We start from the raw sequence: 237,784 nt of genomic DNA, 5'->3' as shown, positions 1-237,784 counted from the left end.
CGGAGTGACAGACAGACACCATTACACAACCTGCCCACGGCACAGTCAGACAGAGGCTTCATTAGTTATCCCTGCAAATGGAAATGACCTGCACATAAAAACCTTTGCCCTTGTTTGTATTGTGAGCCAAACATCAGCACTTTTAGTCAGCTCAGGATATACAATTATAATTTTGATGCACTGGCACGGAAGATTAGGCTACAACTGCTTCATGCAGCCATCAATCCCCTGTGTGTCTAGAGTCTATATCCTTAATGGTAAAACACAAAGGGACCAGTGACTGCCTCTCAAACCATAACTGTGGAACAGATTTGAATTCAGACTCTAAATTAGATTTCCCCAATGGGATCTGTAGCAAAAGGGAAATGGAATTAGACCAAGGTTGTAGCACAGGGACAGAGTGGAGTGGAGGAGCGGGGTCCTGAGAGACTTGGAGGGAGTTGGAATAGTAGCACGCTCGGTCTGATGGGATGTAATGGGAGAATGTGGAGTATACTGTATATCAATGGGTAAATAAAAAAAACTGCCTGAGCCATTATTACCAATAGTGACCCATAACATGCACAGTGTTTGGCAATGCAAACAGCTCCAGGTGTCAGTGAATAACAGCAACTCATATACGGTGTACAGGACCTCGTCATCTTTAAATCAATATCTTACATCCCTGCTTTACGGTGTGAGCTGATGTTTTTTTGACCTATTCCAGCACCATGATGTAGTGTTTCATATGTTTTTCAAGGGAAAGCACATCTCTATTATGCCATAAATGCCAAGCTTAATGGAGGCTGGGCATTCTTTCATTACTCGACTGATGATTTGTGTGAAGACTTGCCAGGCAGAGTATCTATGAGCAGTGTTACCCAGACTGTGGTCGGCAAGCCATCTCTGTATTCATGGCCAAGCCACAGATTGCTTATTAATAGTGCTTTGTGTTCTATTTAGGATTTAGCGCCGCTGTTATGAAAATTAAATAATAACACTGACAGGTTTTATGTCAAAAACACTGAATGAGCTGACTTTTTTTGCATGTTTTTTTTGGACCAGGGATTTTGTATTAAACAGACCCAGGACTCTAAATGATTTACAGTGCATTTGGAAAGTATTCAGACACCTTAACTTCTTCCACAGTTGAGCAAAAACAAGTCATGAGGTCGAAGGAATTGTCCTTAGAGGTTCGAGACAGGAGTGTGTTGAGGCACAGATCTGGGGAAGGGTACCAAAACATTTCTGAAGCTTTGAAGGTCGCCAAGAACACAGTGGCATCCATCAATCTTAAATAAAAGAAGTTTGGAACCACCAAGACTCTTCCTAAAGTTGGCTACCCGGCCAAAATGAAGCATTTATTGTAGAGTGGCCAGACGGAAGCCACTCCTCAGTAATAGGCACATGACAGCCTGCTTGGAGTTTGCTAAAAGGCACCTAAAGGACTCTCAGACCATGAGAAACAATATTCTCTGGTCTGGTGAAACCAGAATCTTGGCCTGAATGCCAAGAGTCACATCTGGAGGAGACATGGCACCATCCCTATAGTGAATTATGGTGGTGGCATCATCATTCTGTGTGGTTGTTTTTGAGCGGCAGGGACTGGGAGACTGGTCAGGATTGAGGGAATGATTAACGGAGCAAGGTACAGAGAGATCCTTGATGAAAACCTGCTCCAGAGTGCTCAGTACCTCAGACTGGGATGAAGGTTCACCTTCCAACAGGACAACGACCCTCAGCACACAGCCAAGACAGTGCAGGAGTGACTTCTGGACAAAACTCTGAATGTCCTTGAGTGGCCCAGCCAGAGCCTGGACTTGAACCTAACCAAACATCTCTGGAGATTCCTGAAAATAGCTGTCCAGCGACGCTCCCCATACAACCTGACAGAGCTTGAGAGGATCTGCAGAGAAGAATGTGAGAAACTCCTCAAATACAGGTGTGCCAAGCTTGTAGCGACATACCCAAGAAGTCTTGAGTCTGTAATCGCTGCCAAAGGTGATTCATCAAAGGACTTAATAAACTAAATGTGCTATTTACGTTTTTTTTAAAATAAATTTGTACAAATTTCGAAAAAAATGTTTTTGCTTCATCATTATGTGGTATTGTGTGTAGATTGATGATGGAATAAAACGATGTAATCAATCTTAGAACAAGGCTGCAGCGTAACAAAATGTGGGAAAAGTCGAGGGGTCTGTATACTTTCCGAATGCACTTTGTCTAAATTGACAAATCCAAAGACCGTAGGCTATAAGAGTGTTATTTCCAAGTGTATTTTTTTTATCAACATTTTTTATTACAACATTTTTATTACTATATATATATATATATATTCATGAAAGTGTTTAGGATATTGCTTCCTCCCATCCTGTTGTGGCCTGTTTGTGCCAGCTGAGTAATTACCAAGCAGCTAAGAATAAAATGGACTGAGAGTTGAGAGGGATTTAATGCTCTATTCAACCTGTATCACTGAAGGTAATTTTCTAACTGACCTGACATATGCAGTGTTTACCTTTTCAATTTCAATCACGCTGCAACGCTGAACTTCAGAAATACTGATTGAATTAGCGTCCTTAGTTAAAATGGAGAAGTTTCCACATTGAAATGCATCTGCAGCACCACTCGTAGCAGGTATAATGGCCTCTATCTCCCTGAGGACAGCTATACTGTTTATGCTCAATCATAAAATGTTATCTTGTGAGTCTGAGGTGGACTGGCCATCTGGCATTTTGGGCAAATGCCAGATGGGCTGATTCATTTCCAGCTTATTGGGCCTGTCTAACTTTTTTTGTTTTTTAGCCTATTAATCATTATTTTGCCAATAATGGAGAGGAAAAATGGGCCGTTATGGGGGCCTCAAAGACAATAATGGGTGTATTTGAAATGCCAGAGACGATTTCTGGTCCCAGTCCGCCCCTGTTGTGTGTACATTCTCTTGGCTGTCTAATGCAGTGTAAGGGCAAGGCTGAGTAATAGGAACCTTTGAAGGATCCTTGATTTTGGTTTTAAATTAGGCCTGATTACCATAAGATGTCAGTACAATTAGACATAAACAACACCATCAAAGTGGTTGTTGAGGCTCATTCCTCCATGACCCCTGGGACAGTGGTCTCTTTTTTTCAGTGTGATAATGGTGGTTCAGTGTGGTAACTAGAGAGTGATGGCACAGGGCTTCAAGATCTTCATAATGGCTGCCAGAGAGAGGGAGATGCTGGGGTGTATTTTGGACAAGTATACACATGTGGGCTGTTCAGCACTGTTCTACTAAGGCACAAATAGGCCATTCATATTCTGCAGATAATTTTTGTCAAAGTCCATACATATCTTTTTATTGCTATTACAACTCCACTGTATCTCTGTATTATGCAGTATGTACCGAGAGTACAGAACAGGATGATTTATGTAAGACTTTTCATCTAAAAACTGTGAGAAGCTATTTAATGTGTCAAAAGCAAGGCTGTATGAAACATCACTTTCGTGACAGCTACTAGCACAAATTGATCCCCCGGTATTTAGACCAATGTCGAATCACTGAGGTGTTCAAGGTAGTGTAAATGCAACATGACAGAGAAATATCAGCCTGGGTTTCAGCGATCACTGTCCTTGTCTGCTGAGCACCAGAATTGATCCAGGTTTACCTCGCTCCTCGTCCTGAGGGATTCATTTAGAAGAATAAGAATCAGCGTGGCTGTCAATGACCTTGCCGTTAATGTAGCAGCCACAGTTGCGCTACTTAAGCCTCAATGCTCAATATATCATTGCTATTGCTGCTTATGCAGATGAATCAATCCCAGTCCAGATATAGATTAAAAACAGAAAAGCCATATTGGAGTGTTTGAGTCAAAACAATGTGTAGCTGTCTGTACTGAATACATCACAAACTGCACAAAAAGCCAATCTTTCCCATACTTGATCAAGATTGCGTTTTCACATTGACAATCTGTGTATCTCTATGCTCTTGCAGTGTAGCATCTCCCACAATGAGATCTCACTATCGATCTCACTATCCAAGGATTAGACCAGAGGTTGTGTTTGAGGGGATCTTCAATCAGTCGCAGACCAGTCAAAGCCCTCTTCCACCCCACTCCAAGTTAGTGGATAATGACTGCACATCCTCCCCCTCAGCCTATAGAGCAGATAGTAGATAGTAGTAAGTAGGGAGTAACACGTAGGGAGTATTAAGTAGGGAGTATTAAGTAGGGTCTAGTGAGTATTAAGTAGGGAGTATTAAGCAGGGAGTAGAGACTATTAAGTAGAGAGTAGTACGTAACATGTAGGGAGTAAAGAATAGGGAGTATTAAGTAGGGAGTAGAGAGTATAAAGTAGGGAGTATTAAGTAGGGAGTATTAAGTAGGGAGTAGAGAGTATTAAGCAGGGAGTATTAAGTAGGGAGTAGTGAGTCAGGAGTAGTGAGTATTAAGCAGGGAGTATTAAGTAGAGAGTAGAGAGTATTAAGTAGGGAGTAGTGAGTAGGTAGTATTAAGTAGGGAGTGGTGAGTAGGGAGAAGTAAATTGGGAGTAGTGAGTAGGGAGTGGTAAGTAGGGACAAGTAAATTGGGAGTAGTGAGTAGGGAGTTGTGAGTAAGGACAAGTAAATTGGGAGTTGTGAGTAGGGATTAGTCAGTAGGGAGTGGTAAGTAGGGAGTAATAAGTAAGGAGTATTGAGTTGGGAGTATTAAGTAGGGAGTAAGGAGTAAACGTAAGGAGTACTGTAAGTAGTGAGTAGGGAGTAGTGAGTATGGAGTAGTGAATAATAAGTAGGGAGTAGTGAATAGTAAGTAGGGAGTAGTGAATAGTAAGTAGGGAGTAGTAAATAGGGAGTAGGGAGTAGTGAATAGTAAGTAGGGAGTAGTAAGTAATGAGTAGGGAGTAGTGAGTATGGAGTAGTGAATAATAAGTAGGGAGTAGTGAATAGTAAGTAGGGAGTAGTGAATAGTAAGTAAGGAGTAGTAAATAGGGAGTAGGGAGTAGTGAATAGTAAGTTGGGAGTAGTAAATAGTAAGTAGGGCGTAGGGAGTAGGGAGTAGTGAATAGTAAGTAGGGAGTAGTAAATAGTAAGTAGAGCGTAGTAAATAGGGAGTAGGGAGTAGTGAATAGTAAGTAGGGAGTAGTAAGTACAGAGAAGTAAGTAGGGAGTAGTGAGTAGTGAGTAGTGAATAGTAAGTAGAGAGTAGTGAGTAGGGAGTAGCGTGTGGAGAGGGAAATTATAGAAAACCCCAGCAAAGCTTTAGGCAGGCAGCTGCGTGTCACCAGGGTTGTATAACCCCAGCATTGAGCAGAGGCCAGTGTGCTGAGTGTGGGGCCGAGGCAGGAGGGCCTTCCTTCCCCACGGTTAATCCACTATGTGAGGCTCTCCAGCTGCAATTAAAGCAGGGCATATCAATAAATGATGAATGTCAAGTGCAGTGTGTTATTTGGCTTGGCTAGTGCCCCATGTTGGGTCTTTGCCATTGCAGGGCAGGGGGACAGGGGAAATGAGGTAATGAGGAACAAGGACAGGAGGTAGGGGGTTTATAGGGGCCACACTCCAAATGTCACTTTCTTTCAACACTTCTGGGAATGTAATAGACGTACACTCAAGTTGCAGAGGGCAACTGTCACGTCTTAAGCTATCCGTTGGCATTTGGGAATCTGGGACGCTTGCCATGTGCCAGGCCAGGAAGGAAAGGGAGGTGGGAGAGAAAGGTGGTCTGTCAGGCAAGGGCACAGTGGACAGAGAGGCTCGGGTACTTCTGACTCCCTATCATGATGTTATGAGCCAGAATCACCCAGACATAACCTTTGTCCTCAACAGTGTCCACACAAGCTACCCCTGGTCTGCTGTCTGTCATTGTCATAAAGGCATCACAAAACCTGGGGCAGAATACAACACAGAGCATCACCTCAACTAACAGGCAGGCACTATGCTGGTTATCCTTGTGGCTGTGTGGTTCCTTCTTTAGACACATTACCCAGCCAGCCCCAGTTATTAAGCTGATTGTTTCAGGCTCTTTATGTTCAGCTCAGTCAAAGACTCTGGATCTTGATTTGCTCTTTCAGATTGGTGGTAGAATAATATCCAGTCCAGTGCATCCCAGAATTTAACATCTGATTAGTCTATGCATACCAGCATCTCCAATCAGATTACTCAATGACTTAACAAATGCTTTCCAGTGTTATTTTTCCCTGAAATCTTGAGCTGTATATAGGAAGTATAAATGTGCTACGTACTAGTGTTACATTTCATTGGTGCCTTGACTCTGAAGCTCAAACGCAAAGTGCTCTAAACAGAGTCAACCTTCCACAAACACAGGTGGGAAAAGGGTTCCTAAGTATGGTTCCCGATCAGAGACAACGATAGACAGCTGTCCCTGATTGAGAACCATACCCTGCCAAACACAAAGAAATAGAAAACATAGAACACAAAACATAGAATGCCCACCCAAAAAGATCTCTAAGGTCAGGGTGTGAACATTTCTAGACTCCCGTCAAGTGGAAACAGGATGAGATGTTTACTGTAAGTGCCAGTTTGACACACACTGTACATAGCGGCGTAGGAGAAACTCTGACATTGGGGGGGAACATTATGCTACGCGTTTTTGTTGTTGTTGGTGAACAATTATTTTGAAATACTAATTTCCAGTGATAGACAAAGCTTGACTTACAAATGGCCAAATGTACAAGACTAAGGGGGGACTTGCAGTGGGGCACCTACTCTGGTACAGTCCAAACTGTCTTAGGACCATGGAGATTTATATTGTGCTGATTACCATTGTAACTGTTAATGTGGATATATTCAGTTAACCATTTTGTACTCTTTCTCTGCTACTGTATGAGTCATTTCCTAGTATTTTTCTCACTTCCACTGTCAGGTTGTTAGTCCTGCTGCCCTACATAGACAATTAAAAAGTGTTTAAAAATGTTTTTAAAGTAGGCATGAAAGGTAAAACTGGAATTAATCAAACTCCACTCTACACAATTATCAAAAATAAAATATAATCATTGCTGCTTCTCTCCTGCATGAAGTGACCACATGCAATACACCCGCTGGACTTAAGCTGCTATACTTTTCAGAGATCATATGATAATTCAGATGGATCCACACTATAACAGATCACCAGTATATGAACTCTATTAGCTTGGAAAGGCACTTCTCACTATCTTACATGTTGGTTTGTGGCCTCTCTTTCTCTCTCTCTGCCTCTCTGTCTGACCATGACTGTCACTCATCCGGCCATGATTATGAAACAAAGTCTTACATGGAACACACCTTCATGACCCATAATCACTGTGATTATATTAAAGACTTTTAAGCTAAAGCGCTCAAATTCGCCAACTAGTTTGCCAGTGGTGGTGTGCAAGAACCATACTTATAGTCCTTTGCATTCCTTCAAAAAAATAATTGTTATGTCCTCTTTTTTCTCTCTTCTTGACTGGTGGCACATCCATTGCTAACTGTGATGAAGACTAAGACAATGATAGTGCAATTAATTCTGTAGCTAGCACGTATGGTTGGCTTCAAACATTCACTATTAGGTTTTCACACAGCCAGAACTACACAGAACTAGCTAGTTAGAGCAAACCTGACAGTTAAAAATGACTAAACTGTAAATGTAAAGCTAATTAGCTAATAGCCAGGAGAAAGCTAGTAGTTGCTCACGTTCGTTTTAAAATGACTTTGTAGCCAGTGGCAAACCATCGTTCAGGGCAGGTGGGGCAGAGCATGTAATTCTGGCATTAATTTGTCACATATCAGTTTAGCAAACAGTTTTTATAATATCCTTGAGTTAAGAAAGCAGCATACAAACATGGTCTCTTCCCTTGAGTAGGGCAGCTACAAAATGCAGCTGTTTCAGCCTAGCGCAGTACTTTCTGTGGTGGAGGTGTAGCCTTCTTCTCTGGTTGTGCCTTGACTGGATCAAGGTTCTGTCACTCATGCGGACACCAAGTCACAACAAAATCTACCAGAGAGCTAGACAGTTCAAGCCCCCTTGGATGCTGCCATAGATTTAGAGTAGTAGTGCCCATCCAAGAAGGCTCAAGATAATTGGCCACAGATCAAATCACGTGATATCTCCCGTAGCTTTGATTAGACTGATCATGTCAACATCACACTTCCAAAATCTTCTCTAGCAAGCCAGCTAGCTAGATAAACAGTCATCATCATGAACCACATCGAAAATCTACTGGCAAATCATTTTCAATCCTTGTCACATGAAGAGATATTAGAGATAAAATGTCTTGGTGCTCTTCAGTCATAAACAAGTTGGAAATTCAACACTGAAAGGGGGATACCTAGTCAGTTGTACAACTGAATTCCTTCAACCAAAATGTGTCTTCTACATTTAACCCAACCCCTCTGAATCAGAGAGGTGCTGGGGGATGCCAGATTTGTACCTTGTCAGCTCAGGAATTTGATCCAGCAACCTTTACAGTTACTAGCCCAATTATCTAACCACTAGGCTTCCAATGAGTGGTTGGGAAGGAAGCAATGTCTAACTCCAAGCTTCACCCAAAAAAACTATTTTGCTTCCCCTGCCTGCAATTCGGTAAAGATAGTGTGTGGTCTAAGTCTAGGTTTAAGGATTTAAAACATTTATCTGAAAGGGTCAAAACATGAGAATTGTGCATCACATTTAGGCAACGCTGTTAAACTGATTTAACAGGGGAAATAAAACGTTCTGGCTCAGCTAGACACCGCATGTAGACAAGTCAAGACCTTCACAACCAACAAATAATATAATTAGCTCATCTGCTTTTCTCCATGAGGAGGGGATACTATATAATGTGGTTGGGTCTTTAACCATGATTGCCAATCACAGTCTTTTCCCATTCAAATATATTTGTTAAACAAAAAGTAAATTAATAGAACAATGTAATTCCATTTCATGTTGCGAGGGTTGTTTTGTTTGTGCAATGCGCTTTCCGTGTGTTGGTGTATTGTCTTTAAAAGTGGATCTTAGTGATTGTATTTTCCTTCCTTTTTAGACCACATAATAAATGGTTTAGATAGGCTAACCGCTGAGGCCCCCCTCTCGCTCTCTCCCTCTGTGTGTGTCGTGAATTAAAGATGAGTAAAGTTAAGGCCTCAACATCTTGCTAAATGTATCTGAACTATCTAGAAGAAAAAGAAACGCACACCTATTAAGACGAGGTGCTGGCTAGCGGAGTAGAAACTTGAAAATAAAAGAAAGCCGAACACTCTTGGAGCTCAGATGCAAAAATGTAATACCAACGTTTCGACAGCCAAGCTGTCTTCATCAGGGTATAATCACAAACACTGCGGGATGACTCATTTATATAGTGTCAAAAGACACAGGTGTCTGTAATTTATAAGTGCCATTGCATTGAGCACAGCCATTACATTTGTAATTTCCATGTCTCGTTTTGTTTTGAATTCCACACGAGGGCGGTATTGAATTCAAAACGAAACGAGACATGACCTTTTTCAAGGTCAGTCTCGCAAAAAGACGCATTCTTGCGTTCTAACTACCCGCTATTCAAAGTGCTCTGAACAAATTAAGGGAATTGTTCACAAACATTGGCACATCCTAAAATCCGATGATAGTCTCGGTAATGTGTTTTCGGACCTTCCCTTGGTCGTATTCTCGCGGGGCAGAAATCTCAGAGACCAATTGGTAAACTCTGATTTACCACCCCAAGATATTCCTGAACAACGTCTATTTGCGCCCCTACTGGATGGAAATTACAAATGTAATGGCTGTGCTCAATGCAATGGCACTTATAAATGTAGATCCTTCAAACACCCACAAACAGGGAAATCGATCCCAATAAAAGGTGTTATTACGTGCTCCACTAAGGCAGTTATTTATCTTATAACTTGTCCTTGTGGTAAAAATTATGTAGGTAAAACAAAGCGCAAATTAAAAGTACGTATCTCAGAGCATCGTAGCACCATTAGGTGTAACTCTCCTGACCCCTCCTGTCTCAGCCTCCAGTATTTATGCTGCAGTAGTTTATGTGTCGGGGGCTAGGGTCAGTTTGTTATATCTGAGTACTTCTCCTGTCCTATTCGGTGTCCTGTGTGAATCTAAGTGTGCGTTCTCTAATTCTCTCCTTCTCTCTTTCTTTCTCTCTCTCGGAGGACCTGAGCCCTAGGACCATGTCCCAGGACTACCTGACATGAGGACTCCTTGCTGTCCCCAGTCCACCTGGCCATGCTCCTGCTCCAGTTTCAACTGACCTGAGCCCTTGCCCCAGGACTACCTGACATGAAGGCTCCTTGCTGTCCCCAGTCCACCTGACTGTGCTGCTGCTCCAGTTTCAACTGTTCTGCCTTATTATTATTCGACCATGCTGGTCATTTATGAACATTTGAACATCTTGGTCATGTTCTGTTATAATCTCTACCCGGCACAGCCAGAAGAGGACTGGCCACCCCACATAGCCCGGTTCCTCTCTAGGTTTCTTCCTAGGTTTTGGCCTTTCTAGGGAGTTTTTCCTAGCCACCGTGCTTTTACACCTGCATTGTTTGCTGTTTGGGGTTTTAGGCTGGGTTTCTGTACAGCACTTTGAGATATCAGCTGATGTACGAAGGGCTATATAAATAAATTTGATTTGATTTGATTTGATTTGTAAAAACTTTACTTATCCAGTTGCGGCCCACTTCTTGGAGGCAGGCCACTCGATTTCGTCTCTGCGTTATATTGGCATCGAACATGTCACCCTCCCTAGGAGAGGGGTGACCTTGATCATTTATAGTTAAAACGAGAGGCTGCCTGGATCTTTAATTTAAAGACCCTTGCGCCCTTCGGTCTCAACGTAGACTTTGATCTGAAGCCATTCTTGTGATTATTGTGACTTTGCCATTGTAATTGTGTGTAAACTTGTATAGTCAAATTAATCTATGATCGTATGCTATCCATTTGTTTGTATGCTGTTCTTTGTATGACATTTTAATATTTGATTATTAACCAATGATATTAGGCCACTCCTGGCCATGATTACAGACACCTGTGTCTTTTGACACTATATAAACGAGTCATCCCGCAGTGTTTGTGATTATACCCTGATGAAGACACCTTGGCTGTCGAAACGTTGGTATTACATATTTGCATCTGAGCTCCAAGAGTGTGCAGCTTTCTTTTATTTTGAAATGTATCTGAACTAACATCTATCTGAATTTCTGTCGGTGTCCATTTCGAAAATGCTGAACGAATAGGCCTACCTTGTCGCAGCTCGTTTGCTTGCACTTGCTTATACTTAGATATAAGTGTTAATGATATACTGTAAGAACAAACATTATGAATTTACTGAACATAAATGTAATAATGCTTGTGTATGGTTCAAAATTCAAAACTCATGTCACCATTTGTTATTATTGAAGAAGAATGCTGTTCTTATCGTGTTACACAAATCCACAAGGAGTAAGAAGAAACCATATTTATTTAAGCAAGTCAGCCATATCTTCTATCGTTGTTAAAAAGGCAGTAAATGTGACTGAATGAACTGTTGAATGTTTTGCTGCCAGATGAGGCTCCACTGATAGGCAGGTGCAGCGGTGGTAAGGATTCCCTCCATGCTGCTGACAGGAAAGCTCCACTGTTGGGACAGCTTCATGTAGGCCCTAACAGTTTGTGGGCACCGTTTGTCACCTTTATAGTGCATTTAATGTATTGTTTAGTGTTATGTAGTGGCTTCACTGGCATGCATCTAAAGACATTGGTTGAGTTTGCCCCAGCAAGATTTACATGCTAAAATCGCTTTAGTAATGATGGCGCATGGTGCTGCACAGTGCTTTTCTCTCACTCACACACTGCCACACTGCTTATAACAACCAAAATAGAGAACAAAGCAGTCAGTGGAGACGAGTGAAGTGACTCACGTTCCAGAAGCGGTGGCATTTTCAAAATAAAAGCCCTCAACGAATTAGGAGGCGACACGTTTTTCAGAATAAAAGTATCGTAGATTTATTTTTATTTAACCTTTTCACATGTGATTTCCAAATATCTCTAACCGTCGCCCCAGCGTGAATTGTTTTATGCAGGTGATGTCAGAATGCACTCACTGTTGTGATTATTACGCAACAGGACAGTTAACACGAGCCGCCTGCAAATGATCTATAGGCCATGTTTCAACTTGTCAATTTCAAATTATTTTCTAACAAGTTGTATATTCTAACAACAGTTTGAATTGTGTTCTAATTCACATAGAAGTAGCCCATTTCAGCGCTGCAGACAATTTACATTTGAGGCTTTACTGAGCCAGATAAACTTTGAGGAGAGCCCACCACACTTCACTCATGTTTGTGCAGATCAAGTATGCATATATTTGCGCAGTCTTGCAAGAATTGAAACATTTTCTTGCATGCGCTCGCTTTGCCTTCCTTGTTTTCCTTACAAATAACAACTTTGGACATGTGTGCGTTACTTTGATAGCAAGTTCCTGATTTTCTGTATATCGTGTTATCGTTTCTACTGTAGGCGCATACGGCATCTATGTATGTATGTATGTATGTATGGTGCATAATGTATTTACAGTTTTATTCACATGTTTTCAAGTACTTGTGACAAATAATGCATTCCGATTATTGCATCTATTGTAATAGACACCTATAATGTGTAAAATACTTTTTTGAAGGTTGTACTGATGATAATGAGCTAAGCTATTTGTCAGCTATGTGTGGTGCCATGTTTGTTGACATTATACAATGCATTCTGGGTGTCACGTAATCTGTCAGACCAAAGATGTTATAATGAGGTGAAGGAATGGTTCACTGATCTTTTCGGTGAACTTCTGGAAGTGAAATAAGGGAAGTGGATGATCGTAGACGACACACCCCATTCAACATGCAGACTATAGACCAAACTCATCTTGTCTCCTCTTATTATCTTTGGTTGATGCGGAAAAAAAATAAACATTCTGGCGCACACAAACTACCCATCGTCAGATTACTTTCAATTTCTGGAAAGTGTTTTACTCAATTATTTGAATCAATGGTGAGCTCACTCATGATGTGATTGATTATACATAGTAATTGCTATTAGAAAATATATATTGTAGGTCCATTAGCCTAGAGTTTGGGAGGCAGGTAGCCTAGTGGTTAGAGCATTGGGCCAGTAACCGAAAGATGGCTAGATTGAATCCTTGAGCTGACAAGGTAAAACATCTGTTGTTCTGACCCTGAACAAGGTAATTAACCCACTGTTCCTAGGCCATCATTGTAAATAAGAATTTGTTGTTAACTAACTTGCCTCGTAAAACAAAAAGTTATAAAAATATTACCGCTTGTGTTATGTCAATCTTTCCTCAGTTAGCGCTAGGACAAATGTAGCCTACATTTTACAGTTTGGATGATTGTGTTATGCTGTAGCTACTTTTGTGAATGTCTGAACATAACTTTGTAAGGACTGTGTTTGTGCAAAATGTTTCTGTGAAAAAAAAGTGTGGCCAGCTCAAATGCTGATTGTTGCATCAATCGAAATGGATGTTGTAAATAAGCATTCCAATCAAGCGCTCTAATCACACCGGTTTGATCGTACGCAACAGGGACCACTTTAGAATGATCACACCCATTTTTTTGGCACATGTGAAAAGGTTAAAACATTTTATTGGGGGGGACGATTTTACCTGCTTCTAACATTGGGGAGGGGTGACATGTCCCCCTTGTCCCCCCCAGCTCCTACACCCTTGGCTGTACAACGTTCACCGATCTCTTACGGATTTGTGGGAGAGTACAGTATGACCTATCATCCGTTTGGTGAGCCATAAAGATTATATCATATTCTATATGACTGGAACCACTCTGAAGTACTTATGCACATTTAAAATGTGGTGACATAAGAGCTGCTGCCATGTCAGATTCAGATTCAGAAAACGGTAATGTCCTCAAGGGGGAGGGGGATTCATGCCTGCCTTAGTTATTTGTCAGAACACGGCATTAGTTTCCAATCTGTATTCTACAGCTACTGTACAACACACATAGTTCAATATCTATATGCAGCTAAATGAACAGCCAGTGTGTGGTTGTGTACATACTGCAGGCATATGCATATGGGATCTGATGAAGATGCCTTTTGACCGGTTCTGCAAGATGTAATCTGTCATTGCTCATCCTGCAGAGGTCACAGCCCATGTCAGGTGTGTGTTCAGGCCAGTTGCAGTGGAGCAGCTCAGGCGTGCATGGGGAGCAGACTCAACACTGGAGCCTCACTAACGGATGCACAGAGTCTAAGGATTATGGGATATTGAATTGACAGGAATCACAAACATCTTGTCATATTCAACCATGGTGACAGACATACACATGCAAGCGCATGCACAGACACACAAAGATACACACACACACACACACATGTTCGCACAAACCCGCAAGAATTATGAAATGTGTACATTAAACACATATAGTTTAAAAGAAATCTGAAAAGGGTGTGGGTCAGTTGGTAAGTGTGTGGAGCTGGCAACACCAAGGTTGTTGGTTCAATTCCCACAGGGATCACACACACATACTGAAAAGGTATGCAGTCACTATACTGTCAGTTATGTTGGATAAAACCATCTGCTAAGTGGCATAAATTATTTTATTACACTGGTTAAGCAACTTGCTGAGTCACAGCATTCTGACAATCATGATGTGTTCAATATTTTCTATCTCCCGGGAAAATAATGTTTCAGTTCATGTACACAACAACACAAGGTCTGTAATACAAGCAACACTGCAGCTGTGTGGTGAAAATGTTGTGAGCATATAATTGCCCAGGACTCCATCAAGAGGTCCTGATATTTTTGGAATCAGTGGACATTAGTCAGGGGAAACACACAACACTCACCTATCCCTCTAATACAACCCTCTAACCCTGGGACGACCAGTTAGTAACCAGGGCTTTCTAAGTGTGTCATATCTCAGCATGTATAATAATGGGAGTGGTGGGAGATAGTGACACCAGCCACCCTACACGAACACTGAATACAACGAGAGCTGATGCCATGGACGGTCATACTGTACTGTATGGGAGAGATGAAATCTTAGGTCTGCAAATCTGTGAATCTGTTACAACTTTCCTTGCTCTCAACTCTGTCACGTTGTTTGCCACCCGTGGAAGTGTGCACAGTGCACCTGTCAACCAATGACTCTATCGTGACTTGTCAACAGTCAACACACACTGGTTGGCTGGTTGGTCCCAGGGTTGTATTTCCCCTACACAACAGGGTTTTATTTCCCCTACACAACAGGGTTTTATTTCCCCTACACAACAGGGTTTTATTTCCCCTACACAACAGGGTTTTATTTCCCCTACACAACAGGGTTTTATTTCCCCTACACAACAGGGTTTTATTTCCCCTACACAACAGGGTTTTATTTCCCCTACACAACAGGGTTGTATTTTTTATTTCCCCTACACAACAGGGTTGTATTTCCCCTACACAACAGGGTTGTATTTTACACAACAGGGTTGTATTTCCCCTACACAACAGGGTTTTATTTCCCCTACACAACAGGGTTTTATTTCCCCTACACAACAGGGTTTTATTTCCCCTACACAACAGGGTTTTATTTCCCCTACACAACAGGGTTTTATTTCCCCTACACAACAGGGTTTTATTTCCCCTACACAACAGGGTTTTATTTCCCCTACACAACAGGGTTTTATTTCCCCTACACAACAGAATGTTCCTCTCACTCCCACTCAGCTGTTCTATTGGTGGATGTGTTTGTGTTTAACCTCAGGCATCAAAGTTTGGATAATTTCTCCTTGCTAATTACTTTGTTACCATCTATACATGGTGCCAGCACGAACAGAATGTGTTCTGCAATGTCATAGTAACACTATCAGTGAGGTAATGTGTAATGTCAAGCCTGAGCTATTTTTAGTTCTCTCCCCCTGAAATAATGTTATTTGAACAATGCTGAGCACACACTACACGACTTCTAAAACCTTAACAAGTTGGACGTGCTCACTGATTTCCTTGTCCCAAATCGTTCATTCTGTCCGTCCTCAACCCCAGGACTTGGGTGCTCAAATGACACAATGATTCCCAAGTTGGCCCAGTTGTCGTAGGAAAGAAATGCTGACATGTAAACAGTGAGCTACTTTATTAGTTGTGCATATTATGTGCAGAAACATTCAAAAAGTGACAGAAGAGCAGAACATGGAGCAGGAAATGGTTGGACAGATGTGGACAATATGGACTTTCTATTCTACAGAGGGAATACAGCGAGGTAATATAACATGTTTACTATTGAAAAGGCAGCTGCTTTCTCTATATGGCTCCACCAATATTTTGTTCACTTGGATCAACAAGAATGTCTTCCATCACCTCAGTCCACACAATTCGTGTTGTTGTAGCTTTCCTTTTCACCATCATAGTTTTGGTCTCACATACTGAGTGCTCATTGGCTATTGACAGTAATCCTTGACCAATTGTGTCCTTGCCCAATTGCCCCTTTCTCCTGGAATATGAAGTGTAGACTTGTTTCTAGGGATGGTGGTTATGCTGGGTGACATTTGGAGGTAATGGTGACAGCCTGAGGCAGGCAATCACCTGTATGCATCTTTTATGATGGCAGTATACTACAATCAGAGCCCCTGTAGCCTCTATAACCTGCAACCCAGCAAACACTGACACACACACACTCACACACAGGCACACGCACTTGCACACAGACAGTTACTCTCTCTGGATTGAATAATCAAATCTGTATTGGTGCAATCCTTTTTCGCTTTTGGACTTTATGAGTAGCAGAGCCACAATGTCACGTTATTGTTCATTCCATCAAACAATGGAATTTGAGAAACAAACTAAGGACAGCTCTACTCCCATTGTCCTCAGTACCGGTAGATGGATCAACTTTGCATGGAACTGGAAGTCTATGTCTGAAGATTGATTTACAAGGTGTCCGAAGGTTTTAGAGAGAACATTCAGCACAACTGTCAGTATCACATTTCATCTCAAGACCTCAAGACGTTGCAATAACCTTTGGCAATTGAGTCACATGAAATCAAGGGTACTGTGGATCAGTAACATAAAGCTTAAAAACCCTCCCTGTCTTTGGGAAGAACAGACTGACAGACAGATGCCCCCCCCCTGACAGCTGTCCTAGAGGCCCAAGTAGTGGCTGTAACGATTTCCTAATTCGACTGCACTCAGAAGGCTCACCTGGGGAGCTCTGGGTCCCGATTAGGCCGCTCTAACGACAGGACCTTTCACAGCTCTTTGGCCACTGTCTTTCTGTTTTAACAACCCTATGACAAATCACTGCTAATAAACCAGCTAAAAGTCAGATTCTCTGTGTCAAAGCTGCTACATTTGAGGTCAAGAATATTAGTCATCGACTGACCCATCCATCCACCCGTCAAGCCCTATATATACTCTTATTTCAACCTGCTGAACTATGACTTAAGCTGCATTCATGTATCATTAATTAGATTAGCCCTGAGTTAAGTGTCATACTGTCTGTACATATTCCTGTTCATCCAAGTGAACAAAAGGGAACAGGAAATTACGTTTCAAAGGAGAAACTATAAAAGGATGCAAACATGCCAATACGCGCGCACATGCACACACACAGACAAAGAAAGTGAGGGAGAGAGAGAGAGAGAGAGAGAGAGAGAGAGAGAGAGAGAGAGAGAGAGAGAGAGAGAGAGAAAAACAACATTGGCAAAAGGGTCAAGAGGTCCAGCTGAGAGATGGCTTAAAATGATGACATCTTTAGCATTATGCCACAAGTGATTCAGGGCACGAAGGTCCACTCTGTCTCACTGACCATCCCCAACAGACAGAACAGACTGCTCCTTGGGCATAACAATGGAGACGTGATCGGCAGCATACGATGCTCCTGTTTCAGATTTCTGTGAACAAAGAAAGCATTAGAGAGGGCTCAATATATCTCACTCAGACAGAATTCATCATTCCTCTTTTCAAAGGCACATTAACGTTGAGGCAGCTGATGGAAAAAAACATGTTCTCAACCATAGCGAGTTGAAGCAGGGAGATAGTTGCTACGGAGATAGGTCCTATGAGTGTGAGTTGTGACCTGCGTCACAGATTTTTAATTTTGTTTATGTAGTATTCCTCCCTCTATCCCCATTCTGCCTCATTCCCTCTTTCCACCGGTCTTAAAGCTAGTTGATGCCCCGGTCACATGACTGGGCAACACCAGCCACACTCCTCCTTCACTGCCTGTCAAAGAGGACGGAATGAGGTGTCAAACATATTTGGATTTTGTGACATTGCTTTTCTCCCTTCTGAGCTCCGTCAAAGTCATCGCTTCACATATGACGAGTGGGAGACACTATTTGTAAGTGACCCCAAAGAAGTCTCCCTCCTGTTCTCAGCTAGTTAGCAAGTTTAAGGACTTTCTGTCAGCACGTGCCATGGCCAGCATCCTTCCAGACACTTGTGGAGAAATGTGATGGCATTCAAGCTGTGTGTTGCATGTTACAACTTCTCCAACAGGGCCTGAAAGCTACATCCAAGCAGTGATGGATAAATTCAGTCCAGGGTGAAATTCAGATAGACTACATCTCTGAGTAGTTCAAACACACACACACACACACACACACACACACACACACACACACACACACACACACACACACACACACACACACACACACACACACACACACACACACACTCTCTCTCACTTACTCACTCACTCACTCACTCACGCACTCACTCAGTAATTGTCTTTATCAGATAACTTAAAGCTAGTTGATGTCTTATATATTCTCTTTCTCAACATGGTCTTGCTACACCTGCTCAATCAGTCTGCTGTTCTTCTCAAGGCATCAGGAAGGACTGATGAAGATGTGTGGAACAGATCAGGATTTTAGCTATAAGCAAACTGCAGAAATCCTGACCTCTACATATTTGGATTCTTAAGGTAGAATGTGTTTTAACCCCATCCCACCTCCAGAACACAAACCCATCCCACCTCCAGAACACAAACCCATCCCACCTCCAGAACACAAACCCATCCCACCTCCACAACACAAACCCATCCCACCTCCACAACACAAACCCATCCCACCTCCACAACACAAACCCATCCCACCTCCAGAACACAAACCCATCCCACCTCCACAACACAAACCCATCCCACCTCCAGAACACAAACCCATCCCACCTCCAGAACACAAACCCATCCCACCTCCAGAACACAAACCCATCCCACCTCCAGAACACAAACCCATCCCACCTCCAGAACACAAACCCATCCCACCTCCACAACACAAACCCATCCCACCTCCACAACACAAACCCATCCCACCTCCACAACACAAACCCATCCCACCTCCACAACACAAACCCATCCCACCTCCAGAACACAAACCCATCCCACCTCCAGAACACAAACCCATCCCACCTCCACAACACAAACCCATCCCACCTCCACAACACAAACCCATCCTACCTCCACAACACAAACCCATCCCACCTCCAGAACACAAACCCATCCCACCTCCACAACACAAACCCATCCCACCTCCACAACACAAACCCATCCCACCTCCAGAACACAAACCCATCCCACCTCCACAACACAAACCCATCCCACCTCCACAACACAAACCCATCCCACCTCCACAACACAAAATCCCATCCCACCTCCACAACACAAACCCATCCCACCTCCAGAACACAAACCCATCCCACCTCCAGAACACAAACCCATCCCACCTCCACAACACAAACCCATCCCACCTCCACAACACAAACCCATCCCACCTCCACAACACAAACCCATCCCACCTCCACAACACAAACCCATCCCACCTCCACAACACAAACCCATCCCACCTCCACAACACAAACCCATCCCACCTCCACAACACAAACCCATCCCACCTCCAGAACACAAACCCATCCCACCTCCACAACACAAACCCATCCCACCTCCAGAACACAAACCCATCCCACCTCCAGAACACAAACCCATCCCACCTCCACAACACAAACCCATCCCACCTCCACAACACAAACCCATCCCACCTCCACAACACAAACCCATCCCACCTCCACAACACAAACCCATCCCACCTCCAGAACACAAACCCATCCCACCTCCAGAACACAAACCCATCCCACCTCCACAACACAAACCCATCCCACCTCCACAACACAAACCCATCCCACCTCCAGAACACAAACCCATCCCACCTCCAGAACACAAACCCATCCCACCTCCACAACACAAACCCATCCACCTCCACACAACACAAACCCATCCCACCTCCACAACACAAACCCATCCCACCTCCAGAACACAAACCCATCCCACAAACCCATCCCACCTCCAGAACACAAACCCATCCCACCTCCACAACACAAACCCATCCCACCTCCACAACACAAACCCATCCCACCTCCCACAACACAAACCCATCCCACCTCCAGAACACAAACCCATCCCACCTCCACAACACAAACCCATCCACAACACAAACCCATCCAACACAAACCCATCCCACAACACAAACCCATCCCACCTCCACAACACAAACCCATCCTACCTCCACAACACAAACCCATCCCACCTCCACAACACAAACCCATCCCACCTCCAGAACACAAACCCATCCAAACCTCCACAACACAAACCCATCCCACCTCCACAACACAAACCCATCCCACCTCCACAACACAAACCCATCCCACCTCCAGAACACAAACCCATCCCACCTCCACAACACAAACCCATCCCACCTCCAGAACACAAACCCATCCCACCTCCACAACACAAACCCATCCCACCTCCAACACAAACCCATCCCACCTCCACAACACAAACCCATCCATCCCACCTCCACAACACAAACCCATCCCAAACCCTCCACAACACAAACCCATCCCACCTCCAGAACACAAACCCATCCCATCCCCAAACCATCCACCTCCACAACACAAACCCATCCTACCTCCAGAACACAAAACCCATCCCACCTCCAGAACACAAACCCATCCCACCTCCAGAACACAAACCCCCACCTCCCCACCCATCCCACCTCCAGAACACAAACCCATCCTACCTCCACAACACAAACCCATCCCACCTCCACAACACAAACCCATCACCACCTCCACAACACAAACCCATCCCACCTCCACAACACAAACCCATCCCACCTCCACAACACAAACCCATCCCACCTCCACAACACAAACCCATCCCACCTCCACAACACAAACCCATCCCACCTCCACAACACAAACCCATCCCACCTCCACAACACAAACCCATCCCACCTCCACAACACAAACCCATCTCCACAACACCACCTCCACAACACAAACCCATCCCACCTCCACAACACAAACCCATCCCACCTCAAAACCCATCCCACCTCCACAACACAAACCCATCTACCTCCACACCTCATCCCACAACACAAACCCATCCCACCTCCAGAACACAAACCCATCCCACCTCCACAACACAAACCCATCCCAACACAAACCCATCTCCCACAACACAAACCCATCCCACCTCCAGAACACAAACCCATCCCACCTCCACAACACAAACCCATCCTACCTCCACAACACAAACCCATCCTACCTCCACAACACAAACCCATCCTACCTCCAACAAAACCAAACCCATAACCTCCACAACACAAACCCATCCCACCTCCACAACACAAACCCATCCTACCTCCACAACACAAACCCATCCTACCTCCAAACCCAACACAAACCCATCCCATCCTCCACAACACAAACCCATCCCACCTCCAGAACACAAACCCATCCCACCTCCACAACACAAACCCATCCCACCTCCAGAACACAAACCCATCCTACCTCAACACAAACACAAACCCATCCCACCTCCACAACACAAACCCATCCTACCTCCACAACACAAACCCATCCTACCTCCACAACACAAACCCATCCCACCTCCAGAACACAAACCCATCCCACCTCCAGAACACAAACCCATCCTACCTCCACAACACAAACCCATCCCACCTCCAGAACACAAACCCATCCAGAACACAAACCCATCCTCAGAACACAAACCCATCCCACCTCCAGAACACAAACCCATCCCACCTCCACAACACAAACCCATCCTACCTCCACAACACAAACCCATCCCACCTCCAGAACACAAACCCATCCCACCTCCAGAACACAAACCCATCCCACCTCCACAACATAAACCCATCCCACCTCCAGAACACAAACCCATCCCACCTCCACAACACAAACCCATCCCACCTCCACAACACAAACCCATCCTACCTCCACAACACAAACCCATCCCACCTCCAGAACACAAACCCAAATCTACAGCATGTGGGTGTCTTCAGGGTCAGCTCTAGCCTGGTTAATCCCCCCTCCCCCCCCCCCCCAAATATTTTAGTGGCCCCCGTTTTGACGGCGGAGAGAAAAATGTAGTTTTCTAAGTTAATTTCCAGCAGTTCTACACATGTTACACATGTTGGGGGGGCAGATTTAAAGTAACATTTCTGCAGTTCTATATATTTTGCCATTAGGAGGGGAACATTTTTGCAATTTTCTAAAACATTTCATGCAATTCTACACATTTTGTCATGACTGATGCCATGTTAACAATATCTTAGTGAGAGTGACTAACATATAAGACTATACATATATACATATACATATAAGACTATACATGAAAACTATAAGTTTAGATAACTGGCGAGACTAACTTACCAATCTAATAATTGTTAGTTGACATGGCTAATTGAGTGACTGTCAGTGGCTGACAAAACAAGAGAAAAACTGCTGATGTAACAACCACATTTAAAACTTGCACCGTGTGTATTCTACTATTCAAACTCTCAACAGTAAGTTGAGACCCAACCCGACTCAATTTACCGCTTATGTCGCTTATGCCTGGAGCCGGCCCTGGTTGTCTTTCTGAAAGGGGGTTTGAGTTGTATGAGTATGAGGTAGATTGCAGCTGTGAAATAGAGGCAGCAGGATAGCAACAGCAGAGAGGAGGACTTCCCTGGAAACTTCTCCATCTGCCTGGATCAGTCAAAGCAATTGAATCCATCACATTCTCCTCCCCTCATCCCCTCTTCTCCATGGCTTCTCTCTCTCCATTCTGTCCTTAGGGTGTGATGGATGGCGCAGGCTAGACATGCTGTTCATTCCTCAACACAGGCAGGAAAAGAGGGAGGAAGACCCCCATGGTTCTTGGTCTGACTCTGTCCTCATCACATCCCCCTCCCCTCCTGCTGCCAATTATGCATGCTGGGAAGATCCTTTGGGCCAACAGCCTTTCCTCATCAACCTTCCTTCTTCTGGTCTGTTCTGTTTAGTACTGTAGGAGAAGCATGGTTACTTTTTCATACAACAATTATTAAGGTACCATGTTTTTAGGTATTATTATGTTGTTCTGTCCATGTTCTGGTTTCACAGAGTTAACCTAACATGTGTCATCTGTTTCTTGAGCTTGATACTATTAAATATTGGCTAGTCCATGGACCAATTCATCTCACATGGCTACTTTTTGATGTTCAATAACTTGACATTGCTGATCAAATACATGATTATCTGCTGCCTAGTTTGAAGCTTGAGATAATGATTCAGCTGATAATCTGATATCCACCTGATATAACCTTATAACACTTGTGGTGAGGGATGCTCAGGTGGGTTGCTTGAAGTGACTGTCATATCTCTACTATTCTCCAATCAATCATTTCACTGTACTCAATAATAAACATCCAGCCCATGTCACATTGGATGAAATCAAATGTGACCTGTGACCTTTGTCAAATCATAGAAAGGAACAATAATCTATTGGGACTTCAAGATACACCTCAGTGCCTGCCAAATGATTTGACCAGTGTCAGCACATATCCAGGGGGAATAGGAGTTGACATTTATTGCAATGTTTGATGGATGTCCACCCATGACTCTCCACATTTCCTTACAGCCCAATTATTGACAAATCTCATCAGATCAAACATGACAAGCTGTAAAATGTTCTGGATAAGCAAGTCAAGCACAAATGGCTGTCGAGAGAGAGAAAACTTGGGATATACTGCCCCCTTGTGCTCTATCAGTCACGGTACGGTTTAAGGCATGTACTATACAATAAACCTCTGTAGAATGTAATCTAATTAAAAATGCAAACACTAGCCATAACCTTGCCCGACCTTAAATCCTTCATTTAACCCCTGGGTATCCCATATTCAGGTGCAAGGTGGGTAAACTATTGTTTGAGGTTTTCATTGATTTATTTGTCTCACTTAAGGCACCCCATCAGCACAGGAGTTTGTATTCTGTCTCCAGAAAATCAAATGCCGGTTCACAAATATAAAATAAGTTAAACAAATATTAGCCCCCCTTCGGAGGAGAAAAGTAAATTACATATACATTATACATGCATGGTACTTTTATACATAGTGATTAAATAAAAAACAATATATTGTTTTTGGACAAACAGATCATGAGCTTTTAATATAGACACATTTCAGTTGAATGTATTCAGTTGACTAGGTATCCCCCTTTCTCTTTCCCTAATCCCACCCCTCAACTAGTATTATGCTGGTTAAAAGGGAATTTGGGTTTGTTACCAGATGAGCAATGCTGAATCTCTGCCACTAGAGGGCATACAAGTCTTTCTTTTCAAATGGAGCAGCCTTACCCAGTAGTCTTGCAGCGATTGATTGGATACAACATTCTATTCCTCACCGCCAGCATGGATCTGACCTTGCATTTCACAGACAATACAATATCATTCTTCCACTCTTCCTTATTATTCATATTCAACCAAAGAGAGCGTGCAGAAAATGGTTTTGGTCTGTGAATAAGCTAAACTGAGGCTGAGCTTGGCCAGGCTGTGTCTATGTGCTACCAGTGAGGTGTCTGGGGTTTGAGAGTTCACAGTGTTATATAGGTCACACCCAGCAGATCAGACTCCCTTCATCCTGTCATCTCCAGAGGGCCTCACTTTCAATTATGCACATAGCCTCCTCAGGCATCTTCCTTAACACACCCCCAACCCCGCTGTGCTTTAGCAAGACTATGTCCTCTTCCCTTCCCTCTCATAGTGGAGAAATCTAGCCCACAACAAGACTAATGATTCAGTGCTACAGTAGAGATAGTCCCTTTACTCCATGCAGCCCATGACCCAACATAACAGCCTCTGTATTTTACTGTACGAGATGAAAGTATGGTACACATAAAACAGAGGCCAGATGTTTCTGGGTGTATTTGGAGGTTTGAATTTAAGGGTGAAATGTTAGCAGCACTAAGTGCTGAGCTCCCGGCTCTAACACGAACCCTCTCCGTCCTCTGTACCTGCTGGGACCGATTTACAGTTGTTCACCGCTGTCATTCCCTATGAGAATGAGACACCCCCTCCCCAAGTCAGGTCATACAGAACTATCCAACCCCTACCCCTTGCTACCTCAGATGTCCGTAGTCCTTGGACGCATGAATTCATTATTTCAAAACACACATTTTTTGGGCAGCCTGTAGTGCATTAGCCACTGTATCATAACTCAGGGAAAGTCTGGTTCCTGGTTGAAGCATTTAGTTTGTTGTTGATTAGGAGCAGTTGTGTAGTAATCAGACCCAGCTCTCCTTAGCCCAGTGGAACCTTGATGTCCTATTTCATTTTAATGCCACATTCTATCATTCTAACATGTCCTCAGGTGGGCCTAGGTTCACAACTCCTCCCCCTTCCACACAGCCGACTTTTGAACTGTACGCTATAGACTCAGAATGACCTGGTGACCTGAGAAGAGCTTTGTATCTGCACAAGGCTGTGATCTCTTAGACATCGTTATGGAAACCATGCACTACGTGATCCCCTGGGACCGCCTCAGGAGTAGTGACATTTGCAGCGAGGCAGGTACAGCGGTAACAAACAAACTGATGATGAATGATCATAAAGCTACGCACAGAGAGAGAGAGAGAGAGAGATGAGATGGGGAGAGTTAGAGAGAGAGGAGAAGAGTTAGAAAGAGAGATTTAGAGAGATAGAAAGAGAGAGACAGGCTGGGTTGGAGGCATATTTGGCTTGTTTTGATTCCATTGATCCCTGTACAGCTGCTGCTGTTTCAACTTATAACACACAACAAACTCAAGAAAACACAAAGGTTGCTATTGTTAGGCAGTGGTAGTGAGGAACAATTTTCTCCTCCTCACTACAATGTTTCACTACCTCGGCAGACAAGACGTGCAACATCAAACAAGTGCAAATATTGCACTTATATATCAATATATCAATGTTGTACAAATTTAGCATTCAATCACATTACTTGTTCCTCTAATTTTCTCTACAATACCACCCCACATACTCTCCCCATTTTTCTGCCACACAATTCTGTCCATACATCTGCACAAGGCTGTGCCTAGTCACTTATACCCCTACCTACACGTACATATTACCTGAACTACCTTGTACCCCCGCACATTGACTTGGTATAAAGCCTCTTTATTGTTATTTTATTGTGTTACTATTTCCTTTTTTTATTTAGCAAATGTTTCTTGCTTTTTAACTCCGCATTGTTGGAAAGGGTTCATAAATCAACATTATGCGGTAAAGTCTCCAACAGTTGTATTCGGCACACATGACAAATAACATTTGATTTGACATCAGAGATGACAGGCATTTCCCAACCTGCGCTCATGGTCGGCCCTACTGGGCCCAAAGTCATCACAGTTAACGGTGTGTAAAGAGAGACTTGCGGGTGGTCGAGATTAGAGGGAGAACGAGTTTGGTGTGCCAGCGGGGTCTCACCACTGAACTCCGTCTCCTACTCACGGGGTAAACCTTTTAGCACACACGCCAGTCTCAGCGAGGTCACACCGAGGTCTCTAGCCTTTCACACGTCAACTGCTAATGAGGCCTCTAAAACTGAGAGGAAGGTGAAGAGAGTCTGACCTCCATTCAGGAACCTCAGCTTGGGGGGAAACTGTACAGTACTTTGTCCAAATGAATAAAGACATGGAAACATTTTTTTTTAAATGGAGGCTGTGTGAGTGAGGGGTTTTAGACACACAGTAGATTAGTGATGCATGAGGTGGCCCAAAAATGTTAGGTCAAAACATTAGCAAAGAAAAACGCTGTCTGGCAGTTGTATGTTAAACGTTTCATATGGAAAAGACATGGTTACAAAAAATATGCTGTATTTTACCAAATCCGTTCCCTCTGACTGAATTTTAAAACCGAGTCTTCCGCAACTGCATTTCCTGTAATTGAACCATAAAATGAGTTTCGATCAATTGTGCACACTGATAAATTCAGTCCAATTCAGATTGGAATTTTACAATTCTTACACATTCAGGTCAATGTAGTTAAAAATATAACTAACCCCCTCCTCATACAGTATAAAAATGACATAACTATTATGAAGTAATGTCCTCTGTAGCTGAAATGATATCACAGGGTTATAGAGGAGGACAGTAAGAACACCACGAATACCATAATAGAGTGGTATGACAGATCTCATTTTTTATTGAGGAGAGTCGAGTTGGGCTTTCCGTTTTAGAAAATAAAACCAATAACAATATTACAAATAATGAAATTGTTACATCATTCACAGGATTACAGTCAATGTACATTTATACAGAAATACAGGACCTCCCACATCAGTCACAGTGGTCAGGGCCGGCACTGGTCTACGAGGGCTACAACAGGCCAGGGGAGACAGGGCCATCCCCAGCCTGTCTTCACCAACAGCCAGAGAGGTGGGGAGATAGGGGTGGAAGGGGGAAGTTGGGGGATAAGACAACTCAAGGAACATAAGGACATTTGTCACAACTAGACTGCTATTAGCCACTGTGTCAGCAGAGGGAGCTCTAACGCTTTACACAAAAGAGATATCCACAGGAGCCATTTTCTATACACTCTGAACTGACTGCCACAAAGACAGGCAGGCAGAGTGCTGCTCGAGACATATTTGGATGGTGCACAAACACAGACCAACGAGTATGAGCAGGCACAGCTTGTGTTTATGCACACTGTCATGTCATTCTAACACTGAGACATAACGGTTTCCGTCCGTCCTTTGGAACATCGAATGGAAATTGTTCTTTGCGTCCACAGTGCATTGAAAGAACATCTCAGATACATTGGTTTTGTTTTGATTCATAAATAAAAGAGGGGGGATTGTTATGTATTACTTATCATGACATTGACAGTAAAACATCAACAGTATCTGCAGATACAAGCCATTGAAACAAAGACCAGAGTTTTAGATGTACAAAACAGCAGAGGACAGAGTTCTGTGATACTAGCAAGTTATCTGAGATTCCAAACAAAGACCCTTACTGTAACAAACAGATGTATTCTGGTCTCAATGCTATTATATCATTATTATGCACTTTAGACATCATTCCTCCATCTGTCTCATGAGCCTGGACATTGAAAAAGGAGAGAACAAAGTATATGCCCTGCACTGTTAAATAATATGCAACGATGGTAGCCGAATGTTATATTTTTTTTATTAACGGAGCAGACGTTTGAGACATTTTCTTCCTCATGAAAAATGTAAACATAGAAACACCGATAAGTGCTTTGAAGAAGTGTACATTTACTGTCTTTAAAATGTCTGTTATTTCAGTGGTCTTGGGGGAGAAAAAAATACACTATCATTCAACAAAAAGCGATGTGTGGTTTTTATTCTATTTTAGCTTATACTCGTCTTCAACGAGCTGCAAAATCTCACCAATGGCAAAATCTCACCAATGCAAAAATGTCCTTGATGCAATCTATGTATAAAGTAACCCGTTTACAGTACTTAGGGTGGTGCTTTAAACACTTGCATTGTACACCAGAGAGAACTATCCAGTGAGATAATGACCATCATGGATTCACACAGCAAAGTCTAAAAAAACGTTACAATGTGGGAATAATCTTCTCTGAACTAAACCCATCATAATCGCACCAGATTGATCAATCACTTACAATAGGTCCATTACAACAGGCCAATAGGGCGACTGTGCCAAAGGGTTTTATCAGAAGGGCGGGGCTATGAAACCAGTACCACTGAGCTGTACTTTTCTTAAAAGGAGGCTATCAATGTCTTAAAAATAAAAGAAAGAGGGATGACAGCTTTTTCTGTGGCCAATAGCAAAGGATAGCTCTGGATGAACTATCGGTATATAAACAGGGTTTCTTTGTGCCATTAGGTTCCGAGGCAGAATAAATAAATACATTACACAGTGCTTTCAGCAGTCACCATGGCCCCACACTGTGCAACCAATAAACATGTGTTGACTCAACTCCTTATGAATCTAGCTGCTCTGAACAGAAGTACCTCACCAAACCTACGCTTCCAAGAGCGATGCAATAAAAGAAAACCACTTTATTACTACCTATATTTATGTTCCTATCACTCTAAATACGAGTCCACCATTACTGAATGTTTTAGTTCATCTCATCCTAACAACATGTCCTAGTAATGTATTTTGATTGAACGTCACACGGAAGCACACTTTGTTTACACACCGCTCTTTTAATCACTTGATAATCACCTTAATCACCTTCCTATGACTATCACCGTCTTCAGCACAAATACTAGTGCTGTGCTGCAGGGCCTGCTTTCTTGAACATATATTGCCACTGCTTGTTCTGACAGTGGGATATCTGTCTATATCTTGGGAAGACTGACTCAGGCTGCCTGGGCTTAACTGAATATCACTGAGGTGCCCTTAAATATTAAAGTGTCGTGCAATGGAAAGGAAGAAAGTACTTTGTGAGCTCTTTTTGAAAGGAAACTGCACGGTCGCATCAGTGACAGTTGGGTCACAGAATCGCTGCTCCTTTTAATCTGGGCAGTGACTAATAGAGTGATGCACTTCCTGCTGTTTCATCTGTCATGGAGTCTGCATGGGAATATGCATGGTGACGCACAGAAATGTTGACGGAAAACTAAAGGGGGGATGATATTACAGAAGCTGGATCAAAACCTCAATGCTCCTGCCCACGTTTATTAAGACTCTGGACGGCTATGTGGGTTAGTGGGTGGAATGAAATGGGGACTAACTGACAGACGAGAGCAAAGGCAGGATTTCACGCATTCTGTGTTTAGGGGTCTAATGCTAAGGCCTACATAGGACACCTCTCCTGTTCTGCTCAGACAGCAAAGTGCCTTAAAACGGACAGCGGACACCTGATGATGTATATGGAAGAATGACCTTTTGTGGAAGAACCTCTGCTTACATAGCCACCTGCTGTGAAACCAGTACGGGGCCCACAGGTTGTGTGTTATCTACATAAATTCAGTCTGGTCTGTCAACATGACAACATGCAGAGTCACAAAGCAATGGATCTGGAAAAGCAGAGCACAGAGAACAGTGGGAGGAGAAGAGTGGTAGATCTGAGGCATGTGTTTAGCTCTGAGGAGAGATGGAGGGAACCACTGTCTGGCCAGTGGGGCTGTGATCAGGCAGTGGACTCCCACTAGGAATGGACATGTCTGACCAGCTGGAGCTCCATGTCTGGCTCCTCAGTCTGTATTGAGTACTGAGCCTGTCTCAGTGGATCTGCCCATTAGGAGCTCTGCAGTAGTGATGTAAACTCCGTGTTTTACCATCTCTGGGGAATCCATGGATTTTAACTAGCACAGACCAATCAGGCTCCCTAACCCCTCAAACAACACATCGGCCACAACAACAAAGCCAATGATAGACAGCTCTCCGTTCACCAGGCAGTTTTTCACAGAAGCCATACAGTAAATGCAATACGTATCTATAAAATGAAAGTAGATGTCTCAAGGACTCCAGTTATCTACAATTTGTGAGCACCAACATAATAATGATGTCCTAAAATTCCAAAAGAGCATGGAAGATCCAGATAGTCATCCATTGTCCAGTATGATCTGCGTTCACATACCCTGCCAAGAGACTACTTGGAAAAGCTGTCAATCATCCACAATGTACAATAATAATACAAATATGCGTAAAATAATCCACTATCCCATGCTAATGTTACTGCCCTGTTGTGAAAAGATTTGTCCGTGACCGTACCAATGTTTGGGTGTTAAAACCCAAACACTTCAATGTAAAATTATTTTAAAAGGAAAACAATTTGGAAGAAAAAAGCTAAATATAATGTAAGCGCATTATATTTTGTAAATTGTAACAAATCAAAGCTCTGTGAAATCAATCATTAACTCAGCATGCTATCAAACACTACCCCCTCGGTGGTACAAAGCCGTTGCTTTGTACCACCAAGCACATTTAGCAACACGCACGCACGCATACACACACACACATATACACCCATGCACCAGACACTCACACAGACACACACACACATATACACCAGACACGCACGCATACACACACACACACATATACACCCATGCACCAGACACTCACACAGACACACACATATACACCCATGCACCAGACACGCACGCACGCAGACACACACACACATATACACCCATGCACCAGACACTCACACAGACACACACACACATATACACCCATGCACCAGACACGCACGCATACACACACACACATATACACCCATGCACCAGACACTCACACATACACACACACACACATATACACCCATGCACCAGACACGCACGCAGACACAAACACACATATACACCCATGCACCAGACACGCACGCAGACACAAACACACATATACACCCATGCACCAGACACGCACGCAGACACAAACACACATATACACCCATGCACCAGACACGCACGCATACACAAACACACATATACACCCATGCACCAGACACGCACGCAGACACAAACACACATATACACCCATGCACCAGACACGCACGCATACACACACACACATATACACCCATGCACCAGACACGCACGCAGACACAAACACACATATACACCCATGCACCAGACACGCACGCAGACACAAACACACATATACACCCATGCACCAGACACGCACGCAGACACAAACACACATATACACCCATGCTCCAGGCACGCACGCATACACACACAAACAAACACACGGTGAAGCTGAAAACACAGGGAAACCTCAAGACAATGTGAGGACCAAAACATATGTGCACTCCTTGCACTCCTTCTACGTAAACACTATACATCCATGGAGGAAGTACTGTATGTTTGCTGCTTATTACACTGATTCTTCAAAGTCCACAACTAACATTTTGCCCCAAAAAATCAAATAATAATAACAACAGATAAAAACCTCCCTATAGTCACCCTAAGAAAAATGTAAATCCATCACTTCCAGGTATTAGTAACTATGTCCGGCTCATAGTGATCACATCACAGTCCCAATGTCATGTGCATCTGATGTGTACAGGATCTTGACGTCATCATGACATCATCTGAGGTACACAGGGACGATGTTCCATTTGGCAGGTTATGTTAATATTGAAAAAATATAAATTTTCCCATGGTGAGAGGAAGCATGGTGAGAGAGAATCTTCATCACAATTTTCACACAGAAAAGGAAATTACTTGATATGAGAAAATGTATTTTTGTTTACATTTCTTTACTTTTAAATTGGTAGATAACTGAATGTCTTTTATTTGTTCATGTCAGTAGTTTCTGCCAGGTCCATTTCATGGTGCTCACACTTATATTACGTCCCAAATCAAAGACACGGGAATAGATCAAGTTCCTCAGTCTCTTCTGCTGTTTGCCTTCAGGGAGGCAGCAAATATTTATGTTGCATTTCTGTTTCTGAAGTCAGTTCACCTAGTTTACAAAGAATATATCTGATTAATTTTGAGAGTGTTGGTCTTAAATCACCCAGTTTTCATTGTCTTCTTGTCTGTGGCCCTTTTTAAAGGGTAGCCTTTCTAGTCATTTCACCTAGCTTACAATTGTATACCATCTATAGACTCCTAGAGTTCTTAACTTTTTTTTCTTTACAAAATTCTTTACAAAATTCTTAAAACAAACGTAAAAGTTCAACGTAAATAAAATAAAAACATGGGTGGAAGATGCTAGTAGAAATGTGTCTCTGGTCAGTAACCTCTCATGATCCTGGTTCCAAGATGGACGGTTGTGAGCCACGTTGATTGATGTCTGGTCATTTAGACATGCTGGCCACAACCTTCCAAAGCTGATCCCGAAGGTTGAGGGGACTTTGGATGAGGGCATAGAGGAGGACAGGAGAGGGATTGGAAGGGGGGACCAGGGATGGACGGTAGTCTGGTAGGAAACCCAGGTTCACGGTCAAGCAAAAACATATCCACTCCATCCGTGCACCCAGGGTCCTGCATCCCAATCCCCTCTCCTCTGCTCTGCTCTCCTCCACTCCACTCTGGATGGTCAAACTTCCACAGACTGGATCTGGTTCATGGAGGCACGCATCATCTGCACACTGTTCAGGATCTTCTTCTGGTGGCCTGCTAACGTTACACCCACACTCAGGATGTCACTGTGGCAGGAGACACAACCACAGGAGTCAGGAGAAAGCCATCACAGAAGACACAACAGGTTTTATGGAACAAGTCACATGGCATAAGCCAAGGTAAACTCAACAAGTTAGATCAAGGTTAAATTCTGGGCCCCAGTCTGCCAAATTCCGAATTCTGTCCAGGCATGACCGCTTACAGTACTAACTCTGTTGGTTGAACAACTTCTTCCATTCAGGAAACAAAGGAACACCTTTCTTTCCTAACCTTAACCCTATGGACTGATGTGTCTTATTGGTTTAAGTATTGTAACCAGAGATGTGGTTGGACATTTTAAAAAACAGACATACGTGGCTCAGATGTCCAATGTGACTTTAGGAGGATATTAAGAGATATAGATAGAAGACAATAAGCAGAGTAATGTGTACCTTATTTACTAAACAGACCTTGAATAGTCTCTATCTGCTAATAAATGTTGTCTATGTCTTTATTAAGTCTACTGAGGCAGGAATGTATTCCTAAACATCACTATGCCTGTTCATTCTCCTATATCTATTATGTAATTTAACTGTTGTATAAGAAACCTGGCAGCCACATGGCCAGAGTCTGTACTCTGTTTTGGCTCAGAGCAGTTGTACTGCACCGTTATTATCTCTTAATGACATACAGTGAGAGACAGATTTATGATGAGCCAGGGGCTGAGCCTGGCAGTCACCCAGACTTTAAGGTATGAGACTGTCCAGGAACAGCCCACCTGCCTCGCTTCAACCTCATCCTTATCATCCTTATTAGAAACACAGGTCTGGGATCGGCACTTACTCCATCGTCATCTGGGAAACCACATCAAAGCTGGTGAAGTCAGCGTTGGCAAAGTTTTCTTTGTACTGGCCCATCTTGATGGCATCCAGCCACTCGTCCACTGTGCTGAAGCTGGAGAAGTCTGGAACACTGCGGTCCAGGAGAGGAAGATGGACACTGGGGAAGATACATATACTAAGAGTCAAACACAGCTCTAGAGACACTGTCATAACTCTCTCACCTCTATGATGGCAATCAGTACGTTTGGAACAGACACAAGAGTGGAGAGCCGACACTAGATTAGTTTTAAGGACAAAACAAAGTAGCCTTGGCATCATCTACTGGAAGCCATTTTCAGAGTTGATTTCTTATAAAATGTTCTTTCCAAATGGAGTGACAGGCTTAGAAGAGCCAGCCCTCTGGGCACAGAAGTCAATTTAACGTGTATTCCACGTTGGTGCAATTTCATTGAAATGATGTGGAAAGAACATTGATTCAACCAGTGTGCCCAGTGGGAGTATCCACACAGTTTCAGTGGAAAATCTAAGTCTCTATTCTACACACCATCAAAAATGAAAATATAGCATAGGATATATGGATTTCAGTATATTTTAGCATCCATAGGAATCTGACACCCAGGGAAAATGTACTTGAAAATGTTTGTTTTTTTAATTGTGCAACTGCTTTAAATCATAATTTGCCTAAAGCATTCATGGAAATGACTTGATCTATGAAACCAACGGATTTTATTTACATAACCACTTGGCGCCAAAAGAAACAGGAGACAGCGTTTGGTTTAAATAAATTGTACCATGAATATCAAAAGTGTAACCAAAAATGGAATTGTTTTTCCATCTTTGAAGTCAATTGCACTACATCCTCCTGGAAATATGAAAGTAGTATTTAAGCCCAATCCTGGATATTTTGATGACTGGCCAAGAGAGACAGAGGAACACTTTCACTCAAACACACTAATAGACAGACAGACAGATAAACTGACGGAGATCTAAGGAGAGCGTGCTAAGTGTTCCACTCACCCTGAAGACAGCGGGGTCATGGCCTTCAGACTGTTGGGGTTGCGGATCATCTTGTCCAGGTTGTTGACAATTTGGCTGAACTTCGGCCGGTTGTTACGGTCCTTCTGCCAGCAGTCCAGCATGAGCTGGTGCAGGGCACTAGGGCAGTCCATGGGAGGGGGCAGCCGGTAGTCCTGCTCTATGGCATTGATCACCTGCAGGGGGAGATACAGATCTCTAAGGGTTGCTATGAGGCTCTACGAGGAGGAGGAGGAGGAGGAGGAGGAGGAGGAGGAGGAGGAGGAGGAGGAGGAGGAGGAGAGAGACAACAATCCCATAGTAGAGCATCCTTTCACAATTCTCAGTGTTATACAAGTCAAAACTGCAGCACACATGCCCACACACATACCTAATCCTACACACATTATTGCATTAACACTAAGTAGGAAATGACCACCATTACAATTTAGACATTGTTTTGTCTTGGCTGCATACTTACTGTACCAGTTAAGTGTCACACTAAAGTATCAGTCTAATACCAATGGCTCCTCAAATCCGTGCAGTCTGTGGCAGCAGTGACTTATTCTCAGTCAGTCTGGCATCAAGAGCCTTTAGAGATTATGTACAGTATTGTTCCTGCCATACAAATATCTAAGTCAGAGCCTGGTCCCAGATCAATTTGTTCTGTTTTGCTAACTCTATGGTCATTGTCATACCAAAAAGGTCTAATTTGAGACTAAGAGTGGCTGTGGTGATGTTGGTGGTGGGCAAGAGATCAGGGAGTTGATGCCTGGCTAAGAGTGGGGAACGACCAGCTCAGAGGAGGGTTCTGATGAGGACCCAAGATCCTCTGCTCATTATAACTGACATTATGGAGCTTCATTCAGACCCAGATTAATCTCATTCAGAGGCCTCCCTCCCAACCAAGATGCTGATGGAGTAGAAACACTATCTGAAGCCGCTAATAAGATAACCGTCGAGCTCCTCAGTCCCTCTTAGGGCATTAGCGTTCACACTTTCAATTTGAAACTATTTTCATTATCTCACTCCCCATAATTTGCTCTCTTCTCCATCACCCAGAGGGAGCCTGGAAACAGAGGCTCCAGTCAAGAGCAGGAATAGTCTGCGGAGCGTTGCCTTGCATTCCAAATCATCTTATTATCGCTCTGTGGTAACTGGGGGGCTTTCATATTAAACCCAGGTTAGAAAGTTGCTGTTAAGCCAGGGGAAGAAAACCACCATGACAAAATGGATCTCTATGGGGGTTCACAGAGAGGTAATAACATTCAGGAACAATTGTCTGTATATAATCAGCCTTTTTTTGAATAAAATGGGAATATTTGATGCCAGGCTATTTATTTCTAGTATTTCTGCTTGACGAATTATACAAATTATACATAAAGGACTATACATACGTCTTGATTGGTCATGTCCCAGTAAGGTCTCTCTCCATAGGACATGACTTCCCACATGACGATGCCATAGCTCCAGACATCACTGGCGGATGTGAACTTCCTGTATTGGATGGCTTCAGGGGCTGTCCATCGGATAGGGATCTTCCCTCCCTGAGAAACACAACACAATGAGGGAGCAATCTTATAGAGGGAACTGAGACGGAAACCTGATCGTCACAGTGTCCTGGCTCTACAGAGAGAGATTACTCACAGTAACAATACTCTCTAATCCCAACTGGGAGATGGATATAGCAAAACTCCTGGGACTGGATGTGTGTGATATGGAAACCCATAAAAGGGGAGGAGAGGGCATGTGCGTGCATTGCCTATGTGTGTGAGTGTGCAAGTGTGGATGCACACACGTGTATGTGTGTGGTGTTTGCAGTAAGGTCATGGTACACACCAGGGCGCTGGTGTAGGTGGGGTCTGACGTGTCGTCCTCCAGAAAACGGGACAGGCCGAAGTCAGACACCTTGCAGACCAAGTTGCTGTTGACCAGGATGTTGCGTGCGGCTAGGTCGCGGTGGACGTAGTTCATGTCGGCCAGGTACTTCATGCCAGAGGCGATGCCACGCAGCATGCCCACCAGCTGGATCACCGTGAACTGACCGTCGTTTTGCTGCAAAAAAAAAAGGATGACATTATATTACAATATGATACATCCCCAGGGGCCTCTGTGGGCTATGGTTGAATAGATGTGGCTATAGGATGAGCTGGGCTGGGCTAAGCTTGGTCTGGTTGGCTGCAGCTGTTCTCCTTCCTGGATTGGCCAAGGCATTACCCCATAGGGGAGTGTCTGGATCTGGCCTGCAGCTGTGCCTCCAACTGTGCACACCTGCACCTTCACCACCCACTACGAGGACCAGAGATCCACTAGGGAATATCCGGGAGGATCATGATGAGAGATGAGAGAGCATGAGCGTTGACAGACAGGCCCAGTATCATGGCCCAGGGATGGGGTGGGGACACAGATGGATCACAGACGGACTAGGTCTGGCTGTGTATTCATCTGGGCATGTTCCCGGCCTATGGTTAGCCAGATCCTCTAGCCTGTGTCTCTGTGTCTCTTCCAAACACTTTTCTGCTCATTAGCAGAGCAGGAATTTCTCTTCACGTCCACCAGCTCCTCATGTACCACAGCAATTAAGTGTTATGCATTATTCATGAGGCTGAAATGCCTCCCAACTACACAGCTCCTCCTGATCTCTGCATCCCTGCACTGTGTTTGCATACTGTACTTTAATTGGGAAGATTCTTCAACCAAAGTCATTTGGATCTGATTAGCAGATAGAGGTATAATTGATTTATTTTTGATCTTAGGCTAATACATGCTCTGTGCCATTATATGATTCTATCCCAAATCCAGTCAGAATATGTTTTAAATCTTTTTCCCCCTCATCAATCTACACACAATACAGTATAATGACAAATCAAAAACAGGCTTTTAGAAATGTTAGCAAATGTATTACAAAAAAACTATGAAATAACATATTTACATAATTATTCAGACCCTTTACCCTGGACTGTTGGAGCACCTTTGGCAGCGAGTACAGCCTTGAGTTTTCTTGGGTATGACGCTACACGCATGGCACACCTGTATTTGGGGAGTTTCTCCCATTATTCTCTGCAGATCCTCTCAAGATATGTCAGGTTGGATGGGGAGCGTCGCTGCACAGCTATTTTCAGGTCATTCCAGAGATGTTAGATCGGGTTCCAGTCCGGGCTCTGGCTGGACCACTCAAGGACATTCTGAAGCCACTACTGCATTGGCTGTGTGCTTAGGGTCATTGTCCTGTTGGAAGATGAACCTTCGACCCAGTTTGAGGTCCTGAGCGCTCTGGAGTAGGATTTCATCAAGGATCTCTCTGTACTTGCACCATTCATCTTTCCCTTGATTCTGACTAGTCTCCCAGTCCCTGCCACTGAAAAGAATCCTCACAGCATGACGGTGCAAACACCATGCTTCACTGTAGGGATGGTGCCAGGTTTTCTCCACACGTGATACTTGGCATTCAAGCCAAAGATCTCAATCTTGGTTTCATCAGACCAGAGAATATTGTTTCTCATGGTCTGAGAGTCCTTCAGGTGCATTTTGGCAAATTCCAAGAGGACTGTCATGTGCCTTTTACTGAGAAGGCCTAATTGGTGGAGTGCTGCAGAGATGGTTGTCAATATCCCCTTCTACGCAGAGGAACTCTGGAGCTCTGTCAGAGTGACCATCGGGTTCTTGGTCACCTCCCTGACCAAGGCCCTTCTCCCCAGATTGCTCAGTTTGGCCGGGCAGCCAGCCAGCTCTAGGAAGAGTTTTGGTGGTTTCCAAACTTCTTCCATTTAAGAATAACGGAGACCACTGTGTTCTTGGGGATCTTCAATGCTGCAGACATTTTTGGTACCCTTTACCAGATCTGTGCCTCGACACAATCCTGTGTCGGAGCTCTACCGACAATTCCTTCGACCTCATGGCTTGGTTTTTGCTCTGTCATGCACTGTCAACAGTGGGACCTTTTAAAGACATGTGTGTGCCTTTCCAAATCATGTCCAAGCAATTTAATTTACAACAGATGGACTCCAATCAAGTTGTATAAACATCTCAAGGATGATCAGTGGAAACAGGATGCACCTGAGCTCAATTTCGAGTCACAGAGAAAAGGGTCTGAATACTTATGTAAATAAGGTATTTATGTTTTTATTTGTAATACATTTGCAAACATTTGAAAAAAAACCTGTTTTCACTTTGTCATTATGGGGTATTTTGTGTAGATTGATGAGGATTTTTATTTAATCAATTTTAGAATAAGTCTGTAACGTAACAAAATGTGGAAAAAACCAAGGAGTCTGAGTACTTTCCGAATGCATTGTATTTCAGGATGTTGTATATCCATGAATCTGAATTAATTAATGTAAACATTACAGTTTGGAAAACATAGCTTGTCCAAAGAACTTATCACGGGTATGAGGTAAGATACCCTGTCCTGCGGGGCAAGATAAGCCGCCAAATATATGTACTGAATTAAATATGACTACTACGTTTTTAAAACCAAACACAATTCAACACAATCACAATCGGTATTTTAATCATTTTAAGCATATTTTAACACAGGCTTAACACGTAACAAACAAAAAGTACTTTTTGAAACACTTTTGACAAAGACCGGACTCTGTTGTTACCTCTTAACCCAGCGATAATGCCTTGCATTACATCTGGAAAGAAAGCACTTAAAGTTGTTCAACTTGCCATTGGCAAGACCATTGGCTCAACTTACCCCAGGGCAAACATTTTGACTATATTAGCCCACACAGCTACAAGGATGCACTTTCATGCTAGGTTAAGGACCTCATATTGAATCCTATAGAGGCCCCAACTGATGTACAGTGGTTCCTCCTTTAAAAGTTGCATCATACTGAGGCACACCTTGCGTGCTGCTGCAGCATTCTGTGGCACGTCATTTAATTCTCAGCCATTTCTTCTGTTACTGCAAGTTATTGCTAGTTTGACCACCAGAGGGCTTCTTTGAAAAGCATTTGATAGTCTTCTGTATTGGCATTACCAGAGAATTGAAAACCTTTTTTGTAATAACATAGTATATGGGATTGATTTTTAGAAATCTGGCTTAATTCATTTGACTAATATTATGATGTTTCTATTCAGAGAAAAACAAAAAACAAAACCCTCCATTAGGATGGATTGGAAAACATGGCGATATACAACGTGACGGTCGGGAGAAGGCGACAGGATTGGAGGATTCTAAATTGTTTGCCTTCATTAGACAACTTTGTACCAATACCGTAAATCAGTGATATTTATTCCCATAGTAATTCGTTATGGATCCACAACTAAATCATCATCTGTATTTTGAAAGAGTATTTTTGTATGATTTCTTTTTATTAACGAAATGCGTATTAGTTTATTAGGCTACTGTGCAGTCTACAATACATACTGTAGTAAACCTGGGAAAGTGCCTAATTCCTTACATAAGGGAAAGCAGGCCCTGTGTGTACTACAGAATGCAGGGCACGAGGGAGAACGGTGTTATTTCATAGTTGTGATGTCTTCACTATTATTCTACAATGTAGAAAATAGTACAAATCAAAAATCTTAAAAGTATCTAATTTGGTTTAGATACAAGCATCATGAAACCTCTCGCACAATAAATTAATTTAAAAATCAGTTTTCTGGACCTAACTTGCTTACCACATTTTCCATGTGATTTTGTCCTTCACATGAAATAATGACCTATTCCTAAATATTTGGACAAATTATTAATTTTGTGTATGGTTTCCTAGAAAGTGGATCAACTTACCCCACTTATCCCTACCATTTTTTCTGGTCATTACATGGCCCTCAACTTTTCCTACTTTCTCTGCTTGTTGTCTCCATCCATCTATTAGATGTGATTGATCTACTATCATTTTCTCGCTTTAGCTCCACCTTGGAGATGCATCACAGCAGCGTAAGCTGCACCAGGAGATGTAGGGGAGCTGATCCTTCAGCTGGCAGCTCCTACCTAAGGTGATCGTCTTAACTGACCCCCTGCTACCTGGCCTTCCTTCACAGAGCGCCACGTTCTAAAGAACTGACGCTGTCAGCAGACGTTGTCATACAGTGAGGAGCCACAGTGATGCTCTGTTGTTTGAAATAAAATGTGATGTCAAAAATGCTTACCACACAGAGACAGAGACACACAACCCTGTCAAATTCAAGAGTTAGTTGGCATACAGTGTCTCGGAGGTCTGAAGCAGAATGCTAATAAAGTTCATGTTTTGCACCTCCAGCAGTAGACAGAGCAGCAGTCGGCTGACAGGAGGATGGCTGCCTCCTTTTTACTGGAGGATTTTGATGTGTATTTTGATCCACAGAGGAAGAGTTTACATCTCGAGTTTATTATATTCTCTAATAGCTCAGAGTTGATACTCGTCAGTTTGCTCTCTTGCCCTGAGTCACGAAAGCCTTACTCAGTATGATCCTTTTAGAGGTAAACAATGACAACGGGATGAGGAGTGACGAACCTGGGGCTATAACAGAGGTGGTGGAGGGGATACGTTATCCACATAGACTGGCTAGAGCAACATCAGACATATCTAAACATCAACATAGTGATTTATATCAAACAGTAGAAATAGTTGGCTCTTGTTAAATAGATGTGTTTTTCTATATTTTATAATTATGCTGTTTTCACTCACAATTGATTTAAAGTGAAGTAAAACTAATGGGGGAACAAATCCTTTATATTTGTGAAGATTTCCATAAATCACTCAGTTTTTTACTCCTTACTTCAAACCCCCGATGAGTCCAATAAGAGATGAAAGCTTTTGGGCACCCAGTCACATCAGGAAAAACATGCTCCCATTCAGCTGACATGCTACAGACAGAAGCCACAGGACTGGCTGACAGCTGACAGCAGCCTCTCATCTACAAGCCAACTTCATTCTTTGAGAGCTGACATGTTTTCTTCTTAACTCTCGCTAATAACTTGAAACCCTCCCAAGGTGAGGTTAGCTATCTGGAACGTATTTTCTGAGATATGCCTTCTATAAGTTCTGTATTTCATAAAAGATGTTTGACTAAATGTTAAGATGCTGAATAACATGTTAACAGAGGCATTTTGTGACATACGTAGAAAGCTCTAGAAGTTTATAGGTCCTTTTCCTTTTCTGTGACTCAAACAGGGGGACTGAATGTGGGTTAGTATGATAAATACAAAATGAGAGCATGACTAACTTCACTGAAATGCTAGCCTCACTCACCAGCAGCTGGAGAGCTACTGTACTTAGACTCCATTTTACTGTAGTCAAAAATGGGGATCATGGGGAAATACTGTATAACAGCCAGCGCTAGAGGCAGTGTAATATAAATCAATAATTGGACCAGACAGACACTCAGAGAACATTAATACTGCAGCTTGATTGGGTAGAAAATGCTCACTCTAAGGACACGCTCCAAGGCTCACTGATGGACACTATGCTAAGTAAAGAGGAGTTCCACATGATAAATGTTCTGCATGTTAATGTTCACTTGAAACTAGATGGGTTAGCATTAGGATGTGTATTTAGCAGTCATTTCCCAGAGTGTGTGTGTGTGTGTGTGTGTGTGTGTGTGTGTGTGTGTGTGTGTGTGTGTGTGTGTGTGTGTGTGTGTGTGTGTGTGTGTGTGTGTGTGTGTGTGTGTGTGTGTGTGTGTGTGTGTGTGTGTGTGTGTGTGTGTGTGTGTGTGTGTGTGTGTGCGCATGCATCCGTGTGTCTGCATGTCTTTGTCTACCTGTCTATCTGCATAGCCATTAGTGTTAATATTTGACTCAGTGGGACAAAGACAAACCGTGTGTAACTCACTCTGAGGAAGGAGTCCAGTGATCCGTTCTCCATGAACTCAGTGATGATCATGACGGGGGCGCTCTTGGTGACCACACCCTCCAGGTGGATCACATTCGGGTGGTCAAACTGACCCATGATGGACGCTTCAGACAGGAAGTCCCGTCTCTGCTTCTCTGTGTAGCCCGACTTCAGCGTCTTGATGGCCACAAACATCTCCCTCTTGCCTGGGAGCCTCAGGTTTCCACTGCACACCTCCCCGAACTCTCCTACAAGACATAACAGAGAGACAGTTAATGACAGGAGATGTCTGACAGAGGTTACAAACATTCACATTATGAGCCAAAATGTAGTCCCTAATTCATTGGAATACAGACAATATTGAAAATATTTAGTTGTAAAAAATTACTGGCCTTTCTCTTTACCTGCGCCAATGACTTGCTCAATCTTTACAAAAGAGATGTCAATCTCCTTAGCAAACTCCCTCACAGCCTCGTTGGGGTCCTCATATGTAAACGGATCGATATATATCTTCATTCCTGGAGTCACTTGGAAAAAGAAGAAGCCGATATAATTTTGTATTCTGACATACACACACAAACTCTGCAACCGTGTCTGTATTTAACATTCAGAGTGTGAGTAATGCAGTATGTTATTATGAGAGAGTCAGAGAGGTTAGTGTTAGTGCAAGGTAGGAACGGTAGGTTTGGCTGGGGGTATCAGGACTATAATAATCAATGGGCAATGACATGGTATTCCCAGTGAGTTATTGGCAGTGATAAGGCAGGTTCATGTATGTATAAGTGCCACAGTGTCATAGCAGACCATCAACACCCAGGAGAGGCAGCCAGTCACTATACCAGTATTTCTCTCTGCTCCAGAAAATAAATTGGCTTTCTTAAGCTCTGATGCCAGGTAAATTGGCTTAAGGTGGACCTTAAGTGTTCAGTGACTTAAGTGTCCCAGGTTTCAATTCTGATTATTCTTGCTCTTACTTTCACATCTGACCTGAGGTTTTTTAGTACAGTCATGAAACCTGCATAGCGGACTGAACTGAAGAAGTGTTCAGGAACAGATGGAGAGCCCCTTGAAAGTTCCCAGTTAGAACCCTCCTATCTCTTCCCAAACTATAGAGCGATCCAAAGACCACCCACCAGAGCATGGCAGAGACCACCTGACACAGGGGAGGACAGCCAGGAAAAGTATGACCATAAGTGTGGCGATGAGGACACACACAGGGGAGTGGAACGGTATTATTAGCTGTGAAATGCCCTCAGCCTCTCTGGCAATAATCCCCACTGAATTACATCCTGGAAGAAACAAGTTCTGTAAATACAGCATTTACTGCAATCTGATTTGATTGATTACACATGGGAAAGCTGTCTATATTGATACGCCTGGAAAGCAGAAGAGCTAAATAGAAAAATGCATAAATAAATAAAACTGAAATAAGCTCAGGGAGGAAATATATCAGACCCTTTCTTTTTTAGCTGACTGACGGAGGGACAAATGATAAGCCATAAGCTCCCAGAGAGAGCCAAACTAGTTTCAATTGCAGCTCCTGAGCTCCAACTTGAAGATTCATTTCTGTTTCATGGAACTCTGGGCCAACATGGAAAACAAAATAATGAATAAAGGCCATTTCTTCACAATCTCCTTAGAATTGTTCAGCAATGGCAAAAGGTGTGCGTCGTATTAGCATGTTAATGGACTTAACAAGCTATGAGAAGACTAAATGCTAATTCCACAACAATGGAATTAGTTGACTATGAAATGAGACCATAGTGCCAATACACACTTGTACACATAGCTTGTGTACAAGTGTGTATTGGCACTATGGTCTCATTTCCTAGCATGAAGACGGTTGAAGAAAACGAGAGACAAGATTACCAATGGAGAGGTAAGAAGCACAAGGTTGGGAGGTAGCCAAGGACACTACAGTGCCAGGTGGTTGCCATGGAGACAGGTGTGTGAGGCAGCAGAGGGTTGAACGTTAGCCATGGAGACGACTGTGTGAGCCGGTAGCCATGGAGACAGGTGTGTGTGTGTGTTAGCAAGAGTGTGGGGGAGGTGCAAACAGTCACAGAGTGAGAGCGAGGGCTGGGTTACTCACTGTGGCCGCTGGTGTAGTGCTGCAGCTTGTCTGTGTACTCTGAGTCTGCTCGGTCAAAGCCACGCCTCCTGGGAGAAAGACAAAGAGCTATAGCGCTGGCCCAGAGAGGGGGTGTGGTCTATGCACCAGGCCTACCCGCTCCACAGCTAGCTAATGACCACTAAACACAACCAGCCTATAAACTATAAACCCCACCTTAACAAGCTACTTCACCCATTAAAGTACAATAACGAAGTAGGGGAGAAACAAAAAACACTAAAGCGAATGTGTCTAATCTGGCTGGCTTGTTTGACTGTTTTGTGATATGCAGCATTGGTTCGCTGGACTGATGCATGAATGACTCACCGGTTGCAGACGATGACAATGACAACCACTGCGATGAGGAAGACCAGACCTGCAGCTGCAGAGCCGATGATAAGAGGCAGTTTCTCCTGAATGCTGGTGTTGTACTCCTCTGTGATTAGACAAACACACCATCACACACTGAAACATATGGGCCGGTATCTGAGCAAATGCATATGGAGCAAACAGTGGGTGACAGACAGACAGACAGACAGACAGACAGACAGACAGACAGACAGACAGACAGACAGACAGACGGTTGGAGAGACCAATGGGCATCTTGGTTGGCAGCACAAGACCTCTCTCCAAAGCCCACTGTGCGGGCTCAAAAGCCAGTGATATGGCCACCCGCTCGTCTGGAACTGAGAGAGCGTGTTTGGGGGAGACCCAGCTCCCTTCCCTCCAGAGCGTTGCCAAACACAGGGAATCCAGCATGGCAGTAGGCACATAATCTCACAACACCACCTCAGGTCCTGACTGCTCTGTCTGGGGTGGAGACTGGGGAGGGCTGTGTCACAGGGTGGTACTGTATGCATCAAACTGTAATGCTGGGTTCTCTTTTGTCTGGCAGCGTGCTGGCTGCTTGCCGTGGAGGAGAAGAGAGCAAAGGAGAGATCAGGCTAATGATGGCCCTCGGCACTGCAGGTAATGAGATGTTTAGAGAACACCCAGGTCGCTGTGCTAACATCAGATGAGCTGCTTAGGAGCCAGGGGAGAAGCTATTCTGCCAAGCACTGTCCTTCTATATAGATTAGACACTTTAACCTGATGTATGGTTTACATTAGGCCACATTTAATCAAGTACAGTAAACTACAAAAATATCTACATTCATGCATTACCTATCTTATTCAATGCCACAAAATAACTCCCCTGTGAGTTCTGCTGAGAAGATAATGAATGAAATCCACAGAAATAAAACAATGGGTGTACTCATTGTTGACTCATTGTTGGAGAGTTGTCTTGTAGAACGCATCTCAAACCATTTCCCCATCAACATCTTTGTGTCTATTGGGTCATTAGGTCTATGGTGTAATGGTCCAGGTTGGGTTGATGGGCATGCATGGGATGTGATAACTCTGCATCTCTCTATGCTCTATCTGAGCTGAGGGAATGTTAGCTGCACCCTCACCCTCAGTCATGGTTTGGAAGTAGAGCTTGCCGCTGTAGCGGCCAAATCCGGCCACGGTCCTGGCGCGAACCAGGAACACATAGATCGCGCCTGGTTTGAGACCGCGGATGACCACTGTATTGGTCTGGCTCTTTATGATGGTTGAGTTGTACTCTGTCTGGTCCTGAGAGAGTAGGAAAGAAAGAGGGAGGAAGACAAATCAGTGCCATCCACAGAACAATTCATGCATTAATCTCACAGGGCGACAGGGTAGCCTAGTGGTTAGAGCGTTCGACTAGTAACCGGAAGGTTGCAAGTTCAAACCCCCGAGCTGACAAGGTACAAATCTGTCGTTCTGACCCTGAACAGGCAGTTAACTCACTGTTCCTAGGCCGTCATTGAAAATAAGAATTTGTTCTTAACTGACTTGCCTAGTTAAATAAAAAATAATTTATTGCCTTAGAAAAATAGGCTGATGAGCAAAATAAGATAGAGACTCAAATGTTTCTAACGCTGATGTATCTATTTGATCAAGCAGAATGAACAGAGAATGAAAAGCAACAGCCGGAGGCAGAAAGGATGGCAGTTTCAGGTCAGCTAGAATTACTTTGTTTGAGCTGTGAGTTCTGACGATCAGTGCAACTTTTCATTGCCACACCGGTTCATTCTATCCACAAAGCTGACAGGGTCTGTCTGGAAGAGGAGACTAAAACTGTGCCGGCTGCTGCCTTAGACCAATCACTCAGCAGCATGATTACAGTTGTGAGTTCTAAGCCACGGCAGGGGCCGGAACAATTGTTTTGACAGCTCTCCTCAGCAGTGTCTGAGAAAATAATTAGACTAAAAAGTGGAGCAGCATGGTGCGCAGTCACAGAGGAGTCCTCTTTGAACGTTGTGTGTGTGTGTGTGTGTTCTGGTCTGCTTGTATCTAAGTGTGTGAGCATGTGTTTGCGTGTGGTAGTATTTGTGACCGACCGACCGCCTTGACGGACAGACTCCTGTCTGTCAAATTTATTGTGAGAAAGTATGCTGTCTGTTGAATAATATTTTTATGGCAGTCAACGCTCCATTGTTTCAACCGCAAATCTCTCTGGAGGGCTGAGAGCGGTTTCCTTTCCCATTGACTGACCGTGATTATAATTGGAAGGGATCAAGCAGAAGTTGTACGCGGGATTCAGAAGCTATGTCTGCCTGCCTCAGTGAACACACTGTACACCAACAGGCAAAGATGTTCTGAATTTCAATTTGATTTTAAAAAATGAGAGCTCGTTTTGCAGTCAGTGGATACCTTATTTAGGCCCTGCTGAGCTGAAGGATGGGCAGACTCAATTATCTCTCCATGTGTGTCTGTGTACATGGAGCTGAGATAGAGCAGACTGTTTGTTAATGGGTAGTGTGCAGTGGGTACCGACCTTCTCATAGTACTGCAGTTCATAGTCCAGAATGACTCCATTGGGCTGGTCTGGTTGAGACCAGGACAGAGTGATGCTGTCCACGGTACGACTGATCTGGTGCATGATGGACACTGTCGACGGAGCTGCAGAGAGAGTAACAGATAGAACGGGAGAGATAATACAGACACAAGAGGGAAAGAAGGAAAGTACATAACAAATAAAAATGTAGCATCACAACATTCGGTCACAACGATTAGCTCTGAATCATAGATCTGAATCATATAATTAGTTCAGAATTATAGATCTGAATCATATAATCTCATCAAACAGATATCAAACAGATGCCTACTTCACTGAACTATGTAACGCCATAGTAATAGTGATATGTTGATAGTTGGTCTCATCGTGACCAGACATGCACTGCATGTAGACAGGTCACAACACACATCATCTGAGGGGACTTTCCAGCACTATTTCCATGATTAATCCGTGCTTCCCACACTGTCAGGGTGTGAGCGCAGTGTCTGTCCGTCTGGCTGGCTAGCAATCATTCCCCTGGCCGCATCCTCCTAGCAAGACAAATTGCGGAGCAAGCCCATTTTGCAAGGCACATAAAACCAGAGAAAATCACCATAACCACAAGTATGCAATACACAATCGTCATTTTGTTTTTTTCAGCCTTCTATTTGTGTAATTGCAGTCTATGTTTACGCATATTTCTTGTGGATGACAACTTAATACACAATAGTAAATGGTTTGAAAGTGCAAGGACAAGAGTCATGGTCATGGTGGAAAGATATAGAGAATTATAGCATTTATTTTAATCACATAATATGTGGTAATCACTGTGTAGGAATAAGCCAGATCCTTTCAGCAGTAGTTGAGCCGTAAAGGACTGTTGAGTGGGTAGGGTTGTTGGCTGCCTTCATTCTATCAAAACCAAAGGACAAAACTTGCAACTTTCTTTTTGGTATGGCTGAAGGGTCAGGGAAGGTCATGCGATCCACGCTCCCTCATACAGCCATTAACATTAGTGCAGGGTGCCGTGGATCACAGTGAAGATAATGCAGAAGGTTAAAGCGCTGTCTGGGGCTGGGAGGGCAGGATTTATGGGCCCCGGGCCTCAGCTGCACACACGGCCCTCAGCCAGCAACACAGTGGCTCCCCAGAGCCCCAGCCATAAAGACAGAGGCCACCCCAGCAGCACGCGCTCTCCATGGAAAATCCACTGACTGGAAAACCCTCCCATCCTCCCTCACTCGGCCCCACCCGTCATTATCTCGGAATCTAGGGGAGTGTGTGTAGTTAATATCTCATATATAAATCTCAGTGTTCATTTATTTTGTTGTAGTTCATGTAACAAAATGCTGCTAATTGCTGATGCTATCCCACCACGCCATAAAGGCGCATTTCAGATGGGGTTTGGATTAAAATGCACATGTTCAGTACTGTAGTGTAAAGCCCATAACAAATCCCAGTGACCAGTGTGCTGTAAGACATGATGATGGAGAGGGCATTTTATGGCCTATTCGTTCTCACCAACGTGTCAGCCTTGCTTCACATGCCCTCTGACCCCAACAGAAGCCTCCATACTACACTACACACACTAATCATGAGATACTGTCTAAACAGGGATGTCCCTAAACATAAAGCGTGTACAGATAATTAATAGGCAGCCTGTAGTTTCATCTCCTGCAGCACTTGCACAAAGATAGCCTGCGATTCTGCCACGAGCATACATCATCCTCTTCAGAGAGACCCAAATGAGACACATACTCACAGGCATCTCTTCAATCTCACTGTCCATTGACTTTGTTTGCAGTCACAAGACAGCTTATTAAGACAAATAGTCACTATACCGGGAACTCAGGAATATTATCATCAAGATGTTCCAAGATGGCGTAGCAGTAAGTCGTCCTGTCGTATCGTCTCTCTGTATATATCGTCTCTTTTTCGTTTTAGATATTTTTCTTCGCATATCTTTAAAAACATTTTGCTAAACCTAAGCTTCCAAATACTCTCCTGCAACCCGCCTCACCCAATGTAGCTACTTTTCCTAAAGTATTTATATTTACTTCGGAACCGGAACCCCTCAACTGAAGCTAGCCAGCTAACCACCAGCTATGCTAGCGGTCTTCAGCTAACCGGTCATCAGCTAACCTTTAGCTCGGAAAGCTCTCGCCAGTTCGAACAACGTGACGCTAACCAGAGCATAACGGACCTATTTATTTTTTTATCCCCGGATTCCCACCGCAAACGGAACATTTTTCAGCTGGATCTTCACAACTAGCTATCGAGCTAAACCGCAACCCTGGTTGATTACTCCTGGCTAGCGTTTCCACCCACGTAGCTTGAAGCGAGCCCGGCCAGAGCTCCTGTGCTGCCACCGTAGCATACTCCTGGGCTACAATACCCGGACCCACGACTGGTCTATCGATGTCACCGCATGAAGAGGAATAAACAGACTCACCCCATCGCGACGTCCCCCAAAGGCTAACTCTCTAGCCCTCGCTATCTCCTTGCTTGCTAATTCGGCATGCTAACTGCTAGCTTGTTTAGCCCAGGTCCGCTAACTACTACCTTGTTTACCCCGGCCTGCTAATCTGTTAGCTTGTTAGCACAGGCCTGCTAACCGTCTGCATCGCCGCGTCCCAAACACGCAGTGGCCCATATGTACTTTCTATCTCTTCCCGATTTTTTAAAATTTGTTTATACCTTCCGGAAACCTGCCTCACCCGTAGGTAAAGCTCCGCCTTATCTCAGTTCACTGGTCACGATGGCAACACCCATCCGTAGCACGCGCTCCAGCAGGTGTATCTCACTGATCATCCCTAAAGCCAACACCTCATTCGGCTGCCTTTCATTCCAGTACTCTGCTGCCTGTGACTGGAACGAATTGCAAAAATCGCTGAAGTTGGAGACTTTTATCTCCCTCATCAACTTCAAACATCAGCTATCTGAGAAGCTAACCGATCGCTGCAGCTGTACATAATCTATTGGTAAATAGCCCACCCATTTTCACCTACCTCATCCCCACAGTTTTTATTTATTTACTTTTCTGCTCTTTTGCACACCAATATCTCTACCGGGGCGGCAGGGTAGCCTAGTGGTTAGAGCGTTGGACTAGTAACTGAAAGGTTGTAAGTTTGAATCCCCGAGCTGACAAGGTACAAATCTGTTGTTCTGCCCCTGAACAGGCAGTTAACCCACTGTTCCTAGGCCATCATTGAAAATAAGAATTTGTTCTTAACTGACTTGCCTAGTAAAATAAAGGTAAAATAAAAAAATTAAATAAAACCTGTACATGATCATCTGATCATTTATCACTCCAGTGTTAATCTGCAATATTGTAATTATTCGCCTACCTCCTCATGCCTTTTGCACACATTGTATATAGACTCCCCTTTTTTCTACTGTGTTATTGACTTGTTAATTGTTTACTCCATGTGTAACTCTGTGTTGTCTGTTCACACTGCTATGCTTTATCTTGGCCAGGTCGCAGTTGCAAATGAGAACTTGTTCTCAACTAGCTTAACTGGTTAAATAAAGGTGAAATAAAAAAATAAAATAAAATAAAATTACAGATGTACATATATTCAGGACTGCATGCCACTTGCTTTTTTGTCCATTGCATTTCCAGTAGACAAGCAGTGTAGCCATCTCTGGCAACCTAATCCCAGGCATGGCAAACAGACAGAGGCAGAGTATGTCTTCATGTACAGAGGATGGGCACATGTCAACTTAAAATCTGTCCAAGAAGGACATTGTGGTCTTCCAGACTTGCAGCATGACAGACGAAATATCTGTATTTCACCAAACATAACTACTGAGGAAGAACCAAACACGACAACAGAGACTAAAGAAGACGGAAGCCCTACTGTTACTGGTGACACGGGGAAAATGTGTGTGGCGTGTGGACTCTACTGAAATAATGGTATAATTTTCCACTTGATACGCCAAAGCATATGAGGAGGGTGATAATCACCAGCTAGTAAAATATATAGTAAAATAGTCATGGTGGAGCATTCCAAATAATTGCTGCTTGCAACGGTACAGCGATGAGGACTATTTTTCTAGAATCCTAGGTGTTTAACTTTTTCCTGGCAAGCCCGGTGAGCTGACACACTAGAACGATCATCCAGCACAAAAGAGGGTTCAGAGGGAGTGTGAATCTGTGAACAAACTCATCAGGAACGGATGTTTGCATTATTTTATCTCAACTACATCCAGGCCCAGAGTTTCTGAATAACATCCCCACATATTGGAAGGTAAACTAACAATACTGTGTTATCTGTAGATGGGAGGGTTGTGGAGGGTTTAGAAGAGAGGGTTTACATGAGAGACCCTAAGGCGACACATGCTGAACGCGGAACGAGAGAGCTCTTTTTGAAAAGTTTTGACAGTGTTTCCTCGCAAAGTTTGGTTTATATACTTTTTTTGGATCCCATTAGCCTCAGTTGCAGTGACCGCTACTATCTGTCCAGACTAAAAACTCTGAAGTTGTTTGGCGTAGCTAGCTACTAGACTAGCAGGTAGCTATCAAGCTAGCAGGGTTTTCCAATATTAGCTTAAATACATCCAGCAATGCTGTTAGCCCTTGTGGGTGGGAGGTGTCCCAGGCGTGTGGTTGTATTCCCTGCTGCCTGTTGCTGTTTCCCTGCGACCTGAACTGGCTGGAACTGCGTGTATATATCTAAGAACATCAGTCGACGCTGTCACCATGCCACCTAAAACTGAGGACAGTGTTTCTCTAGCACAGGTGAAAGATGTGCTAGAGAACCACCCGCCAACCTCTCTTTTACACTACTGCTACTCTCTGTTTATCATATATGCATAGTCACTTTAACCATATCTACATGTACATAATACATCAATCAGCCCAACTAACCGGTGCCTGTATGTAGCCTCGCTACTGTTATAGCCTCGCTACTGTTATAGCCTCGCTACTGTATGTAGCCTCGCTACTGTTATAGCCTTGCTCCTGTATATAGCCTCGCTACTGTTATAGCCTCGCTACTGTATGTAGCCTCGCTACTGTTATATCCTCACTACTGTATGTAGCCTCGCTACTGTTATATCCTCACTACTGTATGTAGCCTCGCTACTATTATAGCCTTGCCCCTGTATATAGCCTCGCTAATGTTATAGCCTCGCTACTGTATGTAGCCTCGCTACTGTTATATCCTCACTACTGTTATAGCCTCGCTACTGTATGTAGCCTCTCTACTGTTATATCCTCACTACTGTATATAGCCTCGCTACTGTTATAGCCTCGCTACTGTATAATAATAATAATAATATAACTGTATGTAGCCTCGCTACTGTTATATCCTCACTACTGTTATAGCCTCGCTACTGTATGTAGCCTCTCTACTGTTATAGCCTCACTAGTGTATATAGCCTCGCTACTGTTATAGCCTCGCTACTGTATGTAGCCTCTCTACTGTTATAGCCTCACTACTGTTATATCCTCACTACTGTATATAGCCTCTCTACTGTTATATCCTCACTACTGTATATAGCCTCGCTAGTGTTATTTTTCACTGTCTTTTTACTGTTGTTTTTTATTTCTTTACTTACCTATTGTTCACCTAATACATTTTTGCACTGTTGGTTAGAGCCTGTACGTAAAAACTTCACTGTAAGGTCTACCTACACCTGTTGTATTCAGCATACGTGACAAATAAACTTTGATTTAATTTGATCCCCTGCCATAAAAATTCAATAAAAAGACCAACAACAACATTTTTTACAAGGAGCTGTTTCAATAGCAGGAGAATAGCTTCAAGAGCTTTGTCTAAATATTGGTGGATACAACAAACACAAGAATGGACGATCTGACCAGAAAAGTGCAAATGGTTGCATTTCTAACCCAGGGAGATTTTGAAGTGATGAAGCAGGACCGCAGCAAGATGGACATGAACTGTACGACCACGAGAAACGACATTAGCACTGTCTATAAATCTATGTTAACAATTACAGGGAAACAGGATTATCTAGAAGGACAATCAAGGTGAAATAACATTGTTCTGGATGGAATCCCAGTGTCTCCACATGAGACTTGGGCTGATTCTGAGGAGAAATTGAGGAAAATGATAACTGAAAAGCTGATGATGGATCACAGGGAGATTGAGCTGGAGCGCACCTAGAGGACTGGAAAAAACCTCCAGTCCGGGTGACAGACCCAGGTTGATAGTGGTAAAGTTCCTGAGGTTCAAGGACAAGGTGGCTGTTCTTGAGAAAACCTTTTACTGGTTCTAACATTCGACCAATCAGATTGTGCTGAAGTTGCTTCCAGAGGCAGTTTGGAACTCGGTAGTGAGTGTTGCAACCAAGGACAGACGATTTTTACGCGTTACGCTCTTTAGCACTCGGCGGTCCTGTTCTGTGAGCTTACGGTTGCCTGGGGCAGCTCTAGCAGTACAGAAAGTACAGAAATTAGACAAACTGGCTTGTTGGAAGTCTCTGAGCTCTTCAGGAAGGCCATTCTACTGCTAATGTTTGTCTATGGAGATTGCATGGCTGTGTGTTCGATTTTATACACCTGTCAATAACGGGTGTAGCTGAAATAGCCGAATCCACTCATTTGAAGGGGTGTCCACATACGTTTGTATATATAGTGTTTTTTTGTTTGGACAAATTAACAACCGACTACTATCATGCTTATAGGAATGGGCACTCAACATGTAGGCCTACTGCACTGACACAAATTACTGATGATTGGCTGAAAGAAATTGATAATAAGAAGATTGTGGGAGCTGTATTTTTAGACTTCAGTGCAGCCTTTGATATTATTGACCATAATATGTAATTGGAAAAATGTATGTGTTATGGCTTTCCATCCTCTGTCATATCATTGGTTGAGAGCTGAGCTATCTATCCAATAAAACACAGAGGGTTTATTTAATGGAAGATTATCCAATGTAAAACATATAAAGTGTAGTATTCCGGAAGGCAGCTAGCGGTCTTGGCCCTTTACTGTTCTCTATTTTTACTGATGATCTACCAACAGCATTAAAAGCAACAAAGCCTGTGTCCATGTAGACTGATGACTCAACCACATCTAGTGAAATAACTGCAACCCTGAACAGAGTTGCAGTCAGTTTTGGAATGGGTGGCTAGTAATAAACTAGTCCTGTACCCATCTAAAACTAAAAGCATTGTATTTGGTACAAATATTTCCCTATGATCTCAGTTCTAGACCTCTCAATCTGGTAACGAATGACATGACAGTTAAGCAAGTTAAGGGGACTAAACTTCTTGATGTCACTTTAAGGCTGTAAATTGTCATGGTCAAGGCATATTGATGAAATTGTTGTAAAGATGGGAAGAGGTCTGTCGGTGATAAATAGATTCTCAGCATTGTTAGCACCACAGTTGACCAAACAAATCCTGCAAGCTTTAGTTTTACCTACGTAAATACTGACTATTGCCTGGTGATATTGTCAAGTGCTGTCAAGAAGGACCTAGAAAACCTGCACCTTTCAATGTACACAGAGGTCTTATGTCAACCGTATGCATGTCAGTCTCTCTTGGTTCAAAGTAGAGGAGAGACATACAAGAAGCATTGTATTTGTTTATGTCTGGTCTGACAGACATACTTACCCCACCATACATGCCATCAGGGCACAGTCCACAAATCCAGAATGAATTCAAGGCAACACACAATAGAGCAATGATCACATGGAACTCTCTTCCATCTCAAATGACTCAAGCAAACAGCAAATTTAGCTTTAAAAAAAAAAACTAATAAAACAACACCTCTGCCCTATCTGACCTAAATAACTCTTAAGCACATGGATATGTACTGATGTGTGGGTAACTGTCAGTAATGAGGGTAACTGGGGCAATAGATGGCCTAGTGGTTAGAGCTTTGGACTAGTATCCGAAAGGTTGCAAGAATCCCTGAGGTAAAAAGGTACAAATCTGATAAACTGTCAGAAATTAGGGTCACTTTCAGTATGAACCATTTTGGTTCTATTGTTCTTATTTTAAATGTGTGTAGTTCAGTCCTTAAGCTGTTCTTGTTTACTCATGTTCTGTATTATGTCACGTTCTATGTTTTGTGTGGACCCCAGGGAGAGTAGCTTCAGCAACAGCTAATGGGGATCCTAATAAAATACTTTTATTATACTAAATACTTGAATTAGTAGTGTATTACTGTAAGTAGTATTGTCAGTGCTGTTTAATGTGAAAGTGTAGTGAGTTCCTGTAAAGCCCTTGGATCTGATAAAAGACAATGAGGCTTCGGGCTCTATTCTAGCATGACGCTCTGGCTGGGGCCCAGTAACAAAATATAAAAGGCTCTATTTTGTGCAACATCCCAATAGATGTTTTACTGTTGCGTTTGAACACCTACTGTAGTAACTTCCATAATCAATCAAAGATGGGCTTTACAGAGTTATTAAATCCATGCCAATGTAATGGGGCATGCTTTTGCAAACATAGAGAATCAATTTCCTCAGGCCACTGATCGATCCCATGTACATCCTCTACCCAGTCTACTCTTTGTTCTATACTCTTCTATTCTGCTACACTCATTTGGTGGGCTTTACCTCCCTCCCTCCCTCCCTGTCTTCCCCCAAGAATGCTGGCCCCCTTTCAGCTCAGCCTATTGATTCTGTTCCCTTCTGAGCTTGATGGGCATCTTCATTAAGCGAGCTGGTGGACTGAGACCAGGCTAGCCTTTGATGGCTGATAGGCATGCAGGATGGGAGAGGCACAGGAGAAGGGCCCCCTGCCCATCACATCTCACCCTGCTTGGGCCTGGACAGGGCCTGGGTCTGGGTGCAGGACCACGTTGGCCAGCTGGAGCTTCTGCCACCACAGAGACAGAGAAGCAACAGCCATTACAGAGCCATACTCCGAGGGGTGAGAGGCACAGTCATTATAGTAATCACAGTTGCAGTTTGTGGTTTGGAGAGACAATGCCACTTCAAGTGATTTCCCCTTTCTCCCTTTGTTCCCCTTCCCATCTTTAAAACCCTGCACTATTACAATGAATATCTAGTGAAATGCCAGTCTGCTAAAAAAACAAGGTTGGAGAGACAGAACAGTCAACCTTCTATCTTGGTTGTTGAATCTGGGAAAGTGACTTGGATTTAGGACTTCTCTTTGAATATCTGACTTGCCAATATGCAGCATGGTCAATGACCATGTGGCTATGGTTTGATTTGAGGTTCTAGTGCAGGGAGAAATGCTATGATTTGGGGGGTAGCGAGAACAGATCAGCCCTCGTAAATCCCTGTCCCCTTTCACAGTAAAACTCTGTTTCCTCCACGGCACCGTCTCTCCCAATGGGCCAGCCAGCTGCTCCTCCACCATGCAGTCAGGCAGCCTCCTAAACAGGCTGTTGGTGCTGCCTGCACTCTCTCTCCCTCCGACTGCTCTCCGTTTACGAGGCATGCTTCGAGAGCTCTTAAAGGGGAGGCCTGTATTTGCATATACTTTTAGCACGCTGGCAGCCGGCCCTGTTCCCCATCTGCAATGAATTGTGGGTTTTTAAGTCTCCAAAGAGTTTCCAATGCAGTAAAGCTACACAAGCAAGATTTCAGTTCATCAAGCTTTAAACCATCTGCGCTGGAAAAGATTGGGGCCTTAATGCACTCGTACACAAAAATCTAATTTTAAAATAGGCACTCCAGGGGCTTAAGAAGTTTCAGATGCTTACAGGGAGGTTAGATCTAATCTAAGCACACTACGCCACCAAGTAGTTCTGCTCACCCAAGACCTGAAGCAGAGACTGGGAGAGGAGTGAGGGGACAGTGTTAAGGGGCAAGGAGGGAACTCTCTCTGCAGTCACTTGGCAGCTACTGGTAGCAATACAATACATGTACTCTGCTGGGCGTGGGCCTGATTGGTTATTCAGTCTGGTCAATAGTTTTAGCAGTGCGCTATATGTATGGGCATCAAAGCTCTGACTCACAGGCTCTAGCCGAGCCACAGTTAGTTTATTCTGCATTCAGATTTTCTGTATCTGGCTTCTGAACCGGCTTCTTCAGGAGATAGTTGAGTGAGCAGGGGTCACTAAATCTGAAGGACCTCAAAAAGGTTATACTACTACTTTTATTGTACAAGAATCAGTTCTATGAGTTTGAGTTTCTTTTGTCAAGTGGATAAGACACTTTTGGCCTTAAAAGGGTGTAGGCCTTCAGAAGAGCCTGAGCGGATGCTATAATACAAAACCATTGTCCTGGATAATCTACTTTGTACCGGACATTGAAAGACTGGATACAGGACATTTGCTGTAGTTACACTGCACATACATTCACTTTTGTTTCCCACTTATAAATTTCTTATCTGCATTTACAGATAAAGATTTACTATATGACACACAATGGCCAGGATTTAAAATAGATGATCTCAGCTTGAACTCAATTTACTTAAAACCTCAGAGTGAATCATGGGAAAGATATGCGTATGTAACTCGTGATCTTAGAGATTCATGCTTTTGACCTCACCTATGTCACACTGAAAGGGAAGACAATATTTGAAAGGACACCAAGGTTGTTGAGGTAAAGTAAGCAGTCCCTCAGATTCCAAGAAAAACTATTTTAAAGGTTAAAGTTTAAATTAAACAATAGTGACTTTGTTTTGTTCCTGTGTGAATCATTATGTCAATATTGAATTTTCTACACTTTTCTAGGTAGCCATCACGCTTCTGTAAACAAAATAGATAATTGCTTCAACATTTTTTTTACAGTGGTGTGTCTGAGTCGACACAGACATGTGCCTCCTTGTGTGTACGTGTGTGTCTGTGAAGTGTGTGTGTGTGTGTGTGTGTGTGTGTGTGTGTGTGTGTGTGTGTGTGTGTGTGTGTGTGTGTGTGTGTGTGTGTGTGTGTGTGTGTGTGTGTGTGTGTGTGTGTGTGTGTGTGTGTGTGTGTGTGTGTGTGTGTGTGTGTGCGTGCGTGCGTGCGTGCGTGTGTGTGTGTGAGTCAGTATGTACCCACATACAGTACCATCACTCTGCTGTAAATTTGCTTAGAGCAGACACTTAAATCCTCATCCGTTCCGGCACATAAAAACACTCATTCCTGTTAAATGGCTCCAGAAATAGAAGAGAAAGCAATTCCAAATGTAATCAAAGCAGAACAAAAAGGCCAGACAGGAACGTAACACATAAATATTTCAGAGAGCATCTTTCCCTCCGATACTTCAACAACCAGGAGATTAATTAGAGACCAGAGATGGAGAGGGATGGAGGAGGGAAGAGAGGTAAAGATAATACAGCCCCCTTCTTCCTGTCTCCCACTTTGTTCTTACAATGCCTTCAGAAAGTATTCACATTCTTTGACTTTTTCGACATTTTGTTGTGTTGCAGCATGAATTGAAAATGTATTACATTTTTAGTTTTTGTCACTGGCCTACACACAAAAACGCATAATGTCAAAGTGGAATGATGTTTTAAATTTTTTTCTAATTCACTAAAAATGAAAAGCTGAAATGTCTTGAGTCAATAAGTATTCAACCCCTTTGTTATGGCAATCCTGAATAAGTTCAGGAGTAAACATGTGATTAATGGCTCCAATAGGAGAAAACTTGGAATGGATCATTGTAGTTACTCCACAAAAGTATCCTAATTGACAGAGTGAAAAGAAGGATGCCCGAACAGAATACAACTATTCCAAAACATGCCTCCTGTTTGCAACAAGGCACTAAAGTAATATTGCAAAAAATGTGGAAAAGCAACTAACTTTTTGTCCTGAATACAAAATGTTATGTTTGGGGCAATTCCAATACAACACATTACTGAGTACCACTCTTCATATTTTAAAGCATAGTGGTGACTGCATCATGTTATGGGTACAGTATGCTTGTAATCATTAAGGACTGGACAGTTTTTCAGGATAAAAATAAATGTAATGGAGCTAAGCACAGGCAAAATCTAGAGGAAGACCTAGTTCAGTTTGCCTTCGAACAAGACACTGGGAGATGAATTCACCTTTCAGCAGGACAATAACTTAAAACACAAGGTCAAATCTACACTGGAGTTGCATACCAATAGGAAAGTGAATGTTCCAGAGTGGCCGAGTTACAGTTTTGATTGAAATCTTCTTGAAAAAAAATCTATGACAAACCGTGAAAATGATTGTCTGATGATTAACAACCAATTTGACAGAGCTTGAAGAATTCTTAAAGAATAATGGGTAAATGTTGCACAATCCATGTGTGGAAAGCTCTTAGTGCTGTGTTTCCAAAACCCGGTCCTCGGAACCCCAAGGGGTGCACGTTTTGGTTTTTGCCCTAACACTACACAGCTAATTCAAATGATCAAAGCCTGATGATTAGTTGATTATTTGGATCAGCTGTGTAGTGCTAGGGCAGAAACCAAAATGTGCACAGACCTGAGGACTCAGTCTGAGAAACCCAGTCTTAGAGACTTACCCAGCAAGACTCAGCTTTAATCGCAGCTAAAGTTTTTTTCTACAAATCATTGACTCGGGGGTGTGAATCCTTATGTAAGTGAGATATTTATGTATTTTATTTTCAAAGAAAATTCAACAATTTCTAAAAACATGTTTTCACATTTTCATTAAGGGGTGTTGTGTGTAGATGGGTGACATTTCATTTTATTTCATGAATTTAGAATTCAGGCTGTAACACAACAAAATGTGAAATAGGTCAAGGGGTATGAATACTCTCTGATGGCACTGTAAATGTAAAAACAGAAAAACAACTGAAAAAATATACACAAAAACATGAAGAAGGGTGTTTGCCAAAGAATTGTCATTTGTATTACAGATATATCATTTGGTCTTCGCATGAATTGATATTTACACCCAACTGTGGTTTTCTTCATTTTAAAATAGAAATGTCCCCTTTCACTCGCAAGACACATTACTTATATATGTTTTGTTTAACCAGCACTGAAAATCTGAAAGCTCTTCAACCTGAAAATCAGGTTGTGCACAATCTCTTTTAGAGTCAGTTATTCTGACCTTCTATATGAACACATTCCAAGCAAAGATGTTAAATTATTCACGACTTCTGCTTTACTCACCATCTCCACGAGCACACTGTGGGCAATAACAAACAGTGAATAAATCACTGCATTAGTGCAATTTATTTACACATTTCAGCATCAATCAGAGCGATTGTGGCCTACAACAATTAGTTACATCCTCACATGATACAACCCTTTACAGACCACTGGGCCAAAAGGGCCTGATTCTTTTTTTTAACCCTGCTTGGTACTCATGCAATCTCTACTGCCATCTTCTTTCAAAAGTGTTCACAATTTAGTTAAACTCCAGAGAAAGTATATGATAAATCGGACTGCATGACCTTTTTGTTTTTATATTTTTGTCTTGCCAAAACATAATCAATAGGTTATTCATACAATTTTTATTTTGTCTGGATAAAATATGTAGCATTGTACAAAGCATTGATTTATGAACGTGGAGGGGGAAAAGGCTTAATAAAGTGCCAATCTATGCTCTAATTCTCTTAGGGTAGGAAGTAATTAAATGCATATTGAATGCGTAGGTTATCTAGCTAAAGTCATCTAACCTTACAGTCAGCTAGCTCCGCAGTCTGCATACCTAACGCCATATGCAAATAAAAATCACACACTCTCTGCTCTCTCTCCTGCCACTAGTTGGTCCTAAGTAGTAGCCACAGTATGTGCGTACTGTGCTGGCTGGAGCCCCAGTGTGTAGAGCTGTGCCACTCTGTCAGGGCTGGGCTGTGCTCCAGGTGTCTACAGAGGCCTCCTGTCTGTCTGGTCGCCTGACCCACACTGGCACCTTCCATATGTGCCCTTCCTGACACCTACTGTCACACCGCACACCCAGCATCCTATGCTGGCTAGCCGAGCAGCCTCTCTCTGCCCACTTCCCTCTACAACTGAATGCTGGACACATTAGCAGCACTAAAGCACAACAGAGGTGTGGAAAACACCCCCTTTATTTCGAGCTGTAGTTTAGAAGGCATGAATATAAAAGCCAGGCATAAGAGGAATAAAGAATCAAGAGTATCAAATTTGAACTTATTGGGCTATTTTCATTGCTTTAGCTTGCTTTCATTTAGTTGTGGTGACATTGGACAATGTCGCTAAGTTGGACAGAGCATAAACATTTCTTGGAAGAGGTTTACCTGGCTGGCCCTACACCAGTGTTCCTCAGCAATGCCCATTGGAGCAGCCAAGCTGTCCCTAGTGGCCTGGTTATAGTTTGTTCCTAGTGGCCTGGTTACAGTTCATTCCTAGTGGTCTGGTTACAGTTCATTCCTAGTGGTCTGGTTACAGTTCATTCCTAGTGGCCTGATTACAGTGTGTTTCTAGTGGCCTGGTTACAGTTAGTTTCTAGTGGCCTGGTTTCAGTTTGTTCTAGTGGCCTCAGTTTGTTCCTAGTGGCCTGGTTTCACTGGTTACAGTTGTTCCTAGTGGCCTGGTTTCAGTTTGTTCCTAGTGGCCTGGTTACAGTTTGTTCCTAGTGGCCTGGTTACAGTTTGTTCCTAGTGGCCTGGTTACAGTTTGTTCCTAGTGGCCTGGTTACAGTTTGTTCTAGTGAACTGGTTACAGTTTGTTCCTGGTTTACAGTTTGTTCCTAGTGGCCTGGTTACAGTTTGTTCCTAGTGGTCTGGTTACAGTTTGTTCCTTGGCCTGTTACAGTTTGTTCCTAGTGGCCTGGTTCTGGTTAGTGGCCTGGTTCAGTTTGTTCCTAGTGGCCTGGTTATGGTTACAGTTTGTTCTTATTGAACTGGTTACAGTTTGTTCCTAGTGGCCTGGTTACAGTTTGTTCCTAGTGGCCTGGTTACAGTTTGTTCCTAGTGGCCTGGTTACAGTTCATTCCTAGTGGCCTGGTTACAGTTCATTCCTAGTGGTCTGGTTACAGTTTGTTCCTAGTGGCCTGATTACAGTGTGTTTCTAGTGGCCTGGTTACAGTTAGTTCCTAGTGGCCTGGTTACAGTTTGTTCCTAGTGGCCTGGTTACAGTTGAACTGGTTCAGTTTGTTCCTAGTGGCCTGGTTACAGTTTGTTCCTAGTGGCCTGGTTACAGTTTGTTCCTAGTGGCCTGGTTACAGTTTGTTCCTAGTGGCCTGGTTTCAGTTTTGTTCCTAGTGGCCTGGTTTCAGTTTGTTTGTTCAGTTTGTTCCTAGTGGCCTGGTTACAGTTTGTTCCTAGTGGCCTGGTTACAGTTTGTTCCTAGTGGCCTGGTTACAGTTTGTTCTTAGTGGCCTGAACTGGTTACAGTTTGTTCTTATTGAACTGGTTACAGTTTGTTCCTAGTGGCCTGGTTACAGTTTGTTCCTAGTGGCCTGGTTACAGTTTGTTCCTAGTGGCCTGGTTACAGTTTGTTGGCCTGGTTACAGTTTGTTCCTAGTGGCCTGGTTACAGTTTGTTGGCCTGTTCCAGTTCATTCTAGTGGCCTGGTTACAGTTTGTTCCTAGTGGCCTGGTTACAGTTTGTTCCTAGTGGCCTGGTTACAGTTTGTTCCTAGTGGCCAGTTTGGCCTGGTTTTGTTCCTAGTGGCCTGAGTTTGTTACTAGTGGCCTGGTTACAGTTTCTAGTGGCCTGGTTACACAGTGGCCTGGTTACAGTTTCCTAGTGGCCTGGTTACAGTTTGTTCCTAGTGGCCTGGTTACAGTTTGTTTCCTAGTGGCCTGGTTACAGTTTGTTCCTAGTGGCCTGGTTACAGTTTGTTCCTAGTGGCCTGGTTACAGTTTGTTCCTAGTGGCCTGGTTTACAGTTTGTTCCTAGTGGCCTGGTTAGTTTGTTCCAGTTACAGTTTGTTCCTAGTGGCCTGGTTACAGTTTGTTCCTAGTGGCCTGGTTACAGTTTGTTCCTAGTGGCCTGGTTACAGTTTGTTCCTAGTGGCCTGGTTACAGTTTGTTCCTAGTGGCCTGGTTACAGTTTGTTCCTAGTGGCCTGGTTTCAGTTTGTTCCTAGTGGCCTGGTTTCAGTTTGTTCCTAGTGGCCTGGTTACAGTTTGTTCCTAGTGGCCTGGTTACAGTTTGTTCCTAGTGGCCTGGTTACAGTTTGTTCTTATTGAACTGGTTACAGTTCGTTCCTAGTGGCCTGGTTACAGTTTGTTCCTAGTGGCCTGGTTACAGTTTGTTGGCCTGGTTACCCAGTTACAGTTTGTTCCTAGTGGCCTGGTTAGTGGCCAGTTACAGTTCATTCCCAGTGGCCTGGTTACAGTTAATTCCCAGTGGCCTGGTTACAGTTAATTCCCAGTGGCCTGGTTACAGTTAATTCCCAGTGGCCTGGTTACAGTTAGTTCCTAGTGGCCTGGTTACAGTTTGTTCCTAGTGGCCTGGTTACAGTTTGTTCCTAGTGGCCTGGTTACAGTTTGTTCCTAGTGGCCTGGTTACAGTTTGTTCCTAGTGGCCTGGTTACAGTTCATTCCCAGTGGCCTTTGTTCCTAGTGGCCTGGTTACAGTTTTGTTGGCCTGGTGGCCTGGTTACAGTTTGTTCCTAGTGGCCTGGTTACAGTTTGTTCCTAGTGGCCTGGTTACAGTTTGTTCTGGTTACGGTTTGTTCCTAGTGGCCTGGTTTCTAGTGGCCTGGTTACAGTTTGTTCCTAGTGGCCTGGTTACAGTTTGTTCCTAGTGGCCTGGCCTGTTCCTAGTGGCCTACAGTTAGTGGCCTGGTTTGTTCCTAGTGGCCTGGTTACAGTTTGTTCAGTTTGTTCCTAGTGGCCTGGTTACAGTTTGTTCCTAGTGGCCTGGTTACAGTTTGTTCCTACTGGCCTGGTTTCAGTCTGTTCCTAGTGGCCTGGTTACAGTTCATTCCCAGTGGCCTGGTTACAGTTCATTCCCAGTGGCCTGGTTACAGTTAATTCCCAGTGGCCTGGTTACAGTTAATTCCCAGTGGCCTGGTTACAGTTAATTCCCAGTGGCCTGGTTACAGTTAATTCCCAGTGGCCTGGTTACAGTTAATTCCCAGTGGCCTGGTTACAGTTAATTCCCAGTGGCCTGGTTACAGTTTGTTTCCTAGTGGCCTGGTTACAGTTTGTTCCTAGTGGCCTGGTTACAGTTTGTTCCTAGTGGCCTGGTTACAGTTTGTTCCTAGTGGCCTGGTTACAGTTTGTTCCTAGTGGCCTGGTTACAGTTTGTTCCTAGTGGCCTGGTTACAGTTTGTTCCTAGTGGCCTGGTTACAGTTTGTTCCTAGTGGCCTGGTTACAGTTTGTTCCTAGTGGCCTGGTTACAGTTTGTTCCTAGTGGCCTGGTTACAGTTTGTTCCTAGTGGCCTGGTTACAGTTTGTTCCTAGTGGCCTGGTTACAGTTTGTTCCTAGTGGCCTGGTTACAGTTTGTTCCTAGTGGCCTGGTTACAGTTTGTTCCTCGTGGTCTGGTTACAGTTTGTCCATAGTGGCCTGGTTACAGTTTGTTTCTAATTGGCTGGTTACAGTTTGCCCTGGTAATTTAGGGGATAATTAAGTGGTAAATCTTCCCCAACGGTATGATAGTGGTGCGCCAGATTACAGCAGCCACCCATGAGCTGAGTAATGGGATTCAGTCCCTCAATGAGCTGCTCACCCGATAAGAAACCAATTCAGTCGGTCTCCTTCCTCATTGTATTAGCAGCAGCTTCCCTGGCTCACCTTGGGCTAATGATACGCCTAAACAAACATGTCCTCTACAATTGAATAGAGCTTCACACGGTATAGAACATAGTCAGAAGCATAAATGAGTAAATTGACTAAGGAGGTCTGATTCATCAACTGCAGGGCTCCATGGAAGTCCCAGGCAGAATGCTAATGGTTTTGATTGAGGGATGAGGGAACATTGTTGCATCGACCATACGTACACTGTAACTATTGATGACCAGGGCAATCACTGTTGAGCAAAACATGACTATCCTCGCACCTACTGTAGAATCAGTGTGATTCACTGCCTGTAAGGCAACACAACATGGGACACTATCATTGATCATCTATACCATTCATTATCTATTTTGTGATTGGTGTAAAAGACATTCCCGGCAGACATGACTGACACGGTGATAACATGAATTCCTCTCAGAACCACAACATTTATCAGTCAGTCATTGAAAGCTCTGGTGTTGGGCTTATGTGTGTTCCTCACTTAATCAAACAGCTCTTCAGTGTGTGTGTGTGTGTGTGTGTGTGTGTGTGTGTGTGTGTGTGTGTGTGTGTGTGTGTGTGTGTGTGTGTGTGTGTGTGTGTGTCCATGTGTGTGTGTGTGTCGGACCAGAGAAGTGAAGTGGACTTAGACTAGCGGTCTCTGTGTCTTTTAGAGCACAGGACAAAATCACTTGCTGCCAGTGAGATGTCAGGGATGTGTCTGGTTAAACACTTAAAGGGGGGTGGTGGGATTTTAGCAACCATTTCATCCCCTAGCAATGATGATGAGAGGGAGAGATTTTGTGTGTTATGAATGATTAACCCCCATTAATCATTATGAAAGCAAGCTAAAGGCTAGCTTTGTCTTCAGCCATTTGTCCCCTGTACCCCTAGCCACTCTACATGTGTGTGGGTGTTTTCTGTGCCTTCCCACAGCCCAGGGGTATCATTCCAGCCTCCGAGGAGACAGCCAAAATAAACCATTGATTTTTTTGCTCAATAAGGCCTTGTTAAGGCTGCTCCCGTGCCACACAACAGATGAATCACAAAAGCAGTATAACCCAGGCAAGCAACTCATGTATTAACATTCCAGCTCTAATAGTGTTACCAGAGGGTTGCAGATAGTATTCTGTGTCTGATGGTGGACTGGGGCATTACTACTCATCTGAGGGCTTGTTTCATCACTGCCCTCCTCTCTTCGTCTCTTGTCCTAACTCATCAAGTCATCGTCACACATTTGTGTCTCACTAAAAAAAACTCCCACTCTGTTCTGCCACCCCTCCTCTGCCACAGACATGCTGCCTCAGAGTCACACCAAATTACCTCTCTCTCCCCCTCTCCCTTTTTTAACTCTCCCTACTTCTCTCTTCTCTCCCTTTCTTTCTGTCTGTCCTTCTCTCGCTCTTGCTCTTTCTCTTTTCATTGTTTATAGGCCCACCATTAAATATTATGGGAAACATTGCGTTGATCATCTCTTTTCAATATTTGATGGTGGAGAAAAGCTGATCATTAGTGAATAGTTTGGTTGTGACTCATCATTATGAGGATTTCTGGGCTATTTATCAAGGCCAAAATCAGAACCCTTTCTGATTTTGTGGGAATTAGTCATATCCTCACAAAACAAGCGTCACTTTATTATGTGACTGACTCTACAGTATGAAAATAAATACTGCACTATTAGGCAACCATGCACGTCCTCAGTCACAGGAAAACTGTTGATGAGCATAACAGAGTGTGGTGGGGGTTACAGTATGTGTAATGTGCTTGATTGGGGGTGGTGAATGAGAACTTACCCTTGTCTCCTCACACCCCGTTCGTTTTCCCCCTCGTCAACAAATTCCAGCAGCCGAGGACGGGAGTCGTTCACATGAGGAACACTTTCACGCCAGTCACATCCAATTTACTTATTTATTTGTTTCTTTCAAGCCCCCAGCACATAGCTTTAGGTTACAAACGTGTCTGATTAACAAAAATACATACACACACACACATACACACTCACTTTCTCTCTGTAAGGTAAGGAGGAGGTACGGGGCCAGAACTGCTAATTAGGGGTGACATGATGTTTATGTAACCTCCAAGCTTCCCAAACCAGACACAATTACGGGCCCCTGGTCCCACTGACCCCGGCCCCAGCCCACTGTGGAACCACACAGCACCGGCCCTCTGTCCCAGGCAGGACCCAGGCTGGTCACAGGGCAGGGGGAGGGGGAGTGAGCCAGAGTTCAGTCTCTTTAACAGCTCTCTCTGGCGGGAGCTCTGGAGCTGTAATACAAAGTGACGGCCACTTCAGTGCAGAGCCCCCCAATTTCCGCCAGGACTCTATGGCAGGGGAAGGGGGAGAAGGCTGGGGCAGGGGTGGCAGACTTGTGGCCCAGTGTGTGAGAGTTAAGGCAGGGGCCTCATTAGAAGGCTTTACTGCACTCTGAGGCCGTCATTACCCCCCTCCACCTCCCACATACACACACAATAACCACTTACTTCAAAACACACCATCAAAAAGAGGTGGTTCTTTCATTCAGACATCGATTTTAAACACAAGTTATATCAATAACTCAGATGTTTTTAAGCATTATTATTTGACTGACTACAGGATGCAACCTACTAGTATTGCATGCTGCTTTAAAAACAAATCTGATTCAAATGTGTTAATGTGCTGTATGAGGCCCATATAGTGTATCCCACAGAATGCAAAACTGTTTCTTCCTTTTCAATACCTTTTATCTTACATGCATCTCTGCAAACTTCCTCGCTTGAATCATAGTGAGTCACATCCACGTAAGAACGTAAGTTGGAGGGAGAAGTTTTATATGTCCACTTTAATAATTCACAGTAACACAGGGCCTTGGGGAGCTCAGTCATAGAAGGCCAGTCAGATGAGAGATGACAGGCACTTACTCATACTGCCAACAGGACACAAAGCCCTGGCGTAGATAAAGCCTGTAGCCTGTATCCCCGCTCATCAGTGCTCCGGCAGCACAGCCTGGCACACCAAATGATGCGTCTCATACAGACAATTAAAGAGCAAATCAATTCTGCTGCTTGGATTAAATAATGGAGGCGCAGTCATTTACAACCACAAAGCACACAGTGGAAAACCTGCACGGCAACCATAGTTACAGTAGACATTGATTGCAGCATGTTTCTCCAAGATCCCACAGATGAACAAGTAAGGCCAATCACAAACAGACCTGTTTTTCATTAGAGGTTATTATTCACTGAAAATACAATGGCTTCTTACTAATCTTCCCATTACTATTTTGGGTGCAGTTTTAAGGCAGCTCGTAGAGGGCATGGGGATCATAGTGAATTCAAGGCTTATTACCAAAGACTTCATAAACTTAATAAGTAACACTAGAACTGAGTGGCTGGATGAAGCAAGGGCCTGAGATGTTAGGACTGTAATCACCACGCAGCAGTCAGGGGAGACAGGAGGGAGTGTCGTGCTCACTAAGCTGAGTTACTCTGTCTGAGAGCCCTGATGAGGTCACACTCTGAGGACCAACAGGCCATCAAACCCTGCCTGTGATGTCATCAACAATCCTCTCACTCCTGTTTAAGAACAAATATGCATACTTACTCCACACTAGAGGAATATGAAACTGCGTTATTGTGCGTGTGTGTGCCTGCGAGAGAGACATAGAGAGCATAAGGAAGAGTGTACTCACCAGCCTGGTTGGTTGTGATGTTGACGGAGGAGTACTGTGGTGAGTAGGGGCTCTGCTCGGAGACCCCATTGACGGCCTGCACCTCAAAGGTGTACTGTGTGTGCGCCAGCAGGTCACTGATGTAAACACGTGGCTCTGTCAGACCCAGCTGGCGGGGTACAAACTGGACATTGTCCCCACAGCGCGTGCAGCCTCCCCGGCCCCCTCCACAGCTCTTACAGATGATGTTGAAGACCACGTCCTCACGGCCACCTGACTCCCTAGGAGGCTGCCACTCCAGTATCAGAGACGTCTCATTCACGATAGACAGAACGTTCTGAGGAGCCGATGGCACCGCTGGAAACACACAGACAATAGACAGTCAACTGAGATGGTTTCTGTTTGGAATGTGAGAAGCATTTACAGTGGTCTTATACACTACATGACCAAAAGACTGTGGTCGCCTGCTCGTCGAAACATTTCATTCCTAAATCATGGGCATTCATTTGAAGTTTGGTCCCCCCTTTGCTGCCATAACAGCCTCCACTCTTCTGGGAAGGCTTTCCACTAGATGTTGGAACATGTCTGTTGAGACTTGCTTCCATTCAGCCACTAGAGCATTAGTGAGGTCGGGCACTGATGTTGGATGATTAGGCCTGGCTCGCAGTCGGCGTTCCAATTCATCCCAAAGGTGTTTGATGGGGTTTAGGTCATGGCTCTGTGCAGACCAGTCAAATTCTTCCACACCTATCTCGACAAACAATTTCTGTAGGACCTCGATTTATTCACGGGGGCATTGCCATACTAAACAGGAAAGGGCCTTCCCCAAACTGTTGCCACAAAGTTGGATGCACAGAATCGTCTAGAATGTCATTGTATGCTGTAGGATTAGGATTTCCCTTCACTGGAACTAAGGGGCCTAGCCCGAACCATAAAAAACAGCCCCAGACCATTATTCCTCCTCCACCAAACATTACAGTTGGCACTATGCATTCTGGCAGGTAGTGTTCTCCTGGCATCTGCCAAATGCAGATTCGTTCGTTGGACTGCCAGATGGTGAAGCGTGATTCATCACTTTAGAGAATGCGTTTCCACTGCTGCAGAGTCTAATGGCGGCGAGCTTTACACCACTCCATCCGACGCTTGGCATTGCACATGGTGACCTTAGGCTTGTGTGCGGCTGCTCAGCCATGGAAACCCATTTCATGAAGCTCCAGACAAACTGCTACTGCGCTGACGTTGCGTACAGAGGCAGTTTGGAACGCGGTGGTGAGTGCTGCAACTGAGGACAGATGTGCTATGCGCTTCAGCACCCGGCGGTACCATTATGTGAGTTTGTGTGGCCTATCACTTTACGGCTGTGCCATTTTTGCTCCTAGATGTTTCCACTTCACAATAACAGCACTTACAACTGATCAGGGCAGCTCCAGCAAGGCAGAACTTTTACGAACTGACTTGTTGGTAAGGTGGCATCCTATGACAGTGCCATGTTGAAAGTCACTGAGCTCTTCAGTAAGGCCATTCTACTGCCAATGTTTGTCTATGAAGATTGCATGGCTGTGTGCTCTATTTTATACACCTGGCAGCAACGGGTGTGGCTGAAATAGCCGAATCTACTAATTTGATGTGGTATCCATACTCTTGTATATATAGTGTATGTGGAGTGTGGTTTGTCTACAGATTTAAGGTGTAAGAAACTAATGGACTCAATGTACTCTAGTTAGTTCAAAATAACTACTTCATGACATTTAATTCAGATGTTGGCAGGGGAATTAGGTTTCCTGTGTCCTTGGAATTCTTGAGGGTAGGGATACCAGAACTAGTATCACCCTACTCAAATAACCCTTTCACTGGAGGAGAGAGAACCCACACTCCTACAAATACAGTACAGTCTCTTTGAGGTCTTTGCCTGGTATGCTCAACTAAATCCTTCCCCCAGGAAGCCCATTTAAACACAATGGACATCAACATGAAGATAGGATGACTTTTCATGTCCATGTTGTCACATATTTGTATCAATCTGTTGGTTATGTACAGCAGAGCATCATATGTACTGCAGGACAGAGAAAGTGACTGTTGCTCATACACAACCACTATTTATAGAGGCATTATTGGTTGAAAGTAACATTCCCCATGGCATCACATTTGACTGACAGCCCAAACAAACACACAATGAGTACTGTTTATCTTTTACGGGCATGTGCAGCTAATTAGGGAGGATGCCCTCTCCAGGGCTAATGAGATAAACAACAAAATTCCCCCTGCCCATGAAGTCGTAAACCTGAATTGATCACTTATTTAACCGCCCTTTTAATTGGCTCCCATTAACAGACCTCCAGGCCTGGAGCAATGCCCATTGAAGCCCTCTGTGTCTCTCTCTCGCTCTCTCTCACGCAAAACAGCCTCCTAAACATCGTCTCTTTCCTGGGGAGGGCTGGAATGGGCGGCTAATGGCCCCTGTTAGCTTGAGGGCCACTCAGATGGGCCCGTTTCCCTCTTTTAATCATCCCGGGCCCGCTGCGTTTAATACCAGCGACGTGACGCTGCTTTCTCATTCACAACAGCTGCTCTGTTCCCAGAGCCGGGCTTATGCAAATCTCCTTTGTTGGAGGCGCTCAAATATTTCTGTCCCTCTCCCTTTCACAGAGGAGGGAAGGAGAAAAAAAATCAGCCACGGTTGTGAAAGGATCTCTCTCTCTCTCTCTCTCTCTCTCTCTCTCTCTCTCTCTCTGTCTCTCTCTCTCTCTGTCTCTGTCTTCCTCTCTCTCTCTGTGTGTCTCTCTCTCTCTGTCTCTCTCTCTCTCCTCTCTCTCTCTGTGTGTCTCTCTCTCTCTGTGTGTCTCTCTCTCTCTCTGTGTCTCTCTCTCTCTCTCTCTCTCTCTCTCTCTCTCTCTCTCTCTCTCTCTCTCTCTCTCTCTCTCTCAGCACACTATATATACTGCATATTCCTCTCTCCCTCTCTGTGTTCATGTCTTCCCCTTAATCTTTATCCCGCCTGTGTTCTCTTTCTCTTTTCTTAGACCCTCCGTTAACCACACATTCAAATGGCTTCATTGGCATGACAAGAGGAATCTAGGCCTAGTCTATTCTCCCTGTCTGTCCCACTACAATGCTGCATGGCCTGGCCCAGTAACCTCTGCTCTGGCTGAGGGCAGCAGGGCTCTGTGATGTGAGGTGGGTAGGCTGGCCTATGTGTTTTGGGCCAAACCTGTTGGCAGTGCTGGGTGTATGTGAGGGACTGCTCTCTGACAGGCCTCCTCTGTTTCTGCTCAGAGAGGCTCTGGTGTCCTTTGATCTTTGATTCCTCTCAGTTCCTCAGGACCAGGGTGTGAAATTAAGAGTGTGTGTGTGTGTGTGTGTGTGTGTGTGTGTGTGTGTGTGTGTGTGTGTGTGTGTGTGTGTGTGTGTGTGTGTGTGTGTGTGTGTGTGTGTGTGTGTGTGTGTGTGTGTGTGTGTGTGTGTGTTGGTCGATAGTACATACTTGTGCACGGCATCTGGAAGGGATCTGAGTCAGTGCGATAGTAACCGTTGCGGCACACACAGTTAGTGGCTCCTTCGTTGGTGGTGCGGCTGTTGATTGGACACTGCATGCAGGATACATCACCCTGTATAGGCTTGAAGAAGCCCGATGGACAAGCTGGGATAAAAACAGAAGAGAGGGAGAGATGAGATATGAACATATCCCCATTTACATACTGTATTTAATGTTTGGTCAGTTTTATTCCGTTTGGCTTCATCTCACTTTACGAGACATGTGGTCCAGAGACCACAATGCAAAAGAGACAAACACAGATCACAGTTGAGCATAAATATACATTAGTGCATCCTCCTCGCATGTGAGGGTTTCTCTGTGGAGATGACAACAGACAACATAACATGTACAGTACTGTGTTTAACTTTAATTATACAGCGTGCTCACAGCACACTAATTGCCTGAGATCCTCTGGAGTGGTCTACTTCCTGTTAAGTGCTCTTTAAAGGTCCTCTACTCTTGCTGGGAGAGTGGCAGGAAAACCTACAGCCATGGTTAGGGGTGGTGATCACACACTACTGTGTGTGTGTGGGTGTGTGTGTGTGCATGGGTACGCATGTAAGAAAAAAAAAGAAAGCAGTCAAGCACTACCATTTACAGTGAAACTCACTCTCCCTGATATCCTCTTCATCCTTACCTCAGTTACCCGCCACACACACACACACACACACACACACACACACACACACACACACACACACACACACACACACACACACACACACACACACACACACACACACACAGTGGAACCCTTCCCAGAATGCACAGCAGCCCCTGCTCAAGGACCATGTCAAGAGCTGTTTTTGTACTGGGGCCAAACCAGCTGAGGTTGGTATAGCTTGAGAGAATCACCACCCACCTCCCTCCCTGTCTCCCCATCCGTAAAAGGAGGAAATGGAGTAGTGTGGGGACTCGCTACGAGCTAAAGTCACGCATGAAAAATTCACACACAGGAGGTGCCACACTTATGAATGACCTTCACACAGTTATGAATGTCCTTATGCCAATGCTACCTGAGAGCTATCCTGTGATACATTATGTAACACTGGGATAAAAAAATCTAAAAAAACATCTGGAGGGATCCTTATCCTGTTGAATACGCTGCACCATAACCCATCTCACAAACTCTCACTATGTTCCATATCTAGGAATAATAAAACCGTCATTTCCCTATCATCCCTGGTCTGAGCTGCCAATTACAGCTGGATTAAAGTGTGTGTCATATGGAAACGTCTGCAGCTGGAACTTTATTTGGAGAAGGTCAAATCACAAGGCAGGATAAGTCTGGGTTCAATCCCACTGTTTATACTAGGAAGACAGATACCAGTTCCCAGTGACCATGCTGGAGCACCATGCTGGAGCACCATGCTGGAGCAGGATTACTGCTCTTTTCCAATCCCAACTCCCCACAACCTCCCTGGAAAACACATCTCAATCATCATCCTCTGTCCAAAACTGCTGCACACACTAGAGCACTGCTGTGCTTTAGTAGCCCAATACCTGGCCCTGGCCCATCAAACTCAGATTCCTTAGAAGTGTCACACAAACAGAGCAACATTTTCAGTGAGGCTGATGCATCCTGTGGAAAGATCATTGTCATAAACATCAGTCACAGGAAGCAGTATTGGGGATAAAACGGAGGAAATCTGATCAAGCTCTTCAATAAATATTAGTCTCAATATATTTTTCTTCTCCTGTGATTGATGGGGGAAAGCGACCTGGAACAGAGTGAAACATAAGGCCGGCACATTCACACTGCCAGTCACCAGAGTCACTGAATGAGGCCCCAGCTACAGATCTGTGGATTGGGACTGAGACTAAAGAACACAGTGGTCTATGGCAGTGAAGAGCTCAGAGGAGCGCCACCAAAGAAAATAGCAGAAAGAGCCAGCGAGAGGGAAAAGAGAAGAGGTGGAGCAGAGGAGAGAAGAAGAGAAAGACAGAAGGCAGTAGGCGGCGCTTAGGCTTTAGTAATGGGTGTTTAGGGCAAGCATGTTTTATATTGGAAGAGGGAGTTGGGAAGTGGGAACAGTGTCAACAACTAGGCCTATTGTCTATTGTTTGGTAGCCGGATATGGCCAGGTATCGCTTTATCTGTCTTTATTGTTCCTACCGTCCTGTAGCATTCATGACAGAGACAGAGAAACAGACAGACCAGGCTGTGTTAGATGTGGGGCTCAGCTTGTCACCACCAGGGCCTTATATATATATTTTTTTTTTTTTTTGGGGGGGATTCCACCAGTCTTTCAAGAGGCTGTGTTGGAGGGCTGGGGAGCTGCTCGGTGTCAGATGTAGCCTGCGGACGAGTACATAGCTCTGATTAAAAAGCAGATCAGCACTTTGATTCCCTCCTCACTCAGATTGGTAGTGTTGAGCTGTTTGATCACAATCTCCCTCAACTCGCTCAGTCAACATGCAGTGGCTAAAGCCTTATTATGATGCAGCTTCAGACATCCCTCAGGCAAGGGGAGGTAATAATGAGGGGAATATTCATTGCTGCAGTTTTATTTTCCCTCCTTTGATTCTTTTTAAATATATGTCTCTATTAATATCCTTAAATAAATAAGCACATTTTCTCAGCATTCTGGATTTTGACAGAAGTGATGAAACGCTGCATTAAGTCAAGAAGAAAAGGCGCACAGAAACATTCTAATGGAATTTATAAACACTTCAGATTTAATTTAGTGTCAGCTGTGTCAAAGGGTCCAGATCACCTCAAAGTGGTTCCAGGCACACGCCAAGAAAGGAAAGGCTTGGCTGTCACATCTCAATGACTGCTGTTCTCCAGAGCAGAGGCAACTCCGTGACTGGCTCGAGCCCAACCCTTTCTGTCTGTGTTATGAACTTTAATAACACATCCTGACATAAAGAATTGATTTGGGAGTACTGTTGACTCACTGTATAAAAAGGGTATTGTGAGAGGTAAGTCCTCCGTGCCATGGAGCCAGTCAGGTTTTACAGCAGGTAATTTGCTGGTTGTTTCAACGGCTTCCGGGAAGTTTCAGCCAGGCAAATTTATGTTAATTGAAAGAGAGAACCTGCAGCTCAAAACCACTGTATCCAGCCTAGTCTGTGTGAAAAGGTGGGGCTCCATTGTTTTCAGTGGCAGTGCTGATGATGAAGCCAGCCACTCTACTGGAAGCATTCTGAGCTGACAGTGCATCTGGCTTCTCCAGCTCAGTTTGAACAGACACACACAACACCCACGTGCACGTACAGACACATACAGTACATGCACACACACGTACACAAACGCACAGATGCACACACGCATAGACGCACACACACACACAGACAGAAATATATGCAGGCAGCACAGCAAAATGGTGTGCCCAGACAGTCAGGAAGAACCCAAACAAAGGCTGGGCATTTGACATTTCCATCATGGCTGTCTGAGCTGTGCAGTGCCTTACCATGGCCAGGGAATCATCTGGATGATAACAGCCACTAATCCAGCCAAAGGCATGTCTATTGAGAGAAACCCATGACCTGTTCCACACCTCTCCCGTCCCCGTCCCCCAACAACCCCGCCCGACAGAGAGGTCCTTTGTCCACACCCCCCACGCCCTCTCCTGTTTCCCCATTCCTCCTATTCAGCTGCTTCAAAACCAGCCCCCAAAAATGCTGAATTTAATGAAAGCAGCATTCAAAAAGAGACAAGGGACAGAAAGGGGTAAGGTGTGTGTGCGTGTGTGTGTGTGCGTGTGTGTGTGCGTGTGCGTGCATGTGCGTGTGTGTGTGCGTGTGTGCGTGTGTGAGTGTTCATTACGTGTGAGTGTGAAAGACAAAAGGCTGGAGGGGAAAGAACTGGAGGTGTGAGGTTTTGTTAGCGCAGCAGAAAAAAAGTGCTGAAAGCTGTGAAAATGGGCAGAGTCACAGGGCTTCTCTGTGTGGACGTTTTCTATTGTCACAGAGAGAGAGGGCCACTGTAGGGAGCGATGGGCTTGGTCGTCATGGCACTTCTGCTCTCTGTTTACTGTCTGTCTTCTGTATAAACAATTTAGATCACTGGGAAAAATAGATCAGATGTTATCCCTTAATAAGGATAGACCATAAAGAGAGAGCTCTCTCTCTCTCTCTCCCTCTCTCGTAACATACTCACTGTCCGATGAAGGAGCAAATCGGATCCAAATTAGAAGAGCAAAAACTGTTAGCTATAATATGGACAGTGAATACACTTGTACTGTTCTGAATCCTGAGATGTTTACTCTGCAGTGGTTTACTCTGTGATGAGGAGCTAACCTTGTGATGGGCCAGCCAGCTGTGCAAGCCATGGCCACAAGTTAACCTAAGGAGAGCATCCATATTGTAGGTAGGGGGTGTAGGTAAAGCCAGTCTGTCCCCTTCATGCCGACCCTTCCTTAGGGAACACACTTCTATTTGGCTGAGCAGTGACACACAGGGCCCCAGAATTCAATTAGGGCCCGGGCCGCGCCAGCTAATTCAATCAAGGAGGTGTGAAAGCAATTAGACGACTGGCATTCGCTTCACCCCACACACAGGCACAAATTAGATATTAATTTCCCTCTCTAGGTTTCCCTGTCTGATGCAATTAGCGTGCCTGTATCTCGGCGTGGCTCGTACTGGGGAGCAGGGTGTGAGGTTGACCAATGACCTACTGGACGTAAATTAAGCTTCTCTCCATTTCCTGGACAGGACAGGAACACTTCCTGTGTGAGTAAGTTGGACGCCCACGTGCACTAATAAGGAGAGGAGAGGGCTGGACTTCACAGTGATTCCGAGGCTGGGGTCAGAACAGCAGCCTTCAATGGTTGTGCAGTCCCCTCAAGGCCCAGTGAGTGATGGCTGCTTTCATCTTACATTCTGTGTGTGAAGACTGAATGTATGTAAGTCTATGTTGTCATTGTGTATTAATTATGCATGAATGTGTGTGTGAGTGTGTGTATATCTGCAGAAGGATCTGGCAGGTGGGAGGTGAGTCATTGTCAGTGCCCCTGCTCTAAGCTATGTTCCTCTACAGTTGTCAGTGAGCTCTCCTCAGACAGCATCCAACCCAAATCCACCCAGCGGGCGCCATGGAGACAGATTAGGTGCTACGGCGGAGCCTGTGTGAGTGGGAGATTAGTAGGAAACGTGTGACACCTGGGAAATGGCCTCTCAACAGCTGGAGAGGGGAGGGCCCAGGCTCACAATACAGACTAGAAAGCCGGCACATGTCCCAACACACACACACACACACACACGCGCACACACAATGCTGACAGAATGCATTTATAAACAACCCCTGGCCACAGCCCAGAGGACAATTTCAGCTAACTATACATCTGCTAGGTGCCAAATACCAGGCTCAGATGTACTCTGTACCCCAGTCTTGGTATCAGAGGTTTCTCTCACTGGGGCACAGAGTACATGAGTATGGCATAAAACAACCCCCAGTATAACTGCGGTATGGGTTAGCATTCAAGGACAAAAGGCACATGGGCCAGGTCAACATAGTAGCTCACTAAAAATAATCTGCTGGTGGATTAAAAATGTTGTAACCTGATAACAGCAGTAAAGTTATTTCCAGAAAGCCAACGTCCTCATTCATTATCCCCATTCATTACACGTAAGAAACCAGCAAACACCTCTACACATTTAGACCCTCTCCCCATACCTTATTGTCACATGTGGCAAACATTATCTTTCTCATTCAAACGACATATCCATAGTGTTCCTTGAGTTGGAACACCACGCAGTCGTAATGATTATCAGGTCATAAATACCGCCAAAATGTATAATCAGCAAAGGGAAAAGTGTCTTAACCACAGTATTTCCATAGTGTCTGATAACTACCATGTGTCAATAGAATGGGGGAAAGATGAAAGGGAAGAATCTCTGTAGCCATACATGCAGCACAGTAATAATGTCTGGAATTTTCACTGCTGCTTTTTTTCCCCTTCCTCATTTTTTTCCACACTGAGAATAAAAACTGAAATGGGGTATGGTAAAATTACAGGCATTTGTGCCGACACAAAAAAATGTGAAGGGTCATTTCATGCAGGCAGATCACTTGACAGCTTGCTCTCTGGAGGGTCCAGGGGGCCAATCAGGTTGGAGGTAGACCCTCGAGCCCCGGCCTCGGTATATGAGGCTGCAGATGGTTGGGGTGTGGCCTGAGAGAGTCAGGCAGACTCCTGTAAAATAATTCATCTCCATTAAAGATGCCCTGTCAACCTCAACCTGCTACATCTCCTGCCTGCAGACACAGGAGCTACCTCTGAAACTCCCCTTATCTCCCTACTAATAATTAGGATGATCACAAGAAATAGCTAAATAGGAAGATACATACAGCATGTAATTGCCTGTAGAGATGACCGTTGTCAAGCACACAAAAACCCATACTTGACACATAGATCCTCAGTTGCTAAATCATGCTCTCTGGTGAAGTTACACAATGGTACGTCAAGTGGAATGTACAGTACCAGTCAAAAGTTTGGACACCTAGTTATTCAAGGCTTTTTCTTTATTTTTACTATTTTCTACATTGTAGAATAATAGTGAAGACATCACAACTATGAAATAATACATATGGAATCATGTAGTAACCAAAAAAGTGTTAAAAAATCCAAATATATTTGAGATTTGAGATTCTTCAAAGTAGCCACCTTTTGCCTTGATGAAAGCATTGCACATTGGCATTCTCTCAACCAGATTCATGAGGTAGTCACCTGGAATGCATTTCAATTAACAGATGTGACTTGTTAACTTCATTTGTGTAATTTATTTCCTTCTTAATGTGTTTGAGCCAATCAGTTGTGTAGTGACATGGTAGGGTTGGTAAACGGAAGATAGCCCTATTTGGAAGTCCATCATTACTTTAAGACATGAAGGTCAGTCAATCCTCCACAGGAATGGATGACCCAGAGTTACCTCTGCTGCAAATTCATTAGAGTTACCAGCCTCAGAAATTGGCAACTAACTGCACATCAGATGGCAGTCCAAATAAATGCTTCACAGAGTTCAAGTAACAGACACATCTCAACATCAACTGTTCAGTGAATCAGGCCTTCATGGGAAAATTGCTGCAAAGAAACCACTACTATAGGACATCAATAAGAAGAATAGACTTGCTTGGGCCAAGAAACACAAGCAATGTACATTAGACCAGAGGAAACCTGTCCTTTGGGACTATCATTTGTTTTTCAACAGGACAATAACCCAAAACAAACCTCCAGGCTCCTTAAGGGATATTTGGGGCGGCCTAGTGGTTAGAGAGTTGGACTAGTAACCAGAAGGTTGCAAGTTCAAACCCCCGAGCTGACAAGGTACAAATCTGTCGTTCTGCCCCTGAACAGGCAGTTAACCCACTGTTCCTAGGCCGTCATTGAAAATAAGAATTTGTTCTTAACTGACTTGCCTAGTAAAATGAAGGTAAAATTTAAAAAAATTGACCAAGAAGGAGAGTTATGAAGTGCTGCACCAGATGACCTGGCCTCCACAATAACCCGACCTAAACCCAATTAAGATGGTTTGGGATGAGTTGAACAGCAGAGTGAAGAAAAAGCAGCCAACAAGTACTCAGAATATGTGGGAACTCCTTCAAGACTGTTGAAAAAGCATTCCAGGTGACTACCTCATGAAGCTGGTTGAAATAATTCAAAGAGTGTGCAAAGCTGTCATCAAGGCAAAGGGTGGCTACTTTGAAGAACCTAAAATATAAAACACTTTTTTTGGTTACTACATGATTCCATAATGTCATAAGGTGAATGCACCAATTTGTAAGTCGCTCTGGATAAGAGCGTCTGCTAAATGACTTAAATGTAAATGTAAATTCCACATGTTATTTCATAGTGTTGATGTCTTCACTACTATTCTACAATTTAGAAAAAATGAAAAATAAAGGGAAACTGTGGAATGAGTAGGTGTGTCCAAACGTTTGACTGGTACCCTAGGTGTTACACCTCCCCAGCTCATTATAGTCACTGATGTTGTCAGTGGTAAGGAGGACAAGAGTCTGCTTCTGTCTTTATCCACACAAGGCATTTCAGACAGGTGCTAAAAGGAGTTACTGTATTCATCATCTCTACTGGCTTTGTACTGCAACACTTCACACTGTGAATGGTGTTACATAAAGCACATAGTTGTATCTCCCAGACTGATTCAACGCAGATTCACTCAGCACTGCATGCTACCATGATTTAAGAGAGTCATGGTGGCTATTGTACTGGGAGTGTTACAGTGATCCAGGATGGGGAGAAAAAAAGGACTTTCTCCATCAGCACTTGAACGGGAATTCTCTGTTGAGAATTTGAGACGAAAGGGACAAGTAGGAAACGGGACGACGTAGGAGTGATCTCGTGTCAAAATTTCTCCCGTCACTGTGAGGGGGACAAAGGATGTGGACACATACCCTTATACACCCCTTCCCATGGGAACAGCTTACCTGCCAATACTCAGGACACACCCAACAACATGGGGATTGGGGTTAATAAAGCAGTTGGTCATGACATTTCCCCCTTACTGGAACAGTAATATCTTGGATAATGAAATCATGCTTTTTGCTTTATGAAATGTATTGTGCCTCTGGGATAGGGGGAAGGGAGGGCAGACAGCGCGCACACACACACATACAGAGCACATACAAACACGTATAAACACACACACACAACATGCTATGATTCATAGGTTTAATTTAGGGAGTATGCGTGTCTCCACTACACTATCCATATCAATGTGCTTGGAGTCTTTCTGAGTTTTGACGGCGACTGTCAGAGCCCTGGCCCCTAAACTCCCAAATGTACCCTTTTCTCAAGGACAGGCTGTTGCCTGGGAAACAGGAGCTCCTGTCATGGAGGACCTCACCGTTCCGCATGCTGCACCTAGAGCTTCGAGCAGTGATCAGAGACACTGTCTAGAACAGGAGGAGGAGGAGAAAGAGGAGAGGGAGCACCTCCTGTAGACAACCACGGCGTTAAAGTGGAACGGACAGCATTTTAACAACATGAAATATTATTAACATTTGTTCATATACATCCCCAGAAAGAATATGATGCCTTTGTTGTTATTTTCTGACAAGCAAGCACTCATTTTCACGTTTTCATACATTCAGAGAATGTTTGGGACTGACATAGAGTAAGGCATTTGTGAAAATTCTATAGGAATATAGACTTTGAAAGCAGCAGTCCGTTTGGACAATTAATAGACATTGTAGTAAATAAAACCTAATAAAAACATCTGTCATGTCCAGGACCGGAGTCTACACAGACCAGTGTGCCATAGCCAATCAGAGTTACAATAGGCCAATATGCAAATAAGCCATTTACCACATAGGCAGACCCCTCTAGCGACTTTTCTTGGTAAAAGATTCTAGCGACAAATTCAGCTAATTAAACGGGCCTCCCATCATTCACTTTGAACTGGACTGTGTAATTAGAGGCAGTAGCAACACCCGACTTTAGATTATTAGAAATCATTCAGCAAAAGCCATAAATACACCTGAATAGATTTCTGCAAATATGTAAATCGCACGGGTGTCCTCTTACATTTGGAAACGTTACGTTCCTATCAATCAAACAACCATGAAATGCTAACTCTCCCTCAGTTGCCTATGCATATCAACAACAACAAAATCAACAACTAATGTTAGCCAAAGCGAGATGAACTAAAATCTAATGAGGGAAGAGTAGATAAACCCTCTCAAACTTTGTCAGTTGGCCGTCAGAATTGCACTCATAAACAATGTGGAATAGTAGTCTGCTCGCCTGCAGCTTGCCTGCCAATGCATGCCCGTCCCAACCCACGTTTTAAGAAATTAATGGGAATTTGCCAACCTACCCGCCCATTTGATAGATGCCAAATACATTTGATTGACAACTAAGAGATATGCTAACTGTGGATAACAGAAAAACAATATGGGGGAGGGGGGAAGTTGTCAACTTACCCACTCGTCCAATGACAACATCCTCCCAGCAGCAGCAAACATTAGGCTCCAGGTTTTTAGCTTGCTAAATAAATAGGGACAAAAATAAGCTAGCCCATTAGCCACATTATGACTGACTTGTGACCATTGCCCTTGCTAATTTGATTGTATTGACGTTCCAGGCCTTGGTTACATGTGTCAGTTTTTGTCGAACATATTGAGTCATTGTAACTGAAACAGTGCATCCCGAATGGCTGGAGGAAGCAAACAATGTACCAGGCCAGCTGTGATTTACAACCTGATAGCAATATTTGTTGGACTACCAAGAAATGTATTGGTGAATTATATTAATCATGCATTGAACTGCATCCATATATTCTGCCTTACTCTACGTCATGGACTTGTTTTGTCAAATATAACCTATTTTTAAAACATCTTGTAAAGTTGGTTTGTAGCAAAACTGGGAAATTGATATTTTGACTGATATTATGATTGTCTGTTTCATATCTGAAAAGTAGTTAAAACACTGTCAGTACCACTTCAACGTATACATGAGAATAAGAGGATTCTTTGAATTCCAGTCAATGATTTATTGATTGAAATCATCCGTATCAAAACCCCTGGGCAGTATTTTTTCACCTAGCACAAAACAACTAATCCCCGAATGGCTGTGGATATCCCGGGTAGGTGAGAAGCATGCAGTGAGGTATATTTTGTTGCCAAGAGACAGATGCAGGAAATAGCTGACAGAGGCTGTCTCTACTGTGTGCATGGAGGAGGGGCCTCTCTCTCTCTCTCTCTCTCTCTCTCTCTCTCTCTCTCTCTCTCTCTCTCTCTCTCTCTCTCTCTCTCTCTCTCTCTCATTACCTCTCTATTTCCCTCTCTCTCTCTGTGTCTCTCCCTCTGTCCAAACAAAGCCAGTGAGCAGTACTAGTCCAGCCCTTAGTGACAGAGGCTCCCCAAGGTGGGGTGTACATGATGGACAGGAGGCATAAAGGGACTGTGTTGCCCGTCACTGGAGACAAGGAGGCAACATGGGGTAGTGGGATGGGGGGGGGGGCATTGCAGGGAGCAGCTGGCATTGAATCCTGTCACTGTCCCTATGTAACCCTCTGACGTACCCACACATGTACAAGCACATACACACACACACGCCACACACACACATAGTAAGATAAACATTGTCATTTACGAAACCCTGGGTATCATATTCATAATCTGTGTCTCATATCTGAAGCCTCCTATCCCTGGAGTGTATTTATTTGAGATGATATCACTTCTGACCACAAGGATTTAATGAGATGATGGGGAGTCTGAATTCTATTATCCATTCAATCTTCAACAGAAAAAACAACAGCTGCACCGAGCCCACCTAGTCACACACACATACACATACATATGTCCCATAAAAAAAATGAAATAAAACACAGTACTAGTCAAAAGTTTGGACACACCTACTCGTTCAAGGGTGTTTCTTTATTTTTACTATTTTCTACATACGGAATCATGTAGTAACCAAAAAAGTGTTAAACAAATCAAGATTCTTCAAAGTAGCCACCTTTTGCCTTGGTGACAGCTTTGTACATATTTGGCATTCTCTCAACCAGCTTCAATAATTAATCACCTGGAATGCATTTCACTTAACAGGTGTGCCATTTTAAAACGGTCATATGTGGAATTTCTTTCATTAATGCGTTTGAGCAAATCTGTTGTGCAGTGACAAGGTAGGGTGGAATACAGAAGATAGCCCTATTTGGTAAAAGACCAAGTCCATATTATGTTAAGAACTGCTCAAATAAGCAAAGAGAAACGACAGTCCATCATTACTTTAAGACATGAAGGTCAGTCATACAGAAAATGTCAAGAACTTTAAAAGTTTCTTCAAGTGCAGTCATTAAAACCATCAAGCGCTATGATGAAACCTGGCTCTCATGAGGAACGCCACAGGAAAGGAAGACCCAGAGTTACCTCTGCTGCAGAGGATAAGTTCATTAGAGGTTAACTGCACCTCAGATTGCAGCCCAAATAAATGCTTCACAGAGTTCAAGTAACAGAACATCAACTGTTCAGAGGAGGATGCGTGAATCAGGCCTTCATGGTTGAATTGCTGCAAAGAAACCACTACTATAGGACACCAATAAGAAGAAGAGAGCAATGGACATTAGACCAGAGGAAATATGTCCTTTGGTCTGATGAGTCCAAATTTGAGATTTTTGGTTCAAACCGCCGTGTCTTTGTGAGACGCAGAGTAGGTGAACGGATGATCTTTGCATGTGTGGTTCCCACCGTTAAGCATGGAGGAGGTGTGATGGTGTGAGGGTGCATTGCTGGTGACACTGTCTGGGATTTATTTCGAATTCAAGGCACAATTAACCAGCTTGGCTACAACAGCGCTCTGCAGCGATACACCATTCCATCTGGTTTGCGCTTAGTGGGACTGTCATTTGTTTTTCAACAGGACAAACCCAAAACACACCTCCAAGATGCGTAAGGGCTATTTGACCAAGAAGGAGAGTGATGGAGTGCTGCATCAGACTATCTGGCCTCCATAATCACACAACCTCAACCCAATTGAGATAGTTTGGGATGAGTTGGACTGCAAGGTGAAGGAAAAGCAGCCAACAAGTTCTCCGCATATGTGGGAACTCTTTCTAGAATGTTGAAAAATCATTCCTCATGAAGCTGGTTTAGAGAATGCCAAGAGTGTGCAAAGCTGCCATCAAGGCAAAGGGTGTCTACTGTCATGTCTTTGGCTATGCCGGATTAAGTGATATGATATGCTATTCTATAAAATTATTTCTCCGTAATTAATATCACCTGATTGAGCTAATCATGTAAATGTAATTAACTAGAGAGTCGGGCACCACAAAATAATATTCATAGAGCTTTCTTCCAAATAAACTGTTAAAGACCTAGTAATATTTTACATCAATAGCAGTCAATATTAATTGTCCTCTTAATTCAGTCTCATCTGAAAGTTGTAAATTCTTGGTTATCTGCATGAACCCTGGCTAACAATTTGAATCAGCAATACAAAATTGGGTTTAATTATTTATTTACTAAATACCTAACTAATCACACAGAATTACACATACACATAATTAAATCATAACTTGATTACAAATTACGTCATAAAGGAAAACGTCCCTAGTGGGCGGAACAGATATGACAGCTTGTTACACAAAGGAAAAGGGCTGGGTTGAGTGAAAGAGCGGGAAGATTGTGGGACACAGGGAGAAGCTGTGCTATCGTAAATACAGTATCTGATGCATTCTAAATTACCGCCCATTTGGAAAAGGAAAATGTAATAAATATTTACTCTGAGCTGCGCTTCGGTAGGTTGGTGGTAGATGGAAGGCTGTGTTGCCAAACCGAGTCCTTTGAAGAATGTCTCTGGTTGTCAATTGGATACGTTGTAGTAACGTTGTTGGGTGATAGACAGGATACTCTGTCTGTTCCTTCCTAACCCTCGTTGCATCTGCTGTTGCTAACTCAACGGCTAGTAGGTATCACTTCTGTAGTGAATAAGAGTTCAAAGTTCATACCATTCGCAACCAAGCTCACGCTGATGTTGGCTTCGTTCTGCAGTTATTATCTGAACCATTCTAACATTGGACCGTCGTCCTCACATCATCGGAACAGGAGGTTATGTTGTCGTCAAGGGCAGGGAGAGGAGGGCGTGTTTGAAAAGGTTTTTAGCCCATGTCCCTTCACAGGGGCGGGCCACTGATTGAGCAGCCCTATCTTATGAAAACCCAAATCTCACATTTTAGAAGCTAAAATCACATTTCATCCCATCACGAATAATTTCATATTCAAACATTTAAATTGAACAACAATTCCATGTGAATCTGATAACTCTGATGTGTATACTTTCCACTGTAGAGTTTATGTCATCTTATCATTGATGAGAATGTCTCAGATGACAACCGAACTGACATCATATTTATTAAGTACCACTGCATATGTTCAATTGTTCAGATTACCAGAATATAGTTCATTTCCCCCCCACCTTCTGATGTTCCCAGAATCTCTATGTTAACCAAGGGTTTTGCAAATGTAACCTCAGTAGGGTAGAGATGAAAAAGGGGGGAAGAGATATTTATGACTGTCATAAACCCTCAGGCCAACGTCATGACACTACTTTGAAGAATCTATTTTTTGGTTACTACATGATTACATATGTGTTATATCATCATTTTGATGTCTTCACTATTATTCTACAATGTAGAAAATGGTAGAAATAAAGAAAAACCTTGGAACTAAGTGTGTCCAAACTTTTGACTGGTACTGTACAGTCGTGGCCAAAAGTTTTGAGAATGACACAAATATTAATTTTCACAAAGTTTGCTGAATCTGTGTCTTTATATATTTTGTCAGATGTTACTATGGAATACTGAATTATAATTACAAGTATTTCATAAGTGTCAAAGGCTTTTATTGACAATTACATGAAGTTAATGCAAATAGTCAATATTTGCAGTGTTGAACCTTCTTTTTCAAGACCTCTGCAATCCGCCTTGGCATGCTGTCAATTAACTTCTGGGCCACATCCTGACTGATGGCAGCCCATTTCTTGCATAATCAATGTTTGGAGTTTGTCAGAATTTGTGGGGTTTTGTTTGTCCACCCGCCTCTTGAGGATTGACCACAAATTCTCAATGGGATTAAGGTCTGGGGAGTTTCCTGGCCATGGACCCAACATATCGATGTTTTGTTCTCCGAGCCACTTAGTCATCACTTTTGCCTTATAGCAAGGTGCTCCATCATGCTGGAAAAGGCAGCTCGTCACATCCGTTCGTGGATGGTTGGGAGAAGTTGCTCTCCAAGGAAGTTTTGGTATATTTCTTTATTCATGGCTGAGTTCTTAGGCAAAATTGTGAGTGAGCCCACACCCTTAGCTGAGAAGCAACCCCACACACGAATGGTCACAGGATGCTTTACTGTTGGCATGACACAGGTCTGATGGTAGCGCTCACCTTGTCTTCTCCAGACAAGCTTTTTCCAGATGCCCCAAACAATCGGAAAGGGGATTCATCAGAGAAAATGACTTTACCCCAGTCCTCAGCAGTCCAATCCCTGCACCTTTTGCAGAATATTGCAGAATATTTTGCAGAATATGTTTTTTCCCGGAGAGAAGTGGCTTCTTTGCTGCCCTTCTTGACACCAGGCCATCCTCCAAAAGTCTTCTCCTCACTGTGCCTGCAGATGCACTCACACCTGCCTGCTGCCATTCCTGAGCAAGCTCTGTACTGGTGGTGCCCCAAACCCGCAGCTGAATCAATTTTAGGAGACGGTTCTGGCGCTTGCTGGACTTTCTTGGGCGCCCTGAAGCCTTCTTCACAACAATTGAACCGCTCTCCTTGCAGCAATATCCTTGCCTGTGAAGCCCTTTTTGTGCAAAGCAATGATGACAACACGTGTTTCCAGGCTGGTAACCATGATTGACAGAGGAATAACAATGATTCCAATGACTTTGTGAAAATTAATATTTGTGTCATTCTCAAAACTTGTGGCCACGACTGTATAAATATTTTAAGTCGTGGTTGTCATTTGATGTATTTCATGTAGAGTATTTCAACAAACAGAGGTACCCTGTCCACCTATCCCTCAACCCCCTGTGTTTTATCACTGGTTGATAAATACTGCCAAATCTGTACAGTTAATACATGTAATTTTGAAGTATTATGTTGGCAAGGAACCATCATGGCCTTTTTGCAGAGCCAATCCAGTTCTCAATCATGGACTAACACCTTTCAGGAATCAACCCGTTCTTGCCTGAACTTGATATTGCATGCATAATGTCAACACAAGATCCAAGCCTCACAGAGGTGAAGAAAAATTATCCCTATTCCACCACAATTAGCATTTTTCGTCATGAATGTTGTTCTGGAGGCAGCTCTACAGAGTAGTCACTCGCTAGCACAGCCACAAAGACATCAAATCAGATTTTAAACCTAACCCTAACTTTAACCCTAACCTATTTTCATACATTTTTATAATATAGCCTATTTTTACTTTGCAGCTGCCCTATCTAAGGGGAAATCACTCAGTTTTGCCTCCAGGACAAGACTTGTGACAATAAACATCAACCTGCTATTTCACCACTGCAGAACTCAAATGTCCCCTATCCTGTGACCCACGTATACTTCATCAGATACTTAAGCAATAAGGCCTGAGGGGGTGTGGTATATGGCCAATATACCACAGCAAAGAGCTGTTCTTATGACTGACACAACGCGGAGTGCCTGGATGCAGCACTTAGTCGTGGTATATTGGTCATATACCACAAACCCCTGAGGTGCCTTATTGCTATTATAAACTGGTTACCAACGTAATTAGAGCAGTAAAAATAAATGTTTTGTCATACCCGTGGTATACCACGGCTGTCAGCCAATCAGCATACAGGGCTCGAACTACACAGTTTATAACTTAATTTGTCAACTGGGTGTTAAAAAAGATCCACTGATTCATGAAAATGTGTGTCAAAACAAGCCACACGAGCAAACCACCAGAACATGATTCCACCTGGTATCTCATCTCACACAAACTCTAAACAAACTGTCCAGCAGGAGACATACACACACACATGCTCTTTAATAATGGCTAGCTTCCCTATGCCACTACACCTGCGCCTGTCTGAATGGCAGAGGATTGTTCTGAGGTGATTCAGTTGAAAGGTTTAATGACGCCTATGTAGGGGTGGAATACATTAAACGGCTCAATCATGGATCCAGAGTGAGGTGGTGCCCCAGAACATTTACACTGAATGATTAGCCTTTAAACATGTAATTGATTCATCTAAAACAAGGGAAGCCTCTGCTATTCATCTTGGTGCTCTTATTGTCTTCCACCCTCCATGACTATGTCCTTAACCCCGTTACAGAAAGGGGCTAGGCCAGCCGGGCTTCCCTCCATTTGTCCTAATCAATGGAGCCTGTTCAATCCAGACCTGGGGGGGTCAGTGAAATTAAGTACCCAGCTCACACTGCAGCGAGTCGGGGCCAACACAGCCTGGGCATGAGGGAGATGAGCATGGCCTTTGTTGCCATGGTAACACTGGCTAGCCGAGCCACTGCCACTTCTCACTCCCTGTCCCCTCCTTATTTATTTGGCAGATCCAAAATGGCTGTGCAGTGGAACAATGGCACTCCTCCATGACACTGAAGCAAATGTACTTCAAAATGAAATATACACATTTTCACCCTTCATTTTCTCCGAGAGATGATAAAACACTGGTGGAATGGGAGAGGGTGTGTCCTTGTTGGAATTGTTTCCATAGTCTAAACAACCCATATGTCACAGAGTTATGATCCAGAAGTACCATTCCCCAGGGCATAAATAAACAAGATGTATTGTATTGTAGCTATTGATCTAGAGATAAACCACTGCATTAATGGGTTTAATAAATAACCACACACCGCTATAGGACACTGTAGATGGTCAGATTTTGCAAAATAGAAAGAGTGGGAATGAGCTTCAGACTGGCAGGGAAGCCAGTGATGGGGGAATGGAGAACTGGGAGTAACCATGCCCAGCAGCCTATCCCATGGCATCACCATGGCGGCAGGTGGTGGACGATGATGTCTATCATCACAAGACAGAATATGTCTCAGCACTGAAACAAACACATTACCTCACCTGACACACACACACACACACACACACACACACACACACACACACACACACACACACACACACACACACACACACACACACACACACACACACACACACACACACACACACACACACACACACACACACAGTGTAATATCTTATTCTTCTGAACAGATATACATCTATCTGTTTTTTCTATGCATCGGCAGGACAGAACGGCAGTTTTGGGTTATGAAGCTCAAGTGGCAATCTTTAATATTAAGGAAAAGTTTATGTTCTGCTCGCCTCAGTTGGAATACCTCATGGTAAGTTGTAGACCATACTATTTACCAAGAACGTTTTAATCTGTTTTTCATAGCTGTCTATTTACCCCCACAAACCAATGCTGGCACTAAGACTGCACTCAACGAGCTGTATAAGGTCATAAGCAAACAAGAAAATGCTCATCCAGAGGCGGCGCTCCTATTGGCTGGTTATTTTAATGTACAGAAAAAACTCTTGCTCACCTTTACTCCACACAGAAATGCATACAATGTTCTCACTCTCTCTCCATTAGGCAAATTTGACCATAACTCTATCTAGGGCTGGGCGATATGGCCAAAATATATCACGGTATTTTTAAAAACGGTATGGCGGTATTTTTAGTTTTTGAATAATGAAAGTTATACATTTGCTTTATCAGTAGTGAGTGATCCTATAGTGCAAACACATACATGCTAAGTGATTTTAATTAGTCTTCCTCCATACTGATTGTTTTATACTGTTCAATTCAACTTCAACCAAACAAATTTCAGCAATTTTATAATTTCTGCATTTCCTGCATTTCCAACATAGTTGTGAAGAGGGCACAAAAACGCCTCTTCTCCCTCAGGAGGCTCAAAAGATTTGTCAGGGCCCTCAGAACCTCAAAAGGTTATACAGCTGCACCACTGAGAGCATCTTGACTGGCTGCATCACCACTTGCTATGACAACTGATTGGCATTCGACCGCAAGGTGCTACAGAGGGTAGTGCATACAGCCAGTACATCAGTGGGGACAATTTCCCTGCCATCCAGGACCTCTATACCAGGCGGTGTCAGAGGAAGGCCTTAAGAATTGTCACAGACTCCAGCCACCCAAGTCATAGACTGTTCTCTCTGCTACCACATGGAAAGCGCTACCGGTGCACCAAGTCTGGAACCAACAGGACCCTGAACAGCTTCTACCCCCAAGCCATAAGACTTCTAAATAGTTAGTTAAGTAGTTAACCAAATAGCTACTCGGACTGTGCATTGACCCCTTTTCCACTAACTCTTCTGACTCATCACATATGCTGATGCTACTGTTTATTATCTATCCTGTTGCCTAGGCACTTTATTCCTAGGTATATGTACATATCTACCTCAATTATCTCGTACCCCTGCACATCGACTCTGTACTGGTACCCTGTGTATATAGTCAACTTATCATAACTCATTGTGAATGTATTATTATTATAATAAATTATTTTATTATTAAGTGTTTTACTTTTTTATTATTTATCTATTTTCTTTCTCTCTGCATTGTTGGGAAGGGCCCATATGTAAGCATTTCACTGTTGGTTTACGAAGCATGTGACAAATAAAATCTGATTTGATTTAAGTACTGCACCCATACCCTGCCACTGTGCTAGGGTTAGCTAGCTTTCCCCCGGCACTCCTCTGAGCGTTCCACTGCCACATACCTGACATATCCAGACAGGCTGATACAAATCTAATCTCTTACATTAATACTGAAGTGATGAAAAGGTTATAATACAAATAGAATGCGGATGTAGACTGCTGTATTTCCCAAAGGTTGGCCTACTGTATCTTTGTTCTGTACTGGTGATGCTGGTATACTTATGCATGTTTGTCATGTATCTTCCAGTCACAGACACACAGATGCTAAACACATACACAAACAAACTGCATTAATACAAGTTTGCTTCTAAAATCCTGTTTTTGCGCCAGCGAAAGGTCAGTAAACCCAAGCGGGGCGTAATAGAACTCCGGGAGATTAGGAACTCAGTGGTGGCCTGCCTGCCTGCCTGTGCCGAGGAGACTGGTGGTCGATTAGTCTTGGGTTCCTGGAGGCAGCAGGATTATCTAAGAGAGGCTGGTGGGGGTCGGGAGACCGTTGGGCTCAGAAACAGATCCCTGTCCGGAGTGTGAGAAAATATGGGAGTGACGCAGGCGCGGGGAGACAGGGTCCATGACAGTTTGACGAGGAAACGTGATGGGATTCCATCCAGAACACACAGACACACGCACTGTGGACCATTGTCAGCCAAGGTCACAGACAGGAAAATACAGCAAAACCCTCTTACAGATGAGATCACAGACATGGTCTCTTTCCTTAGAATGCATCATCAAGCTTTCATCAGTGTGTCAGAATTTTAAAGAGCCACTGAACATGCTGATTGGCACGTGTTTTTCTGTTGCTCATTAGAACAATTCAATTTCAGTCTTGGAGGTGTGTTTCCTGACCCATTCTGCATTTGGTTAATGACGTTTGTCCCCCATGAGACACTGTAGATGCGGAAGCCTATTTCACTTCCTCATAATCCCCAGAATGACTCTAAGATAACTCAAGAAATCTGTAATTAATGTTGATGTTTTTGTGAGGATGTTTAAGTTGCGCAATTTTACATCTAACTAAGGTGTTGGGTGCAATATTTCTAAAGTAGAAAAATATGCGACATGTTGTCTTACGTAAACAAAGTTGGGCTGCTGGGCAGGTCTGTCTCACTGTCTATGCTATCGGATAGAGAGAAATCAACGCAAATGTTCACTCCATGTTAGTGTACATCGTACATGTACATCGTCAAATCAAAACCCAACCTTCATTTACCCGTTTTGACGCACGGATGTTCCAAATTTAGACGAGACTGACTTCACACCCGAAATTATCCTATTTAGACTTTGGAGTCAATTTGGACACTAGAATAACTGTTTCTGACTCATATCAACGCCACATAGGCTGTTTTCAAAGGGATTTGATGCTTTTTAAAAGGCAGTCGCTCTTTAACACAGAGAGACTAATCTAATTATTGTCACTAGGAGAATTTGAGTGTTCTGCATTCAAGTAATACCCCACCCCCTGCTCTCACTGTCATTTTTTTGCTCGAGAATAAAATATTGAAGTAAATATTGAGAAACGCAGAACACTGTTGCAATGCCAACACACTGCTAATTGCATTATATTACGTCATAGTTCATATAGTTCATATGGTACTTTCATAACTTTCATAACTAACTCATAACTATACTTGGAAATTAGTTGGGGTCCCTTCCAGGATTGAAATGCTTTTCTGCTGAAAGGCCCAGTTCTAGAGGGCTAGGGGCCTCCTGAGAGGTCAAATACCTGCTTATCAGCACATATACTGTACAGGTTCTGCCTAGACATGTTCAATTAGCCAGCACTTAGGCTGTGTATGAGAGGGCCACGTTCTCAGCATGGGGCACATATCAACAGAACCAGGGCGATGACAGAGGCCTGGCCCACAAAGACCTGATTGAGACCTGAGTGTGGCCAGACAGGAAATAAGTACTTATTAATAGCGGACTTGAAGAAGAGAGATGGATTTCTGCCCCCTCATATCAATATCCTTAGCTGATAGCTGTTAACAAGATAAATGCAGTAACTTCAGGATTAGGTCAATATTCAAGATTCAGATGAGGAAGAGATTACAGTTAGATGATGAAACGCATGTAAGAGATGCATATACTACAGATATTACTTCTGCCTGTGAGAAGAACTAGTCCTCATCCATTGCACACACACACACACACACACACACACACACACAAAACTACAGAGCAAAAGCCCAAACTCTCTTCGCTTACATTTACATTTCATTTGAGTCATTTAGCAGACGCTCTTATCTAGAGCGACTTACAAATTGGTGCATTCACCTTATGACATCCAGTAGAACAGTCACTTTACAATAGTGCATCTAAATCTTAAAGGGGGGTGAGAAGGATTACTTATCCTATCCTAGGTATTCCTTAAAGAGGTGGGGTTTCAGGTGTCTCCGGAAGGTGGTGATTGACTCCGCTGTCCTGGCGTCGTGAGGGAGTTTGTTCCACCATTGGGGGGCCAGAGCAGCGAACAGTTTTGACTGGGCTGAGCGGGAACTGTACTTCCTCAGTGGTAGGGAGGCGAGCAGGCCAGAGGTGGATGAACGCAGTGCCCTTGTTTGGGTGTAGGGCCTGATCAGAGCCTGGAGGTACTGAGGTGCCGTTCCCCTCACAGCTCCGTAGGCAAGCACCATGGTCTTGCAGCGGATGCGAGCTTCAACTGTCAGCAAAGTCAAGTGCTTCCCAGACAGCTTCCAGCAGTCCTTTCACAGGGGAGCTGCATTTCAGATGGGCAGAGAAGGCTGACGTGTCTGGGCTTGTATGTCTCTATTGCTTTAATATTGCACTCATCTTGTTGTCTGTATTCATAGATCTCAGGTGCTTAGGACGGCATATTAACATTTGTGTTGAAGCTTGTCCCTACTTCTATGATCTCTAACATAGCCAGCAATGCAGTCCCATGGGAAGCATGCATGCTGGCGTTATGTATACACAGATGGAATTCAAGCCGGCATTTGCTAACCTTTCATTGGCCTTTTCCCTATTGCCACACTTTAATACCACTGAAGTAAAACACTGTAAATGATCCATTCTCAGTAAGGCTGCTTGCAGACCCTGTTGGTTTCTGGTAATCTCAAAGCTTTGCACCGTGTCGAGATAAAACATGGCCTGGCTGCTTGACAGTGTACACCAGCCTTCAGTCAGTGCTGGGATCAAATCTTCATAAAAGCCCTGCTTTAAAATGAACTCACACAGAGGCACTGCACAAGAGGAGACATACAATCACAGTGTTGTCAAGAGACCGTGATGTATTCATTAGAGGAATGAATTGTACATAAACAGCCATGGCTACACACACAAGTTGTGTCCACTTCTGTCATGGACACTGCTCTGTCTCTTTTTGATATACAACCCTTATTTTACCTGATAAGCTGACTGAGAACACATTCTCATTTACAGCAACAACCTGAGGAATAGTTACAGGGGAGAGGGGAGATGAATGAGCCAATTAGAAGCTGGGGATGATTAGGTGGCCATGATGGTAAGAGGCCCAGATTGGGAATTTAGCCAGGACACTGGGGTTAACACCCCCACTCTTATGATAAGTCCCATGGGATCTTTAGTGACCACAGAGAGTCAGGACACCCATTTAACGTCCCATCCGAAAGACAACACCTCCTCCCCTAGTCGGGGAACTGAGTTTTCCCAGCGGCTCCTTTACTGGACCTATGCAATCTAATGGTAAAATAGGTCATTGTGTGAATAACATGCGGTTAACACACTGCGTCCCCAAATCAATATGTGACATGCTATATTTGGTAACAAGGTCACGAGGAGGAGTTGTTGAGGCTGTATGGGGAGCGAGCGACATCATTCCAGTCTCGAGTCTAGGCCGCTTATTTTAGATGGAGATGACTTCCAAATGTCTTCTCGGGTGAGAGCTTCTGTCCATGGAGAGGGAGATATCCCCTGCTGTATTTGAGAATGTCACATTTTATTCAGTGTCAATGTCACACGAGCGCCCCTCCAGGCAACACACACGACATGATATTCATTGTAATCAAATATTCATAGAATGTAGGCCATTTATATTTCAACTAACTGAATGATATGTTTAAGCTCAAGTAGGGAGATTGGGCAAGGAAGAAAAATGTAGCAGTGTGTGACGAGTCCAGACACTGTGTTCCCAGTCTGATTTTCCCTGCTGTGCTCTGGGATCAATAATGTTAAAATGTCTAGTCTTGAGTTCGGCAAACACATCAATCAAGACCCTTCATTAGCTCTGGACAACAGTATGTGTGTGTCTGTGTGTGTGCATATGTGAGTGACTGTGTGTCTGTTTGTGACCATGTGTGTTTGTGAGTGACTGTGTTCATGTGTGAGTGACTGTGTTTGTGACCATGTGTATTTGTGAGTGTGTGTTTGTGAGTGTGTGTGTGTGTGCCCCATTAGCTGTGGATAGCATCACAAGGTTAAGACTGGAGCCTTTACATCCCACAGTCCGGTTTCTAAGTGTGTGCCACTTGATTTTTCATTATTGCACTGTCTGCAGAGACATCGTACATTCTCAAAGAACACATACATATGTCGCACCATGATACTGTACATGAAGCCGTTTGGGATAACCAGTCCTATCAAGTATTATCCATTTGACTAATAGGATAATACAACACCCTTGATTATCAACTGAGCTTATCCCTGTTTTGTTATCATACTGTTGATAACCTTAAACTGTGGAATACTGAACTCACTGGATCATAGCTCACTGTAAGAGGAGAGGAATCCAGTCCACTGCCAAGTGCATAGCATCGTGTAGTGTGGTTTAAAGATACATCTATCATGGGCGCTTCCTCAGCAGACTCCCCCTCAGAGCTGACTAAGCTAAGCCTAGCCTGTCGGTTTCACCAAAAGCCTTAGCATCGCAGTCATTTTCATACAGAGTGGAAGAAGAGAATCAAAACAACCTCATTAATAACAGGACTAATGTCTTCCAGACGCTAGCTGTTGTGAGCCGGGTTATTTCACGAAGAGAGGATGCCCATCTCCTGACAAGAAGCAGGGCAGTCGTGGTGCGTCGAGACGGTGCCACACAGTGTCTGCTGGCACCAGGAAGAAACAAAACAACCCCTCAATTGCCAGTTAACACGCAAAGAACCTCCCCCATGCATGCTGCCCAAATAACTCAACAAGGACTGCAGCCTTGTAGTTGACCACAATGCACAACACCGCACCAATCTCAGCAGGAAGGCAACAGCTCCCAGGCACCGATACAGTGACTGGCCAATCCTGGCTTGATGGTAAACAGTGGTGGTTGGTTCATGTCCTAATGTCGTGGCAGTGTGGTAGCGGGGGAGAGCAGAGCAATGATTGTGATAGTGTTTACCCAGCAGCCTCTCTGGTTCACCTCTGAGCCTCTGTCTCTCCACAGCCTGGAGCCACCACCCTGTGGCCTTCACACTTTAAACGCCACAGTGTTACACCATACACATTAACACGCAGCACGACACAACGGCTGGGCTGGCTGGGTGGGTCACACAGCACAGCATCGATTCCTTAGACTCACTCTTCTAAGGCACTGTGTTTTTCTAGGATGCATTCCAAACTATCACCATTCTGCATCTGGGCTTTTATTCAGAGCTGTATTGGTGCTTGAAATGCTTCCTTTCATAAAAGATAAGTATTGGTTTATATGGAGTATCGATTGGTATGCAATAAAGAGGCAGTGGTGTAAAGTAATTAAGTAAAAATACTTTCAAGTACTACTTAAGTCTTTTTTGGTATCTGTACTTTACCATTTTACTTTTGACAACTTTTACTTTTCCTTCACTACATTCCTAAAGAAAATAATGTACTTTTTACTTCATACATTTTCCCCGACACCTAAAAGTACTTGTTACATTTTGAATGCTTTCAGGTCAGGAAAATTGTCTAATTCACCACTTATCAAGAGAACATCCCTCCTCATCTACTGCCTCTGATGTGGCAGACTCACTAAGTACAAATGTGTTGTTTGTAAATGATGTCTGAGTGTTGCAGCGTGCCGCTGGCTATCCGTAAACAAAAACAAACAAACAAGAAGGCGGTGCCATCTGGTTTGCTTTGATACTTAACCCTCCTGTTGTGTTCGTTTCATGTTCATTAATTCTGTGTTCCCAGTCTAAAATGACCGCCCTTTTATAGCTGATTATAAATCAGATCTTTTTATCAACTTAAGTTCTTGTGAACATTACAAGTTTTGAACTTCTATTTGCTATTTATGGCCTGTAGGCCTCATTGACCTGAGCTCATACAACTAATTTTGAGTTAAACAAAAAAAGCATAATGTATGGATTATTTTGACTGTAACAAATACTCAGATGAAACATATTGTGGTCTTTATCACAGATTACTTTGTGTCAAAGTTTAACAAGGACATTTGTTTAGAAACCATTTCAAATGTTTAAATAGTGGCACAAAATAACATCTGTTGTGTTCCCGGTCAAAACTGACCGGTATGATTTTATTAGTAAAGAAAGGACATAGGCACAAAACTACACATGAAAACTTTATCATGTTACACAATTAATGTCTGAACACCTTAAAGAACAACAGTAACAATAACCGTATTACTAACAATAACAAAAACATTCAAATCTTCACAATCTGTCAATCAATGGTGGTTACATTTTGTGTTGTTCTCATACACATGTTGGACAATCCCTGGTGGTTGTTGCATGTGCCTTACAAATATATGCACTGCATTTATGGAACATAATGCTTGTTTTGACATCTCTTGGTGCACACAGATTGCACCTCTTCCTTTTGTCTCTTCTGTCTCTGGCGTCCGTAGGTCTTTCTTCTGGCCCTTGTATATCTCACCAATCCAGCAGAGGATGGTGTCGGAGGAAGGTGTTGGCGCCTTTGAATGAGGGGTGCCACCATGGCTTTCCCCAACTCTTCTAGGAATGGTCTCCTCTTGAAGAATTTCCTCTGCTTCCAGCTTGGATTCACCTCCATCCACAACACAAAGGCGTTGTAGGCCGACACATCTAGGATGTTGAAGAACACCATGGGCCAATGTGCCATCATCCTCTTATAAGAGTATATGCCAGTAACCTGCAAAAGTGCAACAATCAGTAAATAAAATAATGACAAGTAATACAAGTAATAATTCATGTCTTGCATAGTAACGTGAAAAATTGCATCAAAGTGTTGTTTTAATTTATCACATCTAAAACATATTTACATATTCAAATGAATAGAATTGACTCCATATTGTTCACAAATTCAATGAGCATTTCACCAAACAACAACATGTCTTATTTTTATGGTGCAGATAAAACAATCTGGTAATAGAAATAAAAAGTACATGAGACTTGAAAGATAAAGAGTAACAAACCTTATCAAGGTTGTCAGCTCCTCTTTGTTCCTGTTGTAATCCAGGACAGCGTGGGGCTTCTTGTCCTCCCTGGTACTCACAGCGCCATCCCTGTGCAGAGTTGTCATCAGGAGCACATTCTTCTTTTTCTTCGGCAGTAGGACACAAGAGTGTGTGTATCGGTGAATGCAAATTTAGAGGAAAAACGATCCTTGTCCTTGGTAGTGAGTAAGGCAGGAGGCAACTCAGGCATGTTCCTTCTGTCCATCCCCACCATGGTAATTTTTTTGGAGCAGCTCCTAACCAAGAGCATATGAGGTACATAAATTGTCACATGTTATGTTGTGCCCCTGGAGACCTGCAGTCATTTCCAGGACCACCCACTTCCCCTGGTTCCTTTACGGGAACACCGTCAGCAGGTTTCCTGGTGTAAACCTGCATTTTCCAGGCATAACTTGTCCTGGCATTCAATGCTGCCCATATCTTTATTCCATATTTAGACGGTCTGCTTGGCATGTACTGTTTGAATGGGCAGCGACCAGACGCTCATCCACTGTGATGTCTGAACTTGGGTTATAGATGAGTGGCAGGCGCTCTAGCCACTTGTGCCAAACCTCTCTGATCGCTGCCAGCTTGTCTTGTTGACAGCGGCCTGGTCTTGTATCACAGTTGTCGAAGTGAATCACCCGTGACAACATGTGAAATGTCTGGAGTAACATAGTGGCATGAAAAATTGCCCGATCAGACTCTGGATCCCATAAACTGGTGGGAGATTTGCTTCTGAATATGGACACACCAGACAAAATCAAGAGACCCACGTCTGTCTGGTCTACCTCCTTCCAGTTGTCTTTGTAAACGCGTCTCCCCTCCAAGTTGGTCATGTTTATCACTATAGTTTCGATTGACTGTCAGGAACAGTTCGAGGCAGGATTTTATGTCATCAACCCGGGATATGGCGTATCTCGTTGGCCCTGGGCTCAGCCTGATAACATTTCCAGCCGACAGCTGACCTCTCCTCTCAGGTAGGGATGAAGACCAGGACAAATTCCCATTCTTTGACCGGAATGTAACAACAACCTCACCAGGGCCCTCTTCCTCATCACTGGAATGTAACAACAACCTCAGCAGGGCCCTCTTCCTCATCACTGGAATGTAACAACAACCTCAGCAGGGCCCTCTTCCTCATCACTGGAATGTAACAACAACCTCAGCAGGGCCCTCTTCCTCATCACTGGAATGTAACAACAACCTCAGCAGGGCCCTCTTCCTCATCACTGGAATGTAACAACAACCTCAGCAGGGCCCTCTTCCTCATCACTGGAATGTAACAACAACCTCAGCAGGGCCCTCTTCCTCATCACTGGAATGTAACAACAACCTCAGCAGGGCCCTCTTCCTCATCACTGGAATGTAACAACAACCTCAGCAGGGCCCTCTTCTTCATCACTGGATTGTTCCACATTGGTTGTCTCTTGGTCTGGATCATATTCTGTGTTGTCTTCAACTTCTAACACTTCCTCCTCTAATGCATCTTCACTGTCAGTTTCCTGGCCTCTCTCCTCCTCACCAGTGTCATGATCAAAGAAATGATCAAGAGCCTCACATACAGTATATCGTTTGGTCATTGCACTGCCATAGAATGAATTTGTGAGCAAGGCATCAAAATGAAAGTGACGTGTGTGTGTGTGTGGGGGGGGTGTCAATCTGATGAATGGGCATGTGCCTGAACTCAATTTTAGACAATAATTGTAGTCTCACCCATTCATTTCTAATGACCGGGAACACCACAGGTGTACAAAAGTTAAATAAAACACTCAAAATGTAATGAGAATCATCCAAATGTATTTCGTGTGTCCACATGCCCTGTGTGGACAAAGTCATGGAACCTTATGACAATTAAATTAACTACATTTTTCAGAGAGAAAACTTGTAAATCGGTCCAATTCAACCGGAACACAACAGGAGGGAAAAGTACATTTTATCAATTACATTTACTTTTGATATTTAAAACCAAATACTTTTAGACTTTTACTCAAGTAGTTTACTGGGTGGCTTTCATTTTTACTTGAGTCATTTCTATAGTGTATCTTTACTTTTACTCAAGTATGACAATTGGGTACTTTATCCACCACTGTAAAGAGGTAAGCTACCACAAAGAGGTATTGTCCCATTTCTTTGTTGAGATTATCAGTGCATTGAAGGTGCATGGAAAACATCAGCTATGGACAATGTGTAAACACACAAAGGTATTCTGAATGTCCTGGAATATGGAGAGTGTGTGTTAGCTGTAAGAGGAGAATAAAGTCCAATGGATACCCAATATTTACAGCATTGACATACATAATTCACTATGAAGGATTTCCCCTCTCTTATTAAATTCATTATAGATGCTAATAAACAAAGGCACATTTTTTTTACAATTATTTTATGGGCATGAAGAAACGCATACTCTCCCAGCATTGCATTTAAACTCACCCTGAGTATCATGGAAAACATCTTTATTTATTTCACACAAGGCAAAATATCACACTTTTCATGTCATTAGCAATTTATATACCTCCTGTTATGTAGGTTGTATAAACAGAGAATCCCAAAAGGTTTACAAACTAGAAAAATTATACACTGAAGAAAAATATAAACACAACATGTAAAGTGTTGGTCTCATCTTTCATGAGCTGAAATAAAAGACAGCAGAAATTCTCCACATGCACAAGCTTAATTCTCTCCATACGTGTGCACAAATTTGTTTTGATACCCGTTAGTGAGCATTTCTCCTTTGCCAAGATAATCCATCCACGTGATAGGTGTGGCATATCAAGAAGTTGATTACACAGATGCACCTTGTGCAAGGGACAATAAAAGGCCACTCTAAAATGTGCATTTTTGTCACACAATACAATGCCACAGATGTCTCGAGTTTTGAGGGAACGTGCAATTGGCATGCTGACTGCAGAAATGTCCACAAGAGCTGTTACTAGACAATTTAATTTTCATTTCTCTACCATAGTTTTAGAGAATTTGGATGTATGTCCAAGCAGCCTAACAACCGCAGACCACGTGTATGGCGTCATGTGGGCGAGCGGTTTGATGATGTCAATGTTGTGAACAGAGTGTCCCTTGGTGGCGGTGGGGTTATGGTGTGGACAGGCATTTTATCGATGGCAATTTGAAAGCACAGGGATACTGTGACGAGATCCTGAGGCCCAATGTCGTGCCATTCATCCGCCGCCATCACCTCATGTTTCATGTTTCAGCATGATAATGCACAGCCCCATGTCACAAGGATCAGTACACAATTCCTGAAAGCTGAAAATATCCCATGGTCTACATACTCACCAGAAATGTCACCATGTTTGGGATGCTCTGGATTGACGTGTACGACAGCATGTTTAATTTCCCACCAATACACAGCAATTTTGCACAGCCATTAAAGAGGAGTGGGACAACATTCCACAGGCCACAATCATCAGCCTGGTCAACTCTATGCGAAGGAGATGTGTTGCGCTGGATTAGGCAAATGTTGGTCACACCAGAAACTGACTGCTTTTCTGATCCACGACCATACCTTTTTTTTAAGGTACCAACAGATGCATATCTGTATTCCCAGTCATGTGAAATCCAAATATTAGGGTCTAATGAATTGATTTCAATTGACTGATTCAAACCATGGACATTCAATGTACTGGCTAAACTATCCTCACTGACTAGATAAGTATTACTGAATTGTGCAATTTCTTTCATCTTTCAAATAAGAGGTGAAAAAATTCCTCTATCCGCGATTGACTGTTCGATCTTGAAGGCATTCCTAGTCGGTCACCTAACATTTTGGTAGAAAAGCCAACGATAGGCATAAAGGCTTGTGGTCCTGTTTTGTAAAACCTTTTTTGATGCTGGCAGTAGGTGCAGTTGATTCAAAAGCCCTGAGCACCGGGTAGGCAAAGTGTTCCCATTTGTAACCATTTAATTTGGCTGAAAAGACAAATGCTCCTGCGCCCTGGCAGATCTGTGGTTAAATCGAGTGCTCCTAATGCGCTGGTCAATCGGATAGCACAAATTACCGTGCCTAGCTACAGCTTCCATGACCCCGGCCACAGCGAAGGTTGATACTAGCCTAGGTGAGATTTCATAACTTTTAAAACTATGGACAGAGAGAGACTGTTAAAGAATACAGCCAAGACCTGCTGTTTATATGAGTGAGTTCATGTCAAAGTTTTATTCAGCAGAACTGTCAACACTATTACAAGACATAAAACGCTCTTCTGTCTACTTCCACTCGCGCTGCAATGAATGAGTGGCTGTGTATTGTGTATTGAGTGAATTGTGTATTGATTGCCATGTGTTTTTATTATTATTAGCAGCTCGTCGTGTCTAATTTAATACAGAGGAATATTTCACTTTCTCTGGTCATAGGATTTGAATTTGTGCCAAAGGCAGATGCGGTGAGACTCAAGTTTTGCCATCAGGTCGAAGACTATGTCCCCTCTCTGCCTCACCGGAAGAAAGGAAGGAGAGAGCAGGGACCATGAGAGGCAGACCCTTTGCTGCTCCCTCCCTCCCTCCCCCCTCCGCTGAGACTAATGCCGTGTTCAAAACAACAGCGAACTCTAAAAACAACGTCTTGGAAAAATCGGTTTGAACAGTCATCCAACTCGGAAACTCTGGCATCTTTCTAGAGCTCCGAGTTTTCCCATCTGAAGTTCACTGGCGTCATGATTTGACATAGCTTTTTCCGAGACCTAGTTGTCTTGAAAGCACCATGACCATCAGATGCAGGTACCATCAGTCCAGTAAAATAAAAATAAAAGCAAACAATTTACAAATTATTTCAATTTATGCTCAGCTGTCCCTCGCAAGTGCATCACCAACTGATCCATTTTGTAATCAAAGCTTGAGTTTTGAAATAAAATATGGTTTGAGAAGATCAATGTTGGCAGGCAAGACATATAGCTATGACAATGTATTACAACTGTTTTTATTAGGTTAATGTAAAACATTATGTTTAAAACGATTCGGGGGGGTCTCAGCTTGCTTTTTGACTGCGAAAGTGACCACTGCTTTAGATGAACCCATTTCTTCACCAGAGTCGTAGGACAAAACATTTGTAGGAGCGTTCTACCTTCCAGCCAGCAGCTACAGGTATGCACAGAGGAGTGGAACAGCTCATTACATTGGGTAATTTATTTGCTTAGTAAATGCCCGAAAAAAAATGTGTTGTACATGTTGAATATTCTGTAACTAAAGCATTTACACAGCTGGGTTGTCCTCTAGGGCTAGTGCACTAGGACTCCCCGCAGTGGGCGGCTGAGAGCTAAACCAGGCTACTTTCCCAAATGTAACACTGTAGACGACCAAAGTTCAGACGAACACCCATTGCTCTGTACACAAAGATAGAGTAAACCCTAGACTCGCTGTGCCATGCAGAAAACACGACCAGCTCTGCCTGTACAATACAGCAGGCCTATGTGCTTGAGAGTGTAAAAGTGAAGGCATCTCTACCTGCCATGGCTAAATGAGGCAAGCTGAGGCTGGGGGGGAGAGAGACGTTAATAAACCCTGTTGATCAGAGAGTAATCCTCCTGAGGTGTGTTTCTGGGAGATAGGAGAGAGCAGAGAGAGCTTAACTTTGCACTGGAGGCTGAGTGTGTAGATGAGTGTGATCCATTTCAAACTCAAACAATGCCAGAAAGCCTCACAGGAGTGATGACAAAAACGTTGATATCAGCACTTCATTCCAATATCATGCTAGCATCAACTCCAACTTTTGAGTTTACACTAGCGTACGAAATTCTAAACATCTTGGAATCTCCGAGAAACATATATCCCTATATAAACGGTTCGATTTTTCAGATTAGCCAAATCTGTTGTTAGATAAAAGCTGTGGAGGCCATAAACACCACAGAGAGATTCAGTGGGGTTACGGAGAGATAATGCCCTTGACACAAAGAGTACTACTCCACGTAGTCTGTTGTTTTCCTGCTAGGCTGTAGCAGTGAAATACAATGTTAATGGAACATTGTCCTTCTGATTTTCCTTTGGGTATAGCTACGCTTTCTACATTCCATCTCTATTCTCTGACAACATATTAGCAAATATACTGTAGGTTCAGGCGGTCAGCATTGTTTGGTTGTATACCGCAAACAGAATACACCTCTCAGCCCTCAGTGTCAATAGTGCACTTAACTCTAAAGTGGAGAGGAGCAGTGTATGCTCTCTGTCTGTATGCCTTCCTCTTAGCCTGCTGTTCAAGAGGAAAGTGCTCTGTTGCTCTGGTTATTAGTGCAGTATGTCATAGAGCAGTGAGGCGTCTAGCACTGACAACCAAGCTAGTAGAAGTGAGTCATCCGTAGCTCTATGTATCCTCTCTCCCCTCACTCACTCCTGTTTAATCTTTAAACACCTCTTGAACTTTAAAAGAGGGGAGGTCTTTGTTGGAGGGCTGGCTTTCTAATTTTAGACTCCATTATAGTTTGAAAAGTGTCTCCTCCACCAAGGAAGAAATCCCTGTTATCTGCTTTACATTACTGTACTTTACTGTATAGTACACATAGTGCCATTGTGCCACGGCCAACTACATCCCATAAGTCACTTATCTCTATCTTCCAAACGCTATCTCTAAATCAGTCCTGTAATCTGTCCAAGAATCATATACCTTCATCTTTACCACTCTTTGTAAGGCAGCACTTTAAGCCTCCCATGTAAGGCTCCATGCATGCCTCTACATTAAACGCCTTACTGTTTAGTGTAACATCATCCCATGAATGACGTTCCATGAGATTGGATGACAGCGTGGGGTGAAACACAATCTGGGGTTTACCTTTCAGTAAGCAACTGGGGGTCAATTGTGTGAGAACAACTGGACTTGTCTCTGGGATACTATGTCCACATAACACACATGGTACATTCATTCACCCTACGCCAGGAATGGAGAGCAGCTCTCTCCGTGCACTTTGTTTTTAGAACAGACCGACTGTATACAAAGCATACTGCATGAGTTACTGTATTCTGTATGTCTACAGTCTGTTCAAATGTTGACCAATGTGCTTATATGTCAATGACAAACAAGGTCGCTTCAACTGTAGCTCTTATTTTCATGTTTTGTCAGACACTCACAATCCATCCCACTCCCTGGCCATTCGTTTGATGATGGAATGCAGTGAAGCCTTTAACAGGACATGAATGGAGACATCTGAAGGAGCTTGTTTGGAGAAGGCTCTGGTCCTGTCCCTAATGCGAAAAAGAGGGAGGCATCTCATTCTGCTTGCGTGGCTCTCACCCATCCACTAACGGAATGTCCTGCCCAGAGGGAAGGCTATCTGAAACAGGGGTTACAGGGGTCATTGTCCTATACCTCTTTCACACAAGACCAACAGACCACTGTCTGGAAAAACAGGGAGTCTTGATAGTCCGAGGCGGCACGGCGGACACACAGCATTCCAAAGAGATGGCGTGGGATAAGGAGACAGACAGGGGACTGAACCCAGCACACGAGGAGCCATATGGGGTAGGACCCAACACAAGCACGGCCATATGGAACAAGTGTACGCAGTAAACAGGCCGTGATCTCTGAGCTGGAGGTGATTCGCAGACATCTCACCTGGCGGTATCACATTCCAATGTGATGGATTTGTTGGGATAAAAGGGATGATACGTTCTGTGTTTGTGTGAGTGTGTGCGTGTGAGGTGGGGTGGGGGGTTGGAGTTCATGGTTACTGCTCTGTGAAGTCTGCTGTTTAGATGTGTGCTGTGCTCAGAGACAGAGACAGAGAAAACACCTGGTCAGGCTGAAATCCCATCACCGTTGAGAACAAGGAATAAAGGAATGGGACTGCTCCCCAGAGTCTCTGTGGTTGGCTAAGACGTCCCACAGCTCCAATGTTCCCCTTCTGCTGCAACACTATTTGTAAAGGTTCACAGACCACACCATTAACCTACAGTATAACAGCCCCTCAAATCATGAAATAGACTTTCAATTGAAGCATCTATTTAAAAAGTCAACTAGTATTTTGTATGATATTTGTCAGTCATATTTTGGGATGATTTACATACTGTGTGGATGTAAATGTGGACATCCTTATGTGCATATTAAAAGGATTTAATCTGTAACCATATAATCACATGTATAGGATTAGCTTCAATGTGAGTTTCTTGTGTCTACAGTATGTAGTGATTCTAAAGGTTTTCTCTTGTCTCTCAGAATTCTCCTTCATGTACCTTTGTTTGCACATGCAGTGCAGCAAAAGCCTTGGGGGGGGGGGGTGTGTTTGTTTTACTTTTGCCTGGTTGTAGAGTGCAGGGGTTGGAGGTCTAAGTGTATGCATGGCTGTGTATGCCCCATGTTTGCTGTTAGTCAATTAGAGCTATAATTAAAGGCAAGGGCATCCTGGGAAATAAAGGCAGCTGCAGCAGAAATGTCAGTGTTTCCCCTAGGATTATTTTCAGCAGTGGTGGCAAGGGTAGCGGGGTGGGGGGCGGCTCCCCTCCTCATCTCCTTTTCCTTTTCCATGCAATCATGCCATGGCCAGCCCATCCCAGGGCACACCTTCTCACTTAATCCTCTCTAACTCCCTGCATCTACCATTACATTTGAATGAAGGATTACTAAAGCGCCCCTCGTTAATCTTCTTGCTTTAGATGTGCAACAGCAGAGCTAGCATCAGGCAGCTCATCCCACACTACTGACAGAGACCTCACCACATCTCACCACATCCAAGAGGAGAGAAACACATTGATGTTTCTCCACAACCTGACCTAGAATACTCTTCATCTGACCTAAGTCTGTTGTTATATGTTCATATGTAGGGGATAGCAGAAAGAGAGAGCAACCAAGCCAGTAATAAACTGGTATGAGGACCATACAGAATGTTTGCTATGAGGGTCCATTAATTAATATTAATTCTTGATTCTTTCTCATTTTGCATTAATGAATGCTTTGAATCTGTGAGCTGTGCAAATGTAGCATTCCATCCCGTTCCCCCATGGCCTCTCTCAGGTAACAGTCTGTGAGCTGTCAGGCTGTCTCATGTTTCACACTGGGCTTTTCTTTGCATGTCAGTAGGAAAGACCATGCAGTCTCCTGTTCCTCACATTCTACACCCTCAACTGTCCTGGATGTCAAGCAGAGGTATTTGATGTGGTGTGCTGAATGCTTCCTTTTACATCTGTGCAGCGGGACATGCCTGTGTAAACTACGCTGGTGACTTTACAGCATTCCCCTTCCTCAAACGGACTAGTTAAAGAACTACTGTACGGTTACTTAGTGCTGTTCCAAACTTTTACTGTAAATGTGACTTTTGCGTCTCTGTCTGAACATTCATTGCTCCATAATATGAGACACACTCCCACAGTCAAGACCCTTAAAGCCACAATGGCATGGGGTTAGATGATCAGATTACAAGAAAAAACACACATGGGCATTGTTAGGGAGTTTGCATTTCCACCCCTGAACATGGCTCTTATTGTACCCTTCTAGAGAGAGAGTGCTTTTATTTCAACTGGTACGGCAAGGATGAACAGGACCCCATGTGTGTGTCTCTGTGGTCCACCATCTCCTCAGGCTCGAAGGGTAATCAGATCTCTACTTTCAGGGCCCTTTCTGTTCAGAGACCCTGATTTGCCCCTGGCACTATGAGAAGTAACTTCATCTGGTTAGTAACACGATCACAGAGAAAAGCCCTGCAATTTAAATTGAAACAGCGCTGTCTATTGTCAATATTTTGACAGATTTCATGTCAAAGTGTAATTATTTGCGAAGGGCCGTGCCACGGATTTAATTGATACATGTGTAATTACGTCTTGTTGCCAATGTGTTGGAAAAAGCATCACTTGCCTCATTAATAATATTGGCGCAAGACTGCTCTTTCATCTTCACTGTTATTTATTTTCTGTCTGTGGTTCCATAATCCTCTCCGAAAGAGGATACTGAAGACTCCCTGAGAGGGCATCTTTCACAAATCAATTCATTACCCAAACATGAGCGGGCAAAGGCGCATCTTTCATAAATCAATTCATTACCCAACCACTGGCAGTTAAAAGGCACTTACCACAGTCTCACACGGCGATATCCACTTTCAATGTGGAGAAAGATAAATCCACAAATACCAAACGATGACAGGCCTCGATCAAAAATCAAATAAAAAAGGCTTCCCATACAATAGGCCAACCGCAAGCAATAACACATTTCATCTTTAATGATTTAATTTTCTTATTTTGTATCACACACATTTCACCTTTTCTGCACTGAGTCTTATAACTATTGTGTGCCTATAAAATCCATCTCTATGCCAGTGTTTTGCTGCATGCCACAGCTCCACTCTAAGATAATGCATCCTGCTCATAAAGTTTTAATAGTCAAGTGAGTGTGTCTATGTTATCGCTGAAGACCTAGCCACACTGAGAAAAACTGAAAAAAACATCTGCTTGTACACACTGGGTAGCGGTGTGTTTGTTTGAGCCTTGGCCTTGCTGACACGAAACCACTCTCAGTACAGCGGAAGTGCTGATGATTTTTAAAAAATGTAACCTTTATTTAACTAGGCAAGTCCGTTAACAACAAATTCTTATTTACAATGACAGCCTACTCTGGCCAAATCTGACGACGTTGGGCCAATTGTGCGCTGCCCTATGGGACTCTCAATCACAAACAGATGTAATTTTCTTCAGAGCAGAGGACCTTGGATGGCTAGCCTCTGTAATTTGGAGAAATAAACAGGAGGGTGATAAGGAACTGGAAGGTAAAACGCTACATACACCCCAACATGTGCCGAAGGTGAAACACTGACACTGCCCAGCCCTCTAGAAGTGATTGATTGAAAAACGTTCATTTCAATTGAATGGCCATCAATTGAATTGTATAATCCAGTTTCACACAAAATCACTGTGATTGAGGATGCCCATGGGACGTTTCAATCCGACAGTGCAGTGAATTACATGTAGGTCAAAAAACAACCAGATTTGTTTAATTATGCAGGGGTTTCAAATTATAGCAGATATCCTCCATGCTCCTCTTATTGGTGTATATCCCTTAAGGAGGGCCTGTGCTTGTCCTCATTAGCAGTCATTGAGCGGAGGTACTGTTTTGAGGAGCAAGGCGAACGCCCATCACTGTCCCTCCTCTCTGCAGAACCAGCGCCAGAGCTGCTGGGGGCTGTGGGGTAATTACAGGCAGGCTTATGACAGAGGCAGCAGTACACAGGCGGCTGGAACACAGGTAGGCGGTTTATTGTGCCTGCCGGCTGGCTGCTTGGCTATGTCAGTGTGGGCCTTGTCTGCAGGCTGCAAGCTGCAGGCTGCAACTGCCCTGTTTTGCTGTCAGCCATCAGGCTCTCTGACCGCATCCAGCCAATATCACCTGTTGCACAACAAAAGGGAGTAGCAGCACAGGTGAGGCTGAGCACACTGATGTTCTGAAATGGTAAATCGATCTGGACCACGAGGGATTCCAGTCGAAGATAAGAATGATGGGTGGTAGGCGTTTGGTGCAAATCTTCTCTGTACATTGTGGTGTACCCAGTAGGTGTGTGTGGTAGCTAACTGACTCAACACTGCAATGCACCTACAACAATAGATCTGATGCTCCTACTCAGCTTTGATCTTATTTTGGCTGTTTGTGTTTTCATTAGAAAAGCTATCATGGGCTTAAAATCAAATCAACTTCAGCCTTCACTGTGAGAAACTGAAATATTAACCTCTTTACAGCCTTTTCCACCAGAGCTGGAATATGGAATGAGAAGAGCTATGACAAAATGATCAAATGTAACATATTCACACATCCTACACGCATTAGCATTACAGCTTCCCTTGAGGTAAAGTCATGCATTTAATAGAATTCTCCCAGTCAGGGAAATTGTTTCCTTTCTATGTGGATTTGAATGGAAGTATAAGATTACATCCATTACACCGTGTGGAGTATTAAAAGTAATAAATAACTCCAGGCTATGACAGACCTATGTGACTGGAGTCCAAACACCTCTGATCTGACAGTCCTCTTCCTTTAGAGTGCCTTAGAAATGAACCAGGCATGTTCTATGTTCGCCCACTTCAACAAAAAAAAGACATATTCTGCCATATATACTGTATAACCTGAAGCACATCTGTTACATATGTGAAGTAACATTCACTAGTTTATTATTGGAAAAGCTTAGGAGTGATCATTCATATGAAAATGAGACCGTAGAGCCAACGTGTACTATCCACTGTGATGTGTGATCATCCCATCCTCCTGTTTACTTATTCAATTCATGGGCGTATTTTACAAGCGTAGACTGTCTGTTCATAGGGCATAACCTGATCCCTAGAGCAGCATGAAGTGCAGTATGCAGACAGGGACAGTATTAAGTACTGTGGGTATGCTCTGCTATCTGGATTACTCTGTTATGAATATACAGCTGACTGGCTCTGTAAGGTTACTGTGTCCTCTGGATAACAGAGTTGAAGAGAGAGGGATGAGAGTGGCCCTTACCTCTACACACAGTCCCGTTCTCCACAGCCTCGTGGCCAGCCTTGCACATGCAGCGCCCGATGGGCACCATCCACTCCCCATCCCCGTTGCAGTACAGTTTGATGGGCACGTCCACCTCCTCCCCGTTGGAGATACACACACCCCGTGCTGCCACCAGAGAGGTGCTCTCTGCCCCAGACAGGGTCTCCTGAAACACAGCTCCATTCTGGATGACGCGGGGACACTTCCTGTAGAAGACACGCACGGCGATGAGGGACATGCAGCCGCCGTAATCCTGGAAGGCCAGGTAGAATCCATGTTTGGACACGGGGCCGAAGCTCCGCACCTCTGTGTTGATCTTCATCACCCGGCCGCCAAGGTCGACCTGGGAGAAGCTCTCATCGGCCGCGATGGTGTCCACCTTGATCCAAGGGTTCTCCATCCATGGCGGGGACACCTTGTTGGCCGTGTCCGAGTCTGACTCATAGTAGTACAGGTTAAAAGTCTCTTTACAGGAGCCGGGCACGTTGGGGATGGAGCTGCAGTCTCGCACGGAGAACTTCATCTCCACGTGGATCCGCTGTGCACCCCGGCGCCGGATGTACTTGGTGCGGACCCAGTTGTTCTGGTTGTTGTCGAACACGTTGCACACCTGGTAGGTGCGGATGGTGTTCATGTTCTCATCGTATCCACTTACCTCCTCCCACTGTGGAAGAAGGACACAGAGGTAAAGGGTTATTCTGTCCTTGTGTTGACCATATATATTTTGGTTTAGTAACATGTTAATACCTCCAACCTCACATAACCCAAGGGCAATTGTGTACTCAGCATCATGGCTACACTACCACCTAACCATACTCCACAGATAAAGACAGGGCCATTCCCAGCGGCAGTGCTCCCAGTCAGGGCTGAAATTAAACAGCAGGAGTTTGGGAGGGTATAATATGGGCAGGGTATCATTTGCTCTCTGGCATTGTAATGCTCGCACAGAGTTAGGGGGGTTGGCATCTGTCTGTGCCCACTAGAGACCCCACTTGGCTCCCTGTGAACCTGGCCTGTTTTGTCCCCTCTGCTCTGCTCTGAGACAGGACCATGCATTATTTATCTAGTAAAGGCGAACAGGTGTTAAAGTCTACTCTTCATACAGCCAGCAATGCTTTGTAGTGTAGCCTCCTCTCTGGATCCTTTCTGTCCTCTGGCCAAATAGAAAAAGAGAAACTATTTGCATAACGTCGATGTCGAAAGCTCTTCAAGGGTAACAAATACTGGTCTAAAATAAATGAGGAAAAAACATTTTCTCCAGGGCATTGGTGATGCACCCAATTTTCCTGTTTTTGAGTTACAACATGTTATTGAATACTAGAATGGGCAAAGCTCTGAATTAGTCCAGCACCAACACATCTGTTACTGTGAATGAAACAGGTCAGTCATTGTAATGAAACACATGCATGACATGAACATAACCCTAATCTGAGTCACACAATAAAACAGAACTGAGGTAATCACATTACACAGGTAATTATCTGCAAAGGGAGAGAAGATTTCAGTTTCTGTGTTTGGGATACTTTTCATTTCAGCACACACACACACAAACAACAACACACACACACACCTAGACAACATAAATGCAAAAAAAGAAACGTCCCTTTTTCAGGACCCTGTCTTTCAAAGATAATTTGTAAAAATCCAAATAACTTCACAGATCTTCATTGTAAAGGGTTTAAACACTGTTTCCCATGCTTGTTCAATGAACCATAAACAATTCATGAACATGCCCCTATAGAACGGTCTTTAAGACACTAATAATATACGCCATTTAGCAGACGCTTTTATCCAATGCGACTTACAGTCATGTGTGCATACATTCTACGTATGGGTGGTCCCGGGAATCGAACCCACTACCCTGGCGTTACAAGCGCCATGCTCTACCAACTGAGCTACAGAAGGACCACAACTAACAGCTTACAGATGGTAGGCAATTAAGTCACAGTTATGAAAACTTAGGACACTAAAGAGGCCTTTCTACTGACTCTGAAAAACACAAAAATATAAATATGCCCAGGGTTCCTGCTCATCTGCGTGACCGTTCCTTAAGCATGCTGCAAGGAAGCATGAGGACTGTATATGTGGCCAGGGCAATAAATTGAAATATTTGTACTGTGAGACAGGGAGACAGGACGGACAGGTGATCGTCCTCGCAGTGGCAGACCACGTCTAACAACACCCGCACAGGATCCATAAATCCGAACATCACAACTGCGGGACAGTTACTGGATGGAAACAACAACTGCCCGAGTTACACCAGGAATGCACAATCCCTTCATCAGTGCTCAGACTGTCCGCAATAGGCTGAGAGAGGCTGGACTGGGGTCTTCTAGGCCTGTTGTAAGGCAGGTCCTCATCAGACATCAACGGCGAACAACGTCGCCTATGGGCATAAACCCACCGTCGTTGGACCAGACAGGACTGGCAAAAAGTGCTCTTCACTGATGAGTCATGGTTTTGTCTCAGCAGGGGTGATGGTCGGATTTGCGTTTATCGTCGAAGGAATGAGCATTACACCGAGGCCTGTGCTCTGGAGCGGGATCGATTTGGAGGTGGAGGGTCCGTCATGGTCTGGGGCGGTGTGTCACAGCTTCATCGGACTGAGCTTGTTGTCATTACAGGCAATCTCAACGTTGTGTGTTACAGGGAAGACATCCCCCCCCCCCATGCCGTACCCTTCCTGCAGGCTCATCCTGACATGACCCTCCAGCATGACAATGCCACCAGCCATAGCGCTCGTTCTGTGCGTGATTTCCTGCAAGACAGGAATGTCAGTGTTCTGCCATGGCCAGCGAAGAGCCAGGATCTCAATCCCATTAAGCACGTCTGAGACCTGTTGGATCAGAGGGTGAGGGCTTGGGCCATTCCCCCCAGAAATGTTCGGGAACTTGCAGGTGCCTTGGTGGAAAAGTGGGGTAACATTTCACAGCAAGAACTGGCAAATCTGGTGCAGTCCATGAGAAGGAGATGAACTGCAGTACTTAATGCAGCTGGTGGCCACACCAGAGACTGACTGTTACTTTTGATTTTGATCATCCCCCCCCCCCCTTCGTTCAGGGACACATTATTCCATTTATGTTAGACACGTGTCTGTGGAACTTGTTCAGCTTATGTCTCAGTTGTTGAATCTTGTTATGTTCATATACATATTTACACATATTTACACACTGAAATGTAATGCAGTTGACAGTGAGAGGACATTTCTTTTTTTGCTGAGTTTATTTTACTAGTAGTGTGTCTATATGCAACATCTGCTGTTACTCCAAGGACTCCAACCACCGTGACCTTGACCTCAACAGTTCATCTGGGGAAAGCCCTTTCTTAACCCAATGTCTTTTCACACCAGTCAGCCGCACCCGTGCTGCCTCAACCCTAACTCTCTCACCCCCTCTTCACTCTCCACTTCACAGCTGATATAATTTCACAAATTAGTGCCCACTTAACAAGGATTTTGACAGAGGTTTGACGGGTGAGGAGGAGACAGTCAGCCCTCATGTTTAAGACCCACGTTCTATCAAACACTCAGACTAATTAGAGCTTTTCTGCTTTATTCCCGTGTCCCAATTATTCTCTACAGACAGACATCATGCCAAATATGTACAGTTCATTAATAACAGTTGTTAGATGTTAGTAACTGGAGGGATTTGAAGGAGACAAGTATGATTAAAACTTGTAAGATTGGCACTAAACTCAAAACAATTAAGATTGTGTTTGTAGACAATGATTAAAGAGTCCTTGGATGGGATTCAACCAGATGGTAGCTATATGTCTTCATTTTGAGGACACGAATCTACAAATCCTTTATAATTCACAGAATACAATAGATATGGTCCATTAATGTGCAATTAAAGCAACACATGAATAAGTGTTAGAATGTTAATATTAATAACAAGTGTATGAATGTTACTGTTGATTGATGGGGTAGAGATCTCCTGGGGTAAATCTGTTGGTTGGCCCATTTCTCCACCCATCCAAATGGACACAGCCATCCAGGGTCACGGGCAGCCATTGACCTTTCCACCTCCCTTCATAGATTGACGCTCTTTTCAGACAGAGGTCGTGGACCGATTAAACAGGAAAAGACAGAGTGTGACGTCCTCTTGTTCTTAGTCTCAAGCATCAGCCCATCAAACTTAAATAAAGTGAACTGGGGTTGAGAGTGGGGGGGTAGCCACTAATGAGAGATAGACTAGGAGAAGGGAGAAAGGGGAAGGGAGGTGGGGTATGGCCAGGCTAAAAAGAACCAAACAAATGTGTTTTGATGGAGGGCCCCTGTAAGTCCTGTCACAGCTTTGCTGCTCTGCTTTCATATGAGCCAGTGGAGGGAAGCAAATGGGACATAACAAGATGCCAGCGATCAAGCGCTGAGTGTGAAATAAGAAGAAATGTCTTCATTTTCACAGCTTTTCCCCCAGTACAAGAGTGGGAATGCGGCTGCAGGGCAGTCAGGTGTTAGGTAAGGTGGTGGAGTTGGTGGTGGAAGCTGAGAATTACAACACTAACTCTCTCTCCTTTGAGATCGTGTTTTTCCACTCCAGGACACATGTGAGTCCAGATCTATTGAGTGGGGTTTCCATCATGACCACCATGTAGAGTATCTTGATTAGATGTAGGCTATGTAGCAGGATGCTATAAAGCAGAAGATACTGTACAGGGATGATACCAGTATTGCGATACTCGTTAGTTCGTTACTATCATGGCAAAGAAACAAAACACGAAGGTCGATTTAACTTCTTTAGGAACACAGCCTAATGTTGGAAACAAACTTCATTATGTTGTCATCCAGAGACATTGATTTATTTTCAAAGCCGTAGCACACAATATTTTTTACATAAAGCACGTTTTTAAAAGACCAAAGAGTCATGTTTTAATTTTGCCATGGAAAAGAATGATGCGGTATTGGTATCGTCCCAGTCCTACTGTACAATGTGTTCAACAATCAAATACATTCTTGGGGGCCCTAAGCAAAATCCTGTTCAACCATGATTACTACAAGCTTAGATAGCTGGCCGATTCTAAAAGATGTTAGCTGAAATGGTCTAATTTAGTGACTGCCAGTGACTGACATAACAAGAAAAAACTGCCGATGCACAAAGAAATGTCCAAATTGCACATTGTATATTTTATCATGCTAACCCTCAACAGTAAAATATTTGTTTATTTATTTTGGGGAAACTGATCCTGGGCCTACAAAAGACGGGCCAGTTTCCCGTGGCTGATCTATGGACATAAAGAGCTCACAGACTGAGACAGAACAAGTGAGTGCTTGCAATCAACAACATGCCAGAGGAGTTGCTCTCTTCAAGGTTCTGTGTTCACATAAAGGAGGTCCGTCTAATGGGGTGTCATCGGCTCAGAGGTTGGCACCCAAACATAAAGAGGACCATCATGAGTGGGGCGCCAAAGTGTCCGGGGTCGCAGCTATGTCTTTGAGGGTCGTACCCAAATATAAAGACAGCCATCAGTGCGCTAGCGGTGCAGAGCACTGTGCACCCTGCTGCACCGATCTACTGAGTGGGAACGGGATGTACAGTGGGTGAGGCAATTGTCAATAGTCTTCTAATTACAGCTAAATGAATGAGTTTGAACACCACTTATCCTCTTGACTCACATTCCTATCCCATGTGTATTATGCTGCATGGTGACACTTCCAGTAGATCTCAACAGCTAAATTGTGTTGATATATGACCTTTCAATTAAAGATAAATGGCCTTATAATTCCATGAATGTGGTCTGTATAAGCTATGAAGTACAGTATATAAGCATTTCGCTGCACCCGCCTTAACATCTGCTAAACTGTGTACGCCACGAATAAACTTTGATTTCAAGTTCTACTGAGTATGGAGTTTGGGAAAGAACCCAATAGCGACTGCCACCCACCAGCCGCTTACTGTAGCTGTATGAAGTGATAGAGCATAATAGTCTCTGAGAAAGAGGTTCGCGATCAATACCTCACATGGCTGCCAGCCACTCCAGGAAGGAGTGAACATTCAGCTGACCTGCAATCTATAAGTCTCCCTGACAATGTGTCTCTGCTTTATTTGTAAAGCCAAGCGGAACACACTGTCAGAGTCATAGAGGACACTGTCTCCAAAGCAGAAACTATTCCCAAAAGGCAGCTTTTGCAACATGAAACTATCAGAAATAGAGTCTATCTGGTCTCTAGGATGGACTTCTGTGTCTAACTGAACCTCTTTCCTGTGGTGGAATCGGCTGGCAGGGTGAGCTGTAGTTTCCCCCTGAGACATTTTAAATCATTCAAAGGCCACAGTGGCGTGTATGACACAACATGAAATGTGTACTTCAGTTCTCACGTCTTGTCATTACAGTGTGAGGATCAACCTGGGATGGCTGGAGAATCAGAGAACAGCTACACACACACCAAACATTCCAGCACTCCGTCACCGATACAAGTAAATAAATAATTCACACAAAGGAGAAAGAAGCCGATGGAAATCTCTTGGGGCTGAGTCGTCCAATTTACAGTTGTGGGAAATCTGTCAGAGTAAGAGTGCTCTGCCCTAAGGGGACAGGGGACAAATGACACCTAGTCTCTACATTGAGTTACAAAGAGGGGAACAAAACAGGCCAAGTACTGCAGGAATCCCAGCCACATGGAGGACACAGAGAGAGACACACGGAGAGACATAATAAGTGGAACTGTCTGATGCAGTCAACTTCAACGACCACTGTTTACTCGTAATGTACAACATGTGAAGTTAGACAAACACGTGTCCTATTGCCTCTTTAACCTGCCTCCACCAATCTACATGAGGATTGTGTTCACATTTCTCCTTTGGTGTAAAACAACAAGACAACAGAATATATACCAAGTTCCCAACCTGCGATTGTCAGTGCAGTGCTCACATAAAATCATAACCACACATAAACATGATGAAGAGATCCGAAAAAAACGTGAATAAAGTTTTACAGACCCACTTTAATTGACAGTCATACTAGATGAGGGGTCACTCTATTCTATAATGAGTTCCATACACTACAATGCTCTAACAAATGACCATTTAGGGAAAGAAATGGCTATATGCAAAGTTATGACCAGGCTCTTTCATAACCAATCAAAACCTGCAAATGCACTTGTGATTGACTCAGACACATCTTTGGGTCATCGTCTCATCGTGGAACGTATTGTCGGTTGCAATACAAAAGGTTTAGCTAAATTGCTGTGACACTAATTATGCACAACCTTATGTGGTGTTTGGTATTCAAGATTTGTTATTAGTAGCCTAAGTACCTTCCCTGAGAACTTCAGCGGATGTTGCTCTAAAATGTTGTGAACTGATATGAATATGGAATAATTAATTTTGTATAAGACTTCCATATTCCCCAGTCACTGAGTTCATTATAGCCGACTATAGAGAACGTACAGCACGTTGAGATATCAGCTGATGTACGAAGGGCTATATAAATACATTTGATTTGATTTGATCTATAGATCATCCCTCAATCGTCTCTTTGAGGTAGATTTCAACTTGTGCCAAATGAATCAACCTTACATAATAATGTCTTATCAATCTGAATCATGTCACAAGTTGGCATAAAATGAAATACATTTGTCATTGCTAAAGCAGCATACTAAATTAAAGTACTACACCCAGGGCTAGAATGTGCTGTGGCCTACACATGCCTTTACCTCTACTATCCAGTTCTATGGCCTGAAGTCACACAGAACAGTTCCTTACTGGTGCATTTCCTTACTGGTGCTTACAGGCCACAACATTAGTCCTTAATATATGGAAGACCTCAACATCCTCTCCACAGAATGTGTCTGGGTGTTTTTAGTGCATTGACTACATTCATTTGCAACTGCCTGCAGATTATGCTCCCCACATAAAACAAATACTACAGTTTACTATAGAATACTATAGTACTTACTATAGAATTCTGTAGTAAACTGTGGTACATTGTAGAATCCTATATTCTACACTGTAGTATCCCTTGACCGTATAGTGCTTACTATAGACTTTTGTAGTGTACTGTAGAATACTATACAACACACGGTACTAACCCTTGAACATGTGTAGTACTTACTTTAGAATGTTGTAGCATACTGTGAATACTATATTACACACTGTAGTATCCTTTGCTCATGTAGTGCTTACTTTAGCATTTTGTAGTATAATGGGAAATACTATACTACAGACTATAGTATCCCTCAATTGTTTAGTGCTTACTATAGAATTCTGTAATATACTGTAGAATTCTATACTACGCACTGTAGTATCCCTCGATCGTGTATTGCTTAATATAATACACTATATACCAATAGTATGTGGACACCTGCTCGTCGAATATCTCATTCCAAAATAATTGGCATTAATATGGAGTTGGTCCCCCCTTTGCTGCTATAACAGCCTCCACTCTTCTGGGAAGGCTTTCCACTAGATTTTGGAATATTGCTGCGGGGACTTGCTTCTATTCAGCCGCAAGAGCATTAGTGAGGTCGTGCACTGATGTTGGGCGATTAGGCCTGCAGGCTTGCAGTCGGCGTTCCAATTCATTCCAAAGATGTTCGATGGTGTTGAGGTCAAGGCCTAGCCCGAACCATGAGAAACAGCCCCAGACAATTATTCCTCCTCCAACAAACTTTACAGTTGGCACTATGCATTGGGGCAGGCGGTGTTCTTCTAGCATCTGCCAAACACAGATTTGTTCGTCGGACTGACAAATTGTGAAGCGTGATTCATCACTCCAGAGAACGTGTTTCCACTGCTCCAGAGTCCAATGGCAGCAAGCTTTACACCACTCTAGCCGAAACTTGACATCACGCATAGTGATTTTAGGCTCGTGTGCGGATGCTCGGCCATGGAAACCCATTTCATGAAGCTCCCGACAAACAGATCTTATTCTGACGTTGCTTCCAGAGGCAGTTTTGAACTCGGTAGTGAGTGTTGCAACCGAGGACAGATTATTTTTACACGCTACGTGCTTCAGCACTTGGCGGTCCCGTTCTGTGAGCTTGTGTGGCCTACCACTTCGCGGCAGAGCCGTTGTTGCTCCTAGGCGTTTCCACTTCACAACAACAGCACTTACATTTGACCGGGGTAGCTCTAGCAGGGCAGAAATTTGACGAACTTGTTGTTGGAAAGATGGCATTTAATGACGGTGCCACTTTGAAACTCACTGAGCCCTTCGTTAAGGCCATTCTACTGCCAATGTTTGTCTATGGATGGCTGTGTGTTCGATTTTATATATCTGTCAGCAACAGGTATGTCTGAAATAGCCAAATCCACTAAATTGAAGGGGTGTCCACATACTTTTGTGTATTTTGTAGTATACTGCACACTATCCCTCAATAGTATAGTGCTTACTTTAGAACTTTTCAATCGATTGGACTGCTAGCTGCTAGCTTTGTAAATGCTGTTTTGAAATGGGGAGCTCATGCCAAGGATTTCCTCTGAGGTTTCCCCTATATCGTCTAGCTCTTACTATAGAACAGGGGTATTCAACTCTTACCCTACGAGGTTTGGAGCCTGCTGGTTTTCTGTTTTACCTGATAATTAATTGCATCCACCAGGTCTAAATCAGTCCCTGATTACAGGGGAACAATGAAAAAAAGCAGTGGGACCTGAGTTGAGTTTGAGGGCTATGGAATGTTGTAGTATATTGTGGAATATTACACTCCACACTATAGTATCCCCTGATTGATTTTTATTTGACGATTTAAAAACACAACACAACCACAAATGTGGATACAATGCATTTAGAAATGTTTCAAGAACAACAAAGTAAAACATTTATTCCATTGTGGTCCTAGTTCAAACATAAAACATGTTACACATTTAAAGATAACCCACATGAAATACTATATTATACTGTATATGATCTAAAATGAATGTATACACTACAGTATTATTCACTGTAGTGTTATTACAGACTTTACTGTAGTATTGACTGTAGTGATTATGCAGATGACTGTAATATACTATAGTATTCACTGTTGTGTTTTTGATTAGTATACTGTAGTAATCACTGTAGATCTTTTGCGAACATGAGTAGTATACTGTACTATTTACTGTCGTGGTTTTTCAGACATGACTGTAGTAAATTGCAATAGCACCTGCCGACTAGGGTTCGCTAAAATGGCACAACTAACAGACAATGTCAGTTACTGTTTAATCAGGGGAACACCTCAACCAGAACATAAGACACACAGGTTCATGACAGGCCACCTATTGAGTTGGGTCAACAGTTCTGAGCTCCTCAGAGGAGGAAGGGGAGGACCATCCTTCTCAGTGCATTTAGGACTCCTAGGTTTATAATGATTGTCTGAATAGAGCAAGCCACTATCTGGGTTTTTATTAATGGTTGTCTGATGATTGTTGATTCTTACTAGTAAAGCCAAAAGGAACTGCCAGTTGGTTTTTAATCATTGTACAGAATTTCCTGCTCGGTGATGTGGAAGTTGTACCTTCAACATCACTGTGGCTGGTGTGCCCTCTACCAATGTCTATGGTCACGGGAGAATGGAGGGCAAGCCTGGCAGGGGTGCCCTATATATAACTCTATGGCAGGGTATTTATACAGGCAGGTTTGAGGGTGCCTCCTCGAACTGAGTAGTTGGGCACGACAAACAACAACCACCAGTATGCGACAATGAAAATTGAAAACAAGCTTTTTATCTTATTAAAGAGGACTCTCTCACCATTGTTTGTTTTGTGTAGTTGATATCATCTGCGATATGTTAACAGGTCAGTCAAACAGCCATTTTGAGTCTAATGAGTTGTTCTATTTGGTACTTGTAGTGTCCATGGCCAAATGTTGCCCTTTTGATGCATTGGCTTATGCAAACTAGGAATGCTTTAAGGCTATGCTTGTTACTTTTGTTAGCTTTATATTTATTTGTTTGCCATGCATGTAGCCATTGCCAAATTAGCCTGCTATAGTATAGATCCGGCCTACCATGCCGCATGCTATTATTGCATTACCTTTATTTAACTAGGCAAGTCAGTTATGAACAAATTCTTATTTTCAATGACGGCCTAGGAACAGTGGGTTAACTGCCTTGGTCAGGGGCAGAATGCTCGGGGATTCGATCTTGCAACCTTTCGGTAACTAGTACAACGCTCTAACCACTAGGCTACCTGTGGCCATTGTCATTAATTATTGCCATTAACAGCCAATTAATGTATGTTCATTGCTGTAATTGCATGTTATTTGCACATTTGTCTCCTTTTAGATCAACCATACTCCATACAAAGCCAACCACGTCTCAACTTGGGACAAGCCCCATGTAAACAACTGTCAATCATTCCCTGCCATGCATCTCCATTACATCTATAAAGACTGAAACTGAACTGCATCTCTGCATCTCTGCTCTTTAACTTGAGTCCCACAGTAGATGGGCCTCACGTAAACCTCAATCGAGGGGCGGCAGGTAGCCTAGTGGTTAGAATGTTGAGCCAGTAACAAAAAGGTTGCTGGACCGAATCCCCGAGCTGATAAGGTAAAAATCTGTTGTTCTGCCCCTGAGTGCCGAAGACGTGGATATCGATTAACGCAGCCCCCTGCACCTCTCTGATTCAGAGGTTGGGTTAAATACAGAAGACACCTTTCAGTTAAAGGCATTCAGTTGTACAACTGACTAGGTATCCCCTTTTTCCCAATCAGTTACAATCTTGTAAATGAAGAATATTGTGACAGGCTAGGAACCATCGTTTTGGTTAGTGTTTCCCTGGGCACCCTTATTAGTGGAGGACATGCAGGCAATGTATAAAATCACCTCTTGGTCATGTTCAGGTGGTTCTGTGTGTTGTTGCTGTTGGGTTATTTCCGTGAACAACCATTTTGTGACCATTCTGTCTTATAAAATTGTTTGGGGTGTGGTTATTTGTTCTGAATGGTATTTGTTGAGTTTGACCATTAGTCAGTTTATTCATGTGTGAATATTCAAGATGTTCATTATGTAAAGCCACTGTTGGTTTGTTTGGAGAGGATTGTCTGTTTTATTGGCTGCACCCACATATAAGGTGGGCAGCTGTCTTTAAGTAAAGTCATTTGTATTTCTAAAATATACTGTTTATGTAAATGCAGTGGTTAACTGTTCTTTTCTACTATCATAAGTACAATATTGTTTGTCACTTTTTTTGGTGGATCTAGTGGATCTTGCTTGTTTTTTATCAGCTTCTGTATGGTTTCCCTTTAATGGGCCTAGAAACTGGCTAACATTTAGGATGTTACAATTGTAATAAAACAATATTTTTGCAGAGGTCTGTTGCATTGCTCAACTGCTGATCCACCTCAATAGGTGGCCTGTCACTAACGTCTTATGGGCTAGTTGAGGTGTCCCCCTCCATTAAACAGTAACTGCCATAGTCTGGTAGTTGTGCCATTTTAGCTAACCCTAGTCGGCAGTGTTACTACGATATACCACATTCATGTCCGCAAAATCACATGAACTACTACCGTATACTAGTCATTTCTACAGAAACACTACAGTAAATAATACTGGTATAAAAATATAGTATTACAGTTTTTAGACCACAGATCTTTTTTTATATGGGTCCACCGAAGATGAAAGCAAAAGATGGTCGGTGGAAGAGAGGCTAGAAGGTGCTATTCCACAGCAGCTCTGAAGGTCAGAACGTCTGGCCTGGTTTTCACACTCCTCTCAACTCTCACTTAGGAAAAACACTGACCACTTAACCTCTTGGCTGCTCTGCTTTGGATCAAATAGCCTATCCTCACACTGTCCTGTGCTGTGCACAAAATATGTATCTTCTTGTCTGAGACAAGTATCACGTTAAAGTTCACTAAATAGTACATGGAATGTTAATTATAACATATTTCAGTTATTGGAGTTACTGGAGGCAGTTTCAGATGCTGCTTCAGTTTAACAGTTTTTTAAAAGTAATACAGGACTGATAATAAGGGGTAAACATACTGTGATCAGATGGACACACCTGGAGAACAGTCATAAAAGTTGGTTTGTTGATGTTTCACTGGAATGTTAGGTTATGTAATGTTAATACCTGGAAAGTGAGGAATTATGTATTTGAAATAAATGTGACTGTATTCAATTCAATTGCCATTAATTAAATATTGGGAGGAGGGGGGGAATTAAACCATTAAGTGACATGGTCAAATCTTCCTTACATTTGTATATGATCACGTGTCTCTCTATTATGCGTGGGAATACTTGGGAACAGATTTCCAAAATTAAAATAACTTGGAGCTGATTTCCTGGTGTTTTTACAGTCTTTTACGTCCAACAATGGTATAAAAAACATGGGGGGGGCAAATAAAACAGTCCGCGGGCCGCCAGTTGGGGAACCTTGTCGTATATAGCCTCTCCCTATTTAAATGAGGTAAGAAAACCTGTAATGTAATGTCACACCCTGACCATAGTTTGCTTTGTATGTGTCTATGTTTTGTTTGGTCAGGGTGTGATCAGAGTGGGCATTCTATGTTGGATGTCTTGTTTGTCTATTTCTATGTCTGGCCTGATATGGTTCTCAATCAGTGGCCGGTGTCATTAGTTGTCTCTGATTGAGAATCATACTTAGGTAGCCTGGGTTTCACTGTGTGTTTGTGGGTGATTGTTCCTGTCTCTGTGTTTGCACCAGATCGGGCTGTTTAGGTTTTCTCACGTTTATTGTTTTTGTTAGTCTATTCATGTATAGTTTTTCATTATGAAAGAACCATGAATAGAAACCACGCTGCATTTTGGTCCGCCTCTCCTTCAACTCAAGAGAACTGTTACATGTAACATCTAAATTAGGGTCCCCTGGAAACACTGACCAATACTTAGGTTCCTATACTGTCAATTGTAATTCCTCCCTGACGTATGCATTCGTTGTCATGTCAAACAGCAATGTACTCAAGGTGCTGAACACTAAATTCCAACTATAGAATTAGAATAAGCATTCTTTTTCCATGATTCCAGCAGTTCACCATTTAAATAGGCCTCAATTTAATTATTTTTTTCATGCCATGCGTCATTGCTTTGGCACTGTGTAGAAATTATAACAAAAGTGCAGGAAATGTATGAAAATGCAGAAAAATTGGTTTGTTTGAAGTTGGATTGAACAGTATAAACCAATCAGAATTGAGAGAACCCCACTGAAATCCCTTAACATTTATGAGTTGCTACCCGAGGGTCATGAACTACACATGAGCATATCTATAAAACATAAAATACAAATATTGTCATACTGTCAAAAAAATGAACAAATATTGTGATATGATATGTTGGTCATAATGTACAGTTGACTATCATGTATCAAGGTAGGATATATTTTATGAATCTTTACAGCGTAAGGAAAGGCCAACTGCTGGTATGGTACTGTGCTGAATGTTACTGATCTGTCAGTTAAGACTGTGAAGCCATGCATGTGCGTGTAAGACAATAGCTACTGTAAAGCAACTCTGGCTGGTATATTGAGCGATTCCAATTACCACACCTGTTCCTATTGTGCTGGTCCACTGGGGACAGCTCGGCCCCACGAGACTTCAGAATGGATTGTGTTCGCATCCAGCTCCATAATTTCCCTATAAAACCCCAACATCTGCATCTGATAGGTGCTTTACCTGATCAATCAGGGCCTGAGGGGTACTCTAGCTCTCCAATAACAGTGAAATTAATCGGATAATATTGAACGGGCCATGGCATAATGTTTAGTCTGAAGTCAAATGCTTTTCAGCAGAAACGGAAGCGAGGTTGAAGATAGCTGTATCCATGACAACCGGATGCATCCAGTTGTTGGCAACTCTGCTAAGGGTGTTATGTAGAAGTGTGCCCCTCACTTGTTAGATCTAGACTGTCTAGAGCTGTCTTCTCTTGCAACTTCAGATGTGCCCCTCACTTGTTAGCCTACCTATACATAACACCCTGGGACTTGACTTTGATGTGAGGATTGAAACCCCTAAAACTTTGATGCTGATTAATGAAAGTAAACAGGGCAGATTTTTCATCACTGGCATTTTCAAATGTTTGACTTTCAAGTCTGAAGTTTCAACTTCTTATTTATATAGATCATTAAATATACTTTTCTGATTGCTTTTCTGAACCTTACATGTAGTCAATATGAATGGGAGACGTGATGCAAACTGCCTGTAAGATTTCCAACCTCGTTAAGGGGGAAATGGTAGCGCTGGTTCTGTTTAGATTGAATCCAGAGCTGGGGAGAGGAAGACACCGGGCCTCTTTGTTCTCTCAAATTAGCAGGAAAGAGAGCATGCCCTCAGGTTGAGGGAGATGATGTTGAGCTAAATTATTGCAGAAGATCTTTGAAGTTGCACCAGTGGACTGTTGGAGCTCTTTTTTTTGTCTTATTTTTCGTGCTTAAAGACACACAGCATGATAGAGTATAATTCAAACCACCCTTGATACCAACCACAGAAGTATAAATAATTGAATAAAATAGGGAGTGGTTTTGTGAAATGCACCATCAAGTAAGTATGCAGCATATTTCTCTGTGTTTTGGACGTCTGAGGATTCTGGATCCTGTGGTGGAGGAAGAAGTGAAGGAGAGGTTCTGGTTTCAGCTGGTCAGATAGAACAAATCCTTTGGCGCACCATGTGGAAATACTGTGCATCAATCGCTGCTGGAGCTAATATAACACATAGAGTTGAAGTCAGAAGTTTGCATACACCTTAGCCAAATACATTTAAACTCAATTTTTCACAATTCCTGACAATTAATCCTAGTAAAACGCCCCTGTTTTAGGTCAGTTAGGATCATCACTTTATTTTAAGAATGTGAAATGTCAGAATAATAGTAGAGAGAATGATTTATTTCAGCTTTCATTTCTTCCATCACATTCCAAGTGGGTCAGAAGTTTACATACACTCAATTAGAATTTGGTAGCATTGCCTTTAAATTGCTTAACTTTGGTCAAACGTTTCGGGTAGCCTTCCACAAGCTTCCCACAATAGGTTGGGTGAATTTTGGCCCATTCCTCCAGACAGAGCTGGTGTAACTGAGTCAGGTTTGTAGGCCTCCATGCTTGCACACACTTTTTCAGTTCTGCCCACAATTTTTCTGTAGGATAGAGGTAAGGCTTTGTGCTAGCCACTCCAATACCTTGACTTTGTTGTACTTAAGCCATTTTGCCGCAACTTTGGAAGTATGCTTGGGGTCATTGTCCATTTGGAAGACCCATTTGTGACCAAGCTTTAACTTCCTGACTGATGTCTTGAGATGTTGCTTCAATATATCCACACACTTTTCCTTCGTCGTGATGCCATCTATTTTGTGAAGTGCACCAGTCCCTCCTGCAGCAAAGCACCCCCACAACATGATACTGCCACCCCCCTGCTTCACGGATGGGATGGTGTTCTTCGGCTTGCAAGCCTCCCCCTTTTTCCTCCAAACATAACCATGGTCATTATCGCCAAACAGTTCAATTTTTGTTTCATGAGACCAGAGAACATTTCTCCAAAAAGTACAATCTTTGTTCCCATGTGAAGTTGCAAACCGTAGTCTGGCTTTTTTATGGCCGTTTTGGAGCAGTGGCTTCTTCCTTGCTGAGCGGCCTTTCAGGTTATGCCGATATAGGACTCGTTTTAATGTGGATATAGATACTTTTGTACCTGTTTCCTCCAGCATCTTCACAAGGTCCTTTGCTGTTGTTCTGGGATTGATTTGCACTTTTCGCACCAAAGTACATTCAACTCTAGGATACAGAACGCTCCTTCCTGAGCGGTATGACAGCTGTGTTGTCCCATGATGTTTATACTTGCGTACTATTGTTTGTACAGATGAACGTGGTACCTCTTGGATGATTTCTTTTCATTTTCCCATGATGTCAAGCTAAGAGGCACTGAGTTTGAAGGTAGGCCTTGAAATACATCCACAGGTACACCTCCAATTGACTTAAATTATGTACATTTGCATATCAGAAGCTTCTAAAGCCATGAAATCATTTTCTGGAATTTTCCAAGCTGTTTAAAGGAACAGTCAACTTAGTGTATGTAAACTTCTGACCCACTGGAATTGTGATACAGTGAAATAATCTGTCTAAACAATTGTTGGAAAAATTACTTGTGTCATGCACAAAGTAGATGTCCTAACCGACTTGACAAAACTATAGTTTGTTAACAATATATTTGTGGAATGGTTGAAAAACGAGTTTCAATGACTCCAACCTAAGTGTATGTAAACTTACGACTTCAACTGTAGTAGTCATAGTTTAAAGGATAATTTATTTTATTTTAAATTTGTCTTTCCATTTATTGTTATCGCATCAATTCCGGCAATTTATCGCCCAGCTCTGCTGTTAGGTGTCAAAACCTAGTTGATCTGTGATGAACTAAAATTAACTGAAAATGTGGCGCACTGTAGTATTGCTGCATCTGCATGAAAATTAGATAATTAGCAATCAAATGAATTAAGCAACTGAAATGAAAATGTTATGGTATCATGTAGATCATGAGCTTACACTCACGCTGTTGTCATTGGACCCTGACACGGGATAGACTGTCCAGCCCAACTCAGCTGTCGCTGTGGTGGAGTCCATTAGTGTCTCTGTGGAGAAGAAAGAGAGGGCGGTCAGACGACATCCAAGTCATAGAGTACCTTCAAACAAATAATATACAGTAGCAACGGTGCAGTAGGTGAGCATAGGTGAGATGGGAGTCCATTTATGAGGTACTCATTCAAACCCTAATAAGATTTGATTACAATTAATAATAATGAAACTATATTTCATTTTCAGTCTTAAAATTACTGCTACTGTAGTATTTTTTCAGACATCTCCATTATCCTCTCTCTTAAAGATGGCAATGCAACTGTTTGAGACCAGGGCATATTTGGCTACATGCTGTAGTAGTAAACAGTGTGTGACCATCCACGTGGAAGAGAACAGATCACTGGGTTCACTGGAACTTGGTCAACTCTACCACAGCCACCAGGCTACTACTTCATGGGTCAACTTCCACTCAACAGGCACATGCTTCTTCAGTTCCACCCCCTGGCTTTGAGGGGCAACCTCCCGTCTGGAAAAAGAAAAGCTCCTGGGGTAGTGAGAGGGGCCACTCTAGATCCGCTGGATTAGCTGGTGGAAAAGAACACCTCTGGTAATTGGGGCCAAAGAGAATATGTCTCCTGTTTGTCATGAGGTCCTCTCTGGCCAGCCAACGCCATTCCAGAGGCAGGCAAGGCAGGCTGTCTGTCAATGCCTTCTCTCTGAGAAATGAGGGGGACGGGGAGGGGGGCAGAAAGAGGGTCCTACAGGCCTAATGAATTTCCACTAGTTATTAGCCAAGGAGCACCAGTGTGGAGCTGGAGCAGATGGAGACAACATTCATCAGGTGATAGGCGCCAGCTGCAACTCCAAAAGGCCATGTATGCAATTCCCCTTGACAAGCCAGCTACTAACTATAGTCACTTTTGGTGATTGGTAGTATAAAGTTATTTTTCAAAGATGTATTTATTATTCAGCATGCGTTCTGTATGGTCAGACTTCCCTTTCAGAAATTGGAAAATGACTATTGGGCTACTGATCTGGATGGCCTGATTTTACAGTACAGTGCAGCTAAACTCACACGAGAGAGAACAGCATCCAATATATTTTAGAACGTTCCAGTATTTTATAACACATGGATTTCCTCTGATTTATTATATTCCAGAGGAAACCAAAGCTTTTAATTAACAGGCTCCACATGCCGCACATTTATTTTTAGGAACTTGCCGAATCTAAGAGCCTCACCAATATACGCAAAGCATAATAGCACATTTCACATCCCATTCAGTTCTCACAAAGCCCAAACAGTATAATTAGGCAGATGAGGCTGCATTTTTGCTACCATTGATAACCTTGTGCGACTTCAGGTTGAGCAGTCTACATGAGTGTTAGGCAGTGAAATGGTAATTATCCCCCGTAATGATAATGATAATTAGCTGAGTAGTAAAGTGAGAATGATGAACCCCCTCGGTGGTGGTTTAGGGAGTGTGGTGGTGTAGAGAAAAGGGAGGGAGTGAAATCCCCTGGTATGTGAACACAGACGGCCCTCCAGTCCCTCAGTCAGGCTCACACAACCTTTTGCTTACTGCTATTAGAGGCCTGCACGCTGGACAGGTAGTACCTGGCCCTGAAAGACTGATCACCTTTCCCCCTCCTGCTGACTAGACTTCATAGCAGGCAGCCACACCAATTCATTACCTGCTGCAGTGCCAAGAGTACCTCACTGAGTCACAACCAGCACTGTTCACTCCCTCCTCAATCCTCAGGCTCTCAGCAGGCAGCACAGTGGCAGGGCGAGACTGCTCAGTCAGACACACTGACCAGTAAGAGAGAGGCCAAGCAGAGTGGAGGGAGGGAGAGAGAGAGAGAGAGAGAGAGAGAGAGAGAGAGAGAGAGAGAGAGAGGAGAGAGAGAGAGAGAGAGAGAGAGAGAGAGAGAGAGAGAGCGAGACCAGGCAGTGGAAGGAGGGAGGTAGGGAGGGAGAGAGACCAGGCAGAGTGGAGGGAGGGAGGGCTCTGGCCCCGAACAGGGAACGGTATGGCAGCGATGAAGCCAAGAGACCAGGACTGACTGTTTACACTGAGGTCTGGAGGTGACGACACATTCCAGCCTGGGCCTCTGGCTCAGCTGGAGGTCAAAGGGCACCAGCTATATTTCAGTTATATGAGCACACAGAGGATGCTGAGCACACCGAGGACGTGAGAGCTTAAACTTTTCAACAAGGCTGTCTTTTTTATTACTAGACAGGCTCAGCCTGAACACTGAAGGTGCATGAATATGCAATGAGACCTTGGAGTTTTAGATACGCTTACAGGCCTAAGAGCGCTTCCTAAAACACTTCCTGAGAGTAAGCAAGGAGGGTTTTGTGCTGATCGTAAACCTCCGCTGAGAGGGTTGTTTAAAGTTACAGAGGGGCCAGACAGGAGGGGCCAGCAGTGCTCCAACAACACTGAGTCTTCTCTGAGAGCTAGGGATGCCGCAGCCTCTCAGCTTTCCAGAGAATGTCATCACATTTTAAATGAAGGTTAGAGAGAGCAGCTGTTCACAAGCTCATAAACAAATTGAGTCTCAGAACACATACCCACATTAATTGACATGGATCAGGGGTTATAGGCCTGGGATTATTGTAGTGGAAATTGGTTGGTCGGCAGCCACGTTCTAAATACCAGGAGCAACTCGCATAACTTCTATTTCTAAGAAGTGTAGGAGACAGTTATATGCAGAGCAGTTTGTTCCAAAATGATTGCAGGCCCCATTAGCAGATGGGCAATACACAATGGTGGAGGACGAGCCAAGATACCTGCACACACTATGAAGTGCTCTGAGACCAAGTGAAAATACAATTCATTTTCATTCATCGAGTCGGTATTCAAGGTATGTGATATTGCTTTGTTCAGAGCTTTGGGGACGTTGCTAGCCCTTTTAATCCAGGCACAGTGGTTCTCCTCCAGCTCCAAAGAGCAGGGGATGGATGCAGCAGAGGAGGACAGGAGAAGCGGCCGGCCATAGAGCACGTGTGTGTACATGTGTGTCTGTTTTTGATCGCACATGTGCTTGATTTGTGTGGGTATTGTGTGAGTATGCTTTGGCTTGAGACGAGTAGGTCAGGCTTTGAGAGATGGATGGCCAATTAGTGTGTAGGGTTGAGCAGGGCAGAGTCTGACTGATGGATGTACACACTGTCTCCTCCAGGGTGTACCATCTTATCTCCCAGCTCCCATTGCCCTCCTCCAGGCAGGAAATAGGTAACAAGTGCAGCCTTCCTAACAGATGCACATCCCTGTCTCTATAGCAGCACATTAACACACAGGTGGACACAAAGGCGGACACACACACACACGCAGTCACAGATTCACTGATTATACTGTAAAAATGTATACAGCATGAATTTCCGGCGAATTGTGTGGTAGTTTTCTGTCAAAATAGTGCAGAACAACAGTGCAGAACAGCTGTGTAGAATAAATACTATTATAATATCTAGAATGCAAGGCACTGCATCTCAGTGCAAGAGGCATCACTACAGTCTCCGGTTTGAATCTAGGCTGTATCACATCCGACCGTGATTGGGAGTCCCATAGGGCGGCGCACAATTGGCCCAGCGTCGTCCAGGTTAAGCCGGGGTAGGCCGTCATTGTAAATAAGAATTTGTTGTAAACTGACTTTCCTTGTTAAATAGAGGTTACATTTTTTTTTAAAGTCTTCAACATGGGCAAAACCGGGCTTGTATCAAATTACGTTAATAGTTTAATGAGGGTATTTCTGAAGAAGTGATTGACCTCCAAAACACAGCATGTAAAGGCTTGCAAGCATGATGATCTTTTATCCTCCTTCCCAGGAGAATTGTACTATATTCTAGCCTCTACGGAGCAAATTCCTCAACATTGACTTCTACATCAAAGCATCCACTAACACTTGTTTTCAATGCAGTGGAAATGGCAGGTTACAGCACCACAGTGTTTTTCTCACCAAATCTGTGGTGTGTATAACTCAATGAACTTCCATTTCATTAAACACCTGGAATCATAGGCTATATTCAATGGAAAATGTGGATTATAGATGGCGGTACAGCTATAGCCTGAACAATCTGTCCATAAGCTAATACCATAGACCAGAGAGCAGTCTTCTTGTGGACAGTGATATAAAAAATATGCCTAGATTTATGGGCACTGGGATTGGAAAAACTGCCTGTGCTGAGGTAAGACTGATGCCCATAATGATGGACGCACACTGCTACTGTATGGCATTTTGGACAGAATAACAAGTAGAGTGCTCTGTTTCATTTGAGGGAGGGAGCCCCTGAACCTGAGCCATCTCAGAAATCTTTCAACTCCATGAGGGTCCATTAGGTGGGGCTCCCACCACCACCACATTACAACATGTCCTTGTGCGGTAAATTAATCAGTAATCCTGCATTTACAATGAAACAGGGGCTTTGTGGATGAGGTGGCATCGGCCCAAACCCCAACAGCATAGGGTTTTTTTCAGAGAGTCAAACTGGGCTTGGCGTGCTGCCTGGGTATCTGGTGCACTTTAACATGTGTCTTTGGAGAGACATCATTCTATCAGGAAGATTTATGGGTAACCAGGGGTTTTTGTCGGTTCCTGCAAGGCCCGGTTCTGGGGTTCTGATGATGATGTAGGGGCTCGAGGAGTGATGACGTGGGATGGAGTGGGACACGACTGAGGCTGAGGATCTAGGCCTGCTCTGAGGGAAAGAGAGGAAGTTGGGCAGTTGATTTTGGCAGCAGACAGTGCCCTGTGAAATATGCTACCACACACAGTACGTGGAGCACTCTGACTGCTAACAGAATGATACAGCACACCATTCCCATGGGCTACAGGCAGGATGTTCAATAGTAATCCTTACAGAGCCCACTGTGTTATCATTCAATATAACTAAACCTGTCAGCCTGGACAAGGAGAAATGACCAAAAACAGAAAAGTAAATCAAGCAAAAACATAACATGACTGTCAAGTCTACTAATCACTCAAAGACACTCCTGTTTTAACCCTTTTCTGAATCAGCCAATTTTATCACAAGAGTATCGAATCCATAATACTAGATTATTTAGGTACAGTATGTACATGTGTCAAACTACTGGATCATAAAAATAACAGCTTCTCCTGACCCTTATTCATGATAGCACATACAGATGTTTGATCACCCTGTTGCAGAACTGTACTGCAAAGCAGGACACTTAAAATGTGCAGTGTATTTGAGGTTTAAAAAGGCTTTTGAAGTTTGTAATTTCCACTTTGAAATTTGAGACTTGATTTTCCCTTACAAAAAATGTATTAACCACTACAAAAATGTCAATTAAAGGAGTAGTTCACTATTTTACACCAACTCGATGTTAGATGGTTGCTCACAATGAAAGTAGTCTACGGGCCAAGAGAAACTGTAATCCATGGTTCAGTTTTCTTTAAATAGACATTAAAAACTTAATATGGCCAGATCACCTTTAAGTAACATCAAACCAAATATGGAGTTGATTTCAGGTGATTTGACATTAAACATGCTCACATGCCCCCATCACTTTCATTGATTGTTAGCTTGTAGTGGCTAAGGTTAGCTGACGTTTGTAGTGGATGTTTAAAGGATACTGAACCATTGATTACAGTTTCTCTTGGCCCATAGACTACTTTCAGGGTGAGGAACCATCTAACATCAAGTTGTAAAACATTTCCTGTTGCTGCAAGATTATTGTCCTGCAGTAGCACACTGGCTAAAATGAAGATCCTACATCTGTAACTTTCCAACAGATCACTATTCCAAAGTAATCGACTTAATCATTTTCCAAACCTGGTTTACATCATCGTGGATTACAACACCCCTGTGCGCTGGCTTGCCAATCTTTTCAACATTTGGAATTCTTTCCATGCATCCAGAATGTGTGCTATTGCTATTAGCAGTAACTGTAGGTGCATCATTAGCACACAGTTTCACTGCACATTAAAATGTAGTTAGTTCTGAAAGACACCATATTTCATGATTTGAGTGCACCACTGTTAATTGTGAACCATCAATCTCAGAAGCACATTTGGAGAAAGAATGGTCACCACCTGGTCAATCAAGCACACCGGGGCTTTGGGAGAAAAACCTCAGCTTGGCTGCAAGGCTAGAAGAGTCAAACATGTTTCTAATATTTTTTAAATACTCCTGAAATCCTCATTCAAAAATCCTAACGGAGGATAATGGTTTTTCCTTGAGTGGTTAATGGAAAAGGCTGTAATAATGGATCTCATCATTCAAAATAGTTCAATCTTCAATAGACAGAGAAAAGCCTTCAGTCTGATAATTGTTCCCTGAAATGTGGAGATCTTCCATCATACTTGAAATACCTGCGGGAAAGTCATGCAGAAATGCACAAAGCACCTTACTTTAAACTAACAGCTTTTCACACATCAATACTAATTAACTTGATGGAAATCATCATTTCAAGCCTCCCACACCTTGCCTACAAGCCATAGGGAGAAAGGCGGGTGATAAAATGTTTTATACAGACAGCACATGCACAAACATGAAGCAATTCCTTGTTCATTGATGTATGGTACCGGGTTTCGCATGACAGGCGCTATCTCCTAGGTCGGGCTGAACAGGACAGGCTGTACCAGAGCCCAAGGCCCCTCAGGACCTATGGTGGCGTGAGAGTACCAAGGGTAAGAGGCATTCCTCCCAGGTAGAGAACACCGAACTGGGGGGGAAGGAAGGGCTCAGTGTCCCCTCCCAACTCACAGTATGTGCCGGGATAATGAACACGTCTTAGAGTTTAAGGAAAACCAATCTCTGTTCCCACATTTCAGATCCATAGACCTGCCAGAAAAACAGCTTTGTATGTGCAGGCCTGAGAGGCATCACAGCAGGGAAACGGCTCTGAAATTGTCTGTGTACTGTAGGTCACAGAGAGATGGGTAAAGTACTCCAGATTGACTGATAAGTGCCCTTTACTTGTCAAGTGATGTGCCGTCCAAGCTTGACTCCAACAGGCAGCACTTTCCAATCATTGTGTCAGCAAAAATGTAGCTATGAAGACAGAAGAAAAAATACATATTTTTCTGTTTATTGCCAGTCTTACCTTGTTTGTCTGCTTGACCCCTGTAATATACCTTCACATTAACCAGTCAATGCCACTCCATGCCAATAGCCTGCCAAACAATTGAGTTTACTGCCTATTCCACATCCTTTAAGAGACTTTAAACGTAGTCATAATGTATATTTCAGAGCACCAGGTTTACTCCTGATTCTTGTCAGTTAAAGGGTGGCTGATAGAGGAGACCTGGTGACCTGTCCTGCCCTTCATGTCACTGGGCTGGAGCTGAACCACTGGGCAAAAACTGCTTGAATCAGCGTGGTTTCCATGTAATTTCAACCAAAATATTAAATGTGATGACGTTGACTCAACAGTGAAAACTGATTGGATTTGCAAAAAGTCATCAACGTAAGGGAATTTTGTATTTTTTTCACCCAACTTTTAACCTAAATCCAACAACAGGGTGACATTTTTGGTCGATTTTTACATTGAACTCATGTTAGTTGACAACTCAACCAAATGTAAATCCAAACTAGACATTGAACTGACGTCTGTGCCCAGTGGGGGGGGGGGTTATGCCTGGTGGATGGAGAGCAGGAAGTCCAGACGGACCATTCCTCAGGCTGTCAGAGAGTAAACGCTGTACTACAACACCCTTCCATGTCCCACAGCTGTCTGCCTGACCTGAAATATGCATGAGATGAAAATGTGTGAGACTGAGCTTCTGAGCTAACACTCACCTCATATCATGTTGAATATCTAAATATGGCCATGGGGTGAATCACTGTCCTTGATGTAAAGGGTTCAACTTGATTCATGTATGATATGCTGATTTTTTATTTTATTTATTGATTGGCTAAAGCGATTGAAGCCGGTAATCTAAAGAAATACACAAACATCACATGTATACAGCATTCTGTGTATGCCAACTACTTTCCTAGATTCAACATTGATAAACCAAAATGGTATATCATTTCTAGGTTAAGTGCTACAAGAACTGTAAATGGGGCTTCTGACATTATATTGTTGAATGATAAATCCGGCTCATCCGGAGATGTGAATGATTCATGAAATGTAAATAAATAAGTCATTGGCTCATGCAGAGACAAGCGTGCTTCCGTGTGGCCGTTTATCATTAGACGTGTTTATCATTACATGAAAAAATAAAGTGGAAAATAAGGACACATGAAAGTAACATTGTAATGAAAATGACAGCAATTTAACACACTGTTAAGCTTCCTAACCCAGCATTACTGGAATCTTAAGAACTGCCAGTTCCTCAAATTTCCTGTGCATTACCTGGCATGTACTTAAAATGGGCACAGGGGAAACTGCTTCTCCAATACAAATCCCCGATCACGTTTGTAGGTGATGTCATGGTGAAGTTGGATAGCTAAACTCATGCACAGAAACACGTAAGAGTCTAACAGTTGTCTCACGCCAGGTCGTCAAATCAGAGGCACTCCTTCGAAATAAAGTTGTTTTTGACTAAAATGTAAACGTGTTAGTTTGTTAAATTTACCAGGTTGGAGGAATAACATGTTCAACAACTGAAGACATTGGCTCGAATCTAGGCTGTGCCTTTAGATTTAGAGAACATTTAAAACTAAGGATTCATTATTCACTTGTCTCATTGACTTCTCAAACACCGGCCTGGTTTGCTTAGCTTATTTCACAAGCATTCCCAGAAGTCTCGTGATGTTGCGCCTCTAGGATTAGAAACTCTGTGACCATAACGTCACTGCATGAACTACTGTTATGTGTGTCTAAAATATTTACCAAATGGAGGGGATACAGGCATTGGCCCTGTATCCTCCCAGGAGGACTCAAAAGAACAAAAGGCTTGATACAAGACTGGTGGTTATATCATTAATTACCAGCATATTGATATCAAATACTGTTCACTCTCACTGTTTTACACATTGGCAACAAACCAAAGATTGGTGTCTGGATCCATGAAAGGAACACATATCAGAGAACAGACATTAATAAGAACTCCTGCATCCTGCCGTATGAAACCCATATGTGTGTGTGTGCCTCTCTGTGTTAGGGATTGGCAACAACTATATCGTTGTCTTTTGTAAGGCAGATGTTTCAACCAAGGAGCCTCCAGAAAAATGTCAAAGCTTAATATCACAGGGGATGATTAGTGAGATATGATGGGACTCAAATAACCTCCATTCATTTTCCACAACCACCCCACCAAGTGTAACTAATAAAACATGGAAGCACAACTATTACAAGATAAATGATACAATAGCTCACCAGTCTGCGTCCTTATTAAATCTCCTCTCAGTAATATGAATCACAAGAATTGAAGATGCCCTAGATTGTCATATTAAACCTTCAGCCCGTTCTGTGTAGTTTCTGTGCTGAGGAATTTGAGCAGTGACACTTGATGTGTGAGCATCACAGGGTCAAACTAGGAGAGTTGATCCATTGCCAGTCGATGCAGTCTGTCTGCCAGGGAAGTTATAAGCTCTAGATCTCTGTCTGCACAGATATCCCCATCCTACCCGCTGCATAATCAATAGCTCGGTCTACTTTTCCAATATACTGTATATGTGTCCAGAATTCTCTATTGAAGCTAATGTCAAATGTAAGTGATGTGCTTTTTACAATTTATAAAAGTACAGACTCAGAGCTTCAAAGTGGTATATGACACACTGTAGTTGGAAGAAACATCGGAAAGTGTTGATGCTTTGAGAGTATATAAACGTGTTATCTCACTTAACAGACAAGCAAGAGAAAATGCCCGTTGAAAGATTTTGATCAGATTTGAACACTTCCTGAAGAGCTCTTCTTTGTTTACAACCATTCAGCATCTTTCCTACCCATTTAAGCCTTAGCACCTCTACTTAAACCCAGCTAAATTCAGGGCAGCAATGTTTTGAGAGCTATAGCATCACATTTACAGCTGTACATACTGTGAGGTAGGAACCAGCATCAAACGCCTCACATTCTGTCGTCACATATTTGCTCACATATGTGTTGCGTAATCTTCCATAGATGCATGTTATTTCGGGACTTTAATCAAACATGAGCATGAAATGATGATGAGGCAGATATGAAAGAGTAAAGTTGTGGGAAGGCCTGTATGAACCAACTGACAGACAAATGGCTAGAGACGGATATTTATCTCTCCTATGGAGAATGTCTGTGGGTTTCAGTGTGAGTGTGTGCTTATGTGTGTGCGTGTGTTTTTAACTGCATACCTTTTGTGTGAGCATGGCTGGTGTAGTGACTGAAGGATTACGCCATGCTCAGCAGTAGACAGCAGACTCCAACAGAGCCAGGTGGGTAGCCCTTCCCTCCTCACTCCCTCCCTACATGCCTCCTAACACTCATGCTTGTTCTGACTCTCTGAGATGCTCCATATCCAGCCCACCTCGCTTAAGTTCCCTGAACCGAATAGGAGATGAGTGTACCTCCTCACGGCCGTGACTGTTTTACCAGGACCCCCTGGACCTGGGGACCACACGTATCAGGGAACAGAGGAATGGCAGACCTACTTCAGATTCCTGGCCTATGAGCTAGTCGTCCTCTTGCCAGTGGAAGAGTTATGACCGGTCATGCCCCCCTGGGGTTCTATAAAGCTCAGACTCTGATGCAGGCTCCATAGTGGGTCGAGTCTTGCACTGCTGGGACCATTACTCCTGTCTGAGGAGCCTTGCTTAAAGACACACAGCCAGGACATGCCTCCACAATAACCCAAATATCACTCCACATGTTGGCACCCCAAATCCCTGCCATCAACATGCTCTCCATCACTGAATACACAGCACAATGGAAAGTGTGTACCAAAAAAAACACTTTTAAGTCCCTCTAACACAAAACTAACTATCCCGAGATATTGGACACCTGTAGGCCATAGATGAAGAGCTAATGGTTTCATGGTGGCAAGCTCTGAATGGTTATAAACAGGGTTAAATTGAGCTGCCTGTGACAGCAGAGCAGTGCTCCCTTCAGCTGGACCAGGCTATGTTGACAAGAAGCAATTCTCACCAGACACATTTCCAGAAAGCCCTATCCACAAAGACTTAAAGTGTCTATACTCCTGCACATTACTCAGAGCTCCAATACACCTACACACCAACTGGAACGTGGTGCTGTACCACAGCAAGATAACAGAAAGGAGTCATCCCAGACCAGAACACCCACAACGCATTTCTCAATAATTCTACACTCCGGCCCCTCCACAAAACCAGCACAGAGAGGCATTCTCCTTGAAATCCTCATCATGTGCAAGCATGCAGAGTTAGAGAAAGCAAAGCATGATTACGGGAAATAATATAGTCTGTATGTCCTTGTCAATTGTAACAATCAGAGGGTAGTCTACTCAAACCAGAGCATACAACCCCCACAAACACACTAAGACTTAGGGAAAAGGAGGGCCAAAAACACCCCCATTGACATCAACGGGGCTGTAGTGGAGCGGGTCGAGAGTTTCAAGTTCATTTGGGTCCACATCACCAACAAACTATCATGGTCCAAACACACCAAGAAAGTTGTGACAGGGGCACTTTCCCCTCAGGAAACTGAAAAGATTTGGCATGGATCCCCAGATCCTCCAAATGTTCTACAGCTGCACCACAGCCTGGTATGGCAATTGCTCGGTAAGGCACTACAGAGGGTAGTGCGTACAGCTCAGTACGTCACTGGAGCCAAGCTTCCTGCCATCCAGGACCTATAACTAGGCGGTGTCAGAGGAAGGCCCCAAAAATGTTTCACCCAAGTCATAGGCTGTCCTCTCAACTACCGCACGGCAAGAGGTACCGGAGCGCCAAGTCTAGGTCCAAAAGGCTCCTTAACAGCTTCTACCCCCAAGCCATGAGTCTGCTGAACAATGAATCAAATGTTTTTACACTGCTGTTACTCATTGTTTATTATCTATGCATAGTCAATTTACCCCTACCTACACGTACAAATGACCTTAACTAACACATTGACTAGGTACTGGTAACCCCTGTATATAGCCTCATTATTGTTATTTTATTGTGTTACTTTTCATAAATATATACTGTATATATATTTATTTTTTCATGTTTTACTTTAGTTTATTTAGAAAATATTTCTTAACTCTATTTTCTTAAAACTGCATTGTTGGTTAAGGGCTTGTAAGCATTTCACGGTAAGGTGTAAGGTGTAGTATACCAGTTGTATTCGGCGCATGTGGCATATAAAATTTGATTCGATTTTTTACTTCTTTTTTAATTTTTAACTGATGGCAAACCAGACGTGGGGTGAGGTTCCTGTACAAAAACAGGCATAGCCCGCTGTTAGCCTGTGTCACCTGAAATTAGCCTTGGAACGTGGAGGGGGAGGCCAAACATGGCCATTGGCTTTACAATGTAGATAAATGTTTATTGTAAAACCTGTGAGGTATACAAACAGAGCCTGGCTTGTCCAAGGTCTGTGGGTTTTGTGTTATTTCTGTTTGGAATGTGGGATGTTCCTTTAATGTGCAGAGCCTTGTCGTCTGTTTGCTTTCAGTCATTACAGTCACTTAAGATGACAGAGCTGTTTGCTTTACTTATCTCCCAAACAGCTAAAAAACATAAGTGTTTTTTGTGTCTGTCATGCCTTGAGTTTGGGCTTGTATTACTGTGTTTACCTCCTGACTTAGATCAAAGACTGATTGCTTTAGACTGTGTAACCAGAACAGAGTGCAGGCCAGTGATTACATCCCCGTTCTCTTTGTAGAGGCATCTTAAGATCCAGACAATTGTCCTATGGAGAGTAAAGGCCAGGGACATATTTCACACAAAAGCTTGACTCTGATAGGTGCGCTCAACAGAGACGTCTGCTAGTCCACACTGCTCTCTGAAAGCAATGGCATCAGGATGTGTTGGCCCGAGAGGAAAGAGTTCATCTGTTTGATCGATCTGTCCAGGCCTCTATATGGAGGACAGTTTTGTAAATCATCTTAAGTGAGACCATTGTAGTTCTTTCTCAGAATGACAAGACAAACACAAGTTCTGTACAATCAACATATAATAACGCAAAATATATTTACAAACATAATGAGTGATCATGAAAAGGGAGGAAATAGAATGAAAGACAAGTAAGAGACCTCAAGATATTTGAATATTAAAGATGTGATACTCAGTCTGTGAACAGTCTGTTGTCCTTGGCTTTGGCTAGGCCACATGGAGGTGAACAAAGCAAAGATGGCAGTGTCCTTCTTTGTCCTGAGTCGAGGAGTTCCTTGATGGTGGTTTCTTGTTCCTTTCCTCTGAGTTTGGATGGTTATGTCCCTGGTTGCTCTGTCTTCTGGCTCTTCCTTTGAGTTGCAGAGGCTGTGATAGAAATTGTCTTCTCTTTCTTTCCTTGAAGAAGGTTAGCTTAAATGTACCGTTCAGCCTACACTAGTTCTTTTAAAGACTAAGTCTCCTTCTGAGACTGTTTATTGTATGGTCTCTTCCGTCCCAACATATGTACTAGATTACAGGTTCTATTCCCTAAAAGGTCATTTCCCAAACCAGATCTTGCCATTAAAGGCAAAGGTCCAGGTCCTGTGGTCAGCCTACTGAACATGGAGGTTATTCTCTCTCCTCGAGAAAGAGAGAGAGGTCCAGCTTGAGAAGTCCAGCTGGATAAGAGGCATGCTTCCCATCCGAAACTGTTCGAAACATTTCATGCATATATTATGACATTGTGACATGTTTGTTTGCCTTGGTCTTTGACAAGGGTTTTTTCAGCTGTTCTGCACAAAAACAAAATGTCTCGAGGCTGAAAGTCAGTAGCCAAAGTCTCCGTCCCTTCATCGATGACTGATCAACAGTAGGGATTCTTCATTTAAGTGTTTGTTGTCATTCAGCGAGATGCTTTCACTTACTGCACCAAACATCTTAGTTGGATGTAAAATTACGTGACTAAGATTTCGTCGGCAAAAACATTTAAATTAATGATGGATTTCTTCAGTCATCTTAGACTATTTTGAGCTACAGCATCTCAAAATGGACAAACAGTGCTATTGCCACTTTTTTCTCATTTTTCAAACGAAGGCCTACTGCGAATGCAGTATCCAAGCACACTCGTTTGGTTCGCCTAGCCCATTCCGGCTAGCCGCCAGCCAAACCGAAGCATGCAGATGCCTTAAGAGAGTGAGCGGGAGACAGCAGAGTCCTTTGTAGTCCTGTGAGGTCACATGGTATCAGACCTAGGTGTGAAGGGATACTTTTATAACCCTTTGGCTTAGAGAGATACCTACAATTATTTGCATATGGTTAAAAACACTGTACATAACTGATAATAATTTGAAACATCTTTATCCTTTTGAAACCTTTATTAATCCAATGTTTACTGTCCAAAAATAAATAAATAATCATTTAACTAGGCAAGTCACATCTTGAACTTGCTTTGGCAATGAAAGAATATGTTTCCCGAGCCAATAAAGCACCATTGAATTGAGAGCTTGGAAGAACTCAGTAGTCCATAACAGTTCAGCATTATAGACAGACAGTAAAAGTATGTTCAACATTGTTCAACATATGACATTAAAACTAAAAGTTAAAACTAAACACTATTCACACTTAACCAGCTGGAAAATACTGTAGTCAATGGTAACAATTTAATCCATGGTTGTTCCACCTAGTTTAACTTTGGCACAGATGAAAAATCTAAAAATCATGCCTTATTTTAGAGATAAAACCAACAATTCCCTTTCTGTCTTAATTCCAATCCTCAATTAAAGGCAATTCATTGTTACTTACCATCTACAAATTCTTATTTCATCTTTTAAAAAAGGCTTTCCAGAATAACTAGAGGAAAGGGTATACACTCTGTCTTGGGATGGAAGCACATAGTGGGCCTTTCAGAGAGAGGATTTCTGTAAAGCACGTCTCCAGTCATTGTCCCCATGAAGGAAAAGGGAGCCTTGACACAAGTAGACAATACTGCACAAGTAAAACACTGTTACTTTTTTTTAAAGACACGCGGAAGCCTGCTTCCACAGCCATTTCAAAGGTGAAGAGTTCCTTAAAAGTCCTCAGTGCCAACATTCAATGAGAGCGATACAGAGGGAGGTGTGTGTGTGTGTGTGTGTGTGTGTGTGTGTGTGTGTGTGTGTGTGTGTGTGTGTGTGTGTGTGTGTGTGTGTGTGTGTGTGTGTGTGTGTGTGTGTGTGTGTGTGTGTGTGTGTGTGTGTGTGTGTGTGTGTGTGTGTCCATTAATTGCTCCTCTGTCGGGTGTTCTGTCGTTTCACGCTGACAACCTTTCTTACACAGGACACACAGAATCCTGATAGAGGGGCATCAACAGGTGCCAAATGAAGGCTGGACATGTTTTTTTCACTGTGTACAAACTAAACCACACACACACACACAAAAGCACAAAGAAAGCTAATGTCCTGTGACATAAAGCTACAGGAACTCCTGGTATCAAGAATAGAAGACAGAAGCTGGAAGTATTATAAAAAACAACAAGCTGCTTCTTTGATAGAATACATCTCAGGAATCATGTGCAGGTACTCTATCCACCAGCTGGTGAGAAAGACTGACTGAGAAACAGAGATGCAGAGAAAGGGGAGGGAGAGGGGGCAGGAAGAAAAGGGGAGAGGAGAGAAGAGCAACAAGGAGAAAGAAAAGAAAGTGAGCTGGACACACACAGGAGCTGATTCACAGGCATACTAGGCACTGCCCTGGGAAAAAGACTCAGAGCAAACGTGTCGATTGGCATGCAAATCAGGCCGGTATGTGGACACAGGGGGGAGGGTCTCTCTGGGCTTCAGAGGCAGTCATTTGCCAGCGTTCACCTCCCATCAATATCAGGGCTGATTAATGAGAAGCTGGGGGGAGAGAGGGGGAGGGTAGCGGCCAGGTGTCGGAGCAGCCACAGAATGGGAATAAAGAGGTCGAGGGCAGTGATCCGCAAGGAATTCCAGCAGAGCGGCAAGCAGTCCTGGGGGGTCGGAGGGGGCTGCTGGAACACAGGGGAGGGAGGGCTGGATGCATAAAGCCTTGAATGTTTGAGACCAGGGAGAGTGTCCTCCCAGAAGAGGGTCCCTCTAGGGATTACAAAGGCTCATGTTCAAATAAGCATTTGTGGTTGTGAGGACATGTGGCAAATGTGATTGTGCAAGTTGTGTGTAAGCGTTTCTGGAAGCGTTAGCGTGTATGTGTGTGTGAGGGGGAATTCACCCTTGTGCCTCACTCGTTCTGTGACTGGCCTGGTCATGTGGCCAGCGGTTCTCACAGGGGCACTGGGCCATCGGAAACAGGAGGGCACGTATTACGGCTGCATGCCTATGTCATTGTTTGTGCCGGGTGCTGCCTCTCTGCTGAACACAGGAAAATCAGTCCTGAAACATCAGCACCAACCCATAAGAACAGGCTGTCCTGGATGGGACAGAGGGACTATTGTGTCGGTTTGTCACAGGCAAAAACTGACTGACTCAACCACTATGGAGTCTATTTACTCCTCATTTATCCCACTGTCCTCTCAAAACATGCCTACTAGAAAACAGCTCAATGTTAGTGTGTGGAGGAAGCTGTCAATTCAACATAGACTGCAATCACTACATGTAAAATGTGAAATGGAAGTGTAGAACTACAAAGCACTCATTTTATATCTTCTGTTACGGGAATTTTTGGTCCGTCACCCAGGCCGCTGCATTCCTTCCGTGACAAAGCGCACAAGGACTGAAGACTAGATGGAATCTCAGATGCCAAGCCAGAGTTGAAGAAACCTCAGAGATATAGGCTGCATATGGTAACATACTGGGTTAGTTCACAAAAGTATTAGTTTAAAAAAATGATTCAACTAAAAAACACTTAAGAGAGCAGTACTAAGAAAAAGTACTTTACATTATAACCCGCTTATAATTGAAAAATCGTTTCACACCAACAACCAATGCCAGAAAAATAAAAGGCAACAAATCCAGGCCAGTGTTCTGTAAGTTGCTCTGGATAAGAGTGTCTGCTCAATGACTAAAACGTCATGTAAATGTGCATTTATCAGTATGTATCCATGCATGATCCATCAATGATAAATACTATGTTGCGAAACGTGATGAGAAAGGGTGGGGAGAGATGAGAGGGCCTTGTCAGACTCATGGACTAGGCCTAATATCCAGGATGCCTATTATTGTGAGACTGTGAGCTCAGAAGCAGAGGAGAAAGAACTGATCTATCAAATCCTGACCTTGATACTGCTCATCCCATACCCACACAGCCCTGTTCAGTCCTGATCCACACACAGAGCAAGCCTTGGCTATGATACCCAGCAAGGCATTCTGATTTCTCCTGGGAGAGGCTGTGTTGATGGGTAGGGGAGGGGGTCAGCTACAACCTTCAACTGATTAAGGAAAATAAACAGGGCCATTCTGAGACTGTTCCTTCAGAAAAAAATATACAACAGCTGGGGCTTTCTAAAAAAATCTGTGAGAAAAACACCAAACACAAAGTATTCGTTGATTTTCCATTTTTTAGAGAGTCGGGCTAGACCTTGTAAGACGAATACGGGGGTGTCTCTAACACGCCTGCCTTCGCACCGGGTGCCACGCTCTCCACGGTGACCTGAGAGTGTGTCAGGCCCTTTTCTGAATAACCAGCACCATCCGCCACATTGAGAGGGAGGCTAAAAGGTTAATTGAGTCTGCGCTGCGCCTTCCTCTGTGTAATTTACTGTGATTAATGCATGGAGGTTACTGTCAGACTCATTCTCTAATTGTCCAAAACACCTCGTAATTAACCACATCTGTAAAAATGTGTGTGTCTCTCACTGTAGCATGCTCAGAGCACTGGGGGATGTTGATGGGAAAACATGAGAGGACCTCTGATCTCTCATGGTGTTTTCAGCCAGGGCATATAGATGGAGTATTTCATATCCCTATTGGACAAGTAGTCTCTATGAATCTGGCTTTGAACCTTCTATTCAGTTAGACCTTGACTGCTTTTCTCTAAGAAATTGAGCTGCTGAAACGGGAAGAAAAGGCTTGCCTTGGCCACAGCTAAGAGCAGGTATGCCAAAGGGTGTTCATTAAACAGAATGTATCTGGGTGAATTCTCACTGCAACCCAGAACCTTATCACTCCTGTGACCTGCTCCTTCTTACAAGTTTCCGCTTGAAACTTTCCCGACGAGAAAAACTTCAGTTCAAGAGAAAATCTCAACGCACAGAGATCACAGTGCGCTCAATCCAAATGTTGTTCTGAGTAACAATGTGATACCCAGGGTAAACATTTCAAGTTTCCTGTCAGTCTCAGGCTGTCTACCTGCCAGTGTTCTCTTCATCAATTATTTCCTGGGAACCCCTTGCCAGGTCTTGTACTGAATTTGACATGACAGAAGCAAAGGGAAGATGTTACGATAGAATGACGCCTCCACCAGTTACAGTTCATATATTGCTATAGTGTACAGATAGTTGATTGTTGTAAAAAATAATGTTGACATGCTCTTTGGTATTGCCTTTATTTTTGAAAGGATTATATAAACATTAAATAATTGGAGGATATAATTTTCTGGAGCTTATAAATATGAGTGGGATATGTGTTTTGGGGGGCGGCTCTATGGAGAATCTTCAGTTGTAGACAGACTCCATTTTGTGGGCCCTGCTTTGATGATATGGCTGGCCACAGTCCCCTGACGACGTGCTTCGACAGCTTATCTCTGGGAGAGTGTGTTTGCACATTCATTTCCCTGTGTATTCTCCCTGTTGGGCGTGTGCCTGCATACGATGGACGCATTTTGCCAGCCTGTCGCTGTGACCATGTGTGCATATGTCTGTGACTGGGTGTGTGTTCACCACTCAGGGCATCAGGCTTTTTTTCTCTATTTTTGATAATGGGTAAAGTGTACATTTTAATCTTGGATTACACAAGTCTGACACCAAGGAGGTTTGTATGCCAGATGGTCGCAGGCTGCTACATGCAGATGGTCTGTGCCAAAGGACTGAAAGTGGGTAAAACTAACAAAACTCAACACCATTTCCGCCTTTGTACTTTTGACCTCATTTTATTTTCCTAGCTACAAACACGGAGCGGCACAAGAGAGCGAGAGAGAAAGAGAGAGCGAGAGAGAAAGAGAGAGCGAGAGAGTGAGAGAGAGAGAGATTGTTGTAGAATCGATAGACTGCCTTCATTAGAATAATTAATAATTACAATTACATCAGTTATTTAAAAAATACACCTTTACACTACTTTCATGTTGTTAAAAACTAAATCTCTACCATGTCTAGGGTCTTTTAACTGGTGCAGGTGTACTTGCAATACATTGTTATTTACAGTATGAGACCGAATACATTTTCAGGACGATTTTACTGCAAAACTAACCATGTCAAGTGACCTTGCTTTTAAAGGAGAACAATACATTTCCAGAGTTAGCATATTCAGATTTTATGCAAACACATTGCAGGTGCAACTGAATGCTTAATATGGTTTGTCACAGTCAAGGTGAAAGGATTTTCTGGGAGGAAGCTATTATCTCGGCAACTCAGACCTATTTGGAATGGCTGTCATGTTGCTCAAAATCCCACAGGAATGACATCATCTGTGTAAATGTCATCCATCCACATAGAAAGAGGAAGCTAGTTGGGATGCTCATACAAAACTTTCAAAGTGTCTGTTCGAGAAATGGTTCTGGAGTGCCTTTATTGTGTAAAATGTACAATTTCCTACATTCACACTGTACATTTACCAGAGAAGTTTGAAAGTATGGATATATCATTCTAAATAGAAGGAAGAAGAACCCTTCAATTTAAAATGGTGAAGTCCTTCCCTCACAAAGTGTCGGCTCCCTCTATATTTGGCATGGTGAGCAAAAGGCACCGTGCAACCATGGTTGTTTCCTCAAGGACTGCAGAGAGGGTAGAGGAGGAGTGCGGTTTTTAATTAATTTACTGCTAGATTACACTGGATAATGGCCATATCATTACAAAATGAAGTTGACAGTGGTCCTTGGTGCGGATGCTATTTGGAGTATGTCTGTGTGCAAAAACTTAATGTGTACTTGTGTGTGTGTTTGTGAGAGGGATGTTGTGCACACACAATGAGATTTGTGTCCCGGGGGACTTGTGTAAGTGGAAAATGATGGTTAATTACACACTAACAGATGTACACAAGGCCGAGTGGCCTATTGCATAAATCATGGAAACAAATCAAGAAAACCAAAGGACCATGCATATGAACAATATGTAGCAGACGTGAAAAATACTAGGTAAGATATCAGGTTTCTATTGCTTTGGCTACATGTAAACCTAGGTAAAATGGACTAATCCTTACCTAAGCTAAACTATTAGGTTACATGTACACTCTTGGCATTCTCTCAAACAGCTTCACCTGGAAGGCTTTTACAACAGTCTTGAAGGAGTTCCACATATGCTGAGCACTTATTGGCTGCTTTTCCTTCACTCTGCGGTCCAACTCATCCCAAACCATCTAAATTGGGTTGAGGTCGGGTAATTGTGGCAGCCAGGTCATCTGATGCAGCACTCCATCAGCCGCCTTCCTGGTCAAATAGCTCTTACACAGCCTGGAAGTGTGCTGGGTCATTGTCTTGTTGAAAAACAAATGATACTACCACTAAGCGTGAACCAGATGGTATGGCATATCGCTACAGAATGCTGTGGTAGCAATGCTGGTTAAGTGTGCCTTGAATTCTAAATAAATTACTGGCAGTGTCACCAGCAAAGCACCCCCACACCATCACACCTCTTCCTTCATGCTTCACAGTGAGAACAACACATGTAGAGATCATCTGTTCACCGACTCTGCGTATCACATAGACACGGTGATTGGAACTAAAAATCTCAAATTGAGGCTCATCAGACAAAAGGACAGATTTCCACCGGTATAATTTCCATTGCTCGTGTTTCTTGGCCCAAGCAAGATTATTAGTGGTTTCTTTGCAGCAATTCAACCATGAAAGCCTGATTCACAGAGTCTCCTCTGAAAAGTTGATGTTGATATGTGCCTGTTACTTGAACTCTGTGAAGCATTTATTTGGGCTCATGGGAGCCAGTTTCATCATAGCGCTTGATGGGTTTTGCGACTGCACTTGAAGAAACTTTCAAAGTTCTTGACATTTTCCGGATTGACTGACCTTCATGTCTTAAAGTAATGATGGCCTGTCATTTCTCTTTACTTGTTTGAGCTGTTCTTGCTGTTCTTAACATGAACTTGGTCTTTTACCAAATAGGTCTATCTTCTGTATACCAACACTACCTTGTCACAACACAACTGATTGGCTCAAATGCATTACGAAGAAAATCAATTCTACAAATAAACTTTTAACAAGGCACACGTGTTAATTGAAATGCATTCCAGGTGACTAACTCATGAAGCTGGTTGAGAGAATGCCAAGAGTGTGCAAAGCTGTCATCAAGGCAAAGGGTGGCTACTTTGAAGAATCTCAAATATAACATATCTTTTCATTTGTTTAACACTTTTCTGGTTACTACATGACTCCATGTGTGTTATTTCATATCTTTGATATCTTTACAATGTAGAAAATAGTAAAAATAAAGAAAAACACTCAAATGAGTAGGTGTGTCCAAACTTTTGACTGGTACAGTATATGAACATATTGCAGTGTGTAACATGAGAGAGGACATAATCAATGCGCTATGGCAGTGTTAGACTTCAGCAGGCAGATTTTTCTAAAGGCAGTGATGCAGAGTGCTGGTAGTAACCAAGCCTGTGGTCGTTACTCCATTATCAGGGGTTGAGCTGTTTGCCCTTTAACTAACGCTCAATGATGCAGAACTACTGTACACTCTGGGGTATCGGCTCCTGATGAAAAGTGCCACGTGGCACACATTCTAGCAACGTCACCACAGGTCCTGTCATTCCCAAGTGGAGAAATGTTTGCAAGATGAGCCTCCTGAAAACACAAACAATCCTTATTTTCTCTCCCTGTCTTTTAATTTGCACAAAGGCGATCAAAATGCAAAATGCTTGACCATTCCACAGGCGTCCCCACTCTGTTCAGAACTTTCAGTTGCCCCTTAATACCTTCAGGTCTTTCAGAGTCCCTCACCCCCTACCCCCTCCATCTTCCTACCAGACAAGCCTTTACCCCTCATTAAGATACACCAAGCTTCCACTCTAGTTCCCAAGATTAGGCAAATGAGCTCCAAAGCACAGTCTATATAGATTGCGCCCCAGCCCACTGCAACCCTTTCAATCCCCAGCCTGACTCACACTGAAATAAGAACCAGTTAGATTTTCTTACATAACTTCAACTTTTGTTTGAAATGTAAGTAAAGCTCTATGGCTGTCAGCTACCAGGTATTCCTTCAAATGATTACACACACCTTGCATTCACTCGCACACGCTAGCATAATTACTATATTCCTGCCTGTGAATGAGAACAGAATATTCTTGAACTTTGGGGAACATTCCTTAATAAAACATTGAATAGGGGTTAACAACAGCAAACAATATTCAACACAACTCTCTTCACAACTCAGTAAGTTAAGTTGCTTCGAGTTGTAGAATAGTACTCTCCAACAGGCTCCTGTGGTGGTTGACCTCAAACTTTTCTCAAAACCAAAGTAAAACCAAAACATAATTTGAGGGTGGAGACGTATCTGGAAGGATATTTATTTATTTCACCTTTATTTAACCAGGTAGGCCAGTTGAGAACAACTTCTCATTTACAACTGCGACCTGGTCAAGACAAAGCAAAGCAGTGCGACAAAAACAACAACACAGAGTTACACATAAACAAACGTACAGTCAATAACACAATAGAAAGAAAAAAAATAGAAAAATGTACAGTGTGTGCAAATGTAGAAGAGTAGGGAGGTAGGCAATAAATAGGCCATAGAGGTGAAATAATTACAATTTAGCATTAATACTGGAGTGATAGCTGTGCAGATGATGATGTGCACGTAGAGGGTATATGGGGATGAGTTAGTTGGGTGTGCTATTTACAGATTGGCTGTGTACAGGTACAGTGATCGGTAAGCTGCTTTGACAGCTGATGCTTAAAGTTAGAGAGGGAGATATAAGACTCCAGCTTCAGAGATTTTTGAAATTCGTTCCAGTCATTGGCAGTAGAAAACTGGAAGGAAAGGCGGCCAAAGGAAGTGTTGGCTTTGGGGATGACCCGTGCAATATACCTGCTGGAGCGTGTGCTACGGGTGGGTGTTGCTATGGTGACCAGTGAGCTGAGATAAGGCAGGGCTTTAGCTTGCAAAGACTTATAGATGACCTGGAGCCAGTGGGTTTGGCGACAAATATATAGTGAGGGCCTGCCAACGAAGTCGCAGTGGTGGGTAATATATGGAGCTTTGGTAACAAAATTGATGGCACTCTGATAGACTACATCCAATTTACTGAGTAGAATGTTGGCAGCTACTTTGTAAATGACATCGCCGAAGTCAAGGATCGGTAGGATAGTCAGTTTTAGGAGGGTATGTTTGGCGGGATGAGTGAAGGAGGCTTTGTTGCGAAATAGGAAGCCGATTCTAGATCAAATTTTGGATTGGAGATGCTTAATGTGAGTCTGGAAGGAGAGTTTACAGTTTAATCAGAAACCTAGGTATTTGTAGTTGTCCACATATTCTAAGTCAGAACCGTCCAGAGTAGTGATGCTCGTCGGGGGTGCGGTCAGCAATCGGTTGAAGAGCATGCACTTAGTTTTACTAGCATTTAAAAGCAGTTGGAGGACACGGAAGGAGTGTTGTATGGCCCTGAAGCTCATTTGGAGGGGGGGGGAGCTTGGGCAAGATGCTGCAGGGGGTGCTGAGATGTTGACCAGGGTAGGGGTAGCCAGGTGGAAAGCATGGCCAGCCGTAGAAAAATGCTTATTGAAATGATCAATTATTGTAGATTTATTGGTGGTGACAGTGTTTCCTAGCCTCAGTGCAGTGGGCAGCTGGGAGGAGGTGCTCTTACTCTCCATGTACTTTACAGTGTCCCAAAACTTTTTGGAATTAGTGCTACAGGAAGCAATTTCTTTTTTGAAAAAGCTTGCCTTAGCTTCCCGAACTGACTGAGTATATTGGTTCCTGACTTCCCTGAAAAGTTGCATATCGCGGAGGCTATTCGATGACTTTATCTGTTGACATACTAACACAATCCTCATCTCATTCCATCTGTTTCCAAGTCTATGATTCAGAGGAGTGCAGCCATTGCATTGACTGAAAGTACAATCTGGTCAGAGCGGAAAATGAAATCCCATGGTGGGCCATATCAAAATCCAATCGTGCTCCGTCACAGTTCCTGGCAAAGACAGACCGATAGGCCCAGCCTTCAGCCAGCAGCGTGGACTAGATGGCGCCGACAGACGCGGTCGCCCTGTTTCTAGCTCCTTGAAAACTTTTTTTCTGTGTTATTTCTTACATTATTTGCTCAGAAAGTTTATTGTATATTGTACACACACAAACCTGTGTGTGTCACGCCCCCTCTGGCTACAGGCAACATGGCTGAGAGAGAACCAGAGGAGAGGAAGAGCTGCAGGCATGAGGGCCATGAGGAGCACAGTGAACATGGGTTACATAGCTACTGACAATAGCTACCTACATCTGTGCCCTGGACTGTGTAGTAATGCATGTTGTAATAATATGAATCCCTGTAGGCTTTGCCTCTTCCCAAGAGTTCATAGTTCATTCAATATCTAACCCCTCTATGCTCTCGCAACCCCCATGGGCACTAGATATGTGCTCACTAGATCATCCACATCATTGATACAAATTATTATTGGTTGTTTGGTGATCCATAACCATCATATAATTTGACTTGTGTTACAGTGACTGGAATACTCACTGTTTGGTTTGAATGTTCATGTACAACATGAGAAATAAAATGCATTTCAAAGATGCATTAAAAATACTGTCATGGATGAGAAGGGCCAAAAAATACACTGAGACACCCTCTCTAGTGTTGTTTGGGGAAGCACCCTTTTAATGGTCTCTCCTCTCTCCAGGCATTCTCCTTGGCCTACTTTCCTTCATTGCCCACACGTGAGAAGGACCTGCGAGGAGAGTGAAAATTGTTGCTCGCCTGTATAATTCTCACTTCTTGACACTTGCTCTCAATTTATTCTGCTTGCGTGAGCTAATCTGGAGGAAACACATCTCACTTGGTCTCACAAGCGTAGCTAATGGCTTCGGGAACACCACACTGGAGAGGAGATGTGTTTGAGGAAAGGGAGGGCTAGAGGGAAGATTGAGAGAGGGGGAGTGATGGATGTGCATATAGAAGTTGTCAAATAAATCCTTAATCCCCTCTTTGCATTTAGGGAGTTTATGTTTGTCAGATTTGATCCTGGAGGACTAAAACATGAAGCCAGACCGGGTGATAAAAAAAGTTAAATCAGGTCCAAGGATGGAAGAGGAGTGTTCAGCCTTGAGACCAGTGAATGCTAAACAGGCCGGGAAATAACTATTCATCATGTGTGGTTATTGGTCTAAATCTGACATGGAAGACAGCCAAGACTGCACTTTCAGAAGAGAAAAGACACCTTTGCCTTTTCAAGCAGGCATACATCCAGTTGATAGGAGGTAAATGCTTTCATTCTGTGGATATAGACTATTATGTCACATGATGTGTAAAAAGGGGGTAAAGAGCATTCTGAAATAGCACTCTGATGTCTAAGCTCTCGGAAGTCAATATAGGAGTATATGCGTGGTACCATGGGTCAGTGGCATAACAACTCTGAAAGGAGACCAGGCCATTGTCCACCACCACACATAAACAGCCAGAGAATACATTACACTGCAGAAACATGTGTTGAGTTCATTTATTTTGCATTTATTTTGTTCTACATATGTTTTCCGTCTTAAGTAGAATACATGCAAATGGCCATTTCACCTTTTACCCAAACAGATGCAACAAACACCAGCATCTCATGTCACTCAGGGTACACGCTCTCACTGTTGCTTTAAAATGTATTTAAAATCCGGGAACACACACAACGCAGGCAGGCCAGGCAAGCAGAGACATCAGCATCAGCATTCTCCTAACGACCCACCATCCGCCAAAGAGGGGAAGAACAAAGAGGGAGAGCATGTCGCAAACACAGCCCTTTCACTGGAGTGAGGCCAGCAGCATTTCTTGGCTGGGCCATCCAGGCTATTTTTAGCATCTGGTTATTGTACAGCGCTCCTGCCACAGCTTCAACAGTGTGAAAGATGGCTTTTCAGAAACCCTGCTGCAACGGTGGGCTCTGCCTCACCAATGCCCTTATGGCTCTAGCATTACAAATGGGCGTGAGTATTCAAGTACACGAGTACTCGAACAGACGTCAAAACCCGATCTTCACCAGAGATCTTTTTTTAAACTTCTTTCTTTTTTTTTTTTTACAAATACTGTAAAACTATTTGGTCAAAATGTTGCTTTGACTCTTGTGTTCCATTTGCACATGTGGATTTGTGGGGCACAACAAACAAGAAGCCAAGTATCAAATAATTATTCTCTTTAAATTCCCTTTCCCCTCCGTTGCAACCGCTCCCTCTACACACGTGCTGAGTGTGCACACAAGCTCCTGTAAGGCCTACAGAAACACATGCCTTTAAAAGGGGCGGCAATGCCTAGTGGTTAGAGTGTTGGACTAGTAACCGAAAGGTTGGAAGTTCAAACCCCCGAGCTGACAAGATACAAATCTGTTGTTCTGCTCCTGAACAGGCAGTGAACCCACTGTTCCTAGGAGATCATTGAAAATAAGAATTTGTTCCTAACTGACTTGCCTAGTTAAATAAAGGGAAAAAAACGTATGACTAGTTATAGTTTTTTGAAAATCTATGGGAAGACATGAAAATGGCTGATGGTCAACAACCAACTTGTAATGGTCAACAACCAACTTGACAGAGCTTGAAGAATTTAAAAAATAATAATGTAGGGCCTCCCTAGTGGCACAGTGGTCTAAGGCGTCACTACAGACCCGGGTTCGATCCTAGAATGTGTTACAACCAGCCGTGACTGGGAGTCCCATAGGACGGCGCACAATTAGACCAGTGTCATTCGGGTTAGGGGAGGGTTTGGCCAGGGGGGCTTTACTTGGCTCATCGCGACTCCTTGTGGTGGGCAGGGCACCTGCAGGCTGACGCCGGTTGTCAGTTGAACGGTGTTTCCTCTGACACATTGGTGCAGCTGGCTTCCGGGTTAAGTGGGCGGTTGTTAAGAAGGGCGGTTTGGCTGGTCATGTTTTGGAGGACGCATGACTTGACCTTTGCCTCTCCCGAGCCAGTTGAGAAGTTGCAGCGATGAGACAAGATCAAAATTGGGGAGAAAAAGGGAGTAAAATAGAAAAAAAAGAATAATGTGCAAATATTGTACAATCCAGGTGTTCAAAGCTCTTAGAGACTTACCCAAAAAGACTCACAGCTGTCATTTCTGCCAAAGGTGATTTAGGACATTATGTTTTCACATTGTCATTATGGGGTATTGTCTGTAGATGGGTGAGACCTTTTATTTATTTAGCTGTAACACAACAAAATGTGTAATAAGTCAAGGGGTATTGTTGCGATTTTGTTCTGAAGGTATGTAAGGATTCAAGGGCAGGAGAGCAGAGACGTCAATGTAGCGTTTTTTAATAGGCAAGTCCAAAACCGGTACAGGTACAATCACCAAAAAACGCCCAAGACAATGGGAACTCACAGTTACTCACGGAAGGAGAAAAAAACAACGCTCCTCACTATAATAAACACACGTGAATAAACTGAGGAAAGCTTCCACAAGCAACATGAAAATAATCCCGCACAAACCTAAGCGGGAAATCAGGGGTAAATATGCACACAGGAATTAAAGCAAATGAAAACCAGGTGTGAATGAACCAAAGACAAAACAAACGGAAAAATAAAAATGGATCGGTGATGGCTAGTAGGCTGGCGATGCCGACCGCCGAGCGCCACCCGAACAGGGAGAGGAACTACCTTCGGTGGAAGTCGTGACAGGTATGAATACTTTCTGAAGGCACTGTAGATAAAGGCGCACATTTCTTTTTTACAGTGTAGGACTTGTGTTTTAAAAATAGCAATTCTTTCAATAGAGCACTCGAGTACTCAAACGTAATCATGCAAGTACTCAAACAGACAAAACATTTAAAATGCCCTTCCCTAGGAATTAGCACTAGACAAATGTTTCCCCTCTGAATCACTGAACAGACCCTATCAAATGACTAGTACACGGGAACACACACATATACACAAAAGCCCACCTCCCGGTTCCAAAAATAAATGATATTAATTCCCCAAGCACCTACCTTGAAAGTTTATTCATGCAAACTGTTATAACGCAGTATTATGAGCAATTACTAGTAGTACTAAACTGCTTCTGACTGAATAAACAAAAGGAAAGAAAACATCAAACTGGGGGCATGCAAAGACCAGATTCCTTATTTACAGTGAAAAAAGTCATGAGACTGAGGAGTACTTGTCTGTGTCGCTCTAAAATACTTACTTCTCAGGCAATCCATTTTTACATCCCAAAATATATTGGTCTCGGATGTGCCTCACTTCAAAAGCACCTTTCTGATGATCAAATTCCATCAATTTACAGCGTGTAATCTATCACTTTACCTGTTGTTGACTTGATTCCTATAAACAAGATGTTGATTCTGACCCATTAAGGTCAGATGGCAGGTGCTAAGGATCACATCATTCTCCACGGCTACGCTCCCATCTCCGGCTGGCTGTCCCATCATCCAGAGGGTCACTAAAGTACATGGATTTCATTCAAACCACCCATGACACAGTATGCATTGCTGAGCCTTTCAGGTTATCAAGGTGTGATTTACATCGGAAAAAATATATACAATGTAATCAAACCAGGCCCTCTGTAATATTGCTTTCAAGGCAGCCATTACATTTTCTATCTAAGCAGCAAAGAAATATGCTATATGCTATGATCCAACAATCAGCACTAAAATGGGGTCAGAAATGGGGTCAGAATACCACTTCCCACAATCTATCACAAGTAAAACACTGTTACTTTTTTTAAAGACACGCGGAAGCCTGCTTCCACAGCCATTTCAAAGGTGAAGAGTTCCTTAAAAGTCCTCCATGCCAACATTCAATGAGAGCGATACAGAGGGAGATGTGTGTGTGTGTGACGATTAATTGCATTAGCACAGTAAATAGTAGCCGCATAGTAAAAAAGGAAGAATAAAAGCTCTGCAGAAGAACTGAGGTATAACAATACTGATGGAATGAGGTGTGTGTGTGTGTGTGTGTGTGTGTGTGTGTGTGTGTGTGTGTGTGTGTGTGTGTGTGTGTGTGTGTGTGTGTGTGTGCGTGCGTGCGTGCGTGCGTGCGTGCGTGCGTGCGTGCGTGTGTGTTTAACTCAACGTCTTACCTGCCATCAGGGACCACATCTGACTGCTATTGAGTCAGACTGAGTGTGTGGTGGGTAATGTGTTTCTCTCTCCAAAACAACGTTGATTATGTGATTATTTTAAGTAAAGACGTGGGTTATATTTTCACCTTTGAAACACAGCAATCCAATTGAATTAGCCATTTCTCCCTAAAGAGTTGTGCCATACAAGACACTGTAGATTCACATGGTAGGGCAATTGTAATCGACAATGCTAAAGCTACATAGGTAGGACAATCTATCTGATTATGAAAAACAGTAGTTCTAGATTGTGGTGGATATTCACATGCACAAGAATGAACAGGCCATTATCTATTTAGAGATGCCCATTTAAACAAAGAACAACATCCAGTCATTAGCATACAGGTACTTTAACCACTCTACATCACTCAACATCCAAAAAGCCAAAGTACCATGCCTCTTTGTGGCCTGTTATGGACATGAATCTGGCGTGTTGTGTCAGGGGCATCTCAAAATTTGATTTTCAGATAGTGAACCATGTGGCAGCTTCCAGCAGGTGACCTCTGACCTGGGGCTCCACCTCCCTGACAGGCTGAGGGTGGGGAGGACAGCCTCTGGAGGACGGCCAGGGCCCAGTGCAGATGGGCTCTGTGTCAGGCCTGACAGGAGACATCCGAGGGGATAGCCAGAGAGAAGAGGTCCCGGCGGCCTGGAGGCTACACAATCAAGATCCAGCCCCACAGCACACAAGTTTTTATTTCCTCTTCCATTTCATAAAAGCAGACATTGGGGCTTCTAAAGATCAAATCTGGGCACTAATCTGTAGATTAACTCGATTTTTCCTTGGAGCATGATAAGAGTGCCCGTGTTTGTGTGTGTGTTTACTCCAAGTTGTGGGTAATATGAAGGGGTAATTAACTGACGACCCTCCCACTCTGTCTGCCGAAATTCTCTTTCTTTGCTATTGTTTTCCTTAATAGGATGTCGGTGGGTGGAGCTGGGAGGGTTGTCAGCGAAATGGGACACACCTGGGCCGGGTGTGTCCCGGGATAAATACACCTCTTCCCCACTCATTGAGGAGACTCTCTCCATGCAGGCACACTGTTAGATTTTGGTTGTGGCATGTTTGTGGCCAGTTTGTTTTGTTTTGTTTTGTTTTGTTTTGTTTGTTTGTTTGTTTTGGCACCTTTCAACACCCCTCATTATCACATTTATGCACGCAACCACTCACGTACACTACTGATTACACACACCATTGTTAATTGTATTTACGTTACTTCAGTTAATACATATATTTTTGTTATTCCTTATCTCCACGTTGTCTCCCTTTTTGTTACGGACTTCGAGCCGGTTCGTGGCACACAGCAGACCAAATCCCCAGCTAATCTGGCAGTTGTTGACATAAAAGTAGCTCCTGCTCTGACCAATCCTTACGTTAACTGACCAGACATGTCACTTAAAAAGTGAAAGGAAACATCAAGAACATGCTGAGAATAAATCATAGTGGTATCTTAGGATCTTCCAGCCCTTGTCATATTCACATGCACCTTCTTTCTCTCATGCACTCTATATTATACAATCCTACAGTATGAGTGGGGGAAAGTAGAGCAGTGAAACAACAAGTGCAGCATATATAATCCTTGCAGGCCAGTAGGCCATACAGTGCTTGTGCTGGATTACCTCCAGTGGAAACATAGATAGTCCTCCAGGACACACAGTTGAGTCAACTTAACTCCCAGTCCAACACCAATTCCAGCCCTACATGGATGCAATAATCTTTACTTTAGTCTCTGGCATATTACCTATGCAAGATTTATGCTGAGTAGCAATGTTGCTGAATTCCCCCAAAACACAGTTGTGCGCAATGGCACAGTATGCATGTTTCAGTGAGATGAAGGAAGCTGAACGTCCATGACATGTTAATTGAACAGAACATGAACTGAACATACATCGTGTTTAAGTGAAAAGGTTAAGTGTTAAGTCAAACCTCCCTTCTGTCCTCACCTGCTCATTGCCTGTAATGTTGATGATTACAAATAGTGATGCACTTCATATCCTCTGATAAAGCATTTACATCAGCCTCCAATGATCAACTATGACCTTACACAGACCTATTGCAATATCTGGCAAGATAGCTTGAGCCTCCTGATGTGTTAGTGGACCATCATTAGACACTGGGGGGGGGACTGTATGATAGTATCAGATGATGCTGACTTCACTGCACAATGAGACGATTAGACATGATTTTCCTGCACACAGCTCTGGTACCAAACATCCTGGGCCTGTGTAATGCATTGCTTGACTGCAGCCTGCCAAGAACCACATGAATAATTAGAATATTAAATGCCCTGCTGACAGGGAAAGGCCGTTTGTTATATACAAAACAGGATTGTTCTTTCCAACCAAAACATTTGATTATTGTTCGGAGAGAGTCGCCCTGTTCCCAGACCTGCGTCTTGTATATACAACCTGCCTTGAGTTGACTGGTGGCTGAGACTAATGGCCCTGATGGAGAAAGAGTGAGAGGGGAGAGATAGCGGGGGAGATGGGAGAGAGAGCCAGTGGAGGAGTAAAGAGATTTAACCCCTGACTGTCAGGTAGTTTTGACCAACATGGAGGACACCAGGAACCTTAGACTCCTACTCCTACTCACATTAGACTCCTACTCACCCGTGTAAACTGCTGTTGGCAGTGACTGCAGGGCCGCCAAGCCACCCACGTTTACAGTTATAAACGCGCAACGGCATCGCTGTTATCAACTTTGACTGGATTAGAATTATAAAACTTCAGAGTCAGAGAACTGCGGGGAGAATCATCCTCTGTGCTTTCTCTGTCAAAGGTGTATGATGCTGACAGAAGAGAGCACAGCTATAAGCAAAGCTTCTTACCCACCGTTCAGCCCTCATCACAACAGTCGTTAAGCCCCACATAAAGGTGACTGCGGCTCGTCGCTATGGAGACTAGACGATACCAGAATTTTGACTTCGACACCGATGCCAGGTTTAGTATCACAATACTCGATACATCATGATACTCGATATCAAAGCGATACCGAAACGATAAAACAATCCTACGGCAAAAAAATAACGCATATTAGCCAAAGTCACAGAATGGTACTTGATCCAGACAGATAAACTCAGCTACTGCTCTATTCAATACCATTACATTTGATTTTTTTTACATCAACATTTTTCAGAGAGAGTCATGTATGCATTAATTCATCAATTATACAGTCATACAATCAATAATACTTTGTTTTACCAATCTAACTACATAATGGTCATAATTTATTTGAATGGTAAATCTTTATTGATAAACTGGATAAATCAAGACGTAGCCTAGGCCTATCCACAATACAGGTAAATGCATATTCAATAGGTGAGCTTGTTATAGCTGATTTTATGGGGCTACAGATGACAATCTCTTTCCCTTACATTTGGGATTTGTTTTATTGTACTGATCAACTAAATTTGCATAGAAGTAGCTCAGCTGAATACATTAAGCTGTACAACTGACTAGGTATCCCCCTTTCCCTTTCTTTTTTCTTTTATAGAAAATATGTCTATTTAACCAGTAATGATAATAGGATCATCTTTGGGACAGACATGATAGACAGGCTTGATCCATGAGACACATTTGACAGAAGTTCAAAAAGTAAAATATTATAGTACCAAACCGCTTATTGGTCATAGTATGGATATAGTTAGTATGCCAAAAGCTCCCGGATGTCGTAATAAATTCACCAAAATATGAAGTATACACGCAGAGGACACTATTTCCGTACTTTAGGGCCAATAATGCAATTCTTCTGCAAATGGGCGTGGCTTCACATTGTGTTCAGATTTGAAGAAAATGGCGGAAAATATGCAGCCGAAGTACAATGAGAGAAGATACAAATTCATTGTTTTAACTAATTATGACAAATGTTAAGAAAATGTTGAGCAATGTAATACAGTAATGACTTTTCAAATAAATTACCATACACGTTATGTTAGCTGACAATTTGTTAGCTATGCTGTCCTTACGAACCACGTACCATATCATTACAGCAGTATGTACCGGTATGTTAGTTGGCTACTTATACATCAAACATGCCAGTATATTAACTATAGGCTATCTAACTACCCAACGTTTATTGACTTGATTATCCCCGTCATTCTTAGCTTAGTTAAATGCTATAGTCGTTGTGCATTCTCAATGGACATTCGGGTGCTTTCGTAAATTTGCTCCAGCTACATACTCCAAATCCAGAGCCCTCTCGTCTGAGTGTACTAGAACCCAGAATAATGAATTTACGAGCGCTCAAATGCCATTGAATATGGCCGGTGTCAGTAAACGTCGGCAAAAAGGCGAAATTAAATTTGCCAGCAGCACAGATACAGTCACCAATGCTCTTGATAACATGAAAACTGCCTAACCAGCTCTGATAGGGTGAGTAAAATGGTCAGAGTGGTCTCATTTGTGTCTGGAAGTAGCTAGCAAGCTATCCAACATTAGATTGGGTGCTTGACTGCTGTTGTAAAGTCAGAACGCTCAAATCAACCCTACTCCTCGGCTCGAGCGTCCAGTGGGCACTCCAAGAGCGAAACGCTCTGAATTTAGAAACAGACAATCTGACAATGCTCTGAATTTATGAGCGCACTCTGGCACTCCACATTGAATTTAAGAACAAGCGCAAAGTCGGAAAATGTCTAAGTAGTCATTTGTTATGCTAACTAGCCAGCAAGAGGTTGCAAAGCAACAGCATCAACTTCCGGTAGACAGGCAAAAGAGCTAGTACGCTCAACTGAAAACATACTGTTCGTTTACAGTATACTAAAATGAACTAATAGTATATAGAATGTAGTATATACTCATTAAATATGTAGTATACAGTATGTTAGTGTGGGTATTCGAACACAGCTAGAGTAAAACAAACGCCAAAAAAAACAGAGATTCCTTAATTAATATCGTACTTTTCTCTTGAAAATCTATGAATGAGCAGGGAACCCTTATGCACTATTCATCCACTCTACAAGAAGCTGATGGCAAATAAAACCCGGTGGCTGGGTCTCGTTTGAAACTGATTACAAGAAGAAGAGGAGAAAGAACCTGTTAAATCTTTTTTATTTTCCTTTATAGATGGGCAGTAGGCTTCACCTGGAACAGAATCCAGACATCACTGTCATTAAAGAACTAGATATCACAAAAAATCACTAAAAGATACCAACAACTCTGCACAAACCAAATCATCAACATGTAGCTTTAAAGTCAAGCAACACTGGCTTCTAGTTCTGGCTCTGAAAAGGGGCTGTGAGGTTAATAAGCCTTTCTCTCGTTTCTCGGGTGGGACATCCGTTTTTGGGAAAATCTAGGAAATACTAAACTCAGCAAAAAAAGAAATGTCCCTTTTTCAGGACCCTGTCTTTCAAAGATAATTCGTAAAAATCCAAATAACTTCACAGATCTTCATTGTAAAGGCCATTGTAAAGGGATTCCCATACTTGTTCAATTAGCCATAAAGAATGACTAAACATGCACCTGTGGAACGGTCATTAAGACACTAACAGGTAGGCAATTAAGGTCACAGTTATGAAAACCAGTTATGGAAAATAAAAACACCAAAAGAAAGATGCCCAGGGTCCCTGCTCATCTGGGTGAACGTGCCTTAGGCATGATGCAAGGAGGCATGAGAACTGCAGATGTGGCCAGGGCAATAAATTGCAATGTCCATACTGTTAGACGCCTAAGACAGTGCTACAGGGAGACAGGATGGACAGGTGATCGTCCTCGCAGTGGCAGACCACGTGTAACAACACCTGCAGAGGATCGGCACATCCGAACATCACACCTGCGGGACAGATACTTAATGGTACCAACCGCCCGAGTTACACCAGAAATGCACAATCCCTCCATCAGTGCTCAGACTGTCTGCAATAGGCTGAAAGTGGCTGGACTGAGGGCCTGGCCTGTAGACCTGTTGTAAGGCAGGTTCTCAACAGACATCACCGGCAACAACGTCACCTATGGGCACAAACCCACAATCGGTAACATCTCACAGCAAGAACTGACAAATCTGGTGTAGTCCATGAGGAGGAGATGCACTGCAGTACTTAATGCAGCTGGTGGCCACACCAGATACTGACTGTTACTTTTGATCCCCCCCCCCTTTGTTCAGGGACACATTATTACATTTCTGTTAGTCACGTGTCTGTGGAACTTGTTCAGTATGTCTCAGTTGTTGAATCTTTCTATGTTCATACAAATATTTACACGTGTTAGCCTTGCTGAAAATAAACGCAGTTGACAGTGAGAGGACGTTTCTTTTTTTGCTAAGTGTATATCCGGTCTAAGGCGTATGGTTTTCTCTCAATAGAAAAACAAGACTTGTAGTGTAACTTTTTGTTCGAATTCAATAAAAAAACTGCCAAATCTAAAGCCTTACACTTTGATGTCAACCCGGGTTGGGCTGGCCTTGGTGGGCTAGCTCAAATTGCGTTTCCATTGAATCCAGAATAGAGAAATGATGTTCCTAGCTAGCCAATGTGACTGTGCAGCTAGCTTTGCTAGCTAGCTAGAAATTGTAGAAAAAAGTTGGACAACAACTATACATACGCAACATGCAATCTGGTTTCCGAGCTGGTCATGGGTGCACCTCAGCCACGCTCAAGGTCCTAAACGATTTCATAACCACCATCGGTAAAAGACAGTACTGTGCAGCCGTCCTCATCGACCTGGCCAAGGTTTTTGACTCTGTCATTCATCGCATTCTTATCGGGAGACTCAATATCCTTGGCTTCTCAAATGGCTGCCTCGCCTGCTTCAACAACTACTTCTCAGATGGAGTTCAGTGTGTCAAATCAGAAGGCCTGTTGTCCGGAACTCTGGCAGTCTCTATGGGAGTGCCACAGGGTTCAATTCTCTGTATATATCAATGATGTCGCTCTTGCTGCTGGGGATTCTCTGATCCACCTCTACGCAGATGACACCATTCTGTATACATCTGGTCCTTCTTTGGACACTGTGCTAACAAATCTCCAAATGAGCTTCAACGCCATACAACACTCCTTCCGTGTCCTTCAACTGCTTTTAAATGCTAGTAAAACTAAGTGCATGCTCTTCAACCGATTGCTGACCGCACCATCCCGCCTGACTAGCATCACTACTCTGGACGGTTCTGACCTAGAATATATGGACAACTTTAAATACCTAGGTGTCTGATTAGACTGTAAACTCTCCGTCCAGACTCACATCGCCAATCCAAAATTAAATGTAGAATCAACTTCCTATTTCGTAACAAAGCCTCCTTCACTCATGCCGTCAATTATACCCTCCTAAAACGGACTATCCTACCGATCCTTGACTTCGGTGATGTAATTTACAAAATAGCCCCCAACACTCCACTCAGCAAACTGGATGTGGTCTATCACAGTGCCATTCGTTTGGTCACCAAAGCCCCATATAGTACCCACCAATGCGACCTGTATGCTCTCGTTGGCAGGCCCTCACTACATATCCGTTGCCAAACCCACTGGCTCCAGGTCATCTATAAGTTTTTGCTAGGTAAAGCCCCGCCTTATCTCAGCTCACTGGTCACCATAGCAACACCCACCTGTAGCACACGCTCCAGCAGGTATATTTCACTGGTCATCCCCAAAGCCAACACTTCCTTTGGCCGCCTCTCCTTCCAGGTCTCTGCTGCCAATGATCTCTGAAGCTGGAGTCTTATATCTCCCTCTCTAACTTTAAGCATCAGCTGTCAGAGCAGCTTACCGATCACTGTACCTGTACACAGACAATCTGTAAATAGCACACCCAATTACCTCATCCCCATATTATTACTTACCCTCTTGCTCTTTTGCACCCAGTATCTCTACTTGCACATCATCATCTGCAAATATACAGTGGGGCAAAAAAGTATTTAGTCAGCCAACAATTGTGCAGCTTCTCCCACATAAAAAAATGTGAGAGGCCTGTAATTTTCATCATAGGTACACTTCAACTATGACAGACAAAATGAGAGAAAAAAATCCAGAAAATCATTATTATGGTGGAAAATAAGTATTTGGTCAATAACAAAAGAGAACTTGTTCGCAACTGGCCTACCTGGTTGAATAAAGGTGAAAAAAATAAAATAAATGTAAAGTGTTGGTCCCATGTTTTATGAGCTGAAATAAATTATCCCTGAAATGTTCCATAAGCACAAAAAGCTTATTTCTCTAAAATGTTTGTTTACATTTAACAGGTGTGGCATATCAAGAAGCTGATTAAACAGCATGATCATTACACAGGTGCACGTTGTGCTGAGGACAATAACAGGCCACTCTAAAATGGGCTGTTTTGTCATACAACACAATGCCACAGATGTGTCAAGTTTAGAGGGAGCAGACAATTGGTATGCTGACTGCAGAAATGTCCACGAGAGCTGTTTACAGACAAATTAATGTTAATTTATCTACCATAAGCCGCCTCCAACGTCATTTTAGAGAATTTGGCAGTACGTCCAACCGGCCTCACAACCGCAGACCACGTGTAACCACGCCAGCCCAGGAACTCCACATCTGGCTTCTTCACCTGCGGGATTGTCTGAGACCAGCCACCCAGAAAACTGATGAAACTGTGGGTTTGCACAACCAAAAAATGTCTGCACAAACTTTCAGAAACCGTCTTCGGGAAACTCATCTGTGTGCTCGTCATCCTCACCAAGGTCTTGACCTGACCCCAGTTTGGCGTCATAACTGACGTCAGTGGGCAAAGGCTCACATTGGGTGGCTACTGGCACGCTGGAGAAGTGTGCCCTTCACGGATTAATCTCGGTTTCAACTGTACCGGGCAGATGGCAGACAGCGTGTATGGTGTCATGTGGGCGAGCTAGCTGAACTGTTAGTGTCATCGCTAGCACAGGCTAGCAGGCTATCTAGCTAGCTTAATTCCTAAATTTGCTTGCCATGGCATTGCTACTAGCTAGCAGGCTAACCAAACACACAAGATGACAGGTTTTTGTGTGTACTCCCACACCTCCCAGAATGGGTCAGAATGGGTGAAAACGTGCATTGGTAATGAAATCGTACTTCCTTGTGTTATAAAATAAGTTTTACAAAGGCAAATATGAGTATTTATGTTCTGAAATGTTCAGTGGGATATTTCTCTAACATATAATTAACATAATATCCAAAAAGTTGGATTTCGTAACCTAAAACATCTGATAATAAACACCGAGCTCTGCAGGTTTCTCATCTTTTGAGGATTCATGTATACCAATCATTAACATTACATGAGCTGAATTAAATGTAAAAGGCTTTGAAAACAAAAATAATGGTATATGCTCAGAGCTCTGTTGACATTTCACAGAGATACACTTGTTTTTGTGAGAAATATTAGAAAAATAACTAAAATGTGAAAATTCTACATGTCTTGTCTCAAAATCGACATCCATCTTCGCTCTCATCTTCGCTCGGCGTTTTATGTCCTGCGGATTCGAGAAGAATTTCTGGCCATCCTACAGGGGTAAAAACTCCATAAACTTTTGAATGCATTATGATAGAGTAGTGCAAAAACATGTGAAGAATAGAACTATGTTGGTAATTCGTGTCATGTCTGACTACTGCAGTATTGCTTGTCCATATGCTAGCTAACAGCAACAAACCGGACGAGCTAAACGTGAACGCATCTAGCAGAGATCAGATTCTCATTAGTTAACTAACGTTAGCTATGGTATAACTATAAACCATTATGTTTACTGTTAATGTTTTGAAATAACATGATATATTTATTTAATTGTATACCGTATATTCTGAACAAAAACATGAACTAGTCATTATCTGGTGTGACCACCATTTGCCCCGTGCAACACAGCACATCTCATTCACATAGAGTTGATCAGGCTGTTAATTGTGGCCTGTGGAATGTTGTCCCACTCCTCTTCAATGAGTGTGCGAAGTTGCTGGATATTGGCGGGAAATGGAACACGCTGTAGTACACATTGATCCAGAGCATCCCAAACATACTCAACGGGTGACATGTCAGGTGAGTGGGCTTATGGTAGAGAAATGAACATTCAACTCCCTGGCAACAGCTCTGGTGGACATTTCATTGCTCATTAACAGGGATGTAAACAAATTTGTGCACACATTTTGAGAGAAATAAGCTTTATGTGCATTTGGAAGATTTTTGGGATCTTTTATTTCAGCTCATGAAACATGGGACCAACACTTTACATGTTGTGTTTATATTTTTTGTCCAGTGTTCGTTTCATACATAGTCTTAGCAAGTTCTTTAGCAGCAAGCTAAGCCTTTTTACCTATAATATTTAGCTACCTAGCTAGCTAGCTTTGCAAACGTTAGCTTAGCTCTAGCTAGCTAGCATCAAGTGTAGACAATAGACGTAAAATGGCCATGTAGATGAAAAATGCTCATAAAAAACGTCTCTAGCTTAGTGTAGAAGAAAGACTGACGTTTATTTTAGATTGAAAAAATGGCATCCACCCTCTAAATCCCAGAGGAGAGCTCCCCCTTCTGGTCTTAAACTCCCTGGCAGCGGGGTCAGATGCCCCCCCCCTTCACCACCCTCCCTCCTCTGCATCCCTCCCTCATACACACACACACAGAGGAGGGACTGAGATTGGAGCTGGAGCTGGAGCTGGATCTGGAGCTAGAGCTGGTGGAAGCAGAGGGGGAATGTCATCCTACACCTGTAAGGCCCACTGCATGCAGCATTTCCTACAGTAAATCACAGCCGATGCACTTCTGCCAATAGTATCTAAGTATACTGTTAAGCAATGATTTGCTTTACAGAACCTCCATATTTTCTGTAGTTTTGATCTGCTCTCACTACTAGCCTAACACTAATAGGATGCATAAGAGCTTACCTTTATCACGGGTAGGGATGCTTATTGACAGCACATTATCCAGCTCAATTAGACATCCTGTTTCTCACCTCCTTCCTCCTCACTCACTAGCCTGACTGACTCTTCAGTCTTCAGACAGCTGTACACTGGCTTTGACACACGTTCAAGTGTGAGAATAGCAAACCACTCAACCCACACATCTGGCCCTGCATGCCGCCTTTAAACTGAGCACATATGTTTCCCTATGGCCACAGGCGCAATCATGTCTGCCAGACAACTGAGCAAAAGCCCTTTAAAATCGTTTTGGCACTGATGAAGTCCTAATGCAAAACAGAGTGACAGGTAATGCCTTTCTCTGGGGTGAGATTTCCACCCCACTTCTAAGCTATTAATATTTCACATTTGCATGAGGATGACAGGTGGAGGAAGAAAATAGTGTTTCAAGGAGACTGAAACTGCTGTTTTCACTGAACAGACTTGGGACAGAAGGAGAGAAAGATGGCAGCCAACGTGCTGTTTTGAAGTGCAGATCCTTTTGTTCTCAGAGTGGGCCATTGAGAAGTGCCCTCCAGCTAGCCAACATGAGTGGGACACCAGAAAAGTTGTATACACTCCTTTTGTCGGATGAAGGATTAGATGCTGTGATTCTCGTGATTCTGTAAAACTAACCACAATTGGGCAATGTGGTTTGGCATCCAAACCCATATCTTCATCTTTCGTCTCTCCTTGAGTGGCATTCACTTTCTGAAATGCAGCACCTGAGATTCCAGATTCCACCTGAGTGCCAGTTACAGGGCAAGTAGTACTTAGTACCCAACTACAGGGCACGTAGTACTTTCCCAACTAACAATTATTCCAACTAAGTTCCAACCTTGATTTATCCCGTTTTCTGAGAAAACATTCCAAGAACCCCAATGGGACGTTCCATGAAAGTTGAATTACTCGTAAATTAATGAACACAATTCCTTTGTCATTGTCAGAACATTTCTGGACATCAGAATTAACTAAAAGTGATCAATAATGTTATCATCCAGCCAAATGACAATCTGATCAAAAGCTCCAGGATATTGTTTTCAATTGAGTTACAGAAATGTTTTAGCTGCAAGACTAGACTTCTTGAAATCATTATGAGGTTTGTAAGACCAGTAATGTGTCATATGTTGCTTAATAAATCAGGCATAGTCTAATTTAATTATTGATGCTGATGGAGATTCTAGTTGTACAGCTGTCTACTGCATGTCCAACATACACATTATTTGAAAAGAATCCTTAAGAGTTTGCAGCCAAAAGGCTTTGGCAACAATCAGACAAATACATTAGGAACATGATCCATTAACTGTGTTGAACTTGGAAATATATATTGTATTGTGTAAACTGTAGTCATAGATGAAGCTGAATAACAGAAACCACTAGACCACTTCATACCAGGTACATTTTAACCTTGACAGTTTTGTATCAATATTGTATATACCAAGTTGCCACAGTACTTAGTTCATGGGATGTCAAGACACCTCACATAACTGACATGTCTAATCTAATCCATAGGAAGCTGTTTTACTAAATAGGCTAAGTGTCATACATGGCTGTGTAGACAACACGTTTAAATGAGCTTTTCAAAAGAGGCTTTGAATATCTATGTCAAATGTCTCATTTCCCTGATCACTGAGAGTACTAACCTTAAGCCAGCTCGAATCCTCAATCTGATACTCTCAATCGAGCAGCAGAATCATTGTTGTCAAGTCTATTCAGTAACGTCAACATTCCGAAGAGTCTAGGGAAAGATAAGTCTGCAACTAAGGGGGCTGGTGAATCTTAGCCATATTACCAGTCTATATGTTGGTGATGTTTTCACCATGCAAGTCATTGTGCTATATGTACGTCCTTTAATATTTCATCAGCCGCTCCATTTGCTCTTTAACTATGCAACAGTGGTTCCTCAACTCAGACTCACACTAGGCTGCAATGACACGCAATTACACTGCATGGATAAAGCAACATATAATAATACCCTACAACAATGTTTAGATAATTTATATAACTGCATTTACATATCTACTAAAATGTATTGCCAGAGAGAGAGAGAGAGAGAGAGAGAGAGAGAGAGAGAGAGAGAGAGAGAGAGAGAGAGAGTATGTACTTATTTAAGGTCATTACAAAATGGGCATTGAAATTGGCAGTCTATCACACAAATAGACAGATTCAGGGCCTGTTTGTCATTGCTTTTAAAAGCTTTCTGTGAAGACATCCATCAACACTCTACTTCAACAGTATGTTTGGTAGACTGAGGCAGAAATCATACTTGGATCTGAAATAAACAAAATATACAACCAAGCATCATTGCAAAGTCTCAAATTATGTAGATGGTATACATATTTGATGAAAAATATATATTTTCATTGAGTCACTCACTATTCAGTGTGTGGTGACTAACCGACAAGTGTGAACGTTAGGTGACAAAATATGAGTTAAAAGAGCAGCTTTAATCCGGCCTTGTGTTCACACCTAGTCTAATCCTGCTCCAGGCCTCTTGACTTCCATGCTAACACCATCATGCCCAGAAAGCATTGTAAACAGGTGTTGAGTTAGTCATAAAGAGAGTGTGTGAGTGTAAGAGCGTATGTGTATATTTGTGAGTATGAACATAGGCGTGTTGAGTTTGTGCAAATGCCAGAAGCTTGTCTGTCCACAGGAAAACCACCATAAGATGTAGAATGTCTATTTCTAAAAAGTAGGACAGCTTACCATAAACACCAAGACCAAAAGGAAATACTTTTGCATAATCTATTGGTTTGTTGGTTTATGTTGTGGGCAGCAACACTAAATCACATGACACTACAGTGTTCAACCATGCTTTCCCATGCTCTTTGAGGCTAAGCATCATGCTGTATTAAAGTGAAGTAACATTCTGAGGTAACACTCTATGGAAAACAGTTGAATATGTCCAGGGAGTTGTGCTGCTGCCAGAGTAAGGGTTTAAGCCTGGTACCCTCTGAGTCTCTACTCATTCCTCTTACTTGACAGCAGGGTTGTGTTCAGCCAGGGGTGGGAGGAGGAGGGGGGGGGAGCTATAATGCTACCTATATGCCATCACTCAACGCAGTGGCAGGTACCGAGTGGGTTTAGCCAACCCCTCTGACATGCATCCTGTCAAAACTGTGCAGGGACAGGGACGCAGGTCTAACCCCAAACATGTTTCTTCAATCACTCCAAGAGGCAGGCTTCCAACAGCAAGTCCATCAAGGGACGTATACAGTCACTACACTTGCATGCAATTCATGCCACACAACACCAATGGCTTGTGAAAAAATGTACTGTTTGGGAAGAGGCAAGGTTAAACTATTTAAAGTTAGATTTACATATGCAGGACTCTTGGTAATGAAGCTCTGTTGAGACATGAGAAAATAATCTAATCATTACAGTTAAAAAATATAATTTAAAAAAGCATATTTGTAAAGAGAAGTTAGCTCCACCTGTGTATGCTATGAAATTGATACACATACTGATTCGCTGAGGGGATTTCAAGAGAAAACATAAAATACACTGTCAGTTTTAATCAGACGTATGTGAGTGTTCTGTAAATAGCACAATGATGTGTCTCGGTTCCAAACCAGTTGTTTCCTGTTTGTATGATATCCTTTTTTTTGTAAAAGCTTTCTGCAAGAGCTGTTCCCTCGTCATACAGTCCACAACTCAAAACGTAAGAGCCATGGCTGTTGTTAACTTAAAAAGGACTGATGGATGGTGGGTATAAGGGGTGCTCCACTGACATAAATATCAGCTTGCGTTATCTACAGATAAAGTTGTTTGGTCCACATGAATAATAACATTCTACACATTTAACCATATCATATGACTTATTCATTTCATTTAACACTCTCGGCTGGATCGCTGCATTGATTTCACAGCCACAGCAGGCCTCCTGAGATTCTCGATGGATTTCCCAGCTGCCCTTCCAAATGATCCACTGTGAATACTATCTGTAATGTTGAGCCTGAGGAAGGTATTGAAAATAGTCTTCACTCCTCAAATCCCTATATTGTGCTCCTGTTTCAGTGAGCTGTGTTACCTCTTGGCTCCAATGATCCCTAGACATAGACATGGTTTCATCGAGCCCAGTGGACACGTATTGCTGTCTTTGGCTTCCCTCAAAACGTGGTGTGAGTTTTAGGGATAGTGTTTCCTACAGGGTAGAAGTTAGAGTAAAATAACAATGAATACATGGTTGGAACAAGAGCACAACATGAATTTACGGCCTCAGTGGGAGTCATTACAACTGCACGTCTGACAGATCCTGCTGCCTATCGGCCTCATCCTGAACCTGCTTGCTAAGAGTTGATTATGCAAATGCACATGTGCTTACTCAGTTGAATAGAGTGTTTATCATACAAGCTATTAAAAGGGAAATTGTAATGACCCCTCATTGATGTTATCCTTATAATGTTGCTAAAGGTTAAATATTTGCTAAGCTTGTGCTATTGATTAGGGCTCTAAGCCTTTGCAGATTGATGAGGGAGCTCCATATGTGGTTGTCTGGAGCAGTCTGAGAATTCTAAAAGGAGGTGATTACCTCAACCCACTATAATGACTTCCATTTCTGATTGTGTTAAAAAATATATGAGAATTCTTGGTAATTGCAGATCAAACTCAGCAATTCCAATCAATATGAATAGCTTTGCGGTAATAAATACAGGCAGAAAGAATAACAGTAACATTGAGAGAGAGAGAAAAAGAGAGAGACTCTCTTTAAGCTCCGATATGAATGACGTGGAAGAAAAAGTCCAATCTGGAAAACTCTCTGAAGCCATCTTAAATCCTCAAAGCAAAACTGCCGTAAAGTCCATCACACCCCACCTGCCACCCCTAGGTAATGGTAAAACCCCTGTGCGCATACCAGGGCTAAGTCTGTGCAGAGAATTAGCCTCTCTGGCCTGGGGCAGTCCTGAGTAATTGGAATACAGCCGATTAACTGCTAAGAAGAAGTGCAATTACCACTCTGTCCATTTTAGCACTTTATTTCTCTCCTCCTGGCTGCTCTCGTCTCTTACTCTTCCAGGTTATCAAAATGGCCCCTGCTTCTTTAACTGTCTACAGTACAACACGCCTCTGTGGCCACATCTAACACGGTGTAATTTCAGCCAAGAGTTAGGTTGATACCCCTGATGTTACAGTACCTTTCACCAATCTGACTGTCTGAACTGTAGCTAACTGAAGCACTTTGAGCATTTGAGAGGTTTTACAATTGACTTATGCTGTATCTGAATTAATCTGGGAACAACAAAACATTAGCTCCTGCTCTCTGAATGCAGTCAAGTCACAGCCACGGGCCAAATCAGTTCATTATCTCCGTTAATTCCCTTTGCACTAGGCTAATGCAATTAGATACCAACAAAAATCTCCCGTATCACACTTAATAACGCTTTTATAATAATGTTCTGTCTTTTTTTGCCTTTAAAATGTACTGTCCTCCGATTAGCTATCTATAATATCAGGTATTTGATTCCGAAAAATCAACAATTATTGCATGACCATAGGGGGAAGTTATCATGTGTGGTACATACGTAAATATTGAGCATTCGGTAGAGTCGTTGAGTCTTCACAATAGAACTACATTTACAGTAGGAACTAGAGTGCTGATCCCACAAGAAGGCAACAACCCACAGTACATCTGCTCTACTGTACCATTACACATTGGTGCTCAACCTCCCTGTACAATAACTAAAGACAAGCTTAATCTGTTACAGGACACCAGGTCCTTCCCAGCTCACACTAATCAGATAAAACTCACGTCAGCTCACTGGAAATCATGTCAGGGTGCTCTGTCTGTACCAGAGAGTGAGACTGATAGGTAGTGGAGGACCTTTGTCTGTGTGTCTGCATATTGGCGCGGAGCAAAGCAGAACCGAGCAGCTCACCGTGGCTAGCCAGCCAGTGAGGGCGAGGGCAGGGGGGAGACCCAGTGTTAGTGTGCTTCCCTCGGAAGAGGAAAACGACGACTCATGCTGGGCCCATTACTACCGACGGGGGCTGAAATCGGTCATATCTGCTGCAGTTTACATAAAGTCTAGCGAGCCCAGTCCCCACTGAGGGAGGCGTCACACTGCTGATATGGGGACAGAGAGAGAGGAGCAAGAGTGTGGGGGGGGCTAGAGAGAAAGAAAGAAAGAGAAAAACTGAGATATAGGAAAAGAGAAAGAGACAGAGAGAAAAACAAAAAGGCAGATGTCACGTGGGTCCAGAGGAACTGATATATGGGATGTGCAGCGCAGCAGAGGCAACGGTTCAGGTGGAAAAGGCTTCCCTTTGTGATGCAGATGACAACGCAATCAGCCTTTCTTTGTCTCCGCCGATGGGCTCTGCTCCCGGGGACACTGAGAGCTAGACACTAATCCGCTGGGTTTGTGTTCTGTGGGCCCGTTCAGCGAGGCAGTGGCACAGTACCTGGGGTGTGTATGGAGGGCAGCTCGGAGACCAGGTCTGACCTCTCTCAGGATATGCTCCTCCTCACTTGGCTTGACACCAGCTGCATTTACCCTCTGAGCTCAATTCAAATGAAGGTACAGAGGCTGTGAGATTTATGCTTTCAAATATGCATAACAATGCAGGCAACAAGGAGGGAGCTCATCATCTTGAGTTTTTAGTGTAGCATGTGACATGCTGGGGATTTGTAATTTGTAAATCAAGAAGTAAGTTGTGATTGAAACATTTAAACTATATATTAACATTATCCTGAATCTAGGTTCCTGAACAATTGGTATAACAATGTTATACCTGTAAAGGTACACATTAGGTTGCTTTTGTAGTTTCTATTGAATTTATACAGTTCAAAATAACAACATATAGCCCACAGGCCAGAAACTGTGCTCCCATTGAATAAACTCCTTACCTCTGTGTAGCAACCCTAACATCATTAGCTGAACTAATTATCAACCACATTCTGTTTGACATTCAGTGTTGAGAGGTATGAAGCTTGGAAGATAATAGAATTATATCCAACATGATAATTATACCTATCTGTCTCAGAAATGATGCATTCAATCTGACTAATCTTCAATATACAGTGCCCTCCACTATTTTTTGGCCTTTATTTAACTAGGCAAGTCAGTTAGGAACAAATTCTTATTTACAATGACGGCCTACCCCGGCCAAACCCTAACGATGGTGGGCCAATTGTGCGCCGCCCTATGGGACTCCCAATCACAGCCGGTTGTGATACAGCCTGGAATCAACCAAGGGTCTGTAGTGACGCCTCTAGCACTGAGATGCAGTGCCTTAGACCGCTGTGCCACTCGGGAGCCCCCCAAATAATATTGGCACCTTTGGTAAATATGAGAAAAAATGGCTGAGAAAAAAATATATTTGCTGTTTATCCTGTACTTTCATTCAAAATATTCACAGATATCAAACCTTTAACTGAAGGGAAAAAAAATGAAAAAATACCAGTGAAATAAATGCTTTTCTCCAAAACATGTGTCACAATTATTACTTCCTGTTCCACTGGGGTATAAATATGAGGTGACACACAGGCTATGTTCCCAAGGTCATCCATCACTATGGGAAAGACCCGAGAAAACAGCAATGATGTGCGACAAAAGGTTGTTGAGCTGGACAAATAAGGAAATGGTTAGAAGAAAATAACGGTTGAAAATGCCCATTTCCACTATCAGGTCAATACTTAAGAAGTTTAAAGCAACTGGAGATGTTACCAATCAGCCTGGAAGAGGACGTTTGTCTATATTGACCACATGCACAGTGAGGAGGATGGTTCGAGTGGCCAAAAAATCTCCAAGGATCACAACTGGAGACGTTAGTTGGGTCTTGGGGTCAGAAAGTATCCAAAACGTCCATCAGACGCCACCTACATAACAAGTTGTTTGGGAGGGTTGCCATATACAAGTCTTTGCTGTCATCAAACAACAGACTCAAGCGCCTACAATTTTCCAAACATTACTGGAACTTTCAATGGGACCGGGTTCTATGGTCAGATGAGACCAAAATAGAGCTTTTTGGAAACAAACACCAGAGGTGGGTTTGGCGTATTCAGAAAGATAGACATACAAAAAAGTACATCATCCCCACTGTGAAGTATGGTGGTGGATTTTTGATGTTGTGGGACTGTTTTTCTTGCAAAGGCCCTGGACAACTTGTTAAGATACATGGTATCATGGACTCCATCAAGTACCATCAGATATTAAATCAAAACCTGACTACCTCTGCTAGGAAGCTTAAACGGGGCGGTGGTTGGATCTCCCAACAGGACAATGATCCAAAGCACACCTCAAAATCAACACAAAAATGGTTCACTGACGACAGAATCAAGGTTTTGCCACGGCCATCCCAGTCCCCTAACCTAAACCCCATAGAAAGCATGTGGGATGAGCAGAAGAGGAGAGTCCACAAGTGTGGAGCTCGGAATCTGTAGGATCTGGAGAAATTCTGTATGGAGGAATGGTCTCAGATCCCTTGCCATGTGTTCTCCAACTTCTTTACGCACTATAGGAGAAGACTCAGAGCTGATATCTGTTATCTTGGCAAAGGAAAAAAAAAATGTTTTATGATTAAAATGTATTATTTCTTTCAATTATTTTACTTTAATTAAAGGTTAGATTTTTGTGAATATTTTGAATGAAAGACCATAAGGATAAACAATAAAGAAAAACATTTCACAGCCTGTTTTGCTCATATTTACCACGGGTGCCAATATTAGTGCAGGGCACTGCAAGCCCTAACAGTGCCATACAATGTTAGGTTGAAAAAAGGGGGCATTAGTCATAGTGTCTAGATTGTCTCACTTTTAGACAAAAACACATTTTCTGACAACAGGCTAAAACAATTATAGCCCTAGGGTAGACCAACACACCTATACTTTAACCACTGCTAGAAAAACAAAACCCAAGACCAATAATTCAAGTGATCCTCAGTGAAGAATACAATTTAATGTAAAGTATAGGTGCTCAATTGTCCACATTCCACAGTACCTCTAGTGTTGACAAACCTGTTGGTGTTGAAATTCTACACTTAGAACTATTCAATTGTATGTTTCCAACTGAGCTTATGTTGTGCACAGTTAACCGTTCTGAGGCAAGCCATAAAAAAGCATATTGGGAATAGTCAAATCAAATTGTATTAGTCACATGCACCGAATACAACAGGTGTAGTAGACCTTACAGTGAATTGCTTACTTACGAGCCCCTAACCAACAATGCAGTTTCAAAAAAGTACAGATAAGAATAAGAGATAAAAGCAACAAGTAATTAAAGAGCAGCAGTAAAATAAAAATAACAAGCGAGACTATATACAGGGGGGTATCGATACAGAGTCAATGTGTGCGGGCACCGGTCAGTTGAGGTAGTATGTAAATGTAGGTAGAGTTGTTAAAGTGACTATGCACAGATGACAACAGAGAGTAGCAGTGGTGTAAAGAGGGGGTGAGGGGGGAGGGAGCACTGCAAATAGTCTGGGTAGCCATTTTACTAGATGTTCAGGAGTCTTATGGCTTGGGGGTAGAAGCTGTTTTAGAAGCCTCTTGGTCCTAGACTTGGCGCTCCGGTACCGCTTACCGTGCGGTAGCAGAGAGAATAGTCTATGACTAGGGTGGCTGGAGTCTTTGACAATTTTTAGGGCCTTCCTCTGACACTGCATGATATAGTCCTGGATGGCAGGAAGCTTGGCTCCAGTGATGTATCCCAGTAAGGAACTTGAAGCTTTCAACCTCCTCCACTGCAGCCCCGTCGATGAGAATGGGGGCGTCCTCTGTCCTCTTTTTCCTGTAGTCCACAATCGTCTCCTTTGCCTTGATCACGTTGAGGGAGAGGTTGAAAATAAATGTTTCCATCTAAACAAGGTTTCATGTAAACTAAAGAAATATCAAAGTATGACTATAAATCAACAGTTGTTGCTTGGAATTATTTTAATCTAGCAATATACTGAAATAAAAAATAAAAACATTTTTTTTTAATGGTATGTTACCAAAGGGGGCAGGCTCTTTCTGACTGGCTCTTGATGAACAAATAGTAGAGTGAACATGGATGGAGAATGAGGCACTGATACATGCACGTAACAAAAGACAGCAGTTCAACATTTTGCCACAATGATGTCATCCCATGCAGAGAGAACACGTTTTTGTGAAACTGGCATCCCCTCTCGCCATCATCGGCCAACATCTCTGAGCCCCTCGGATACCCTGGCATTAAACCCATCCTCAAGGTAGCCTATGGATGTCCCCGAAATGTGACACGCAACCTCAAGTGAAACAACTGGTACCAGCACTAATTGAAATTTAGCATGCAAAGTGACAATGCCTGGGCCCTGGGCAGCATGGATTAGGTCTTGAATAGAGGCAGATTCTGTTAAAGTCTACTGTGGTGGTTGGTGTACAGACGAGCTCCCTGCATCTGCTCATTGGGTAGACTAAGAAAACACAGGATTGTGTATGGTTGCTCACTTGACCTTGATTTAATCCCATTTTAGGGCCCTCCTCTCATAGGCTTTTGTTACTATTTCAAAACCATAATGCCTCCATGTTAGGCTAACACTTCTAGTCCCCACACAAGTACAAATTAAATGGGACTTGTGAATTCACATTTGAAAGCAGGTTTATATGAATTTGACAAACTCAAAATGCAAATGTTCATAACTCTCTTCAAACAACACACAACAAAAAATACATTTTAGGATAAAACAGAGTAACAAAGAATGAAATACTGAAAGCACTTTGTGTTCTCTCAGGTTTCCACTGTAGCCTATTGGAGGAGGCAACTGCATTATGGCAGACAAACCTCTGGGGCTGGTTACTATCTCTAAGGGCGTTTTCACATAAGAAATTTGTGACTATTCTACAGAATGCATTTTGTTTCACAAGACCTGAAAATAACCGTTTCATGGTACGATTAGCAAGACGCACCTTCTACATGACGTTAACAAGCTAGCTTGTTTACAACGGGCAAAAGAGTACAATACCTGGTACTCAGGATTTGTTTCAGCTAGGGTTCATTTGCATTTCACACATGCTTTATTGTGAGGATCAGGTTCCCAAACGTTCCAGGATCCTGATCATAAGGGGATATCTGAAAGCGCCCTAAGATATCGCTCTGACATTTTCACTAGATACTAACAAAAAACAACTCCCTTCCTTAGATATGTAATCTGGGACACCAAGTTCTTTAACAGTGCCTCATCCGTGGTGTCATCTCTACAACTGTCAGTTATCTAAACCCACAAATTATTGAGGCACGAGTTAGAGAGGTGGTGGAATATACTGTTGACTGTTTGTGCAATTTTAAATGTTGTGCGACGATTGAATTTAAATAAAAATCATGTTTTCACACTGAATTAAATGGCTTCACTTTGTTACAATTATCTTAACTCCACAAAAAAGCTAGTCAATAAACCGTGTTTATTCAAACTTTGGTTACTTTATATTACAGTCCATTATTTACCCAGAATTTACCCAGTCCAGAGATAGGAGAAGGGTAATAAGACACACAATCAGAGAGCCAAAGGTCTGGTACAGCCAAATGCTTTGTGGTTAATTAATTCAATCAATGACTGACTAGATTTTATAATACTATGCCTGACCTTAAATAGCATGAATGGACTTCCACATACTTTCATGATAACACTTTATGACAGCTCTGGTAAGATTTGCAAGATAAATGTTGTTTTGTTGTTGTTGTTGTTGTTGATGATGCGCTCCATAGATACACCTGGTATGATGTAAGTAATGCACCTGCAGCTGATGCAAAGCTAAACAGAATGAGAAGATAAATACACAAGCCTGCCTGGCTCTGCTGGAATAACAGGAGTTATCTTACTAAGCACCTCGATTCCATTTATTACAGCTTGCCTTCAAAAATGTCCCATAGGCCTACCGAGAAGATTTCATATCAACAGGGGCTTGCATTAAATCCACAATTCATGGTATTTTAGCCCAACAGCATCCCTGTCTTTTGGTTTAAAAGATAACTAGCTACATCACTCTCAACATTTAACCACCCTGAAATCCATATACGAAGGTATGGTTGTTAGAGCTGTTGTAATGAGTATGATGGGAGACAGAGTGCTGGTTTCAAGTGCAGGGTGCAGCAGGTGTTTATTTAGTAAAGGACCACGGGAGGAGGCAGGTAGCTGGGTCCAGGGACTGGCAGAAGGTCATACACAGGGACTCCAACAAGGTAACAGTACAGGTAGGGAAAAAGGCTATAACATAGTCCAAGAGATCAGGCAAGAGGTTGATGACAGGAAATCTGCAAAAGTACAGGCAGGGAATAGGCAAAAAAACATTGCTAGTGAAGATGGCCAAAACTATGATACACAGGAGGACTAATACGGGAAAAAACAGAGCTCCGAATAGAAAGATGTATCAAAACAGACAATACCTCACAATGATGGGGTGCAAAGAACTGAACTAAATAGTGTGTGTAAATGACATACAGGTGTGTGAACAGGTGATCAGGATTCAGGTGATTGGGATCTGGAGAGTGAGCTGTGTTCATGGGATCTATGTGTTTGAGAGTGTGAGCTGGAAAGTGGGCTGGAAAGTGAGCTGCGTTCAGAGGATGTATGTGTTTGAGAGTGTGAGTTGGAAGCAGACTTTACAGCTGTAGCTGAAAGAATATCACCTGTCATTAATAGAAAGTTCACCTGCTATGCCCAAGAAACGCTAAACAAAAGATAAAACATGAAACAATCTATGTTGTCCAAATACATTGAAAGATACGTAGGGCTAAATAATTAGCCTAACATAAACATAAAAGTATAGCTATATGTATTCTCTTCAATTGCTAGGCTATACAATTACGGTAGATATACATACTTATTAGCTAGCTATTAAAATGATACATCAAAACACCCCAAAACATCTGTTATTTTTTTTAATACACGATGCAATATAACCAACATTAGGCTTGATCTCAGAGATGTGCCGGAATGACTATGGGTGTACTTGGACGTTAATTTTTATAAAACCCGACAGAAGAACCTTCGCCAAAGCAACCATGTTCTGACATCAGAGCCGTCAATACGATTTACTTCAACGTTCCTCTCTGTCTCGTGTTGTTGTTTTTTTTATTAATGCTGCAGTGACCTCTTTTTCAACTCTCGATTTTTCATACGTGGCCTACTCCTGCAACTTCATTGGATGATCAGCTAGGGTGATACAAAGGGTAAAATGGGGGGCCTGTGATGGGTTGGAGATAAGACCAACCAGTCACGATACTGAAATACAATAAACATAACAAGTGTTGCTGGCTAATATTGCTTGAGAAATATGGGTTCGGCAATCAATACTTTTATCTTCAGTGATGTTGAATAGTAATGAATGACTATTCAATTAAGTAAACAGAAACATGAAAAGGAGTAACTATTAGCCTAATTGTCTCTCCAGAAAGAAAACAGCATTTTCTTCCATGCAACCTTTGTCTGAACGTTCAAATATTTGTATTACATTGTAAATGACCAAGAAATAAATGTATTCTGAAAGAGAAAAGCAAAATAAATAGCTTCATTAATGACATATATTGCTTGCGACACAAATAAAATAGAAAACTCTTGATAAAATAGGCCTACCAAATGACATCATAATATGTGTATTAGCCTGCCACATTGCACAATACGAAACAAAGGCCTGTTTTTTATTGCGGTTTATAAATATATTTTGCAGTCTCATACATCATCTAGCCACGTTTGCATTCCAGAAAGAGAAAACAGCATGCCACTCTATTCAACGCAATTGGTTGAAATACATTGGTCTGTTATTATTTGTCATGAAGCAGCTTCTATCCTACTGTCTGTGGTTCCACCTCACTCATGACCCTAGAGCCCGAAGACTGCTAACAGAGAATAACTCCATTCTATCACTAACCTTATAAAGGCAAACACCCATGAGCTTTTTCCATTCAAGCTTTATTTTTCATTTCAGGTGAAAACTATGAACTAACTCAAACCGGAACATGTATAGGAAGAGTCTGGCCTTAAATAATTTACCTCCAGTAACATGTAGAAAACAATCCTCACTGAATTAAGATATGTTTATATAGAAAACAAAATAATAAGAATGAAATTGAAATAATAATAATAATAATAATAATAATAACAATAATATCAATAATATTAATTAATGATAACAATATAGTTGTTATAACAATATAACATATAATTGAAAATATAGCAGCTCAGGACAGGTTTCTATATATACACATAAAAAAAAAATATATATTTATATATAGTTGCTAGGTCACAAAGCCATTGTTTATAATATTCTAATTATTTTATAAATTGCGTATGAGTCTGGTTCCTAGACCCTGGGTCTTGCAAACAGTGTTTCTCTTATTGGTAAAATTATTATTTTGAATAAGGATAGAAAAAAATATTTCCAAATGTTAAGCATCATCAACTACTAATTACAGTAAATGTTAAAAATATACATATATGTTGGTATTAGATGACAAGCAAAGGCATCTACTATTTTCATTGAAAGAATGTAATCAGACAACTAAAAATTGTAGTTGTAAAAATATAGCATTTTACAATTATTATGTATAAATGTTGAGTGTGAAAATTCTTATGCTCAGACACAGAGGCCTAAACACTACCATAGCGTCGGGCCAGTAACCGAAAATGACGTTGTGGTTTGAATCTCTGAGCCGACTAGATGAAAACTCTGTCGATGTGCCCTTGAGCAAGGCACTAAACCCTAATTGCTCTTGTAAGTTGCTCTGGATAAGAGCTTCTGCTAAATCACTAAAATGTAAGTATTAATTTATTTTGCCAGTGGAACACAACATTGGATATGTGTATGGGCCTACCTACTCTACAACTATAAATGTCAACTGGAAAGTACAAATTCCCTGCCTATGTAACAATTTAGGCAACATCCTTTTCCAATATACCAGTTCAATTATATGCTGTTTGAAATATACCAAAGTTGTATTTATCAACTCTAAAGGACTAGCAAGGTATGTGGAGCACACTTCTCTTCAAAAACGACTATAGGCTACATGAAGATAGTATCCGCTTCTTATTCACTTGGTAGGCTAAGTACAGTAGGTTTTACAGCAGGGATCATCAATAGATTCAGCCGCATACCGATTTTTTCTTTAGGGTCAAGGCCAGAAAATAATTACAAAAAATATGGACAAAAAATTGACCACAAGAAGCCCAAACTGATAAAATATTTGACTAAAACAAAATGATTTCAACCCTTGTGCCTCTCTATTATGCGTGGGAATACATGGGAGCAGATTTTCCAAATTAAAATCACTTGGAGCCGATTTCCTGATGTTTTTAAACTCTTTAATGTCTAACAATAAAAATGTAAATTCATCATATATAAATAATACATATATTTAGCTGAGAAAACTTTGGGTGCCAAATAAAACCACACGCTGGCCGCCAGTTGGGGAACCCTGGTTTACAGAATGTATATATTTATGTTTGCAGGGAACGTATTTACAGTGTGGTTGGTATCCTACCCGTATGTAAGAGGTAGGCTCTACTCATTCTAAACCGCCAACACTCATCCCTTCAAAAGCAAACACAAGACTCGTGTTCTGTGACAAATCATCACACCAAAATAGCACATTAACTGAAGTGTAGATAATCAACCTACCGCCCTATTTTCAATCAAAAAATGGATCGTGCTTGGTGGTTAAACATTGGTAGGTTACTGTAGCGCTCTGCTCACATGAAGTCTGTTCCATTGTGCCACTGAACACGCTGCTCATCATAATTCACAAGAGAAACCTGCGTGCTCCGGCCAGTGCACAGCACAACTAGATGTTTCCATTTCCAACTAAATGATTAAGCTATACAACAGATGCCTCATTAATCAAATACAGAACTGTCCATACTAGACACAATCATCTTCAGGAAATGTATCGCCTACTGACTATTGTTGGTTGTTCATGCTGCTATTTTACAAATTGCAGACAAGAGGAAAATCCATGCTGCATTATAAAGTAGTCTAACGCGTTTACTTTAGTGTTGAAGGTTGAACTGTTTGAAATTATATAAACCTAGAGATGTATTGATTTGGCATGTATACAATGACATACAGTAGTAGCCTAATAAACATTTGGTATGTCCTTCATAACAAACAATAACCTACGTTCGGTTACCTGAGAGGATGAGGGCATGTTGGGTGCAACCCTCATTATAGCTATTGTTAATTATTTCAGTTCAAAAATCAAAGAAGCGGCTTGCCACAATGTATTCCCCGGAACGTTCTGTGACAGAGGTGTGATTTTTTGTCGTTTACAACCAGTCAACCACTCAACGTGCTGTGATCAGAAACTCTACAACCAGGTCGGCAAGACGTTTTTTAATGGAATTCAAACATGCTCTTACCTTCTACAGCTATAGCGGTGGGTATTATCCATAAAATCCATAGAATATCCATTATTGGTTTCTTTGGACGAAACTGTTAAAAGCCCAGACATTCAAATAAAATAAGTCCTGAAAGCCATTGACAGCGAATGCTGGCGGAGATGAGCGGACCTTCACCTTCAATAGAGAAAACCAGACGCCATAGAAAATAACTCAAATCTGAACCAAGTTTGGGCGAAACCAAAAACAGCAGACCAAGGGGTGCCGTGTATATTACAACATTATCCACGCTAGGAAAATTGCTCCACATCTCAAATTTAAGACATGTGCATATTGCATATATATATAATTCAAACTCTAAAATATATCATAATAAGCCTAGGACTTTTGTTTATGCTTTTAGTTGTTGATCATGCCACGCTCTCCCCCTGCCAAAAGAAGTTCCACTATCGATACTGTCAATCATAAAGATAGAATCGCCTAACTGCCTCATCTATGTCTGATAATCATGGATTTTTAGAATCACGTGGAAGGGTGATAGTCGAGCAATAAATGTTCTGCCTACGACCTTTATGTAGATTTTGTTGTTAGTAATGCATTTTATATTAATGTCTTGACACTCTTGGCAGGTGACAAGGATCATGGATCAGATAATTCAACAAAGAGTAAGTGATGTTACAGTCATTTTTAATGGTCCGGTAAATACCAATCATTGGGTCATTTTTTTATAATTGTTTTGTTTAGGAGAACGTCTTCTTTATAGGAAACCCCACTATAAAAGTTAGCTTAGTCTGTTAGTATTATTTACTCAATAATTATGCTTCGAGTATAATTAAGATAAGGGGTAGAAGGGCTGAGTGATATCTTTCAAAGTAATTATAATAATAGGATGCGTGTTCAATTCATGAGCCATCTATTAAAAAATAGATGGCTCATGGATACACTTTTTTAAAAAGGCGTTCCCGAAAGGGTTCTTTGGCTGTCCTCATAAATCAAATCAAATCAAATTGTATTTGTCACATGCGCTGAACACAACAGGTGTGGACATTACAGTGCAATGCTTACCATAGACTGTACAAGCACTTAACCAACAATGCAGTTTTAAGAAAAATTATTGTTAAGAAAGTATTTACTCAAATGAACTGAAGTAAAAAAATAAATACAAATGGAAAAGAGGGAAATAGAAAAATAACAAATAATTAAAGAGCAACAATAAAATAACAAATCAAATCAAATGTATTTATATAGCCCTTCGTACATCAGCTGATATCTCAAAGTGCTGTACTGAAACCCAGCCTAAAACCCCAAACAGCAAGCAATGCAGGTGTAGAAGCACGGTGGCTAGGAAAAACTCCCTAGAAAGGCCAAAACCTAGGAAGAAAGCTAGAGAGGAACCAGGCTATGTGGGGTGGCCAGTCCTCTTCTGGCTGTGCCGGGTGGAGATTATAACAGAACATGGCCAAGATGTTCAAATGTTCATAAATGACCAGCATGGTCGAATAATAATAAGGCAGAACAGTTGAAACTGGAGCAGATGTGAGGCTATATAGAGTGGAGTCAATGTGCGGGGGCACAGGTTAGTCGAGGTAATTGAGGTAATATGTACATGTACTGTAGGTAGAGGTAAAGTGACTATGTGTAGATAATACATAGTCTGGGTAGCCATTTGCAAATAGTCCGGGTAGCCATCTGATTAGCTGTTCAGGAGTCTTCTGGCTTGGGGATAGAAGCTGTTAAGAAGCCTTTTGGACCTAGACTTGGCGCTCTGGTAACGCTTGCCGTGCGGTGGCAGAGAGAACAGTTTATGACTAGGGTGGCTGCAAAATATGGAATTTTTTACGGCCTTCCTCTGACACCGCCTGGTATAGAGGTCCTGGATGGCAGGAAGCTTGGCACCGGTGATGTACTGGGCCGTACGAACTACCATCTGTAGTGCCTTGTGGTCGGTGGCCGAGCAATTCCCATACCAGGCGGTGATCTACCAGTCAGGATGCTCTCGATGGTGCAGCTGTATAACTTTTTTAGGATCTGAGGACACATGCCAAAGTTTTTTCAGTCTCCTGAGAGGGAATAGGCATTGCCATGCCCTCTTCACTACTGTCTTTGTTTGCCTCCAATGGGGACAACCAAATAACCCTTTTTTATTTATGAGTGTACATGTGTTTGAGCCATTTGGACATATATGGAAGAAAACGTTGCCAAAATATAGCAATAGTATCAGTGATAAAAAAGGTACATTTAGTATAAATGCTGTTTTTCATAATTTGATTTGTAATGTTTTTCTCAAATCCCCTGCTGTAGATATTCCACTGCAGTAATAGATAGCATTAATAGCATTCAAATTACTAGATGGAATAGTCTATGTGCTTTTGAAATGTACTGTATGGGATGCTGCTGTGTTTTTCTTGAGTCATTGATAACTAATGATAATTATCCACTATCTCTGAGTGATATAATATAGTTGATATAAATTATGTATCCTATTCATGAATGTAATTAATGTTTTATAGATAGTAATGTTTTATAACACAAAATAGCCATGAATATTGTATCATACAAATCTGTTGTATTCTATGTGGTTAATGTAATTACAGTGGTTGTGTTCTACATATACTGTATACATTATATTACAGTAACACCATTTTTATCAAACATATTATATCATCCAGAGATAGTGGAAATGTATCATTTTATCCATATGTGTGTATGAGTGTGTGCGTTGTGTTCTATATGGTTACTGTAATTATTTAGCACTTTTTGGTGACATATACCGAAATCCCCTGAAAGTTTTCTGGTATGAACCTAATAAAGTGACTGACTGGTCCTGGGTTTGTGCACTGTAGATTCAATCATTCAGCTCTTTTTGTTTAATAGTTCATAAAATTACGCGGTGTGGTGGAGTTTGGAGAATAAGCTATCTAGAAGCTATTGTGTACCCAACCTACCCGAAAAATATATTTAAATAAATATAATTATGAATATTAACAATGGATATGAAAAGTATCAATGGTAATGTATTTTATTCTCAGAAACTGTAATATGAATTAAAGGAACTAACGTGCTAGTATATGTTTTGGTCAACTTTTCAACATCTCAGATGAGTGATAGTGGCCATTTTGTTTTCTGGTTTCTACATACAGAATGAATGAATGAATGAAACGTATGACTGTATGAATGAAAACATGCATGCAGTACTGTACATGTAATCAATGCATCAAAACATGGTGATTGCAGGAGTTGTATTACACTATAAGCCATTTGAGCTGTACAATCCATATCTCCTCATTGCATCAACTTTGTCTTTAGAAATGATGATGTTATTGTCCCATTTGAATCATGTAAAATGGTGTATGATAACATGCAACAGTATGGTTTGTGTGTAAATATAAACTACTCATTTTATAATTCAGCTGTCGATAGTCACTGAAAAAGTTTTAGTAGTTAGTATTCTTATGGCGACAACTATTACACTATGAGCAATATAGTATACCGATGAAGGTTACTCAAATGAATATACTTTGTTGAAAGGTCAAGACCCTGAGGATGATGATAAGCTGCATGACCATTTTATTCAAGTCATGTATGCGTGATGATTAGGCACAGTTGAGTCATTCAGAGTTCACAAATCATTAAGACTGCCAACAATGGCAGTGAAACATCAAAATCGTTATAGCGTTACAGCACAGAGTTAATTGCATTTCAACTTTTGACCCTGATTGTACTATGGGCATAATATTGGCTACCATAAGTAATATTAATGGGCCATACAGTTATGGTTGTTATACTTTCACTTAATATCCAAAGGGTCGTCTGCGAAACCTTGGGCAAAAAAAATGACTGTCAACAACAGAATTACATAAATACCCCCAACAAAAAAATCACAGCATTAATCTTCTTCATGTGGAAGAGTATTTAGCTGAAAGTATGAATGCAGCTTGAAAACAAGCCATAATTGATCCCCCTTAGCTGTTAAGATCAAACTAAGCCCTGAAATTGGCACATCAGGTTGGTTTGTACATGAAAGACTAGTACTGCCATCATTGGAAAAAGTGCCAATCATTTTCCAACTCTGTCTTTCTACTTTACAAAATATTAAGATTTGGAGGGGGGGATATGAATCAATTGAATATAAAAATGCCATGCTGTAACTTCTCTCCATCAAAATACTGTTGCCAAAGCAATTCTAAAATGTCATTGTTGGTGGGTGGAGAAATTACATCTAAATCTATGTCACTCATGTGCAAAGCCACAAACAGAATTTTTGAATTTAAAACAGTATAAAACCGATTTCCTGTTTCAGCAGCTGGTACTGTAATCCAAATGACTGTACTGATGCTGAGGCATGATGGGTAAAAAAGAAACAGATACGTTTTATATGTGGAGATGACGTACACTGGGAGAGATGCTGTCTTAAAATGGAGCTCAGGACTCTTAAGCAGACATACCGCAATGGAGTCATGGAGCCAAATCATTACATAGCATTTTAACTAAATTGTTTCTTTTACAACATTATGTAAACAGATCTAACATCCTTTATGATATGTTGGTCATATATACAGTCCCCATGAGCATAACATTGTGGATTGAATTCCATTTAACAGTTTCTGTAGTATTAGACAGCATTGGTGAATATAAAGCGTGGGATTGCAGGTTTAGCTCTCTACCATGAATAACCTGCCGATCACAATATTATCTTGCATATTTAGTAGTATTGATATGAGGATATTTAATGCCAATCAATCAGAATTAGAAATATTCCTTATTAGTGTTATTACAGTGTTACTACAAAAGCAACTTCATGTAAAATGTAATGTAAATATGTTACTCTGTTAAAAATAACGGTGCTTTGCAGTTCTATTTAAACCTTGTTGAGGGCCATACATGAAGCGAGCAATAGCAACCTTTTTGGCTCTATATAGCACCATTTATTCTACCAGTGTATGATATAGCTGTATATATGTGTATATATATTACAATTTGTTTTACAGTTTACCTTCATGGGACAATAAAGCACATTTGTCCTCAATTTGGTCTTTTCAAATCTTTAAGAATTAAAATATCTGTGTTACCCATCCAATTGCAAGGTTTAATTTTCTATGCTTTAAAATGTACAAATTACTGACACCCTTGATAAAGATGTGCAAAAATGACTGTATAAAATGAATAATTAAAACACTGAACGATGCTCCAAAATGTAGAAATTATATTATTTTATGCTAATACAATTGCTCAGAGAAAAATATTTTGTTTAACAAGTAATCTTTATTTTTTCTCAAAAAGGCAGGGGTCAGAATTATTGACACCCCTGTTTTCAATACCTTTAAATTCCTCACCTTCTGAGGACAACTCCACTGAGCCTTTTCTAAAATCTTTTATGAGTTGAAGAACACATTGGGAGGGATCTGAGACCAGTCCTCCATACAGAAACATTCCAGATCCTTGATATCCTTCGTCTGCGCATATGGACTGCCGTCTTTAATTCAAACCACAGGTTTTCAATGGTTTTCAAGTTCGGAGACTAAAATGGCCATTAAAACTATGTTGATTTCTTTGTGGATTATGATGTGTGCTTGGAGTTTTGTCTTGTTGGAAGATAAACCAAGTTTCAGTCTCCAGGCAGAGGCAACCAGGTTTTTGGCAAAAATATATTTGTACTGAGTAAAGTTCAGGATGCCCCAGGACAAGTGGAAGCTAAAAAGCCCCATATCATCAACAATCCACCACCATATTTTACAGTAGGTATGGGGTTATTTTCTAACACCAAACCCACCACTGTTGTACATGGCCAAATAGCTCTATTTTCATGTAATCTGACCCCTGCACACACATCAAATTACCCCTGCACACATCCAAATCCACAATGAAATGGTTAATCGGACACAAAATCTAAATTTTCCAATGCACATGACTTGAAACCCATAGAAAACCAGTGGTTTGAATTGAAGAGGGCCGTCCATACGGAAAATCAAGGATCTTGAAGGATTCTGTATGGAGGAATGGTCTAAGATCCATCCCAGTGTATTCTCCAACTCATAGAACATTTTAGAAAAAGGCTCAGTGACTTTATTCTCGCAGGGTAAGGTATTGAAAACAGGGATGTCAAACCCCAAACCCAGGCATTGTATTTATGTAACAAAAGTACTCAAGGATACTCAGTCAGACCACCTGAGTTGTGATGAAGATTGCTATAATAATGATGGATTACATACAGATTTGGGCTACATATAACATCACTTTGTAATAGCAGAGTTTAAGAAGGAACTCTTAATAGCTGAAGGAATCAGATCTGTCCTAGCGTACAGTACTATTAAGCTAGCTCTGTTGGACCGTTAAACGGTGAGAGCAATTGCTCAGTCTCTGAGTTAATATATGAGGAACTGATTAAGATAATTGTCATAATATGGTACTTTGTGTGTCTTTATATAACTTTATTACTGACATGCTAATTTACACTGTGGACCTGATACGTTTATACATTTCTCTAATTGCAAGAAATGATTAATTCCATCTAAAAGTCTATATTAATTCAATTGTTAACTTTACATTTTTTATTGATACATTTGTGGATTTGTATTTTAACATGGCTTTATGTTTTACCATATGAAGGCTGAAGAATGATAGGGCTTTTCTATTTGAGTGCACATTTACACATCCTGAAAACATGAACCTTTCAAAGGGTTATTTAACAACATACACCTTTCGAAAAAAGGGTGCTATGTAGAACCTACAATGTTTTTTTGGCTGTCCCCATAGGAGAACCCTTTGAAGAACCCTTTTTGGTTTCAGGTATAACCCTTTTCACATAGCAATTGAGCATACTTGAGCTTTAAGACAGGCATTGTAATCTACTAATCTAAGAAGTGCATTTTGTGTCCTTTGTTCTTGGTTTTGTGTGCTAAAGCTATGTTGTGAATATTATAATTAAGATAAAATGTCATTGAATATTTTTTGAAAATTAAACAATGTAAATGTTTAAGTAGATACATGATAATCACAGGTATAAACTCCATATACTGGTCTACATGAATGTTAATTTTAAGCAAATGTATAGTGTCTCTGTCCAACTAATATAGATATGATCACTGGGTGAATATGGAATTAATGTAAGTGAGTTGCAGTTTCATTGTACCCTTTGAAAGTAATATGTTACTACGGTGTGCAAGGTAAGATCATGTAAATCCATAGAAGACATAAACAGAGAACAGGAATTTATCAGGACTCAATAAAATACTTTCTCTTGCTGCCTGTAATATGACTTACCTTAAGATCATGAACCACTCCTCCTCAGCTGTGTTGCTAAACACAGCATCAGTCTGATTACATCAATAGTGCCATCTAGAGTTTAAAAATAGAACATCTTTGCACTTGAAACTTCAATGGTACTATAAGCCAGGGTAAACATTATTTGTTCTTATTACCATAGATGGGTAATTCCTACTATGCGGCCCCTTTTCTGTCCCCGGGTAATATCCAATCAAATCAAAATCCAATCAAATTGTATTTGTCACATATGCCGAATTCAACGGTTGTAGACTTTACAGTGAAATACTTACTTACGACCCCTTTCTCTGCAATGCACAGGTAAAAAGTAAGAACATTTAAAACATGTTTTTTAAAAGAAATTGTAACACGATATAATAACAATAAAGAGGCTATATACAAGCAAGACCGGGTACAGAGTCAATGTGCAGGGGTACGAGGTAGTTGAGGTAAATTGAGGTAGTTGAGAAAGTATTCACACCCCTTGACTTTTTCCACATTGTTGTGTCACAGCCTGAATTTTAAATGGATTACATTTGGATTTTGTGTCACTGATCTACACACAATACCCCATAATGTCAAAATGGAAATATGTTTTTAGAAATGTTTACAAATGTATAGAAAATTAAAAGCTGAAGTGTCTTGAGTCAATAAGTATTCAACCTCTTTGTTATGGCAGCCTAAATAAATTCAGAAATAAAGATGTGCTTAACAAGTTACATAATAAGTTGCATGGACTCAGTGTGTGTAATAATAGTGTTTAAAAAGATTTTTGAATGAATACCTCATCTCTGTACCCCACACATACAATTATCTTTAAGGTCCCTCAGTCGAGCAGTACATTTCAAAAACAGATTCAACCACAAAGACCAGGTTTTTTTCCAATGCCTCACAAAGAAGGACACCTATTGGTAGATGGGTAAAAAATCAAATAAAAAGCAGACATTGAATATACCTTTGAACATGGTGAACTATTTTAATTACACTTTGGATGGTGTTTCAATACACCCAATCACTACAAAGATACAGGCGTCCTTCCTAACTCCATTGCCGGAGAGGAAGGAAACCACTCAGGGATTTCACCATGAGGCCAATGGTGACTTTAAAACCATTAGAGTTTAATGTCTGTGATAGGAGAAAACATTATAGTTAGTCAACAATACTAACCAAAATTAGGGTGAAAATAAGGAAGCCTATACATAATACAAATATTCCAAAACATGCATCCTGTTTGCAAGAAGGCAATAAAATAAGACTGCAAAGAATGTAGCAAAGCAATTAACTTGTTGTCCTGAATACAGTTTTATGGTTGGGGCAAATCCAATACAACACATTACTGAGTACCACTCTCCATGTTTTCAATGATAGTGGTGGCTGCATCATGTTTTGGGTATGATTTTAATCATTAAATACTTTTTCAAATGAAACAGAATAGAGCTAAACATAGGCAAAATCCTAGAGGAAAACCTGGTTCAGTCTGCTTTCCACCGGACACTGGGAGATGAATTCACTTTTAAGCAGGACAATAACCTAACACAGAAGGATTACCAAGAAGACAGTAAAGTGGCAAAGTTACAGTTTTGATGTAAATCTACTTGAAAATCTATGGCAAGACCTGAAAATGGTTGTGTAGCAATGATCAAAAACCAATTTGACAGAGCTTGAAGAATAAATTTAAAAAAGAACATTCCAGGTGTGGAAAGCTTTTAGACTTATATAAATGTATTTTTCCTTTATTTAACCAGAAAGGCCAGTTGAGAACAAGTTCTCATTTACAACTGCGACGTGACCAAGATAAAGCAAAGCAGTGCTACAAAAACAACAACCCAGAAAGACTCACAGCTGTAAATCGCTGCTAAACGTGCTTCTATAAAGTATTGACTCAGGGGTATGAATAGTTATGTAAATTTGATATTTTTGTATTTCATTTTCAATCGATTTAACAGGTGACATCAATAAGGGATCATAGCTTTTACCTGGATTCATCTGGTCAGTTTATGTCATGGAAAGAGCAGATGTTCCTAATGTTTTGTACATTCAGTGTACATTTGATATAGAAGATTATGCACCTAACAGTGGATAAATGCACCTAACAGAGTTGACATTTTGTTAGGAAAGATAGTAAAAAAATGACTAGTGTCAATATTGATTTCTGTTTGTCTAATATATTAATGTTTTATGTATATTTAAATACATATTATTTTGCTATTTACATTATAATTACGAATTACACTTACATATGTATCTATAGCCTAACATGAGTAATTGTAATGAAATGTATATATAGTTTTAATTAGTAATTGTAATTTAATTAGCTAGCATCAATATATATAAATAATAATCTATTTTCATGTTTTTTACAAACTCAAGATAACAATGTTATTAAAAAGACAGAAAAAAAACATTACAAATAAAATCAATAGAAAGTGATGCAATCTGATGCACAAAATTAATTCTTATTATAGGTGTAATATTTTTCAATAATTTTACAAATGTAAAAATTCATAAAATTGTTTAAATCATTATTGGTGTTAGTTCCACCCTGTCATTGCTTTATACCCTGTTATGCTTCATTCCACCCTGTTAGGTTGGTATTTTTAAATCATAATTTAACAATTACCATCAAATGTTAGGCAGAATTTTGTGTTAACTTTTAGAAATAGAAGGGATCAACAAAACATGTAAAAATGTGTCATGTCTTGTGGGGTATGCATGGGTGTCCGAGCTGTGCGCCAGTAGTTCAAACAGACACCTCGGTGCATTTAACATGTCAATACCTCTCATAACTACAAGTAGTGATGAAGTCAATCTCTCCTCCACTTTGAGCCAGGAGAGATTGACATGCATGTTATTTATACTAGCTTTCTGTATATATCCAAGGGCCAGCTGTGCTGCCCTGTTCTGAGCCAATTGCAATTTTCCTAAGTCCCTTTTTGTGGCACCTGACCACACGACTGAACAGTTGTCCAGGTGCGACAAAACTAGGGCCTGTTTTTTATTTTTTTATTTCACCTTTATTTAACCAGGTAGGCTAGTTGAGAACAAGTTCTCATTTACAACTGCGACCTGGCCAAGATAAAGCATAGCAGTGTGAACAGACAGCAACACAGAGTTACACATGGAGTAAACAATAAATAAGTCAATAACACAGTAGAAAAAAGGGAAAAAAAGAGTCTATATACATTGTGTGCAAAAGGCATGAGAAGGTAGACGAATAATTACAATTTAGCAGATTAACACTGGAGTGATAAATGATCAGATGGTCATGTGCAGGTAGAGATACTGGTGTGCAAAAGAGCAGAAAAGTACATAAATAAAAACAGTATGGGGATGAGGTAGGTAAATTGGGTGGGCTATTTACCGATGGACTATGTACAGCTGCAGCGATCGGTTAGCTGCTCAGATAGCAGATGTTTAAAGTTGGTGGGGGAGATAAAAGTCTCCAACTTCGATGATTTTTGCAATTTGTTCCAGTCACAGGCAGCAAAGAACTGGAAGGAAAGGCGGCCAAATGAGGTGTTGGCTTTAGGGATGATCAGTGAGATACACCTGCTGGAGCGCGTGCTACGGGTGGGTGCTGCCATCGTGACCAGTGAACTGAGATAAGGCGGAGCTTTACCTAGCATGGACTTGTAGATGACCTGGAGCCAGTGTGTCTGGCGACGAATATGTAGCGAGGGCCAGCCGACTAGAGCATACAAGTCGCAGTGGTGGGTAGTATAAGGTGCTTTAGTAACAAAGCTGATGGCACTGTGATAAACTGCATCCAGTTTGCTGAGTAGAGTATTGGAAGCCATTTTGTAGATGACATCGCCAAAGTCGAGGATCGGTAGGATAGTCAGTTTTACTAGGGTAAGTTTGGTGGCGTGAGTGAAGGAGGCTTTGTTGTGAAATAGAACGCCGATTCTAGATTTGATTTTGGATTGGAGATGTTTGATATGAGTCTGGAAGGAGAGTTTTACAGTCTAGCCAGACACCTAGATACTTATAGATGTCCACATATTCTAGGTCGGAACCATCCAGGGTGGTGATGCTAGTTGGGCGTGTGGGTGCAGGCAGCGAACGGTTGAAAAGCATGCATTTGGTTTTACTAGCGTTTAAGAGCAGTTGGAGGCCACGGAAGGAGTGTTGTATGGCATTGAAGCTCGTTTGGAGGTTAGATAGCACAGTGTCCAAGGAAGGGCCAGAAGTATACAGAATGGTGTCGTCTGCGTAGAGGTGGATCAGGGAATCGCCTGCAGCAAGAGCAACATCATTGATATATACAGAGGACCTGCCTTGTTGATAGTGCTGTTAAGAAGGTAGAGTAGTGCTTTATTATGGACAGACTTCTCCCCATATTAGCTACTGTTGTATCAATCTGTTTTGACCATGACAGTTTACAATCCAGGGTTATTGCAAGCAGTTTAGTCACCTCAACTTGATCAATTTCCACATTATGTATTACAAGATTTAGTTGAGGTTTAGGATTTAGTGAATGATTTGTCACAAATACAATGCTTTTAGTTTTTGAAATATTTCAGACCAACTTATTCCTTGCCACACACTTTGAAACCCACTTTGAAACTAACTGCAGTTTCTTGTTAAGTGTTGCAGTCATTTCAGTCGCTCTAGTAGCTGACATCTATCGGTTTGAGTCATCGGCATACATAGACACTCTGGTTTACTGTCAATAGCAAAGATTGAAAAAAGTAAGGGGCCTAGACAGCTGCCCTGGAGAGGCTTCCATTAAAGAACACCATCTGTGTTCTGTTAGACAGGTAACTTTTTATCCACAATATAGCAGGGGGTGTAAAGCCATAACACATATGTTTTTCTATCAGCAGACTATGATCAATAATGTCAGAAGCCACACTGAAGTCTAACAAAACAAAATCTTTTTATAATCAATTTCTCTCAGCCAATCGTCAGTCATTTGTGTAAGCGCTGTGCTAGTTGAATGTCCTTCCCTATAAATACGCAATTTCTCTCAGCCAAAAATCAGTTATTTGTGTAAGCGCTGTGTTTTTTACTGTAAAATAGCATTGTATCTGGTCAAACAACATTTTCCTAAAATTTGCTAAGGGTTGGTAACAGGCTGATTGCTTGGCTATTTGAGTCAGTAAAGGGGGCTTTACTATTCTCAGGTAACGGAATTACTTTTGCTTCCATCCAAGCCTGGGGGCACACACTTTCTAGTCGGCTTAAATTGAAAATATGTCAAATAGGACTGGCAATATCGTCCGCTATTTTCCTCAGTAATGTTCAATCCAAGTTGTCAGACCTTGTTGGCTTGTCATATTGTCAATATTTTTGTTCACCTCTTCCACACTCAATTTACAGAATTCAAAATTACAATGCTTGTCTTTCATAATTTGGTCAGATATACTTGGATGTGTAGCGTCAGTGTTTGCTGCTGGCATGCCATGCCTAAGTTTGAAATATCAGTTGGTTTTGTGATGAATGAGCCATCTATTTCAATCAATGATGGAACTGAGTTTGCCTTTTTTCCCAGAATTCCATTTAACCGTTTTACTATCATCTACCTTTGTTTCCTAGTGTAGTTTCTTCTTCTTTTTATTCAGTTTAATCACATTATTTCTCAATTTGCAATATATTTGCCAATCGGTTGTGCAGCCAGATGTATTTGCCATTCCCTCTTAACAATACAGTTTTTGAACTGCTCATCAATCCACAGGGATTCAACAGTAATTTTCTTAATTTACTTTAACCTTTATTTAACGAAGCAAGTAGAACAAATTCTTATTTACAATGACAGCCTACTCCGGCCAAACCTGAACGACGCTGGGCCAATTGTGCCGGGCCAATGAGACTCCTAATCACGGCCAGATGTGACACAGCCTGGATTCAAACCAAGTACTATAGTGATGCCTCTGCACTGAGATGCAGTGCCTTAGACCGCTGTGCCACTCAGGAGCTCAATGGGTGCATGCTTATTGATAACTGGAATAAGCAATTTTCATAAATGTGTCAAGCGCAGCATCTGTTTGCTCCTTATTACCAATAAATATTATTTACATCAACAACATAGGGAACTTATTGTATGACATCGTATGCACTATATTAGGCCCAGTCTTTTTTTTAAAGGAAATAGTAACACAATCAATAATCTGGAGAGAACCTGTGACTGTGGATTATCCTCCTTCCTCAACACTGGGTTAACTAGGGCCTTACATAGTACCTACGTGTAGTTAGTATTGGTGTTAGTGAAAGGCAAAGATTGATGTCTGAAATGCAGTCCAATCAGACATATACCAAACAGTAATTATAAAACTGTAGTGTTTAGTAATGTCTACCAAAAGCCTGGTTGGTTTGAAAGAAGCAGTGTTGATACTATCACCCCGAGTGAAGGAGACAGTGCTTATCTTCCGCAATCATCTGCCCAGTGTGTACCTTTATCCATTGCCAAAAAACGAATTTAACCCAAGTCTGCTGGGCCAAGTTTAATCACAAGGGCCACAAGCCTTGGCATTGTTTAATTAATTTACATGTTGGATTATTTGACCTAATCAGCTGAAGACGACTACATTAATTAGGTGAGGAGATCCTTGGAGATACAAAAGGTGTCTGTCTACCCAGTCTGCCATTGACAGAATAGTAAAATGGCCATGGTGAAAATAGTTGGTTGTTTAATCTTATTTTAATGCTTGATGTGTATTGAGTTGATACACTCTGGATGTTCTCATGGCACTTGCCGAGCAGAGTATAGTCCTCTTTTTTATTGGTTTATGGAAGGGGACAGGCCCGAATGGTACAGGCACTTTAGGAGCCAGAAAGCACTTTGTATCACAATAATAAATCTAAATAAAAAAAAAAACAGGCTGCCCATAAAATGTATTAAAATGACAGATGAAAGTATGTAAAAACAGGGCATTAAAGCTAAGAGGATTCCTTTCCTTTTTGGTGCCTCCCAGTTGACCAACTGGGTGTGATATAGTGTGCCAGGAGACACAAGTTCTATCACCGCCCCCACCACCAAGACCAGCCACCAGCCTAGTTGCCAGGCAAGGCCAGGGGAAATCCCTTATTTACTTAAAGCGATGCTCCGGAACTTTTGTCTAATTTCAGCTAGTGGTGTGGAAGTGGCGCTCACAAGCCAAAACGTCATCCAGTTGTTTGCTACCTCATCCATTTCCTATATGTTACGTCAGGCACAACAGTGTTAAAATCATGACAAGGCACTAATCCTGCTGTATAACATGTATTTATTTCCCCAATTTAAGGAAAATGTAGATACATTGTAACACGCTAACTGTGGAGATAACTCCCACTAGGCTGCCATACATCTCTGAGGTGATTTGTTCTATACAAAATGCATCACAGCCCAGGGAAAATTATGTGAATCCTATAACAGGTGGACAGGTAGACTGCTTGCGTATAGAGCAAATGTTGTGTGAGGAGAGCTTAGCCCTATACATGATATTGATCATTTATAAATGCCAATAAACCAATGAGACACTTATCAATATCAATGTGTGACATCTCGTTATTTCACCAATCATGTTTTTTAGCACTTAAATTCTGGATATGAATTTATATATCGACAGATGATAATCACTAGTCAAAAGTGTTAATTCATATCTATTTATTTTACCACTAAAAGGGGAATACTGTGGTTTGATTGTTTTAAAAATACTAAAAAGTGTGGCAATTGCAACAAGTACTGTACATTGTATGGATGTTCAGTAAGTAAAAGCACACATATCATTATGTATAGTGGATGGAGCAATAACCATGGCAGCATAAAATAATTTTAATATCTTCCCTAATAGTGGAATAAAAGGGACCTAGCCAACTCAGTAAAGCGAGATTGACCAAACGTGACAGCAACCATTTGTTTGACTGTGTTTGCTGTTACTGAATAGTGACAAGAGAGATTTGGTGGGCAAAGTAGGACGATTAATTGCATTAGCACAGTAAATAGTAGCCGCATAGTAAAGAAGGAAGAATAAAAGTATGTGTGTGTGTGTGTGTGTGTGTGTGTGTGTGTGTGTGTGTGTGTGTGTGTGTGTGTGTGTGTGTGTGTGTGTGTGTGTGTGTGTGTGTGGGCTTGAATGTTTGCACGCGTTTGTGTTTACAGTATGTATGTGTGTGTTTGTGGCAAAGCAGAGGGAGTTGAAACTGTAGAGAAGAGTGAGGAAGTAGAGCAGAAGAATATGGGACTGACATAAAGGAATTCAGGACAATTCTGCCTCAAGATGAGTGAGGGCTGGAAAACAGCAGACTGGAAGATCCAGAGGTCGTTCCCATGGAAACCTTGGCTCAGGGCTATCGGTGACCCTCCTGCCTGCCAATACAAGAGAAGCACAGATTGTAGGTCACATATGGCACCAACAATCCAATCAGGCCTAATCTATCTTGACTCAAGGGTCATAAATTAAACTGCAAAACTGTTTCCCACTCTGGCTTATCTCACCGCCAAGGCTCAAGTCTATGATAATGTCCATGTTTAGGTATGACAACAGGGAGGAGCCAACAATGAAATGTCTATGTGAACTAATGTATACAATTATACCCCGCAATAGGAATACACAAAGTGACATCAATTGGCAACTTGGTGATACATGACTCCAATGTCAATGATTTAAAGGGGTAATTCACAGTATTCACAGTGCATCTTCCTATTCACAGTATCACATTTGACATAAAATATATACTATTACTTATATGTTTTTATATATTTTATATCTTACCCATTCATGTAAGTTTTGACTTATTCAATAGAGACCTTAGATATAGATATAATAGTACATCTGTCGTCGATAAAGTGACTGTGACTTTAAGAATACCACTGTGGGGTGTTGACTCATGGTTGTCTATTACTGTACGTCCTCTCACATAAAGATGAAGAAAGAAATTGCAGCTGACAGCAACTGGAATTACACATTAAATGCTCAGTAAAGTAATAAACATGATTTTCCTGTACTTTATATATATTTCCACTTCATGATACTGTGAAATTGTGAAAATAATGAGTATACCCTTTTAGTGTAAGCTGTTTGAAAAGACTGCCTGAAATGTCAGCTTGTTTTGGTGTGATGGAGTTTTGGCCTGACAGGTGGTAAATTGGGTAATAGACCAATAAGAAAGATACTGTAGCTCCAAACGTCTCTGCCAATAACAGCTAGTTTTGGGTTTTCCCGTCCCAAGTCAGACCACAGTCCTGGCAAAATTATTTTAATTGAAAACAATCACAGTAAGGTTATTACCCAGAAATCTTTTGATAGTGAGATAAAAACAGCTGCATTGGAACTGTAATGGTAATTCTTAATAACTGCTATATTATGTCTTTGAGAAGAAAAATATATTTTTCCAGCCATTCAATATCAACCCCTCTGTCAAACTGTTGAGAACCACATCTTGTATTTTATAACACTGAAAAACTGCAAATTGACAGAAGAGATACTACACATGTCCCATGGTCCTAGAGACATGTTGGAAACATAGAGGATGCCCCTGGCCCAGCAGTTAGTCAGACTCATTTTGTTCCTTCTCTGTCTACACTACAGTGCTCCTTCAGGTGCACTTAAGGGAATTGGTTGAATTGAGTTGTTTTTTTATTATTGTTCAAAGTGCTTACATTTACCGTCATATTATGACGTACTGTATGCCTAAGACTGTGTAAAAACATCTCTTCATCTCTAGATAGATGAATGCAGGGAAACAATTGAACGGGAAAGAATGATAACATATATGGCACCATACTGAGTAGCATTTAGCAGACATTTTATCAATACAACCATTATTTTGTAGCATTGATGTCCAGAACCATCAGGGTGAGAGACTAAGGTAGCCAATACATTACTGTATAACAATGCTTTGCAAACAGCAAGACTGCAGAAAAACAGATAAGATGTGAATGATTTATATGTCTGGAACGGAATCACCCTGCAAATAGCCAAACTCTGCGGGCCTATGGTTTTATGTGAAGTCTACAAAGAGGTTCCAGATCCACTCACATGGCAATGTAGGATCGAGTCCAGGCTCCCTTTCTCTGAGGATCACATAGTCGTTAAAGCTTCATGGTTATACAGACCATGAAGCTGACTAAGGTATTAATTCTGAACTATGCATGAATAAAATTGATTTCTATGTACAAGAGTATTACTTTTTTTCAGCCACGGGGTTTGGTCCACAGAGGGAAACACATAGTCACAAGCACGCGACACACAAACGCCCCATACTGTATAGAAAGTAGCATAGATAAAGACGGCTCATCTAATCCGGATGTAATCACAAACACAAAAACAAAAGGAGAGAAGGAGAGAAAGCACAGGCATCTCAGGGGAATGTAAATATTTAACACAAATAAAAGCGACAGAGTGTATTAGTTGTGGAGGGTAAGCAATGTTCAGCGACTAATGCTCTGACGCAAAATGTTTTTTTCTCCAGTTTACAAGTAATGAAATATATATTTCCCTGATATTTTGTCTACCATGTTCAGTCTAAACAAGTGGCACTCTACTATGGCAGCTTCGGTCAAATAACAAAAAAAAGCTCAAAATCTCTCTCTCTCTCTCTCTCTCTCTCTGCTCGTTCCATCTTTGCCCTGTGGTCAGAGATTTCATGAGTGAGCTGGTAATAATCACGGGTGACTGGATTCTCACCTTTCCTGAGAATTTGCAGCAAATAGGAGCCAAACGGAAATAAAACACAGTGAGGGGTGGCTACAGTAGAGAGGCTTTTAATAGCCAGATGTGAATGTCTCCTGGCACTACTCTGAAGCTGGTGGAATTGCTATATTTCTCTGGAGGAAGAGAATGCGAGAGAGAAGGAAGAGAGGGGTTTCAATGAATCTTATGGTACATTAATGTGGTTAGAGGGGGGAGAGTACCCCAAATAAGACTTTTTGCAGCAGATATGAAGTAATTAGGTTACATTTAGGAGGAAAGTGAATGTCAGACTTATCTGGTTTAGACATTTAAAAGTTATTACATTTTCCTAAAATAGAGGTGATAACTGCCGTAGGAACCCAAAAGCTCCACCATACACCACATTCTTGAAGTTAAAGTCTTTTTATTTAAACGATAACAAATTACTTACCATCTCATATACTCTTACTTATTTAACTTCATCCAAGGACTGTTATTATAATATGAATATGCTTTGTTTTTTCAATATGGTATACAGATATTGTTATTGTTTCAAAACAAGCTTATCTTCAGACAGTTGTATAATTTTACAGTGTAATTAGTTGTTGGTCTTAGAACTTCTGGAAATGTTGATCTGTCACTTTTTCACATTTGCTAATTTTCTGTGGAAAGTGCTAGGGTAGCCCTTTCAATGACCAAAAGCCCTAGTTGGCCTCGTGGGTGGACTATTATTCATAATTTTCACAATTTATTAAGATTTTTTTTTTTTTACGGACGAAAATCCGGTGTTTCTATGTCAAACAGTTTTGCTATATTTCAGTCTTCTGTGGTGTATATAAAGTATAATATTGGGATAAAAAAATCAAAATAGAATACATTTCAACTCTATATCTGACATGGTACAGGTGTCTTGGTTTTTTAAGCCTATAACCATGTGGGGTGACTTTGACGCTAATGCCATGTGGGCGAGGTTTATACTTTTGTTTCAATGTAGATTTATTAAAGACTACCAATAATCACTCTGTGTGGCACCGATTTAGCCCACTGCAGTAAAAGCTTAAACCTAGAGCCAAAGCAGGCAAGAAGTGCACTAATGAAATTAGGCACCACCTAAATGTCTTCTCACTCTTGGGTGCCTCTCTGACTGTGGGTCACTGTGTCTTTAAAATGTCTCTGAGGTTCAGTGAACATGATGGAACTATCTGGTATTATCAAGTGCACTCAACGTGAGGGATCAGATTTTGTTATTTTATCTATACATAATCATGCAATGTTCAACCTTTCAGACCCCTTGTTTTAGGAAACTGCCTCTCTACAAGGTTGTTAAGGAAGAGAGGAAAAACTGAGTTGGAGGAAAAGGTGGCAAGAGAGCGACTTTGACACTAATGCAAGCTGAATCATCTGGTTTCAATTGGAAAAAGTACCTTACATGGAGAGGTGACACAAGCCTGCTCTCTGATACGTACGTGTAAGTGAAGGCTTCTGACCAAGCTGTAGCGGAGCCTGGAGGCCAAGAAAATATTTCATGAGTAATTTAATATCTGGAACATGAGCGTGGACCACTCAGGATACTGCCCCAGAAACAGACAATGATCCAGGAGACAGGCGAGAGACAGGGGGAGAGAGGAGGACTAGGGGATGGTTAGTACATAACTCCGGCCCTGCTGGGGGCACAGTACACCCGCCACCCTAATCGCCCCACTCACCTTCTCTGGTCCAATAGCCAGGCTCAATCTGTCCATTGCTGATGTGCCCATGTGTGTCAGCTCTGGAGGCTGAGGGCCAATGCATGCAACTACCACCTGTATCAGAGGAACTCTTTATATAGAGCATGTGAATGATGAGATGACTACTGTATCATAGTGTTAGCTGCCTGGATAAAGTATTACTTTAAAGTTTAAATTACTGAGGTACCATACTGTAAATGAAAGCAAAGTTCAGGTTGCAGACCTGGGTTCACTGAGTCTATTTGATTATTTGTTGTTGTTGTTATTTTAATTTTAAAAACATATTTTCTCTGCATTTGACTATTTTCTAATAATTTGTCCCGAATCAACTGCTTCTATTGGAATTATTTTCAATTATTTTCAAATAGTGTCCTAGAAATAGCCTAATATTTTTAAAATACCTGGGTTAAATGCATGGGATTGTATTTGAATCAGCCTATTTGAGTATTTTCAAATACATGCCAATACTTTCTAAGTGGATTATCAAATTAGATTAGAGAGAAATTACTAGATTAGAGAGAGTTTAATAGTAGAGGGTTGTAGATGTGATTACAGAGTACAGTGACATTGTAGGACAGTGAAATAAGTGAAATAAAACAATACACATTTAATCAAAATAGATAATAATATTAAAAATATATATATACACTACCAGTCAAAAGTTTTAGAACACCTACTCATTCAAGGTTTATTTTTTTAATTTTTGCCAGCTTCAGAAATTGCAGCCCAAATAAATGTTTCACAGAGTTCAAGTAACAGACATCTCAACATCAACTGTTCAGAGGAGACTGTGAATCAGTCCTTCATGGTCGAATTACTGAAAAGAAACCACTACTAAAGGACACCAATAAGAAGAAGAGACTTGCTTGGGTTAAGAAACACAAGCAATGGACATTAGACCGGTGGAAATTTGTCCTTTGGTCTGGTGTCCAAATTTGATATTTTTGGTTCCAACCACCGTGTCTTTGTGAGACGTGGTGTGGGTGAACGCATGATCTCCGCATATGCAGTTCCCACCGTAAAGCATGGAGGAGGAGGTGTTATGGTGTGGGTGTGCTTTCCTGGGGACACTGTCATTGATTTATTTCAAATCAAATCAAAGTTTACATGTCATGTGCGCTGAATACAACACCTTACAGTGAAATGCTGACTTACAGGCTCTAACTAATAGTGCAAAAAAAGGTATTAGGTGAACAATAGGTAGGTAAAGAAATAAAACAACAGTAAAAAGACAGGCTATATACAGTAGTGAGGCTATAAAAGTAGCGAGACTACATACAGACACCGGTTAGTCAGGCTGATTGAGGTAGTATGTACATGTAGATATGGTTAAAGTGACTATGCATATATGATGAACAGAGAGTAGCAGCAGCGTAAAAGGGGTTGGGAGAGGCACACAATGCAAATAGTCCGGGTAGCCATTTGATTACCTGTTCAGGAGTCTTATGGCTTGGGGATAAAAACTGTTGAGAAGCCTTTTTGTCCTAGACTTGGCACTCCGGTGCCGCTTGTCATGCGGTAGTAGAGAGAACAGTCTATGACTGGGGTGGCTGGGGTCTTTGACCATTTTTAGAGCCTTCCTCTGACACCGCCTGGCATAGAGGTCCTGGATGGCAGGCAGCTTAGCCCCAGTGATGTACCCTCTGAAGTGCCTTGCGGTCAGAGGCCGAGCAATTGCCGTACCAGGCAGTGATGTAACCAGTCAGGATGCTCTCAGTGTTGCAGCTGTAGAACCTTTTGAGGATCTCAGGACCCATGCCAAATCTTTTTAGTTTCCTGAGGGGAATAGGCTTTGTCGTGCCCTCTTCACGACTGTCATGGTGTGTTTGGACCTAGTTCTAGTTTGTTGTTGATGTGGACACCAAGGAACTTGAAGCTCTCAGTGGCTGGGGTCCCTGATGATCTTTTGGCCTTCCTGTGGCACCTGGTGTTGTAGGTGTCTTAAAGGGCAGGCAGTGAGCACCCAATGGTGAGCGTACCACCCTCTATAGTGCCTTGTGGTCCACAGCGGAGGTGCCATACCCGACTGTATGCTCTCGATTGTACACCTTAGAACACTGTGAGGGCAATCGGGGACAGGACACATTTCTTTAGCATCCTGAGGTTGAAGAGTCGCTGTCGTGCCTTCTTCACCACGGTGTCCGTGTGGTTTGACCGTTTTAGCTTCTCGTAGATCAGGGAGCTAGAAGTTTTTGACCAATTGATGAGGAGGGGGGTGAGCCCAGCTTGGTTCATCCTGAAGTCCACAATCAGCTCCTTTGTTACTCTGACGTTGAGGGAGAGCTTGTTTACCTGGTACCACGCCGTCAGAGTGCCTACCTCCTCCCTGTAGGCCATGTCATTGTTGTTGGTAATCAGGCCTCCTGATTGATTATGGAGTTGGAACTGTGTGAGTCCACGCAGTCATGTGTATATCGAGAGTACAGGAGGGGACTGAGGATGCACCCTTGTGGGGCCTCCATGTTGAAAATCATTGTAGAGGAGGTAACGTTGCCTACCTTGACCACCTGGTGGATGGCCAGTCAGGAGGTCCAGGACCCAGTTGTATAGGGAGGAGTTCAGTCCCAGGGCCGTGAACTTTGTGCTAATTTTAGAGGGCACTATGGTATTGAAGGCTGAGCTGTAGTCGATGAACAGCATCCTCCATATGCATTCCATTCATGCAGGTGGGTGAGGGTGTGCAGTTCAATGGCAATTGCATAATCCGTGGATCTGTCAGGGCGGTAGGCGAATTAGAGAGGGTCAAGTGTGTCGGGGAAGGATGTGGTGCCTCTCAAAGCACTTCATGATGACGGAGGTGAATGCTACAGTTCAGTTACTTTCCCTTTCTCTGGCACAGGGATGATAGGTGACATCTTGAGGCAGGTGGGGATAGCAGCCTGAGCTAGAGAGAGATTAACAATGTCAGAAAACACAACTGCCAGCTGGTCTGCACATGCTCTGAGGCTAGTGGATGCGGTCTTGGCCGGCATTCTTGCGAGGGTTAACACGTTTTAATGACTTAGACACATCCTCCACGGAGACGGTAAGTACGTAGCCCTCAGGGACTCTCCTCGGCCACTCAGAGTTGTGTTCGAAACGTGAGAAAAAGGTGTTTAGCTAGTCCGGTAGGGCAGTGGTATTGTCCACAACGTGGCTAGCTTTCTTTTCATAATACATTCCAATATTCAACTATCTGTATTTTAAAAAATTATAATCTGAATACTTACTTTGAAATGTAAGTGAAGGTATTGAGATATTTTAAATATTATTTGAACCCAGGCCTGGTGTACAGTATTATGATCACTGAACGTTTGTGTGTTGACTACATTTTATAGGTAATGCCAAGGCAATGAATGAATTACTTCTGAGAGAGTGGCTCTTCACAAGCTGTGCTCGTTGTCCCTGTGGCTAATGAGGCATTGAAAGTCTGTGAGATTCAGAACACGCTGATTAGAGTCAAGGGTTCTCAGACCTAGAGCATCATCTGTTACAGCTCGTACACACCAGCACCTGAATGTTTCAGAGAGCCCCTGGGACACCACACCAGGGCAACCTCATGCCTTGTGAGAGATAGCACTGTTTGCAAACTAGCAAGTCTAATTGGAATTGAACTGCATATAACAATATAGGACACTGCAATAAAAGGCATGTAGATTAGTTTAGTAGGGGTGAGCATCTCTGAAGAAAGAAAGAGGTCGAATAGAGTGTTTGCTCTTTGGTAGTCTACTGTACTATTTTTGGGTGATTCACATTTTCTAGTTACTTTTACTGTATTTACGTATGTAACAGTTTCGCTTCTGTCCCTCTCCTTGCCACGAACCATGGACCCTCTGCACACATCAACAACTGCCTCCCACGAAGCATCATTAACCATCGCTCCACAAAAGCCACGGCCCTTGCAGAGCAAGGGAAACCTACTACTTCAAGGTCTGAGACTGAGTGACGTCACCGATTGAAACGCAATTAGCGTGCATCCCGCTAACTAGCTTGCCATTTCACACTGGTTACACTCACCCTACTTTTGACCCCCTCCTTTTCCACAGCAACCAATGATCCCGTTCACGGCACCAATGTAACAGTTTTACTTCCGTTCCTCTCCTCACCACTGTCTGGGCTTGAACCAGGGACCCTCTGCACACATTAACAACTGCCTCCCACGAAGCATCATTAACCATCGCTCCACAAAAGCCACGGCCCTTGCAGAGCAAGGGAAACCTACTACTTCAAGGTCTCAGAGCGAGTGACGTCACAAATTGAAACGTTATTAGCGCGCACCCCGCTAACTAGCTAGACATTTCACACCGGTTACACGTACAAGCATATTAGACTGAATGTACAAATGAGAGAATTTCAGTGAGCTGATAACTACTGCACTAAATGTATGTCAAGCATATTAATTTGTCCTTTGAAGGTTTCCAGTTATCCCAACAAACGTGACAAAGGGCACACAGATGGGCAGGAGGCTGGGTTGCCATGACCCAAAAGTTATTACACATGTTTGTTGATAAGTTGTGATATGAACGTGAAGTTCTATTATGTGGATCACTTTAATGGAATAAGCCCCGGGTTATCCAGCTACAGCAAACATTTCCCTGGGTTAGATTTCCTTTTCCCCCATGGACCTCCGCTGAACCAGTGACTCTCTGGGAACGACATCTTTCTCTCCCTCAACAGGATGATCCAGTGAAGCTGTTGACAGTAACATTGATGGCTGTCAACGCGCTGTCATCTCCACTTCCACCAGGGGCCTTGATTACTGATTATTGTGGGACGATCCCCAGACGATGTGGAGGTGAAGAGAGAGAGAGTGTGAGAACATTCACAGGTCCTGGCCCACTTGTATGGATATTTTCTGATTACATTAATTTCACTATATTTGGCACCTCCTAAGAATTAAAATACACTAATTAAAATATTATTACTTATTAGCTGGATCCCGTCTTGATGGCTCTCCGAATGACATAATGATCCAATGTTTTACGTAAATGACAGAAGTTAGTTGTTTGGTGAAGTGAACATAATGAGTCAATTGAACATGATGCTAAAAGCAAGGCAAAACGTAGATTAAATGACAGAATTATTTTGAGAAACACATACATTTAACATTATGTAATACCATTGGAGGAAGATATAGAGAGAGAAAAAAGACAAGTGCATGTAAATTGTCCTCTTGTGCACAAAATTGGAATGATCTATTGTCCATATTAAGCTTCTGTTAAAACACAAGCTCATATATTGAATAACAGATTCACTTTGGTTAATTGTTTTTTCGTGACTAGTTAGGCCTCTGGAGAGAAGCTTGAGATACACCATAATAGCAAATCACCATATCTGTGAAAAGCCAGCTTTCAATTATCCATTTACATTTCTCTAATAAATTACTTTTCATTACCCTGCCCGCAAGAACCCCAAAATAATCTCAGTTTAATGCTTGGCAAAAAAATAGAAGGGAAATAACCAAGCCATTTTACTTAATTTAAACACTGAGCCTTGAAAATAGCTTTTAAACAGTGGCACTCCTAATCTTCTATAATTGTGCTCTAACCAGAGTGGTAATGAGCAGTCCTGGTGTGAGGGCTGGTATGCTGCTGTGGGGTGTAGCTATCTGTTTAGGTTGATGGGGCGTTTGTGCCTCCATGACACTGACCCTGGCCATCAGCCAGACTGGATCAGGAGTGTTAGACAGAGGTCAGAGAGAGTTGGCCCTCTGAACTGGCTGATCAGGGCAGAGCAGAGTGCATCAAACCTCCCATACCCCGAGGGCATCCCAATGCTGCCTGTTAAAGTTGTGTTAGAGAGGCAGTCGCAACACACCAGGCCCTCTCCTCAGACCACTGGCCTGATCTGCAGGCACAGTTCATAAGGAGTGTAATTAACAATCTACTAAACTAATATGAGAAACAATAAGGTACTGTAGGTAGGAGGGACATTCTACTATATGTGTTGACTATAGTTTCATATTGGATCTTTTTATTTATGTATTGTGATTGTGGTCTTCATGGTATTGAAAAACATACAAATATATCAGTTTCCATTTTTATATGATCCCCTATGGGTGTTTCCAATCTCACGATCTAAATTGCTGTTTTTATCAACAAATATATATTTTTTTACAACAATCTTCTTTTAATAAAAATATAGCCACTTATCAGGCAACATTTTATATAATTATTCACGTTTTTAATGGAACTGTTCCATGGAACTACGTATCCACTCTTTCTAGCATGTAAACGTTTTGGCCTCTGTTGCTTTCCTTAATTATACAGCAGAATCATTTTTCACTGTTGCTACTGATATTGTTTATTAAAAACCCTCAGTGCAATATGACTGTGTTGATATATTCATCCTCAAACAAAGTAATATGGTAATAACAAAATATGTTGTATGTTCAATGTGTGGCTCAGTTGATAGAGCTTGTTGCTTGCAATGCCAGGGTTGTGGGTTTGATTCCCACAGGGACTTGTATGGGGGAAAAAATATTAAAATGTATCCACTCACGACAGTAAGTTGCACTTGATAAGAATCTGCTAAATTACAGAAATGTATCTTTTCAAAACGTGATTACATTCTTCTTTTGTGTTAGGGACATAATCTGCAAGCAATGGTGCCATGGCAAAGAACCATGAAATGTCAAAAACAGAATATAATTTGGAAACCCTAAGTATGAAACTGACAAATGGGCGAACAAGCGTGAAGCATGAAGGACCACTGGTAACAGATGTAACATCCTGACCGTCTGCATCACCGCCTGGTATGGCAACTGCCCGGCATCTGACCGTAAGGTGCTACAGAGGGTAGTGCGTACGGCCCAGTACATCACTGGGGCCATGCTTCCTGAACATCCAGGACCTATATACTAGGCGGTGTCAGAGGAAAGCCCCCCAAAATTGTCAGACACCCAAGTCATAGACTGTTCTCTCTGCTACCGCACAGTAAGCTGTACCGGAGTCCAAGCCATAAGCCTGCTGAACAACTCATTAAATGGACACCCGGACATTGACTCGGTGCCGGTAAACCAGGACTATCTACATTGACCCCCTTTGTTTTCACACTGCTGCTACTCACTGTTAATTATCTATGCATTGTCACTTTATAAATTAATTTGACTATCCTGTACATTGACTCGGTACCGTTACCCCCTGTATATAGCCTCATTATTGTTATGTAAATGTATTGTGTTACTTTTTGATTGATTACATATTTGTTACTTTAGTTTATTTCATCAACTTTATTCCTTGAACTGCATTGTTGGTTAAGGGCTTGTAAGTAAGCATTTCACGGTAACATGTTGTATTTGGCGCATGTGACAAATCCAATTTGATTTAAATAATGACTGTGGACTGGGGCACACCCATACGCAACATATTGTGCTTTGTGCTAGAAGTTGACAGGCCTTAGCTGACCTACATAGACCACAATGTAGTATCAGCGCCTAAAGGGTACGCTGTGTCCAGATGCCAGTCCCTGAAAATAGGTCAGAGGTCAGTCGAAACAAATGAAAAGGAGGCATAGGAAATCAACAACGGGCCTCATAGGAGAACAAAAAGATCCCCAGTATGTTTACACCACCATGCATTGGGATAGGCTGAGCCTTTTTGTGCTGGTTCACATTAGACACTGCAGGCGACAACCCGGCATGAAAAACAACATGTTAGGGGCATGGAGGGGGTAGGGTGAGAAGGTTGGAGGGAAGGGGGGGTGCTGGCTTACATGTGTGAGAATTCTGGATTAGTCTTCCTCATTTAGTACAGTAGATCTTCACTGGACCAAGCCTAAAAAAGCCTTATGAGAGAGTAATTTGTAAAAGCTCAGCAGCAACTGATTTCGGAAGGGTTTAGATCGATGTACTGTACTACATTATTTGTGTGAGATATTCATAGGAAAATTGTATCATCATATATTGTAGGATATTCAAACTGAAAACCATAGTACTTCAGGATAATTACATGCTGCTTATAAAATGTGTCCTGCATGAATTGTGAGGCCACACAAGCCACATTCATTAAAAGGAACCTTCCTCATGTCAGAATTCTAACTATGTAATTCATGTCTACATCGCTATAAACATTTCCTGGATCAACATGCATATCCTTTGAATTATCACAGTACTACTGTGTATACAATGACGTGAGGGTTCTGGCACCAGTTAAATTCCAGCTCCCCTCTCTAATACTACTGACTTGTTAAAGGGGCAGTGAAGTTAAAAACATGATTTTCCTGTATTTTATATAGTAAATACTCTAAGGTTGGAATAATACTGTGAAATTAGAAAATTATGATATTGCCCTTTTAATGTAAGAACTGTTCGAAAAGACCACATGAAATTTCTGCTTGTTTTGCATTGGTGTGGATTAGGACCACCTGGCGACGTCATCAGGCGGTATAAGTTAATAGACTAATAACAAAGAAAGTTTGCCCTTCTCTCTACTAATGAGGCTCCTCCAATTAGGCCCCTCAATCAGACCATTCCCAGACAGTCCTAGGAAAATTATTGCTTGAGAAATAGCATTTTGCCTAGAAGCTATTTTGTTTTCTTTTTGACCATTTTTATTGAAAACAATCACAGGAAGGTACTTAATTGTTACCCAGAAATGATTTGATATTGGGAAAAAAATGGCTGTATTGGACCTTTATGATCTTGGCATGCAACACAAGGGTATGTTGCCCTTTGTGGATCATCACAAAATGAGATACTGCATCCTGACTTCCCCCGGAGGTTCAGTCTTGATTGCTAATTTTCTATCTGGAATGGGAAATCCTGTGGGGTTTATGTGGGTGGCAACGGTTGGCAAGACTGCGAAGACTTGGAATGTAAATGCAAAATAAAACATTTGGAAGATGGCTGAGGGGCAAACACAAAGTCCTCCTTTCAACAAGGGAGCACAGGGGCAGGCCATGTCATAGATGCATCTTTCTTGACCAGGCACAGTGACTACACAGGTTTCTACACTGGGATAATTTTGTGAGGGTTGAGCTTGCCCACATTCTTTTCCGATGTTCAAATATTGATGTGTAGCTCAGGCTTTATGGTGTCCATCGGTTTATAATATTGGATTTAGGTCTTAACTTCACAATTGGTTGGACACAAGGATGAGGCTACGTGCCAAAAATCTCTCTTTTCTCCCCAAGTGTGCACTTGTTCGCCTTCATGGATTTGAAAGAAAATTACTAGTGTATGGAAACTCCCTCTAACACATGCTTACACCAATATGAGTGTTCTCTCCAGGAGGAAGGATAGATTATTGGGATGCAACCATATTTATTAAGATGCTTACTGTAACATAGAGACCAGAAAACACATCGCATTAGCTTGTTTGAGAGGATCATGGAGGCCATCTAGTGGCTGTTTGAAAGACTCCTTTCCAACTTTGCTCCATTGAAATAGTTGACAGAATAAATTATATCAACAAGTGAGTGCAGATGTGACCATCTATCCAGAGCCCTTTATCCGTTACACTATAGCCATATTTTTATTTTATTTTATTTTTTATTTTACCTTTATTTAACCAGGCAAGTCAGTTAAGAACAAATTCTTATTTTCAATGACGGCCTAGGAACAGTGGGTTAACTGCCTGTTCAGGGGCAGAAGATGTGGAAGATGTGCATGCAAACTACTCGACAATAACATACTGTACAAAGATTGAGGGTGCAATATCACAAGTTGGGTTGCCACCTTAAGCATAGAAAAACAAGGATAACATACATTCTGTAGCACAGTTGGTAGAGCATGGCGTTTGTAACGCCAGGGTAGTGGGTTCGATTCCCGGGACCACCCATACGTAGAATTTATGCACACATGACTGTAAGTCGCTTTGGATAAAAGCGTCTGCTAAATGGCATATTATTATTATTATTATATTATATATTATTATTTATATTACATATATTATTATTATTATTATTATTATTACACTACATGATCAAAAGTATGGGGACACCTGCTCATTGAACATCTAATTTCAAAATCATGGGCATTAATATGGAGTTGGTCCCCCGTTTGCTGCTATAACAGCCTCCGCTGTTTTGGAAAGGCTTTCCACTAGATGTTGGAACATTGCTGCGGGGACTTGCTTCCATTCAATCACGGGAGACTTAGTGAGGTCGGCACTAATGTTGGGCAATTAGGCCTGGCTACCAGTCAGCGCTCCAATTCCTTCCAAAGGTGTTCGATGGGGTTGAGGTCAGGGCTCTGTGAAGGCCAGTCATGTTCTTTCACACTGATCTGGATAAATAATTTCTGTATGGACCTCGCTTTGTGCACGTGCAGCATTGTCATGCTGAAAAAGGAAAGGGCCTTCCCCAAATTGTTGCCACAAAGTTGGAAGCACAGAATTGTCTAGAATGTCATTGTATGCTGTAGCGTTAAGATTTCCCATCACTGGAACTAAGGGGCCTAGCCCGAACCATGGAAAACAGCCCGAGACCATTATTCATCCTCCACCAAACTCTACTCCCAGTTGGATGCATACACATTTTTTAACTAAAAGTACATCTATAATGCTTGTAATCCAATTATGGTGTTACTATATTAATGTATTTATTTTTATAATTCATGTTTTGTTGTTACATTAAACTGCCGAAAATGCTGTTATCAAGGTCTCATTTCCTTACACCTCGATCATACTGACAGCGTCTTTGCATTTTGGTACATCAGAAGTAAACTCAGCAGAAAAAGAAACGTCCCTTTTTCAGGACCCTGTCTTTCAAAGATAATTCGTAAAAATCCAAATAACTTCACAAATCTTAATTGTAAAGGGTTTAAACACTGTTTCCCATGCTTGTTCAATGAACCATAAACAATTAATGAACATCCACCTGTGGAACGGTCGTTAAGACACTAACAGCTTACAGACGGTAGGCAATTAAGGTCACAGTTATGAAAACTTAGGACACTAAAGAGGCCTTTCTACTGACTCTGAAAAACACCAAAAGAAAAATGCCCAGGGACCCTGCTCATCTGTGTGAATGTGCCTTAGGCATGCTGCAAGGAGACATGAGGACTGCAAATGTGGCCGGGGCAATAAATTGCAATATTCGTACTGTGAAACGCCTAAGACATCGCTACAGGGAGACAGAATGAACAGCTGAACGTCCTCGCAGTGGCAGACCACATGTAACAACACCTGCACAGGATCGGTACATCCGAACATCACACCTGTGGGACAAGTACAGAATGGCAACAACAACTGCCTGAGTTACACCAGGAACGCACAATCCCTCCATCAGTGCTCAGGCTGTCCGCAATAGGCTGAGAGAGGTTGGACTGAGGGCTTGTAGGCCTGTTGTAAGGCAGGTCCTTAACAGACATCAATGACAACAACGTCGCCTATGGGCATAAACCCACTGTCGCTGGACCAGACTGGACTGGCAGAAATTGCTCTTCACTGACGAGTCGCAGTTTTGTGATGGTTGGATTTGCGTGTATCGAAGAAATTAGAGTTACACCCAGGCCTGTACTCTGGAGCGGGATCTATTTGGAGGTGGAGGGTCCGAGATGGTCTGGGGCGGTGTGTCACAGCATCATCGGACTGAGTTTGTTGTCATTGGAGGCAATCTCAACGTTGTACGTTACAGGGAAGACATCCTCCTCCCTCATGTGGTACCTTTCCTGCAAGCTCATCCTGACATGACCGTCCAGCATGATAATGCCACTAGCCATACTGTTCATTCTGTGAGTGATTTCCTGCAAGACAGGAATGTCAGTGTTCTGCCATGGCCAGCGAAGAGCCCGGATCTCAATCCCATTGAGCACGTCTGAGACCTGTTGGATCGGAGGGTGAGGGCTAGGGCCATCCCCCCCCAGAAATGTCCGGGAACTTGCAGGTGCCTTGGTGGAAGAGTGGGGTGACATCTCGCAGCAAGAACTGGCAAATCTGGTGCAGTCCATGAGGAGAAGATGTACTGCAGTACTTAATGCAGCTGGTGACGACACCAGATACTGACTGTTACTTTTGATTTTGACCACCCCCCCTTTGTTCAGGTACACATTATTCAATTTTTGTTAGTCACATGTCTGTGGAACTTGTTCAGTTTATGTCTCAGTTGTTGAATCTTGTTATGTTCATACAAATATTTACACATGTTAAGTTTACTGAAAATAACCACAGTTGACAGTGAGAGGACGTTTCTTCTTTTGCTGAATTCATATTAATTTCCGATGGAACACTGCGTTTGCCTTGCAGCATTGCATTGCAGAGGCATTTGCAGTGGGTTCTGTGTGGTGCATAAATTGCATTTATCCAAAGTATGCATCAAACTGTATGCGTAGATGGCTTGACAGAAATGGCAGCAGAGGGTGAATGCTGAACTTCTATTGCATACATATCCAGCTGATGCTTTGTACCATTTTGCCCAATAACACTGTTGGTGTGATGGAGGCGTTATTAGGTGATGTCAGCTGAAAACAAAGTGCGACAGTGGCGGTGGTTCAGCATGGTTGTGCTGTGACTTGGTAGGAGCAGTAGAGATTTTAGTATGTAAATCTTGGTGGGGCAAACTCAACAAAAAAGTGGTTTGATGCATACCAGCAAAGCCCAACACAACACAACCCTAAACAATGCATTAATTACACTATAACGGTGACAAACGGTGCCCACAAATTGTTAGGGCTAACATAATGCTGTCCCAACAGCAGAGCTTTCTTTTCAGCACCATGGAGTGAATCCTTATCACTACTACACCTGGCTATCAGCAAAGCCTTGTCTGGCAGTGGAACAGTTCATTCAGCTTCATTTACTGACTTAAAAACATAACTGATATGGTTGACTTGCTTTAACAAATGCTGTTTCTGCTGACAATTGAGATGTACAAACTATGGCATAATGGGACAACGAGCGGATAAGAGGCAATCCGTAATTTCGATTAAGACATTAATGAGCAAGCTAGGACGGACATAGTCAATATAAATGTTCAGCACTTTTGAAATATATAGCGACAGAATTCAGAGCATGGACCATTCTTACAGTATTCTTCTTGTACACCAAGTCAGAACCGTAGGATAAATAAAGGGGACATATAAGCAGACAATGAAAGCTCTTACAATATTCAGTGATGACATTTCTCTAAAACAGGCTAAAGGCTACATGTGCACCACCAAGTCAGAACAGTAGGCCAAGTAGGGGGAAAGGGACCAAATTATTAGGGTGAGGCACATGGGCTACTAACAGCTTACTACAAAACATACACGTAGTATTACTTTCTTACCTACAGTACACATATCTCCCTCGCATATTATTTAAGCAGCAGCATATAATATACTTTTTGGTCTCACCAGCAACTCTACCATCTCCCCCATCTGGATCCGGTTCCAGCGCTCTGCGCATTACGCCTACGATGGAGTACGATGGAGCAGCGACAGGGTGCCAGGGATTACTGCTTCAACTAGACCTCTACCTGGCCACCGTTCGGCCAGCTCCCTCGGACGAGGAGAGCGTGTGTGTCCTCATCACATGCCTTACGGGTAGAGCCCTGGAGTGGGCTAATGCGGTCTGGAACGGGCCCGACTCAGCGAAGGGCAATTACCCGGAGTTCACCCGCCGTTTCAGGGCCGTGTTCGATCACCCTCCAGAGGGTCGAGCGGCGGGTGAGAGATTGTTCCATCTCAGACAGGGGACGAGGAGCGCGCAGGACTTCGCGCTGGAGTTCCGGACCTTGGCCGCTGGAGCAGGGTGGAACGACAGGGCCCTGATAGACCATTACAGGTGTAGCCTGAGAGAGGACGTCCGCAGGAGACTACACTTAGCCTGGATGGACTGATAGACCTGTCGATCCAGTTGGACCATCTGCTAGCTGCTCGCGGACGTTCTGAAAGGGTCCTGTCAGTTCTACCTCCTGACCCTCCTGCTCCTATCCCGATGGAGCTAGGAGGGACCGCGTCTAGGGAGATCGGAGGAGGAAGCTCCTCCTGTACCAGTTGTGGCCGGAGAGGGCACACGTCTGGTCGGTGCTGGAGGAATTCATCTGGGAATCGAGAAGGCAGGCAGAACACTCCTCGGTCACCCCAGGTGAGAAAGCACCACACTCTCCCAGAGTTTCCTGTTGGTCACATGTTCTTATTAATTTGTTTCCTTAATTATTCTCCTTCTCTCCAGCATAAGGCACTGGTAGATTCAGGCGCAGCTGGAAACTTTATAGATCGCGGACTCGCTCAGAGGTTGAGGATTCCGTTAGTAAAAGTAGACCCCCCTTTTCCCGTGCACTCTTTAGATAGTCGACCATTAGGGTCAGGGCTGGTGAGGAAAGCCACAATTTCATTGGAGATGACTACGCAGGGGAATCACAAGGAGCGAATTAGTTTGTTCCTTATCGATTCACCTGCGTTTCCAGTGGTGCTGGGGATTCCCTGGCTAGCTATTCATAATCCTACGATTTCGTGGAGAGTCCAGACCAGGTTTCCACCGCATTCCAGCTGAGTATGACGATTTGGCTATCGCTTTCAGTAAAAAGAAGGCGACCCAATTACCACCCCATAGGCAGGGGGATTGCGTGATAAACCTCCAGGGTAACGCTGAACTCCCCAGGAGACGGTGGCTATGGAAACATATATCACAGAGGCTCTGGGACAGGGGTACATTCGGCCCTCCATGTCACCTGTATCTTCGAGTTTCTTTTTTGTGAAGAAAAAGGATGGTGGTTTGCGTCCGTGTATTGATTATAGAGGTCTAAATTCCATCACGGTGGGTTTTAGTTACCCACTACCTCTCATTGCTACGGCAGTGGAATCATTTAACTGAGCGCAGTTCTTCACTAAACTGGATCTCAGGAGTGCTTATAATCTGGTACGTATTCGGGAGGGAGATGAGTGGAAAACTGCATTTAGCACTACTTCTGGCCATTATGAGTACCTCGTCATGCCATACGGTTTTAAGAATGCTCCATATTTCAATCCTTCGTGGATGAGATTCTCAGAGACCTGCACGGACAGTGTGTAGTGGTGTATATTGATGATATTTTGATCTACTCCGCTACACGCATTGCGCATGTGTCTCTGGTGCGCAAGGTTCTTAGACGACTGCTGGAGCATGACCTGTATGTGAAGGCGGAGAAATGTGAGTTTTCCAAACGATCAGTTTCCTTCCTGGGTTATCGCATTTCCAGCTCTGGGTTGGTAATGGAAGGTGACCGTGTAAAGGCTGTGCGTAATTGGCCGACTCCGACCACGGTAAAGGAGGTGCAGCAGTTCTTAGGGTTTGCCAATTACTACCGGAGGTTTATCCGGGGTTTTGGTCAGGTAGCTGCCCCTATTACCTCACTGCTGAAGGGGGGGGGGCGGTGCGTTTGCAGTGGTCAGCAGAGGCGGACGGAGCTTTTCGTAGGTTGAAGGCGATGTTCACTGAGGCGCCGGTGTTGGCGCATCCGGACCCTTCTTTGGCGTTTATAGTAGAGGTGGACGCATCCGAGGCTGGGGTTGGAGCGGTGCTCTCACAGCGTTCGGGGGCGCCACCGAAGCACCGCCCCTGTGCCTTTTTTTCGAAGAAACTCGGGCCAGAGGTGCAGAATTATGATGTGGGGGATAGGGAGTTGTTGGCTATGGTTAAGGCCCTGAAGGTGTGAGGACACTGGCTTGAAGGGGCTAAGCACCCTTTCCTTATCTGGGCTGACCACCGTAACCTGGAGTATATCCGATCAGCTCGGAGACTGAATCCTCGTCAGGCACGGTGGGCCATGTATTTCACCAGATTTCGTTTTACTATCTCATATAGACCAGGTTCCCTCAACACTAAGGCCGAAGCACTGTCAAGACTCAATGACACTGAGGACAGGTCCATCGATCCTACTCCCATCATTCCGGCAGCTAAGCTGGTGGCACCAGTGGTATGGGATGTGGACGCGGACATCGAGCGGGCGCTAAGGGAGGAACCTGCGCCTCCACAGTGTCCGGAGGGTCGTAGTTACCCAGGTATTTTTCACCCAGGTATTTTTAGGACAGTGCGAGGTCTTCAGAGGAAGTACTGGTGGCCCACTTTGGTGAGGGATGTGCGATTCTATGTCCCCTCCTGTTCGGTGTGCGCCCAGTGTAAGGCTCCTAGACACCGGCCACAAGGTAAATTACAACCTCTTCCCGTTCCACAACGGCCGTGGACCCATCTATCGGTGGATTTTCTTACTGACCTTCCCCCCTCTCAGGGTAACACATCGATCCTGGTCGTTGTGGTTCGGTTCTCTAAGTCCTGCCGTCTTATCCCATTGCCCGGTCTCCCTACGGCCCTACAGACTGCGGAAGCTCTTTTCACCCATGTCTTCCGGCACTACGGGGTGCCCGAGGATATAGTTTCTGATCGGGGCCCCCAGTTTATCTCCCGTGTATGGTGGGCATTTATGGAACGTCTGGGGGTCTCGGTTAGCCTGACCTCAGGGTATCACCCGGAGAGTAATGGGCAGGTGGCGAGAGTGAACCAGGAGGTGGGTAGGTTTCTGCGGTCGTATTGCCAGGACCGGCCAGGGGAGTGGGCGAGATATATTCCCTGGGCAGAAATGGCCCAGAACTCACTAAGCCACTCCTCTACCAACATGTCACCATTTGAGTGCGTGTTGGGGTACCAGCCAGTCCTGGCACCGTGGCATCAGAGCCAGACTGAGGCTCCTGCGGTGGAGGAGTGGGTGAAGCGCCCTAAGGAGACCTGGAGGGCTGTCCAAGAGTCATTATGCCAAGCTAGTGTAAGGCAGAAGAAGAGTGCTGACCGTCACCGCAGTGAGGCCCCCGTGTTTGTACCTGGGGACAGGGTCTGGCTCTCAACCCGAAACCTGCCACTCCGCTTGCCCTGCCGGAAGCTGGGTCCACAGTGTATAGGGCCATTTAAAGTCCTGAGGAGAATAAACAAGGTTTGTTATCGATTATTACTTCCTTCATATTATCGTATTAACCCCTCATTTCATGTGTCTCTTTTCAGGCCGGTGGTAGCTGGTCCCATGCAGGAAGGTGAGGTTCCGGAGGTTCCTCCGCCCCCTCTGGACATCGAGGGGTCCCCGGCGTACACAATACGAGCTATTCTGGACTCGAGACGCCGGGTGAGGGGCTTGCAGTACCTCGTTGACTGGGAGGGGTACGGTCCAGAGGAGAGGTGCTGGGTTCCAGTGGGGGATATTCTAGATCCATCTATGTTGAGAGAGTTCCATCACCTCCGTCCCCGAGGCCAGCGTCGGCGCGCTGCGGGAGCTGCGAAGGTGACTCCCCTTCTTGTTCGGGTGGCGCTCAGCGGTCGTCGTCGCCGGTCTACTAGCTATCACCGATCCGTTGTTCTGTGTTCCTTTGGTTTTGTCTGATTGGTATCACCTGTTTCTTGTTTGGTTGTTAGGGTGGGGTTATATAAGTTTGTTCAGCCCGCTTCTGTTTCGGGGGCTTGTTCGTCTGTTCTGTGTTTGAGTGTATTTTTGTTTGCATTTTGGGTTTCGCGCTGTCCGTTATTATTTCTGTTCATTTGTTTTCCTACTTTTGTTCATGTTATTTTTCCTGGACATTAAAGCGTGTTTTTCCCACATCTTTTGCTCTCTGCGCCTGACTCCACACCTCTTCACTCATTTATCGTAACAATAAATTCATTAAAAATCCTACAATGTGATTTTCTGGATTTTTTTTCTAATTTTGTCTGTCATAGTTGAAGTGTACCTATGATGAAAATTACAGGCCTCTCACATCTTTTTAAGTTGGAGAACTTGCAGCACAATTGGTGGCTGACTAAATACTTTTTTGCCCCACTGTATATATACACTATCATTCAAACGTTTGGGGTCACTTAGCTTTTATTTAAAAAACAAGGACATTTCTATTTTTTGACCATTAAAATTAAATTTAAATGAATGTTGTAAATTACTATTGTAGCTGGAAACAGCTGATTTGTTATAGAATATATACATAGGCGTACAGAAGCCCATTATCAACAACCATCACTCCTGTGTTCCAATGGCACGTCGTGTTAGCTAATCCAAGTTTATCATTTTAAAAGGTTAATTGAGCATTAGAAAACCCTTTTGCAATTATGTTAGCACAGCTGAAAATGGTTGTTCTGATTAAAGAAGCAATAAAACTGTCCTTCTTTAGACAAGTTGAGTATCTGGACCATCAGCATTTTGGGGTTTGATTACAGGCTCAAAATAGCCAGAAACAAAGACCTTTCTTCTGAAACTCGTCAGACTATTCTTGTTCTGAGAAATGAAGGCTATTCCATGCGAGAAATTGCCAAGAAACTGAAGATATCGTACAGAGCTGTGTACTACTCCCTTCACAGAACAGTGCAAACTGGCTCTAATCAGAATAGAAAGAGGAGTGGGAGGCCCAGGTGCACAAATGAGCAAGAGGACAAGTACATTAGAGTTTCTAGTTTGCGAAACAGACGCCTCACAAGTGCTCAACTGGCAGCTTCATTAAATAGTACCCGCAAAACACCAGTCTCAATGTCAACAGGGCAATTGATAAGCAATCAAAACTTTGTGGGTGGAGCCTCCCGAGTGGCGCAGCGGTCTAAGACAATGCGTCGTAGCGCAAACTGCATTGCTATAAATGCTAGTTCAATACCCTTGCCGACCGGAAGACCCATGAGGCAACGCACGATTGGCCCAGCATCGTTCGAGTTAGGGGAGGGTTTGGCTGGCCGGGATGTCCTTGTCCCATCGCGCTGTTGCGACTCCTATGTCAGCGTGCATGCCCCAGCGGTCACCAGGTGTACATTGTTTCCTCCGACATAATGTTTTTTTGGGTGGATGGGTATAATTTGTATGCATAAAATGTATAATTGTAATTGTAATTGTAAAAATGAATAAATCGGGTTATTTTGTATACATTTATTTAAATTTACATTGGGCTGCTTCTGGGGGGATTTCTGGTAAGATGCCGGCAAAGTCGACTTTAAGTCGACTGAATTCCGGTAGACGGAAATGGCCCAATGTACTTGGGTTGATTCTGGGCAGTCATTCATTTTGATTCCGGGTCGAGTCCGACACCTGATTCAATCAGTTCCGGCCTCACATCCTCATTTGCTAGCTGTGTTTTTTATGGCCTACGCTCTGCCTGGGGCAATGGGCCTAAGTAAGAAGTATTTTGTATCATCAAAATCATAAACTGTTTAATTTGAATTTCTAGGAGACTGAATCATTTATTGCATAAGTGGTTGAAATCAAATTACATGAAAATCAGATCCCTGCTCAACTTACAATATGTCTAACAAGATAAATATTCAGGCTGTAGTATAGTTTTCTATCCATTTGGGGGCAGTATGTCCCAATTTGATCATACCTTTTTAATGCGTCTTCAACACCCTCTTCTGGTGATAGACTCAGTGTGACTTTAGTAAGGCAGCAGTAGAAACTGACAAGTGAGGCTATAATATAAGACCATCTTGTTGACATTCATTCATCCAGTGTCCCTAGACAATTTCCCTGTATAAATTAAAATAGCTTTTCTAAAAGTGGCACTACTATAGTGATTCATGTACCAATTGAAAATTGGGCCTAGGTTGTGAAGAGACACTCCTCAACACATTTCCAAGAATATATTCCAAGCAATCTATTCCCCTTCCAATCGTAAATGGGATTGTGGTAGGCCAATGCCCTGAGATTTCCAACTGAATTTGATAAACAAACTGCAAGATTTAGGGTGCTCGCCCCCATTGTGAAATACAAAAACAGAGAATCTAGTGTCTTGCAACCAAAATAAGTTTGGGTGATTTTTTTCATATATTATGTCTGTCTGTAGGCTACTGATGTTGAACTTCTCTCCATGGTAACCCCACTTACCTTGGCAAGACCTTTGCAAAAAACGAGTCAAGTCTCCACACTTTTTGCAGTTGACTTCCACAAAGTTGCAATGGTATCTGCACTGTGGTCTCTTGACAATCATTGGGCATTACATGACTGTGTGTATAATCAGTAATGTTTCTGCTGTTGGTGAACCGTCATGGGGGATTGTTATCAATACCAAACTTCATGGAGTTATTTTTCAGTAATATCCATATATTCACATACAGTATGTGCATTATAATTCAATACATCTGAAACAGTGGACTGACTATTAGTGTATTGGTTTATTCGGAACCCCATCAGCTTTTGCCGAAGCATCAAGTATTCTTGAACCTAAAACGTGACATGTAACAAAACACTGATAGACAAGAACAGTCATACAAATAAAAAAATACAGCAATATACAAACAATACAACTAAAGAATAATGTGTGGGTGATAGTGTGTCGTTTCACAGTCCCTTTTGTGCCATGAGTTGTTTTATCAATTTGTTTTATGTAATTTTGCTGTTTGCTTGTGTAATTGGAGATGGACGGGAGTTTCCTGTGCGATCATGGCTCTGTATAATACTGTGCGTTGCCGCGAAGTCATTTTTGACTTGGGGACTGTGAAGATACCCCTGGTGGCATGTCTTGTTGGGTATGTATGGTTGTCTGAACTGTATGTTGTTTAATTATGAAAACTATCTCCAATTTTTATCACAGTAGTATTTCTCATAAAAACTTGGAGAAGCAGTTAATCTCTAGTTACCCCTTAACTAGAAAAGACTGGCATGTTGTTGATGTTAGTTCTGTATGTGCAGTTAAGGGACTAAGCCAAAGAAAACTGTATGCAATCAGAGATTATCAGTATTTCTGTTACTTGTTTTTGAAATATGTAATTTCAATTACTTCTGAGTATTTTGTCATTTGTAAACACTGGACTGAACTACACTCCAATGTATTTTAGTGACACGATACGTTTGAGAGTTGTAAATAGTATTTTCGAAATAGAAAATATATATTTTTTATATTGGTTCACCGATATGTCCCCTTTTCACCCTACGTTTGGTATCAGAAGTCTGATGGCACCATGATGTGATAGGATCGTCTGCTAAATGAACTAAATATAAAAATTACTATTAAAATGTTTGTAAATATGTCAAAGCATGCTGAGTATTATTCTAACGAGCTCCACCTCGAAACAAGGTTTTGTCTAGATGAGATACAGCTTTTGGAAAAATGGCCTTTTCGCACCAGGTTTAGAGAATTAGGTTAAATTGTATCCCATCTAGACATGCCTCTGAAACAATGGCAATAATAATACCCAGTGTGCGTTGCAGTTCAATTTGGTATTTTCATTTTTACATTTACATTTTGGTCAGTGCGTTCAACTAAGGAACAACACTTACAGTATGACAGTCATAGCAAGTAAAACATTTCTGTAAACGTTATTGAGAATGTTGTTGCTGTTCGGGCCAGCTACTTGCAAATGTATTTCTGTAATACAAAATACTTGTAATTTAATTAAATCAAATCAAATTAATTTATATAGCCCTTCTTACATCAGCTGATATCCCAAAGTGCTGTACAGAATCCCAGCCTAAAAACCCAAACAGCAAGCAATGCAGGTGTAGAAGCATGGTGGCTAGGAAAAACTCCCTAGAATGGCCAAAACCTAGGAAGAAAGGCTATGATGGGTGGCCAGTCAGAACATGAACAGAACATGGCCAAGATGTTCAAATGTTTATAAATGACCAGCATGGTCAAATAATAATAATCACAGTAGTTGTCGAGGGTGCAGCAAGTCAGCACCTCAGGAGTAAATGTCAGTTGGCTTTTCATAGCCAATCATTAGGAGTATCTCTACCGCTCCTGCTGTCTCTAGGGAGTTGAAAACAGCAGGTCTGGGACAGGTAGCACGTCCGGTGAACAGGTCAGGGTTCCATCGCCGCAGGTAGAACAGTTGAAACTGGAGCAGCAGCACGGCCAGGTGGACAGCAAGATGTCATCATACCAAGTAGTCCTGAGGCATGGTCCTAGGGCTCAGGTCCTCCTCCGAGAGAAAGAAAGAACGAGAGAAAGAGAAAGCATACTTAAATTCACACAGGACACCGGATAAGACAGGAGAAGTACTCCAGATATAACAAACTGACCCTAGCCCAACGACACATAAACTACTGCAGCATAAATATTGGAGGCTGAGACAGGAGGGGTCAGGAGACACTGTGGCCCCATCCGATGATATCCCCAGACAGGGCCAAACAGGAAGGATATAACCCCACCCACTTTGCCAAAGCACAGCCCCCACATCACTAGAGGGATATCTTCAACCACCAACTTACCACCCTGAGACAAGGCAGAGTATAGCCCATTAAATACATTTCTAAATACAAGTATGTTGTAGTTTATTTTGATACATTGATCTTTATGTTATTTTTGTATTGTATTTTGTAATTGTATTTAGTCAGTTTTGCCCATCCCTGGTTGCAATGATGTCATTTCGAGATAGTAATTTCATTGATCGCCTTTATCGTTGTCCATTTGTACAGTATGGTGCAAATGGACAAAGATAAAGGGGGGGACTAATGCAGACAATGCATTTTTTTGTTTTCATGTTTATCTGCACAAGAGGATTACATAATAATTCCATAATAATATATAAATACATTAAAATGTACCATTTCATTAAGACACAATCATTACATTGAACAATTGTGGGACAAAAGGTGATTAAATATCTGTGCCATGTGATTGTTGCATTGATATGTTCAGAGGAGACGCAATGTCTCATTCCAGGACAACCCTGAAAGATAGTCTAAGCTGTATCGTATTGGTCCCAAGGCTGATCAGAATCTCAAACCTCTTATCAGGTGATTCACCCAGTTAGCTCATTTAGATGGCTGAGAGGAGTTGGTGGACCATGTGATGTTTGTCTGCTTCAGCTCTTCTCTCACCAGAGATCTAGTCCTTTCCCTCTTATTAGTTGGCGCTAAAACTATGTAATTGCATGGCAATTATTACCAGGTACTGTGTAATTGCAGTCTACAATAGGGACACATAGTGCTTTCAAAAATGTTTAATCAATATGAAATCAGCAAACAATGGAGTATTGTTGCTGTGTAATCAAGCAGTAACTGTGGGGGAAAGTGCACAATTAAGTGTTACACAAGCCACAATCGGTATTGTCAGTTCCATGTAATCATGAATGCAGTTTTTTATTACACTGTGCCTTTCTATCTAGCTCCAATGCAGATACATGGATTCAACAGAACTTAATTGGAATAAAATACAAATTATTAATGTATATATTTAATTAATTGGTGCACAGCTTTGTGCACAGCCTCTGATTTAATCAATCCTTGCATTATAACATTAATGTTATATATGTATCCCACAAATCTCATCCTACATGCAATCATTTAAAGGGACACATCAGGTTTTTGGCAAGGAAGCCCTTTATCGACTTGCCCAGGGTCAGATGAACTCATGTATTCCATGTTTATGTTTCTGCATCCAGTATGAAGAAAGTTAGTGGTAGTTTCATGAGCCAATGCTAACTAGCGTTAGCGAAATGACTGGAAGACTATGGAATCATAGACTTCAAGTCATTGCGCTAACACTAGTTAGCAATTGCGCTAACGCTAGTTAGTAACTGGATGCAGACACAAGTTCATCTGACTCTGGGGAAGAAGATAAAGGGCTTCATAGTCAAAATCCTGAAATGTCCTTTTAATAGATCAGACTTTCTCACGTCACCGGTGGTCTTGTATGAGATCAAAGTTTCACAGCGGCATTAGACTAAGATACAGTGGCATAGTATAGAGTACAGTATATACATATGGGATGGATGATGCAATATTTACAAACAATTAAAGTGACTAAGATACCATAGAATAGTGTGGAGTACAGTTTATACATATGAGATGAGTAATGCAAAATATGGAGACATTATTCAAGTGGCTAGTGTTTCATTTCCTTAAAGTGACCAGTGATTCCTAATCTATGTCTATAGGCAGCAGCCTCTGATGTACTGGAGATGGATGTTTAACAGTCAGTGGTGTAATCTAAAATACAATACAGTATAGGCATATGAAATGGGTGATATGTAAACAGAATTTGCCTTGCCTGGTTCACCAATTACTTTGCAGACAGAGTTCAGTGTGTCAAATCGGAGGGCATGGCAGTCTCTATGGGGGTGCCACAGGGTTCAATTCTCGGGACGATTCTTTTCTCTGTATATATCAATGATGTTGCTCTTGCTGCGGGCGATTCCCTGATCCAACTCTACGCAGACGACACCATTCTATATACTTCCGGCCCGTCCTTGGACACTGTGCTATCTAACCTCCAAATGAGCTTCAATGCCATACAACACTCCTTCCGTGGCCTCCAACTGCTCTTAAATGCTAGTAAAACCAAATGCATGCTTTTCAACCGATCGCTGCCTGCACCCGCATGCCCGACTAGCATCACCACCCTGGATGGTTCCGACCTTGAATATGTGGACATCTATAAGTACCTAGGTGTCTGGCTAGACTGTAAACTCTCCTTCCAGACTCATATCAAACATCTCCAATCAAAAATCAAATCAAGAGTCGGCTTTCTATTCCGCAACAAAGCCTCCTTCACTCACGCCGCCAAACTTACCCTAGTAAAACTGACTATCCTACCGATCCTCGACTTCGGCGATGTCATCTACAAAATTGCTTCCAACACTCTACTCAGCAAACTGGATGCAGTTTATCACAGTGCCATCCGTTTTGTCACTAAAGCACCTTATACCACCCACCACTGCGACTTGTATGCTCTAGTCGGCTGGCCCTCGCTACATATTCGTCGCCAGACCCACTGGCTCCAGGTCATCTACAAGTCCATGCTAGGTAAAGCTCCGCCTTATCTCAGTTCACTGGTCACGATGGCAACACCCATCCGTAGCACGCGCTCCAGCAGGTGTATCTCACTGATCATCCCTAAAGCCAACACCTCATTTGGCCGCCTTTCGTTCCAGTACTCTGCTGCCTGTGACTGGAACGAATTGCAAAAATCGCTGAAGTTGGAGACTTTCATCTCCATCACCAACTTCGAACATCTGCTATCTGAGCAGCTAACCGATCGCTGCAGCTGTGACTAAGATATCGTGGAATAGTGTGGAGTGCGGTGTATACATATGAGATGAGTAATGCTAGATACGGAACATTATTAAAGTGACCAGTGATTCCTAATCTATGTCTATAGGCAGCCACCCCTGATGTGCTAGTGATGGCTGTTTAGCAGTCTGATGGCCTTGAGATAGAAGCTGTTTTTCAGTCTCTCGGTCCCTGCTTTGATGCACCTGTACTGACCTCGCCTTCTGGATGATAGCTTGGTGAACAGGCAGTGGCTCGGGTGGTTGATGTCTTTGATTAACGTTTTTGTCTTCCTATGGCATCGGGTGCTGTAGGTGTCCTGGAGGGTGGGAAGTTTGCCCGTGGTAATGCTTTGGGCAGACCGCACCATCCTCTGGAGATCTTTGCAGTTGTGGGCGGTGTAGTTGCCATACCAGGCGGTGATACAGCCCGACAGGATGCTCACAATTGTGTATCTCAAATCAAATCCAAATCAAATGTATTTGTCACATACAAATGGTTAGCAGATGTTAATGCGAGTGTAGCGAAATGCTTGTGCTTCTAGTTCCGACAATGCAATAATAACCAACGAGTAAAATAACCTAACAATTCCCAAACTACTACCTTATACACACAAGTGTAAAGGGATAAAGAATATGTGCATAAAGATATGAATGAGTGATGGTACAAAACGGCATAGGCAAGATGCAGTAGATGGTATCGAGTACAGTACTGTATATACATATGAGATGAGTAATGTAGGGTATGTAAACAAAGTGGAATAGTTTAAAGTGGCTAGTGATACATGTATTACATAAAAATGCAGTAGATGATATAGAGTACAGTATATACATATACGATGAAAAATGTAGGGTAAACATTATATTAAGTAGCATTGTTTAAAGTGGCTATCTGTAAAAGTTTGTGAGGGTTTTAGGTGTTAAGCCACATTTCTTTAGCCTCCTGAGGTTGAAGAGGTGCTGCTGCATCACTCCTATTAAATCGCATCGAGAGCATACGTCATTAACAGAAACATCTTGAATTGTTGCATCTCGTTGTGTTGTCCTCCGGTGGATAGTTAGCTAGCTAAAATTGGCGCTTTCCTAAATTAGCCATGGATGGAGATAGGGATCTGGACTTGTGGTTTTACTTAATTCTCCATACTGGCCAATGATTATAATGGCGATTCCGATCCAACCATTAGTTCATATATTGTGTCCATGGCCTGAGAGGATGAACAAAAAATGAAAGCATGTACTGTATGAGAGAGTGATAGACCGTTTCGTCAACATAAAAGAGGAGGATGGCGCTGGCATTTCTCTACAAGTAGGGTGAGTCAATATGTTTTTCTACTTGCACAAAACACACACACACACACACACACACACACACACACACACACACACACAGAGAAATCAGAACCATGGACATATTTTAACCATATTTAGCTTACGGTGATTGGACTAAATTGTTTTGGTATATTTTAGTTGTCACTGTATTAGACTAAGCATAGGTGATTTGATGATGTTGAAATGTTGAAGTTGAAATGGTGCTCGAATAGTGGAGGCAGCTCCTGTTTTATGCGACTTGCGGTAACTCTCTGTGTTTCTAAATCAATAGTTGGTTAGTGGTCAGAAAATGTCGGAAACGTTATCTTACTTGACCATGCTGTAGGTCATGTAACTGTTTGTTACATGCAATATGCTTTCTGGACTTCACAGGATAGAGGTTCTCTCCGGTTTTGTGATGAAACAAATGTGTGTCTTATTGTCTCAGCCTTTAGGCCTATATATCACCGTCGCAAGGAATATGAGCTAACAGGTTATAGAGCAAACAACGCAATTATCACAACACACAGATTGTAATGGTTTTTTTTTCTGGCTTCCCCAGTGATTTTACCAGCACCGCTGATGGAAGCACCGTAAGTGAAGATTGTATGTGCGTGTGTGTAGAGTCAATATAAATGTGTGTGCATGTTCTGTGTGTGTTGGAGTGTCAGTGTGTGTGAGTGTGTAGTCCTGTGAGTGTGCATAGAGACAGTGCAATAATACATATAAATACACGTAGCCATTTTGGCTTGGGGATAGAAGCTGTTAGTGTCAGACATGATTCACCAGTACCGCTTGGCGTGCGGAAGCAGAGAGAACAATCTATGGCTTGGGTGGCTGGAGCATTTAACGATTTTCCGGGCCTTCCTTTCACACTGCCTGGTATAGAGGTCCTGGATGACAGGGAGCTCGGCCTCAGTGATGTTCTGGACTGTCCACACCAAACTCTGTGGTGCCATGTAATCGAGGGTGGTGCTGATGCCTTACCAAGCAGTGATGCAGCCAATCAAGACGCTCTCAAGGGTGCAGCTATAGAACATTTTAAGGATTTGAGGGCCCATGCCAAGCTTTTTCAACCTCCTGAGGGGAAAGAGGCAGTGTAGCGCCTTCCTCACAACTCTGCACGTGTGGGTGGACCATTTTAAGTTCTTAATGATTTGGACCCTGAGGAACTTGAAGCTCTCGACCCGCTCAAATGCAGCCCCGTCGATGTGGATGGGGCTTGCTCGCCCCACTGTTTCATGTAGTCCACGATCAGCTCCTTGGTCTTACTGACATTGAGGGAGAGGTTGTTGTCCCAGCATCACACTCCCAGGTAACTTTCTTTCTCCCTGTCTCATCGTCGCTGGTGATCAGGCCTACCATATCATGTCATCAGCAAACTTGATGATGGTGTTGAAGACATGCGTGGTTATGCAGTCGTGGGTGAACAGGGAGTACAGGCGAAGAATAAGCACACACACACCTGTTAAGCCCCCGTGTTGAGGACGAGATGTTGCTTATCCTCACTATCCGGTGTCGGCCAGTCAGGAAGTCCAGGATCCAGAAGCAGAAGTAGGTATTCAGTCCCAGGGTCCTAAGCTTGGTGACAAGCTTGGAAGGGGACAATGATGTTGAACATTGAGCTGTAGTCAATGAACAGCATTCTCACATAGGTATTCCTCTTATCTAGGTGGGTGAGGGCAGTGTGGAGTGCAATTGAGATTGCGTCGTCTATGCATCTGTTTGGGCGGTACGCAAATTGGAGTGGGTGTCTGGGATGATGGAGTTGATGTGTGCCATAACCATCCTTTCAAAGCGCTTCATGATTACAGATGTGAGTGCTACAGGGTGGTAGTCATTGTGCTATGAAGCCTTGGAGTTCTTGGGAACAGGAATGATGGTTGTCATTTTAAAACATGTGGGGATTACAGACTGGGACAAGGAGAGGTTGACAATTACCGTGAATATGCCTCCCAGCTGATCTGCACATGTTCTGAGAATGCGCCCTGTGTTCCACTCTGTGTTAATAAGTCAGCTATTGCTTTGAGTCTGAAATGGGGAATTGTATTTGAACGGTTTGAATATAATTATTCGTCAAATCCATGAAAGAAAAGTAAAACTGAAAAATATATTCTTGTCTCCTAATTTCTGCTGGTTAGCCTAGTGTCTGCAAAGGTTATTACATTGTAACTACATAGTAATTACAAGTATGTGTTACTACATGTGTACATTGTTCATACATTACACTTGATTTAGTAGAACCTTTAACCCAGGTCTTAAAGGTGCACTACGCAGAAATCGCTTTGGCATAATTTCCGTTTTGTTATTTTATTATATTTATACTATTTCCTTTTCTTATTTGCTTCTTTTTTTTTTGTTACTTTTTAACTCTGCATTCTTAGGAAAGGGCTTGTAAGTCAGCATTTCATGGTAAAGTCTACACCTGTTGTATTCGTCGCACGTGACAAATAATATTTTATTTGATATGGAATAACCTAAAGCAGATAACACATTATTTGGTCCAATTGTGTAATAGCCAACACTTCTACCACCCTATTAGCATGTAATTACATAGCAATATCTATGTAACTACTATGTTATTACAGTTATTACTGTGTAGTTATATAGTAATAAGGGCAACTTAATGTAAAGCGTTACCCAGATGTCTTTAGTTTTCTTATCCAACCAAAAATCATAGCAACAGGAATAAATAGGTCAGGTCTTGCATATAACCAAAAAGAAAAACATAATCGGTTAGTTCTAGTTTCTGCATGACATGAGTAGCTACTGCCAGTGTGCTTGTTTGTTGTGACTAACACTAATCCATTTAAAGACTTTCTAAAAATGTTCCTTCAACATGAACTTTCTGGACCCCAAATGAAAGTCAAGGAGTACGCTTCTGTTTGCATATTCAATCTGTTGATTAATTCAAAGGTGTAATTAATGGGGGAAATTATAATATATATATTTATTCTGATCAACAGATGACATTACAGTGATACTGTAACACCTGTGACTCCCTAAATTATATGACCATACAATCTTCCCTAAGTGACTGTCAGGTAATGTGAAATGACATCCATCTTTGTAGTTGCCCACGTCGGCCACGATTTGAGGATAACACAGTGATAACACAGGAAAACACAGTTCCACCAACGCGGCCAGCTACCAAGGACTGTGGGCTCTCCTACTCCATCGCCAATGTGAGTAAGACATTTAAGCGTGTTAACCCTCGCAAGGCTGCCAAGCCAGACGGCATCCCTAGCCGTGTCCTCAGAGCATGCACAGACCAGCTGGCTGGAGTGTTTACGGACATATTCAATCTCTCCTTATCCCAGTCTGCTGTCCCCACATACTTCAAGATGGCTACCATTGTTCCTGTACCTAAGGTAACTGAACTAAATGACTACCTCCCCGAAGCACTCACTTCTGTCATCATGAAGTGCTTTGAGAGACTAGTCAAGGATCATATCACCTCTAGTTTACCTGACACCCTAGAAGACAAACTTCAATTTTCTTACCGCCCCAATAGATCCACAGATGATGCAATCGCCATCTCACTGCATACTGCCCTATCCCATCTGGACAAGAGGAATACCTATGTAAGAATGCTGTTCATCAACTACAGCTCAGCATTCAACACCATAGTACCCTCCAAGCTCATCATTAAGCTCGGGCACTGGGTGTGAATCCTGCCCTGTGCAAGTGGGTACTGGAGTTCCTGACAAGCCTCATCCAGGTGGTGAAGGTAGGAAACAACTCCTCTGCTGATCCTCAACACATGGGCCCCACAAGGGTGTGTGCTCAGCCCCCTCCTCTACTCCCTGTTCACCCATGACTACGGCGCTACGCACGCCTCCAACTCAGTCATCAAGTTTACAGACGACACAACAGTGGTAGGCCTGATTACCAACAACGACAAGACAGCCTATAGGGAGGAGGTGAGGGCCCTCGGAGTGTGATGACAGGAAACTAACTTCTCACTCAATGTCAACAAAACAAAACTTTTACAGATACGCAATTGAGAGCATATTGTCGGTCTTTATCACCGCCTTGTACTAAAACTGCACCGTACACAACAGCATGGCTCTCCAGAGGGTGGTGTGGTCTGCCCAACGCATCACTGGGAGCAAACTACCTTCCCTCCAGGACAACTACAGCACCCCCGATGTCACAGGAAGGCCTAAACGATCATCAAGAACAATAACCACCCGAGCAACTGCCTGTACACCCCGCTACCATCCCGAAGGCAAGGTCAGTACAGGTGCATCGAAGCTGGGACCAAGAGACGGAAGAATATATTTTATCTGAAGGCTATCAGACTGTTAAATTGCCATGACTAGCACCTTTAGAGTCTGCTGCCCTATACACAGTCGTGGCCAAAAGTTTTGAGAATGACACAAATATTAATTTTCACAAAGTCTGCTGCCTCAGTATCTTTAGATATTTTGTCAGATGTTACTATGGAATACTGAAGTATAATTACAAGCATTTCATAAGTGTCAAAGGCTTTCATTGACAAATACATAATGTTGATGCAAAGAGTCAATATTTGCAGTGTTGACCCTTATATTGATTGCAATTAATGAGTGAGCATTCATGTACAAAGGATTAGCATTTAAATTGTTATAATTATCAACTCTCTAACTAACTTCTCAGCTGACCCCCACTCCCCTTTTTGTCCACCAAGCCGCGTTATCGGTTTAGCCCACTAGGGCACATTTCCCTATAATTTCTTGAAACCATATTTACCTTGTTTGTTTGTTTATGCATTTTTGTGAATTACTTAGTTAGTAATAAATACATTATTTAAGACAATTGATGTATGGGACGACTCATAGTGAAGACTGGGTTCGTGCAGATAGCCAACCATTTACGACGTTTGGAATGAGACTAACGTGAGGTAAAGTAAATAATTTATTAATCAGAAGACTATTGATCAGATATGAACATATCTGAAAGGTTATATTGTGAAATTATAACTTTGTTATCTGAATATTTTCCTTGGTGCCCCGACTTCCTAGTTAATTACAGTTACATGACTAATCAGTTTGATCGCGTAATACTAATTACAGAGAATCTTTGATAAAACTAAGTCTTCAATGTAATGATAGTAAAGACACGACAACTCACATCACATCTGTGTTAACGAGAGAATCACTGACATTATGTCAGCTGGTCATTTTGTGGCAGGGCTGAAATGCAGTGAAAATGTTTTGTGGGGATTCAGTTCATTTGCATGGCAAAGAGGGACTTTGCAATTAATTGCAAATCATCTGATCACTCTTCATAACATTCTGTAGTATATGCAAACTGAGGCAGCAGACTTTGTGAAAATTTATATTTGTGTCATTCTCAAAACCTTTGGCCACGACTGTACATACATTGAAATCACTGGCCACTTTAATAATGGAACACTAATCACTTTAATAATGTTTACATATTTTGCATTACTCATCTCATATGTATATACTATTCTACTGTATTTTAGTCTATGCCACTCTGAAATTGCTCGTCCAAATAATGTGTATCGTTGTGAAATTGATAGATTTTACTTGGTAGATATTACTGCACTGTTGGAGCTTAGAAACACAAGCATTTCGCTACACCCGCAATAACATCTGCCAAACGTGCATGTGACCAATCAAATTTGATTTGATATTGTCCCTTTATTTGGTGGACTATTCTGCCATCGAAAACACACTTAAACTAATTTAATTACTTACTTATTGACACAGACATACACCAACAAACACACAGCACATGCACAATCACTCACACACTAACTCTCCCACACATTCTCCTACTGCAGGGGCACACATTTTCCTGGCAGATGTCGCTGATGGCAGTGGCAGATAATCCAGGATCCTGGTTTTGATACAAGTTGGATTTAGCCATGGCCATGATACCAACATCTGTCAGGATGCTGCAGTGATCTTCCAAACACACACAGAGCAACAGCACAGGATATTGTACATTTCCATTCTGGTAAAAGAGGGGCAAGACCTACTACCCAGAATCAAGATTTGTGGTAAGTTTATGGAAAATTGATGGGTTCCGATGTTTCATGGACAAGAATAACTACTTTATCTAAGGTTGTCTCACGACAAGAACATTTGTTGTCGTAATGTTTGGCAAAAAGAGCTATGGTTGGTTATATTTTATAATCTAGAAAAATATATGCTATTTTACAAAATGTACATTTATTGAATGTGGTGATTGAATATTTTTGCAATACATATCATGTTATGTTTCATACATGATATACATGATCCAGCACCAGTCATAAGTTGGGACATACCTACTCATTCAAGGGTTTTTCTCTAGTTTTACTGTTATCTACATTGCAGACATCAAAACTATGAAATAACACATGGAGTTATGTAGTAACCAAAAAACGTTTTAAACAAATCTAAATATATTTTAGATTTGAGATTCTTAAAAGTAGCCACCCTTTGCCTTGATGACAGCTTTGCATACTCCTGATATTCTCTCAACCAGTTTCATGAGGAATGCTTTTCCAACATTCTTGAAGGAGTTCCCACATATGCTGAGAACTTTTGGGCTGCTTTTCTTTCATTCTGCGGTCCAACTCATCCCAAACCATCTCAATTGGGTTGAGGCCAGGTGATTGTGGAGGCCAGTTCATCTGATGCAGTACTCTCCTTGGTCAAATAGCCCTTCCACAGCCAGGTGTGTTTTGGATCATTGTCCTGTTGAAAAACAAATGCTAGTCCAACTAAGCACAAACCAGATGGGATGGTGTATCGCTGCAGAATGCTGTGGTAGCAATGCTGGTTAAGTGTGCCTTGAATTCTAAATAAATCACAGACAGTGTCAGCAGCAAAGCACCCCCACACCATCACAACTCCTCCT

At 42.5% G+C, this 237,784-nt stretch overlaps 1 protein-coding gene and 1 long non-coding RNA gene across 18 annotated transcripts; both read right to left on the bottom strand.

The window, feature by feature from the left end:
• Window positions 1-19,281: 19,281 nt before the first annotated feature.
• LOC127910299 (uncharacterized) lies at window positions 19,282-22,257 on the bottom strand. 9 transcript variants are annotated; one of them, XR_008074202.1, is made up of 4 exons: window positions 22,177-22,257; window positions 21,682-21,729; window positions 21,437-21,484; window positions 19,282-19,339 (listed from the first exon to the last, which is right to left on the bottom strand). It is a non-coding gene; the product is annotated as an uncharacterized LOC127910299 (long non-coding RNA). The 9 variants fall into 9 exon arrangements; XR_008074203.1 differs by lacking the exon at window positions 22,177-22,257 and adding an exon at window positions 22,009-22,041; XR_008074204.1 differs by lacking the exon at window positions 22,177-22,257 and adding an exon at window positions 21,805-21,837.
• A 5,094-nt stretch (window positions 22,258-27,351) lies between these two features.
• Window positions 27,352-185,428, bottom strand: LOC118400208 (ephrin type-B receptor 2). Of its 9 annotated transcripts, none has more exons than XM_052473398.1 (16): window positions 185,243-185,428; window positions 128,805-128,890; window positions 111,381-112,065; window positions 72,447-72,602; window positions 68,987-69,322; window positions 47,808-47,932; window positions 46,417-46,579; window positions 45,290-45,398; window positions 44,945-45,012; window positions 43,257-43,379; window positions 42,853-43,100; window positions 36,929-37,144; window positions 36,487-36,636; window positions 35,093-35,328; window positions 34,077-34,232; window positions 27,352-33,280 (listed from the first exon to the last, which is right to left on the bottom strand). In XM_052473398.1, the coding sequence occupies exons 1-16, from the start codon at window positions 185,292-185,294 to the stop codon at window positions 33,172-33,174; spliced, it is 3,018 nt and encodes a 1,005-aa protein (XP_052329358.1). In that variant the 5' UTR covers window positions 185,295-185,428; the 3' UTR covers window positions 27,352-33,171. The 9 variants fall into 9 exon arrangements, with proteins under 9 accessions (XP_052329358.1, XP_035652728.1, XP_052329361.1 ...); XM_035796835.2 differs by having other exon boundaries at window positions 35,093-35,286; XM_052473401.1 differs by having other exon boundaries at window positions 43,257-43,370.
• Between the last annotated feature and the right edge of the window lie 52,356 nt (window positions 185,429-237,784).

This window comes from Oncorhynchus keta, chromosome 21 (genome assembly GCF_023373465.1).
Source record: "Oncorhynchus keta strain PuntledgeMale-10-30-2019 chromosome 21, Oket_V2, whole genome shotgun sequence".
NCBI classification, from domain to species: domain Eukaryota; kingdom Metazoa; phylum Chordata; class Actinopteri; order Salmoniformes; family Salmonidae; genus Oncorhynchus; species Oncorhynchus keta.
This window is presented reverse-complemented; position numbering and strand designations above follow the sequence as displayed.

Coding starts and splice junctions, on each gene's coding strand:
- LOC118400208 (XM_052473398.1), bottom strand. CDS start 185,294: ATGGATATTCTATGGATTTTATGGATAATACCCACCGCTATAGCTGTA. Junction 128,891..185,242: donor CACCGCTATAGCTGTAGAAG/GTAAGAGCATGT, acceptor TCTTCTCCACAG/AGACACTAATGGACTCCACC. Junction 35,329..36,486: donor GGGACATGACCAATCAAGAC/GTATGTATAGTC, acceptor TCCTCCTCGTAG/AGCCTCATAGCAACCCTTAG.